Here is a 288,358-nt window from a genome sequence, read left to right as displayed (position 1 = left end):
GAGACCGATGGATTGGTAGAGGCGGACAATTCCATGGCCTCCACGTTCTCGTGACCTCAACCCTCTTGACTTTCATTTATGGGGGCATTTGAAAGCTCTTGTCTATGCGACTCCGGTACCAAATGTAGAGACTCTTCGTGCTCGTATTGTGGATGGCTCTGATACAATACGCCATTCTCCAGGGCTGCATCATCGCATCAGGGATTCCATGCGACGGAGGATGAATGCATGTATCCTCGCTAAAGGAGGACATTTTGAACATTTTCTGTAACAAAATGTCTGAAGTCACGCTGGTACGTTCTGTTGCTGTGCGTTTCCATTCCATTATTAATGTGATTTGAAGAGAAGTAATAAAATGAGCTCTAACATGGAAATTAAGCGTTTCCGGACACATGTCCACATAACACCTTTTCTTTATTTGTGTGAGGAATGTTTCCTGAAAGTTTGGCCATAACTTTTTGTAACACACTGTATAAGAGCCCGCCTCTTCGATGTATTCCTTTATCCCAACCTGGCCGGGACACTAGAGCAGTACTCAAGAATGGGTCGTACAAGCGGTCATCTTTATACAGGTTGTTTTCCAAAGTTTTTACGATTTCAAATTTGAATAACATGCGCTAATAACAAGATAGAGCGACGGTGGCACCGTCTGATGGTAGCGTCAAGCTTCATTCCATCTACAGGTCAGTAATCAGATCGTACTGATCGAAGCGACGTCGTGCGTACGCGGTAGAGTTCTCTTTTCCCTACCATGAATGTATCGTGCTCGTGCAACGTATTCTTTCATAAACATTTCAAGATTCAACCGTGATATCTAATTCCTATTCGTGGACCAATATTGAATTGGCTTAGCGTTTGGTAACAGCACAATTTTCAAAAGTCCTTGTGTGGAATAGCAGCCCCGCTCGCCTGATTTAAGTGTGCCAGACCATTACCTATTGGTTTGTTTGAAGGCGAAATCGCCGGCTGAAGTGGCCGTGCCGTTCTAGGCGCTGCAGTCTGGAACCGCGAGACCGCTACGGTCGCAGATTCGAATCCTGCCTCGGGCATGGATGTGTGTGGTGTCCTTAGGTTAGTTAGGTTTAACTAGTTCTAAGTTCTAGGGGACTAATGACATCATAAGTTGACTCCCATAGTGCTCAGAGCCATTTGAACCATTTGAAGGCGAGATTGCACTCCTACCAGCAGAGAAACTTGGGACTTATAAATTAGAATTCACGATAAAATTTTCAGTATTCCTCCTGCGGCTGCGAAAGATTCTGTTTCATATCACTCTGCAACAATTGGCTTAGATATTTAATCGACGTGACGGTCTCATGCAGTACACACTGAAACTGTATTCGAGCGTTACGTGATTGTTTTCCTATTCATCTTCATTAACTTACATTTTTCTACATTTAGTGGAAACTGCCATTCATAACATCAAACAGACATCCAATCAAACTAATCACGTGTCCTCCCTACAGTTACTCAAAAAAGACACTTTCGTGTACACTACAGTGTCATCAACAAAGAGTCACCTAATGCTGCCCACCACTTCCTTCACATCATTTATTTATACGGCGTAATTCAACTACCACTACCCATGGGTTTTATGCAACCCACGTCATGAGCGAAAGCAAATGACAATCTCACATCTGGTTTTGAAGGCATTGTGGGTTGGATAAAACCATTAGGTAGGGGCAGCTGAGTCACCATAACAGATAACACACTTGTATGGCTACGAAGTCTTTCGCGACGTATTTCTCGAATAAAAATCTCTCGCTGTACGTGCCGCGTCAATTCAGGATAAAACTCCAAGCTTTCGAACAATACCTCCATGGTCGTCGTCAGGGCTAAAACTGACTGTCGTAAACTAGCGAGGGTCCCACTTTTATATGCAAAGGACTGTTTCTGATTGGCTGGAATACGTCATAGCAACAGCGATACGGCGCGTTGTGAAGTGGTGCCCTCCTTTCTTCATGGAGGATTTTGAAGAACGAGCGTTGAGCAGTGCTCACCTCCGCCCATCATGCTTCTACAGACACGTCGTCGACACTTTTTAATCTAGTCGCATGGCAGTGATACGCTGCAGCAGTTCGTCGAACAATTGAATGGTGAACATGCAAACATAAAATTTACAATGGATGTAGAGAAGGAATGGATGTTACCTTTTTTAGATGTGTTGGTGGAGCGAAAACCGGATGGACGACTGGGCCATTCTGTGTACAGGAAGCCAACGCATACAGACATATCTGCACAGCAACAGCTTCCATTATGTCTCAGAAGAGAGCTATGCTGAATACTTTAGTACGAAAAGCCGGGACTGTTTCCGACAAGGACCACCTCGGTCCCGAGATTAACCATTTGACGACTGCTTTCAAGAGGAATGGTTATTCTGCCGGTGAAATTAATCAGTATTGTCCAAGAAAGTAAGACACGATGCCGTCTATAAACAAGAAGAGGACCAACACATAGCGCAGCTTCCATTTTTCGGTGCTACAACAAGCAAGATAGGCAGAGTCCTAAAGAGGTAAGGAATAAAACCAGTTTTCCGACCACCTAAGATAATTAAGGAAATGTTGAGACCAGTCAAAGATAGTCTCGGCTTCAGGGTGCCGGGAATTCATAGTATTCCTTGAGGAATGTGGCAAGAATTGCGTGGGCCAGTCTGTAAGAACCGCTGGCGACCGATGCATCGAGCACCAGCACCACCTGAAATAAAGGTATTTGGAAAAATCAGCGGTGGCTGAGCATAGCCTGCTTAATAAGCATAAGATTTTATTTGAAGAAACAAGAGTAATAGCCCACACATCGAGTTACTCGAACTGTGTGATCCAAGAAGCTGTCGAAATTAGACTTAGCGATAATAACTTTTAGAGACACAACGGCTATGCACATAGCAATACCTGGAAGAGTGCATTGGATAGAGAAAAATCGCAGAGGAAAACTTCCTGCACTTTACCTCCTGATTCAAGGGATGGCGCTGCAAGCAATGTGGGATAGAAACTACATCTATACAGGACACCACTTCACTACGCATCAAATCGCTGTTGCTATGACGTATTCCAGCCAATCAGAAGCTGTTCTTTGCATATAAAAGTGGCAGCCTCGCTAGTTTACGATCCCCCTCACCTCCTGGTTGCTCCTCTCTTCTCCCATCCCTTCCCCCTGCCACGTCTTCACTGTTGTGTTACCCCTACCCTCCATCTATACACCCTTCATCTCCTTTCCCAAGGTGGCTTCCATCAACTCCCCCTCCCAGATGATGCCCTCTCTCCCTCCATTTATCCCTCCTGCCAACTCTGATCCTCACTCCCCCTCCTTTCCTCTGTACTTTTCCTGGGCTCCCTCTCACCCCTTCCATCCTCTTTTTTCCCCACCTACCCTCTCTCTGCCCCCCTCCTCTGCCCCGAGTCCTTTTGCATTTCCCTCCTATGCCTTTTCCCATTCCCTCTCGCATCTGACCTGCCCCTCTCCCCCGTTATGAGTCCTCTCCCTCCTTTGGTTCACTCCCCTTTAGTTTTTTCCTCTCCTCCCTCCTCGTTTTCCCCCACATCTGTCCAACTCGCCCCCCCCCCCCCCCCACCATCTGCCCTTGGCTAGGGAGTGTCGTCTTTGTGCCGACATTTTCGTGCAGTGTTGTACAGTGAGTGTTCAGTGTTGTGTGTGTTTTGGGAATTGTTGCGAACGGACATCACACTGTCGCTGAGTGTGATTTTTTATCTCTTGCGAACAGAAACAAGACTGTCGCCATGTTTTTTAATTGTGTGTCTACTACATTACTTCTCTGATTCCTGTGTATTTTATTAGCAATGGCAACCCCTTTGTTTTATGTTTTAACTTTCCACACTTCTACGCCATTTTAGAATTTAAGTCACTGTTTTATCGCCTGCTTTTATTATTTCTTTTCTTCTTATGTTTTAAAAAGTCTGTAGGCTGTACAGGAGCATACTAAGCTGCTGCCAGCCCGCCCCCCCCCCCCTTTGGGGGGAATCGAAATTCAATAAAAGAAAAAAAAATAGTTTACGAGCCCAAAGCACCCTCCAGACCCACCTTAACCAGTTCACCACTTAGTATAACCAGTGGTTCCTCCGTCTCAACCCCTCCAAAACCTAGGCAATCATCATAGATCACACCACCCGCTGCTTTTGTCTCCATGATTTCTAAATCACCCTTTATGGTCATCCCATCCAGCTCACCCCCACCCTGAGATACCTTGGCCTCACCCTCACCTGGACCCCTCACCTCCAGACTATCCAGTAGAAAGCCCATTCCCCCCTCCACCTCCTGAAACTCCTGTCTGGCCGGACATGGGGATTGCATCCTTCACCAGCCTCCTCACCTACAAATCCCTCATCCATCATATCCTCTGTTATGCCAGCGTTGCCTGGATCTTCACACCCACCCGCTTTGACAAGGCCCTCCAAATCCTCTAACACCATGCACTCGACCTTGCCTTCTGCATCTACCTTTCTTCCCCCACACAGCTCCTGAATGAACTCATCCCCTTCCCCCACCTCCCCCTGTTCCTCCAACATCTCCACATCCCTTACATTGTCTGCAGGCTAGACCCCCACCCTGATTTCTTCCCTCCTCTCCATCCCCACCCATTGCCGTGCCTCTATCGCTGTATCCCACCCTCTCTCCACCTCCACACCCTCCATCTCCTTCATCGGGGTACTTACCAGCGCCTCTTCCTCCCGGATGATGAACTTTGCCGTGATATATACCCTTCCTTCCATCTAAACCTGGCCTTTTTCCCCTCCCTCCCCAGGGCCCCCTTTTTCCTCTCCACTCCTTGTCCCAGAGCGGATTTTACCTCCTTCCCCCCCACCCGCCCCTGAGACCGTGCACCCCATCCTTGCCTCTTTCCTTCCCACATCCCTCCCTACCCGGCCCTCTTCGGAGCGCCCCCTGCCCATTTCCTGCCTCTCTTCCCCTACTTCCCTTCTTCCAGTCTCCCTCATCTCCTTGCACCTGGCAGATCCTCCATTTTGATCATCGTCAGTGTGCCACGTCAGTGTTGTGTTTAGTGCTGTTTCTCCTGTGTGTCGAAAGGTGTGATTTTAATTGTGTGCTAGCCTTTTACTTAGTGTTACCGTCAGTGTTTGTTATGTGCTACGCCATCCATCAATACTTTCATGCTCCGGTCATACTGTACCTTGTGTTCTTTTAATTGTCCCAGTGTGTGTTATCTATTGTCTTCCATGATTTTCCCCCTTTTTTATATCTATGTTCACCATGCTTTCTCCTTTGTATATTTTTAAATGACTTCCATTGTTTGTTCTATGTCTTTTGGCTGAAGAGCAGCGCATATGCTGCTGCCAGCCTTTGCCTGATGGGGAACTGGAATACAATAAAGAAAAAAAATAGTTTACGACAGTCAGTTTTAGCCCTGACTATGACCATGGAGGTAGTGATCGAAAGCTTGGAGTTTTATTCTGAATTGACGCGGCATGTACACCGAGAGATTTTTATTCCAGAGAACGCACTTAACTGTGACGCTACTGTCGATAACCTTGCCTCTCATGAACACTTGGCAGTTCATTGTCATGGGTTCTATTACTTGATAAGTCATTGAGCATCTCACATGTCAGAAAATCGATTACGTTAACGGTCTGTAATGAGATAATGTGTCGAACCCTTTCCGAAAATGTAGGAATTCCTGCTGCCCTTCGTCTGTGGTTCGCATGACATCTTGCGAGAAATGGGCAAGCTGAGTTTCACACTACTAATGTTTTTGAAATCCGTGCCGATTAACGGAAAGAACTTTTTTGTCTCGGAGAAACGTATTATAAATCATATTTAACACATTCTCCATAATTATGACCATGTCTAACATTTCTCTCCATCACAAAATCCCTGCACTGTTCTCTAGCCTTCTTCCTTCTCTACTCTTGCCCAGCTGGTGTTCCGCTTCTCCCCATCGTGGAAGTTGTTATCAGTGATCTGTACTTTGGTCAGTTGGAGATGTCTTTCTGATTAAGACCATTGCTCTTACCTTCCTGTACCATTTATCGGAGACGATAGGTCTGTCTGTTCGTTTCCTTATTGGCTCCATTAGCTATTAGTCGTCCGTGTCACCCTCCTCTTCCTCGCAGTCTATACTGTCCGTCTGTTATCTTAGCACGAAAATCTTTTGAAATGGTTTTACGCTAATACTGCGCGCATTCTGTAAATCAAGCTTTCCTGTCAGTCTGAGGCAGCCACTTGCGCGTGCACATTCGATTTTCTTCACTGTGTCGTAGTGTCCTTGTTTAGCTGTCTTGTATAGACCATGCGTCCTGCCAAAAGCAGCGACCAACTTCTGTTTGCTGCTGTCATCGGCTTCTTTTCAGCTGGCTGTCATTTTTCACTGTTTTTAGGTTATGTGGCACTGTTCGCATGTTGTTTACATTCTTTTCTCACAAGGAATTTGGAGGCTAGCATTTTCTGCTCGTTCCTTCAACGTGTTTATTTGGTGCACAACTGCCTCTGTGGTACTTGACAGGACCGTCACGTCATCGTCGAATGGACCATAGATGGCACCGGTCTTTGAACTTCCAATGTGAACTTTTTTCAGTAATTCTTTCCTGGCTGATTCTTTTTCCTAATGTCCAACACTCAGTTGAAGGAAACTGGTGACAGTCTACCACCTTTCCAGACCCCAGTTTGACGTAAAAACTCTTTCTAGAGGTCTCTCACGAATCTTACTTACCTTAAGTTTCTTATAAGTCTCAAAGAACATGACAGATGACATAGATATATCAGCGCAACAAAGACGGTAAATAACTGGCATATCATGCAGTACAACATAATGTCTATGAATATTTTTACTTAGGCTGCTATAGAGAAATACTACTAATATCTATATACGTAACTCGACGTGGCGGCCAGTGGCATTGTTGGCCGGGAGGCCCCATTCTGTGGAGTTCGTCCACCGTATTGCAAGTCCTTTTTAGGTGACGCCACATCGGCGACTTGCGAGTCAGAACATGACAGGTGACATAGATATACCAGCGCAACAAAGACGGTAAATAACTGGCATATCATGCAGTACAACGTAATGTCTATGAATATTTTTACTTAGGCTGCTATAGAGAAATACTACTAATATCTATATACGTAACTCGACGTGGCGGCCAGTGGCATTGTTGGCCGGGAGGCCCCATTCTGTGGAGTTCGTCCACCGTATTGCAAGTCCTTTTTAGGTGACGCCACATCGGCGACCTGCGAGTCAGTGATGATGGACACACAACACTGAGTCCCCTGCCGGGAATCGAACTCGAGCCCCTGCGTGGTAGGTCGTAACGCTACCGCTACGCTACGGAGGCGGACGCAGATGCAGAAGCAAGCCCGAATTCCTGCGGGAACCAGCAAGTGCTGCGAGTAGTGGAAGTAGTGTGTCGATATCCTGGAAACTTGAGTCGGTCAGAGACAGTGTCCAGAAAGCGGAGGCTGTCCAAGCTACAGTTCGCGAGAAACGGAAAAGTCCGGGTTTGAGTCCCGCTCTGGCATAAATTCTCGACTTTCCCGATTGACTTAATTCAAAGCTCACTAAGGGTAAATGCCATTATTCTTTCGACTGAGTAAACACATCATTCTTTCTTGCCAGTGGTTACAATTAAACATGTTACAAATCATAAATGAATTAAAGAAAAGAGGCAGACATACATTGAAGACATTCCTCGTTATGGTCTCGCAGTCAACAAATTCAAAAGGTGATCGCTACCTGCAAATCAAGATTCATAGGTACCAAGAGGAGACTGCAACAAAGCTGGCAGTTTTGAGAACTGTATCCTCCCAGACACTACTCACCAGCCTCCACATTTTGGCCTCTATACAAAATTTCTCAGCATCATAGATACACGAAGGAGAAGAGTGAGACGCGGAAGGCGGGGGAGGGGTGGAAGGGGCCCGACATGGAGCCCCAGCATAATTCTCATTTGTGAGTTAAATGAGTTGGTTTCAAGACGGTCAGGGTACAAGAACTAACTTTTGTAGGTGCTGAAAAATTTTTTTATATTCTAGAGAATTACGGTAAACCAGGCAATATATCAATCGGCACTCCACATACGAGGTGACCCAAGTTCGCCTCCACAGCCACTCCCCCTGAGAACACGCATGATTATCGAGCTCTACTCACTGATGAGTGCAGTACTTGTCTCAGGTGGAATAACCGTAGTAGAAGACTGTGGGGGCGTCATGAATTCCTACGAGTTCAAGAGGAAGGTGTCGAAGTCATATACGGATATAGTTCCAGTCTTTCATAGGGTAATCTAAATGCTGTACAAAAGCAGTGCAATATCCTACGACCTAATTCCCAGTCCTACGGTCAATATTTAGGCTACGGCTTCGAACTGCAACAGTGTGGGCCGGCCGGAGTGGCCGAGCGGTTAAAGACGCTACAGTCTGGAACCGCACGACCGCTACAGTCGCAGGTTCGAATCCTGCCTCGGGCATGGATGTGTGTGATGTCCTTAGGTTAGTTAGGTTTAAGTAGTTCTAAATTCTAGGGGACTTTTGACCTAAGATGTTGAGTCCCATAGTGCTCAGAGCCATTTGAACCATTTGCAACAGTGTGGCAGCATTCCACAGCTACCTCTTGGAGGTAGGAATTAACCGAATGGAATGGTCTGCAGTATCTGACGTCATGTACCGCACTCAGCATGCCTGGGACCAACTGAAACTTGCAGTGGAACACTGGACGGCCGATAGATACTGATATGTAAAGAAGCAGATTTTCAAAATTGCTGTCTTCAGTTTGGTAATTATTTTGTTATTATTAGATAGCGATTTATTCCTCAGTTTCGTAAAGCTTACTCTTTCAATTCCTTCTATTCTTGAATCTAAGACCATAAATGTCCGAAGCTATCTGTTATAAACGACTTTCTTGTTGTGTATCAGTACGGGATTTGCAATGAATCTGTTTGACCGAGAGATTCTGTAGTCCGTTTTCGTCTCCTAAAGTATCACTGAAAAACATTTCTTGAAGCAGTAGTTTGAGTGTAGCAGGCCAGCAGTAACATTGCTCGATGATTTTCCTAAATCACTTCAGGCAAATGCTGGAACGGTTCCTTTGAAAAAGCAGGCAAATTTCCTTCTCCATTCTTCCCTAATCCGATGGGACCGATGACCTTCCTGTTTGATCTCTTCCCCCCCCCCCCTCCCGACCAAATCAACCAATCAACCAACCACCTTGCTCTGCGCTGAGTTCCAGTTCAGTGTTTGGTTGCGCGGTGTGGCCAGCCATACATTCAGTCTCCAATCTGCTCCTCATGTCTGCCTGACGCTGTGAACATCGTTCTACTTGCTGACGACTTGGAAAGTTCAGACATTTGCATTGTGTATTACTGAGAATTCGAAGCTGCTTCGTCCAGAGCTATGAGTGAGATCGTTGCTTGTTCACCTTACATTGGCGTCATTCTGTCTTATATGATATTTCCGGTTCATTTAGGAACGTGCTTTGCAATCCGAGAAACGTAAGGCCTTCATTCGGAACGTGTCTTTGTTTTAATGTGCGAGCATCAATATCTATTTACATACGGGCATAGCGGTCGTATTTCACATTAATTCCCCATTCTCTGAGTATTAGACTATTTTTCTGCCTTTATACATGTGTAGTACTTCACAACCACGAGGTCCGTTAAAGGACACTTGTATGCATTATTCACGAGATTTTGTATGCATTTTCTTAATAATAAGGGAACATAAAACCAAATCTCATGAACTATTTTCTGCACTCTGTACTACGAGCCTTAACCTTCATATGCACACACATTCATTTAGCCTTTATTCATGCACTCTCCATGAGCGACTGCAGCCTGCTTAACGTGAGTTGCCTTTCTAGGACTAATATACCTTAAACTTCCTTCAGCCGTTACTTTGTTTTCGTTTTCATGTACAGTTTTCGGCTAAACGGGGTGAATGCAAGTCAGAGTGAACCTGAAGACACGTACTGCAGCTGTGAGTACTCGAACGAATCATTTTTCTAACGATAGTTTCTATGTGCAGCCAATAGTCTCGCTGCAATGGTAACACCAGTTCCTGTTATATCATAGAAGTTAAGCATTGTCGGATTTGGCTAGCACTTTAATGGGTGACCGTCAGATGCGGCGAGCACTGTTGTCGAGCGGGGTGCGCTCAGCCCTTGTGAGGCAAAAGTAGCGGCTCTGGTCTCGAAAACTGGCAACGGCACAGCGGTGTGCTGACCACATGGCCCTCCACATTCGCGTACAGTGACGCCAGCGGTAGGGGATGGCACGGCGGTCGGGCAGTACCGTTGGGCCTTCCGAGGCCTGTTCGTTCTGAGTTATTATGATCAATTACAACTGCACGGCAAACGTTTCTCTTACAAGGTGGAAAGCATTTACACCATAAGGGCTGCATTAGAATAGATGATTGTCTTGGTTACAATTTATCTTCACTTTCTTTGTGTTAAAGGCAGTTTTATTGTTGTGTTTTACCCTCAGACTTCAAGAAGAATATAATAATTCCAATCCCAAAAAAAGCTGGTATTGACAGATGTGATAATTACCGAACTATCACTTTAATAAGTCACAGCTGCAAAATAATAACACGAATTCTTTACAGACGAATGGAAAAACTGGTAGAAGCCGACCTCTGGGAAAATCAGTTTGGATTCCGTAGAAATGTTGGAACACGTGAGGCAATACTGACCCTATGACTTATCTTAGAAAATAGCTTAAGGAAAGGTAAAACTATGTTTCTAGTATTTGTAGACATAGAGAAAGCTTTTGACGATTTGACTGGAATACTCTCTTTCAAAAATCTGAAGGTGTCAGGGGTAAAATACAGGGAGCGAAAGGCTATTTACAATTTGTACAGAAAGCAGATGGCAGTTACAAAAGTCGAGGGGCATGAAAGGAAAGCAGTGGTTGGGAAGGTAGTGAGACAGGGTTGTAGCCATCCCCGATGTTATTCAATCTGTGTATTGAGCAAGCAGTAAAGGAAACAAAAGAAAAATTCGGAGTATGTATTAAAATCCATGGAGCAGAAATAAAAACTTTGAGGTTCGCCGATGACATTGTAATTCTGTCAGAGACAGCAAAGGACTTGGAAGAGCAGTTGAACGGAATGGACAGTGTCTTGAAAGGAGAATATAAGATGAACATCAACAAAAGCAAAACGAAGATAATGGAATGTAGTTGAATTAAATCGGGTGATGCTGCAGGAATTAGATTAGTAAATGGGACGCTTAAAGAAGAAAATGAATTTTGCTACTTGGGGAGCAAAATAACCGATGATGGTCGAAGTAGAGAGGATATAATGTAGACTCTCAATGGCAAGGAAAGTGTTTCTGAAGAAGAGAAATTTGTTAATATCGAGTATACATTTAAGTGTCAGGGAGTCGTTTCTGAAAGTATTTATTTGGAGTGTAGTCATGTATGGAAGTGAAACGTGGACGATTAATAGTTTAGACAAGAAGAGAATAGAAGCTTTCGAAATGTGGTGCTACAGAAGAATGCTGAAGATTAGATGGATAATCACATTACCAATGAGGAGGTATTGAATAGAATTGGGGAGAAGAGAAATTTGTGGCACAACTTGACCAGAAGAAGGGATCGGTTGCTAGGACATACTCTGAGGGATCGAGGGATCACCAATTTAGTATTGGAGGGCAGCGTGGAAGGTAAAAATCGTAGAGGGAGACCAGAGATGAATAAACTAAACAGATGGAGAAGGATGTAGGCTGCAGCACGTACTGGGAGATGAAGCAGCTTGCACAGGATAGAGTAGCATGGAGAGCTGCAGTGTCTAGAGTGAAGACCACAACAATAACAAACCCTAAAAGATTGCTCACTACCTCACACTTCATTAAAAATTAATTGCATGCATGGGTAACATGTTATACAAAGATTGATATTTTCAGGGTATTCATACCGGAATCATAAGCTGCCATGTCTTAACATGGCGAGAGGTAGGAACACGTAATGCCCCTAGGAACATAGTCGAACATGATTCTTTGGTGGCCCAAGGTGGCATAATGTACGGGTGCACTGACCTCCAAGGTTTTGAACTAGGTAGACTCACCGGTCAACGCCGTTGTTACACTGTACTCCTTCCTCATTTGCGTCTTTTCTGTTCTGCATCCGGCCCTAACTTAATTTTTTATAGATGACAATCGAATACGGCACGTGGAGGAGCTCTTGGAACGAGAGTACACTGGGCGAATGGACTGGCTTGTCTTTACATTGACATAAATCCCACCGAGTAAGTGTGGGATGCGTTGCGAAGATGTGTTGCAACACGTCCACTCGCACCAACGACTATCCAGCAGGTGTCAGCCAGGCCGGTGGAGTAATGTAACACACTGACGTAAGAACTCACCATAATACTGCCAGCACGACACACGACAGCACGTTGCAGAGCTTGCATTACCGTCCGCAGTGATCACACAGTTCAAATGTGTGTGAAATCTTATGGGACTTAACTGTGAAGGTAATCAGACCCTAAGCTTACACACTAATTAACCTATATTATCCTAAGGACAAACACGCAAACCCATGCCCGAGGGAGGACTCGAACCTCCGCCGGGACCAGCCACACAGTCCATGACTGCAGCGCCTAGACAGCTCGGCTAATCCCGCGCGGCATCACACAGTTACGCAGCCCCTTAAGCACCATGCCCTGCCTTTTGTAATTTCGTGGAGACTATCATCATTCACGGCGACTTCAGCGTAATTATTATCCCTGAATGAAAGTGGTATTTATGTTCGTCTCTTTGTTGTAGCGCAACTTTACGCTAGCACAGGAAAAGTTCAGTTAATGAAAGGATTAGGTCACAATTCTCAAACATAACTGACTTTATTACAATATAACTCAGCAAGTTTCATTCCTTGGTACTTATTAAAAAAAAAATCTTCATACAGAATAAAAGACTAAAATATGTTTTACCACGCAGTAATATTTAGACACCCACTACCAAAGTAATCAGAATCCAATAAACCTGGTACTTCAACAACAAAAATAACTACGCAAGAGCATAAAATTTTAAGACAAAGTTTCTCATAAAAACGTTACTCTAATTAAATATAGAAATCTCTAAAACAAATTGAAGCTCACAAGTAAATAACTTTAAAGTTAACTTCTGCAATAGTTCAACACAGAATCATTAAACAACAATAAACAAACTCGTCGTTTTAAAATGAAGCCACCACTCACGCAACTACAAGAGCATCAAGAGATAATGGTTATAATTGGAGGCGTATACTAAAAGCAGGATTACACAGCTTTCCTTTCATTACACATGAACTGCAGCTCTTGGAACGAGCCCTTTTACTCTCCAATAATCAATAGGCCCAGTTCGCCTGTCTCCTCAGGCAGCTTGTTGTACACAAGGGAGAGAACACAAAGTAACTAGACATTAGTATAAGCTGGCAACGCATAGAACCGACAGTAAGACTGTTGGTACTGACCTTGGTGTTTCTGACGTTCATTGATTGGCGGAACTCTGAGCGGACAGCCTTGTTTCTGCTCACGGCGGCATTGGAATGAGGGTTGTTTTTTTTTTTTTTGGGGGGGGGGGGGGGGGGGGAGCAAAATTTCAGCCCATGAACTGTGGTAACAACGTGATTTACTGTATTGCTGCCTCTTGTTGCCTCATTCGAAATTCTCATCAACTGCTTCAATCTGTGCTATGGGTATTGCCAACTGCCAGTCCTGAATGATTGCCTTAGTAGCGAAATGCCCCTGTTTTGATGGTTTATCATGTGTAGTTAATTTTTTTTAAATTTTATTCAATGGACAAATTGGTTGCTTGAAGTTTTCCAGGCCATAGTTTAAATTGTCATTATTATTTGCACTGTATTCCCTGAAGCTTCTAAACACACAAACAGATGGTGTTAATTCAACAAGCCTAAAAAACATGTCCATACGTGCTTCAGGGAATACAGTGCAAACAACAATGACAATTTAAACTATGACCTGGAAAACTTCAAGCAACCAATTTGTCCATTAAATAAAATTTAAAAAAATTAACTACACATGATAAACCATCAAAACACGGGCATTTCACTACTGAAGCAATCATTCAGGACTGGCAGTTGGCAATACCCATAGCACAGATTGACGAGAATTTCGAATGAGGCAACAAGAGGCAGCAATACATTAAATCACGTTGTTACCACAGTTCATGGGCTGAAATTTTGATCCTCCCCCCCCCCCCCCCCCCGCAAAAAAAAGAACCAACCATGGTTCCAATGCCGCCGTGAGTAGAAACAAGGCAGACCACTCAGAGTTCAGCCAACCAATAGACGTCAGAATCACCGACGTCAGTACCAACAGTCTCACTGTGAGTTCTACGCGTTGCCAGCTTATACTGCCGCCCAGCGTGCCTCCAAACACTGTGCATGCGACTCACGCCTCCTAGCGGCTCCATGTTCACTTTGTCTTTCGTGTCTCGCCACAGGCGCACGATATATGAGCAAACTTTTACGCCAGATGGAATCGTTAACATATAGGTCGATGTGCACACATCAATTGTGCCTTTCTTGCAGTTACTTTCAGTACTATGATGTCCAGTTCTTTCTATGTATGGCTCAAGTTTAATCAGTCTGCGTTACTTTGCAGTGACATATGATGTCAAAGTTACTTTCGTTCTTAAGTTTTGCACGCCAGTGCAGATTAAACTACGTGGAAAAAATTGTGTACTATTTTTCGTACTGTTATAAGAAAATATTATTTTATTAAAATTATTTTCTGTATCGAGAATGACGTCCATGTTTGGACAGTATTCGTTAGTATAGTATATTCCCGTTATGACAGTCTGATCCGATGTCAAGCAGGTAACTAATTTATTGTAACGCCGTACCAGTATATTCAGGAAAATGACTAAATTTCATTTCATGTTGTATGGAACATTGGCTTGAAATAGATTCCAGGAGATAATGGGAAATATTCAGGCCGCAACGCAGAATAGGCTTAGTGATGGCTCATCAATCATACAAGATTGCGTCCTGAATTATGGCGTGCTTTGATGGGTCACGTCATTGTACTCTGACTGCTAAGTTATGATATCGGAGCTGAGGGATCACGTATCCGTCGATGAATGGTATTCTAATTGTGGTACCATATACCTTGCGTGATGCAAGGTTGGTGGGGATATTAATCCCCGTACCTGAAGAAATAATTTATGCAGAATAGTTGCACGGATGATTGTCGGGTAGTTGTTGTTTGCTTTATTCGTTGTTATCGAGATATTTACTGTCAGTTGTCTGCACATACACCAATACTGATTTTTTCTTCCTGTCAAAGCCTTCTAAAGGCACCGACCCAGACAAATATTTCAATGGATGCGGTACCTTCCAGTACGCTTGTTTGATGTATGAACGTTAAATAAATTATATTGTTGTATGTTTTATATTTAGTAGTTCTTACTCAAGTTTGCACCATTTGCTGACGTCACAAAACAACATTCTTTCCTTTAACCTTTTTGCACTGAGTATTCATTTCGAGCTCATCTTCACATATGTATCCGTTTGACCTAGTAATCATCTTACAGTAACCTTTGAGATTAATCCATGTATGCGTTCGTGATCAATATGGGAACGGGTACAACAACTGAGGGTGAGCGTCGCTAAAGTGTTTTAAGTATCTTCGCGTAGTGAGTCTACCAAAGGATGCACTGCTACCGTACTGACTCTGTAAACTAGAGTAAGACTTTAAGGTATGAGAGACCTCTGCCAAATTACAAATCTAGCGAAAATTAGCTCATATTTTGTAGCCATATTTATTCTGCAGTGAGAAAGATGCACATATTTCAGTTTTTAAAATTCTTATTCGTATCCGAACCGACGGCGAAAATTTTAACGATGATGTATAGCACGTGTGCGGCAGTTGTGAAGATTGTGTGCCCACTGTTAAGGGAACGATTTAAAAGTAGCAATGGTCGCATTCCGCTTTCACTTTTCTAATGTGTAAAAGGGTCATAGTCTTGTCATAGAGTTATTTAATTTTCCAGTTATTAACGCTTGGAATATCAGTTACATATTACTTCTCGAACATTTCTGGAAATAACGTTGTGGCTTTATAGTTTTAAGCAGCGGTGAAAATTTGAATCACGCTGAACATTTAAAGCTTCTGCACTGCGTTTTAAACCAGCCTTTTTCCACAACCTTTGTAATAAACAAACTGTGATAGATTTTACTTAGTAGCATCGCCCTCTGCAACAGAACGACGACGTTTGAACCTGTGTAGTCTGCGGGAAAATTCATTACAAAAGAAATATGAAATGCAGATCGGGAAACACACGTTAACTCGATATTAAAATTTTTACCAATCATCATGAACTCAAGACAGATGTTGGCTGATATCTGATAACGAATGTTGTGATAGTCACGAGAAATACTGCGCCGCAATTTCATATTTTTTAAAATATTTCTAAAGTTGATATTCAAAAGAGGACTCATCATTAATTCCACAAAACAGATGATACGTGATCAGATCTTCGGCTGTCTATACAACTGCAGGATTTTCATGGTTTCTCTGAATCACCACACAACTACTAGCGTCTTTCGTTGAAAGATACATCGACTACATCCTCCGTCATATCTGTGATACGTCAAACACAAGCGTGTTAGCATCATAATTTTAATACATGAACATCGAATATTAAAGCACTGATTTTAATATTAATTATACAAGGACGCCAATAAAACTTAATTCGAAAGGTACATTGCCACTTTGTACTCCACGTATTGGTCAGGTATTATGGTAGAAATTACACGTAGAAGTGAGTGTTTGATGAAATCACGTTCTAGGTTATGTTCCTGTTTAAGTGTTGCGCATGGTTAACTTGTAGCAATAAACGCTTATAAGGCAGCTACGATGCCACAACTGCTAGGTCGCTTATGTTGTCAACAGAGGAAAATCAACATCGTAATAACGAAGCCTTCAGGGACGTCACACATCGTACCTTGATTTTTTTATTGGTGTCGTTCTTTCGCTTACTTCTGCCTCTGAGTAAACGGAATTAACATTGTGTTAATGTGGTGCTGTTAGCACAAAATTTGAAGAAAATTTGTAATTCTCAGTCTATTGAGTCTGAAGAGCTAGGACTTTCCTTATTATACAGAAATTACATTTATTTTGGGCTATTCTTCGAAGCAGAACATTAACGGGTAGGACTGAAAGACAAAGAGCGAAAGAGAGACAAATTCTGCGTTGACAAAGTAATAGGAATAATGGGGAAATTGATAATTATGTTATTGTTACGAAATATACATTAAACTGTGCATTTCACGTAATTCTAAATAATTTTGAGCGTTATATTTGTGCACTGATGAATTTACAGTGAAGATTTCGTAACGCAACATATTTTACGTCTTCGTTTACTTTGCGTTATACAACGGCTCTCACATTGTGTTATCATAAGGCAGGCGTTAATTTGCCGCCGTAAATACAAAATTGATTTCTCAACAAACTGTATCAAGAACTCACTTCAAATGATGGAGCAATTAAAGAGAAATCACAAAATTATTTAAATAGTATTCGTAGCTACATTGCTGCATTTGTTATTGTGAGTTCTCAGACAATTAAGACACAATTTTACGTGGGCTGTATCACTACAAGAGTAGATCCAATGACTTCTACGTGTAGTCGTTCACCACGTTATGCGCAGTTACATTTTTATAAGAGCGACACAGCTGGTCGAATTTAGATCACAGACGATACTAGTCAGAATAAACTGATGAAGTGGTCGGTAATTCCAATCTCTATAAGTCAACATAGCTGAGGATAAAATTTGCATAATGTGACAGCTCAATGACTGGTTAGGAAATCTTAATTACCTTCTGCTAATACAATGCGTGGCTGTAGTGAACGAACAAGACTGCTTAGCCTGTGTGTTGAACGAAATAAAAAAAAATTATTGATGTTTTCCTAAGAGAAATTTTGCTACTTCTAGTGAAGAGTCTTGAATTAATTGTGGGACTTGCCCTGCCGCAGCTCTGATACGTCTCCCATGTGTTAACACAGACATGCGAAGTAGAATTATAATTGAGGGAACTCACACGCCACTGCAATTGTGCTATAGCGTCAACTTGAAGCAGACCGTCTCTAAGTCCCACGAATGGCAGAGTTGTCTATATTTCCATTATGTTGATTCCTGAATCTCTGCCAGGACATTATTGGGATAATTTGTAGACAAATGTGGTTTTCCTGAATGCATCTCTAAATACAGAGAAAAGAGGGACACGACTCCATTGCGTGCGTCTTCTATGCTCGATGATCTTGTTGTCCGTTACCCTGGGACATTATTACGCTGTCCTGTTTGCAGTAGACATGTAGTGGGCTTACGTGCCTTAGGGCTGTAGTATTGGGGAAGATTGTGAGGAGTTTAGGTTGGGATCCTTTATCCTGCATCTCGTTGGGATTGAAAAGACAAGGCTTGCTGCAGTTGAGCCGCTAATTTGCGAACTGCGATGACCTCGGGTAACGATCATTTCAAACTGTTGTTAAAGGAAGAGCTTTCCCTCGATAGATTCATCATCCCTTAACTCAAAATGAGTTCCTACTAATAAAATTATACACTAAAAAACACTGGACTCCCCAACTTCTAATATACCGACACAACAAGTTCAAGTTGGTAGGTTTTACATTGCAATCGCTCTTTCCGAATTTAGCGCCAGCACTAGAAACTGAAGACTCATGAATCTGCAAGACACCAGTCTGTTCTGTCCCGTTTTAGGTGAAAAGAGCGGTCTTCCTTCATTTTCCATTGTGATAGTGAGTCACTGTTACTCAAGCTATGCTATATGGAGTAATCCTTTGAATGCTTCAAGATATTCCTCACGATTTAGAAGTTACTTCAATCAATCAGTACAGTAAGTCGCAGAAGTCTTTGACTTAGCATGTTGTGACAAGTAACATTTTTGGCATTTGCTTGAATTTCTATATTCATTCGAATACGCCCTTTCATTTGACCGCTAGTTTGCTTGTAGCGTTCATGTGAGCATACGGCTGTGTGAAGCTGCCACATCTGACAGCCTTATCTGACTGCAGCAGCAGCGGTAGTCGGCTTCTTCGTTATGTAATCTACTCTTACTCTCTGCAGAGACACGTACATTTCTGATATTTCCTACAGACTGCACACGTCGCGTAGCACGGAGGAGTACACTGCTGTCCATTAAAATTGCTACACCAAGAAGAAATGCAGATGATAAACGGGTATTCATTGGACAAATATATTATACTAGAACTGACATGTGATTACATATTTTCATGCAATTTGGGTGCATAGATCCTGAGAAATCAGTACCCAGAACAACCACCTCTGATCGTAATAACGGCCTTGATAATCCTGGGCATTCGGTCAAACAGAGCTTGGATGGCGTGTACAGGTAGAGCTGCCCATGCAACTTCAACACGATACCACAGTTCATCAAGAGAAGTGACTGGCGTATTGCGACGAGCCATTTGCTCGGCCACCACTGACAAGACGTTTTCAATTGGTGAGAGATCTGGTGAATGTGCTAAATAATTTTTTTATCAACCAGCGAAACAGCTGTGCGTTTCCGCTAGGTTCGCAGCTTATAACTTACATCTGAAGCACCCATAGCTATACGCCAGCAGTAGCCCGGCAAAAATAGCAGGGGACCAATTCCCTGAATACATTTACATCTATATGGATACTCTGCAAATCACATTTATGTGCCTGGCAGAGGGTTCATCGAACCACCGTCACAGTAATTCTCCATTATTCCAATCTCGTGCGGCGTGCGCTTAAAATGAACACCTGTATCTTTCCGTGCGACCTCTGATTTTCTTTATTTTATTATGATGATGATTTCTCCCTACGTAGGTCGGCATCAACAAAATATTTTCGCATTTCGTGAGAAGATTTCGCTGCGAGGAAAAACGCCTTCGTTTTAACGATGTCCACCCCAAATCCTGTACCACTTCAGCGACACTCTCCTCCCTACTTCGTGGTAATACAAAACGTGCTGTCCTTTGAACTTTCTCGATGTACTTTTATGAGAACGCAATATCTTGATCAATCGGTCGCTATGTTCATCGGAAACTGCCCCGCAATTTTGAAGGAAGGTGTCAGAGCACGTTTGAAAGAATTGTGCTTCAGGCGAATGTCACAGCCAACTTTTCCATGGTACCAGTCCACCAACAGGTCTTCCTCTTCCATAAGAAATTGAGATATCCATTCTTAAAGCTTTCCCAGGTTGTATTCTCTTTGCTGTTCAACAAACTGATTGTTTCTGCAAAGCCTTCAAATCTAAGGACCAAACGAATACTTTTAAGATTGTCTTCACCTGGAGAACCATAATCCTATAGCTGTCACGACATTTTATAGGTTTACACCTCGGCTGTTATTGTCAAGTATTCCCTATATTGCATCTTCCACAAGTGGCCAGTTTCGCTTTTACTGGCCAGTTTGAAGTGCAGTAAGTGTCAATATATTGTAAGATTATCCGATTATAAAACGACGGATATAGGCGACCCGCCTGTATGTTATGTGCTGTCTCGTGGAGCGATATTCATTGTGTGTTATTCATTATGATGGAACTGATAAGAATTAGCAAGTTCATGCAACTTACATTTTCACAGTTGAACAATGTAATTCAAACAAAGGAGACAAACGCTTTCCTCATTCGCCACTGTCCAACCCAAGTTTGCGTTTTGTCACTGATAACTGTCATCGAATCAAAAGTTTCTGCTTCGTTTTAAATCTTTAGTCATACTGACTCATGGTGACACCTCAGTATGATTAATCCTTATTAAGAAAGGAAGGACGGACAAATAAGTCGTTGATGGCTGTTTAAACCTATGTCCATGAACGGAATCCAAACCTGTATCCCTTTCATCTCCCGTAACATTTGTGATGATAACAGGGTTTGGAATAGTCCATATCATGTATTTCAGCGGTACCTACTCCTATTTTACCCATTATCAACTAATGGATTGTCTGTGTGTGTTTGATAATGTCTATAAGAAAGTGTAAAAAATGCGGAAAATTTTTCAGTTTCTCTTGGTTTAATTTATTGATTTAATGAGTAGATGTTCGTTGAATTTAATTATTTGACGAATTCTTCACCTCATGAATGCGCAATTATTAACAATTTTCCATATACCAAACATTTCTAGCGTACCTTACTATTTCTATAAATACACATATTGATGGTATAAAACAGTGGAGCTACTTCTCAATGGCTATTTTTGATCAAACTGTGTAAACATATTTTACGATTTTTCAATGAAAATTTGTTAAACAGGGTTATCATCCCCGGAATTCACTTCACGTGATTAAATTAAACCATTGGGGCTACATCGACATTTGAGCGCTACCGCTCTACAATACGACGCAAGGGTCTTCACCGTCGTGGCACTTGGTTGGCTCCCTGATGATGCTGTCACAGGGTATCACCTTCCGGCAGTATTTTCATCATTTGCAGCACATTTGTGCTCACAGAGAACCTGTAAATATAAATGTTCCTACATACCTCAGATGCACCGCCAGTTGTCTGCTACTTCGTGAGTATGCTGAAACCTGGTGCACGAAACCAGCCAGCTGCCCTCACGTATTGTGGAAAGAGGTGTTTAAGCGGTGGCATCCGTCGCCTGACTCCTCGCTCGCTTCCCTGTTCTGCCGGTACGCACGCATCTCAAGCTGCGCGTAGGCTGCGCAGTATTGTTCTGGCAGCTGCAGCTGTTTCCTGTATACAGCCCAAGCCTAACAATAGCAGCACCACGACACGCACCGGCGCTGGATGCGTCTGCATGCGCCGTGTTTATTCTCATCTCCTCTTCCTGAAGTGCAGAACGGTTCATTAGCGCTCTCCTATTGGGGTATGTGAAGTAATGGTAATCTGATCACACCTGTGCTTCAGTGTCGTATATACAGAATGAGACGTGCAAGTAGGCCCTTTATCGCGACAGCGTAGAGCTAGGTAACTCTCGGCTCACAATAAGATTAGATATCAGAACGGCATGCTGCGGCGCCTATGTAGTACGAAGAGATACAGCATACTAATGTTGCCGTACGAAGAATTTAATGCTTTTACTGTGCTACGTAAACTATCACGGGTAAGAACATCCGCATACTGTTTACCCAATGCCGTTGTTACGATCGTTATCACCAAGTACTATCGATGTCACCAGATTCGAGGGCCATACACTGAGCTGGTGTCGGCCTCTAGAAGTATGGTGTTTACCACCTCTGTTGGCTACCTATCCGTGGGCTGAGTGAAGCTCTCCGGCTCGCTATGTTATATTTGTGAGCAGAACTGCATTTCACTCCCTCCTTTCTTTCAGTTCAAACATGACTTAAGCGTAAACGCAATATTACATTGAGCATGCACTCATCATAACAAAAATGAGATCCGAACTTCACAATCCATGTGGTACACTCTTTTAATGTTTCGGTAAGTCATAAAAACAGACATGATTTATGACGTTTGTTTTCAGGTGCGTTGTTAGTAATATACTGTACAAAATAATTTGTAAAATTATTTGTCAAAGTTCGTTCTATGTATCAGACAACGGTGAAACAGTGTATAATTACGGATTTACATCAACCGAAGAGTTGTCATTGCAGTCTAGATCATCAGAACCAGGAGAACCTTAGGTAAGAAAATAGCCGATGCGTATTAAGGAAACGATCTAGCAGTCACCTTAAGTCTTGTAGAGAAAACACAGCAAAGCCAAATCAGTACATTTAAATTTCAATACTGCTGGATGCTAGTCCCACCTCTCACAACTACGTCTTCTTCTCAATTAATTCGGACATTGTACTGGCTCCTATAAGGGTTTTTAAAAATTCAAATGCACCAGTTGAAAGTGTTTTGTAGTTGTTTATTCTGTTCATACTAAGGTTTTATGGAGGCAAAATGTGGGGCATTATCCGAACAACTTTTGCCCTCCCCCCTCCTTCCTTTTTACATACTTGGTCATCCATAAAACACAGCACTGTATACTTCAACAGCTCTTTTATACTGATATACTACGATTGGTCTATTGCTCATGCACACCAGCACTTGCAGTAGGTAGACTCTCCTTTGTCTGACCTGATAGCCAATGTGGAAATACGGAAGAAGCACCAACTTTCATTATATTCGGAACAGTTGTGCGCAGCGACTGTATATTATTATATGGAGGGATGGGAATAAAGAGATCAGTCACATTCCCACTGGTTTTTATTATTCTTACATATCCAGATTTCAGCTATCAACAGCCATCTTCAGTGCATTTGAGTGAGTTATATTCCAACAAACTCCGAGAAGTACATGTCACCATCCGACTTTACTGGTATACACCACCAGTAATACATGTACATGTCACCATATGAATTTACTGGTGTACACCAACAGCAGTATATGTACATGTCATTCATTGTATGGCTTTACTGGTGTACATTAACAGTAAAGTCATGTGGTGACACTTACTGCTGGGAGTTTGTTTGAATTCAACTCATTCAAATGATTTGAAGATGGCTGTTTATAGCTTAAATCTGAGCATGTGTATTGGGATTGTGACTGATTGCTGTATTCCTATTCCTCCTTGTAATAAGGAAGAAATGCATCTGCCAACAGCATCGATGATATCAAAGGGTGGCGTAGGGAAATTATCCCCATAATAACATTCGGATAGAGTGGCCCAGTGCCCTAAGGGTGTGTGATTGTGAGTAAAGCATGGGACGGCATACCTAAACTAGCTACTTACATATAATAGCATTGACAGCAATTAGTACAATCAGTGTCAGCGACCAACACAACCAACGCACTAGTGGAAGAAACACTGGGAATGTCTCTGTTTCCATTCTAGTAAACATATCGAGCAGCATTACGAAACTATTAAATACATTTAAATACATAACTCTCTGAAAAGAAACACAGAAAAACACTTGAATAATGATCTCAAAAATTTCAAAAAATAATGGTCTTAAATATGTTAACTTGACAATAAGGCAAGCTTACCACGCGATTGGGACGCACTACCTTTATGCTGTATCGTTTTCACTGGAACCGTGCTGATAATCCTGGAGGAGCAGCAGATATTACACAAAATAAACCAACGGCCTCTTCATGTATTTGTTCAAGAGCATATGTATTTATAACACAAGTCGTGTGCTGTTTTCATCCAGCATACTAAGAATCAATGAACCTATTACTGAAGTAATGAGTTGCTAGTTTTATATGAATTTGTCGTAAATATAAATTTACCGACAAAATGACCCCTACTGCTAAATGTGACGGTCAGCATTTGAAAAATATCCTAGGATCTCGTCTGCTTGAAACTTAGTAAACATTAAGTCTCCATGAAGTCTATAGTGCCAGTTGCATGGCAATTTGTTCAGCAAATGGACATGCTGTAGGTGTACGGAGAGTGGCATATGGGGCAAGTCTGTAGTACAGAGTCAGGTCTCTTATTGCTGTGTGACGCGTTTCTCCTACAGACTAACGTGCGCGATTGCTGACGTAAGTTTGTCACACACGCTACACGCGAAGCTTGTGTGCAATCCTGTTGTCACATAAAGTGACTGATATGTTCCTACACGTATTACATTTCGGGACCAACGAATTGGGCTTGGTAGTGTACTGTTCCGCTTCCACAATACTAAATGTCTTAATCCTTTCAATACCACCAATATCAATGGAGCGGAGGAGGAAGGGAAATTCGTGCCCACCTATTCAAAAATTGTAACCTAGTCTGTAATTTTATCTTTTAACATTTGGAAAAAGAAATTATTGTTCTTGTATCAGATTCGGTAACTTTTAAATTTTTCAGTAAAACTGAAACCCAAAAATTTGTCTTAATAGTGATGTGACTTTTTGCAGCAAACTTCATATTCATATTTTCCGGTTTGGGGTCCGTCCTTAACTATGTACTTAAGTTTAAAAGGTGGGTTGAGATTGAAATCAACGAAATGAACCAACTTTATACTTTTTAAATCCTTTTGTTGGTCATAAAGTACCCCTATATACGGTGCTGCTCAGGTTGCGCTTAAAGATATTCTCAGGCTCTATACCCTATTTATGCATCAGCAGGTACTTAAAATATACTAAAAGTATATACTAAATATAATAAAAAATGTCGTTAAATGTGTTTAACTTTTAACTTTTACAGTTAAACACGTTTAACGAAATTTTTTTAAGTTCTTTTGGTGTTGGACACAAAGTACCCCCACCCACCCCCTTGATATTTTGCGATATAGAAAATGTATTGTTATTGCTAGGGTTAAGTACCGATGAAGGGACAATTAAGGCAAGAAACTCCTGTAAGACTTATTTACAAATTAGTTTTATTTAATTGCTTGGAACGAATAGCACAACGGAACATAAATGTTGTCTTAAATGTAACTACGATTTTCTAAAAATTTGATTTTATTGATCGTAATGTAAAAGAGAGATTACATAACTAGTTTCACTTGTTGAAAAACCACCTTCAGATCTATGAAAAGATCCTATTAGTGAAACTTCAGCAAAAAACAAATATATTTATTAATCATTTAAAAATGGCTACAGAGTGACATACCATAGCTCCTAAAGTAACTGATATCATAAAGCACATTGTGAGATGTAACAAATAAGCATCTACACCAAACACGGAAGTATCAAAGCACTCCAAATGTGCCCAATCACTAACAGCTTGATAGAGAGCCGCCTCAAATATTGGTCACGTCACGCAACGTGTATAATGATATCAGTTTCATTAGAGCCGCAGTATAAAAGGGTGCAGAACAAACACAGGACGAAGGTCGACCTAGCTACAATTGGTATTGTAGTTGTAAACTGTCGTAGCTGTGCTGGGGAAAAACCAGAGCTCTAAGCGCTAATAGAAACCAATGAAGCTCAAATAGTTTTGTGCGAGGAAAAATGGTTGAAGCTGGAAATAAGTTCAAAAAAATGGTTCAAACGGCTTTGAGCACTATGGGACTTAATATCTGAGGTCAACAGGCCCCTAGAACTTAGAACTACTTGAACCTAACTAACCTAAGGACATCACACAAATCCATGCCCGAGGCAGGATTAGAACCTGCGACCGTAGCGGTGGCGCCGTTTCGCAGTGAAGCGCCTAGAACCGCTCGGCCACAACGGCCGGCGAAATAAGTTGAGCTAAAATGTTTGGAAAGGTCTTAACCATGTTTCCCCGACTCATAAGATACCGTTGCTGAACAGTTCAAAGAAAATTTGAGTTCAGTTTCAGGTAAGTATTCGTGGTCTTGAGGCGATAGCACTATCTCAACATGTTCAGTCATAGTGCTCCCTGCCTTTGGTAATAAACTAACTAAGGTATTCATCGATTAACTTAAAGCGGTGTCAGTGACGTCCGCCCGACAATATGATGAGGACAATGAGGAACACAATGAAGAAGAAAAAGAAGTAACGTGTTTGATTAGTAACCAAAACTTCCTCAGTCCCGGATTCGAGACGCGCCACCGCTTACATTTTGAATAAAAAGCATTAGTAATGGCAGCCGAAGGTTCTGGTATAATTAGTCACTCTCACTTCAGTCAATGTCCTTGTGAAGGAGGGCGGACAACCTGATACATGTTCGAAGCACTCTCTTGCCCACTCTTGGGGTGGGAAACTGCCCCTAAGGGTTGAAGAATCAGGAGTGATCAGCTGCATGAGGATGCTAGAGTCACTTAAACCCACTGCAGTAAACACACAATGTCTGTCCACAGGACAGGTGGCCTGTAATTGAAAATATGTCATAATGATCTCTCCATTGGCAAAAGATTCCGGAATAGCCTCCCATTCGGATCTCCGAGAGGGTACTGCCAAGGGGGAGGAGACCATGAGAAAAAGACTGAAACGGAAGGATAGCGTTCTACGAGTTTGGGCATGGAATGTTTGAAGTTTGAACGTGGTAGGGATGACAGAAATTCTGAAAAGGGAATTACTGAGGTTCGGTCTAGATATAGTGGGGTCAGTGCAATGAAATGAAATGGAGACAAGGATTTCTGGTCAGACAAGTGCAGGGTAATACCAACGGCAGCAAAAAATGGTACAACGGGAGTAAGATTCGTTACGACTAGGAAGGTAGTGCTGAGACTGAGTATCTGTGGACAGTTTAGTGATGAGGTTGTTCTCATCAGAATCGAGAGCAAACCAACACGGACAACAATAGTTCAGGTACACATGTCGCAGGCAGATTATGAAGAGATAGAGAAAGCATATGAGTATACTGAACGGGTAATTCAGTACATGAATGGAGACGAAAATCTAATAGTCATGGGTGATTGGAATGCGGTTGCAGACGAAGGACAAGAAGAAATGGTTACCGGAGAATATGAGCTTCGTTGTAGGAATGAGAGAGGAGGATGACTGAGTTCTGAAGTAGACTGCAGTTAGTAATAGAAGATACTCTGTTCAAGAATCACAAAAGGAGGAAGTGCACTCGGAAAAGGCAGGGAGATAAGAGGATTCCAATTAGTTTACATCGTGATGTGGCATAGATTCCGACATCCGGAGTAGGACTGTAAGGTATACAAATGAGCAGATACAGACTCAGATCAGAGTTTAGTAATGATGATGAATAGGCTGATGTTTAAAGGCACTAGTCAGGAAGAATCAATGCACAAAAAAAAAATGGGATACGAAAGTACTAGGGTATGAAGAGATATACCTTAAATTCTCTGAGGTTATACATACTGCGATAACGAAAAGCTCAGTAGGCAGTTCAGTTGAAGAGGAATGGACGTCTCTAAAAAGAGCAGGCACAGTAGTTGGAAACAAAACGAAAGGTACGAGTAACGTAACTGCGAAGAAACCATGGGTAACAGAAGAAATACTTCAGTTGATGGACGAAGGAAGAAGTAATTAAATGCTCAGGGAAATTCAGGAATACAGAAATACATCTCACTTCGGATGAAATAAACAGGAAGTTCAGGGAAGCTAATTCGAAATGGCTGCATGACAAATGCGAAGAAGTCGAAAAAGAGATGACTGACGGAAAAACTGACTCAGCATACACAGCACTCAAACCAACCTTCGATGAAATTAAAAGCAAGGGCGATAACATTAAGAGTGCAACGGGAACGCAACTATTGAATACAGATGAAAGAGAGATTACGTGGAAAGAGTACATTTAATACCTCTATGAGAGGGAGGACTTTTCTGAGCACATTATAGAAGAAGAAACAGCCGTCTACAGCAAACAAATAGGTCATCCAATACTAGAATCAGGAATTTAAAACAGTTTTGGCGACTTAAAATCAAATAAGGCTGAGGGGATAGATAACATTCCATTAGGATTTCTTACATTATTGTGGGGGGAGGGGGGGAGGTGGAATGGCAACAAAACGACTTTTCACGATGGCGTTTAGAATCCATGAGAGTGGCAGTATAGCATCAGACATCCACAAAATTTCGAAGAAAGCAAGAGCCGACAAGTGCGAGAATTATCACATGATGAGCTTACTGTACAGAAAAATTGCAAGAAAATTTACAATTTGTTAGATGACTATCAATTTGGCTCTAGGGAAGGTAAAAGCACCAGAGAGGTAGTTCTGACGCAGCGGTAGATAATGGCAGCAAGACTGAAGTTATATCAAGCCACATTCAGGGTCTTATCGATTTAGAAAAAGCGTTTGACAATGGAAAATGATGGAAGATATTCGACATTCAGAGGAAACTAGGTGTAAGCTACAGGGGAAGACAGGTAACATACAATATGTACAAGAAATAAGAGAGAACAATATGACTGGAAGACCAAGAACAAAGTGCTCGGAGTAGGGAAGGGTGTGAACAGGGATGTAATTTCCCGAACCCTACTATTCAGTCTACACAGCGAAGAAAAAAAGAAATAAATAAAAGATAGTTTAAAGAGTGGGATTAAAATTCACGGCTCAAGGATATGAGTGACAAGATTTGCTGAAGACTATGCCATCCTCAGTGAAACTGAAGAAGCATTACACGATCTGTTGAACGGAACAAACTGTCTAATGAATACAGAATATGTGTTGAGTGTAATCGGAGAAAGGTGAAAGCGATGAGAAGTTGAAGAAATTAGAACAGCGAGGAACTTAACATAATATCAGAATTCGAGATCACTATGTTGACCATGTTAAGGGGCACTGTTTCCTAGGAAGCAAAATGACCCATAATGGACGGAGCATGGAGGACATAAGAAGCAGAGTAGCACTGAGAAGTAAGTTCCTTGATTTGAGAAAGAAATTTCTTATAGCGTGCATTTGGAGTACAGTGTTGTGTGGTAATAAAACATGGACTGCGGGAAAACCGTCGGTCGCGGTGGCCAAGCGGTTCTAGGCGATCCGGTCCGGAACCGCCCGACTGCTACGGTCGCAGGTTCGAATCGTGTCTCGGGCATGGATGTGTGTGATGTACTTAGATTAGTTGTGTTTAAGTAGTTCTAAGTTCTAGGGGACTGATGACTTAAGATGTTAAGTCCCATAGAGCTCAGAGGTATTTGAACCATTTTGCGGGAAAACCAGAACAGAATAGATTCGAAGCATTTGAGCTACGGTTCTACATAAGAATGTTGAAAATTAGGTGGACTGATAAGATAAGGAATGAAGAATTTCTCCTCAGAATCCGCGACGAAAGAAATGTATGGAATATAGTGTCAAAAACAGGTGACAGGATAAGAAATCTGATAAGAAAGCAAGTAATATCCTCTGTGGTAGGAGCTGGAGTTGTAGAGGGAACACCTGTTAAGGAAGCCACAGACTGGAATATATACAGGAAATAATTGAGGGCATAGGTGGCATTTGTTACTCTAAGATGAAAAAGATTGCATAGGAGAAATATTCATGGCGGGCTGCATCAAACCAGTAAGGAGACCGATCGAAAAAAAGCAGGACAGAAAGGAAGAAAACGATGCTCACTGTCTTGTTGAGCACTGAGGTGGTTTCCCTTTGAAATAGGATATGATTAGTGTCATATCTGACACCGCTGCAAAGTACATTTCTTTTTCCAAGTAAATCACGCCAAAAACAACGCTCCACTTTCTGGATCCACTAAAATTCATGCAAGCATCTCTTCAGAAACTTGCCGAGACAATACCTTGGGAGATCAAACTTCCTGGCAGATTAAAACTGTGTGCCGGACCGAGACTCGAACTCGGGACCTTTGCCTTTCACGGACAAGTGCTCTACCAACTGAGCTACCCAAGCACGACTCACGCCCCTCCTCACAACTTTATTTCTGCCAGTACCTCGTCTCCTACCTTCCAAACTTTACAGAAGCTCTCTTGCGAACCTTGCAGAACTAGCACTCCTGAAAGAAAGGACATTGAGGATACATGGCTTAGCCACAGCCTGGGGGATTTTTCCAGAATGCGATCGATCAACATAGGCAGAGAAAATGACACAGAAAATCTGTATCGATTCGGCTGTATGATTCACAGCTTTCCCTTGTAGGAAGAAAAGGGAGGACACTATCAGTGGGCCGGTCTTGTGTATATACTGTAAATAAACTACAACTACAGAAAGAAAATGTGGAGTAACTTTTGTACATTGGTTTATTATTATCCTAAAAGCATCAAAAAGTTTCCTGGCGCCGTTTTATGTCCAGAAAGCCGTGTTAATGAACAGCAACACGATACCGTTCAAGTAAACGAGCATTTGATTGTAAGTCTATAGATTATCAGTTACCTAAAGAACTGAGACTATAAGATTTGTTATTAGCTTATGTTTAACATAGAAGTGACATAGCTAAGAAGTTATGCCGTGAGTAGCGAAACAGAGATATGTCGATCAGGTAGCGACACCGTGGGCACATCTTGACAGAATTAAATAAGCAGACCAACAGCTCTGATACCCATATGATAAAATATATTTTGAGTTTTCACAACGAAATTTTACTGGGTAGCCTAGGAATAACTTACAGCCTGCTATGTACCTCTCTAGATAAGTACTGATTGACATGTACTCGTCCGTAACTTAGAGACTATACACACAAACATAAAACATCAAAATTAAAATCACGTAACTCTTTCGAACGGTAGAAATCAATAAATCAAATTTCGTACGATATTTATCAGATGTGTGAAGAGTGAAGAAAGTTTGACATTTACCATCTCGTATTTAGATCACAATGCCAGACAGAACAAGAATAGGGCGACATAACAGACCTAACATGTCTTTATAGCAGACATTGTGGTGCTGGCTTAACAGATTTGGAAAACCAAGACAGATCTCGGCCACATGCCTTGTGAATGTGAGTCCACCATCGTATTAGCTAGTCACCTTGCTTGATTCGGGCACAGCAGATACTACGAAAAGTGAGTGGTCACAGTTTTCCATTCATCTAAGATCCGACCAATATGAACACGAGCCCAGAAGAGGCCCTGAAGGCTATGTCACGCTGTCAGCGAAGGCACTCGCGTCGGTCGTCTGCTGACAAAGCCCTTTAACGCTAAATCCGCCACACTATCCTAACGGATATGGTCGTCGTACGTCCCTCATTGATTTCTGCGGTTATTTCACGCAGTATTTCTTTTCTGTTAGCATTGACAACTGTATGCAAATGTAGCTGCTCTCGGTCGTTAAATGAAGGCCATTAGCCACTGCGTAGTCCGTGTCGAGAGGTAATGCCTCAAATTTGGTTTTTTGAAACACTCTTGACGCTGTAGACTCAGAATATTGAATTCCCAAACGATTTCCGCAATAGAATGTCCCACGCGCTTACCTCCAACTATCATTCCACGTTCAACGTCTGGTCATTCTCGTCTTGCGCGCATAACCACATCGGACATACTCTCACATGAATCGCCTGAGTGCAAATGAGAGCTCCGCCAGTGCACTGCCCTTTTATACCTTTTGTACGCGATACTACCGCCACCTGTGCGTGTTTATATCGCTATCCTATGACTTTTGTCACGTCTGTGTAAGTGGATAGAGCATGTGACCAAGTTTTTAATTGATATTACTCACGCTCAATATAGCGGCCGCTTATGATACGAAAAACGCCAATACGTGCGAGCAGTTACATAGAGTCACTGACACAAATTGCCCAGCAAGGCGCGCCAGCAGTCCGCTTCGGAAAGCTGTTCGTTCGGTTTCCCGTCTGCAGTGCGAAGGAATTTGAGAAACAATATGGAGGAGACGATTTGTTTACATGTTCTGACATGACTGCCGCCTAGCGCAGCTATGCCCCTGCACGTATTACGAACGGAAACTTGGAGAGGATTTTTGTACGTCTAATCTTGGAGAGGATTCCTGTACGTCTCGCAGTTTTCACGCAGTGATCTTTCGAAACATCAGAGGTATTTATAAATAACCCTGTATAAAAGGATAAAGGTATGAGCACGGTGATCAGACTAACATCACAAGGTGCATCCAGATATAAACTGTCACAGACATTTGCCTAAACCCATATAGGAAATACAATAACACAGTGCCTGTATTTGACAGTGTAAAGTTCAAAGACACTGCTGACTATTTATAACTGTATTAAACCATTAAACACATGCGCAAATTACGAATAAGGTACCATCACAGCTATACAATTTGGTCGAAACAATGAAAATTTATGCTGAACTGGGATTATAAGCCGTATTTCCCGCTTTAGTGAGGAGTGGGGCCTGCTTCCCGAGAGGGGGAGGGGGGGAGGGCTGTTTCCCATGCATGAGTGCACGAAAGAACATTACATATAACTTTTCACTGTCAAACACAGACACTGCACTAACGTATTCCATGTCAAAGCCAAGACAACCTGGCTAGAAAACTAAGTAAGTCTCACCCTGCGCGGGAATCATTTGAGTGTGTGAGCACTTTTGCAAGTTTGGGTCTGTCCGTGAAATGTGCTAGGATAGAGATAAGTGATTAAGGCAAATGTTGAAGTAAAAAGGAAAATCCGTTTTCGACTCCTGGTCCAACTGTGATGGTACCGCATGCATAGTTTATGAATACATTTCATGAGCGTATAATAAAGGCTTTCCAATAGGGAAACGGGAAAACGAAAAGAGGAAGTTCGAAGTAACATGACTAAACATTAGGTCTCACGAATATATTTTTATAAGGTAGAAATGTTAAAAATTGCTATATTAGTCGTATACAATAATATAGCAGAAAACGTATTCAGAATCATCCGTACTAAGCCATAAAAAAATATATTAAAATTATTTGTTTTGTTCTGCTATCTGTCTTATTACGTACCGTGTTTATATTTTAATTTAATACATTGCTAGGAATGTTGAACATAGCTTTGTCATCCTCAAGCGTTTTTTTACTGTATGTACTTGAAAATGAAACATACTGAGTCCAAATATTTATTCTTGACGTCTACATAATTATTTCTCAACATAGTCACTCAGGTGACGAAGACACTTCTGCCAGCAGCGGCCCAGTTTGTTGATACCGACACTGTGGAAGGTCTGCCTTTGTTGCCGGAGGCACAATTGACGGACGCACCACCTCATTTCCGCTTGCACCGCTGCATCACTATCAAAGTGAAGCCCATGAATGTGTTCCTTAAGATTGTTTGACAGATGAAGATCGGATGGGGCCAAATCTGGCCTGTATGGAGTACAATCGATGACAGTGAACCCCAGGTTTTGGATTGTTGCACATGTCTCAGCGATCGTGTGTAATCCGGCACCGTCATGCTGCAGAAGAGGGTGCTCGAATGTGTGGATGAACTCTTCGAATTCGGGCTTACACTGTTCTGAGGGTCTCACAATACCTAATAGAGATTGTGTTAGTGCCTTTAGACTTGAATTCCAAATGCACCACACCTCGAACATCCCAGAACATTAGGAGCATGACTTTGTCTCCCTACGGCAGGGACCTGAAGTTTTTTGGTATCCTTGATCCTTTGTGGTAGAGCTCCAGAAGTGCTCTCTTCTTTTTCAGCTGAAAATGGTAAACCCAGCTTTCATCACATGTCACAGTTTTGTTAAACATACCATCAGCCTCATGTTAAAACCGTTGAAGAAAAGGTTATAAATGTTCAGTCTCCGATGTTTAATGTCAGGAAACTGGAAATTTGTGGTAAGTTCCTATGGGACCAAATTACTGAGGTCATCTGGCCCTAGGCTTGCATACTACTCAATCTAATTTAAACTAACTTTCGCTAAGGACAACACACACTTTCTTGCCCGAGGGAGGACTCGAACCTCCGATAGGGGGACCACGCGAACCGTGGCACGGCACCCCAGACCTCGCGTCTACCCCGCGCGGCTTCATGTCAGGAGTTCGCGGTCGGGGCACTCACCGTGCACACCGTTTCCTGTATCGTAACTCTGTAATGGTGGCCTGTACATGCTCTCGTGATGTGCCACACTTATCTGAGAGCTGAGTCTGTGTTATCCTACGAATTTCTCTGAGGAGTTCATCAACCCTATTCCGATGAGTCTTGTCGGTTGCCGTACGCGGTCACCAACTCCGAGCTATGTCATAAACGTTGACGTTAGAACCAACATTTCATCCATTACAAGCACGAACGACGCAACGTCGCCCGTAACTCATGTCGACACAATCGTTACCGTATACAGCCTCCATTCTTCTATGGCTTTCGATTGGAGGCACTTTTTTTACGGTTAGAAACTCTGTTACACCACGCTGTTTCTCACTAACCGACGTACTTATGCTCAGGGAGCTTAGAATAAAGGGAGATAGCGTTACTTATATTCAGAACAGGCACCGGCTGAAGCCAGACGGCGTGGCAGTCCGCCATTTTGCGGATATCAAAACATCGGTTCCTCCATTAGCCCCGTGTCAAATTTGCCATCCCTACTTAAAGTCACGTACTGACAGTTACGTCTGCATATGTACTTAGATACATCATACGTTCGTGGAGGAATACACATATTCAAACAGATGAGAACTTAATCTGTTGATGCGGAATTTCATTCATAGAGTGTGGGATACATGGCAGCCAAACAGCTGATCCTTTTAATTGTAGATTATCTATTAGTTGTATTCGCTCACAGTACGAGATTCTCCTAATATTTTCATTACGAACGTGAGCTATTTTCATAACAACAGCACAAAAATTGCGTTTATTCATCAGAATACGACTACATCGCATGAAAACTATTGTTTCAGCTTAGGTGCGTTTAAGCATTTCCACTCAAATGGAATACCTTTCTTAATATCAGGTAGAGTGTGTCTCTCTCACACATAGCCCCCTACCCCTTCTAAAAACGTTTCAGTCGTTCTGCACACTACAACTTTGCACTGTCAAGAATATACATTTCACTTATGATTTTCAACTTACCGTTATGATCACTAATGCGTATACATTCAGTTATGATGTCCACGAAAGGTAATTTCAACAATAAACAAGTTATAAACTTATATAATAATTTCATTTAAAAGAAAATAGTACTGCAGCGCATTGTGTGTTTATTTCACTTCCTCAAACAGAAACAAAATTGAAATTAGCTAGCCAGTGTACTTTATTGCAAACCTAGTTCACCAACTTAGATTAATACATGCATCTAGCTTTAATCCTCAGGGCAAAAATTTTCAGTATCCTCACTACGTGATCCCAAAAGACAGTAATGGCGTTCTTCAATAATACCAAGGGATTGTCAAGTGACAACTGATGCCTCATGTGGCGACTCAAATAGAGAAAGAAATAAAGTCTTGTTTACACAAGCAGCTTCGCAAAGTTCAAACGTGTGTGAAATCTTATGGGACTTAACTGCTACAATCATCAGTCCCTAAGCTTACACACTACCTAACCTAAATTATCCTAAGGACAAACACACACACCCATGCCCGAGGGAGGATTCGAACCTCCGCCGGGACCAGCCGCACAGTCCATGACTGCAGCGCCTGAGACCGCTCGGCTAATACAGCGCGGCAGCTTCGCTAAGAATTAAATCAATGGAATTAAGTGGATATACGTATTGCATCACTTGTGAAGCTAGGCGCTTCATCCTCACTTTGATGCCACTTCCTCAGAGCCATGACAGTCATATGCTATTGTAAAATAAAAATCAAGTGGTAGTGCAAAAGACCACTAGGCTGAGGCATATTTCATAAGAAATACATAACATGTTGTCTTGGCAAACAGAAATGACAACTGCTCATTTACCGCTAACACACTATTAAGCACTGAAACATATTCTCCAGTTACGTAATTCTTCTTGTGAAAGGCTTTTATCATATCGTTCAAATTACTCTTCCGCTGTTTTAGACCACAGATTCTCTGCTGAAGAAGCGTGATTTTCTTTCTGTACTGCATGTTTACTTCACACACAGTGTTCCACTTTCCATTATGTGGACAGCAGTATCATGAGATCGTGTGACTGGATTGAGAGGAAAGTGTTTTGGCAACACTATAAAACAAACATATCCATAAATTATTTGCATTACTTATCACGTTTTTGTTGCATAGAAATTATTACTACTTTCTGAAACAGGGTGAAAAAAAATTCCAGCATAACAAAAGCAAAGAGCAAAATGTATGCATAAAATGGAATTCACATGAAAGAATTAATGAAATAGAATTCCAACATAACAATTAGCAGAAAGAACAATGTATACATAAAAAAAGAATCAATGTGACAAATATTTTAAGTGAATGCTTTGTTGACAAATCACAACATCCGTTCACTGAATTATCTCAAAAAATGGTTCAAATGGCTCTCAATACTATGGGACTTAACTACTAAGGTCATCAGTCCCCTAGAACTTAGAAGTACTTAAACTTAACTAACCTAAAGACACCACACACATCCATGCCCGAGGCAGGATTCGAACCTGCGTCCGCAGCGGTCGCGCGGCTCCAGACTGTAGCGCCTAGAACCGCTCGGCCACTCCAGCCGGCGAATTACCTCAAACGTAAATCCTGATGTAAAATGTAGAAGGAATGGACAGCTGCTCTAGCATTAACAGCTACCAGTAAAAGAAAACAAGTCGAACATGAGATTATGTTGAATAAAATGACAATAAATTGACAAACATTAGCGGAACTTACAGCCTGTAAGTACAGAAAAAAGCTAGACACGGCACCGAGTGGTGCCAACGCAATTTTCAAATGGTGCTGGCTTCACAGTGTGCATCACGCACATCCATGCCCGAAGCAGGATTAGAACCGGCGACCGTAGCAGCCGCGTGGTACCGAACTGAAGTGCATAGAACCGCTCGACCACAGCGGCCGGCGAACGCAATCTGATCAGTGTTAACTTTGCATAAATGCTCAGAACATACTGTGCCATATATTGTTCGTTACCCATCTTTTCGATACAATTCGCTGATGCAGAGTCTTTTCCTTGCGTTGGTCTCGAGAACATACAAATTATAAACATAAAAATTTTAAGCCAGTGAATTTAAACAACGAAACGAATTGGCCACATTTACATTTAAAGTAAAAGTATAAGTTAACTTAAGTATTTACCTTCAAAAAGTAACAGCTAACTATCCGTTTCTGTTTGTGGATCCATAGGCCACACAAATAAACAACTTTTCACAAATTTCAACGAATGACGTAGCAATACACTTACGCTACTAAAGTTTTTTCATATCCGCAACATGGCCGACTACGTAAGTCGCTGGCTTCACAGTTATGGCATTAGGGCATCTCTCCATATTCCCACCTCCACGCTGCACGTTAGAGTTCGGAGCTCTCTAGCGGCAGAAAGCTGCAGCAGCGAAGCGGAAGAGTCGACTGACTAATATGAGTGACATTTACTACCTCGAAAGATATTTAGAAAAGCGTACAAAATTTGAAACCTTTGCTTTTCACAACGCCCTCGAATCATTTTGCATCACAATATTATTTTTCATATGCGTGTAGTAAAAAAGAAAAGAGAAGTCTGAGAATGAGCTGGACATTATCGGAACATGTACTAAGGTATCAAATTTTTTTAAAAAAACGGCAAAGTAATGTGATTGTTAGGAGAGCAAAACATATAATTTATTCATTGCAGTCGCGGTAGCAGTTCTCAACCACGACGGCAAGAGTCAAGAAAGGATATTTGATAAAGAGTGCCGTAGTTGCGGGGAAAGAGAAATGGGAATATGAATAGCAAGTGCAGAGAGAAACAAGACCTGAGACTGGAATCCGCACGGTCGCCAGCTGGTGCAGGAGGCCAGGTAGACCTGTCCGCTGCTGCTCGGAGTGGCTCTCCTGGCCCAGGGCGCGGCTAATGGCCGAATGTTTAATGGCGCCTCGCGCCAGGGGACAGAGCCGAGACACCAGGAGGCAACAGGCAGCAGGTGGAAGCTACCCTCGACAGCGCGGGGCACGATACTTCAGACGCATAATCCTCTCACATATCTCCCGGGCACAGCCGCTCTCAACGTTCTCTAGCAAGGCAGCAAAAGAAAAACTCCAAGTGCACTGTGATGCTCGTTCTCTCGTTGTAGCAAGGTAGAAATACGCACGGGAAGCGCTTTGTTCCGAAGTGTAAGCTATGGGTAATGTAATACATACATAAAAATGAATGTTTGTTTCTCCGTCAGCTGTGCGTTCTTATGTCATTCATCTGATTATAATGAAACCTTGGTGATTTGAAATATGACTCGTTATTTGTATAAAATATTTTGGGGTAATACATCCCAACCATCCATACTGGCAGTACGGGTTTGAGAGCACTGACGTGCAAAATTATTCGCTAACACTCGATGTTACTATTATTAAATCGAAAGCTTTTCGCGGTCGCTAGACTTCTTGGTGACAGTTCAAAATGGTTCAAATGGCTCTGAGCTCTATGGGACTCAACTGCTGAGATCGTAAGTCCCCTAGAACTTAGAACTACTTAAACCTAACTAACCTAAGGACATCACACACATCCATGCCCGAAGCAGGATTCGAACCTGCGACCGTAGCGGTCACTTGGTGACAGTCACGATGAGGTTCCACGCTAGGCGAGGGGGAGCGCGGCGTAAAGAGACTGTGCTCAGATAGCAGATAGATATATCTCTGTAACGCCAGAGGGAATTTCTAGCAAAATCGGCACATATATCACCTGCAATATGGAAAAATTTACTGGCAGCAAGACATCCTTAGTATTCCTATGAATGAGGGTTGCCGGCCGCGGTGGCCGAGCGGTTCTAGGCGCTTCAGTCCGGAACCGTGCGACCGCTACGGTCGCACGCTCGAATTCTGCCTTGGGCATGGATGTGTGTGATGTCCTTAGGTTAGTTAGGTTTAAGTAGTTCTAAGATCTAGCGGACTGATGACCTCAGATGTTAGGTCCCATAGTGCTCAGAGCCATTTGAACCATTTTGAATGAGGGTTGAGACGGAAATTGATAACACAAAAGCGTAAATCAGGAGAGCCTGGAGCAATTTCATCCAAATCTATACTGATCTATTTTACACTAATGTAATTTGGGGAAGCGTTGTTTGATGTTTCCTAAAATCTCGAAAAATTCTTGAGAGATTTGATCCAAATTTGTGCACGATATTCTGGTAAGCAACCAGACACAGGGTATATGTTACGAACGTAAACAATACATAAAAATGTATATTATGTATGAAGGAGGATGTATGATAAGCTGCCCTTGACGTTGTCTTTTATGGAACCCACAGTGTTATACCTGGCCTTCAAAAAAGCACCGGCGAGATTTCCATATTCTCTCGCTCGATAAGCACAAACTATTAACCTTACAGAAAGAAACGAACAAGATATTTTTGTAGGAAGCGTAGTTAAATTTTTTACTGGAATAATTTTTCGCTAGAGGCGGTTCCAAGAAAAACGTCCAAAAGTGACTTTCAGTCGTACCCCCATTTCCACACTCAGCCTCCACTGGTCTGGGTATCCAGTATGTTGTTCATGGCATTCCCGTCTTTCGGTCTTCGTTGACTGGGCTTATTACTCCATCGGCTTAGTAGACCACTGACATATTGTAAAAACTGGCATTTGCATAAATTTTAACAGCGTGAGATGGATATTGTAGTATTCGCTAGGCCTTCTGATAACGAAACTACTGCACTTTTCAGGATTGATTTTGGATCGAATTGTCGACATAATTAGTTTTAGCGAAACGTTTATTAAAGTCGTTTCTCTTTCATTATCCGCACGCGAACGTTTATATTAATAATGTTAACGAAATAGCCGACTATGCTGGTGGCGTAATAACCCAATCAACGGAGACCAAAAAAGGTCGAATATCGGGTATAATCCGTTTTGTCGGAAATTTTTGTACAGTGGTAGGAGGGAGTACCGCGAACAACGTGCTAGTAATCCTGACAGGTGAGGAATCAATGTGGGGCTGGAAGAGAGTTTGAAGGGAAGTTCCTACGTTTTCTTGAATAACACGGAAGTCGTGCCCTTGTCCCTATACAAAATTTAACTAAACTACATTTCCTACAAAAACATGCTGTTCGTTCTCTCTGTAGACAGACAGCTTGCATTTATGTGACATCGTTAGGTGCAGCTGAATCGCCCCCGCCCCCGCCCCCGCCCACGCACACACACACACACACACACACACACACATATATATATATATATATATATATATATATATATATATATATATATATAGGGTGTCCCAGCTATCTTGTCCACCCAAAATATCTCTGGAACAATAACAGCTATTGGAAAACGACTTTCACCGGTATCAATGTAGGGCTGGGGCCCATGAATGTACATGTTTGAAAACATTCTAAAACGAAAGCATATGTGTTTTTTAACACAAACTTATGTTTTTTTTAAATAGACCTCCTATATTTTTTCTGCAGCAATCCATAGCGTGACAAAGCACATACACAATGGCGTTGATTGCATCGCAACATCCCCATTACATCCCGAGATATTAAGACGCAAAGTTGACGCTTGAAACACCCGACATGCGCTGCTAGCGCACGTCCTGAGGCTCAGGCGTGAACCCCATGCTGCCCGTAATAGCGATGTGACTGACATGCGTAATCACACTTCCATACTTAACAAGAGGTCCGAAACGAATAATACGGTCTGTTGCCATCCTGCATTAACGTCGTACATTCCAGCAGGTATTTATCCCATAGGCTAGGGGTGATGCGTCTCTGTAACATATCTGTGTACCGCAACGTTAGTCACAAAGTAACGGATTAACGATAAGCGAAGTTAACTTTGTGACTTTCTTGGGATTAGTTTTATATCCCTGCAGATATTCTATACATTGCTCAGTCCGCATAATCCTAGATATTTCATGGAAGTTACAGCTTGTCGTGTGTTACGAAGTGAGGTAATCTTGCAATAATGGGTCTTTCTGCCTATTTATGTGCAGTATGTTATGTTTATGGCGAGGGTCAACCGCCAAACCTTGCACCATACGTGGATGCACTGGTTTTTTTTTTTTTTTTTTTTTTTTCGCTACAATTTTAGCGTTGCGACCTCTCGTATGCCATCGGCGAAAAGCCTCAGTGAATCTTCAGGCCATTTAGATACACAGGTTGTTTGAAAATGAATATACGGAATTTAAAACTTTGTAACATTGTTTACATGCTACTTACAATTATAAATAATACTTTAAGTAAAAGAGTAACTCAAAGAGTTTTTTTTTTTTTTTTTTTTGTATGTCTCTGGGCACAGATAGTAGTACGGAACGACCAAGAGTGACGAAGGTATGTGATGGGTGGGTGAGAGTTTTTCACGCGCATCCCAAAAAAATCAGTTCGGAAGACTTCTTATGTATTGGCAACTCCAGTGACATCTGAGTGGACACTTTGAAGCGGACGCTTACAACTACATTCTTATCGTCTGCATATGTTAAATGCTCTAAAACCTACAGACAACAGTGTACGTGCCAACTGTGCAAACGAAATGTGGAAGCATGACGGCAAAGATTTTCTGAATCGTGAGGTCTTTTGTGGTGAATCATTTCACCTAAGTGGAAATATGGGCACAAATTATATGCGCATGTGGTGGTCAGCAAATCCCACGAGATGATAGAGTTGCAGTGAGACTCCACTAAATTGAATGTTCTTTGTGCCATATATCAGCGTAAAGTCTATGGGCCTCCTTTTTCGGTGAAGTAACAATAACATGTTTCTTATCTTGATGCGTTAGGCCTGTGGCTCTTCCCCCCAGCTGGAAGAAACTGAACCACAAAACTGTATATGGTAGGAAGCTGGTGCGCCGCCTTACTGGCATAGCCCAAGGACTTAGCAGAAGGGCAAGGGAGGGGGTCATGTGGTCTGGACGCCCTCTATCGCCTATATGAACTCACACGACTTAGTTGCCACGTGGTGTAATTAAATGATATTTTAATTTTCACTCATGTGACGAAAAAGAGATACGCACTAAAGGCTGAAACTATCTATAGGCTATCGCCCATTCCTCAATTAGCCAACACCACCTACTGAACGTCGTTGACCTTACTTCGGCACAGGTGTTGTTTCGTTAATCATTTCATTTCTTACTTGCAGTTGAATTTAATGTAAGTGCTGCCATCTATTGTTTCGTGCTGAGTGCTGCTTGATAGATTCTAGTTATTGATATGTTTGTAACCAGAAAGAAGAGAAAAAACAATTTCTATTAATCCACTTGCATTGCAATAAATTAAAAATATGTGCACACTACTATAATAGCCTAGTTACATTTCTACTGCTACTTGATGTTAGCACTGGAGTCGTTATTTGGAGATTGATAGAGCCTTAAGGTTGCAATAATTCAGTATTTCACAAGATAACGGAGCGATACATACCATACATCTACATCTACATGGATGTTCTGCAAATCACATTTAAGTGCCTGGCATAGGGTTCATCGAACCACCTTCGCAATTCTCTATTATTCGAATCTCGTATAGCGCGCGGAAAGAATGAACATCTATATTTTTCCGTATCTATCGTGTTGATAGTTCTTCACTATATGGATCGGTGTCAACAAAATATTTTCACATTCGGAGGAGAAAGTTAATGATTGGAATTTCGTGAGACGATTCCGTGGCAACGAAAAACGCCTTTCTTTTAGCGATGTCCAGCCCAAATCCTATATCATTTCTGTGACACTCTCTCCCATATTTCGCTCTAATACAAAACGTGCTGCCTATCTTTGAACTTTTTCGATGTAATCCGTCAGTCCTCTCAGCTAACGATCCCACACTGCGCAGCAGTATTCTGAAAGAATAACATCAAATTAAAGAGTATACCTGTATTTGCCTGTGTCACGCAAATATTGCGTTGATCAAGAAAAATAATATCTTGCACAAAAAATTAAAAAAAATTAATAAATGCGTTTTGAGAATAAATGAAAAACATGAGCCCTTTAAAGGCCCCCTTCAACGAATCAGGCCCCCCTCCCCCCAATTTCGACAAAATCCAGCCTAAGTCCTAGCACAACTCAGTACGCGGAGGATTAAACGATGTAACCGACCGCGGGATAGACCGCAAGGAATAGGGCTGCAGAGATTCTTTTGCATGACCTCCACGTCCACACACGATACGATGACCCACGATTTTAAAGTTTGGGGGCTCATAAAGAATCGTGTGTACGTGCCTCTGCTACCAGCTGTTCTACCCGACTTTACAAACAGCATTGTTGCAACAATTACACCTGATGCACTGATCAAATTTTGGGGAGAACTCCCCTACCGACTCGATAGTGATCACGTTAAGAAGTTGTAAGGAAAAACTGTCTGAGTTGCTCTTTCATTTGATGTATTGTTTGTAATTGTAAGTTAAAATAGTAAATGCTTCAAAGCCTTAAAACCCGTATATTCACTTTGAAACACCCAGTTCATATTGTCAAAAGTGATGGACCAATAACACTCCACTGGCTTGCGCCTGAAGCTACTTTTAGGGCTGAAGATTACTCACCGTTAAAAATGGCATGCTGTGTTCTGTCAATAAAATTTTTCCGGGTTGTTGACCGCATCGCCAATATGTAAAATTGTCGATGTTTAGGCCACTAATGTAAATGGGCTTCCTAAGGGCTTTGTGCTGAGCTGACCCATATTGACAACGCGGTCAACAGCCCAGGAGAATTTTATTGACAGTGCAAGGGCCGCGGAAGCCTAAGCTCACATGCTGTGTTCCGTTTATTATACAGCTAAGATGATATTCCATGTGCTCTTATCTTGTTCATTACGTGGAAGAACGCAAGTGTATCCAACACCTTCTGGAAGTTAAGGAAGTCGGTATCAACCCGAGCGCAAGTATGTACTGCTTTCTGGATCTCGTCGACTAACGGAGCGAGCTGAGTTTCACGTGAGCATTGCTTTCGGAAAGTATGTTGATTCCTAGAGAGAAGATTTTCGGTCTCCAGAAGTGTCATAATATGCGAGCATGAAACAATTTACAAGGTTCTGCAACGAGATATAGGGCTATAAGTCTGTGAGTCTGCTCGATGACTCTTCTTGAAAACGATAATGGCCTATGCTTTTTCCCAATCATTAAGAACGCTTTGCACCTACACCTACCTTCCTCCACGTCTCGGACGTGACCCTCTCACCTTTCCCTAAGGGGATCCATCATCCGGAAAGCATTGGAGCTCCCAAAGACAAGCAGTCCCACCTCTGCACTTGTTCTGAACTCTCAGGAAGATCGGCCACCAGTCCCCTCAAATGAGGGGTCCCGTTTTGGCTGAAATGTAGTTTCAGGAATCGGCAATACCTCAGACATTTTCTACAATGTAGAGAGATCGCGTTGCGGCCAGTGTCCACATTCGCATTCTGACCAGAAATTTGCGACCCCGCCATTGTTTTATATTCTGTGTCAGCTAAGTGTTATCCGGGCGTGCGAACTGAAAGGTGCTGCGATTTCAGGGATCCCAGATGGCAGCAGAGATGTCAAAGCATTCGTCTCAGGTGTCCCAACGTCACCTCCGCCTAGGTAGGAGCTTCTCGCCTGTTGACTACGACCAACAGAGCTTTCAGTCTTTTGCGGAAAGTGGTCAACTGTTCCTGCGTCCGTACACTACAGGCATAGCGCATATCCATCTTTAATCAATTTTCGTCTATTCTACAAGTACACGGTGCAGCCTCATTAATGTGAATGCTGCCTATGTTCGACATCAACGTGCAATAACCACTCGCAGATGGTAGGTAGTAACACAAGCAGTGGAAAGTACTGAAAGTGTGTCCAGGCGACGCTAGCAACAGAGAGTATGTGAAGCATGTCCGTGAAACGCAAAAAGCAATGCAATCGTTGTAATGTGAAAATGCAGCGATTCTTTCGATATCCAAAAGGGCTCGGTCATTAGCTTTCGTGCCAAGGGTGGAAGCAATTCCGGAAAGCTGATTTCGTAAGCTTTTCGTGTGCCGCCGTGGTTAAAGTCTACAGTGTATGGCAAAATGGATTTTCCGAAAATCGGCGCCGAGGCAACTACTGTGCATCGAGAGCCACGGACGACACTGGTGAACGACCCCTACGGAGATGTTACGGACAAGTAGACGTGGAACTGTTGAGTAGCTGATCGCCCTCAACGATTGTTCAGCGAACGTTGCTGCGTTTGGGCCTCCACAGCTGGCGGCTGATTCATGCACCCATGCTGACTGCTGTTAATCGGCGACGAAGGCTGGAATTTGCGCGCCAGTATCACAACTAGATGTCCATCGAGTGGCGTTGGGTGGCCTCTTCAGATGTAGCACATTTTATGCCCCTCAGACAAGTGGCTCTTGTTATGTACGGCGTGAAACATCTAAAAGCAAATGCAACGATCGTCGAATGGATCCAGCCATAGGATGGAGCGTTATGGTTCTAGCAGACACAATGAACCAACCGTGTCCATCCGCTACATGAAGTCTGTTTTCCCCTTCACTATGGCATCTGTGTGTTGGACAGTGCAATCTGTCACACAACTCCCAGTATACATGCGTGGTTTGAAGACCGCCACTATGCGTTTACCGTACTCCTCTGGCCACCAGACTCACGGTACTTAGACCCATTTAAACCGAGAAACATAGCAGCTGGCCTCGGCTTTGGAATCGACATGGCCACACATCCCTGTCCGTACCTTCCAGAACCTCACTGACTCTCTTCCTGAACTTCTCGCACCTGTCCGCACTGCAAAGGTGGTCTCATTTTTTACTACACTCCACAGACAACTCACACATTAGAAATCCTCTAAAATTTATGTAAGATCATCATCATCATCATTTAAGACTGGTTATGCCTTTCAGTGTTCAGTCTGGAGCATAGTCTTCCTTATAAAATTCCTCCATGATCCCCTATTCAATGTCTCGGCGCTCAGTCCGGAACCGCGCGACTGCTACGGTCGCAGGTTCGAATCCTCCCTCGGGCATGGATGTGTGTGATGTCCTTAGGTTAGTTAGGTTTAAGTAGTTCTAAGTTCTAGGGGACTGATGACCACAGATGTTAAGTCCCACAGTGCTCAGAGCCATTTGAACCATTTTGAACCCTATTCAATGCAAACATTGGTGTCTCTTCTGAAGTTAAGCCTATTACTTCAAAATCCAGGTACATTCTCCTTCGTCTGCCCCGACTCCTCATACCCTCTACTGCTGAACCCATGAGTCTCTTGGGTAACTTTGCTTCTGCCATGCGTGTAACATGACCCCACCATCTAAGCCTGTTCGCCCTCGATGCTACATCTATAGAGTTCATTCCCAGTTTTTCCTTGATTTCATCATTGTGGACACTCTCCTGCCATTATTCCCATCTACTAGTACCTGCAATCATCCTAGTTACTTTCATATCCATAACCTCAACCTTATTGATAAGGTAACCTGAACCCACTCATCTTTACCTCCCGTACAACAAAGTTGGTCGAAAGATTGAACGGTGCACAGATAATTTAGTCTTGGTACTGACGTCCTTCTTTCAGTAGAGAGTGGATCGTAGCTGAGAGCTCACTGCATTGGCTTTGCGACACCTCGCTTCCAGTTCTTTCACTATGTTGTCATCCTGTGAGAATATGCATCCTAGGTACCTGAAACCGTCCACCTGTTCTAACTTTGTTCCTCCTATTTGGCACACAATCCGTTTATATCTCTTTCCCACTGACATTACTTTCCTTTTGGAGATGCTAATATTCATACCATAGTCCTTACATTTCTGATCTAGCTCTGAAATATTACTTTGCAAACTTTCAATCGAATCTGCCATCGCAACTAACTCATCTGCATATGCGAAACTGCTTATTTTGTGTTCGCATATCTTAATCTCACCCAACCACTCTATTGTTTTCAACATCTGATCCATAAATAATATGAATAACAGTGGAGACAGGATGCAGCCTTGTCTTACCCCTGAAAGTACTCTGAGCCATGAACTCAATTTACCGTCAACTCTAACTGCTGCCTGTCTATCTATGTAAAGACCTTTAATTGCTTACAAAAGTTTGCCTCCTATTCCATAATCTCGTAGAAGAGACAATAACTTCCTCCTAGGAACCCGGTCATATGCCTTTCCTAGATCTATAAAGCATAGATACTATTCCCTGTTCCACTCATAACCCTTATCCATTATTTGCCGTAAGCTAAAGATCTATGCAAGAACTTGGAATAAATTAGTATACACTACTCAAGACATAAAACGCACGTAAATAGAAACTGCTGCTGCTGGCGATACGCTCGTCCATGGCTGCGGTCACAATAGGTTTCCTCTGTTCGGGTACACGACATTGGTATCATCGATAAACGTCAGCATCTGCGTACATAAACTGGTATACCGGAGCCAAGGTAGCCCCTGAGGGCCGGAAACCCATATAACACTACAGAGGATGATGTTGTCTATGCACAAAGACGTACCCAAAAGCACCGTGGTAAACACCATCCATTTACACACAAGATAATGGAAACAGACATACCGGGCACTACTTCCTACAGGGGGAGTTCGAGCCAATGCTTGCAGGAAATATCAGTACGCCGAAATCTGATTGGCTGGAGACAGATATTTAGGGACTAGAACCAGGCCCGAAGTTCAGTTCACGCCGGATGCCGACCTCGTGTACTGCAATCGTCGAATATTACGTCTTCGTCTCGGAATTGGACTGTTACTAGTGCGTGAGTGTGTTACCACGAACCTTTGTTGAAAATAAGAAATGAACTTTTGTTTGCCTCAATTAGGAGACTTTTTGGTTCAAAATGGTTCAAATGGCTCTGAGCACTATGGGACTTCACATCTGTGGTCATCAGTCCCCTAGAACTTAGAAGTACTTAAACCTAACTAACCTAAGGACATCACACACATCCATGCCCGATGCAGGATTCGAACGTGCGACCGTAGCAGTCGCGCGGTTCCGGACTGAGCGCCTAGAACCACTAGACCACCGCGGCCGGCAGGAGACTTTTATCGTTATTGTTACCTTTCATTTGTATGTTCAGTCATCAACCTTGTGAACTTACATCAATAAAAGTTGTGTTTTGAAAAATTGCGAATACTCAGTCGCAAAATAAACCTTTGGCAACACGGTACCTATTTAGAATCTCGTATTTCATGATCACCCTGAATATTTCATTGAAATATTGTTTATTGTATTTTCGAGACACCATCTTACGAGTATGTACAAAATGTGTACGTCGTCCATTTAATAAGATACCTAATAAAACGTGGGTTAAGATGTCCTGTGACACACGATTGGAATATACGTTTTCGTGTGTCAAAGTTGGAATATAAATAGTGGCAACTATTTCTTCACAACCGATACAAAAGAGTTATATGTTTGCACATGTTACTGTCATTCAAAGTAGTCAACAGCGTTGTGCAGAACTGGTTGCCAGCGACGTGGAACGCGTAGTATACCGTTAGCAGAGCCCGTTCTGTTGATGGTGATAATGAAGCGGTCTGCAGCCTGTCGAATCTCTGGAACAGTTCTGAAGCGCACGGCCCGAAGTGGTTCCTTCATCTTCGGAATTAAATCAAAGTCACAAGGAGCTAAATCCGGGGACTATGGTGGATGGAATAGCACTTCCCAGTCCCATCGACCGAACAGAGCAGCCACAGCTTGCGCTGTATGCACCCCCACATTGTTGTGCAAAATGATGGATGGATTGCGCAGAAAGTGTGGCCGCTTCCTTCGCAAAGCTGGTGGCAGGTGATGCTCCAAAAACGAACAGTAATACGAACATTGACCGTCTGCCGTGGAGGAACGTGATACGTTAGAATGACACCATCACAGTCGTTCACCAGAATTACCATAAGTTTTACCATATTGGGACTCTGACGCACTTTCGGCTTTCGCTGCGACCCATAATGACGCCATTCGTATGACGCCATTCATTGGATTGACGTTTCAGTTTTGGCTCGTACGACGGGGCCCATGTCTCATCCACTGTTACGATACGGCGTAAGAAAGCCTCTCCTTCGCGCTCATAGCGTTCCAAGAGCGTCTTAGCAGCGTCGTAAAGCACCCATTTCTGCATTTCCGTCAAATCATGCGGAACCCATCGTCATGCAATTTTTTCGCACGCCCAGGGGTTCCTTCAGGATGCGAAGCACAGTCGTATGCGCTAATCCGGTTTCGTGCGCGAGCTCACGAATCGTATGGCGTCGATCAATGTCCACTAAAGCGGCAACAGCATGCACGTCTTCTTCACTCTAGGACGACCTGATCGATGCATGTCTGCCACAGTTTGCCGACCTTCGTCGAAGGCTTTTACCCAACATGCCACTGTTCTGTAGGGCAATGCCGATTGGCCTTACGCCTCTTCAAGACCATGATGACACTGCCGTGCTGTACGACCTCTGGCACATTCAATCTTGATCCAACTCCGTTGTTCCAGTTTCGAAAACATAGTGAAACCGATACGTTAGACCGCTCGCTCACAAGTGAATGTGTTTCCGTCGCTTGTGCGCACGCCGCTGACGTGGGACGGGCGGATCCATTTGTTCGGAGGTATGTCAACAACGTGTGCTAACAGCGACAATAGTAGAGTCCATTGCATAGCGTCTCCACAGCAGTGTTGCCACCATTTAAGTTCCAACCTACATACAAGCGTTAAATCCAATTTCACTAATGGGCAGTCACTAGCAATGAGCTTCAAGAGCGACTGCATGGTTTGGCACTTGTTTACAAAGTTTTTCCGACATGTTCCCACCTACTTAGGTAGCGGTGCTAACTTATTTTCTCTGCTGTATATCGTTCATGGTTGATAGATCGGTGCGTTGAGGGGCTGCAAAAGCGTTGAGAACGCTTCAGTTCGTACGGATACGCCCCAGAAGCACAGATGAATGTATATCTTTTTGTCACTGTTAGCTACAGAATTCTGGAACAGTTTATGTGCTTTAGAATAAAAATTATGCTGGGAGATAACACGTCCGTCGATTATTATGATGGAGTTTAAAGATGACAAGGGCATGAAACGCTGAGCGCCTTCATTATTCAACGGAGAGACAAGGAATTCGTAATAGTGGATACAGTGTTTCCTGACTTAGATGGAAGTTTTTCTATAACTTTTTTTGTTTCACTACGAAATTAATATACATGTTAACAATGTATGCATCTGCATTGAACATTTTACGTCCAGAAGAGACCAGTACGAGGCTAAGCGAAGGAATCAAGAGTAATTAGAGACGCGAGTCAGGGAAATGTGATAAGACCGTCACCGCTTATAAAACGCAAAGGGAAGTTGATGCTGGCGTTGATGTCAGTAAGATTTTATTGTGTTGTATTGGTACGTATGGTCAAATACCAGGATCGTAGTGTCAACTATAACTATGTAAATAATATGTTGTATATTTTTCGACGTGGTAGTGTTTTGTGTTTAGTAGACAAGCTCGAAAAGCGGGCAGTACCGAAATTCATTGTCTAGGCGTGTTTATCGCTACCTGAAGTTTATCAAATGTTAGTGGAGAGTAATAATGCATTTGGACTTTCATTTACTATAGTTAAGAGGTGGGTAACTCGTTAAAAACGGTGCTGTTCTACTACTAAGAGCGAAGCAAGTGAAGAACGTCGCAATGGTTATGACGAACGTATATTACTGACATCACAACATTACTCTTTTGCTTAACATCCTAACAGCAAAACTAAAACGAGCGAATACTATGAAGTCTACTTCGAAAGCTGGATAAAGCAATATGCGCCAAAAAGTCTATCTTACACAGTAAGCTGCAAACATCCGTTGTCAGATTAAGACACACGCCAGCTTACTCCCTCTGACGTTAGGAAAGTTTATGGGTTTGATGAACGAGTTGTTATTCAAAGAGTTGTTACTCAAAGTATTTTGGTTGTTTCTGTTTATCCCGACATCTAAAGAAATTGTTGAATAATTTGAAACCAAACGATTGAAAATATGCGAAGAGGTACTGACGGTCGTAAATGGTTATTATACAGGGCTTCCAAAATTATAATCTGCTCTCGTTTACGAAAATAAGGTAATGTGTAAAAAACTAAAAACATTTCGTACACAAAGCACAGTTTTCCCTGCTCGCCATTTCATGGAAACAACACTGTCGATTCGTCTCAGGTTCTGAACCTATACCACCTTTAGGAGTAAATATAAGTGAAGCATCCCTGTGCAAACAGACTTTGTAAGCTTCAGCAAATTCCCCTCCTCTACTCACGAACGGTTTCTTCGTGAACCACAGAGGAATCTATGACGCTGCAAAATGGTTCAAATGGCTCTGAGCACTATGGGACTCAACTGCTGCGGTCATTAGTCCCCTAGAACTTAGAACTAGTTAAACCTAACTAACCTAAGGACATCACAAACATCCATGCCCGAGGCAGGATTCGAACCTGCGACCGTAGCGGTCTTGCGGTTCCAGACTGCAGCGCCTTTAACCGCACGGCCACTTCGGCCGGCTATGACGCTGCAATTCTCTTTCCAAGAATGTATTTAAAAACGTAAAGAGTGCAATTATAAAGTTCCTTTGATGTAGACGATGTGTTAAACTATGGGTCATTAAAACTACACAAGGACGAATGTCGAATGACAGTATAACAGAAAGAAACCTTGATTAAATTTGTAGGTGACCTCAGCCGGATGCAGTGGCGAACTGAGCTTGGATGACAAATAATGGAGTGTCAGTCCTTGATGCTTCAGTGCTATGCCAGAGCCCATCAGTCGTAGTTGACAGTCGATTAACCATGGCTGAATGTTGCCAATGAGTCAGACGGCTGCAGAACGCTCCAGCTGGTCCAGACAACAACCTGTTTCGAAGTAAGTCTGGACAGCACATGCGACGTACGGTATAGGACTATTTTGTTGAAAGATAATGTCACGCAGTCTTCGAAGAGGCGATCCGGCTTTCGGTTTTAACACGTTAGGTATCTGACAACTGCTGCTCAAATTCAGGCTTTGCGAACCAGACATGATCGTATTGTGAACCCATACCATCACGTCAGTTGTTGGAGCCTTATCACGGTGATGAATCAAAGTATTCACTTCCGTTTTTCTCGGAACATTCACATGTGGACATGTCTTTCGTGATGCTTACGCAGAACCGAACCTCGTTTTAAAAGAACACACGGTGCCACAAATCTAGCCAGTGTTCTCTCTGGACACACTACCCCCTATGATACCGTTTCAAGGAAAGCCGCAACTATGGAAGCCATGCTCATAGTCCGCGGTGATCACCAAGTCACTACATCTTCAGTGTGGGTACGTGTGTTTATGCAAAGAAGACAAATTCCTGACTCGAGATATGTGACATGGTTGATCAACCCTGAAAGGCTGAGTGAAAAAATATGTTTGTCCTCTCTGGAGCTAGTCGAGCAGCGACAGTGAGATAATGCGTGGCTACTAGTACGGCGCTTCTAAGCCAATCGATTCCATATTCGTATGACAGCCATGGGATTCCGATCAACGCGAGCAGCAGTCACACCGAACGAGAAACCATAGTCTCGACAGACTACGATCTTGCCACAGCTGCATTCCAATACTTGTTGGCACATGTTTCTACTTTTTACACGAGGCATAAAGCGATTTTCGTACAAGCAATTTGCAATAAAGTAACCGGCCGAAGTGGCCTTGCGGTTCTTGGCGCTGCAGTCTGGAACCGCCAGACCGCTACGGTCGCAGGTTCGAATCCTGCCTCGGGAATGGATGTGTGTGATGTCCTTAGGTTAGTTAGGTTTAACTAGTTCTAAGTTCTAGGGGACTAATGACCTCAGAAGCTGAGTCCCATAGTGCTCAGAGCCATTTGAACCATTTTGCAATCAAATGTGATCTCTCTCAGAACGAGTAAACTCTGCGTAATTTATTCTGATACACTGAACATAGATGTTATTATTACTCGTACCACTTACGATGTGAGACCGCGCTTAATTTGCTTCCAGCCGCGCATGGCATGTCGTTTGTGCTATAATATTCCTAGAAAAGCATAGAGTCTTGTGGAAGACTTGCTGAGCGCAGATAATATTACTCGCTGCTAAGTAAGTAATAGGTAACGCACGTAAAGAGCTGAATATGCCGCGAGTCCTCGAATCTTTGAATTACAAAACCGCGATCAGTCACTTACGTTAACATATACATCCTGCCGAGCGAGCCTGATTCGATCAATACATTACTGAATTCTGCTCTCCTTTTGGGAATAGCAGAGTAACAGGAATGGCAGGAGGAGTTTAGACATATGCTAAATCTGGTTTAATTTCAGACTTGATCACCAAATCAGCTTTAAGGGGGAGAACAACAAATCCCAGTATTAGATTCTATAGTACGAATCATTATCCATCACGAATTGGTACCAAGCATTAATTGTGTAGGTAAAAGGTAAATACAGTTGTTGGAGAAGGTCGCCCTACAATGCAGCAGAGTTCAAAAGTAATGGACTTTGACGGCGGGTGTAATAAATCAGCATTGCAGTTTATCATTTTACGAAAAATTCTGGTAGTAACAACATTTTTAGGGATTTGAATTTTTTCTTTCGTATAATGCAAATGGCAAGCTATTTTTTAAGGACTCCAGAACCTGCAGCTGATCTTATGAAGTCGTCGAACAGACAGTACGCCTTAACTGTTCGCGCTGGCATTCAGGCTACATTAACTGAATATGACTTGTAGAAAGAACTGCAACGTACAAACTGAAATGTACCTTGATCTCGGTAAAGTGTCACAGAATTTTAAATAATTGTGTAATGCTGAGATAATTGAGACAAGTGGCATTAACATATTTGACAACCGATAGGGGCCATATTTTGTAATGAATCCAGAACTAGAGGAACCTATAAATATATATTAACATCAACAAATTTTTCAATGGCATGAAAATGAAAGTGGCATGAAAGTGGCATGAAAATGACCATTTTTACCAAACTACGGTGAACGTGGGAATGTATTTAGGAACAACCGTGTGAAATCCTGATAAGCCGGCACCTCTGTGACTGACCGAGTGCGTAAATGCAGAAAATAAATTTGCCTTGGTCTGCCACGTAAGCACGGGGATAGCGCTAAATTGTGCTATGTATGTTTGGCACAGTAATATTAATTTTTTCTTCAGTATTTTAGTACATTTGTCTATAGTTTACAAGTATTATTGCATGCTGTATATTGCGTTGAAGCAGTGTATGAGGATGATGTTCAACACCTAGTCGTGATCAAATGGTTCAAATGGCTCTGAGCACTATGGGACTTAACATCTGTGGTCATAAGTCCCCTAGAACTTAGAACTACCTAAACCTAACTAACCTAAGGACACCACACACATCCATGCCCGAGGCAGGATTCGAACCTGCGACCGTTACAGTCATGTAATGGGGTAAATAGTTACTAAAAGTTCGCTAAACACTGAACAAATTTTCTATTACCAAGATCGCTAAATACCCATGGAGTACCTGTTTCGGCAGTTTTCTGCTGCCATCTTCTGATTTTCAAAATGATGGGATCGAAATTGCTAGGGCGCAGTAACTAACGTAACAGCATACGAAATTTGAAATACATGGATTAACAACGTACCTATGTCCATATTATTACACGATCTTCTCCTTTACTACAGTGAATGGTGCTATACATGCTTTAATCTAATATAGTGATAATCGATTCGTAGTATCTCTGCGCCATCAGATGTATCACTAAAATTGTTTACACTGGGATCTGTCTATTGTAAAGTGAGGATGAATATGAGCACTTGTTATGGGCGAAATAACGTGTTTATTTAGCTGTTACTTTAAACTGACACACCGAATTCTAGTATAGCTCGCGATACAAACGTGGACATACATTGTATTGCACCACTTACTGTGCTGAAAGAGAAGATTCCATAGTGATGTAAACATAGGTACGTGGTATGTCAGTGTAATTCAAATCTTGTATATAATTATGTGTGCTGCTATGTTAGCAGTTGTGTCGTAGCCAGCGGCAGCTGCTGTGTAAGAGAACATGAGCATGTTAACACCCAAACTTTTGACACATTACGGATATATTGGCTATTTTTCTTTAAATGCTGTTAAACGTAATATTGATGCAATAATCAGAAATATTCGGCAATTAAATCCACCGCGCTATGCTACATTGCTACCGCTCTAGACTCCCTGAAACTTGGCAACAGGGGTGCGAACACACCGTAAGTTCTACACGTTTTCAGGAGCTTCTGCGCATGCGCGACTAGCGTGACGTAATTGCCTTTGGGCCAAATACATGCGGATCAGGTAATCAATGTGCATGGGTTGTGGCATGCACATCTAGGTCTTACCACTCAACTATAAGTCTACGTCAATGCCACTAGATGGTAGCACACTCCATTCGCGTGGCAATTGGCGTAAATCCCGTTACATGGTAGCGCACTCGTCAGATATAGCAGTTCACTAGATTAAATTGGACGTCAGTATATGTTATAGTTATACTAGCAGTAAAATCTATTTTGTGGGCTTCTGAATGAGTTATAGTGAATTAAGTTTTGTATTTTCTCATACAGTAATCCTTTTGTATTCCTTACAGGATATTGCACCAGTTTAATTGGTTTCATTTACCTGTAGTCATGTGAATATTTTTGTAGACATTAAGGCGTTACCAATTGAACTGAATGATTTCCACAAACGGCATTTTGTGTTGTAGTTGGCTGGGTACTGTGTGGATGACTGTATGGCCAGGAAGCAGTGAATCGGCTTTCGTATGCAGTGTCAGGATGAACTGTGTTGAATCGATTTTAAGTCCTAACGGAAAACTAAATTACCAGGAAAAATTAGCCGCAAAGGATCTAGTCCCCCCCCCCCCCCGACCATATTCGTGGACTGAAGGTGTTACAAAATCATATAAGCGTGACTACAAGCGAACATTTAACAAAGAAGTGTGAAGTAATAGTAAGTGGTCGTGTGGGTACAACGTAAGGCAAGCACTGGTTTGTTTCCCATGTCTGATTTTCAGCCCAGAAATTAATTCGTGGACTAATACAGGTGCTAGAGATCTTTTGCATTTGTCTGAAAAACTAAAAACAGCACGTAAACTCCCACTTACAGAACAATTCGAACATTGAAGTCTCATTGCTTGATAACGTGAACATCAGCACTCAACTTGACGGCGTACTCAGAGAGACTGTCAGCAAACAAAGAGCAAGCGCACAGCAATAGGCATATCCTCTCCAGGTTAATACTCCGCATAAAATTTTTCGGGGCGTTTGAGTTAGCTTTACGTGGTCACGATGAAAGGGAAGATTCAGAAAACCCAGGAGCGTTTCGTGGGCTTGTAAATTTAGTAGTTGCTATTGACGGTTCAATGCGAGAACACTTAGGAACTGCAACTGTGTTTAAAGGTACACCCAAAACGGTTCAAAATGAACTTCTGGGTTCTGTAAGCAGAGAAATAAGAGCGCAAGAAATTTAAAGTGTGCATTATTTGGCCATAATGGCGGACGAAACAACTGATGTGTCTACCATGCAACAATTGGTGACTGTGCGTAGATAAAAACTTCATGGCTCTGTTGTGGAGAGATTTTGGGGCTTCATTAACCCTGTCGCACAGGATGTTGAGACGTTATTTAAGACGATGAATTCTGAATTGCAAAAGCATGCAGATGTAAGGAAGGAAAAAGTGATCGCACAATGCTCTGATGGTGCTGCCGTTATGATCGGAGACATTGACGGTGTTCATGCAAGGATGAAGTAGGTATATCCTGTGGCTCATTATGTTCACTGCTATGCTCATCAATTTAATCTGGTCCTGCAAAAAGCTGTATCTATAAACAAATCTGGTAGAGTATTTTTTCTAGGCTCTCCGGCTTTCCAGCTTTTTTTCCCAGTCGTCACAAGCGTGGACAAAGTTGTGTAGACTAGACTACCAAGGATAGCAGTAACAAAGTGGGTGTTTAACATTCGGACATTCAACAAAGCTAAAGAGAACAAGGAAAGTTTTATCGAGTATTTAGAAGAAATTACCCTCTCTGGTCGTAGAGATGACAAAACCAGACGAGAATGTTACGACCACCTCTCCAATTTGAAAGCCCCTGAGTTCTTATCTTGGCTGGATTTTTTTCATAGGATCATGCTACATTCAGACATACCATTCAGGAAACTACAACATCGGAATCTTGAAGCAATAACCTCTCGACAACATTTATTGGAGTTGGAAGATGTAATTACAGGAATAAGAAATATTGCAAACGAAGAAATTTCTTCATCTTGTGAAGAACAAATTCAGAAGAAAAGGAAATCAGAAAATAAAAAGTAGCAGATGCGAAGGAAGTTTGTGATGCCATAATAAGTCATAATAAATCACCTTGTGGCACCAGAATTGTTAGATGTGAGCTCACTTTCTCTATTTTCGACAAATTTTTCTGAAAGGGACCTTGATATTACCGTTGAAAGGTATCCATGATTATCGAAGGCGCAACTGAGAACAGAGCGAGATGTACTCTACAGCAGAAAAGACACTCAATGCGCAGGCGGTGCTGTTGCAATACTGCAGCTTTTACTAGACAACGACTTGGATCTAGACACATTTCCTCTGTTACGTGAACTAATGAGGATAATTATAACAACTCCTCCTACAGCAGTTTGACCTGAACGTTGTTTCTCAACAATGAAAAGGATGAAAACCTTTCACCAAGAACAATGACAGAGGACAGGTTTTCGGCATTTGCAATGTTTGCAATTGAGAACAAGTTTGCGAATCATACTAAACACTTCAGTCATGGAGTAATCGAGACATTTGTGCGATTGAAAAACAGACGCATAGATTTTCATTATAAATAGGCAATGTTACTCATGTTACTGCATAACATTCTCTATTTAATGAGTACCTATAGTGCAGCTTAATGTGTATTAACAATAACTTTTGTGTGGACTTTACGGAAGGATAGGACATATCACAAGAACAGATTATACCCTTTCCATAATTCAGAAACTGAGACTTGATGAGTGATAAAACTTATATTTAGATATTATATTTATATACGAGACAGAGAGTGATGAAAGCTTATATATTATTTCGTTCTTGTCCTAAACTGTACTTAATTACGTACGAAACAACAAAATTTCACAAAATCGAGTCTTTCTTTCGTCAGACAAGTTATGCTTATTATTATTATTATTATTATTATTGACAGTGGCTGTAGTTGCATAAGTTTATTCATAATCACTACTGTTATACAGCAGATGCTATTTCACACATCCAGTTTGATCTGAGTCTAAAAATTTTGTATACTCACGAGCCCTCACTAATCCTAGCACATTCCCATTCTTTTGCAGAGCCGAAGAGGGGAACCGTGAAACCAGTAATCTATCTGAATAAATTATTATATCGATCTTGGCAGTTGAAATTTATTCAGTGTTCCTTGTAGATTCACTAAAACCATTGCGTTACCTTATTGCACTTGGAAAAACTGAAATACAAAAGCCTTGAGCTATTCATCACTTCATAATTTCTGTATCAACTAGATATGGTTCACACTCAAAATCTGCTGTTCGAGCTACTGGTGCGCGTTCAGAAACAATGAAACATGTCGTAAGTACCTGCTTAGCCGTCTGCAATAGGGCACTTCTAGATTCCGCTGGATCTCTCATTTTGCCAAGTGCAGCACAATATAATACAAAAACGTGTTCTTTGAATATGGTCATGCTTACCTTCTAAGTAGGTCTATCAAAGTAACTACCTATAACAAATACTGAGTAACGAAACTTCAGTTCTTTGGAGAATAATAGGATTTTTTTGCGTCAACCGTACTACTTACTCCTAGTGGCAGGACTTATCTCTAAACTAACGTCCTGCTCCCGCCTCCCTCCCCCCCCCCCAAATGGATAAATTTATGTGGTCACACATGTCTGCTTGAAAAGGACAGAAAACCGGTGTTCATAAGTGTAAGCCAAAGTGAATGCTTCCCTCATGCACACGTGCGCACGCACGCACGCACACACACGCATACACACACACACACACACACACACACACACACACACACACACACACACCTGTTAACTCTAAAGCGCGCGTGCGCAGATAAAGATAAGAGTAGATCGAAATAACGCAGACAAAATGTCATGTAGATGATTAGCGCCTGGAGGGCGGCAGCCCAACGTGACGCGCTGCTTTGCGGTTTGCTTACAGTGCAGGCGCGGCGCGGCGGTGGGCGTCGCAGGCAGGCGGCGTCGCGGCGGCGACTGGCGGTGGAGGCGGCCGGCTTCCGTCGGGAGGCGCGCACGCGCCACGCCGCACCGAGCTACGCCGCCCTCGCCTACGGTCGTGCGTCCCGCGCTACACGGGTGGCAAGCGAAGGCTCCCAAGCGACGGCAGGAATGAGGTCACCGCAGCAGTGTAAACACTACATGCCGCGCGTCTCGGCGGTGGCTGCTGGACGTTTTAGAACCTGTCATAAATTTTACGTTGCGCACGTCTCTCAAATACACAAAGGTAGGTGAGTTATAAATTTTACGCCGCCGTTCATATGAGAGTTCTCGATTAGCACATGGTCGTTAACTATCTTCTAAGAAACAGAAAAATAAATACGAAGCTAATGTTACAGCAAGTACAGGGTGATTAAAAAAGAATACCACAACTTTAGGAATTTAAAACTCTGCAACGACAAAAGGCAGAGCTAAGCACTATCTGTCGGCGAATTAAGGGAGCTATAAAGTTTCATTTAGTTGTACATTTGTTCGCTTGAGGCGCTGTTGACTAGGCGTCAGCGTCAGTTGATGCTAAGATGACGACCACTCAACAGAAAGCTTTTTGTGTTATTGAGTACGGCAGAAGTGAATCGACGACAGTTGTTCAGCGTCCATTTCGAACGAAGTATGGTGTTAAACCTCCTGATAGGTGGTGTATTAAACGTTGGTATAAACAGTTTACAGAGAATGGGTGTTTGTGCAAAGGGAAAAGTTCTGGACGGCCGAGAACGAGTGATGAAAATGTAGCACACATCCGGCAAGCATTTGTTCGCAGCCCAGGAAAATCGACTCGCAGAGCTAGCAGAGAGCTGCAAATTCCACAATCAACTGTATGGAGAGTCCTACGAAAAAGGTTAGTTATGAAACCTTATCGTCTGAAATTGGTTCAAGCACTGTCTGCAGCTGATAAGATTAAAAGAATCGATTTCTGTGATTTTATCCTTGCTCAAATGGAAGCAGATGAATCTTTCGTTTCAAAGATTGTGTTTAGTGATGAAGCAACTTTCCACACTAACGGGAAACAACTCAGTATGAACGTGACTCGCCTAAGGTGAACGTTTTCTGTGCCATTTCAGCCAATAAAGTTTTTGGTCCCTTTTTCTTCGAAGGTGCTACTGTAACTGGACTACAGTATCTGGAGATGTTAGAGAATTGGCTGTTCCCTCAGCTCGAACAAGAAGCACAACAATTCATATTTCAGCAGGATGGAGCGCCACCACATTGGCACTTAGCTGTCCGTAACTACCTGAACGTCAACTACCCGAGGCGATGGATCGGCCGCCAGGCAGCCCGTGACAGAGCACTTCATCACTGGCCTCCAAGAAGCCCTGATCTTACCCCCTGCGATTTTTTCTTATGGGGGTATGTTAAGGATATGGTGTTTCGGCCACCTCTCCCAGTCACCATTGATGATTTGAAACGAGAAATAACAGCAGCTATCCAAACTGTTACGCCTGATATGCTACAGAGAGTGTGGAACGAGTTGGAGTATCGGGTTGATATTGCTCGAGTGTCTGGAGGGGCCATATTGAACATCTCTGAACTTGTTTGTGAGTGAAAAAAAACCTTTTTAAAAACTCTTTGTAATGATGTATAACAGAAGGTTATATTATGTTTCTTTCATTAAATACACATTTTTAAAGTTGTGGTATTCTTTTTGGATCACCCTGTATTATGAAGGGCGAAATTAGCTTCCGTCATACAGTGAGGTTACAAGTCATGGGACAACGAATATACACTACTGGGCGTTAAATTTGCTACACCAAGAAGAAATGCAGATGATAAACGGGTATTCATTGGAAAAATATATTATACTAGAACTGACATGTGACTACATTTTCACGCAATTTGGGTGCATAGATCCTGAGAAATCAGTACCAGAACAACCACCTCTGGCAGCAATAACGGCCTTGACACACCTGGCCGTTGTGTCAAACAGAGCTTGGATGGCGTGTACAGGTACAGCTGCCCATGCAGCTTCAACACGATACCACAGTTCATCAAGAGGAGAATGGCGTATAGTGAAGAGCCAGTTGCTCGGCCACCATTGACCAGACGTTTTCAGTTAGTGAGGCATCTGGAGAATGTGCTGGCCAGGGCACCTGTCGAACATTTTCTGTATCCAGAAAGGCCCGTACAGGACCTGCAACATACGGTCGTGCATTAATATGCTGAAATGTAGGGCTTCGCAGGGATCGAATGAAGGGTAGAGCCACGGATCATAGCACATCTGAAATGTAACGTCCACTGTTCAAAGTGCCGTCAATGCGAACAAGAGGTGACCGAGACGTGTAACCAGTGGCACCCGATACCATCACGCTGGGTGATACGCCAGTATGGCGATGACGAAAACACGCTTCCAATGTGCGTTCACCGCGATGTCGCCAAACACGGATGCGACCACCATGATGCTGTAAACAGAACCTGGATTCATCCGCAAAAAATGACATTTTCCCATTCGTCGACCCACGTTCGTCGGTGAGTATAACATTTCCAGCACTCCTGTCTGTGAAGGAGCGTCAAGCGTAACCGCAGCCATAGTCTGCGAGATGATACTCCATGCTGCTGCAAATGTCGTCGAACTGTTCGTGCAGATGATTGTTGTCTTGCAAACGTCCCCATCTATTGACTCAGGGATCGAGACGTGGCTGCACGATCGGTTACAGCCATGCGGATATGATGCCTGTGATCTCGACTGCTAGTGATACGAAGCCGTTGGGATCCAGCACGGCGTTCCGTATTACCCTCCTGAACCCACCGATTCCATATTCTACTAACAGTCATTGGATCTCGACCAACTCGAGCAGCAATGTCGCGATACAATAAACCGCAATCGCGATAGGCTACAATCAGACCTTTATCAAAGTCGGAAACGTGATGGTGCGCATTTCTCCTCCTTACACGAGGCATCACAACAACGTTTCACCAGGCAACGCCGATCAACTGCAGTTTTTGTGTGAGAAATCGGTTGGAAACTTTCCTCATGTCAGTACGTTGTAGGTGTCGCCACCGGCGCCAACCTTTTGTGAATGCTCTGAGAAGCTAATCATTTGCACATCACAGCATCTTCTTCCCGTCGGTTAAATTTCGCGTCTGTAGCACGTCATCTCCGTGCTGTAGCGATTTTAATGGCCAGTAGTGTATATCGCACACAAGTTATAAAAGACCAGTGCATCGGCGGAACCTTCATCTGTACTCATCTGATTCAAGTGAAAAGGTATCCGAGTTGATTGCAATCGCACGACAGGAATTAACGGACTATGAACGCGGAACGATAACTGCAGCAACATGCATAGGACAGTCCATTTCTGAAATCGTTATAGAATTTGATATTTCGAGATGCACAGTGCCAAAAGTGTCCCGACCGTCGACGGCGCTCACTTAACGACCGAGAGCAGCGGTGTTTGCATAGTGTTGTCAGTGCTAACAGACTGGGAGAACCACAAGGGGAAAAAAAACGCACAAATCAATGTCGGATGTACGACTAACGTATCCATTAGGACAGTGTAGCGAAATTTTCCGTTAGTGGACAACGGTAGCAGAGAGTCGACGCGAGTTCCTTTGCTAACAACATGACAACGCCTGCAGCGTCTCTTCTGGCCTCGTAATCGTGTCCTTTTGGCCCTAGACGACTTGAGAACCGTGGCCTTCTCAGACTGTAGGCGATAAGAGATCATGATAGGGTTCGAGTGTGGTGCAGACCCCACGCAACCTTGGACCCAAGTTGTCAACAGGGCACTGTGCAAGCTGCTGGTACCTGCATACTGGTGTGCACGGTCTTCAAATGGAACTAACAGCTCTCTGGTCCAACTGCTGCTATCATTGATCGGAAATGTTTATGTGCGGATACATGGCGGCCATCTGCAGCATTCATGCATTTCATGTTCCCAAACAACGATGGCATTTTCAAGGGTGACAATGTGTCATGTTAGCGGGCCGCAATTGTTCGCCTTTGGTTTGAAAAAACATTCTTGACAATTCGAGCGAATGTTTTTGCCACCCAGATGACCTGACGTAATCCTATCGAATACTTATGGGACGTAATCAAGTGGCCAGTGCGTGCACAATATACTGCAGCGGCAACACTTTCGCAAGTATGGACAGTTATGAAGGTGGCATGGCTTATTATTTATGCAGGGTACTTGCAACGACTTGTTGAGTCTTGCCTCAATGTAAAACCTTTGGTGGGTGTCTCTCTGAAATACCTAGAACAGGATGCTCTTATAAATCAACGCGCCGAGGTTGGCGCAACCGGCTGATAAACAAGCAGCCACTCGCAAACCTTGAGAGGGTGCTTCATACTGTCCAGCTTCCAGGCTCAACGACAGCTCATTGCAACTGATTACGTCACACTCCTAGCACCCATGCTATAAAGAGTGGCTATAACAGAAAAAAGAAATCGCATCTCATCTTTTGGCAAGATCAACTTGTAGTTGTATCTATTAAATTACACAAATACAATACTTCAATCAAACGCTGTTGTCAATAATTATATCTCCAACGAGTTCAAACCATATAGAGATACTGCGACCTCCTTCAAAAACAGATACAGTGTAGTCCTTTGACAATTTGCACATACGACGTGCCTTGAGACACATAGGTTTCTCAACATGTTGCTAATTCAGATTGCGTTACCATAAATGATCTACACTCCAATAGATCTCGAGATGGAAATGATTCTAAACTCGCAGATAGTGATCGTAGAGCAGAATCAACTCTAACAATAGCAACCGTTATCCGGGATTGTTCAGGAGCAACCTGAACATCAGGTGCCTTGCGGATTTTACTCCGCGGTTAGTACGATGGTAATTATAATAGGAAAGTTCCTGTAGACGTTTCTCGTTCAAGACAGTAGAAGAATAATTTTACAACATATTTTAAAATCCTAAGTATTTTCCTACGTAGTCGCATTTCAGACATGTATCATTGCAATCCATAAGGTTTAAAATGACATCAGTTGCCACCAATTCGCCCTCTTTCAGTTATTTGTCATTTCCACAGTTCCTTCCTTTCAAAAAGCCCTTTAATTTGAGAAAAATTTAGTAATCACTTCGGGCCAAGTCCATGGGATGAGGCAGATGTTCCAAAACTCCTCACTTAAACCCCCGAAGCAAATCATTTGCCATCACAGCAGAATACTGGCTAATGTTATGAAGAGGAACAATGACGTTGGGAAACAATTCGTGCCGATTGTTTTCGATGGCTCGTCGTAGTCAGAGAATGCCCTGACAATGGGCTTCCGGATGTATGATCCGTCCTCTAGGCGTAAAGTCGAGGAGTAGGACGCACATTCATCTCCATAACACTGTTGACAAATTCTGATTCGCTTTCTTTTTTTTTTTTTTTTTTTTTTTTTTTTTTTTTTTTTTTTTTTTTTTTGTTGAAGATCATGAGTGTTGCCATTCCCTTCACTGGCACTTTGTTTCTAGACTTCAGTGTGACACCCAGCTCTCGTCACCAGCGACAACGCGTTTCAAAAACTGCTTACCTTTCTAGTCGCATCTACTGAGAAAAATCAGTGCAACTACTATTCATTCCTTTTTGTGTTTATCTGTCAAAACTTGTTGTTTGTTTAGGGAGCAGCACATCGCGGTTATCAGTCTCATTACAGTTACTGCATTGGATGTACAGCGTTAATGAAAGTGAAAATCGATACAAAAAAGTCAATGAAAATATAGTTACCAGACCAGGAAAGCCATGGAGGAGCAAATCAAGAAAATATCACTAATATAATAACTGGAGGGGCGAACCATTTCTACACATCTTAAAACAGCTTACGCAGAAGGGCAGACAAACAAATTCGTAGAACATGTGCCACATTAATCGCATCATCACTTAAAATTGAGGGCAGATCTACAAAGAAACGAGTTTTATCCTCTTTTCATTCTATAAACAACACACAACTAAACTGCGGTGAATTGTGCTCAGCATGCAACATGCATCTGAGTAATATAGCCATGTACGTTCCAGAGCACTATGAAAGACCTTAAACACTGATAACATCACAAGCTGTCACTGACCTTTATTTTATTTGGTTCTAGATACACGTGTACGTAAGTATACAAGTTGTCGTCAATGAACTAGAATATGTAATATATCAAGTTGTTGGAAAGTGCGAAATTTAAAAATACAACATGGGACTGATGGGAAATTTTTAAATGAAATAGCCAGTTACTGAACGTCAGAGAGGGCGATGGAGAGAAATTTTCATTAATTGTTTGTAAATGGCCGGAGATTGAATCTTGTTTAATCACAAGGAAACTTCACCAAGCAGCAAATGGCGGCTCACTCGCCGCTGCACATGAAGTCGGTACAGATCTTTTGCTGTAGGCTTCTGAGGCCAATGTGATGCCCTCTTGGTGTTTTGTGACATTATAGAGTCCTGTATCTTGAAGTATGTTGTACGCGCTGAACCGTAGAACTTAGAATCGTTATCTAGAAGAGAGTGTGCGGAACATTTAGACACTATCAGCACGCCAGTTTTTTCCTTTGAAACATTTCGTAATTTTCAGTGCTTTAAAGGCTCTTACTTTTAGTTCCTTTAGATTCAATGGCCAAGTAAGTCTTCTTTGAAATAAGAAATACAGGAACCACACCGTGACCTTTGGATGTAAAATAGTACCCAACAGTCAGCAGATGATGTACAATAACTACGATTACTATTAAAATCAATGCACATAGTTTTTTCAGGTGAGAAATTATAACCCGTCCTTGCAAACTGCTCTTTCAGTCTCTCAAGAGTGAATTGAAATTGTAAGAGAAAGGCGCTGGCCTTGGAATGGAGCACAAAATGGGGAATTCATCTACTAACAATGAGCAGTTCACAAGACTCCTCACTGCTGGCGACATGCTATCGATAGCAATGGCGAACAACGTTATGGTTGGAACACTTCTCGGAGGGATACCGCAACCGTGGCGGAACCTATCGGGAAGAGTAATCCAAACTCTTCACGTAGAGCAAGACGGCCACGAAATTCCCTTTCGTGTAGCTGACACGTGCTGTCTTATGCCTTTTCAATGCCGACAAACATTGATTGGTAGGTGCCCCCAGTAGGGGTAGGTTATCAAGAGTGTAACGGTATCATCTGAGTCCACACATAAGTAACTTATAGGGTCCCTAGATTCCTGAGCTGAAACAAGGCTCTAATATCTTCACACCCAGCTGGTAAAGAGCGACGCTTTGATAGCTGACTGCATGTGGTCCTTTCATGACTAAGAATGGTAATTATTATTGATTCGCACCAAGGATCGAAATACAAAAAGACAAGTGCAATGTCTTTAGATTCTAGGTTAAGGGAAGGTTTACTACACTACTGGCCATTAAAATTGCTACACCAAGAAGAAATGCAGATGATGAACGGGTATTCATTGGACACATATATTATACTAGAACTGACATGTGATTACCTTTTTAAGCAATTTGGGTGCATACATCCTGAGAAATCAGTACCCAGAACAACCACCTCTGTCTGAAATAACGATCTTGATACGCCTGGGCATTGTGTCAAACAGAGCTTGGATGGCATGTACAGGTACAGCTGCCCATGCATCTTCAACACGGTACCACAGTTCATCAAGAGTAGTGAATGCCGTATTGTGACAAGCCAGTTTCTCGGCCACCATTGACCAGACGTTTTCAATTGGTGAGAGATCTGGAGAATGTGCTGGCCAGGGCAGCAGTCGATTATTTTCTGTATCCAGAAAGGCCCGTACAGGACCTGCAACATGCGGTCGTGCATTATCCTGCTGATATGTAAGGTTTCGCAAGGATCGAATGAAGGGTAGAGCCACGGGTCATAACACATCTGAAATGTATCGTCCACTGCGAACAAGAGGTGACCGAGACGTGTTACCATTGGCACCCCACACCATCACGCCGAGCGATTCGCCAGTATGGCGATGACGGATACACGCTTTCAATGTGCGTTCACCGCGATGTCGCCAAACACAGATGCGACCATCATGATGCTGTAAACAGAACCTGGATTCATCCGAAGAAATGACGTTTTCCCATTCGTGCACCCAGGTTCGTCGCTGAGTACACCATCGCAGGCGCTCCTGTCTGTGATGCAGCCTTAAGGGTAAGCGCAGCCATGGTCTCCGAGCTGATAGTCCACGCTACTGCAAACGTCGTCCAACTGTTCGTGCAGATCGTTGTTGTCTTGCAAACGTCCCCATCTGTTGACTCAGGGATCGAGACGTCGCTGCACGATTTGTTACAGCCATGCGGATAAGATGCCTTTCATCTCGACTGTTAATGATACGAGGCCGCTGGGATCCAGAACTGCGTTCAGTATTACTGTTGTGTCTAGACAAGACAGCCTAGACACAATGAGAGAAAGCCGAAAGGCACGCGCTTAAACTCACGCAGGCTGGCGTGAGGTCTGAAACAGGATACGTAATGAATGCTATAAATAAAAGTACGTAGCTTCTAGAATACTTAACTTTAATCTACAATTGGTGAACATTGGTCTTGTTGATACAGTATTATCATCTCAATATAACTTGGTGATGGCGCCTTGCTAGGTCATAGCAATTGACTTAGCTGAAGGCTATGCTAACTATCTTCTCGGCAAATGAGAGCGTATTTGTCAGTGAACCATTGCTATGAACGTCGGCTATACAACTGGGGCGAGTGCTAGTAAGTCTCTCTAGACCTGCCGTATGGTGGCGCTCGGTCTGCTATCACTGACAGTGGCGACACCCGGGTCCGGCGTATACTAATGGACCGCGGCCGATTTAAAGGCTGCCACCTAGCAAGTGTGGTGTCTGGAGGTGACACCACAATTACCCTCCTGAACCCATCGATTCCATATTCTGCCAACAGTTTTTGGATCTTAACCAACGCGAGCAGCAATGTCATGTTATGATAAACCGCAATCGCGATAGGCTCAATCCGACCTTTATCAAAGTCGGATTGGATTGGATTGGATTGTTTGGTGGAAGAGACCAAACAGCGAGGTCATCGGTCTCATCGTATTAGGGAAGGACAGGGAAAGAAGTCTGCCGTGCCCTTTCAAAGGAAGCATCCCGGCATTTGCCTGGGGCGATTTAGGGAAATCACGGAAAACCTAAATCAGGATGGCCGGAATCGGGATTCAACCGTCGTCCTCCCGAATGCATCAGAGTCGGAAACGTGATGGTATGCATTTCTCCTCCTTACACGAGGCATCACAACAACGTTTACCAGGCAACGCCGGTCAACTGCTGTTTGTGTACGAGAAATCGGTTGGAAACTTTCCTCATGTCAGCACGTTGTAGTTGTCGCCACCGGCGGCAACCTTGTGTGAATGCTCTGAAAAGCTAATCATTTGCATATCACACCATCTTCTTCCTGTCGGTTAAATTTCGCGTCTGTATCACGTCATCTTCGTTGTGTAGCAATTGTAATGGCCGGTAGTGTATCTTTGGCCCGAAAAAGCATGTTTTCGAGAATTTTTTTCTCGGGATGCGTTATACATATCAATGTCAAATTTGGTCATAATGTTTATTGATTTTCTTTCAACAAACGGGAATTTTTTCGACCGGAAGTGTCGAAGGGAAAAGGCGGAAGTGCCGTCGTAACGAAACAAAATTTCGATTTAGACCTCCAAGCGCGGTATGTCACAAATCAGCAGGCTTGTTTGTAATCAAAATTGAGCTGACGTTAGCGAAGAATATAAGATTCCGTAGGAGTTGTACCTCGCTTAAGTTATTTGAACCATAGGAAATAAAATGGCGCCCATTTGAAAAAAAATTTGGGTTTCTTTCATCGATTTTTCGACTTCGTCGGCCAAGTAAAAATATTTATTGTTGATGGATCTGAATAAAAGTGGTGCAACTCCTAGACAATTATCTTCGTCGGAAACGAAGAACTACACCAATCGGTGCAGTAGATTTGAAGCTACCATACCGTGCGATAAAAAAAAGTCATTTCGAGAATAACGCGATTTGACTACATATAAATGCAATATTATGTAACTTACCTTGAATCTGCTATTCAGGGTCCATAAACTAGTCCTCCCTCTTCCTCATACAGGGTGTTCTGCTCGATCTGCGCTGCTCCAGAGCCGCTCGTACGACCGTTGACAAGAGGTTTTCGGCCGCTTGAATCCGGTGGTCGTCCGAATGCTTGGCGAACTGCGTCGAATAGAGTCCCAGGGTGACGTCCATCGTTGTCATGGTCTTCAGAATTGCTGAATACCCTTCGCTGAAGCCGCTCACTGCCAGAAAAGACGCAATCTCCACAGTCTTCACACCACAATGCAAATGCTTGAGGGCTAACTTCCAAACATACGCGTTCAAACTTTCATTTGAATTTTGTGTGTTTCCTCCTAAGCACCGGTACAATAACTCGTCCTCCGAAAGAAAAACACTGGTGCGTGGAAAAGGGCGATTTCAGGTAGGTGAATTTTTTTGTTCAACCGCGAATAACAAACATTTCCGTTCCGTATTCGGAAAAACCGTTTTAGGGGTGGGTTCTAAACACTTTTATGGATCCAAAACTGCAATTTAAAAAAACTGAGGTTTTGAACCAGAAGACAGTAAACCTCCCCTTAACGTGCCGCAGCATGAAACTCTGTGTAGTTGGCCTGGAGACGGTAGCGCGAACTGCAGATAGCCTTGGGTCCAATTTCCACCTGAAGAAGGGGAGGTTACAGGCCGTTTCATTGTTGGGGCTGAAATGAATGTGCTCCTTCTCCCTAACATCGCAGTACGTATGGGAAACCAAAACGGGACTCACGGACGATGTTAAGTCGTATAGGTACAGGGCTATCTCCACGAGTGCGACACTCAGGCCTCCATTGTCTGGACGGCAGGTAATGGACATTACTACGTTTTCTCAGGAATCTTCCTTACTGATTTCCAAACTACAGTGGTGGAAGTTCAGAGGTTGATGCGCTTCAGAAACATGTGCCATAGTTGTTACTTCCTCTCCTTCACTGTCTGTCATGCTTTGGCTCTCGCTAGGAGGAGGGCTGAAAGGTTCTCTGCTGATGGACTGCACTTGAATTTTCATAGCGCTATCCGCCTGTCTCTCGCTGCACAACGATTTTTGGTGTACATCACATTGGTAGATCACAATCTAGGACGCTAAAGCCAAATGGCTATTCACCCTCAAGTTTACCACTTGTGTACTTTTCTCTCAGGTGGACTGAAACAAGGAAATGCTCTCTGGAGCGGAGGTCGACTACCACTTCCCACTGGACAGAATCTGCTAGAGCAGGAGAGCAAAATATCAGATCCATGGCAGAGTATGAAGCTGATGCTGTGAAAAAATGCGCCAAAGTCCCTGTATTCAGGAGGCCTATGATTTCGAGTGACATTACCCTGCGATCGGAATTTCTAGTTTCATGCAATTTAAGTACAATGGAGTAGTCACCCAGTGCGTTTGATATAACAAGTTTTTCTGCTCGCCCCAAAGCGGTTATTTCCCTCAACAATGTACTATTTCCTATTCTCTTTATAGTCTTGTAATACTGTCTAAACCTTTCGTAAGTAGAATGAGGACACGTTAGCAAAAGTCCCCTCTTCCCTTTTAAAAATCACGAAAACTGTTCGACGTCTCCATGCGCTGATACCACACCTGTTCCGAATTTATTTAAGAGCGTGCTTAGGAGAGCTAGCCTCACGAGTTCTCTTGTCGTGTTGGAAAAGAGTCCTCATCAACGGCCCACCTGATCCACTGTGAGTGGTTTTGAAGATTTAATGGGCTCCATAGGCGTTGCACGATCGGCCGAGGTACCAGATGTCCACCCAGACAGAGCCTCACTTAGATGGGAACGCCCTGTACAGCTGAGGTTCCCCAGAAGTTACCTGTTAACGACTGTTCGCCTCAACAGCCATGCGTCTTATGTCACTGAGTATAATTTTAGACTAAGTGACTTTTTTATTTTATTTTAAGTAGAGGTTTTGACCATCCTCAAGATCCGGACTGTAAAACTGAGACCCTTATTTTTGTGATACACAACGTTCTCACTGTGGTCACTGATGCATGTCCACAGCTTACAGTTACAGAGGACTGGAGCCGTTCATCACTCGCTATTTCGGGAAACGTGGTGTCGCCAGGACCGAAACCAGTGAATAACGACTCAGCTCACTAAGGTACTCGCTATTAGAAGATACACTGTGCAGTTATACTGAAGATATGCACATATGAATTTTCTAATATGAAAGTAACATTGGTCCATCCAATATGGACAGTTTTCCAGAAACGACAGAACTTTCTTTTTCAAAGTGTTGTTAAATATGTCGCCAGAATTGATCATGCTGAATCCGCGATATTGTACGACGAGCCTTTCGCAATTAAAGGGTATTGATTATTTTTCTTGTAAATTAATATATAGTGAGAATTTGATAGGTTCAAACGGGTCGTTTAATATTACGAAGGCTGTATGCTGTAGTACAACACAGACCCTTCAGAGTAAGCACAAGACTATCAGGTATATGCGATAAATTTATCATACCACACTCCACTAACGGTCTTGCCACAGTGGTAACACCGGTTCCCATCAGATCGCCGAATTTAAGTTGTTTCGGGCTTGGCTAGCACTTGAATGGGTTGTCATCCGGGTCCACGAAGCGCTGCAGGTAACTAGGGTGTATTCAGCCCTTGTGAGGTCAATTGGGGAGCTACTTGATCGAGAAGTACCTTCGATCACGAAAACTGACAACGGCGGGGAAAGCGGTGTGCTGACCACATGCCCCTCCAGTGATGCTTATCCGCTGAGGATGACACGGCGTTGGGTCGGTAGCGTTGGGCCTTCCAAGACCTGTTGGGACGGAGAGAGAAAACAGAGAGAATTTCACACAGTACGTGTCATGTTAAGTAGTAGGGTAGAAGGCACATCACAAAGCTGTGTTCTCACAGACTTGGGAATGCTCTACACTGTTGGAAATTTGTATGTACGAGGGTAGTTCAATAAGTAATGCAACACATTTTTTTTCTCGGCCAATTTTGGTTGAAAACACCGGAAATTTCTTGTGGAATATTTTCAAACATTCCCGCTTCGTCTCGTATAGTTTCATTGACTTCCGACAGGTGGCAGCGCAGTACGGAGCTGTTAAAATGGCGTCTGTAACGGATGTGCGTTGCAAACAACGGGCAGTGATCGAGTTTCTTTTGGCGGAAAACCAGGGCATCTCAGATATCCATAGGCGCTTGCAGAATGTCTACGGTGATCTGGCAGTCGACAAAAGCACGGTGAGTCGTTGGGCAAAGCGTGTGTCATCATCGCCGCTAGGTCAAGCAAGACTGTCTGATCTCCCGCGTGCGGGCCGGCCGTGCACAGCTGTGACTCCTGCAATGGCGGAGCGTGCGAACACACTCGTTCGAGATGATCGATGGATCACCATCAAACAACTCAGTGCTCAACTTGACATCTCTGTTGGTAGTGCTGTCACAATTGTTCACCAGTTGGGATATTCAAAGGTTTGTTCCCACTGGGTCCCTCGTTGTCTAACCGAACACCATAAAGAGCAAAGGAGAACCATCTGTGCGGAATTGCTTGCTCGTCATGTGGCTGAGGGTGACAATTTCTTGTCAAAGATTGTTACAGGCGATGAAACATGGGTTCATCACTTCGAACCTGAAACAAAACGGCAATCAATGGAGTGGCGCCACACCCACTCCCCTACCAAGAAAAAGTTTAAAGCTATACCCTCAGCCTGTAAAGTCATGGTTACAGTCTTCTGGGACGCTGAAGGGGTTATTCTGTTCGATGTCCTTCCCCATGGTCAAACGATCAACTCTGAAGTGTATTGTGCTACTCTTCAGAAATTGAAGAAACGACTTCAGCGTGTTCGTAGGCACAAAAATCAGAACGAACTTCTCCTTATTCATGACAACGCAAGACCTCACACAAGTCTTCGCACCCGAGAGGAGCTCACAAAACTTCAGTGGACTGTTCTTCCTCATGCACCCTACAGCCCCGATCTCGCACCGTCGGATTTCCGTATGTTTGGCCCAATGAAGGACGCAATCCGTGGGACGCACTACGCGGATGATGAAGAAGTTATTGATGCAGTACGACGTTGGCTCCGACATCGACCAGTGGAATGGTACCGTGCAGGCATACAGGCCCTCATTTCAAGGTGGCGTAAGGCCGTAGCATTGAATGGAGATTACGTTGAAAAATAGTGTTGTGTAGCTAAAAGATTGGGGAATAACCTGGTGTATTTCAATGCTGAATAAAACAACCCCTGTTTCAGAAAAAAAATGTGTTGCATTACTTATTGAAGTGCCCTCGTATGCATGGACAGTCTGGAAATAACCATTGACGACTTCTTGTGTGTTATGGGACGTATAATTGACAATCATTTAAATTTTAGGTAAAATTCTGGACACATTTCTAGCTTATTAAATAACGCGTGCAGCGAGCACTTCCTCCCAATCTGTAAACGGTCGAAGAAACCCTCCTGGCAAACAGTTTTCGGTAGCCCAAACGCTACCAACAATTTAATCATGAATTTACAGTGAAATTTTAAGAAAGCACATTTTCAGTCCATCTTGCTGATTTTTTTCTCAGTTGCTAATTTTGTAAGTAGGCTGTTTAGGTTTTTTTATTGTTAACGCCACCTCTGTATAAAAATCACTGGCTGTGCTGTGTGCAGTCTGTGTCTAGTTTGCATTGTTGTCTGCCATTGTAGTGTTGGGCAGTGGCAGCTGGATGTGAACAGCGCGTAGCGTTGCGCGGTTGGAGGTGAGCCGCCAGCAGTGGTGGATGTGGGGAGAGAGATGGCGGAGTTTTGAAATTTGTCATGAACTGATATATATATTATGACTATTAAGGTAAATACATTGTTTGTTCTCTATTAAAATCTTTCATTTGCTAACTATGCCTATCAGTAGTTAGTGCCTTCAGTAGTTTGAATCTTTTATTTAGCTGGCAGTAGTGGCGCCGCTGTATTGCAGTAGTTCGAGTAACCAAGATTTTTGTGAGGTAAGCGATTTGTGAAATGCATGTTAGTCAGGGCCATTCTTTTGTAGGGATTTCTGAAAGTCAGATTGCGTTGCGCTAAAAATATTGTGTGTCAGGTTAAACACAGTCATGTATAATTTTTAAAAAGGGGACGTTTCATATGTCGACCCTTAGCCTAGGATACCTCACTGGAATTTTCTGATTTTTTTCTTGTAGTTTGTGTAATTAATGTAGCTTTTGTTTATTGCTAGCGCGTAATTATAGGGAGAATTTCCTTTGTAGTTGTAGTTTTTCATTGTTGTACACAGTTGTGGCATGCATGTAGATTTGCAGCTAGTATTTCGCAGCTGCAATTAACTAGAAATTATTTTCAGTGCTATGTTAATGTGTTCTCTTATTTTTGCTCTTCAAATTGTGTTTTTCTGTGTTGTCGTGTGAAATATTGTGACAATAATGGCATGTAAAAGCGTAATACTAGGCTCCAAAGTAAACTGAGAAATAACAGTGAAGACGAAAGCAGTGTGTTAACGCCACCATGTAATGAATTAACAAATATTCAAAGTAGTAATTTGGTAACTGTGCTTAGGGAAATGGAGCGGGCGTCAAATAATGGTGTAGGCAGTGAAACAATTAGTGAACAGGGAAGCATTATCGATCGATCGGTCGGCAACAGCTCGCCTCAGGATTCCGAAATGACAGGACACAATCTTGCAAATACTGTAGATTCAGGTTTTGCGTCCTCACCGTTTTCTCAAATAAATCAAGACACATTTTCTGCTTCTCAGAATGCGAATAGTGGCGGTTCAAATGCACTGCCGAATAGCACTGAGGAACATGTTTCAAACACCAGTGCACTGTTATTACAGTTAGTGCAACAAATGGGACAAAGGCTACAAAAGTTAGACACAACGCTTGAACAAAATCAGAAACAAATGGGACAAAATCTTCAAAAGTTAGACACAATGGAACAAAATCTTCAAAAGTTAGACACAATGGAACAACACCAGTGACAAACACAGCAACAGTTAGATACAGTGGAACAAAATCTTAAAAAGTTAGACACAATGGAACAAAATCTTCAAAAGTTAGACACCACGCTTGAACAAACACGTGAAGATTTAACTACTGAGTTACATAACATTGAATAGAAATGTCAAAAAGTCTGTAATGACGTAAAAACACAAATTTGTGAGCATTTTCAACCTATTTTTTCGCGGCATGAAAATGCATTACAGAATCACGAAGCAGCCATAAAAGAACTGCAAACTATTGTTCATCAAAATCATGAGACCCTGCAAGCTAAAATTGACTCAGTTGCATCTACCGATTCGGTTATACAACTTGCAAAAACTCAAGAAAACTTAAAGGACACAGTAATTACTCTGAAAATTGGTTCAGAAAGACACATGGAGGAAATTAGTTCATTATCAGAGAAAGTAGTTGAACTTTCGGATCAGCTAAATAATTTATCTACGAAGGTAGATCATAATCTGAATGACACAAAACCGGTAGTCTTTAATGACACAGAAGAGAGTGAACAAATTAGGAAACTGAAACAAAATCTGAATCAAATTAATACGCAACACCAAAGAGAAATCCGGGAAGTACAAGATCAACTGACACAGGTAATACAAGAATTACGTATTTCAGAGGACACTCGCGCTCCAACACGGGAAGAGGGACTTAGAAATACGGAAAAGCCGCAAAATAATAACACAGGGCATTTCGGAAGTTATGAAAGAAATTGGCAATGTGCACCGAATTTTGAGATGGAACGGCCGACACGACCTAACAATGACCGATATGCGACTCGCCGACATGATGATTTTGACTATAAGCTGTTCATTACTACACGTAAATTCAAAACATTTATAAATTCTGGCAACGACATTCATCCACAAGCATGGCTCCATCAATTCTCTCATTGTTTTCCTCCCAACTGGTCGTTAGAACACAGATTAGAATTTATGTGTGGCTACTTAGAGAATGAACCAGCTGTGAGAATGCGATTGGTCATTCACGATTGCCACAGTGAAGGAGAATTTTACCATGCCTTCCTCTCAGCATATTGGTCTCAAGCCACACAAGACCGAGTAAAACATGGCATCATAATGATGAAACATTTCGAACAATCTGAATTCTCCAGTCTTGTGAAATATTTTGAAGACATGTTGCACAAGAATCAGTAACTGTCAAACCCATACAGCCCCTCAGAACTCATCCGCATTTGCTTAATCAAATTACCTGAACATTTACGACATATTATTTTAGCAGGACATTGCAAAGAAGACATTGAGGCTTTTCAGGGACTGTTACAAGAACTGGAAATTGACACTGACAATCGGGGAACGCGGAAACAGGAGCACAACAATTACAGGTCACATCTGTCACAATTCCGCGATGAAAGAAATAATAACTGGACACGACAAGGCTATTCTCACAACACATATCGTGACCAAAACAGACACCACCCGTATGACAACCGTTGGCAGAGTAGTAATAATTACAGGGAAAGATCACCTCTCCGCGGTAGTGACTATCACAAAGACAATCAGAGAAACAGACAATTTGGGAACCAAAATAATTGTTATCAAGGGAGACAGAATAACTTTAGATGCAACGGTACAGCGCGCAGTTACGATTCAGGGAGAAATTCTCCACCACGTGACTGACAAGAAAGAAACTATGGCATCTACCGACATGACGACAGACGATATGATCATAACGACAGACCTGAATTGCATCAGAACTGGCGGGATTCAAACAGAGCAGGGCCCTCTCGAGGAGGTGAATTTGTAGAAGTTAGGTCTCCAAATCCCAATAACGACGCTCGCCAACCAAGAGACAATAGGCAAAGACTCACACCGCTGGCAGCCACAAAACGTACTTATGAAACTGACGACGCAGTTGCCATAGCTAGTAATTACGTAAAAATGGAAGACATTAGGGACATCTTACTCCAGAAACACGACGTAAAACATAACAACATTGCATATCCTGTGATTCACATTACTGTAAATGACGTAAAATTTACGGCAGTACTTGACTCTGGCAGCCCCATTTCAGTAATTAGTGAAACAGCTTTTAGCAAATGCAACAAATCGAACGATTGCCCCATACTTCCGTTACGTAAGATTAAATTACAAGGTGCAATCTTTGGAAAAAGTGTAGATGTACGCTAACAAACCAATTTAGAATTCTTTTGCCAAAGCCACAGCTTCTCTATGAACTTTCTTATTGTTCCATTATTTTCGACGGAAATTATATTGGGAGTAGACTTTTTGAATGAATACAAAGCAATCTTAAACTTTCACGATGCTGAAATAAGTTTAGAGAAGGAAGGTAAGTCAATAGCTTTGAAATTTGAAGATTGGCTCTCAAACCATGACGAAGAAATTAATCGGCTTTACCTTCTGTTGGACAACAGTTCGGAATTTTCTACGGAACTAGACACTAACAATCACTCTGCAAGTACTGACAGGGATGATATCGACGGCATATTTGAAACTAATGAGTTAATTCAGATTAAAATTCAAACAATTGAGAATTGTAATGACACTGATAGGCAGGACCTCTTTGAGATTTTACAAGCACATCCCGAGTTCGAGTCTCGGTCGGGCACACAGTTTTAATCTGCCAGGAAGTTTCACATTCCACAGTTTTTACTCACAAAACAGGAACAATCAAGGGATTTCCATACCAATTTCGTGTTCGTGAGCATACTAAATTTTGTGTTAGACCATACGTAATTCCAGCACATTATAGGGACCGTGTTAGAACAGAAATACAATCTATGCTTGATGAGGGCATTATTGAGCCTGCAGTAAGCTCATACAACAATCCGTTACATGTTGTTGAGAAGAAAAATGGATCGATCAGGCTTGTCTTAGATTCGAGACAAATCAATACTATCATTATTCCTGAAACAGACAGGCCGCAAACGTTAGAAGAATTTCTTCAAAATTTTAATGGTGTAAAAGTGTTGTCTTCCATTGATCTCAGATCCAGCTTTTATCAGATCGAACTTCATCCAGAATGTAGAAAATACACAGCTTTCCTTTGTTTCGGCGTTTGTTATCAGTTTCGGAAACTTCCTTTTGGTTTGAATATTTCTTCGGCAGCATTCATTCGCGGGCTACATTCCATATTACCTGAGTTCTTAAAACGTCACATCACCTTATATGTAGACGATATTCTGATAGCAGAAGCCTCATGGGAACAACACAATCGCATCCTCAACAGCGTGTTACATATTTTTGCAGAATCTGGAATTACAGTTAACTTGGAAAAGTCTGAATTCGGTAGGACAAAGGTGAAGTTTTTGGGACATATTATTTCTTCTGAAGGCATTCAGCCGGATCCTGAAAAGTTAGAAGCAATCAGAGCCATTCCAGTTCCATCCACAAAAAGACAAGTCCGCAGTTTTCTAGGTCTCGTAAATTTTTACCGTCGTTTTCTGAATATGCAAATTCTTGTTACACCAAAACTTTGTTCTCTCACTGGAAAAAATACTATTTGGAACTGGGACGAACAAGCACAGTTGGAATTCAATTCTTTGAAAGAAGCGTTACTTCACGCGCCAATATTAGCTCATCCAGATCTGTCACAAGATTTCTGCCTTAGCACGGATTCTTCTAAAGTCGGTCTTGGTGCCCATTTATTTCAAGAAGCCATAGAAAATGACATTACTGTTCAGAAAACCATTGCTTTTGCTAGCCGAGTGCTAACAAAATCTGAAAAAAATTATTCCGTTACTGAATTAGAAGCTTTAGCTATCGTTTGGGCATTTAACAAATTCCGTTTCTTTCTTTCTGGTAAGCACGTAAAAGGATACAGTGATCATCGTGCATTACAATTTCTTATGTCTCATGACAGGTTAAAACGTTGGGCATTGTTTCTGCAAGAATTCCGCTTGACAATAGTCTACATTCCCGGCAAGGAGAACATTGTTGCGGACGCGCTGTCACGCGCACCGGCTGGGCTTGAGAAAAGTAACACAGAAAGCAACATTGAGAAAATTTTCAGTATTCTTTACATTCAGAAAGTCGCCTTTGAAAACTTCATCACCACATCTCTAAAGGACATTGCTCATGAACAAGATAAAGATCCGATTTGGAAAGACATCAAAAGTAAATGGCATGAAAAGACACACACTCAGATTCGGCATTATTATCTGGTTAGAAACAACATACTCTTCAAACGCTGCACTGTTGATGACAAGCTATGGGTACTTTGCATTCCAGACGATTTTGTTAATGAGCTCATTTGGTACATTCATTTCAGCTACGCACATTTTGGCCCACGAAAATGTTATCATATTCTTCGAACGACTTGTTATTTTAACAATATGGAAAAGCGAATTTGAAGAGTCTTGTCTATTTGCAAACTTTGTCAAAAGGCGAAACCATCTACTATCTCACATCGTGCTCCGCTGTTTCCTATCATTCCTTCTAAATTAAAAGAATTTGCTGCTGTTGATCTCTTGGGACCGCTTGTCAGAACATCTAATGGATTTTCGTACGTTCTAGTCGCTGTTGAACTTACTTCAAAATTTGTTTCTTTCACACCGTTACGTAAAGCCACTGGACGGTCTGTATCCAACGCCTTTGTTAAAAATTTCTTACGTGAAGTTGGACACGTTAGTAAAGTCATTTCAGATAATGGACCGCAATTCAGATCTGCTGTTTGGTCACGCATGCTTCGCTACCATAAAATCAAACCTGTTTTTATTTCATTGTACTCACCACATTGTAACCCCTCCGAACGGATTATGAAAGAAATCAATAAGCTTTGCAGACTTTATCGTCACAGAAAGCATCAGCATTGGGACAGATGTTTACACTTATTTCAAAACGTGCTGAATGAAATGCCTCATGATTCCACTGCTTTACCACCTACTCTTGTACTGAAGAATGAAGAACCACCGAACAGAATCAGAGAGCTTGTACCTTTCCCGAATACACGTAAACTTCGACACAAAGACATAATTGATTTGGCTCTTAAAAATATAAAATCTGTAGCAGACAAAAGGAGAAAACTACACGGTAAAGCAAATGCAAAGAAATTATATATTGGTCAGAAAGTTCTCATTAAAGCTCATTCATTGTCACATAAGAAGAAACACTTAAGTCACAAATTCTTTCTAGTTTACAATGGACCATACAGAATCCGACGTATACCACATGACAATTGCGTTGAAGTTGAAACTCTGCGTACTAGGAAGAGTAGAGGTTTACACCACATTTCACATGTACAGGGTGTTTCAAAAATGACCGGTATATTTGAAACGGCAATAAAAACTAAACGAGCAGCGATAGAAATACACCGTTTGTTGCAATATGCTTGGGACAACAGTACATTTTCAGGCAGACAAACTTTCGAAATTACAGTAGTTACAATTTTCAACTACATATGGCGCTGCAGTCTGGGAAACTCTATAGTACGATATTTTCCACATATCCACCATGCGTAGCAATAATATGGCGTAGTCTCTGAATGAAATTACCCGAAACCTTTGACAACGTATCTGGCGGAATGGCTTCACATGCAGATGAGATGTACTGCTTCAGCTGTTCAATTGTTTCTGGATTCTGGCGGTACACCTGGTCATTCAAGTGTCCCCACAGAAAGAAGTCACAGGGGTTCATGTCTGGCGAATAGGGAGGCCAATCCACGCCGCCTCCTGTATGTTTCGGATAGCCCAAAGCAATCACACGATCATCGAAATATTCATTCAGGAAATTAAAGACGTCGGCCGTGCGATGTGGCCGGGCACCATCTTGCATAAACCACGAGGTGTTCGCAGTGTCGTCTAAGGCAGTTTGTACCGCCACAAATTCACAAAGAATGTCCAGATAGCGTGATGCAGTAATCGTTTCGGATCTGAAAAATGGGCCAATGATTCCTTTGGAAGAAATGGCGGCCCAGACCAGTACTTTTTGAGGATGCAGGGACGATGGGACTGCAACATGGGGCTTTTCGGTTCCCCATATGCGCCAGTTCTGTTTATTGACGAAGCCGTCCAGGTAAAAATAGGCTTCGTCAGTAAACCAAATGCTGCCCACATGCATATCGCCGTCATCAATCCTGTGCACTATATCGTTAGCGAATGTCTCTCGTGCAGCAATGGTAGCGGCGCTGAGGGGTTGCCGCATTTGAATTTTGTGTGGATAGAGGTGTAAACTCTGGCGCATGAGACGATACGTGGACGTTGGCGTCAAATGGATCGCAGCTGCAACACGGCGAACGGAAACCCGAGGCCGCTGTTGGATCACCTGCTGCACTAGCTGCGCGTTGCCCTCTGTGGTTGCCGTACGCGATCGCCCTACCTTTCCAGCACGTTCATCCGTCACGTTCCCAGTCCGTTGAAATTTTTCAAACAGATCCTTTATTGTATCGCTTTTCGGTCCTTTGGTTACATTAAACCTCTGTTGAAAACTTCGTCTTGTTGCAACAACACTGTGTTCTAGGCGGTGGAATTCCAACACCAGAAAAATCCTCTGTTCTATGGAATAAACCATGTTGTCTACAGCACACTTGCACGTTGTGAACAGCACACGCTTACAGCAGAAAGACGACGTACAGAATGGCGCACCCACAGACTGCGTTGTCTTCTATATCTTTCACATCACTTGCAGCGCCATCTGTTGTTGAAAATTATAACTACTGTAATTTCGAAAGTTTGTCTGCCTGAAAATGTACTGTTGTCCCAAGCATATTGCAACAAACGGTGTATTTCTATCGCTGCTCGTTTAGTTTTTATTGCCGTTTCAAATATACCGGTCATTTTTGAAACACCCTGTAAAACCATTTATTGAGAGATAATCTGCTTTTTGACTTAGTCTTTGGCATAAAACTTTTCACTTCACATTTCTAGTATGCTTTGTCAGACTTAAGAAACTGTTAACATGCAACAATGTTTGAAGTTAAATATCCAGTCTAGAACCTAGGGAACATTTTTAAGCAGAAATTACGAATGCATTGTTATAGTGAACAGACGTCACAGTGTTATTGTGTGTGTACATTCTTGCTTGTTAGTTGCACGATTACGTAATGAGTATAAGGCTCACATACTTAGAACATTTACCAGTACTGCTAATGAGATTTTAATGCAACATTTTGGTTTACTTGAAAATACATTCTGGATTTAAAGTACTTTCAGTGAGATACCAGATGACACAGTGGTTAGTTTATTTGACAGCTACACAACTATATCACGACGCTACTAATGTGTGACACAATTTACCTTGTTGCTTTTGCGGTGTATCTGTTTTATATCTGCACAGTTTTTCTGTATTATTCTGGAAAGTAAAACATGTTTTAGTAGTAACTTTTGTGGTATAGCTACAATGAGACTGCCTTTTCCGTAGCACAACAATATGTCACAGCACAGTACTTTCCTCATCACGGCAATAAGCGTAATAACTAAGATATCTATACGCAAAGCATTTCACTTTTGTTTATCATGAGGTAAGTACATTGACTTCAGCAGAACTTTGCTTACAGAGGACGATAACTACGACATTTCCACAGAATTATCTTACAGCAAGACGAACATTTAGCGCTACAGGACACGCATTTGAGTGATTAATTTTGTACTTAAAACACTTATTTTTTAAAGATATTTGAAGTACAATGATACAAAGGTTTTCCGTGATACATTTCATTCCGTTGCTGTAATCTGTAACACCTGAGGGTATAATTACATTAATCCTCAGGGGGGTACACGCCTACTTTGTGTACCATGTGTATGGCAAGCACAAGGAGCCCTAGCTAATATGGTATTTGCTTACACAATTTTACACATCGGTACCATATTTCTCTAACACATAAATTACACAGCTATCTGATCGTTTAACAGAGAAAGAAACTTTTTTACTGCATCAGTGACAGATGTTTACGTAATTACACAGTTGGATAACTTCACACTTATGAAATTGTATTTTGTCTGTACTTTGTGAACTGTTCACATTTTTTCCGAACCATTGTGATACTATGAGAGCTTTGAATGATGTATTTGGTAAGGGATCATGATTTTTAAAGTACATTTGAGGCAGATGACACCTTTGACATGAGCAGAGATTTTTTTTAGGTTTTGACATTATTGCAGAAAGCTACGACGTTATTGAGATTTGACTGAGGTGTTATGATGTTATTTTTACGACGACTATGTGTATTATGCTGCTGAGGTATGTTTATGATAAATAAGCTGATGCTATATGAGGAATTTGATTATGCTACGTATTTCTTAAGATGAAATATTGAAGAAGTGTCGACGAATATGTATATGTATATTGAGGTAAGGAATACTGAGTAGTGGTTAGGGACTCTGGTTTGTGAAAAAGGATGTTGGAAACCAAGAATCGTACTTTAAGAATTATGAAATGTGTGTACATGCGTGAATGTATTACAATGCCATTGAAAATTTTTTGGACTCTGTTATATTTACAGGATTTTGTTTCTACACATTTGTAACGCAATTTCTTGACCTGTGAAATATTTTTATGAGACTGTCACTGTAGCGGAAACTGGTGTCGCAAATATTTCGGTAAGAAAATTAAGTGACCACCTGCACGTAATGCGTCGTGGGCACCCAGCTGGGCGACAGTCGCCTGAAAAAAAAAAAAAAAGCCATTAGCGTGTGCCTTTCAGAGGTACAGGTGGAGAAAAAAAAAGGGAGGCGATTATCCTCACTATTGACATTCCTTTGTAGAAAGCATCGCAAATACGACACGCTCATTACTTGGAAAGATACTTACATCTGCACAAATGATTATGACAAGCGTCTTTCTACGAGAGTTGAGAGAATTTCTACTAACTTATGAAATGTCACATGACTATTGAATGATATTTTTATGCTTTGGTTTGCGTAATTGCTTATTTCATTTGATATCTGGTTTCCAGCTGCGTTGCAGCATTGGTTTTATAAAATAAAATTAAATGCATTTGCTAATGTGATCACTTTTGTCAACAGATCTATTAAATAATTATTTTATGATCCACATTCTTCGAAAAAGGAGCTCTTGGAATGGAAAGAACAATAAGAACGGACTAATAACAGTAACTGCATATATAATTTTCTTTTCAAGTACTTGGTAATTTCTTTTGTAGAAATAGTTGTGGTGCACCACTTTAATTACATAGATATTAAGATGTGAATAGACATTTCCCTTATCTGCATTGTTGCCTTTACTGTAATATTTTTCTGCTTGAGCTTTGTCATGCTTAGGTATACATTATAGCATTTACTGCTGCTGTTTGCCAGGCATAATGTTACTGAATTTGACTTTGTATTACGCTGTTAAGCCAGTTTTACTACGCATTTCTTTTTCTTGTTTGCTGCACAGTGCCTTATATTAGTTGTAATATTGCAATTGCTTTGCCTATTTAAATTTTTTGTCATTGATGTTTGTGTTAATTGTTTTGTGCTGCTGCATTGCCTCGTCCCTTAGTTTAGCATCTGAGCTCAGTAGATTTAAGTTAGCTGAAGAGGAGGTAGACTATATAAGAAACTAACTATGGTGAATTGGAAGAAATGCATTGAGAAGATATAAGAAAATGGTTTGGCCAAAAAAAGTTGTGTACAGTGGAGTAAAACTATTTTGAAAGAGGATGTGAACAGAATACAGAAAGCAGGCTTAGATAGTACTTTTGGGAATAATGATGAAGGGAGATCTCCAAGAAGTAAAGAAAGTTTTGTTTGCAAAATACTGCAGTAAAACAAACCCTGTCCTTTCCTTTTGTATTATTATGCTATGTGTTTGTGTACCCTTGTGTATTTGTTTACTTCCTGTCTTTATATGTTTACCTCATAAGACTTATGTTGTAGAATTTTTCTCATACTCAGCTACATGAACTATGATGAGGAATACTGTTATCCTCAAATATAATTGGCATTAATAATATGTTATTTACTTTGTAAAGATGTTGAGACATTATTTATTCTGTTTTGTTGCTCATATGTGAAGGTGATGTTTCAAAAGTTATTCTGACCTTTATGTATGTACTTATGTCATTATTTTTGTAACACTGATGTATATGTTTATTTCTATTCTTTTGTAAAGCCTGTATTACTACAAATGTTATCTGTATTGTTATGTTTTTAATGATGTATTTTGTACCTTTGTTATTGTATTCTTATGTTATAAAATTGTAATTGACACCAGTTCATCAAATTAAGTAACTTGTAAGTTACATTTCACTGCACACGTTTCTGTTGGTCATAGTATATGGACAATATGTGAGAAGTAGGGACTGTTAGTGTTTGCACATGTGTTGATAATTCAGCAAGGGACTGGATAACAGCATTGCTGGTTCTAAGGACATTCCAAAAAGTTTTGTGAGGACCAATACCTGTCTGCATGTCAAGAGTCAGCACTGTCTTTCCATTGGAAGGACAACACTACTTCTTGAAGATTGCATGGAAATCCACTAATTCCGTGTGCATTTTTTTTTACTGCTCAGACATTGAGAAAAACACTGCAACGTTACTGTGATGAATGATCAGGACTGTCTTTATGGACTGTGAGAAAGTTTAGCTTTTGACCAACATTGTATCAATAAGTGTGTGCATTTGATATCTTTGTTATTGTAATTATGAAAAATTTTATCAAATCATTATTGGCCACTGCCCAAAACAATTTGTAAAATTTTTTGTGGGGAGCATGGGGGCTATGTAAGTAGTCTGTTTAGGTTTTTTTATTGGTAACGCCACCTCTGTATAAAAATCACTGGCTGTGCTGTGTGCAGTCTGTGTCTAGTTTGCATTGTTGTCTGCCATTGTAGTGTTGGGCAGCGGCAGCTGGATGTGAACAGCGCGTAGCGTTGCACAGTTGGAGGTGAGCCGCCAGCAGTGGTGGATGTGGGGAGAGAGATGGCGGAGTTTTGAAATTTGTCATGAACTGATATATATATATTATGACTATTAAGGTAAATACATTGTTTGTTCTCTATTAAAATCTTTCATTTGCTAACTATGCCTATCAGTAGTTAGTGCCTTCAGTAGTTTGAATCTTTTATTTAGCTGGCAGTAGTGGCGCCGTGCTGTATTGCAGTAGTTCGAGTAACCAAGATTTTTGTGAGGTAAGCGATTTGTGAAATGCATGTTAGTCAGGGCCATTCTTTTGTAGGGATTTCTGAAAGTCAGATTGCGTTGCGCTAAAAATATTGTGTGTCAGGTTAAGCACAGTCCTGTATAATTTTTAAAAAGGGGACGTTTCAATTTTGATTCATCTGTCACAACAGAAAGTCAGCCTGATAGTTTTTCCTCGTGAACATTCGTTCCTCCACCATTAAACGTGATTCATTATTTTCGAACTGAAATTCCGTACAAGAAATTTCAATAATTAGTCAGTAAATTTCGATAGGGTGGACTTTTTTTTTTTGGATAGTGGATCACACTACGGCCCTCACACTTCGTGGTATCATTAATTTTGACACGCATTTTAAAATTACACAAATAAGCAGCCAAAGTCCATTCCTACTCGTCGTTGGCGCCGTACTGTCACCAACGATTAGCAAGGTCTGTGACACGTCGGTGGACATGGTGAGAGAAATCGCGATTCGTCAGCTCAAGAAACGTTCTTTAATTTTAGAACGACCATCGTTGTTCAAGTTGAGACCTGGTGGTAGTCAAGGGAAGGCAGGATTCGGTTACGACGGAAGGGGCGTAATCAATTACTATTGGTTGCCTTTCACAATTACACACAATGTATTTTAAACCAGTAATTCCAGACTCAACAATAAATAAAAATACCACACATTATTAATGAAGGAACAAACAACAGTGTAAATAATAGTGTTTTCAATGAGTTACAATATAGAAAATCGCCATTAAATACAGATACAACAGATAATGTTTTAAAAGCAAGCCACTCTGATCTGGGCAGAAGGCCATACACGCCAGGAATGGCAATAAATTAGGAATTGTTTAAAACTCGCTGCAACTTACAAATTACAGTTATTCAAATATTAAAGGTAAGTCGCCACAAACACAGCAGAAGGCGTGGACAGAAGGAGCATTACACGGAACTACTGTCTATAAGACCTCCTTTTAGAACACACATGTCTTACAAGAACCAAGGGGCCACAGACAGTGCTCCAGGATTCGATCTCTGAGAAGGTTCGCCAACGAACACTTTCGCGAGCGATGAGATAGGCAGCTAAAAGTTGCATTCACTTCACAAGATGGTAACTCAGACTAGTGGCAGTCTAACGAATAACTTATGATGATCTTGTTGAAGCTACCTGACGTCCGATAAACGAAATGCAACGATGGAACAATACGCCAAAGCCGGAACCGGCGGTCTGCACTACGTCCCCAAAATACTATGTTTAGAGCGCTCAGAACGAGAAAGGAATCACTACCACAAGATTAGAAGAATCACAAGCACTCCAATGGCTGCTGTTCGCCTCGTCTATACTATGAGCAGCAACAAGAACCCAAGTCACTGGAGAATCGCGAGATATCACAATGGTGGAGGTTTCTCTACTTGGATTGAAGTGCACTCATCTTAAAGCTTGCTGGATCCGGCTTACGACGAGTTCGTACACACTCGTGACCACAGCCCTTCCATACGGCAGTCCATGCGTGCCACCAGTGGACCCGGCGTGTTATCGCCCTGCGCGGACCTGACTCCTCCTGAGTCCCCAACCGAACTGGTTCACTCCCACGACCTGGAAAAACAACGACGTCGCCCCAGACATAGGGCAACAGTTACTACATACCGATAACCGCCGCTGCTGCCACTAGCGGACAGGGAACGTTTGCAAAACCGAATGGCGCCAGTCAACACGAGAAGAAGACAAACAACCACAACCACGCCAACTAAACGATACGGCCTGGCCTCCAACAGAGGGACGAAACCTACAAACAGCACCAACGCGAGCCGCAGCACGGCTCAGAAGTGTCATGTCGTTTTAATTTTTAGGTAAAGAACACTTCCGTCTTCGTGCAACATATTCAACTCTGGGAAAGACCCACCATGATTTAATGGCCATATAAGAAATTTGCTAAACAAACAAAGAGAACTTCAACACAGATTCGAAAGAAGATACGACTTGGCTGACAAAGAAGGAAGAGCTGAACGAAACAAAAATAAGTGTAAGGAGAACAATGAGAGAAACGTTCAGTGGCTTTGAAAGTAAAATTTTGTCAACCGATTTTAGTGAAAACCCTAAAAGGTTTTGATCTTATGCAAGCTCAATAAGCTGCTCAAAATTCTCTGTTCATTCACCCAGCGACCATAGTGGCACCGAAACGGAAGACAACAGAGAGTAGGCCGAATTTGTGAATACAGTTTTCCGAAATTTTCTCACCCTAGTAGATCATATCATGGTCTCTTCTTTCAGTAACTGAACCAATGTTGATCAGGGATGACATAATGACATACCTATAACAAAGATTAGGCGAAAGATCTTGTACCCCATTCACCAGTAGGTCATCGTAGACTGCCGGATCAACAAATGGTACATAGCTACTGGGCGCAGGTCATTCCCGTTTCCAAAAATGGTCGTAGAACAGATGCACATTATAGCCTGTAGTGAACTCGAGAAAATATTTAGTGACATCAGATACCTGTTGCCCCATGTTTGGCGCCAAAACTGTAGTGAAATCAATTACAAAGGGTACAAAATTGAGGGATTCCTGTATGAATATAAAAGATTGCTGATATGTTGAAAACATGAAAGAAATGCATTTATTTTCGTGCTGTTTGCACAAAACGAAACAAAATTATAAATCTTATGGCCGATTTGACTTTGTATGGACACGACTCAGTTATTAAGGGGAAGAACGAGGGAACGAATCTTCTCAGCATTCTTGTTATCATTTGTCATACGCTGCTGTCAGCGGCAGGCGCCGCGTCGGAGCGGCGCATCGCGTCGGAGCTGTGCTGCAGGGGTTGGCTGCCCTCATTAGCAATCGCGGCTTTGCGGCGGGGCCCAGGTACGACCTCCGCATTGTCTGCCCGTCGTCGGTTGCGTGGCCGAAGCTGTGCTATCACTGCATCGGAAGGCGGATGTTGGCAATGAGTGGGAGAGCGCCCATGTCCTCTCGCTTCCGCGGTGTCTCCACGACTCCCCTTTCTCTTCTCATCCATCTCCCAGCTCAGATCCTCGTCGAAATATTTTTTCTTTCGGCATTGTCATTGGCGGAAGAAATTTTCAATGTAGCCCAATGACAGATAGCTGTGTTATCGCCACGCCTCTCAGTGCGGGGTGGAAATTTTCTACCTGGCGTGTGGCACGTGAATCGGTGTCTTTCTCAAGATTTCACATTCTTAAGAAGTTTTCCTGCATACCGAGGCTGTTGGGAGAGCAGCTACACAACACTTCTTTATAACTGCTCTCTCTGCGTGAGTCCTGGACAGATTCATGTTTGGGATCCGTCTCAAAATCTGCCGGCGTCCGTCATTTACAAGGAATATCCTAACTGTAGAGAAAAACATCTTAAGAGTGTTGGTTTCTTTCACACGCCTCCCTGCACCGATTCTTCGCGCTTTTTTCTCACTCTCCTCCCTGTGCCCGTTGGGTGCTGAATTTGTCGGCACGTCCGTTTTTCCTAGGGCAGGTAAAAATGACTGCTGCAAGGCCAGAAGAACTCAGATGCTTGCACACGTACATTCTTGGCGCTCCATCCTAATGGCTGCAGATGTTCATCAGTTCTCGGCAAGCTTCTTGTTGTCAGGCAGGCCCTTCACACCGAGTCCCTCTTTGAGCGAGGCGAGGACATTGGCCCAGGTTTCCACTGTGTGTTTGCAGAATGATGGCAGTGCCCTCTTCTTGGGGGCTCGCCCCAGGGTGTCCGGCCCATACCACCTCCATGGCTTGGTGAAAGTGGCTGCGGTATTACACAGCTCCTTGTCATGATTATTAAGCTTCTTACACAGAAGGTTGAAAGTCATGGCAAAGTGACCCATCTATGTTCACTTGGCCCGTCGTACACACACTTCAAAACAAAACAAGAATCTTCAGTCTCTACAGTTACACTAACACTTCATTCACTGATGTGGGATACTGTGGGGATATTACGTATTCAGTCGTGCCCTAGTATGTGAAACCCAGTCGACGATTTACATATATGATTGCCCTTAGTTAAGAGGTACAAGACATGTACAGACAAATAAATTCTTACAAATAACCTGTTCATGAAGAACACCGTTACATTGAACTTGTCGATAATGTAGCATATGTACACTAGACAAGACTGGCACAAAAAAATGAAGAACAACAAGGTAACAGTACATGAGGAACACAAGTAACATTGAACCCAATGAACATGATGATAACATCACAGACGTATTCAGGATGTTTGCAAAATGAACATGTATTCAAGAAGAGTATAAATCAAAAATAAACCACTCACAATAACGCTGTTTGTTACATCGCAGATGAGAATACTATACATCTATACGATACATAGAGTTAAGACGTGTGAAACAAAAGTATACTTTACACAGCAATAATGTTTATAACCGACTTATTTGTCAGTAATGCCAACATGGAAATTACTCAAGACAGAATTAAGGCAAGTGACATAAGAGTTGACCTTAAGTGGCATTGTTCATCGAAGAGCTCTATAACATACAGTATAGATGTCAGTTCAAATATCTGGTGACACAAAACAATAAATTTTCTGATGAAACACTTTGTGGGACTGATAAGTATGTGATAGATAGGACGGACGGGTCGCATTTTCACGTTTTCGTCAACCATGCACATGTTCTGTTACCTTATAAGATGTACAAAAATAAGATTTGTACCTTTTCGTCTTCCATAGAACCCACAGTCAATATGTATAAAGTACTCATCACTGGTCTTTGGGACGCCTCCTTCTCATTAACTATGTTGCATAGCGTCAGCTATGCGAGCCGCGTGGACGGACTCGAATGTCAAGAAAAAAAATTGTTTGCCTTAACTTTAGCACACAATTTTTTTAAGTAGATTAAATAGTGTCAGCTGTCAGAACCGTGAAAACGATCTCGAATGTCAATAATCTAAAAACAAATCTTAAGTGCGTTACTTTGTACACTCGCGATATTTTACCCAAACCTTAAATTCTAACATGCAAAATTATTCTAACATGCCTCAATGAACGTTTCATGAACTAATTAACAAAGGTAAAATATCTACTTCGCCAACTGCAAGGTACTTATTGGATGCCTCTGTATGCTGCAACAGAAATCTCATCAAATCTTAGCGCGTGTCTGCTTTTCACCTTTCACGCTGGAGTCATTACACTGAACACCGCGCATACTAATAAAATAGAGCATGGATCCATCGCACTGCATTACAATGAAATACATGCAACAAAAAACAAACAAACATTGAATGATATGGAAATGGCAATGCGTTTACGTGAGCTGCATGATACTCCCGTGCTATGGGAAGTATCATTGTATCGAATGCGAGGACTGCTCTCCGCCTTGCGCTGCGCTTCACAAACCCAGGTGCGCACACACATGCAACCGTCATACCATGCGTGCACATTCACACCAAGTGGCTCACAGTCCAGACACACTGTCTACGCACAGAAACTACGTATTAATTATTACAACAGAAAGTCTGTTCACAAGATACAGAGTACTGTGAATAGACATCTACAATATTTTCTACACCACTACTGCCATACAATACTCTTTATTGAGTCATGCACGCTCTCAGGCTGCGGGCGTTAAAAATTCCAACCTGTCTCTCGAACATCACAAATAGCATAAGAAATCGTTGTTGTCTGCAGTCTCCCCTGCTTCCGAGCGAGACGTCAGCTTTTCTCGCCACTTGGAAGCATGGAAACACCTGCGATCCTCAGAAAAACGACTGACTTTTGCACATATTGTGACCGTTGAGGGAACAACACTTTCTTCTAGTACTGGCGAGTGGGCGTTATTACTTCTGTGGCGTACTTCACAGTGCTTCTCTGCAATCACTTTCGCATTTTACACTTCACATTCGCTTCTCTGTTGCTTTGGGGGCTTCACCTGCAACCTTTTCCATTGTCTCGGCTCTCTTGTCACGGAATTTTACTGTGGTCTCTCTCTGTTTATCGTTATGTTCCGTTGTGAACGCGTCATCTATATTCGTGCGGGTGGCATGGGGTGTCACGGATGCATACTCATTTATGGCCTCTGGCCCTCTAAATCGTAATAGCACGTGTGCGAGGGTTTTTAGCCCATGATCAGTCGCATCATGTCTGTCAGATTCTCTTTCGTTGGCTGTGTTCGTGGGATTCTCATCACGAGTTGCGGATGGCAAACTGACTTCATCTGGAACACCTGTTCCCTCTAACAAATAACCTTTTAGCTCATGTGGCTCATTTATTAAAATTTCCTCCTTCCCCCTACATTTTACTAAATTAACTGTGCCCTTCGCGCCCTCTGTACCCTATGCTTTCGGATCTTCAAACAAACTGACTACAGATTTGGTGGTCCAATCCATGACCACGTCTCTAATCTAGTGACTACTCACCAATGACAACTGCTTCAGCTGGAAGCTACTTCTTCCGTCGCTTAACGACGTCAAGGCCTGTTTCTCTACCTTCATGGTTTTCGCCCCAAAAGCGGAAATTAGAGAAATTCCTTTCACGGGTATCTCAGCTAATTTACTACCACTTTCTACCAGCTTTGAGTAAAAAGAGATTGAAAGTGCTGTCACTTTCGACCCAGAATCGCGACATGCTCTCGTCTTAATTCCTTTTACATTTATTTCAATGAGGAGACACCGATTGTCCGTAGAACTGATAGAAGAGACAGAGTAGATCCAATTAAGAGGAGCACGTTTCGCCACAGGATCGTACACAGATGTAATGGTCCCGATTCTTCAGAGAAAGTGCAATTCGGAGGCTTATATCCTCTGAGGAATAGGATAGATGGTGATCTATGGCATCTCTGCCGAAAGAGCACAATGCTGGTACCCGCAGAAGGCTTTCGGAGCACATCGCTCATCGTACATTGTTGAACATGGAACTCCGCAAATTACGATTGCAGTGGACATGGAACCATCGGGATTCAGCCGTCGAAAAGTGGAAACATGTCGTATGTTCGTATGAATCACATTTTCGTTACATTAGGTCGATGGTTGTCTCCACAAACGCCATCATCGAGGTGGATGGCGCCTCGAAGCGTATAGTGCGCCATGGATGCAGGCTGGTGGGAGCAGCTTATTCTGTGGGAGACATTTTCCTGAGCTTGCGTTGGACCTGTGGCAGTAATCGAAGGGAAGCCGACAGCTGAGAACCACCTGCATACCGTCATGTTTAATGTCTCCCTCGACGGCGATGTCATGCTTCAGCAGTATAATCTTTCGTGTCACGGAGCGCACGACTGCTACGGTCGCAGGTTCGAATCCTGCCTCGGGCAGGGATGTGTGTGATGTCCTTAGGTTAGTTAGGTTTAAGTAGTTCTAAGTTCTAAGAGACTGATGACCACAGATGTTAAGTCCCATAGTGCTCAGAGACATTTTTTTTGTCACGGAGCCAGAATCGTGTTACAGTGGTTGACGAACTTTATAATGAACTTTCGTTGATGACTCGACGACCAATTCGTCAACTGTAAATTCTGCGGAACCCATCTGGGTCGCTATTGGGTGCCATCAACCGCGTACGCAGCTCAGGGGCTCGTTATTTATGCGAATTGCGTGATCTCTGCGTAGACATCTAGTGCCAGTTACCTCCAAAAACCTACCAATAAGCTGTCGGATCCCTGAAACGCTGAATCGGCACCGTATTTCTTTCGAAAAACGGACAGACAGGCTATTAAACAGGTGGTCATAATGTTTTGACCCATCAGTGTATAAGTACCACTCCAGTATTTATGATTTTTGGAAAAAAATGGTTCAAATGGCTCTGAGCACTATGGGACTCAACATCTTAGGTCATAAGTCCCCTAGAACTTAGAACTACTTAAACCTAACTAACCTAAGGACATCACACACACCCATGCTCGAGGCAGGATTCGAACCTGCGACCGTAGCAGTCCCGCAGTTCCGGACTGCAGCGCCAGAACCACTAGACCACCGCGGCCGGCTGACTTTTGGAGATGTTCATTGAGTAATCGAAGTTAAACAATGAAACTGTCGTATTTACATGAAACAGGTACATCTCGCGCACACTATAATTCACTGTTACAGGTTTCGATTGTCAGACGCGAACACCATCAGATAATCGTTGTCCTGGTGGCAGCACGTAAGGAGGTTGAAAACACCGCTCTGTTCCGCGCTCAAATACGAAGAGTTACTAGCGAATATATTAAAATACTAAAGTAGGTACGAGCGGGTGGGTGCTATTTAATTTAGAAAAAAGTAAAATCTCTAATCGGAGAGACTTACTTAGAGCAATTTTTGTAAATGTGTCGTAAGCTACTACGGAAAGAAGGTCGCAACGTACACCTGAAGCTCTTCTCTTTGATAGGCTGTAAAATAAAATTCATGAAGATGTGACACGAGTGACAAAAGTAGAAAAACTAAATTACTAAGTCGTATACATCGCCGGCCGCTGTGGCCTAACGGTTCTAGGCGCTTCATTCCGGAATCGCGCTGCTGCTACGGTCGCAGGTTCGAATCCTGCCTCGGGCATGGATGTTGTGATGTCCTTAGGTTAGTTAGGTTTAAGTAGTTCTAAGTCTAGGGGACTGACGACCTCAGATGTCAAGTCCCATAGTGATTAGAGCCATTTGAACCATTTTTCGTTTACATGGTTGTCTCTGCTTCGTAAATCTTTATAATGGCTTGCAGGCACTATGAAAAGCGTCAGATTATTTTTCTTTTAACCACATCTCACCAACTTTAAGGCATTTAGAGTGCGGTTTTAAGATGCAGGACTAATCTGCTGATGCAGGGCTTGCTGCCGCATGGGCAGCATGTGTTGTTCCATGCTCTACTGCATTGGTTCTCAAAGTGGGCACTGTCGAGGGTGGAGGGGAGGGACTGTGGCAGGCGTTCTCTATTTTCTTCGATGACTGCTCTCTTAGCTACTATCAAGAAATGATACTTCAATTAACAATAAGCTTAAAACTGAAACAAAGACAACGGAAAAAGAGATAGATATACGAATTTGAATATAGTTATGCAAGAATTAATAGTTTAACTTCCACAAGCCACTACAATGAGCAGCAGAATTTATGTCTTGGAGTCAACGGAGATTACCGGATCGATTCGGCATGAATCACTTATTTTGTAACATTTCGTTTCCATCGTTACTGCATTCGTTGTTAACTCGTGAGTCTTGCTATACACAATGATAGAAAAAAATCCACCAACGCCAAGAAGAAGTTGTGTAACGTAAACGAAAGTCCACAGATGTATTTCTACACCTGGAAGATGATGTCTATTCAGATTTCGCAACAGTCGCGACAGTGGCGCTAGAAGCATCACTATGACGATGCAAATGTGATTTGTTTTAAATGCACGCTATAACGTTCGCGAGCGTTAGTTATCTTTGAGATTGGGGGTGGTGAGTTGATGTTAGACGAGAATGCTTTTAAGGCGACAAAGACGTCACTATCAACACCTCACTGACTATGGACGAGATTGTGTACTGAGGGTACGAGAATCTGGAGGTTGCTTCCACGTTAGTGCAGGAAGACCTAGCAGGAATACAGCCGCTGTACATGACTGCTGGCAGCATTGGTCACGAAAATGTATAATCGTAAGAAGACCGGGCTGCTTATGGCAGTGTGGCACTACCGAGAGGGAAGACCATCGTGCTCGTTGTATGGGTCTTGTGCATCGTACTGCACCTGTAGCAACAACCTCCGCATCAGTTGCCACCAGCCACAATAGTGATACAACTGTTACAAATCGGCTACTTCAAGGACATCTCCGAGCCACGAGCCCTGTCGCGTGCATTCCGCTGATCCCAAACCACCGCGATCTGCATCTTCGATGGTGTTAAGCGAGAGCGCATTGTAGGGCAGGGTGGAGGCTTGTTGTGAGTTCTGATGAAAGCTGGTTCTGCCTTGGTGCAAGTGATGGCTGTGTGTTGCTAGGAGGAGGCCATCTGAGGGCCTGCAACCAGCCTGTCTGCTACTAGACACGCTGGACAAACACCTGGAGTTATGGTCTGGGGTGCGTTTTCGTGTTACATCGGGAGCAGTCTCACGGTTATTGCACCACCCTGACTGCAAAATTGTACGTCAGTCTGGTGATTCGACATGTTGTGCTGCTATTCATGAACACTATTCCGGGGAGTGTTTTCCAGCAGGATAACGCTCGCCCACATACCGCTGTTGTAAAACAACGTACTCTACAGAGTGTGGAAATGAAACCTTCGCCTGCTCGATCGCCGGTCCTCACTCGAGTTGAGCACATATGGGACATCAGTGTCACCCACAAACCGCATTAACCATGCCTGTATTGACCGCCCAGGTACAAGAGGCATGGAACTTCCACCCGGCACCTGTTCGCCACAATGCAAGTACGTCTGCATACGTGCATTCAACATTCTGTTGGCCGGCCGGAGTGGCCGAGCGGTCAACAGTCTGCCTTCGGCGGTGCTACGGCACGGACGTCTGTTTACGTCCCTGCCGGAGAAGTTCGCACTCGCGCAGTTGTTTACCTCTTCGGCGTACTCCTGCGTTTAGACGACTCGATATAGAATGGCACATGCATACCGAAAGTCGACTCTCAAGATTAGTTTTTCGAATGAATATACGAGACCGAAAGACTACGAAATAGAAAGGTTCCTGCGAGACGAAGTTAAACTTGACTACAACTTATCAGAATCCACCTCTCCATAGTGAGCAGTGTTGTTTACGTCAAGCTGATTAACGATGCAGTATGTGACAGAATCATCCGAGATACTAAACATGGACTCAAATTTCGTCACTCTGATGGACATGTTGGAGAAGTAACTAATGATCATGCGGGACTGGGCTTACGAAACATACGTATTTTCGAACTTCCCTTCGAGGTTCCGTCTGACTTGGTTGACGCCTTACGACCGTATGGAAGAGTGCTTAGCCACGTTGAGGAAAAATGGTCCAACTTCACGACTTACCCCATTCTCAATGGGGTGCGTCAAATCAGAATAGAACTGACACAACATGTACCCTCATACTTGTTCATCGGCGGATGCAGAGCTATAGTCATATACGATGGACAGCCCAAAACATGCTCAGGCTGCGGGAAAGAGGGCCACGTCCGTTCCGAATGTATGCAGCGGAGGATAGTGCAAGTTCCAAACGGCGAACCCGTACCTCCGTCCACGTTAACGCCGCTGCCACTAACGTATGCGGACGCATTTCGAACGGATCCCATCCCGAAAAATGACCAGCTACAGAATCCTGACAGTTTACGGCAACCGACTGCGGCGGACACCGCCTCCAGTGACGAAACGACGCACACCTCTGCCGCTCCGGCACCGACGACGCACTTAACCGAGCGGACAGGATCGGTAGGAGAAATGGAAATTGATCCTGCTGTTGGCCGACAGCTGCTTTCGTCCCTGAGCACCGGGAGTCACTTCCGCACTCGGATACGGAGGCGCACACGCGCAAACAACGATCGCCGAAGCGCCACAAGAAACGACGGCTAGCGCCGTCGGATACCTGCTTACTACGGTCCACGTCAGACGGACTTGGGTGTGACGCCGATACAGTGCATCCGGCTGCGCAACGGGAGGTGATACCTCCCACACAGCAGTACGACACGAATCATGCTACACAGGGGTTGAATACAGACACACCGGACGGAAAGCCGACGGAAGGAGTCCCTCCACCCACCGCAGCAACGCCACCGCCTTCGGTCAGCCCGGCAGGAGAGACACGACGGGAACTGGACCTCCAGCACAGGAACTGGGCCGACGAATCCGATACTGACCCCCACACCGACGACGCACCCGCCATGGCGAGTGCTGTATCCACCGGATGTTAACCGCGCAGAAGATGCAGACTGACGCACAGACAGCATGTCACCGGGCAGAAGCACAAAAATTAACATAAGCGTTCATGTGCGCTTTACGCACTGAGGAACAGCGGCAGGCATATCGAACGCCTGCCAAATTGCAATTATTACGAGACATGTTGCATGCGTCAGACGTCGACATCGTTCTGCTGCAGGAAGTATGTGTTGAGAGCTTCCCCGACCTCTGTGAGTACGATACGTACATTACACCTATTACCGACGGCGGCAGCGGAACAGCGATACTTCTACGTAGCGATATAGTAGCCGAGGACGTGGTGTACCTGCCGTCAGCGCGAGGACTGGCGCTCACAGTGCTGGGAGTACGGGTCGTTAACATTTACGCACCGTCGGGGTCAGACAGACGGCGCGACCGATCCCGATTCTACGCAGAGGAGATTGCAACACTATTCTTAGGTCGGTATGAACATGTCTTATTTGGAGGCGACTTCAACTGCGTGCTCTCACCAAAAGATCAACACCCACGTTATACTTCGTGTCCGGAGCTGCGGCAACTCATACAGGACATGAATCTCATTGATACATGGGAGAAGATACATGGCGACAGACGTGGATACACCTACGTCACGAGTCACTCTGCAAGTCGTCTTGATCGCATTTACGTAACGCGTCGTCTCGAACCTGCGTTGCTCGATGCGGAATTATGGCCTGTCGCCTTTTCAGATCACATAGCATATATATGCACGGTCTCCTTGAGTCGTCAACAAGTGTGGAGGAGTCGCAGTGTTTGGAAACTGAATACAGCACACCTTAGGGAACCTGAGTGCAAACGCTTAGTCGAAGACACTTGTCATGTGTGTGAACGACGTCTCCCGACATATCCGACGACGTTGCAGTGGTGGCTGGAATGCGTTAAGCCTGCATTGCGCCGAGCGTTAATTGCATACGGAAGGGAGCAGATGATGTGGAGGCGATACACGACGGAATTTTATTTCACGATGCTCCGCGAACTTTCTGTACAACCACCTTCACAGGAGCGTCGTGCCGGTATAAAACGAGCACAGGCCCAAATAATTTCCATAACGCGCCGCCGACTGGAGGGTGTCGCAATCCGTGCAAGGGCCTTTGAACGAGTCCGTGGAGAATCCCCGTCGATGTATCACGTTATCAGAGAAAAACAACGTAGTCGCAGAACCTTAATACAGACGGTCGTACTGCCAGATGGTCGCCGCATGACAACGCAAAAAGACATTGCCAGCGCTTTCGTGGAACACTACGGTCATCTCTATGCAGAAGCGGAACACGATCAGGCCGCCTTTCATGAGGTCCGACGAACGCTCTCCGTGTGTCTCGACGAGTCGGCCAACCTGGAGTTAACAGGTGAAATCACAGTTGACGACGTAATGGAAGCGATTGATAAGGGAGCGTCGCACAAATCGCCGGGGCCCGACGGGTTTCCGTTAGAGTTCTATCATACATTTAAAGATCTCATGATTCCACGATGGACTGCCATGTACTGTGAATTGATGTCTCCCAACGTACCTCTTCCACCCACCTTCGTGGAAGGAATGATCATCCCCATCCACAAACCATCTGGCGGCACAGGGATACAGGCCTACCGGCCACTGACCCTTCTTAATTGCGACTACAAGATCTACGCCAGGATACTTGCAGCACGCTTTAAACGCGTGATACGCCAAGTGATTTCACTCGACCAAGCCCAGCTAGGAGGAGCTAGCAATATACAAACGGCACTCAGCGACTACCGCGATGTTATCGCACTGGCTTCAACATGTCGTCTCCGGGGTGTATTGGTATCGATAGACTTCGATCGCGCATTTGACAGGCTGAGTCATGCTTATCTCACGGACGTGATGACGAAAATGAAGTTTCCGGAAAGTTTTGTCACCGTTGTCATGAGACTACTCCACGGAGCCGCATCCAAAGTGCTCATCAATGGACGCTTGGTGGGGCCCATCAACATCTCACGATCGGTCAGACAAGGGTGCCCGCTGTCAACGATATTGTATGCCATCGCTGTCGAGACTCTGCTTTGCGGGCTCCGGAATCGACTCCAAGGAATTACGATAAGGCACAACAAGTTTATATGCCGAACATACGCAGATGACCTAGTGTTTTTTGCCGACGAGGCAAGAGCGGCCCTGCATTGGATTAATTTGTATTGTACGGCTACGGGAAGTCGCCTGAACATGGCAAAGTCGGGAGCGATGAACATCGGGAGAGGACTCCCGACAGGAAGTGTAGCACCATTACAGTCGATCACCAAGATGAAATGCCTAGGAATTATCTTCACTACAGACGTTCGAGGCACGGTGGCACTGAGTTACAGACATCTTCTGCAAACAATTCGTGCGAGTGTCCGAAGTCACAGGTTAAGGGCACTGGATATGATACAACGGGTCACCTTTGCCAACACTTACCTAGCCTCTCGCATCCCCCACCTGGCACGAGTTCTTCCTATGCCGGTGGTGTTGGCCCGCCGAATCCTGGCGGCACTAGGATATTTTGTGAGCACAGGTCTGCTTTTTAAGGTAGGATACGAAACCCTCACCCTTCTTCGTAGTCGTGGAGGTCTTGGACTAGTCCACGTACGCGACCGAGCAGTGGCTATTTATGTAACCACGATAATAAAGATGTGAACACGACACCAGACAATACGACGGGCAGCTTGATAGACGAACTCGCTCCACCTTCTCGTTCGGCTCCGGTAGCGGTGGCTCACATTTCACCATCGCTTGCCCATATGCGAACCTTCTTTGTGGAACACAGTTATGTCCATATGGAACTACCGACTACCAGGACGGCAACGGCACGTGATATATATCACATCTTGACTCGACGACGGCCGAATAATGCCGTAGAGCGCCGCCAACCAACGGTTACGTGGTCAGTGGTATGGCGTACAGTGCACCACCCACACCTTGATACGGGAACGCGCGCACTGTGGTATCAGGTGGTAAATGGGAAATACGTGACTCGTTCCAGGTTGCATACAATTCATATGGCGGACGAGCCACTGTGTCCGCAGTGCAATGTTATAGACACTGAGGAGCATCGCCTGATATGCGGTCCTTCGGCGGACGTATGGTGTTTGGTCAAAAAAATGATCGCCTTCCTCCTTCGGGTGGGGCCGCAAACAATAGAACCCCGCACACTACTTCTCCCAGATAGGACATACTATCCCCGAACAAAGACAAACGCAGTGACTTGGATTCGAGGTTTGACTGTGCGTTATCTTTTCCGAGACGGCAGTAAGAATGTGCTTGACTTTTGGGCCTTACTACAGGAACATCACTCACAGCTTATCAGACATCCGAGATATCGAACATATTACGCAAATTTTTTAGGGAGTGCCTTTCTTAATCCCCCACCCAGTTGGGGTGTCCCGGGTAGGAGAATGTAATTATTGTCTATAAGTATCAGAACAAGAAAGGACCAGGACAGTGGAGAGGATCCACAAACACACGTGAAGACGTACCCGACACCAACGCGAGGTATGACGGGATTAGCGAGGTACGCGCCTAAAAGAGGAACGTAGAACGTTATTTTGTACTGACAGAAGCAGGATATTTTATTTTATTTTTTTCACTAACATGTAAAAAAAAAATGCTGTTAAAGGCGCTGCAGTCTGGAACCGCACGACCGCTACGGTCGCAGGTTCGAATCCTGCCTCGGGCATGGATGTGTGTGATGTCCTTAGGTTAGTTAGGTTTAAGTAGTTCTAAGTTCTAGGGGACTTATGACCACAGCAGTTGAGCCCCATAGTGCTCAGAGCCATTTTTTTTTTAACATTCTGTTGGTTACATCGGTTATTGATGTACCAGCATTTCACATTTGCAACGGATTATCTCTCGCTTAAATTACCCTGAGATCATGCAATGTTAATCACTTAAATATGTTATCTAGACAAATGTGTTTCCGAAATTCCATTGCTTAAACTAGCTTAGCGCCCGCTGCTTCTCTCGCGTTGGCTGCAGAGATGGTTTTTTTCTGTTTTTGTTTAATCGAATTTTTATTACACTACTGGTCATTAAAATTGCTACACCAAGAAGAAATGCAGATGATAAACGGGTATTTATTGGACAATTATATTATACTAGAACTGACATGTGATTACATTTTCACGCAATTTGGGTGCATAGAGCCTAAGAAATCAGTACCCAGAACAACCATCTCTGGCCGTAATAACGGCTTTGATAAGCCTTGGCAGTGAGTAGGACAGAGCTTGGATGGCATGTACAGACACAGCTCCCCATGCAGCTCCAACACAATACCACATTTCATAAAGAGTAGTGACTGGCGTGTTGTGTCGAGCCAGTTGCTCGGCCACCATTGACCAGACGTTTTCAATTGGTTAGAGATCTGGAGAATGTGCTGGCCAGGGCAGCAGTCAAACATTTTCTCTATACAGAAAGGCCCCTACAGGACCTGCAACATGCGGTCGTGCATTATCCTGCTGAAATGTAGGGTTTCGCAGGGACCGAATGAAGGGTAGAGCCGCGGGTCGTAACACATCTGAAATGTAACGTCCACAGTGCAAAATTGCTGTCAATGTGAACAAGACGTGTAACCAATGGCACCCCATACCATCACGCTGCGTGATACACCAATATGGCGATGACGAATACACGCTTCCAATGTGCGTTCACCGCGATGTCGCCAAACACGGATGCGACCATCATGATGCTGTAAACAGAACCTGGATTCAAACGAAAAAATGGCGTTTTGCCATTCGTGCACCCAGGTTCGTGTTTGAGTACACCATCAAATGGTTCAAATGGCTCTGAGCCCTATGGGACTTAACATCTTAGGTCATGAGTCCCCTAGAACTTAGAACTACTTAAACCTAACTAACCTAAAGACATCACACGCGTCCATGCCCGAGGCAGGATTCGAACCTGCGACCGTAGCAGTCCCGCGGTTCGTACTGGAGCGCCTAGAACCGCACGGCCACCGCGGCCGGCGAGTGCACTATCGCAGGCGCTCCTGTCTGTGATGCAGCGTCCAGAGCAACCGCAGCCCTGGTCTCCTAGCTGATAGTCCATGCTGCTGCAAACGTCGTCGAACTGTTCGTGCAGATCGTTGTTGTCTTGCAAACGTCCCCATCTGTTGACTCAGGGATCGAGACGTGGCTGCACGATCCGTTACAGCCACGCGGATAAGATGCCTGTCATCTCGACTGCCAGTGATACGAGGCCGTTGGGATCCAGCACGGCGTTCCTTATTACCCTTCTGAACCCACCGATTCCATATTCTACTAACAGTCATTGGATCTCGACCAACGTGAGAGGCAATGTCGCGTTACGATAAACCGCAATCGCCATAGGCTACAAAACGACCTTTATCAAAGTCGGAAACGTGATGGTACAAATTTCTCCTCCTTACACGAGGCATCACAACAACGTTTCATCAGGCAACGCCGGTCAACTGCTGTTTGTGTATGAGAAATCGGTTGGAAACTTTCCTCATGTCAGCACGTTGTAGGTGTCGCCACCGGCGCCAACCTTGTGTGAATGCTCTGAAAAGCTGATCAGTTGCATGTCACAGCATCTTCTTCCTGTCGGTTAAATTTCGCGTCTGCAGCACATCTCCATGGTGTAGCAATTTTAATCTCCAGTAGTGTATGTTCACAATTTGCAAACTCTTCCAGATTTTCATGCTAAGTAAGGCCATATAAGCACGATCATTTCCGAATGTACTTCTGACCTAAAAGCGATTCTAGTAGCTGGAATGCAAAGCTTCTGTTAATCATACCTTTGGCGTTCTTGTGGAGATATTTCCATTGCAACTTTTATCCCCTATTAAATATTTTTTTTATATCCAACCGAGAAGTGAAATGCCTATTTTCATAAATGCAGCTTTAATTTTTTTTTAATTTAACGAACTATTTTCTTAAAAATTTTCATCCTCTATTGCACTTCCTGAGGGGTTGATTTTCTAGAAACAATGAAACACGTGTTTTTTAATTTCTAACCAAGATGTCAAATACCAGTTGTCATAAATCTAGCCTTAAAAATCCTTTAGTAGTTCTTTAATAAAAAAAATTTAAAAAAAGCTTTCACCAACCATTTCACCCACATTGGATTAAATTTCCAAAAATGCTGAAACACGTATTTTTTTATTTCTGACCGAGAATCTGAATACCAAGTTCTGTAGGTCTTGCTTCAAAGTTGCTTTCATAGCAACATTTTCAAGACAACACTTCATCACTTATTTCACCCGCTTAGGGTTGGAATTGTGAGAAATCCCTTCTTAAAAGACGCCTACAGTATAAGATCCACACCTTCTCCAAATTTCAATTTTTGTTCTTAGCGGTTTTGGCTGGGCGATGATGAGTCAGCCAGTCTGTATATGTATGTATGTATATATCATTATATGTAGAGATTAATTATTATTTAGTGTTGTGATTTTCTTCCGCCAGTCTATTTGCATTCTTCGTTTTTTCGTTTTGTTAGAAACTCAATGCACTGCTTTATTATTACCGCAATGTATACCAATTAATTCTGTTATCTATGCGTTTATTGCATGTTATGATGCGTTTGTGTACCGTCCCTATTTCTTATTCGAGTGAATGTATCTGTGGATTTTCATTTTTATTCTGATGTTGACATTTTTAATGGTTGTCTGTTCAGAAAATCCTCACAGATGCGACTTTTCGGTTACGTTAAATTCTTGTACTTAATTCCGAACTTTCAGAGATGTTTCATTTTATCCTGTGAAGCGCGATTGTGTTTCTGGGTGATTATAGTTGTCGTGATCACTGCACTGATTATAGGTTTTCTGTATGTGGTGGATCGTTTCAGTCATCCATCGTCCGATGTGAATAAACGCAGAAAGAAGATTCATGACATTACTCGACATAAATCTGTTGTATATAATTGATTTCAACTCGGGTGCATGATTGAATTTTATTATTTCACTGTGAGCGACATATCTCGGCATCAGGCTCAGTGCCACACATATTGCCAGAACGGTAACATATACACAAAGCAACGGTCGGTTGCATTCTCGAAATGTAAATGGATTTTGCAAATGTTACATATAGATTCATAAGCCGTTCAACAACACTGTTTTATAAATGACTGTATAATAAATTGTGTCAATTGAATGTTTACTTTTTTTCAATAATCACTTCACATCCGAAAGATTGCCTCTGAATACGTGTATACTAATAACGTCCATTTAAGTGAGCCTGACATAGAATTAAAATATCTAGTCACGTCACGATTATAGCAAGTGAAATGGAGAGTGGATATAACGTTGCACAAGCCATTCAAAAAGAAACTGAAATAATTTAAATGGTAACATTTTCTATAATGTCCGGGGCGGGCACGACACTGAGGTGACGAAAGTCATGGAATCGTGTTAAACATCCTTTTGGCCGGCGTAGACAACAACTGGACAGGGCATGGACTCAGAAAATCGTCTGAAATCCCATGCAAAAATATTGAGCCATGCTGCCTCTATAGCCGTCCGTAATTGCGGAAGTGTTACCTAAAAATGGTTCAAATGGCTCTGAGCACTATGGGACTCAACTTCTGAGGTCATCAGTCCCCTAGAACTTAGAACTACTTAAACCTAACTAACCTAAGGACATCACACACATCCATGCCCGAGGCAGGATTCGAACCTGCGACCTTAGCGGTCCCGCGGTTCCAGACTGTAGCGCCTATAACCGTACGGCCACTCCGGCCGGCCGGAAGTGTTGCATGTGGAGGATTTTGTGCACTTATTGATTCCTGATTACTTCCCACGAATGTAAGATGCGATTAGTGTTGGGTCATCTGAGTCGCCAAACCATTCATTCGAACTGTCCAGAATGTTCTTCAAATCACTAGCTGGTCGAGTGACATGGCTCATTGTCATCTGTGGATGGCTGCAAATGGTTTACACTTAACCGTATATAACCATTTACAGTCAGTGATTGGTTCAGTTGAACCAGAGGATCCAGTCCTTTCCATGTAAACACAGTCTACACATTATGTAGCCACCACCAGCTGCAAAGTGTCTTGTTGACAACTTGGATCCGTGATCGTGGAGTCTGCGCCACACTCGAACCGTCCCATCAGCTCTTATTAAGTGGAATCGGTACTCATCTGACCAGATCAGGCTTTCCATTCGGCTAGGGCCCAACCGATACGATCACGAGTCGACGAGAGTCGCCGCACGCGGTTGTTGGTAAAGGCACTCGCATTGGTCGTCTGCTGCCATAGCCCATTAACGCCAATTTTCGCCACACTATCCTAACGGATACGTACGTCCGACGTTCTTTTCTGCGGTTATTTCAAGAAATGTTGCTTGCATATTAGCACTGACAATTCTACGCAAACGCCGCTTGTCTCGTTCGTTAAGTGAAGGCCGTCGGCCACTGCGTTGTCCGTGGTGAGAGCTAATGCCAACTACCATTCCTCATTCAAAGTCTATTAATTCCCGTCGCGCGACCACAATCACGTTGGAAACCTTTCCACATGTTTCGCGTGAGTACAAATGACAATTTCGCCAATGAACTGTCTTTTCTACCATAATAGCGCCATCTGTATGTGTGCGTATCGCTATCCCATGACTTTTGTCACTTTTATGTATATCGTCAGCTTCACTCGGACGCTGTGTATGCATAGTGGACGAGTATAGATACTGCTGACGTCTTCACTACGTATAGTAGGGTACAGTTAAACCATAGCTGCACAGGATTCGAAGTGAGCGCTGTATGAAAGCGATTGTGGATAGAATGGCTAAATATATTGTCGCACTACGAGGAGTAAAATTTGAAAATTACACTTATTCACTCCCACCTGGCTCGCGTGGACACACAAATTTCATCTCACACGCCGTAAGAAACCGGAGAAAGGGCGAAAGGTGCTAATCTTGGGGTTAAAACCTAAAGGAAACGACAGAGGAGCTAAAATAGCAGCACAGGGAAATGGGACTAGCTGACCACTTACGAAAATCATGGGTGAGCCAGCCACCATGTTTATATATTTAAAAAAATCTCCCTAATCGCTTAGGAAACAAGTTGGGTTCAAATGGTTCAAATGGCTCTGACCACTATGGGTCTTAACATCTGTGGTCATCAGTCCCCTAGAACTTAGAACTACTTAAACCTAACTAACCTAAGGACATCACACACATCCATGCCCGAGGCAGGATTCGAAACTGCGACCGCAGCGGTCGCGCGGTTCCAGACTGTAGCGCCTAGAACCGCTCGGCCACCACGGCCGGCTAAACAAGTTGGGCATACCACAAAAGCTTGATGCTCTAGCCACATTCGTTTGAATGTGACTTCATTTAAAGGATAGATCTATCGACAAATCCGCAGCTGAGGCGGAAGAAGCAAGTAGTAGTCAAGTGACTTCTCGCTTTGCAGTGTCTAACGCGCTGCTCGCTAAGCGTATATGCTTTCTGGGACGAAATAAGGAAACATCAGTAAAGCTAAAATACTTCAATATCCTACGTTTACAACAAATAATTATGTGGTAACTGCCATTTTTTAGGAACAATGAAGATTTACCTCTAAAAGAGATCATTTTCCACAGGCTCAGCTGTAGATTGAGATCCACAACAGAAAAGGTACGGGGCGTCATAGAAATGGTGCGACAATCTTTGAAGGTTTTAGGGGATGTCTTCAATAACAAAACTAGGATACGAACCCGGTCCAGAAACGTCGCCCAACGACGCCACTGAGCGCCGAAGTTAGAGGTGCCCTGCCTTTAGACCACCCTATTGGCAGCACACATGATTCTGTAGGAAAACGCACCGTAGGCCGAAACATCTCGTAATGCTCTTCGTCAGTCAGTTGTCACGACTGATTACATGATCAGAGTGGAGAAGATAGTTCTAGCTGCTGCATTGACAGGTACTGTTTACTATGAGTCTAATGCTCTTTTGCCCTCTGGGTGACGCCTTCGGACACAGATTTCCTTTTGCAGTTTCTTTATCTTCTGCATATCGAAAAGCGTCTGTGACTTTAGAGGCTTCAATGAGAAAAACTAACTGCAGATGGAAACCCATGTCCAAAACTATCATCCACCGAGGAAACTCAGCATCGCATTCATAGATTGTCTCCCATGAATGCGATGCTGAGTTTCCTCGGTGGATGATAGTTTTGGACATGGGCTTCCATCTGTAGTCCGTTTTTCTCTTTGAAGCCTCTAAAGTCACAGACGCTTTTCGGTATACAGAAGATAAAGAAACTGCAAAAGGGCCTCTCTACACAGCAACTAAAACGATCTTCTCCACTAACTTTCGTGGAAACCGTTTGGATGACTGACCAGCAAACCACATAGTGACATTTCGCCAACGGTCCGTCAGCATCCATGGTCACGTTTGCCGAAGTGGTGGGCTAGTGGCAGGCATCGGCGACTGTAACTTCGGTTCCTCAAGACACCCTCTAAAACCCCTCGAAATTTATAGCAGCATCTATGCGACACCACGTACTAATCAAAAGAACAAAATAATCCAGCAGGAATAATCATTTTTATGATGACCAAGTAAAATCTATGTGACATACATGTAATGAATAGAATGTTTCGTTATATTCAGTCTGATTACTTAATAAATAAATATTTATTCTCAAAATAAATAAGTAAAATCATAAAACGCTTTTACGGAGCATAATTTATTTGACGCTCTTATATGTAGTGTATGCAACGAACATTCAAATGCCGCCATAGATAGATCCGTATGTCCTATGGCTAACAGAGAGCTGTCCAGGCTCTAGAAACAAGAGTTACTTAGCTACTTAGTTAGCGGGAAACGTGGGTTACATTGAGCCACCGACGTACACTGACGAGCTGTAAGACTACTGCCCACCACAGCAAAGAGTGACGCCTGAGGCAGGTGGCGTGCTAAGGAAAGCATAGACGAGTCACTACAGCGAGGATGCGGTCAGCAATTGGAGGAATATACTGACACAAGCGACTTCGTTTGAAGGCAAATTTTAGGGTCTGGCACGTGGGAAGGGACAACTCGTAAACGGCGGAGATGATGGACTGTCAAACTGCTACAATCGTGAGAATCTATGGAAGGTGATTGCTAAATGGTGAAATCAAGAGTACGTGACTGGTCGTTGAATGTCTCCACCTCATTACAGAACACGGAGGTTGACGACTTGCCCGTCCTTTATAGCCAGATAGGCCGCGATCTTTGGCAGATCTGGCACTGGAGCACATAGTACAGATTACAGAGTGTTCCTGCGGGCACAAGTGTTTTGGAACAGTTTATCTCCACACGGTCTTCTCATTTCGACCAAAAGACATAATCAATTACGTTTTCAGTTGGAATAAGATCATAGAGATTGGGTAGTGGATAAAAGAAAATATGTCGATAGCTGGTTACACCAGGCTGATGGTGTTGCCCAGATACACCACCATCCAGGCGAATGGCCGCTCCAAACATGCACCATGCCTATGGGTCACAGCCGGTGGGGCAGTATTACGTTATGGGAGACATTTTCCTACAAATTCGCATGATAGTAATCGAAGACACTGTGATACTGCTATCGTCTGACTGAAGTTTATTGGGGCAATCTGTTTTTGGTCTCCCCTGGCAGCAATACTATCTTCTAGCTGTCACAAGGCCTGAATCGTACTACAGTTGTTCGAGATGCATGATAGTGAACTCACGATGATATCGTGGCCACCGTTTTCCTTGAGTTTCCATTAGATTACTGTCAGCTGTAATGAGTGGACGAGCTATCTTACCTGGGGTACCTATAGTGTAACCTAGCACGAGAGAGTCAATCAGTTTTGTGTTACGTTTTGAATAACTCTTGAATGATGCAAAGTAATAAGTCTTTAGAAGAGAAAGTGGATTACCAAATAAAAACGTAGAGTGGTATTTAAAAAAGGACTTGCTGTTCTTCATATCTACGTGACCAGACAAAACTACTGTGGGTTCCTTCAGGGCTCTAAGGGATGGTTTAATTTTAACCACAACAAATGAAATATTAGGTCACTGTATACAATAATGAACAAAGATATTTAATTAACTTGAGAAAGTTCTTTGCGACAGGAGAACGTAGAATATCTACAACTGTCACTAACTATGAAAGCATCACTTGATGCGTACAATGACAACCTGCTCTCTTCAGCTACAACGTTCAACATTAATACAGCTACATGTTCCACTGAAACTACGACTAACACTGTCCTTCTAGGTGATAATGACTGCTGGAGCTGAGATCACAACATGGAATGAGCTCTTGCATGCTCAGTGCTATACTGTCCTCAGTGTGAGGGCACTGCTATTTCTGAGAGGGAGGCGTGGTCTTCTTGAGCGCCTTCTAAATACCACTGCGGATTATAGTGAGCCCTCACTAATGTCTGCGCTAGCGATTCGCGTTGCTGACTTCGGTGTGGCACGGGAAACTGTGGATGATACCACATGAACAAAGTTACAACAGTGACAATCATGGTGTGTTGTATACTACTAGTGGTTAAACGATATTTGCCTGATTTTTTTTTTGTTTTTGCATATTAGCAAATGTTATTTGGTATGGTCAAGGCAAATGCGACATCCTGCTTGCAGATATTGACAATATTTTATACTCAAGTCAGTGACTGCTTGTAAACAAAGAGAAACGATTATCTCTCATTCGGCACATTTGCAGACCTATGTGTTCTGACAACTTTCTGCTGTGTTATCCTATGTACACAGGGCCAGCCGAGATGTTTGCTTTTTTACATTTTTCATGAATAACTCGAAAACCAAATCTTCCAGCGAAAATGTATCGCAATATAAAATTAAATTACATGTATTTCCTATAGAAAAAGTCGTATTCATTTCTTCTGCAGGACTACTAGTTTGTGAGAAGAAAGCACGAGAATATTGAAAATCTCGCTCTGTAGCTTCACTAGTTACAATAGACCAGACTGAGCTGTTTTCCCGACTTGATATACCACATGTGTTCCACGTCAAATTGTTCGTCTCAAGTTCCTCTATACTACCGTGCTAGGTTGCAAACAATGATATTGTTTGAATAATAGAGAAAGTAAATAACAATGTACTTAAACACTAGGACTCCCAGCTGCTCCCTCCTCTCTCTAGCGCTGAGACGGACCATTTCGACACTTGCCTCATAGCAAAAATGTTCTGAACGATCATTTCAAAATTGTTGTAAGTATTATATTCTGGACTGATGGTCACGAAGTAGATGCAGTTAAGGAATTCTGCTACCTAGGCAGCAAAATAAACCATGACGGATGACATCAAAAGCAGATTAGCACAGCAAAAAAGGGCATTCCTGGTCAGGAGAAGTCTACAAGTATCCAACATAGACCTTAATTTCAGGAAGTAGTTTCTGAAAATTGACGTTTGGATCACAGCGTTATATGACAGTGAAACATGGGCTGTGGGAAAATCGGAACAGAAGAGAACTGAAGCATTTGAGATATCGTGCTACAAATGAATGTTGAAAATTATGTGCATTGATGAGGAAGGAATGAGGAGGTTGTCCGCAGAATCGACGGGGAACGGAATATACCTGACTTCCATTGTAGTGGCCTGAGCTGTAGAGGGCAAAAAATTGTAGTGGAACGTAGAGAATGGAATACATCCACGTAATAATTGAGGTTGTAGGTTGCAAGTGCTACTGCGAGATGAAGAGATTGGCACAGGAGAGGAATTCGTGGCGGACGGCATCGAACCAGTCAGAATATTTATGACTTAAAAAAATTACATATTTTATGTGATTTATTTGCCATTTAAGATACAGAAATAAACAAAGTTCACCGAAACCCGTAAAACCCATGAAAGAGTAAGCTAACAAGGGTGTTTGCTTGGTTTTAAATATATAGAAAAACTGTCTTAATCATGTTTACATAAATTTTAGATACTTCATACTTCTACACAACTGACATAATTGTAATCGTTTTGCTTTGCACATTTACCACAAACCACCTACTTACATATATTACATTCGCATAATTTAAGAACTTGATATTTTCTACGTTTTCGTGCTGTTTCCTCTTCATTTTCATTTTCACATCTACATCTTCATCGTCATGGGCACTACGCAGATCACTCTGAAGTAGGTGGTGGAGGGTTCAGCGAACCACCTTCACACTCTCTAGCATTCGATCTCTAACAACGCGAAGTAAAGGAAAACACCTATATATTTCCGCGGAAGCTCTGGTCTCCCTTATTTTATTGTAATTATCTTTTCTTCATATGTAGGTCTGCGCCAACAAAATATTTTCGTATTTGAAGGAAAAGGGCCGCGCGGGATAAGCCGAGCGGTCAGGGGCGCTGCAGTCATGGACTGTGAGGCTGGTCCAGGCGGAGGTTCGAGTCCTCCTTCGGGCATGGGTGTGTGTGTTTGTCCTTAGGATAATTTAGGTTAATTAGTGTGTACGCTTAGGAACTGATGACCTTAGCAGTTAAGCCCCATAAGATTTCACACACATTTGAACATTTTGAAGGAGAAAGCTGGTTATTGAAATTTTTTGATATCCCGCAGCAACCCCACAACATTTTCTAAGTGTTCTTTCCACTTTGAGTTGTTCGAAATTGTAATTCCTAGGTATTTAATTGAATTTATGGTCTTAAGATTTGATTGATTTATTTTGTAACCGAAGTTTAAATGATTACTTTTAGCACTCGTGTGGACGACACCACACTTTTTGTTATTTAAGGCCAATTATCACGTAGATATCTAAATCGTTTTGCAATTGATTTTGATCTTCTGACGTCTTTTCTAGACGATAGACGACAGCGAGATCTGCAAAGAACCTACGACGGCTGCTCAGATTTTCTCCTAAATCTTTTATAAAGGTAAGGAACAGTAGACGGCCTATAACACTATCTTGGCTGCAAATCACTTGTGTTTTATTTGATGACTTTCCGTCAGTTACAAACTGTTACATCTCTAACAGGAAATATAACGAATTTAGTCGCATAACTGAGACAATATTCCATAAACATGAAATTTGATGACAAGCTGCTTGTGAGGTACGGTGTCAAATGCCTTCTGGAAATCTAGAAATACGGATTCCATTTGAAACTCTTAGTCGATAGCACTCAACACTTCGTGTGAGTAAAGAACTAGTTGTGTTTCAAAAAAACGATGTTTTCTAAATCCGTTTTGATTACTGTTAATATACCGTTCTCTTCGAGCTAAGTCATAAGTTTTGAACACAGTATATGTTAAAAAATCCTGTTGCATGTCTCTGTTAATGATATTGGTCTGTAATTTAGTAAATTACTCCTGTTCCCTTTTTTTATTATTTTGACCTGTGCAACTTACCGGTGTTTGGGTACGAAACTTCTGTTCAGCAAATGGTTGTATATGCTCGTCAAGTGTGGAGGGAACCTAATTAGTTGCTTCGCTACTCCGAGGATATCTATTTCTGCGTTTCTCGTGTTGGCAGCTGTTCTTGGTTCGAATTCAGGGATATGTACTCCGTGTTCTGTGGTGATGACCTTTCGGAGGGCTGTGTTTAGTAACTTTGCATTAGCGGCATTGTCATTAATAGTATTTCCATTGCTATCGCGCAGGTAAGGCATTGATTATGTCTTGCCGCTAGCATATTTTATGTACTACCAGAATTTCTTTGGATTTTGCGCCAGGTTTCGGGACAAAGTATTGTTGTAGAAACAATTATAAGCTTATCGCATTGAAGTCCACGCTAAATTTCGAACTTCTGCAAGAGATCGCCAATCCTGGGGATTTTGCGTTCATTTAAATTTTCATTCTTTTCATAATCATCTGTGGTCCTAAGAACTGAGCGACTTTGGACATACTGAAGGCGTAATTCCTCTCCAAGATGTTGAATAACATATCGTCTTTTGATCTTCTTCCCAGTAACTGCGGTAAATATTGCACAATAATTTATTTATACTAGATCAAAGATATTTTAGGAGTGTTCTGGCCATCTTCTTGAGGAGGCCTTGTCTGGATACTGCCAAGACGTTTTGTCTACTATGTCAATCTCAAATTTTGCCTTGTTTTAACAACTTACAACTTCTGGAGTTATTGCTCTTTTATTTTTATAGTACGAATAGGATGGCGGGAACTCATCACCAGCACATTCTATTTTTTACTTTCTGTACTTAACATATCAAGGATACATTATGTTTTAAAATTTCTTACGAACACAGACGGGCCTTCAGGGCATGTGGTATTTCTCTTCTTGCACTGTTTACTGTTAATACTGTGGATATTGACCTTTCTTTCAATTTCTTGGCAGGTTTGATAGAGGCGGAGTTATTAACTGTAATGATGTTTCTGCCTTCGGGTAGAAATGGTTCCAGCCCGGCATAATCCGAAACCGTTTCGTGTTGTGATTGTGCAGTATCCTTACTAGGGCAAGGGAAACCATTGATAATATGCTTGTGTAGCTAACCACTACGGTTAGCCATATTTGCCATACTTCAGAGTCATGAGTTGTGTGGACAGGGATCTAGACTTTCTAGGAAAGAGCTGCTTGTCTATCGTTACGTCATATCCTGGGTTTGTAACACATGGTGCAGTTTTCTACGAATTTGTTCTAAACATCAGAAACAAATGCAAATTTATCAATGAGTAAACGTAGAGAGCGTGTTGTCTTCTCATCGAACCAGGAATTTTCTTCCCTAGTCATTGAGTAAAACAGAAGTAACATGTGGCGTTCACCAAGTCTGATAGGCCCCCTGTTGTTCCTGGTGTACATAAACGGTTTAGGAAACAATCTGAACAGTCCTCTTGAATTTTGTCAGATAATGCTGTTATTTACCGACATGTAATGTCATCAGATGACGAAAACGAATTGTAAAATGGTTTAGACAAGGTATCTCTATGGAGCAAAATGTGGCAATTGACTCGAGATCATGAATAGTTTGAAGTCATCCGCATGATCACTAAAAGGAACCCTTTAAATTTCTTTTAAACGATAAATCACAAGAGTCGAAAGGCTGTAAACTAAACTATGTTCTTAGGTATTACAGGTACCAGTAACTTAAATTGGAACGATTTACATACATAATGTTGCTGGGAGAGGAATCGAAGACTACGATTTATTGGCAAAATACTTAGAAATGCAACAGGTTTACTAAAGAGACAGCTTGCACTGCGATTTTCGCCCCTCTTCTGAAGTATTTCCGTGCGTCGTGGGTTCCGCACGAGATAAGATTAACGGAGGACATGGAAAAACTTCAAAGGAGGGCAGCTTGGTTTGTATCATGGCGAAATAGGGGAGAGAGTGTCACGGATATGATACACTAACAGGAGTGGCAGTCATGAAAAAAACACGCGTTTTTGGCTGCTGCAGGACCTTCTCATGAAATTTCCGTCACCAGCTTTCCCCTCAGTGTGTGAAAATATTTTGTTGTCGCCCAGTTGCATACGGAGAAACGATCGCGTGGGAAATGCAACAGGTTTATTAAAGAGACAGCTTGCACTGCGATTTTCGCCCCTCTTCTGAAGTATTTCCGTGCGTCGTGGGTTCCGCACGAGATAAGATTAACGGAGGACATGGAAAAACTTCAAAGGAGGGCAGCTTGGTTTGTATCATGGCGAAATAGGGGAGAGAGTGTCACGGATATGATACACTAACAGGAGTGGCAGTCATGAAAAAACACGCGTTTTTGGCTGCTGCAGGACCTTCTCATGAAATTTCCGTCACCAGCTTTCCCCTCAGTGTGTGAAAATATTTTGTTGTCGCCCAGTTGCATACGGAGAAACGATCGCGTGGCAACGGTACGGAAGTAACTTAAAGGTGGATCGATGAACACACTCCCAGGCACTTAATTGTGAATTGCAGAGTATCATGTAGATGTAGATGTAGACGATCTGTCATTTCCTAGTACTCTGTTGACCTCCATTATAGCACATTTCAAATAATGTTGGCTAATATAATTGTCTATGAATTAGTACCAACCCTTGATACTCCACTGGTGACCATTGATACCACAATGTTACGAATAAAAATTAATTACTGCATCAAAAAGTATAATATCTGAAGTTTGGGTTGCATGAAGTACACGTCAGGCCAGCAATAAACAAAATTACAACATCATCTTAAACGGATCAGCACTAAGCTCCTGGCGTTAAAGGTGAAATCATAGTCAACTATGCGCATATACACTCTTCTTTCAATATACCGAAAGTACATACCAAATGAATATAACCCAAATCAAGAAAAGTTGCTCTAATCTTTTTGTGAAACAAAGCTGTCAGTTAAAAACAAAAAAGGGTCATTTTGACCCCTGCAAACATTCTAATGTTAAATGCCTTCTATCTCGGAAAACATTCGGATAGGGCATATGTCTATATGCACCTTTTTTTTCAGAATCACTAGTAGTATCACTCCTCAAAACATGAACCTTTCCTTCCGACTCACCTTGTTTAGAAAACCCTGCTCGTTCAACGAATTTAACGGGATTCGCGTCTCTGGATACAGTCGCAGTGTACCAACAGCTTGGAACCAAGATCTCGTTAGAGGTGCTTTATCTCATTCGTTTAAGAAATTCTATTACTTTCTTATTGGAACTGCAATCATCCCGTTAAGCAGTTGCTTATATTATAGGATAAATTCTTTCCACATGGACTGAGGACCGCGTAGTTTGATCGCTTTACTCCTCAAACCAACCAACCAATATTAGCACATGCACCATCTTCTATTGGAACAGTAACTGGAAAAATGGAAACGGCATTATCTGATATCGCCAAAGATAGCGTTATGAGTTGTGGATATTCGGAAGTTCCACAGGGAGGACAGTTACTATTTCTGCTAATAACTGGTGTGCCTCAGATCCACAGTATCAGCAAGGACATTTCTACAGAATCTAGAGTCTGATGCTTCCATTTATTTATTCATTTTTTGAGTAATAAATCATCTGTACGGTTTAGTGCGGCACTTCACGAATTCCTGTCTTGTGCGAACGTATTCATCTCAGTGTAGCATTTGCAATCTACGTCGCTGGCCGATGTGGCCGAGCGGTTCTAGGCGCTTCAGTCTGGAACCGCGCGACCGCTACGGTCGCAGGTTCGAATCCTGCCTCGGGCATGGATGTGTGTGATGTCCTTAGGTTAGTTAGGTTTAAGTAGTTCTAAGTTCTAGGGGACTGATGACCTCAGATGTTAAGTCCCATAGTGCTCAGAGCCATTTGAACCATTTTTTTGCAATCTACGTCCTTAGTTATTTTCTGGATGGATTCCAATCATTGTCTTCCTCTACAGCTCCCTTTAGAACCATGGAAGTTAATCCCTGATGTCTTGACAGATGTCCTAGTATCCTGTCCCTTCTTCTTGTCAGTGTTCTCCATATATTCCTTTCCTCTCCGATTCTGCGCAGAACCTCCACATCCCTTATCATTCCACCTAATTTTTAACATACGTCTGTGGAACTACATCTCAAACACTTCGATTCTCTTCTGTTCAGATTTTCCCACAGTCCGTGTTGAAATGATAATAATTACGGCCTCTTAATTCAGCGCCGGCCAAAGTGGCCGTGCGGTTAAAGGCGCTGCAGTCTGGAACCGCAAGACCGCTACGGTCGCAGGTTCGAATCCTGCCTCGGGCATGGATGTTTGTGATGTCCTTAGGTTAGTTAGGTTTAACTAGTTCTAAGTTCTAGGGGACTAATGACCTCAGCAGTTGAGTCCCATAGTGCTCAGAGCCATTTGAACCATTTAATTCAGCCTGGAATGAAAAGCGGAATGGGCTGGACCAGTGGGGACTTAACAAACTTCATTCACTGGCAGAATACCAATTTATTTTACACAGTTTCAATCGCACAGCATCCAATTAAGCTTTCGTATTTATCGTAAATTAATTGAAAGACAGAATAGTGAGGAACTCAATTAAAGATCGATGCCAGTTTAAATAATTTACAGAAAATTTAATGACTTAATATTCTTCAAGTCAAACCTCGCACTGAATGTAATGAGGCTAAAGCCGTAATAAAGGCAAACGTAAATCTATATCACAATACCGGAACAGATAAGAGCGGCATTCATTACCAAAGTGTTGAGAATAAAACATGATTTAAACTTGACTGATTGAAAAAGAAAACCTGAAACCATACTTAAAACAATGAACATGAGTTTAGAAAATATCTTTCCTGTGAAACACAACTAGCCCTTTATTTCATGAAATGTTGAGTGCTATTGACAAGCGATTTCAGATCTATTCTGTATTCTTGGACTTCAAGAAGGCTTTTGACACAGTACTATACAAGCGGTTCGTAGTGAAATTGCGTGCTTATGGAATATCGTCTCAGTCATGTGAGTGGATTTGTGATTTCCTGTCAGAGAGGTCACAGTTAGTAGTAATTGACGGAAAGTTATCGAGTAAGAAGTGATTTCTGGCCTTCCCCAAGGTAGTGTTATAGGCCCTTTGCCGTTCCTTACTTCTAAAAACGATTTGGGAGACAATCTGAGCAGCTGTCTTAGCATGTTTGCAGATGACGCTGTCGTTTATCGACTAATAAAGTCATCAGAAGATCAAAGCAATTTGCAATTATGTGAAAATTGGCATTTGACCCTAAATAACGAAAAGTGTCGGGTCATCTACATGAGTGCTAAAATGATTTCGTAAAACTTCGGTTACATGATAAATCAGTCTAATCTAAAAGCCGTAAATTCAACTAAATATCTAGGTATTACGATTACGAACAACTTAAATTGGAAGTAACACAGAGAAAATGTTGTGGGGAAATCTAACCAAATACTGCATTTTATTGGCAGGACACTTAGAAAATGTAACATACCTACTAAGGAAACTGTCTACACTACACTTATCCGTCCTCAGTATTCTAAAATACTGCTACGCGGTGTGGGATCCTTACCAGATAGGCAGCACGTTTTGTATGATCACAGAAATGATACAGGATTTGGGCTGGACATTATTAAAAGAAAGGCGTTTTTTGTTGCGACGGAATCCACTCACGAAATTCCAATCACCAACTTTCTCCTCAGAATACGAAAATATTTTGTTGAGACCGACCTACATAGGGAGGAATGATCACCACGATAACATAATGGAAACCAGAGCTCGTACGGAAAGATATAGGTGTTCATTCTTTCCTCACGCTATATGAGATTGGAAAAACAGAGTATTGTGTTGGTGGTTCGATGAACCCTCTGCCAGGCACTTAAATGTGATTTGCAGAGTATCCATGTAGATACTGATGTAGATGTAGAAAAATAATTCAACACCAATATCAGGGCAAGATAATTTTAAACCTAAGAAGCACATCAACTGAAGATTTAACACATTTTCCAGTAAATTCCAGTTACAAGAGATTAACGTGTATGTTGGCATTCCAACGCACATCAAAATTTGCTTAAGGTGAAGGCCACAAGCTACCGGATACAAAATCAGAATTATTGCAAGTATAAACTTGAAGAAGAACATTAAATAGTGCGTCTGCGGTTGGAAGAAACAGCGCGAAAGACAGACAGTGGCGAGAGCTGCGAAGTGTATGCACCCCTAGTGACATGAACTGCAAGCTAAGCAAGCCGACAGGGCGTGAGTAAGTGGGAGCCGACACTGGGTAACACGTACCAGCAATGGAGTACAAAAGGTTGTTAATGACAGTTTTCTGCTGCAAATAATTTTAACTAGACATAATTTCAACTCGCAGCCATGCATCGAATAAATAACTCTTACCATAGAATTAATTAATCTCATCTCTTACAAGAAAACTATGACAACTTAACGGCCTTTTTAATAAGTTTATCAAAAGATTTAAAAACAAGCTACAAATATTTTCAAAAAAATTCGGCAATAAAATAGTAACAACAGAAAATGTTTCCTTTTCAGCAAACCATTAAAGCAGCCAGGACACTCGCTTGACATTTAAATCTTATCCGTACGCTTCGGAGCTAACAAATGCGTCCTGGAGCAGTGGCACTGTATAATTTCTTAGACAGCATAGGCCTTTAGCATTAGCTTCTAGGAAACCAGATCAGAAGCATATTATAAATAGGCCAATAAAACATCAAAACTGACACACATGCTGACATGAACAATTAAACATACGTGATAACTGGTAACACTACATATTTCATTGCATCTGCAATTGAAAAATACGTGACCAATAGCCTACTTAAAAAAACAGAAGAATTAATGGGAGGCGCACAAAACAGGTGACAGATACACTCACGCCCACTGTCAACCTTCAAAACAAGCTTTCTTCTGGAACTCAGCGCTTTACACTGGATAAAGGTTCACAAGCACCACGGATGCATAACATTAACAAATGGCTCTCAGCACTATGGGACTTAACATCTGAGGTCATCAGTCCCCTACAACTTAGAACTACTTAAACCTAACTAACTACATCCATGCCCGAGGCAGGAGTCAAACCTGCGACCGTAGCGGTCGCGCGGTTCCAGACTGAAGCGCCTAGAACCGCTCGGCCACCAACGACCGGCTAAGATTAACACATAAAACAAATTACAATAAGGTATCAGCCAATGCATGTCTAAAATGTCTAACAGAACTTGCAATCACATTGCTCTTCGAACACCATGGAGACACGAGCGTCCGTATCCAACAAACAGAAGGAAGACGGACCAAAATGACAGTGAACTCTGCCCTGACAGCTCGGCGCCCTTCAGATAAATCACAGTACAAGCCATATCGGTACTCAATAACTTATATGAGGTAACGTGACGCCAATAATGGTCGCCCGCTAACAGCTATCACCACTGCGAAGAGGCCCTTACAGCTTCGTTCCTCAGCTCACATTGCCCATCAAACCGGTCACCAAGCACGGAGCCGCCACACCAGAGGGCGCAGCGCTCCAACGACAACATGTTAGTCAAAGATGATATAGAACACTGATACCGATACATTGCAGGAAAGCCGCCACGGCTCACACGTTTCACTACCATGCAGTGCTGTGCCCCAAACGTACGTTGTCAGAAATTTCTTCCTCAGATTAAGAACCTTGCTTGAAACTAACAGTTTCTCTTGGCCAGGAATGCCCTTTTGCCGCTGCTAGTGTGCTTTTTATGTCCTTCTTCCTCCGTTCGTCGTGGGTAATTTTGCTGCCTAGGTAGCAGAATTCGTTAACATCAATTACTTGATCGCCACGCGGAGTGGTCGCGTGGTTAGAGGCGCCACTGATGAGCGGCCCCTCCCGCTGGTGGTTCGAAACCTCCCTCCTCCGTCGGGCATCGGTGTGTGTGTTGTTGTTAATATAAGTTAGTTTAAGTAGTGTGTAATACTAGGGATCGATGACCTCAGCAGTTTGGTCCCTTAGAAATTCACACACACAGTTGAGAGAACATCAAGCGTATCTCTTCCTGACTAGCTTCTTCAGCTTCAGCCCACTGTTCATCACTTCAGAATTGTTAGCTGAGCCTTTATCTCCCTCTGAGTACGTCTTGAAATCCTGTATCTGATTTTGAAATCTCTGCCTGAAGATGATGTATTCTCACTGCAAAATTCCCATATCTCTCGGACTTTTCCAAGTGTACATTCTCTTATAGAGTTTACTGAAGAGAGTATTCGCTGTTACTAGCTGAAATCTATTGCAGTACTCAGTTAGTCTTTCTTCTCTCTCAATTCGTAGTACTAAGCACGTATTGTCCCGGAAGACTTTCTTCTACTCCCTCCCTACAACCGTATTGACGCCCCCCTAGGCTATTAGATCTTCATCATCTCCCTTTACATACTGAGCTACCGTTCAATATCTTCAAAATCTAATCTATTTCTTCATGTTCAGCCTGCAACGTCGGCGCTACGTCGGTGCTGATTTGCTGATGAGAACAGCCTCCCTGTTCCACCTCCCCGTCCATAACGAATCCTGTTCCTGTTATACCATATGCTGCTGTTGATACTACCCTATACTCATCTGACCAGATAACACAGTGTTTTTTTTAATTTACATTAATTGGCCCCCACAATACCTAGATTGAACCTTGACATTTCACTCTTCAGACTTTCAAGCTTCGCTATCACGTTCAAACTTCTGACATTCAACGGCCAAACTTATAGAACGTTATCCTTCCGTTGGCTATTCAGTATTTTTCTGATGGTTTCCCTCCCCCTAGACAGTCCCCTCCCGGCGATCTGAATGGTGTACTATCGTTTGTCAATGGAAAGATGTGTTTACATATTATGCCCTCATTCTCTTCCCGCTCCTCCGCCGTCCTTGACAACACCATTGTCAGAACGAGGCGACTCTTAAGCCGAAAGTCTTGGCAGCCAATGACGATAATTTTTATCTAAAATTTAAACGGTGGTGAAGTTTGAACCCACGACCGAAGATATATTGGTTCCCAGTCAAAGACGATACCCACAGACTACGAGTTCCTTTAATGGTGAGCAACCTTCATAGCTAACATGTGCCACAACATAATTTTTACCCCAAAACGAAGTTGTATTTGTGCCGGAATATATGTAGCAATTCTCTTAACGAGAAAAAATGAAATATGACCGGTAAATTACGTGACGTCCTTTATTGTGAGGATGGAGAGTACGCAATAACAAGAAACAAAACCACTTGGACATCCTACACCTGAAGTACTTCGAAAAACAATGCTTTTTTTCCAGTATACAAGCACGAGTCCTGTTCGGTGTAAAACTCCGCCATTGGATTAAGTGAACAATGCGAGTGATACGCACTAGCAGTCACGCGTGCTGCCCTCACATTGGCGGCACAAACACGTTTGGGGTTCAGCAAACACACTGATAAACACAGCTACTAATGTGAACGGTTGCACCCCGAAAAACACGGACGCGGTCCCACTGGCGCTCGTACTGCGAGAGCTGCAGCGCTGCACTTCAAAGGGAACTTCGGAATTAGCAGCCCTCTCGCTGTGTACGTTTGTGGCTACGCGGACACACAAAGGCTATGACGGCTGCTCCACAAGTGTGTGCGTGTAGATAGTTCTGCTCGTGGCGAGTTCACGTGTGCATGTTTGCAAGTGAGACAATATAAAAAAATTGCAGCAGCGTTTCCTGAAAGGGTCACTGTTTAACAATATGGCAGACATAAAAGAGTACAAAAAAACCTCACGGCTCACTATTGTGGGTCCTATCTTCACGTACTGATACCCAATGGTGGGAGCAGTAGCGTAGCACTTGTTGTTTCAAGAGAAATGATAAATATTTCGAGTGAGATTCTATTGATAATTGGTGATAAAAATGTACACATTCGCGTCCAGTTTTCCGTCGACACTGGTTACAACTATTTGACTGTCATTCATTAAATAAATCTCGCAAAATAACAAAGGGCATACAAATCAATTACTTCTCCAATATATTCAGAGAACTGTATACGAATAATTTGAATGTGAACACGAATGTGAGTTGAAATTAATAGTGTGTTTGCCGTAATATTGCGTTATACCATGTGAATATTGGCTTCTACTCCATCCACTTTTTTTTTTTTAAGTTTCATGTCCGGAGTAAATTTTTCTGCTGGGCTGTACCAGTTTCGTAATGTTTGTAGATAACGGTAGTAAACGAACCTTACCCCTTTACTTAAACATCTTCTGATGCTCTACATCATTCTTAACAAGGAATAATTGCAGGTCAGTTCACAAAACCTGAAAACAAATAACAAAGATGCGCATCCAACAGGCGTGAAGGCGTATGGCGTAGGTTACTATAGTCATAGAATAATATATCAATAGCTGAGATTGCTGTCCCCTTTCATTCTCATAACAGTGGATAGTTTTCGTCATCCGTTTCAGAGATTTAATTTCTAAGTTAAACTGGGTTTTTCCCCGGCAATAAAATCGTTCACAGAACTTTCTGGAATGAACCATATCATTTTCAAGACAAAAAGCCAAACTTGTGCCTTGAAGCTGGCGGGGTGTGCACCTCTCAAAATTTCGGTGGTTGTCAAAGACATCACCCGGTTTCATTCCTCTAAGTTTTGTGAAGATTTAATTACTGTTTTATTGGCTTTGAGCCTTGTATGATGTGTTATTAACAAATGGAGAATAGAAGTAGCAAAAGGGGTTGTTGCAGCTGTAAAGGAATTTCGCTAGTGAAATGCCGTACAAAGTCGTTTGGATGAACCGATCAGATAAACTGAACAGGTAGTCGAAAATTATCAAGCCGGATTTCATACGGGATGATCAACAACAAAGAAAGCGATATTAGGTTTTACCATAACATGGACGATGACGTCATTCTGAATGGAGCTCGGAATGTGAAAGAATGCGTAAGGAAATATGCCGTAACCTTTCAAAGGAATCAACCCTGCTCACACCTTAAGTGATTAAAAGGCATCGCACAAAACTTAAATCTAAGTGCACTGAGGTGACAAAAGTGTCGGACTTCTTTTTGCCCAACGTAGTGCAGCACCTCTAAAAGTAGTTGCAAGTCTCCTGCAGAAATACTGAACCATGATGCCCCTAAACCCGTCCATAATTGCGAAAGTATTACCTGTTCAGGATTCTCTGCACGAAATGACCTCTCGATTATGTCCCATAAATGTTCGATAGATATACATATCCGGCGATCTGGGTGGCCAGTTCTTCAAACCAATAGCGAACAGTTGTGCGCAGTAACATGGCGCGCTGTCACCCACAAAAATTTCATCGTGGTTTGGGAACATGAAGTCCATGAATGGCTGCAGATGACTTAGTATTAGTTCCGTTGGACCAGAGGACCCAGTCCATTCCACTTTAAGAGGCCAGTTCTTCTAACCAGTAGCGAACTGTTGTGCCCGGAAACATGGCGCACTGTCATCCACAAAAATCTCATAGTGGTTTGGGAACATGAAGTCCATGAAAGGCTCCAGATGACTTTGTATTAGTTCCGTTGGACCAGAGGACCCAGTCCATTCCACCTAAAAAGGCCAGTTCTTCAAACCAGTAGCGAACAGTTGTGCCCGGTATCATGGTGCGCTGTCATCCATAAAAATCTCATAGTGGTTTGGGAAGATGAAGTCCATGAATGGCTGCAGATGACTTAGTATTAGTTCCGTTGGACCAAAGGACCCAGTCCATTCCACTTAAAGACAGCCCTCACCATTATGAAGCCACCGCCAGCTTGCACAGTGACTTGTTGACAACTTCGGTCCACGGCTTCGTGGGGTTTGCGCCACACTCGAACTCCACCATCAGCTCTTACCAACTGAAACTAGACTTATTTGACCAAGGTTTTCCAGCCATCTAGGGTCCCGCCGATATGGTCAGGAGCTCTGGGAAGGCACTGAGGGCCACCCGCGTCAGTCGTCTGCTGCCATAACCCATTAATGCTATGTTCAAATGCGTGTGAAATCTTATGGGACTTAACTGCTAAGGTCATCAGTCCCTAAGCTTACACACTACTTAACCTAAATTATCCTAAGGACAAACACACACACCCATGCCCGAGGGAGGACTCAAACCTCCGCCGCGACCAGCCGATTAATGCAATGCTCTAATGAATACGTTGGTTGTACATCCCACATTGATTTGTGCGGTTATTCGACGCAGTGTTGCTGGGCTATTAGCACTGACAACACAAACGCCGCTGCTCTCGATCGTTAAATGATGGCCGTCGCTACTGTGTTGTTTGTGGTGAGAGTTAATAACCGAAATTTGGTATTATTGGCAATCTCTTGTCACTGTGGATCTCGGAATATTTTATTCCCTAACGATTTCCAAAATGGAATGTTCCATGCGTATAGCTTCAATTACCAAAACAAATGGCTCTGAGCACTATGGGACTAGACTTCTGAGGTCATCAGTCCCCTAGAACTTAGAACTACTTAAACCTAACTAACCTAAGGACATCACACACATCCATTCCCGAGGCAGAATTCGAACCTACGAACGTAGCGGTCGCGCGGTTCCAGACTGTAGCGCATAGAACAGCTCGGCCGTTCCGACCGACCTCTCCAATTACCATTTCACGTTCAAAGTCTGTTAATTCCCGTCGTGCAGCCATAATCACACCTTTCCACACGAATCACCTGAGTACAAATAACAATTTCATCAATGTGCTGTTCTTCTATATCTTTTGTATGTGATAGTACCGCCATCTGTATATGTACGTATCGCTGTTCCAAGACTTTTGTCACCTCATTGTTGGTACTTCCGTAGGATGCTGCAATACGATGACCAGATGGATATTGGGAGGACAGAAAGTTTCCTTTCGAAGGCCCTAGAGTTCAGAATCGATATACCAGCCAGGCAGAATTGTCGTGCATTGAGGCAATCACCCAACCAACGCTCGAGGCTGAAGATACCCGTTTGGTAAAACAACGTGTCCCGTTACGTGAAGAAGTCCGTAACTGCCTGCTGCATAATTTCGTCCGACAGAATTCGTCGATCACTCACGACGTATTTAAGTGACCGAAGGCGTGATAATCGCGTGGGGGGAGTTCAGGATTATAGGGCGAGTGCTCGAGAGTTTCCCACTTGCGTTTGAAGTAACTTCTGCGTTATGACATTTGCGACAGGAGAACGTGCGTTTTCATGAAGCAGCAGCATCCTTTGTCGCAGTTTCCCGAACATTTCAGTCTAACTGCATACCGTAATTTCTCCAGCATTGCGCAGAACAGTTCCCCACTGATGGATGATGATGTTGATGATGTCTGGTTTGTGGGGCGCTCAACTGCGCCGTTATCAGCACCCGTAGAAATTCCCAACGTTTGCTCAGTCCAATCTCGGCACTTTCATGAACGATGATGAAACGATGAGAACAGCACAAACACCCAGTCATCTTGAGGCAGGTGATAATCCCTGATCCTGCCGGGAATCGCATCCGGGAACCCGTGCTCCGGAAGCGAGAGCGCGACTGCGAAACCACGAGCTCCGGACCCCATTGACTGAGACACCAGGCTACTTGAGGCTGGTCTTTCGGATCAACCGGCGTCTTGCGTCGATTAGCGACCAGCACGGGACTTGGTGCATTTATCCACAACGATAGTTTTCGACAGACAAGCTGCCTCATACACATTCTTCACTCTCCGATGGACGTCTATTGGTGTTTGTCCTTCGACAGCCAAGAAAAGAATAATAGCACGTTGGTCCTGTTTGGACACAATTGCTAATTAATTTGTCAAAATTCAAGTGTTAGCATTTAGCGTAATCGGAAAGAAACGAATGCCACGTTTATCGCATGCTCACATGTCGGTGCTTATATACCCGCATCTAAATCGCACTACGTTGTATATACAGTGCAGCAAAGCTCTGAAACGGAAACTTTTTGATCGCCCCTTTTATTTGTTGGGGTATATTGCGTAGTCTGAAGACAAAACCTTAAAACTTAAAAATTTACCGCAAATAGACAAAAGAAGCTGATTGCAAACAAAATTATAAGGCATAAGTACTTTCTGTTTTCCATAATAAAATGAAGCCAGATGACTGGACTGGTAGCTCCCATCACCTTGTGCACGTATTTTTCGGTGTCTTCTCCCTGAATTATTTCAAATAACGCGTAGGGCCCTACGAGCACGCTGAAATGACGCAACACGACGTGGCATGGACTCGACTAATGTCTAAAGTAGTGCTGGAGGGAACTGACACCACGAATCCTGCAGGGCTTTCCATAAATCCGTAAGAGTACGAGGGAGTGGAGTTCTGAACAGCACCTTGCAAGACATCCCAGATATTCTCAATAATGTCCATGTCGGGGGATTTCGGTGGCCAACGGAAGTGTTTAAGCTCAGAAGAGTGTTCCTGGAGCCATTCTGTAGCAGTTCTGGGCGTGTGGGCTGTCTCATTGTCCTGGCGGAGTCTCCCAAGTCCGTCGGAATGCACAATGGACATGAATGGATGCAAGTGATACAGGATACTTACGTACATGTCATCTGTCCGAGTCGTATCTAGATGTATCAGGCGCCCCATATCACTCCAACTGCTCGCACCCCACACCATTACAGAGCCTCCACCAGCTTGAGCAGTTCCCTGCCGACATGCAGGTTCCGTGTATTCATGATTTTGTCTCCATACCCGTATACATCCATCCGCTCGATACAATTTGAAACGAGACTCGTCCGACCAGGAAACATGTTTCCTGTCATCAGCAGTCCAATGTCTGTGTCGACGGGTCCAGGCGAGGCGTAAAGCACTATGTCATGCAGTCATCAAGGGTACACAAGTGGGCCTTCGGCTCCGAAAGCCCGTATCAATGATGTTTCGTTGAATGGTTCGCACGCTTACACTTAGTGACGGCCCAGCATTGAAATCTGCAGCAATTTGCGGAGGGTTGTACTTCTATCACGTTGAACGATTATCTTCAGTCGGCGTTGGTCCCGTTCTTGCAGGATCTGTAGTAGATCGAAACCAGTCATCGACAAGTAAAATGTAACAACTTACACGCGACCACGTCTGTGGCTGATAATTAAATTACAAATTTAGATCGCTGTTTTCTGGAACAGTGCTCCAAAAAATTGTAACTGACGAAGACGGGGCTCCCTGGGAACACGTAGGGGACGTCGGCAGCGGAGCGCGTTGTTGAACAATGTGTGCCCTACGGCGTGCTGAAACGAATATGTGGCTGTACCAGCATTGTGCTTTGTAGTCATCTCTGCCACATATCAATGGCTATCCAGATTTACACAGCGGGTAAGCCTCCGATTACTGCCTTCTATGATTTCCAACACCTTAACGCCTATTCGTGGCTTCAGCGTCCTTCAATCACTTTCAATAGATAGTCACGAGAGGAGCACACTCCGAGCCAACCAGCGTCCGAGCCTGGCTGTAACGATATGCCATATGTCAAAGTAGTTTCTGTTATCGGATTCCCAATTTGGACAGTACTGTCTCTGGAATGAATGCCCATTCATCTCTACCAGGCAGCTTTCAAGTACGCATCAGACAGTGGTTAAAATGTATTGGCTCATCAGCGTATAGAGACGAGAGCATGATGTTCACACAGATCGCATATGTAAAACATGCTGAGACAATATCGCGTTCCAAGGGAGTTATTGAACATATTGCGAGTGCGTACAGGACACACAAGAACAAAGGCGAAATTCCTGGAACAGATGTCGAGGTAGTTTATTATAAGCACAGGTTTTCTGCAAAGTGTTGCTCGAGAAAGTTTTCCAATAATTAGACAACAGCGCCAAAGGTGCGGGTGTTGCAAAGCATCTCCACATGCTAAATCACAACCCAACCCCTGCAATATTGCGAGGCGAGCTCTAGAGACTGAGATAATCCAATGTGCAACGGAAGCTGGCCTTAAAAATCAACTGTGTGAAGAAGGAATCGATGATCCTATGTCGAGGGGCCATTCAGACAACCTCACTTCCAGCTGCAAATATGAATATTGGTATGGTAGAAAAGCTTAAGCAAGTTGGAACCCGGATATACGCCACATATCGCTGAAAATGGGATATATGGTGAAATCTCTAACGGTCGGGTTCCGCTTCCCGAAGCTTCCGAACATTTACGCAGTAATATTTATGCGGAATCTCTAGGCTAGGACACAGTTTCCTTGCTCGGACACACGTTCCCTAGGAGAATGGGATTATCGTTTTACCCGAGAAGGGATAGGACGAAAAATAGTGGGTAGCTTTATTATGTCTCACAGGCGGTCGTCTGACCGCTGGAGAAAAGGAGGCATGGTAGTGCGCATTAATTAGCTTTGTTAAGGTCCATTCGTAGCTACATTTTCGGTTGGTGCGTAAGTTCTATCGTTTTTCCATAAGTTTAATAAACAGAATAGAGACTGTAGTCATTAGTAATATATTCTCCTTCATTATTTACAACAGACTGCTGATGGTGTGGTAACTTTTCGATTCCACGACAGTAAAAATTACGTGGTTTTCAGGCGAAGAACCCGTCCAGCCATGTTCGGAGCACATTTTAGTCCAGAAAGGAAGTTCCTTGAACGTTGCTCGATAGAGAGAGGTAATAGTGAAACAGTGAGGGTGTGAGATCAGGATAGGTTGGTGCGGAATAACTTCCCAACTCCTATACAGTGTTTTTTGTCAGTCTAGTAGAAAGCTGGTGTGCGTTTTTGTGGAGTAGCATCACTTCGAGCAGTCTTCCAGTGGTTGTTCTTGGATTCCGGCTTCAATACGTCCCAAATGTTGGCCACAATAGTCATCAGTGATGGTTACACCTCGGGGAAGTAATTCATAGTACAGCACACTGTCGCTGTTTCACCAGATGCATAACATTCTCTTTTCCGGATGCGCACAGGTTTTTGTACAGGGAGTTGCTCCTTTGTCTGCGCTCAATCATTCCTTTCTTTCCCTTACGTTAGCATAAAGAGATCATTTAACGTTACCAGTAACGATACAGGTTAGGAGTGGTCGCTGTTATTCACGAACCAATTAATGACGAGGAAGCAGAATTTCAAATATACCAGCCCAATGATTTTGTGGTGTAGGCTCAGATCGTGTGGTATCCACACGACCGGTTTTTTAACCTTACACATTGTGTGCAACTGTCACACTATGATGGAATGATCACTGTTCATTACATATGAAAGTTCTCGAACATACCGACGGCGATCATTATGAATTAATGTATTTAAACGATTTTCATGACACCCCGAAGCACTAACTGAACGTGGCGAGTTTCTAATGTCAAAGCGATACTCCTAAAACGAAAAAAACCGTTTCCTTGCTGCTGTCACCCCGCACTTCATACATCGTAGTGCCTAGTGCATCGGCACCCCTCTTGACGTCCAAACAACATGGGATGTCTGCATCACAGGGCGTATAATCACCAGGAAAACCTACATCGTCTGTGTTGTCAAAACAAATACGACCACAACACAACACAACGTTAGGTCTCCGCCAAAGGCCACCAGGGACCTCTGCCCGTTCGTGGAGTCTACAGAACATCTTCAGCAGAGACCACAGATAGCCCAGGAACCACTCTGATACGTCAGACACGTGATCGCAAATAGTTCCGGCAGATACCTCTGCCAACGGGCTTTATAAGGCGGCGCAGCGAAGGATAGAGCGGCGCCTATGCTGCTGCTAGCCCACCCCATATGGGACACTGAAATAGAATAAAGAAAAATAATTGGAAGGATACAGAGCTGCCATCCTGGCAGCCATGGCCAGACACCTCTTCTAGCTGGCCGATCTCTTGTAGCTGGAGTCAGTATAGTCAACGAACCTCTTGACATTGTAGAATTGGTTATTGTATTCGCTCCCCGTGAAGAGTCGGGTCTTTCCTATTGTTATTACTCGGTATTTTATATTTGTGTCGATCCGCAGTTCGCATCGAGTGTGTTGTTCTTTTGGAGATTGTATTATTGTTTCCAATAAATTGTTTTCGGACTTGTATTTTCCACATTTCTATTCTGCTGGTGCAGGTACTTCAATGACTACGAGTTGGTTTACGAGTTTCTCTCGTTTTCTCAGTTGTTGTCCGCTATGGCAGACTGTATTCTAGGTATTGATGAACCTTCAGCGCAAGTCATAGCAATGTTGAAAGGTATGCAACCAACGAATGAACTTATTATTCAGCGTTTACAGGCGATGTCTCCCTTCCCCCTCATTGAGGTGCCTATTCAGGGGTCCCACCCAGGTGCCCCGCTTCTGATGCTCCATGGCACGCCCCCTGCGTTTCTCGAGTTCGACAAATCTGTTGAGCCTTGGGTAACTACGTGGCTCCTCAGGAGCAACACTTTATTGCTCAAAACATCATTGGTGACGTTCAGGGTCGCGCATATTTTCTCGACTGTGTAGGCCCGGAAGTTAATCACCATCTGCAACAGTTGCATCCCGATGAAGAACCTCATGCTCTCTTCTATGAGGCGTTGACTTCTTGCCTATTGGATTATTTTGACTCTCAGGTCCACGTTGCGGTGGCACGTCACAAGTTCTTCTGTTGCCGGAAGCATCCCATGCTGTCATGCAGTGAATGGATTGCTACGCTTCACGGTCTCTCCTTTGACTGTCGTTTTTTCTGTGGCAAACAGTCTTATGGTTCGGCACTCATTCGTGATACGATTCTTGTCCATGCACTGCATACCTTACAGGCAGATCTTCTGAAGTTGAAAGATCCCTCTCTAGTCGCCTATTTACCCATTAACCACGCTCATCAGCAGTTTCGCTCTGCTTCCACGCTGCAATCTCTGGCGCAGGTCTTCGCCATCTGTCCCCACGACGCTGGTTCCCATCACCTCACCTCCCACAGCGGCGCCGGGAACCCCCTCCTGAGGCCACATCGGCCCTCCAGGACCAGAGCGCCAGTCCCCACCTGTGCCAACGGCGGCCGCAGTGGCTGCAGCATCAGTGACAACGGTTGCCCTCCTGTATTCAATGCTTTGCCACTCACCAGAGGCCAGATTGCCGCTTCCGGCGGGTGACCCGTTCGCCCTGCGAGAAGCAGGGTCACAAAGCCGAGGTCTGACAATCGTCGTCGTTGATGACCGTGGACCACAGTGCTGTGGACGCCTTCGAATCCGTGGTGGATGAGACGGACCTACGGCAGCCAGTTCCCTACGTGCAGTCGGTTTTTCCACACGTGATGGCAGCAATCACTCTGACTGTGCGGCTGAATGGCACTCCTCTCTCCCTTTTCAAGTGGATGCGGAGTCCTCCACCACCATCATCGATGGGGATTCCCACCGTCAGTTAGGTTCACCGCCGCTTTTTCGGTTCCATACTACCGTGGAGAGCAATTACGTCATTTGGCTACAGGTCTGGGTCTTGGTTCCGGTCCAGTACCTCACTCACGACGTCACAGCCTGGATTTTGGTCCTCGCCGTCCCCAAGGCCACCAACTTATTGGGAATGTAACTTTTTCCCTTACTGGGCCTCGAAATACATGATTGAGGCCTGGATAACTAGTCGTTATCGGTAGACACTTGCAGCAGCTTCTGGATGACTTCTCCAACTTGTTCTCAGCCACTTCTCTGTGGGCCCGTATCCAACTCATCCCCACGGCAGTCCCGAATTTCCACAAGGGTCGCGCGGTACTGTTCGCCCTCCGTGACAAACTACAGCAGGAGCTTCGTCTCCTGGAGGCTGAGGACATCCTGACCCCGGTCTACCATAGTCGCAGTTAGCCCGGCTGGCTCTGAGCACTATGGGACTTAACAACTGTGGTCAGCAGTACCCTAGAACTTAGAACTACCTAAACCTAACTAACCGAAAGACATCACATACATCTATGCCCGAGGCAGGAGTCGAACCTGCGACCGTAGCGGTCACGCGGTTCCAGACTGAAGCGCAGCTAGCCCGGGAACTACTTTGATACATCAGGCACGCGACCGCTAATAGTTCTGGCAAATACCTTCGGCAACGGGCTTTGTAAGGTGGCGCAGTGCCGGAAAAAGGCAGTTCGATGCATCGCTTGTAAGGATACAGAATTGCCGCCCCGGCAGCCACGGTCAGACACCTTTTCTAGCTGGCCGATCTCTTGTAGATGGACTTGGTACAGTCGACGAACCTCGTGACATTGTACAGTTGTTTATTGCGTTCGCGCCCCGTGAAGCGTTGGGTCTTTCCTGTTATTATTATTCGGTATTTTATATTTGTGTCGATCCACAGTTGGGATCGAGTTTGTTGTTCTTTTGGAGATTGTATTAATGTTTCGTTTCGGTGATTCCAATAAATTGTTTTCGGACCTGTGTTTTCCGTATTCTATTCTGCTAGCGCTGACACTTCATTTGCAATGCTCTCTCCAATGGCATTATCATCAGACACAGTACAAATGTTTTCTGGTGCCTGCGCTGTTGTGTCTCGAATAGAATATGTCGGGAATGTTCCGATTTCTCCATTTAGCACACCACTTTCTAGCGTTCACAGCTCCACTCACTATCTCCAAATGACAAAATGACAGTACGTTAACTCAAGTAGAAACAGCAAACTACAAATAAAAATGTCTATCGATAAATAAACCCATAGAAATTATAAAATTTCAGAAATCATTCTATCAATGGAGCGTAAACAGCGATCGGTATAAAATGTTAAAATTCAGAGAAACACTCTCGAACACATCAGAAGTTAATTTAGGTTACCAAAAAGTTACGGTCTACAATTTATACCATCTTTAGTTCGTAAGAACATGATAGCGGTTGGTGGCGGTGATCGCACCAATACCCAAAGAGCACGGACGTCAGCTGCCTACCCAACTTCTGTCGCAATAGAGACTGTTTCACTGAATAATAAAACCCCTTAAGAGCCGTAATACCAACATATAAAACAAAAACGCTTCGAACTTGTCAACAATCCTAATAAAAATATCTAGTGTAAGTAGTATCTTCTCGTCACTGAACGTAATTAAGAGCGCAATCGAGCTTACGGCGAGAGGGAGTTGCGAAAGTGCACACGACAGAAGCGTTTGTGATATTGCTTGATAACAGAAACGTGACTGAGATAGATATTTTGGGGCCAATCGTTACAAGAAGTCCACGGAAGGTACCATACTCCTCCTTATTCTGTTATGTAGCATTACGCTGAGGATAGCTTCGACGTCAGAGAAAAATTGCAGCCTGTGATTCAACGCCATCCCTTGCTGTTGGAGACAGCTAAGCGACTTTGCAGCTTGCCTCACCTCATAAATAAATTATTGACTCTTTAGCGCCTTGTACTTGCGTCTTTCTGACCGTAGTAATAAAATCACTATTGGAAGCAATAAATAACGCTCGAAACTGCCGTACTAAATCGGGCTGCCTCACAGGACGAAGCACGCTATGGTGGAACATATAACTGTCGTGTCTCAACGACAGCTACAATGGTAGCTCATAAATTGACCAATAGAGTTTTAACAGTCTGCTTTGAAAGAAATAATCTGGTGAAAACCAAAGTGCACGTGAAGTTTTTAATTTTCTGACACTTTATGATTTTAGTAAAAACGTAACTCAGCAACAATGCCTCAAATTGCTTTTTGTTATCAATAACATTCAGAGAAGATAATTTCACACTGGTTGTCGGTTTCGTCACGATTGCTCCTCCGTCAAACATGAATTTCGTGAATGTCGATCAGAATATACTTGCTGAAGCAAAATAACATCGATACTGGGAGCGACGTTGCCGAAGAGGAACGGCATGTCACTTACCTTGTGATAAAGGAACTCTTAAGATTATTGCAGAGTGCAGTGCATTCGCTTATGCACGAACAGTTAAATGTGTAAAGATCTATGCCAAATGGATTTCACGCAATATGACACAATCTCACATTCCATATTCAGCTTTCCGGAATGCATTTGACTCGTAGCCTCTGGTTCGAGCATACGGATTAGGTTCTCAGGTACCTGAACGGCTTGAAGACTTCTTGAGCTATACAACCCATTGCTCTGACTCTGATCTCGACTGCGAGTGTTATCAGAGACAAGGGTAACGTAAGTGCCCCCAGACAGCTATTATTCCCTATGTTCATAAGTGGTCTGACAAACAGTGCGAGGAGCGATCTGCAGCTGTTTTCTGATAGTGCTGTAATGTATGGGAACGTGTCGCCGTTCAGTGCCTGTGATGTCTAACACAAAATTTCTGCTTGATGTGATGAATTGCAGCTTGCTGTATATGTAGAAAAATATGGGTTAATGCAGACGAGTAGGAACAACAGTGTTCCAATAGAAGTGTGCTGCTTGACAAAGTCAACTCGATTAAATATCTAGGCATAACGTTGAAAGCGATAGGAAAGGTAATAAACACATACAGTAAGGACTGTAGTAGAGAAGGCGAATGATCCACTTCGGCTTCTTGGGAGAGTTCTAGAAAAGAATGAGACTGTGGTGTCACCGCCAGACACCACACTTGCTAGGTGGTAGCTTTAAATCGGCCGCGGTCCATTAGTACATGTCGGACCCGCGTGTCGCCACTGTCAGGGATCGCAGACCGAGCGCCACCACAAGGCAGGTCTCGAGATACGAACTAGCACTCGCCCCAGTTGTACGGGCGACGTAGCTAGCGATGCACACTGACAAAGCCTCGCTCATTTGCAGAGCAGATAGTTAGAATAGCCTTCAGCTAAGTCCATGGCTACGACCTAGCAAGGCGCCATTAGCCTTACATAGCTTGTATCTAAAGAGTCTCACTTGTATCGTCAAGAGCGATGTATACAACAAGGATGGATTAAACTTAAGTATTCCAGAAGCTACGTACTTTTCTTTATAGCATTCATTACGTATCCTGTTACAGACCTATCTCTTGCCTGCATGAACTAAACGCGTGCCTTTCGGCTACTTCCGTGGCGTGGCTGTCTTGTCTACGCCACAACAGAGACCACGCGTAGAATACCTCTACTACCCATTCTTGCTACCCATTCTTGAGTACTGCTCGAGTGTTTGGAACCCCCTCCTCCCCCCCGCCCCACCCACCAGGTCATATTAAAAAAAGGACATCGAGGCAGTTCAGAGGCATGCAGGTCGTTGGCACAAGGATGTGGAATACAAAATTTCATTCATCTACTATTTTCCAGTAATCTATAAATTCTTCAAAATAATGACGATTTTTGTGAGAAGGTGAAACTAGTGCATATTCCACACTTCTTTTATAAATACCGGTCTCTATCAAAGCTTCAAAACATGTCTAATTCTAACAACATGTTTTATGCCCTCCCACGGAACAGTGGGTAAAATTTACATCATGGGCTAACAATGATACATAATTTGGGACAAACTACCGGAAAAATGGTACTGCGGATAAAAACTTTGACTTACTACGCCTCATTGTTAAAGGCATGATGAACATGAAACTTTGGACAGAACTTAGTAGCAAAAGGTTTCCCAGTGTAAAAAATCATTTCCACAAAATCAGTTCAATCTTGATTTTTGTAAAAATTACACATCAAGTAGATCACTTTGATTTTAGAAAATCTGTATTGCGTTATACTAAAGTGCCTGTTTTCAGGCATTAGGAAAGCCACGGTCGATTTTCCTATGTGCACTAACAATACCTGAAAATGACTGATAACTTTGGTCCGTGTTTTATTTCATGTTGTTTGTATTTTTAAACTGACAAGTAATGTATCATTATACTGCGTTATTCCATGGTGACACTGTCACTACCAGTTGAAGAATACGAACCAGCAAGCACAACACCATGGGCGTCACGTCCAATAGCTGTGAAATATCAGCCACAGTTGTATTTCTTCATTCAGGTCTCCAAGCCTGATTGTTACTTAAGTTCTAATGGCTTCGGTCGCAGCTGTCTGCTTACAAAGTCATTTGCTAAGTATCTTACCGATGATTCTCAAACCTGTAGGAATACCTCACATATGTGGCAAGCAAAAACTTCTCGACATTGCTACTTATATTTTTCGAAATTTTTGAGCCACTTTCTGCTGTTTTCTTTTTGTAAACTGATATCGTCAGCCAGATGATGATATTGAGTGAACATTGGGCGTAGAACTGCGGTGTTGTTTTGGTACCCAACAAGCAGTCCGCCTGCTTAGCTGGATGGTACCGAGCTTGCCTCCAATGCATTGGGCCCATGTTCGATTTCCGACCGGGTTGGAGATTTTCACCGCTCGGAGACTGGGTGTTGCGTTGTCCTCATCATCGGCCGCAAGTCGCCCAATGTAGCGCCACATGAAATAAGACTTGCACCTGGCGGCCGAGCCCGAATGTGATCCCCCGGGCAACAATGTCATACGATCAATTCATTTTCATCCCACAGGCATCTTGTCTTTCGAGCCAATAAAATGAATGAGCCGGACATCGAGAATGCATAAATTTTATCAGTGCAACATTTTGTTTCGTTGACAATTGAATAACGTTGCAATGTTAAGGAGTTCAAAATCAAAACAGATATAACTTTTTGCTTGCTGCCTTTGTGAAATACTACCATAGATTTGAGAACTGGAGATACGGTATTTAGCAAATGGCGTTTTTACAAAGCAGGGCAGGTTTTAGAACATAAATTAAGAAACCAGATTAGAGGCTTGGGAACCTGGATGAATAAACCAACTCGTGGCTGGTATTGCATGGCTGTTGGGCTTCACATGAATGGCGATAGGATTGCTGGTTCCTGTTATTAAAGTGGTAACGATAATGTCGCCATGGATCAACGTAATATAATGAGATATTAGTTGTCAATTTCAAAATAAAAACCATATGAAACGAAACACGGAGAATAGGTTACCTCAATGTTGCCTCTTGCCGTGGTCCATCCCCACGTAGTTGTCCGTCATTTTCAATAACTGTTAGTACGGATTGGAAAATTGAAGATGATTTTCTGAATGCTTTAAAACAAACTCTTTCTAATCGTGATTAATTTAAAATTAATAATGGAAAATAGGTTATCTTAAAGCAAATTGAAGTGATTTATTTTTGTAATTTTTACAAAATCAAGTTCGAGCTCATTTTGTAGAAATTTACAAAGACATGACAATGACAACAGTATTTTATATTGGAAACCCTTGTGTTACAGAGTTGTTGGATCCAAAGTTTTATATTTGTCATGCTTTTAATCAACGAGATATAAGAAGCATAAGTTAAAACTTTATCGCAGCGCCATTTTTGCTGCTAGTTTGTCTCAAATTATGTAGAATTGCTAGCACATGTTAGAAATTTCACGCACTGTCCTGAGGGGAGGTTAAAACACCTCGTTCTAGTGAGACTAATTTTGAAGCTCTAAAAGGAAACGCTATTTGTAAAGGAAATGTGGAATATAAACTATTTTCAACTTCTTACAAATTTCGTCGAGGTTTCAACGAATTTGTAGAACATTGGATAATAGCAGATGAATGCAATTTAGTATTCCACATCCTTGCACTACCGACCTATTGCGTATTACGTTTGATGCTCAGCATGCATTTAGTCTACGAGACTTTTTGTTGTTGTTGTGGTCTTCAGTCCTGAGATGGTTTGATGCAGCTCTCCACGCTACTCTATCCTGTGCAAGCTTCTTCATCTCCCAATACTTACTGCAGGCTACATCCTTCTGAATCTGCTTAGTGTATTCATCTCTTGGTCTCCCTCTACGACTTTTACCCTCCACACTGCCCTCCAGTACTAAATTGGTGATCCCTTAATGCCTCAGAACATGTCCTGCCAATCGATCCCTTCTTCTGGTCAAGTAGTGCCACAAACTCCTCTTCTCCAGAATTCTATTCAATACCTCCTCAATCGTAATGTGATCTACCCACCTAATCTTCTTCTGTAGCACCACATTTCGAAAGCTTCTATTCTCTTCTTGTCCAAACTATTTATCGTCCATGTTTCACTTCCACACATGGCTACACTCCATACAAATACTTTCAGAAACGACTTCCTGACACCTAATCTATACTCGATGTTAACAAATTTATCTTCTTCAGAAACGCTTTCCTTGCCATTGCCAGCTTGCATTTTATATCCTCTCTACTTCGACCACCATCAGTTATTTTGCTCCCCAAATAGCAAAACTCCTTTACTACTTTAAGCGCCTCATTTCAAATCTAATTTCCTCAGCATCACCCGACTTAATTCGACTACATTCCATTATCCTCGTTTTGCTTTTGTTGATGTTCATCTCATACCCTCCTTTCAAGACACTGTCCATTCCGTTCAACTGCTCTTCCAAGTCCTTTGCTGTCTCCGACAGAATTAAAATGTCATCGGTGAACCTCAAAGTTTTTGTTTCCTTTCCATGGATTTTAATACCTAGTCCGAACTTTTCTTTTGTTTCCTTTACTGCTTGCTCAATATACAGATTGAATAGCATCGGGGAGAGGCTACAACCCTGTCTCACTCCCTTCCCAACGACTGCTTCCCTTTCATGTCCCTCGACTCGTATAACTGCCATCTGGTTTCTGTACAAAGTGTAAATAGACTTTCACTTCCTGTATTTTACCCCTGATACATTCAGAATTTGAAAGAGAGTATTCAACAGTGGCAAAAGCTTTCTCTAAGTCTACAAATGCTAGAAACGTAGGTTTGCCTTTTCTTAATCTTTCTTCTAAGATAAGTCGTAAGGTTAGTATTGCCTCACGTGTTCCAACATTTCTACGGAATCCAAACTGATCTTCCCCGAGGTCCGCTTCTACCAGTTTTTCCATTCGACTGTAAAGAATTCGCGTTAGTACTTTGCAGCTGTGACTTATTAAACTGATAGTTCGGTAATTTTCACATCTGTCAACACCCGCTTTCTTTGGGATTGGAATTATTATATTCTTCTTGAAGTCTGCGGGTATTTCGCCTGTCTCATAGATCTTGCTCACCAGATGGTAGAGTTTTGTCATGACTGGCTCTCCCAAGGCCATCAGTAGTTCTAATGGAATGTTGTCTACTCCCGGGGCCTTGTTTCGACTCAGGTCTTTCAGTGCTCTGTAAAACGTTTTATGCAGTATCATATCATCCATTTCTTCTTCATCTACATCCTATTCCATTTCCGTAATATTGTCCTCAAGAACATCGCCCCTGTATAGACCCTCTATATACTCCTTCCACCTTTCTGCTTTCCCTTCTTTGCTTAGAACTGGGTTTCCATCTGAGCTCTCGATATTCATGCAAGTGGTTCTCTTTCCTCCAAAGGTCTCTTTAATTTTCCTGTAGGCAGTATCCATCTTACCCCTCGTGAGATAAGCCTCTACATCCTTACATTTGTCCTCTAGCCATCCCTGCTTAGCCATTTTGCACTTCCTGTCGATCTCATTTTTGATACGTTTGTATTCCTTTTTGCCTGCTTCACTTACTGCATTTTTGTATTTTCTCCTTTCATCAATTAAATTCAGTACCTCTTCTGTTCGCCAAGGATTTCTACAAGCCCTCGTCTTTTTACCTACTTGATCCTCTGCTGCCTTCACTATTTCATTCCTGAAAGCTACCCATTCTTCTTCTACTGTATTTCTTTCCCCTATTCCTGTCAATTGTTCCCTTATGCTCTCCTTGAACCTCTGTACAACCTCTGGTTTTTTCGGTTTATCCAGGTCCCATGTCCTTAAATTCCCAGCTTTTTGCAGTTTCTTCAGTTTTAATCTATAGTTCATAACCAATAGATTGTGGTCAGAGTCCACATCTGCCCCTCGAAATGTCTTGCAATTTAAAATCTGGTTCCTAAATCTCTGTCTTTCCATTACATAATCTATCTGATACCTTCTAGTATCTCCAGGCTTCTTCCATGTACACAGCCTTCTTTCATGATTCTGAACCAAGTGTTAGCTATGATTGAGTTGTGCTCTGTGCAAAATTCTACCAGGCGTCTTCCTCTTGCATTCCTTAGCCGCAATCCATATTCACCTACTACGCTTCCTTCTCTTCCTTTTCCTACTCTCGAATTCCAGTCACCCATGACTATTAAATTTTCGTCTTCCTTCACTACCTGAAGAATTTATTTTATCTCATCATACATTTCATCAATTTCTTAATCATCTGCAGATCTAGTTGGCATATAAACTTGTACTACTGTGGTAGGCGTGGGCTTCGTGTCTATCTTAGCCACAATAATGCGTTCACTATGCTGTTTGTAGTAGCTTACCCGCACACCTATTTTTTTAAGCATTACTAAACCTTCTCCTGCGTTACCCCTATTCGATTTTGTATTTATAGCCCTGTATTCACCTGACCAAAAGTCTTGTTCCTCCTGCCACCGAACTTCAGTAATTCCCACTATATCTAACTTTAACCTATCCATTTCCCTTTTTAAATTTTCTAACCTACCTGCTCGATTAAGGGATCTGACATTCCACGCTCCGGTCCGTGAAATGCCAGTTTTCTTTCGCCTGATAACGACGTCCTCTTGAGTAGTCCCCGCCCGGAGATCCGAATGTGGGACTATTTTACCTCCGGAATATTTTACCCAAGAGGACGCCATCATCATTTAATCATACAGTAAAGCTGCATGCCCTCGGCTGTAGTTTCCCCTTGCTTTCAGCCGTTCGCAGTACCAGCACAGCAAGGCCGTTTAGGTTAGTGTTACAAGGCGAGATCAGTCCATCATCCAGGCTGTTGCCCCTGCAGCTACTGAAAAGGCTGCTACCCCTCTTCAGGAACCACACGTTTGTCTGGCCTCTCAACAGATACCCCTCCGTTGTGGTTGCACCTACGGTACGGCTATCTGCATCGTTGAGGCACGCAAGCCTCCCCACCAACGGCAAGGTCAATGGTTCATGGGGGGGCTACGAGACTTGAGAATCCAAAATTTAAATTTTTTTCATGCTGCGATTTTCGCACCCAAATTTGATTCAGATTTTATAACATTGTTAGTCTACGTTGGATAATAAAATATGCTTTTTCTGACGGTTAAAATGATGGTCTTTCTAATGAGTATAGTTTGGGGAGTTTTGTAGAGATAGTTACAAAAAACTAGCGAAAATCCCATATTTTTTTACGTTTTTACAAAAGCTTCACCTTTACAGATAATTTATTCAGTATTGGGAACTGATACGCAAATGAAACCTTACAGTTCATAACGTTGTGTTGTGAAGTTACTCCACACCATGTTTCATGCCCGTTGTCCCTTTAGTCCTTGATATGTAAGAAGCCAAACCTTGCAATTTCTTTGGCGCCGATTTTATCGGGAGATTCTGTCTAAAATTTTCTGGCTGAATACGGCTCATAAATTTTTTTTTCATTGTTATTCTTAAGAGAACCCACACTCTTTTACAAAGATGGTCAAATTAATTTCTTTCAACAAAATATTTTTCGACATATAACAGCTCAAATTTCCCAGAAATTTACGCTTGACCTGCACTGTGTCACGCACGTAGTCAAACAAGTGACTATCTAGTGCAATATTACTTCATTGAGCGTCAAATTTAACCAATCTTGATGGTGACATGCGGTAATATCCATCTAAAATTTCGTCAAAATCCGTGATGTTAGAACACGAAAATGTTCCCAAGTTAGACGATTTGACATGGAATGACCCGTGTACACACAAATTGTATACTTTATAACCCCTCCTCTATCAAGCGAAGAAATAAAAATCCAAGATCAAGGGAATATACCCCTTGTGTGGTTTATGCTCCTTCCGTCTACCGTTTTTTCAACTAATCACAGCTTCGTGTTAGGAAAAGTGCATCATTTACGAATAAAAATTACGTAAACTCACTATTAAAGTCTCTGTATGTCCTAGATAAAAAAAGATATTAATTATATCCTACGCAAGAAATTGCGTCAAGTAACATTATTGACGTACAGACCAGTTGTGTTCTGTATACTTAACCGTTCCTCCTCCTCTCATTAAGGATTCAGATATCTCAATTACAAACTTGCTTTGTAAGTTACTATAGGAAAAGATTGTGTATACTAAGAGATTTTGCATAACTTGAATACCGCGTCGAGAAAGAGAAAATTCCGATGACAATTGATTTATCTTAGTCTACTTTTAGATAATACGCGGTAAAATCATGAATGATTACAAGTCAGTATTCATTTATGATGTGATTCATCGTCAATAGTAAATTGTGGGGGTGTGACATGAGTTCATTGATTTGATTCACTACACAATTGTTCTATGACAGGTGACCGGTCAATTTGACAAAATTCGTACGTAAAAATGTACGCGATAATGAGAATACGATCGGCCAATATATCTTATGGTGCTTCTGCTTTATAATAAGGAATAAATAACGAAAGAACTACTTAAACCTAACTAACCTAGAGACATCACACTCATCCATGCCCGAGGCGGGATTCGAATCTGCAACCGTAGCGGTCGCGCGGTTCCAGACTGTAGCGCGTAGAACCGTGAGGAAGGTGATATGTTTTGAAATAAATACAATATACATTAAGACTAAAATGTATAAAATACACTAGCTGATCAAAAGTATCCGGACACCCGGCTGAAAATGACTTACAAGTTCGTGGTGCCCTCCATCAGTAATGCTAGAATTCAACACGGTTGTGGCCCACCCTTAGCCTTCATGACAGCTTCCACTCTCGCAGGCATACGTTCAGTAACGTGCTGGAATGGTTTTTTGGGGAGTGGCAGCCCATTCTTTACGGAGTGCTGCACTGAAGAACAGGAGGATGTCACTCATGTGTGTACACCTCGAGATCAGACAAGAAAAAAAGGAGCAAATGATCGGAAAGAAAAAATGAATATAGCTAGTTTAATTGTGAATTTAAAAAATATAATACTTCTAGAAGTGTGAATCGTTAATTACAGCCTCTGACCATGATACAAAAAAATTATTACTCTGATATGACAGTTCATATTATTTAACGAGAGAGAAAATATAAAATAAAATTTATTGAAACACACATTTGTTTTACATATTCGAGTGCTGTACGCGTACATTTCGTTTACACGAACATGAAATGCTTTATCGCTTACTTGAATTCTTGAAGTTATGGTATAAAAAAGCCATAACTGAAGCATTCAGTCACGCAATAATTCGTATTGAGATTTACCATAATCATTTTGGTAAATATTTTTTTGTGCAATGGATTAATCTATATGTTAAGGATGAATGCTTTTAGCTTTAAATGGCTCTTGTGAATAGCACCATTTACAGATCATTCCCTCCCAATTCAGATGAATCTGACAAGAGAACATTCAACAAAAAGAGAGAGAGAGAGAGAAACGCTGCGAGGGACAAAATCCACATCTTTTCTTCTTTTCATTTGTGAGTTACGGATCACTTTAGAAACAGTGAAAAATTATATAATTAACTTTTGTAACGAATTTCATAACTCATCGATTTTGTTTTTAAAAATGTTTCAAATGGCTGTGAGCTCTATGGGACTTAACACCTGAGGTCATCAGTCCCTTGGACTTAGAACTACTTAAACCTAACTAACCTAGAGACTTCACACGCATCCATGCCCGAGGCAGGATTCGAACCTGCGACCGTAGCAGCAGCGCGGTTCCGGAATGGAGCACCTAGAACCTCTCGGCGACAATGGCCGGCGATTTTGTTTGCAACTTCTTAGCAAATGTGTAAACTGTATTACAGATTTTAAGTACCCTCAATTTGTGTTTCACAAACTATAACAGAGGTTGTCTCACGTGACACACGGGGTTCACTTCAGCAGGCGTTAAGCTTTTTGATGGAATTGACGTCTCCTATTGGTGATGAGAGTGTTTTTCATCCTAAGTTTTCTACTCGTCCGTCAGTATATATGTAAGAAAAAACAGACTCGAAGTCCTCTGGATGATGGCGGCAAACAGTTGACATGTCATTGCAGCGGCGTAAGCTCGTCATCGATGGCCAGTGTCACACAGTCGACGACGGTTGTCCTTATAGAGACCGTCACCCACACCGGCGCTGTGTTCCGCAGGAACATCCGACAGTCGCACGCATGAGGATTGGCATGGCGGCCCCCGGTTGTATGTATCATACAGCTCCTCATTGGGTATGATGAAACAGTTTTAAGGGCAGTATCAGTGATACAATAATAATAATAATAAATGCTCTTCCACCCTGGAAGGATTCCTGATTAATAAATGTAATTCATCAGAAGTTTTAGTCATTTTTTTGTCTATTAGCTTGATTAACTCATACCGTAGTCTGTGGGAACTTATATTTTCCACTGACTTTAGTTGGCATTCCTGTCACTGGCGCTAACTTGTTACACTGCTTCCGATAGAGAATTTCTGTATGTTCGTAGCACAGAATTTAACTCTCGGTTGCTAGTATTTGCAGAAGTGTCCACCAGAAGCAATGAGTGAGCGTCTTTGTAGGGCACTGATCTCTTAAACATTTTAGAAGTATTAGACATTACATATGTAGTGCAACGTGAGACAACTATAGTGACTGCAGCAAAGACAATTGCGGCTACCACTATGGCAGCAGTTAGTTTCTTGCAACAGCAGCACAAAAAAATACGGTTCAAATGGCTCTGAGCACTATGGGACTTAACGTATGAGGTCATCACTCCCCTAGACTTAGAACTGCTTAAACCTAACTAACGTAAGGACATCACACACATCCATGCCCAAGGCAGGATTTGAACCTGTGACCGCAGCAGCAACGCGGTTCCGGATTGAAGCACCTAGAACCGCTCGTCCACAACGGCCGGCAACAGTAGAACATTTTCCGGTTGTGTTTACAAGTGCTTGTGTGTAACGTCACCAGCTGGATTCACTCAGTATCGTAGGCGTTCGTGGGTACATTACATGATTACATACTATATCCAATTGTGGCCGAGGTGAGTACCTACTCATTGCCAAATGTGTGTCCTCAAATGTTCTCACATCTTTTGCTTCACAGGTTTTGCTCACGATACCGCTTACAGTGCCACCCATGACTGTGTCCTAAGTTTCTCATTTTAATAAACCTGTGCTTTACACTGAAGCACTCATCTTACTTCTCCATTTGTTCCATATATATTTTTACATATGAAAGTATGCATCCGCGCCGATCATGAAATTTTTCTAATAATAAAGAAAAATTAACCAGATACACTATCTGATCAAAAATATGCGGACACCTGGCCGAAAATGACTTACAAGTTTGTGGCGCCCTCCATCAGTAATGCTGGAATTCAACATGATGGTGGCCCACCCCTAGCCTTCATGACAGTTTCCATTCTCGCAGGCATACGTTCAGTCGCGTGCTGAAATGGTTTCTTGGGGAATGCCAGCCCATTCTTCACGGATGCTGCACTGAAGAAAGGTATCGATGTCGGTCGGTGAGGCTTGGGACGAAGTTGGCGTTCCAAAACATCCCAAAGGTGTTCTGTAGGATTCAGGTCAAGACTCTGTCGAGGCCAGTCCATTACAGGGAGGGTGTTGTCGTGTAACCAGTCCGCCACAGGCCGTGCATTATGAACAGGTGCTTGCTCGATCGTGTTGAAAGATGCGATCGCCATCCCCAAATTGCGGTTCAACAGTGGGAAGCAAGGAGCTTAAAAGATCAATGTACGCCTGTGCTCTGATAGTGCCAGAGAAAACAACAAGGGGTCAAGGCCCCTCTATATGCTATTCGCAATATACGTAAATGACCTGGTGGATGACATCGGAAGTTCACTGAGGCTTTTTGCAGATGATGCTGTGATGTATCGAGAGGTTGTAACAACGGAAAATTGTACTGAAATGCAGGAGGATCTGCAGCGAATTGACGCATTGTGCAGGGAATTGCAATTGAATCTCAATGTAGACAAGTGTAATGTGCTGTGAATACATAGAAAGATAGATCCCTTATCATTTAGCCACAAAATAGCAGGTCAGCAACTGGAAGCAGTTAATTCCATAAATTATCTGGCAGTACGCATTAGGAGTGATTTATAATGGAATGATCACATAAAGTTGATCGTTGGTAAAGCAGATGCCAGACTGAGATTCATTGGAAGAATCCTAAGGAAATGCAATCCGAAAACAAAGGAAGTAGGTTACAGTACGCTTGTTCGCCCACTGCTTGAATACTGCTCAGCAGTGTGGGATGCGTACCAGATAGGGTTGATAGAAGAGGTAGAGAAGATCCAACGGAGAGCAGCGCGCTTCGTTACAGGATCATTTAGTAATCGCGAAAGCGTTACGGAGATGACAGATAAACTCCAGTGGAAGACTCTGCAGGAGAGACGCTCAGTAGCTCGGTACGGGCTTTTGTTAAAGTTTCAAGAACATACCTTCAACGAAGAGTCAAGCAGTATATGACTCCCTCCAACGTATATCTCGCGAAGAGACCATGAGGATAAAATCAGAGAGATTAGAGCTCACACAGAAGCATACTGACAATCCTTCTTTCCACGAACAATACGAGACTGGAATAGAAGGGAGAACCGATAGAGGTACTCAAGGTACCCTCCGCCATACACCGTCAGGTTGTTTGCTTAGTATGGATGTAGATGTAGATGAAAAACACGACCACTCCATAACACTACCGCCTCCGGATTTTACTGTTGGTACTACACATGCTGGCAGGTGACGTTCACCGGGCATTCGCCATACCCACACCCTGCCATCCGATCACGACATTGTGTACCGAGATTCGTCACTCCACACAACGTTTTTTCACTGTTCAATCATCCGATGTTTACGCTTCTTAAACCAAGCGACGGTTTGGCATTAACCGGCGTGATGAGTGGCTTATGAGCAGCCACTCGAACATTAAATCCAAGTTTTCTCACCTCCCGCCTAACTATCATAGTACTTGCAGTGGGTCTTGATGGAGTTTGGAATTTCTGTGTGTTAGTCTGGATATATGTCTGCCTATTACACATTACGACCCTCTTCAACTGTCGGCGGTCTCTGTCAGTCAACAGACGAGGTCGGCCTGTACGCTTTTGTGCTGTACGTGTCCTTTCACGTTTCCACGTCACTATCACATCGAAAAAAGTGGACCTAGGGATGTTTAGGAGTTTGGAAATCTCGCGTATAGACGTGTGACACAAGTGACACCCAATCAGCTGACCACGTTCGAAGTTCATGAGTTCTGCGGAGCGCCCCATTCTGCTCTCTCACGATGTCTAATGACTACTGAAGTTGCTGATATGGAGTACCTGGCAGCAGGCAGCAGCACAATGCATCTAATATGCAAAACGTATGTTTTCGGGGTGTTCAAATGGTTCAGACTGTAGCACCTAGAACCGCTCGGCCACACCGGCCGGCCTTTTCTGGGTGTCCGGATACTTTTGATCACATAGTGTATGTAACACTTTTAAAGTCGAAAATCTATGTAAGCCTTCATTTATGAATTATTTCTCTGTGTTTCCGATTATTCAGCTCAATGGTCTGATGATTATTTACAAATTATTTTATCAAATCATAAGATTATTTGTTTTATTGTAGAGGAGACCATTGTTTTACACTCACATGCGATGGAGTCTCGGCAGCCTCAGGATGAATATGAAAGCGTGCCTGAAAAAAAGGCCCTCATCCTCTGTGAATGCGAACGAGAATGTGTATCAAAGTACGCACAAAAATTTGCCTGACCTGTAAACCAATCAAGCATTGCAGTAAACGATTGACAGACCACCTTAGAGCAAGTATCAGGATTTTTACTATCTGCATGTGAAGAAATAATAGACTTTCTTAATTACTAGGATAATATTGATTACTCCTGTTGAGATGATAAAGCAAACAACGTTTTCGTTAAACACCGAATTTGTTATTTTCAATATGTACATATATACGCACACACACACACACACACACACACACACACACACACACACACACACACACAAACTCACAAACTTTATTACCCGAAGATATGTTTTGTCCATTTGCATTACGAACTTTTGGATTACTACATCATAAGTGAAGTACTTTACATGAACCTTATTCTAAAACAGCGTCCATTTTCACTGGCTATGTACAAGAGTATTTATAAACATCTATTTAATCGAAGCAGTCTGTGTGCCTCTTGCTTAGTCTCACGCAGAATATACATAGCTTCCACACAAATACTTCAAACATGAAATTTCAGTACTTATTCGTTTTTGCTTATATACAACAATCCTTAACTTAGTAAACTAGAGTATGCACGGTGAACATTAACAAAACCGACAAAACTGCAGGACGGATTGTTGACTGGAAATGTTTCCACGGTAGATGGCACTGACGAATCACAGCTCTTCTGACTACGTGGCGTGTACTCATTGTGTGTTGCAGGCTGTGTGATTGACGCAGTATACTGTAAGCAGCAGAATGGTCCGGTATTCTCGTAGGGAACAAGCCGAGATGGTGCTTCTGCACATCCAAGTAGATGGAAACAGTCGAGAGGCAGTACAGCTATACCGAAACAAATAACCTCACAGGCACCAACCACATCACACAACATTTCAAGTCCTGTTTGGGCGTTTGTGTGATCATGGGTCCTTTCAGAGAGACGGGTGTGCAGGATGGTGACTGACTGCACGTGCACCAGATCTGTAGGACCAGGTTCTACGGATATTCAGACGAATCCCAAGACAAGCTGAAGGCAAGTGGCCTGACAACACGGTGTGAGCCAAAGTACGATTATGTGTATCCTGCATCACAACCCTACTATCCCTATCACATACAACACACATGGAACGAACAGCACGTGATCAGAGGAACTGTCATTCGTCACTGCCTTCTACAGTGCCAATGATGAATTTCTGAACACATGTTCATGGGACCTTTTATCCTCCATATCCTGTCAGGAATCCATCCATGCAGTTTGTCGGGCCCGCTTCTCGTGGTCGTGCGGTAGCGTTCTCTCTTCCCACGCCCGGGTTCCCGGGTTCGATTCCCGGCGGGGTCAGGGATTTTCTCTGCCTCGTGATGGCTGGGTGTTGTGTGCTGTCCTTAGGTTAGTTAGGTTTAAGTAGTTCTAAGTTCTAGGGGATTGATGACCATAGATGTTAAGTCCCATAGTGCTCAGAGCCATTTGAACCATTTTGAACCAGTTTGTCGGTTTTGTTACTGTTCACTCCGTATGTGTGACACAAAAAGATGTGTGTGAAATCCTATGGGACTCAACTGCTAAGGTCATCAATCCCTAAGCTTACACACTACTGAGTCTAAATTATCCTAAGGACAAACACACACACCCATGCCCGAGGGAGGACTCGAACCTACGTCGGGACCAGCCGCACAGTCCATGTCTTGACTGTGACACAAAATGTTGCAATAAACATATGATCTTTGTACTTTATTTACTGGCATACAAAAGTTCAGATGTTATGCAGTGTTTATACTTTGCACCACAAAGGACAAAATGATCATTTCATACACATACACAGAATGAAATATACAAAACATCTTATGAAATGGCATATGTAAATATATTCACAAATAATTTCCACTGAGTTACTTCTTCATATTCTTCGATGATACAGACCTTTTATTCCATTTGAGTCTGATTAAGCAATGAGATGTATGTGATTCTGACAATTGTGTGGTGTTATATTTTATGATTATCTACATAATTGTGTTGGGGCTAGTAAATAGTAACTGCCACTTTTTGTTTTCCCATTGTGAAAGTGAAGGTTTAGGATGGATTCTCAAGATTACCTTCCTACCAACCTTCAAGCTTTGCATGTGGCTCAATATTTTATAACAGGCTAACTTTCGTAAGTTGCCTGTGGCTGTAGTGTCTGTTGAATCTTTTCTCCCCGTGTCACATCACTGCCAGCCATATGGGGAAGAACGTCCATCCACTCCTTCCTCTGACAGGTACTTATCATAATATCAGCTGGGGCATATTCGGCGGAAGCATGGGGCGAGTTATTAACAATTTATTCAAATGAAGTAACGCATTCAGCCTACTTTCTTTGTTTATGTGGCACGTATTTTCTGATGAAACGCTTAAATTCTACGAATACCTACTGTTGAACTCATTTCAGGATGAAATTTTGAAATTACAATTTATTTGACTTTTTCATCAAGCAAAAATGGCTTCAGAGCTCTAAATATAGACTTGGATGCATTATTAGCAGGTATTGTCTTAGATGTGACCTATCTTGGAATATAATCATCTTCTACTCTTTTGATTATAGCACCTACTTTTTTGGACTTGGTAGCGTATAGTTTGACATACTTCGTGAACAAGTCACGAAGAGCAACCAGGTACCTAACCCCTCCTCTTACTTGAGGTAAGGATCCAGCCACAACAATGGACAAAATTTTTACTGGTTTAGGTGCTAGAATTGCTTGTAACTGTATTTTGCTAGAAATATTTAACTGTTTAACCCTCTGGCAAATAGTACAAGAATGTAATATTTTGTGTTTTCGTCGATGTAAGTTCGGAAAGTAGCATTGTAAGCCAATCTTTCGTTTACACTTTTACGCACCAAATTGCTCCCATGCTAAATGCTTGTACCGAGTGAGACGAAGTTGGTAAATGGATAGAAAGCATGCACACTATTAGTCTGCAGGTTTTAATGAAATAATACATTACTGTGAATTTTGTGATTCGGCTGTTGTAACAAGGGGTGTCTGACCTTTCTGCATCTTCGGTCCACGTCTTGTAATCATCCCATATCCCAACATATTCCCATGTAATGACGCCGATATGTCGGATCTTCCATCAATAATACATTATAATCCCATATTGGCTCAACTAACTGTGGAAGTTCTAGAACATCTGGTAGGAACATTGGAAATACATTTGTGATTACAATATCTTTGCGTTTGGCTTGTAAAATTTAAAAATCGTAGTCTTGCAGAAAAAGAGGTCATTTATCTAATCTTGAGTGCAGTAGTTTACAGTCTGACATGAAGCTAAATGCATGATGATCATAAAAGACTTTTAAGTTTTTGCCATAGATATAGAAGTGGAACTTTTTAATGGGTCACATAGTCGCTAGTGCGTCTAATGTTGTTATCGACTAAGATCTTTCACACTCTGGTAAAATGCTATTAGTAAAGATGATAATATTCACTTCAGTTTCTCAATCATTCCCTGTAATACTGAATAACCTAGCACCTAAATCATAGCATGATCCACCTGAGGCAATGCAAAAATCTTTTTCCATATTCGGATGACGGAAAAGAAACTAAGGTATCGTTTATTTTGTCAAAATTCTCCTGATACTGAGTTGACTAAAATGAGCTCACTTTCTTTCATAACAGGCTCAGCAACACATTGCTGTTCAATAATTGGTGGGGACGAACCTTTCGAATGAAAATACGTACAATCCAAGACTGTTTGAAGTTTTTTTTTCACTGGCAGGTGGAAAATTTTCATTGGATTTTATTTTCCTGCGTCTATATTGATTCCATAATCTGAAATAATGTGCCTAAGAAAATTAATTTTATATTAACCAAACTTTGTCTAGATTGGCTATTACCTCACTATTTGAGATCGTCTGTAGTACTTTTCTAGCAAATGAATATATTCTTTCCACATTTAAGTGGCTATTAACAAGCCATCTTCGTAGAGCATGACCTGGCTAACAGCTCTGGTCTAAGTATTGAATCTAGAGCTGTTACACATACTTTTGAGCTCACATTCAGAAACGGTAATACTCTGAACTGGTATGATCAGCCTGCAAAAATAATCATCGTATACTTCCGTGATTGCTCAGTCCGTCAGTCAGCTGGTCAGTGATGGTTAGATATCGTATCCCACGGCATTTTTGTAACTATTCTTCCAATGCTTCAGGTCTGCTTCTTACAAATCTTACTTAGCTGGAAGCAGATTATTGTACTCTGGACATCCTCTGAATTCTGCAATACTGGTGCATCATGTAAGTGGACCTGGTCGCTCTGAATACACAGCACTTTAAATTTTAACATATTTACTTTTACTTTTCTTCAGTATCTGCCATGTCGTGACCTAGTTCATATCAAATTCTAAACTATACTCCTACTACCTTCTACCAAATAGCATTAGCCATTAGGAATGTCGATTCTAACTTTCCCTTCTCACAGGAAATTCATCCTGATCAAACAGTCCACTGACAGGCATTTCACTATAAGGAACGTCCATCTGGTTGTTCCACCCACAAACTCAAATTTTATCTGTGCCTGCGTCTTCATTCGTTATCCTTTAGCACCAATTGCACCAAACAATATATAAGTTTCAATTGGCAATGTTGGAAAATGTATCGTGTCGCCTATTCTCTAGAAAAAATTACTCACCTTCACGTTTATATTCCCACCTACGTCGATCACTGCTGTTGTAGGTACTCTACTCACTACAGCTTTCACTGCTGCATACACTGGATCTTCATTTGGTTCTTTGCATGATTCGTGGTCATTTCAAAGTTCTTCCCTAATGTCATCGTTCTCACTGCACGTCATCAGGCGAAGCTATTCATGTGAATAAGTTCTCCCATTCCACCCTCGTCACCTCAACTACATGTACTGCATGACTTTACGGGGATTCCCAATTAGGAGAAAGCCCTGACGCCAGTAGGGGCCTAACAGTATTGTTATTGTGTTGATTCGGTGGTGGTTTCCCAAAATTGGGTTGCCATAGTGAGGCCAGTTACTGGTGTTCAGCTGATTCTGTTTGGTGATATACCCCAGATCAGAATGGTTATTGCTGTTTTTCAGTTAAAATATACACTAGATTAAAATGATAATTTCTATTTCTCTCGCACTGTTTGAAATGTGACGATCATGTATTTGTATGTCTTTTACGGTTTTCAGCTCCAGAATATGGTGCACTACACCATTACCACATGGCTCAGTGCGGCTAATATGATGGTAGTTGCAGCCGTTGGAATATGGAGACTGAGCTCCATTGCTGCCACCGTTATTCGTGCAGTATTCCAGACTGACAGGATGTTTTCCGGGTTGTTGTCTAGATCGTTAATTAGCATTTCACGGATATTGATAGGTAACTCGGACTTCAATATTCGCAGCAAATTCTTGTTTGCCGTGGGCTCATCACAGTAGCGTGTTTTCCCAGTTTACCTCTCGAAATACTATTGGACACTACCTTGCTTCAAGTAATAGATCACAGACCTAAAAACTTTCTTTACGAGTGCCTCCTGCACGCATCCCAACCAATTTGGCAAGGAATGCTTTCTTAAACTCATTGTGTCTCTCTATTTCCGGCTGCTCCGATCGCTCCTGTGGTGCACCAAATATTTTGCTTTTCGTTTTATTATTTCAGCGTAACTTCCCTAAAAACCTTAATGAAAACAATAACGGGGGGGGGGGGAGAGAGACACATTTTATTTCCAGAGTCAGAAGATGGAACTGTGTAGTCCCAGCCAGGTTGCAGCGATTATTCGCGATAATGAGACTTACGAATAGCGAACATTTGCAAAAAAAAAAAAAAAAAAAAAAAAAAGGGTATGTATATAAGTGAGTCATGAACTGCTTCAAGCACTGTCCGAAAAGTCTTAACAACGGGAAATACAAGCATGTAACGATGGTGTACTTAACTTATTACGGCTTGTTGCAGCTTCCTCTGACAGTAAATGTGTGCTAAATAAAATCCGTTTCTTTTTCTATTATGACTCCTCTCACAGTATGTCTTCAGATTATTAATTCTTGCTCCTCTCCTCCGGCAACAGTCAGTCATGCAACAGAAAGAAAAGTTTGCAGCCACGCACATACTATAGTCTTTTCCATTTTGGAGGCAGACTAAGGCAAATGCGATCAGTGATCAGCGTCTAGCCATTATCACTGGATTTGTACGTTCTTAGACAATGCTTTATCTATTTCAGTGTCATTTTTGCTCATTTTTATACGTGTCTATCTTTCAATATTCAGCTTTTGTGTGTTTATTAGATGTAATATTGTTCATATGAGTGTGTTTTCGTTGTTTTATTTACACATAGCACAACTTTCAATGTGCCTGAACAACATTTCAATACTGGACACAGTCCTACACTTTATGATGTTGTACGTCAATATTCTATCTCCTTTAACTCAAGTATTTTCGTGCAAAATTCTTTCTTTTTATTTCCCATGTTTACTATGTCTGTGACTAGACATTAGCACTATATTTGTTGCGAAACATGCAGTCTTTTGAATTCGTGATTATCGAGAGACTCATATGCACTACAAATAAAAAAGAGCCAACTTTTATTTCGCCAGCTGAGTTTAGTATACGCTAAGTGATACCATTTGTTGAACTGGACGACTTGTAGTCAATACCGCGTCCATTGCCTCGGTTTAGGCAATTTTTTGATGCCTTTTTGGACCCAAATTTCTTTGTTCCTCATCATTTTATGCAAGTGATGAGTCCCTGCAGAAACCTCTTAGGAGAATCAGTTCGATGATTTACTTGAGTACATCTTTCAGTAAAGTTTATTCTATCAACTAGGTACAGCTTTGTTATGCTTATATGCCATCTTCATCATATTCGACTCGGAGCATTGTGTATAGGAAGTGGTCAAATATATTTTTGTTAGTTTGGCAGTGGGCAAAGATACTTTTCTGCTCTCTCCGATCTTAGAAAAGGAGGGCTCAACCGTTTGAATGCACAGGATAATATCATTGGGAACCGAATAACAAGGAGAGAAATGGTGGCAGAGGACCGTAGCCCTCTCTGTCTTGGTGTTCGTGACTTGGAGCTCGTTCGTGAGCGATATTTCCCACCGAATTCGCGAGCGAGTGTTTTCATTTGGTTGCTCGACATTCACAGTAGAAGCTGCGAGTTCTTCCTTGGTAATCTGTCAGTTAAACCGGACGAAGAAGGGATCCGTAGGGCACGGTTTTTGACACGAGTCCATTGTGCCGCTGTGTTACCCCCGAAAGCTAGGCCCGAACGGTGGGCAGTTGTAGACAGAGCGAGGTGCAGTCCGGATGTCCTGGAGGTGCCCTGGGCATTTGGAGACACGCCGTGCAGCTGCACGGTGAGACAGTGACGGTGAAACGCTACTTCCTAACGGCGTACCCCTGGTTCGGTCACCATCAGAGCTTGTTTGTACCCACAATTCTATGTACCAAAATCTTTCCGAGTTGCTAAAATATTTGCCACGTGCATCGTAGGTTAAATTGTTTCCGCTGCACTGTTATAGGTAGACCAGTACGTACGTTCTCTTGCTTCAATAACTGTAACTCATACCCATTTTTCTGTCGCTCTGCTCTTTTTGGTTAACGAAACTGTAAATTTATCAGCACTGCGAATCTCTGTGAATGATTAATAGCAACTTTCTCTTCTGTTCTCTGCCCTCAGTAAAGCTTATCTCTGTTGCAACATGTTGGATCACCCACACGCTTAAAAAGGTCCTTTGCCTTGTTCACACAGAGGCATCCCCCATGCTGCTCATTTTGTCTGCTAAGGTATTGTCAGGTCTTCATTTCGTAAGGACTAATAGAATTTAAGGATATTGCTTGTTTCGCAATTCAGATATCCTTCCTGTAAAAGTAGCTATCAATAAATCCAAAGCATTTCATTTAATTTTTTAATTCGAGCTCCGCCAGGTCATTTCCAGATGCATCAGGCAACAGATTTCGAAGCATAAGAGGTATGGCTCAACATTTCGTTTGTCTCTTTGCGGCCATAGTGTGCTGCTTGTTTCTGAGCTGCTTGTTTCCTTTGCATTAGGTTAAGAAAATTGTTTTACATGTTTTCGGGAAAGAAATTCCTCACCCTTAAATTAACCACAGTGTGGCCATTGTACCTACTGGGTGTGACACCAACATCAGTTTTTAATGGTAAAAAAACAATAAGAGTCAATGATTAAAGGGTGACTGAGGGCAGAGAACATTTTTGCCTACTTTTATCGAGACATACAGTTTAGGATCACTAGTGTACAATCAGATCATTCCACGCTACGAAATATTAAAATCACAGCTGACACCTTATGAACTTCCTTGTTTGGCCACCATCTTATTGATGGTTTTGAAAAGTCGATTCCACTCCTGCCCCTTGTGAATTACCGCACGTTTTTCCTCCAGCAAATGATTGCTGACGAAAGCGTTTGCCACTAGGAGAAAATCGGTATTCATGATTTACAAATCAGCCTGCTACGACGTATTATGAGGTTGCCACTAATTAATTTCGTTTTGTTAGTTTAGAAAATATTTCAGCACTTATGTTTTTGTTTCGTCAAAAAAGATAAAGTGTGATTCTTCTCAAATAAAAAGACCTCATGGTCCATTTCTGAGTGATAGACCGACATTCTGGTTTTAGGGTCATATATGAGAAGTGAAGTTCTAACGAAACCCTTGACACTGTCAGCGTGCAAACAAACGCTGATCGTCACTTTCATCCGACGATACTCCTCACACACACTGTCAATCAGGCAACATTTATTAACGGTGTAATGTTTGTGAACCCATATTTCATCTAAGTAAACCACTGGCCTCTTTGATTCTGATGCTTCGTTCTTCCGTAAAAACCCAGTACTCTATCACTGTTTTGCAACAATGTCGTTTCGTTTGCATAGAATAACACGTTTATTTTGGCGCCTTTTAAAACTTAATCCCATAGACAGAACAGTTCGTCCAAGAGTTTTCATGCTAGCCTTGAAGTTCAGTTCTGTGCAACAGAAACTGTGTGGTTTCCGTAAAGTTCGTATTTGCTTATATTGTTTCTAATAGCATAGAAATTACTCCCTGATAATACATTTATCCATATCGTCAGTGGAATACTTACTGTGAGCAACTTGCTTCTCTTTCTTTGGTGTACAGGCTTCAGTTCAGTCTACTCGGGGTCCCGGCGGAGGTTCGAGTCCTCCCTCGGGCATGGGTGTGTGTGTTTGTCCTTAGGATAATTTAGGTTAAGTAGTGTGTAAGCTTAGGGACTGATGACCTTAGCAGTCCCATAAGATTTCACACACATTTGAACATTTTTGAACTCTACTCGGTTACGTGTACCTCCTCCTGTAACTTGCAAATCATCCTGTTGCCCAACTTTAACGTTTGGCTGCACGTTCTGTTGCCTTCTTCAACGGCTTAATAAATCCCTTCTCTTTCTCTTCATCAAGTTTAATCACAATAGCTGGAAGCCGTAACGAAGACGGTTTCTGCGCTCATTTTCAGTGCTTGCACTCCGGCGTAACATCGCGCATTATTTTAGTATGAGTGTAATTATAATGTCACGTTACAAAATTAGTTCCACTTCGCTTTGTAGGGTAAAACTAACGTGTACTTCACACTAGAGTTCACCGCTGTACGAACAGATTAAGAGTTTACGTACAATAGCGCTACCAGTAAAATAAAACAGTGGAGGGTAGTAAAACAGTGGAGGATAGTAAAACAAAACGTAATGCGATACCTGCTTCGTTGTTGAGCTACTATAGTTATCTTGCGTAAAATTTTTACAAGGCACAACACGAAGGTGAAATGTCACTCAGCAGTAAAAACATGGACAAAATAAAAAATTGTTGCGCACGCTTCTTAAGTTACGTGTATAGGGCTCTGTACGGCTAATTATAACATGGTGCAACTAAGATGTACATATTAAAAATTTATTGCATAATATTGTAATGGTTTTAGTTTCTGGTAATCAGCTGACCGTTAAGGACTAACACTCTATGTGTGAGCGAATGTTTTACTGTCTCATTTTCCCTAAAGAGCTTTAGCTATTGCCTTTTTAGAGTTTGGTGCAATATTTCAGACATTCTACGGTCGGCGGTTGGTGTTCACTTTCTAGTAAATGTCCTGCGAACGCAGACGTCTTTTAGTGAGTCAGTCTCTAAAAACGGCGTTTATCGAATTATGAGTCACGTCTGTCACAACACAAGATTTTTCGTATGTGGCTGATCGCATTTTTCGTTTGATGGTATCAGAGTAGGGATGCGAAGCTGTCGAGATTGCGGATTGAGTCGCAGTGACGCACGCCCGTTTCAGAATCGCTTTTCCCGTTCCAGCATTCGCGGACGTGACGTGCCAAGTCCCCTTCTATACAACAGACATGTGACGATAAATCTGTCATCCTCTGGCACGCTACGCCGCTTTAGAAGCTAGCCACACCTCTCCGCTCTCTGTTATCGTTTCAGCTGCAGGAAGAATACAGCCTCGCGTCTGACGCAATAAACACGCATGGTTTTCCACGGGAAAATTGTGGCTGTGATTTCCACACATGTGTGCATCAGTGCCACACTTCAGACTAACATTCCAGACGCTTCATCTCTGTGCGACGTAATCAGATTTTACGTGCGTGGCATTTAATAGCGCGATGCTTAGGGAATTAGGTTAAAATGATAGACTAAAAGTAGCAGTCGAGTTTTGTTATTTGACCAGCGAAGTAACTGGCATTGGCCGAAGGATATAAAATGTCGACTAGCAAATGCAGTAAAAGCGTAACGGAAAGAAAGAAGTATATTAAAATAAAATATAAATTTAAGTGTTAAAAAGTTTGTCTGAAGGTATTTATCAGGAGTGTAGCCTTGTACTACAGTGAAACTGCAGCTGCGCTATTTTACTACTGGTCCTACACAAATGTGCTCTCACCTTGCATGATTTCGTCTTTTGCAGCTCGAAAAGACGCCTTCTCTGTAAGGAAAGAATCAATGTTGTTCTATTTGACAATATGTAATAGAACAGCAGCACTAATAGTATAAACGGGTGGCATCAAATATTTCCTACTTCAGGTTAACTGAGCTTTTAAATGATAGTTTATGAGTGCAGACATCAATGTATTCTTACTTATTTCATACAAAACCATCGACAAACCCGTGCTAATTTCAAGGTACAGTTTCGACGCACACACACAAATGCACACACACACACACACACACACACACACACACACACATAAGCGCAATCACAGTCATTCGTAATAGCCAGCCTCTAGTATTTGGTATTTGATCGACCCTGTTACCAGAGAGGTTACAAAACAGATTGTGACAGAACGCTTGTTCTAATGTTATCGAAATCGATCTCCGTGAAAGTTCAGTTCTCGGTTCCGAATTGCGCAATATGCCCCGCGGATGTCAGTCAATTTACACATAAAAATCGGAATTCGGCGTGCTCGTCATCCTCACTCGTTCGTGTTCACTTTGGGGCACTTAACGGTCACGTTTAATTCATTATTTCGCAAAATTAATCACGTTTAATGAGAGCCCCTAAAACACGAGTCTAAACATGATAAAGGCTCAGCTCCATACTTCCTATAGACTTCACAAACCAATTCTTTAGCTCGCAAAATACATGCGAACATACTGTCCTCTGGCTGACATACATCATAGCCAATACGATTTCATTATTAAACAGTGGAATCTCACGTCTTTTACATCTGAGAAATCACGACATTGGGCTAACAGCCTTTAACCCACAAATATCAAAAAAACTTCCTCTTTAAATAACTGAATTATCGTAAATTGCTTCTTGACTTCCCAGTACCATAAACTGTTTGGTTGCACTTTACAAATTTCTCCTGTTATGATCACTTTCTCTGTACAGCCACATTTGTCATGCTTATGTGCACTCAGCTAATAAACATAATAATATTCATTTATTATATCACCCCATTCACACCTTCATTCGCCCTACTAACTAAACATATTAAACCAACAGCAAGTAATAGAAGACGTGAAATATTGTCTTGACTGAATTTTGTAGTCCATAAGATGCTGATACCTTTCGACCATATCCGTAACTACTGGAAACAGCTGCTGGATCTGAGTGCACATCTGTCATGTTAGATCCATAACCAATTGTCCTTATCTGTCTCCTCGCTAACGTCCAATGCACATAGGCGCGATAGAAGACGCTACGCCTCAAAACATGGACGACGATCAGTTCAGACATGAAGAGAATAAGGAGCTTTTCATATGTTGTGCTACAGAGTAAGGTTGAAGCTTTAATGGGTTATTTAGGTAAAAAATGAAGAGATAAATGTGACTAAAGGGAGATATCAGCTGATAGGATGCGTCAATCCATCGTCAATTTGATGTTAGAGAGAAGTTTTTGAATAGAGGTGGGGAGGAGGTAAGGAAGTTAAAAATTGGGGACAAAGGCTTGAATATAATAAGCAGATCAAGTGAATGTAGATTTCAGTAGGTCTCAGAGATGACGAGGCTTTCATAGGACCGACTAACGTCAATAGCAATGTTACACCAGACAACAGATCGAAGACGACATAATCACAAAGTGAATAATGTCTGAAATCGATGAGTGTTAGTCCTGATCACCAGAAAAGTGTTAGGGTTGGGTTGGGTTGTTTGGGGGAAGGAACCAAACAGCGAGGTCATCGGTCTCATCGGATTAGGAAGGAAGTCGGCCGTGCCCTTTGAAAGGAACCATCCCGGCATTTCCCTGGAGCGATTTAGGGAAATCACGGAAAACCTAAATCAGGATGACCGGACGAGGGATTGAATCGTCGCCCTCCCGAATGCGAGTCTAGTGTGCAGAAAAGTGTTAGCCTAAGGAAAGTACGCAACTATATTTTCCGTCCCTTGGAAACGTGAAGCAATCGAACTAGATATCTCCACTATGTATTTTAAGAGATTATGCTTTCAGCAGCTTGTAGATTTATTTGAAATTACAGAAACATAAATGTTGTCTACTCTGTCGCGCTTTCTCAGTGGTCGCCGCCTGCGTTTTCAGATTGCGTTGCCGTTAAATGCTTTACTTTTCATGCATTGAAATAAACACATACACGGAATATACATCGTCTTTCTAGTTCAAAGAACAGATGATGTAGTGCAAATCTGTATGCTGGATTAATATGAGAGCAATTCAGAGTAATACTATGAACATACACTGTTAAAGGAAACCTTTTACCAATTATGTGTACCTTTCTTCAGCAACCACAATTTCTTAGCCTTTACCAAGGACAATTTATGATAGATTCTTAACGTGCTACGGCCATCCATAACACGTGAGTTAATCATAGGGCCAGAAATTAGTTACAATTTTTGAAATTTATTCCTCGTCTTTTCATTGTTTCTGCTGCACTGTAACAGGAGTAGGATTCGTTATGAATAGGAAGGTAGGGCAGGGAATGTGTTTCTGTGAACAGTTCAGTGACAGGATCGTTCTTATCAGAATCTACAGCAAACCAACACCGACAACAATAGTTCAGGTATACATGCCGACGTCGCAAGCTGAAGATGAAGAGATAGAGAAAGGATACGAGGGTATTGAAAGGGTAATACTGTATGTAATGGGGTATGAAAATCCAATAGTCATGGCGGACTGGAATGCAGTTGTAGGGGTATCAGTAGAAGAAAAGGTTACAGGAGAATATAGGCTTGGGACAAGGAATGAGAGAAGAGAAAGACTAATTGAGTTCTGTAACAAGTTTCAGCTAGTAATAGTGAATACTCCGTTCAAGAATCACAAGAGGAGAAGGTATACTTGGGAAAGGCCGGGTGATACGGGAAGATTTCAGTTAGATTACATTATGGTCAGACAGAATTCCGAAATCAGATACTGGATCGTAAGGCGTACCCAGGAACAGATACAGACTCAGATCACAATATAGTAGTGATGAAAAGTAGGCTGAAGTTTAAGACATTAGTCAGGAAGAATCAATACTCATAGAAGTGGGACACGGAAGTACTAAGGCATGGCGAGATACGGTTGAAGTTCTCTAACGGTATAGATACAGCAATAAGGAATAGCTCAGTAGGCAGTACAGTTGAAGAGGAATGGACATCTCTAAAAAGGGCCATCACAAAAGTTGGGAAAGAAAACATAGGTAGAAAGAGGGTAACAGAAGAAATATTTCAGTTGATCGATGAAAGGAGGAAGTACAAAAATGTTCCTGGAAACTCAGGTATACAAAAATACAAGTCTCTGAGGAATTAAATAAATAGGAAGTACAGGGAAGCTAAGACGAAATGGCTGCAGGAAATACGTGAAGCATCGAAAAGGAAATGATTGTCGGAAGGACTGACGCATCATACAGGAAAGTCTAAACAGCCTTCGGTGACATTAAAAGCAAGGGTGGTAACATTAAGAGTGCAACGGCAATTCCACTGTCAAATGTAGAGGAGAGAGCAGATAGGTGGATAGAATACAGTGAAAGCCTCTATGAGGGGGAAGATCTGTCTGATATGATAGGAGTCGATTTAGAAGAGATAGGGGTTCTAGTATTAGAATCATAATTCAAAAGAGTTTGGGTGGACTTAAGATCAAATAAGACGGAAGCAATAGAAAACATTCCATCATAATTTCTAAAATCATTGGGGGAAGTGGCAACAACACGACTATTCACGTTCGTGTGGACTAGTCTGGTGACATACACCTGACTTTCAGTAAAGCATCATCCACACAATTTCGAAGACTGCAAGAGCTGACAACTGCGGCAATTATGGCACAATCAGCTTAACACCTTATGCATACATGTTTCTTACAAAAATAATATACAGAAGAATGAAAAAGAAAATTGAGGATGCGACAGATGACGATCAGTTTGGCTTTAGAAAAGTAAAGGAACGAGAGAGGCAATTGTGACGCTGCGGTTAATTATGGAAGGAAGACTAAAATCAAGACAAGTTCATGGGATTTGTCGATCTGGAAAAAGTATTCGACAATGTAAAATGGTGCAAGATGTTCAAAATTCTGAAAAGTGTAGGGACAAGCTATAGGGAAAGACGGGTCATACATAATATTTACAACAGCCACGAGGGAATAATAGGAGTGGACGACCACGAACGAAGTGCTCGTATTAAAAAGGGTGTAAGACAAGGATGTAGCCTTTCGCCTCTACTGTTCAATCTATACATCGAGGAAGCAATGATGGAAATAAAAGAAAGGTTGAGGAGTGAAATTAAGATTCAAGGTGAAATGATATCAATGATACGATTCGCTGATGACATTGCTATCCTGAGCGAAAGTAACGAAGACTTACACGATCTGCTGAACGGAATGAACAGCCTAATGAGTACACAGTATGGACTGAGAGTGAATCGAAGAAAGACGAAGGTAATGAGAAGTAGTAGAAATGAGAACAGCGAGAAACTTAGCAACAGGATTGATGGTCATGAAGTAGATGAAGTTAAGGAATTCTGCTAACTAGGCAGTAAAATAACCAATGAGGACATCAAAAGCATGCTAGCTATAGCAAAAAAGGCGTACCTGGCCAAGAGACGTCTACTAATATCAAATATCGTCCTTAATTTGAGGAAGAAATTTCTGAGAATGTACATCTGGGGTACAGCATTGTTGATGTTGTTGTGGTCTTCAGTCCTCAGACTGGTTTGATGCAGATCTCCATGCTACTGTATCCTGTGCAAGGTTCTTCATCTCCCAGTACCTACTGCAACCTACATCCTACTGAATCTGCTTAGTGTATTCATCTCTTTGCCTCCCTCTACGATTTTTACCCTCCACGCTGCCCTCCAATACTAAATTGGTGATCCCTTGATGCCTCAGAACATGTCCTACAAACCGATCCCTTCTTCTGGTCAAGTTGTGCCACAAACTTCTCTTCTCCCCAATCCTATTCAATACTTCCTCATTAGTTATGTGATCTACCCATCTAATATCCAGCATTCTTCTGTAGCAAAACATTTCGAAAGCTTCTATTCTTTTCTTGTCCAAACTATTTATCCTCCATGTTTCACTTCCATACATGGCTACACTCCATACTAATACTTTCAGAAAAGACTTTCAGACACTTAAATCTATACTCGATGTTAACCAATTTATCTTCTTCAGAAACGCTTTCCTTGCCATTGCCAGTCTACATTTTATATCCTCTCTACTTCGACCATCATCAGTTATTTTGCTCCCCAAATAGCAAAACTCCATTACTACTTTAAGTGTCTCATTTCCTAATCTAATTCCCTCAGCATCACTCGACTTAATTCTACTACATTCCATTATCCTCGTTTTCCTTTTGTTGATGTTCATCTTATATACTCCTCTCAAGACACTGTCCATTCCATTCAACTACTCTTCCAAGTCCTTTGCTGTCTCTGACAGAATTACAATGTCATCGGCGAACCTCAAAGTTTTTATTTCTTCTCTATGGATTTTAATAGCTACTCCGAATTTTTCTTTTGTTTCCTTTACTGCTTGCTCAATATACAGATTGAATATCACCGGGGAGAGGCTACAACCCTGCCTTACTCCCTTCCCAACCACTGCTTCCCTTTCATGTCCCTCGACTCTTATAACTGCCATCTGGTTTCTGTACAAATTGTAAATAGCCTTTCGCTCCCTGTATTTTACCCCTGCCACCTTTAGAATTTGAAAGAGAGTATTCCAGTCAACATTGTCAAAAGCTTTCTCTAAGTCTACAAATGCTAGAAACGTAGGTTTGCCTTTCCTTAATCTTTCTTCTAAGATAAGTCTTAAGGTCAGTATTGCCTCACGTGTTCCAGTATTTCTACGAAATCCAAACTGATCTTCCCCGAGGTCGGCTTCCACTAGTTTTTCCATTCGTCTGTAAGGAATTCGTGTTAGCATTGCAGCTGTGGCTTCTTAAACTGATTGTTAGGTAATTTTCACATCTGTCAGCACCTGCTTTCTTTGGGATTGGAATTATTATATTTATCTTGAAGTCTGCGGGTATTTCGCCTGTCTCATACATCTTGCTCACCAGATGGTAGAGTTTTGTCATGACTGGCTCTCCCAAGGCCATCAGTAGTTCTAATGGAATGTTGTCTACTCCCGGGGCCTTGTTTCGACTCAGGTCTTTCAGTGCTCTGTCAAACTCTTCACGCAGTATCGTATCTCCCATTTCATCTTCATCTACATCCTGTTCCATTTCCATAATATTGTCCTCAAGTACATCGCCCTTGTATAGATCCTCTATATACTCCTTCCACCTTTCTCCTTTCCCTTCTTTGTTTAGAACTGGGTTTCCATCTGAGCTCTTGATGTTCATACAAGTGGTTCTCTTGTCTCCAAAGGTCTCTTCAATGTTCCTATTGGCAGTATCTATCTTACCCCTAGTGAGATAAGCCTCTACATCCTTACATTTGTCCTCTAGCTATCCCTGCTTAGGCATTTTGCACTTTCTGTCGATCTCATTTTTGAGACGTTTGTATTCCTTTTTGCCTGCTTCATTTATTGCATTTTTATATTTTCTCCTTTCATCAATTAAATTCAATATTTCTTGTGTTAACCAAGGATTTCTACTAGCCCTCGTGTTTTTACCTACTTTATCCTCTGCTGCCTTCACTACTTCATCCCTCAAAGCTGCCCATTCTTCTTCTACTGTATTTCTTTCCCCCATTCCTGTCAATTGTTCCCTTATGCATTGTATGGTAGTCAAACACGGACTATGGGAAAACCGGAACAGAAGAGAATCGAAGCATTTGAGATGTGGTGATATAGACGAATGTTGAAAATTAAGTGCTCAGGTAAGGTAAGGAATGAGGAGGTTCAACGCAGAATCGGAGAGGAAAGGAATATGTGGAAAACACTGATAAGGAGAAGAGACAGGATGATAGGACATCTGTTAAGACAAGAGAGAATGGCTTCCATGGTACCATAGGGAGCTGTAGAGGGCAAAAACTGTAGAGGAAGGCAGAAATTGGAATACATCCAGCAAGTAATTGAGGACGTAGTTTGCCAGTGCTGCTCTGAGATGAAGAGGTTAGCACGTCAACATATTTATGTGTTTCACATTGTAAGATAAGAGGTTAATTTAATCGAGAGATAAGCCATTTCAATTGTGAAATGCTGGTACGTTACTAACGTGTGTAACTGCCAGAATATTGAATGCCAGTACTGTCATTGTGTTCTACAGGTGACGGAAGTGAGTTTCTTGAACAGAGTTCCATGCCTGCTGCACTTGGTCGGTCATTACATGGACGGTTAATGATGTTTGTGGATGACACTGAAGTTGTCGTCCTATGATGTCCCATATGAGCTCGATTGATCTGGTGATTAGGCAGGCCAAGACAACATGTCGACAATCTGTAGAGTATGCTGGGTTACAATAGCGGTATGTGGACGAGTGTTATTATGTTGGAAAACACCCCATGGAATGGCAGTGCAACAGGTCGAGTCTCCAGACTGACGTACAATTTTGCAGTCAGCATGCATGCGAGAATCATGACAGTGCTCATACGAATCGTACTATGGACCATAACTACAGCGGCAAGTTGTTAGCTGCAGGCTCTTAAACGGCCTCCTAACTAACATATGGCCATCACTGGCTCCGAGGCAGAACCCACTTTCATCAGAAAACACAACAGACCTCCATCCTACCCTCCTATGAATTCTTGCTTGAAACTACTGAAGTCTAAAATGGCGGTGGTTCAGGGTCGATGGAATGCATGCTACAGTTCGTCTGGTTTGGAGCTGTCCTTGAAGTAACGGATTTGTAGCAGTTCGTTGTGTTAGTGAAATTGCTGCTGCAGATGTAGAAACACGTCTACCAACTTTCGCTTATGTCGGACAACTCCTTCTTGGCGTTATGACTGAAGACGATTATAGTCGAGTAAATGATCTTCCAGGACGAAGAGGTATCTGGAGACGCCCAGACAGCGGTGGGACATCAACTTAAATGTCGCCTGGCCTTCAGCCCTATAACCAGGAGCGATGGTCTGGCGTGCTATTTCTTTTCATAGCAGGACCCCTTCAGTTGTCACCCTTACCGGACATCAGTAAGTCGCCGATATTCTGTCCCCTGTTTTTTTGCCCATCGTGACAAAACAGCCTGAGCTGAAATTTGAGCAAGATGATGGCTGCCCGCACAAAGCATCACTTTCTACTGCTTTTCTTCGTGCTTGAGAAAACTTGACCTTGCCAGTAAGCTCACCACTTCTCTCCCCAACTGAAAACATTTTGAGCATTATGGGCAAGGCCCCCCAACCAGCTGACGATGTTGACGAACTGACGTGCCTATAGGAGAGGAACCAGCACAACATCCCTCAGGACATCCAGCACCCACATCTATCAGTACAAAGCAGATTAACTGCTTGTATAAGGGCCAGAGGTGGACGAGCGCTTCCTTCCCTTGCTCCATTTGTGAATCTCGCTCTATTGAATAAATCATCCAGTTTTTATGAAATTTTAATCATTTGTTTGCTTGTACACGTATATCATATCTGCCGATATCTGTTCCATTTGGATAATTCCTTGTGATGCGTCTCTTTTTTTAACTCTTAAAGGGTATGTCCCAACTATGGACATGCAGAAAGGCTACTGCCAAATCGAGGCGGATCAGAGTGAGTGGGAAATGACTACATTCATAATTCCTGAAGGCCTCTGTTGAGTTAAAAGTTATTACGTTACTATTATTTAACGCTGCAACCACATTTCAACAGAGATGGACAATTTGCTTCGGTACGTCAGATGGACAAAGTGCCTTTGTTCTCTCAGTGACTTTGCTCTTTCTTAAAACATTTTAAGAGCATTGAAGTTGCCTCAGCAACTATGTTTATGTGTGTTCAGGCTGCAGGTCTCCACTTGAATCCAAAAATGTGCCTCTTCATCATCCAAGAAAGAAAAATCTTTATAAACCCAGTGAACTGCAATGCGATCCATTTTTATCCAAAGAAAATACGGGCAATCACAGATTTTCCGACTCCTCAGAACATCTGTGTTGTGAGTTCTCGCGGAATGTGGTTGTACTATCAGCTACACATAAAAGATCTCCGTACCAAGGCGCTCCCTTGCAGGATCTAATACATGGAGATATCAAATTCTCCTGGAAAGGGGAAGAAGGATGATGTTACCTTGTACTGAAGGAGGTGTCAACACCTTTTCCAGCTCTATCGTTGTGTGGCAGGACATATCAAGAAGGTTCTGAAAAGGTGATAGCTAAGCTTCCAGGGTGTCCTTAAAGTCTGAGAAGAACTACCCGATAGAGAAAGTGTGCTTCGCGTATGTTTGGGCCAGCAACAAGTTCTGGCCGTTTTTATTTGGCAAACCTTTCCCATTGTGATGGACTACCACTCTCTATGCTGCCTGCCTAACCTGAGGGCTCCATTGGGTCGACCTGTGAGATAGACACTGCAGCTTCGGAATACGACGTCACAGTGGCACAGAAAAACGGACGGAAACGTAAGGGCACTGACTGTCTTTGAAGACATACTTTGGCATCAACAAAAGTGTGAATGAAATCTCAGTCATCGCTGTATTAAGTGACATTGCTACTGAACAGATAGAAGGTCCCAGCACTGCTGAAAACCATATAAGCCTTGAAGAATGAGTAACCACCTAAAGGACTGCAATTAATTAACATATCTATGTGTAAAAGGAACGAGGATCCAATGGGGGCAGAAAAGGTTGCTTGTCGCCCCAAATCATCTATGGCCAGCATTCGTAAGATATATCCACAGCGCTCCTACCTCTGATCCCCCGGAACATTCCTTGAAGACTCTAGACACAAGTCATAGGTATCATTGACTAGGTCTCTACCGATCCATTAAACGCTATGTGAGCCACTGAAAGGAATTCCAACGAGTCAAATTGTCGCGTCCCAAGCGTGGGTATTGCGAGGGATTGAGCGACACGGTTCGTGGATGGGATTTAGCCGGTTGACCTTAGTGAGAGGGAGACTTTTTGATCCGGCTAAGATGTAGAAGGTACTAGGCTAGGAAGCGGGTAGAATTAAAGTCTTGATAACTTTAACAAATTGCAGTTTATTCTAAATGAATACAGCTCACCCTAACTGCGCGGTGATTGCATTCACAGGAAGGCCAAGTCTAATACAGAGACTGTGACTGACTCCACCGTTCCGACTGCCTACTAGAAGCTCTGCAATATTTCTAACACCCTACGTTAGAGTCCCCCGGCTACGCCATGACGGGCTCCAGCGACTATCTCCGGCTGCCTGCCTACAGCCCGTCCCTCAGCCCATGTCGGCTGCTGCTATCACGCTCTAACTACTCGACCCGACCAGACAAGACCCGACAAGACCCTCAGAGCGGCGTGCTCTCGGGTTTTGTTAGCGTTTCCCCTTCGACCCCGCCAGCGCTTGGCATGACGTAGCGTCGAAGGCAACTTGTCCTTATTTGGTATTGTTAAAGCATTGTTGTTGCTATTGTTCTTCAGAGGCTGAGTGGAGGGATAGAGGCTCCTCTCCCTATATGGTCACGCACTGCGTCCTGAGCCCTTCATTGGCTCCTCATGACGTAGCGCTGTCCCCACCAAGGGCCCTCTTTCTTTCTCTCTCCACTCCCAGACCTCTCTCTCTAGCCAGGAATGCATCTATTTATACTCGTTACTTGATTGCTTATCATGAGTCCCTGCACAGACCATCGTTTGTATCTGCTGGCTGTTTACTTTCTTATCAAGCACCCAGCTGCCCAACAGTTTGAGTGCCGCCTCGGCTGACCCTTCGGCCACGCCTGGCGTCCAGCGCTACAACTTTAACTTCTTCCTACGTACTATTCTCAAAGTACTGCAATTAGACTTGGCTTGTTCCTGCGGTTACAACACCTCCCCCGCCAGGGAAATTGGCGTTACTCCTCAGAGTAGCGTCAATTGTGATTCTCTCATTTTATTTGCTTATATTTTCTTTTGTTACATCAACACTTCATATGTTTTCTTTTTCTTTCATATACACTTAATTCCATTAAGTTCTTTGTGAGATACAATCATTTTATACATACATTTATCAAGATACACTTTTTTCTCAAATCATTGATTCAATTACAATCAAGGTACATTTTTAAAACATTGATACAAAATACCATTTTCATTCAACATTGGTAATTACAAGTACGTACAGTTTCATAAAACATGGACAAAACACTAAAATTGATTACACCTTTTCAGAAGACGCTTCTAATATATTTTAACTTTTGAGCATTTACAATGGCATTTATCATTTCTCGTACTCTTCTTCGATTTGGCCAAACACTGCCGCTAATTGTAATACTTGTTCCGTTACAGTGGCGAAAGTTGCTACTCGTTTGAAACCCATATCTGTTTCCTTCACGTATTCTTTCATGAACCTTTCTAGTCTCTGCATGCCTGTCCTTAGAATTTGTTCATTTGATTCTAGTGTACAGTATTCCTTTGGGTTCTGTTTCAGATCATACTGTCCTTTACTGATTACCTTACTTCTTATAATAAAATCCCTAGCCACTCTATGGGCTTCCTGCATTCTTGCTCTTAGCTTATTGACATACGAATCATAATCGTAACTTACCTGCGATGTTTCTTGCTGCAGTACTCCTGGTATGTAAACCTTCCTTCCGTACATTAACTCGAATGGTGTATAACCTGTGCTGCTGTGTGGTGTAGTGTTGAACACAAAAATTGCATACGGCACCCATTTGTCCCACGAACTTTGATCTCCTGTTACAAAGTGTCTGAGATATTCTACAATTGTTCTATGACTCCTTTCTAAGCACCATTTGACTCAGGGTGGTACGCTGTAGTGTTTATACGTTTTACCTTCAACACTTTACATACCCTTTTGAATACGTCACTCAGAAAATTCGATCCTTAGTCTGTTAACAAAACTGATGGAATCCCATATCTTAGTGCTATATTTTCTACAAATGCTTCTGCTACAGTTTCAGCGTCTTGCTTGTCAATCGGGACTGCTACGGTGAATTTGCTCAGATCGTCTTGGAATGTTAGCACGTACTTTTTCCCTGTACTAGATACATCTAGTGGACCCACTATATCCATTGCACATTTTGCAAATACTGTTTCAGCTGAGTCTGTAATTTCTAAGGGCATCCTTGTTTTCATTTTGTGTGTTTTTGTTCTTTTGACATGATGGACACTTCCTAATATAATTTTCAATGTCCCGCTTCATTCCGCGCCACTGCTTGTACGCTTTTATCCTCTCGAATGTCCTATGCATTCCCTGGTGCCCTCCCAAGGGATTATCGTGCATCTCCTTCAATATACTTTCCTTTTCTTCGGGGCTAATTTCATTACTATTTGTTTCCTGGTCTATCTCACCTGACACTTGAGCTTGCCGCACGTTTACGGAACTCTGTTCCGGCTTTGCTTGTGCTACTGAGGTTCTTTCTGCCTCCACATTTCGCTTTGAACTTATCTCTTCCTTTCCTTCCTGCCTTATCCGGCTTAACGCGTCCGCATTACTGTTTAGCCTTCCTGGCTTATATACTACCTCGTAGTCGTACTCTTCGAGCTTCAGTCTCCACTTTAGGAGCCTTGAACTCGGATCCTTCACACTAAATATCCATGTTAGTGGCTTATGGTCTGTCACCACTGTGAATTTTCGCCCATACACGTATGGTCTAAACTGCTTTACCGCGTACACTATTGCCAACAACTCCTTTTCCGTTGTACTATAGTTCAGTTCTGCTTTGTTCAGTGCCCTGGATGCATATGCAAACGGCAAGTCTTCGCCAATCTTTTTCCCTTGCGATAACACGGCGCCCAACGCTGCGTTACTCGCATCCGTTGTGATTATAAATGGTTTCGTAAAGTCAGGATACTGAAGTAACGGCGGATTCACTAATTTCTCTTTCAGTTCCTCGAACGCATTCTTTTGTCGTTCTCCCCATTGGTACTCTACTCCTTTCTTTAAGAGCTCATGGAGAGGTTTCGCAATTTTGCTGAAGTTTGCAATGAAACGTCGATAGTACCCTATCAATCCTAGAAACCCTTTTAGTTCTTTTGTTGTTCTCGGCTGTGGGAAGAACTTCACCTTCTCCACCTTTGCCATATCCGGTGATATTCCCTTGTCCGTGATACAATGACCTAGGAAGATTACCTCCTTCCTCAGAAATTCACACTTGTCTGGTTGCAACTTCAAAATGTGCTCTCGCAATCTGTCAAATATTTCCCGTAGTTTTTCGTTATGCTCCTGCAGGTTTTTCCCATAACATACTATGTCGTCCAAATAGACAAAACATTTCACACCTTGCAAACCTGCCAATACTGTGTTCATCAGTCTCTGGAAAAATCCTGGGGCTCCCTTCAGTCCCATCGGCATTCTTTTGTATTCGTAATGTTGATAGTTTGAGCTGAATGCCGTTTTCTCTCTGTCTTTCTCGTCCGTCAATATTTGATGGTACCCGCTTGCGAGGTCAAGCGTCGAGAAGTACTTGGCTTGCCCTAATTGATCCAGGATATCGGAGATATTCGGTAGTGGAAATGCATCGCCTATCGTGATGTCATTTAATTGCCGGTAGTCCACTACGATTCTTCATTTCTGCTTGCTACTGGCATCTAACTTCTTTGGAACTAACAGTAACGGTGCGTTCCATGCGCTCTTGCTTTCGACAATTATGTCATCCTTCAGCATCTGTTCTATTTGCTCTTTTAGCACTTCCTTTTGCGCTCCAGGGATCCTGTACGGTCTAGCGTTCACTACCTTCCCCGCGTGTTCCGGCGCAATCGGTATTCTATGTTTCACTGCAGAAGTATAGGACAGTTTGTCCCCTGGTAGATGAAATACATCTCCGTACTCCGTGCAGACCTCTGCTAGAGCGCTCTTTTCTTCGACGTTCAAATGATCCATTCTGAGTTGCCTTCGCAACACACTAGCACGACTTTCCGTCTTACCTACTGCATCAGTGCTACATTTTACTTTCGCTATTCTTTCTAGTTCTTCCGTTATTAATCTGACACATCCTAGTCGAACTCTGTCCTCTGACACGTTCAATGCACTTACTATGTATCTCCCATTTCGCACTTTTACTAAGGACTCAGGTACATGCACCCCTTGTGCAATCTCCTGCCTCGGTATGACCATTTCTCTTTCGATTCCCCGTGGTACCTTTCCGTCCACTTTCAACAACATTATTCTTTCTTCCCGGGGCCCTATCTCCCCGCCTATTTCTGAATCTGCTTCTATCTCTTGTACCTTTGGTTCTTCCTCTACTACTAAGGGTATATCTCGCCCTTTTAGCCGTATTACTTTACCCACATAGTCCAGCTTGACTCTATGCTCTGTTAAGAAATTTCTCCCTATCAGTCCGTCGTACGGAATGTCTAGACCTCTACCGTACACGTGAAATTTCTGTCTCACCTTTTCAGATCCGTCTATACTTAAGTTTATTTGTACCGTGCCTATTGTGCTAACGGCTTCACTCGTTACACCCTTTAACCGAAGCTTTTCTGTTTCATTGATTCCAAGCATACTCTTTACCGGAATACTTGTCCTCTTTAGCAAGCACAATTGTGCTCCTGTGTCTATTAGTAGTTTCAATTGCTTCTTTAGTTCTACGCAGTACAATATGACCACGTCGTTTTCTGTTGCACAGTCGATTACCTTCACTGTGGGTTCACCTATCGCAACAAGGCCCGACTGCTCGGCCTTGCCGCCTCTTAGTTTCCCTGTACCACCTTGCCTGTTTTGCTCGATACTGGCACCCTGCCTTTTCTCCAGGCGTGCCAGGGCCCTTCGTGGCAATCTTTCGCGTAGTGGCCCTGCCGCTTACACTTAAAACACGCAACATCTTTTACTCTTGTGCACGGAACTCCGCAGTTCCCTGGTAAATTACACTGTGGACATCTCCACTCTCGTAACCCTCCATCGGTTTCTCTGTGATTTCCTCTGAATTCCCTTACATCTATCGGGTGAACTTTTCTTAACCGCACCCGGTATTCCATGTCTGTGTGTCCCGGCTTGTCACAGCCATAGCAAAAGTTTGTAAACGCTCTACCCGTCATGGCTCGTACTCTATGCTCTGGCCTGCTTTTCCTACACTTGCTGGCTATGTGACCTCTCAGCCCACAATTGAAACATTTCAACTCTTTACTTTTTCTCGCGTTTTTACAGCTTCTTTATTTCGAGTGTACGTTACCCTCGGGGCTAGTCCCCGCTCTTTCATGGACAATATCGCACTCTCCTCCTGCAGTGCCAACTCCACTGCTGCTGCCAACGTAATTTCATCGCCTCTGCTTGCTTCTCACTATTGTTTGTATTCTGTCATTACTTAAACCCTGTATAAAGCACGCTCTTCCTAAGGAATCAACTAGTTCTATCGCACCTTTCAAGTTTTCTCTGGCCGTAACTCCGTTTACTGCTTCTCGAAAATCTCTCTGCATTTCATCTATTCTGCTTGCCCACATTGCTACTGGTTCCCCTTGTCCCTGTCTGGCTTGGAAAATTTTACATGCGTAGTAGTCTATAGTACGCTTGCTGGCATAGTTTTCTTCTAACACGCGTTTCACCTCTTGCCACGTACCTGTGTGTTCACGCACCTGCAATCTCGACCTGGCCTCACCGATTATCTTCGCTTTAACGAACTTCAATAACGTTTAGTGTTCCTCTGGCTTTACTAATTCAAAATCTGGATCTACATTTTCGATAAATTCCCTTAAATCCTTCTTGTTCCCTTCGAACACTTTCGACACAACACATACGGCCTCCTTCACTGACATCTTACCATTAGTGGAGGATGACGCAACTTCATTAGTTAGGGGCATCTTAACTAAGTTAATACTTTACACAACAAAATACAATACAGTTTTACAAGTACCGCTTCTCTTGTGGTGCGCCGTCTGCTCTGTTGATCCGCGTCGTCCCGCGCTGCTCCGCGCTCTCTTTGTGCCCGCGTTGTCCCGCGCTGCTCCGCGCTGTCTCTGCGCCCGCGCTGTTCCGCGCTGCTGCGATGCGCCGGCCGCCGCTCTGCTGGGCTGTGCCGACCCCGTCGCTCTCCTCGGCTGCCGCTGCTACGGCTGCTGCCGCTTCTGCTGCTGCTCGGCCCGGACCCTCGGACTCGAACGCTGGCTGCTCAGGTACCTCCGTGCCTCGTCGCTCCTCGTCGCGCTGCCGCTGTCCTGCGTTGCCCTGCACCCGCGAGGACTACCTTTCTGGACTCTGACGTACTGGTGCTACAAATGCTGAAAGTTGCGAGTCGCCACAACTTCCTGCCAACTGCCACAGTCGCTGTAGCAAAATCTAATGGCTCCTACCTCCTATTTGCCTATGCGCCTTTGTGATAACCCCACACCTGGCACCAAAAAGTTTTTATTTATGTCGCGTCCCAAGCGTGGGTATTGCGAGGGATTGAGCGACACGGTTCGTGGATGGGATTTAGCCGGTTGACCTTAGTGAGAGGGAGACTTTTTGATCTGGTTAAGATGTAGAAATCCCTGGTGTGAAGGTACTAGGCTAGGAAGCGGGTAAAATTAAAGTCTTGATAACTTTAACAAATTGCAGTTTATTCTAAATGAATACAGCTCACCCTAACTGCGCGGTGATTGCATTCACAGGAAGGCCAAGTCTAATACAGAGACGGTGACTGACTCCACCGTTCCGACTGCCTACTAGAAGCTCTGCAATATTTCTAACACCCTACGTTAGAGTCCCCCGGCTACCCCCTGACGCGCTCCAGCGCCTATCTCCGGCTGCCGGCCTACAGCCCGTCCCTCAGCCCATGTCGGCTGCTGCTATCACGCTCTAACTACTCGACCCGACCAGACAAGACCCGACAAGACCCTCAGAGCGGCGTGCTCTCGGGTTTTGTTAGCGTTTCCCCTTCGACCCCGCCAGCGTTTGGCATGACGTAGCGTCGAAGGCAACTTGTCCTTATTTGGTATCGTTAAAGCATTGTTGTTGCTACTGTTCTTCAGAGGCTGAGTGGAGGGATAGAGGCGCCTCTCCCTATATGGTCACGCACTGCGTCCTGAGCCCTTCATTGGCTCCTCATGACGTAGCGCTGTCCCCACCAAGGGCCCTCTTTCTTTCCCTCTCCACTCCCAGACCTCTCTTTCTAGCCAGGAATGCATCTATTTATACTCCTTACTTGATTGCTTATCATGAGTCCCTGCACAGACCTTCGTTTGTATCTGCTGGCTGTTTACTTTCTTATCAAGCACCCAGCTGCCCAGCAGTTTGAGTGCCGCCTCGGCTGACCCTTCGGCCACGCCTGGCGTCCAGCGCTACAACTTTAACTTCTTCCTACGTGCTATTCTCAAGGTACTGCAATTAGACTTGGCTTGTTGCTGCGGTTACAACAAAATGCTTGACACAATTACCTGCGGAGCGTCTCGTGTCGACTCTGCCTGTAGCATTAGCATTCCATCATTTGGGAAGGCTCAGAGTCAACAAATGGGAATCTATGGATAATAGTATGCACAGACTACTTCACCAATTATGCTGTTCGCAAAGCTGTACCCAATACCGAAACCCTGGAAACTGCCAAGTTCATTGCAGAAGTTATCATTTTGAAACAAAAGTACTTCATGTATTGATCCCTAATCGTGTGAAAATTTCCCAGTCGAGACAAGTCTGATAGGTAATTTCTCATTGTGACATCACCCCCAGGATGACAACTGCCTACCATCCCCAAAAGAATGGCCTCACAGAACGCTTTAACCAGACTTTGGCAGATATGCTCTCAGTGCATTTTGGTGTCAGAGAGATTGGAATACTAAACTGCTGATGATGACATCCCCCTACGCCGGCCGGTGTGGACAAGCGGTTCTAGGCGCTTCAGTCTAGAACCGCACGACCGCTACGTTCGCAGGTTCGAATCCTGCCTCGGGCATGGATGTGTGTGATGTCCTCAGGTTAGTTAGGTTCAAGTAGTTCTCAGTTCTGGGGGACTGATGACCACCGATGTTAAGTCCCATAGTGCTCAGAGCCATTTGAACCATTTGAACTTTCCCCTACAGCACAGCGGCGCAAGACATTATGAGCTCCATTATTTTCTTTCTGCTCCAGTGACCAAGCCAAAACAGAATTGGGTGTAATGCTTCCATTTAATCAGATGATACTCAAGATGACTACATGAGATACCTCATCACTAGGACCGAAGTAGCAAGGCAGTTGGAAACATATGGACGAGGACGCTCTAGAGAAAGACCAAAAGGCAACCAAGGAGACGGATCTTTAGGTCTGTGCAGAGAATGAGATCATCGCAAAAGTTAGTAAAGCACTATTACTTGCTGTACCGTGTCCTTCGTCGCTTGTCGGACGTCACATACGACGGATTTTCATCTTTCATCAAGAAATCAGAAGCACAGAGATGTTGTCCACATCCTCCATATCAGTTCCTAGTATAGTGCAAAGGCGCAAATCGACGGTTGGAGATTCAAGGATACTGAAGACCAACCCGACGAACGAAAGGCTTCGACAGGAGAGGCTGCCATCGAATCTGATAGCGGATATAACAACGTGACCCGAACGCGTGGATCCACCAGTGCCGCCACACGAAGTACTACTGACGAGTTCCATATCCATGGTGCTGCAGTCGGCTCCACCGAGGGCTTCTGAAACAGCGGGTCTCAGTTTTCTCAGTTTCGTTAGGACAGGAAGCAATGGCGCCAGCTACGGTGCATGCGGTGTGGTGTAGTGGTTAACGTCGTTGACTGGCTTATTGTGGGAAGCTGCCTCACATTTGACCATCAGAAATTACTTGTTATTTCGGATTTATCATTTCTGGAAAGTTCTTGAAACATTTTGTGTTTGTAGCTTTTGTAAATCTGGAATATTCGATGGTTCTACAAATACAAGCATTCTGGAACAGTCGACGTTTGTATAAATAACTGTTCTCCATTCAGGAAATTAGTTCCCTTTTGGCTGTACGTTGGTGGCTGCAACAAATGTGCTTCCAGTTCTATGTGTTGTGCTTGATTCGAGACCCTGCCTTCGTATTTGGACCTGTCATTTCAACGTGTCAGTATTATACGTAGTAAAACATCTTAAATATGTATTTTTTAAATTGCAGAGTCATTTTTCTGGTGCTTCGTTATTGAATGTAATATGGCTCACTAACGCTAGTTATTAGTACTCTCTAGCATTCATTGTAGTGCTGGTTTTGGGCGTCCATGTAATTGTACATTTGAAAATGGTGCCTGACAGCAAGGTTTTTTGTGAAAATGGTGAGTTAGGAAGAGACTTACTCTTCTTGGAATTCTAAGCAGGCTGTGACTTATGATCCCGTATAGAAGGCACATAGGTGATTGTGGCATTTAGTGGCTGAAAACTCCTGTGATTAACCTGAATCAAACAATTGTACTGCAGCTTATCATTGTCACCCATACCCTCTTTTTAGCGTGTTGTAGATGTCTTACCGACAGCACAAGAGTGAGAAAAACAACAAGTGAAAGACGACACCGCGATGATTTTCAGCTGTGAAAGGAATTTTTTTATTTTACTGTTATCATTATTTATCGGTTTTCTAACGGGTTTGATGCGGCCCGCCACGAACCCCTCAGCTGTCAGCGTTCCCACCTCTTCATCTCGGAGTACCACTTGCAACCTACTAGTTCAATTATTTGCGGGATATACCTAAATCTCTGTCTACCTCTACAGCTTTTACCGTCTACAGCCCCCTCTAGTACTATGAATGCGATTCTCCGATGTCATGACAGATGTTCTGTCATACTTTCCCTTCCTATTGTCACTGTTTTCCATATATTTCTTACCTCGCCGATTCTGCTGAGAATTTCTCCATTCCTTACCTTATGAGTGCAGCTAACTTTCAACAATCTTCTGTAGCTCTTTATCTCTAATCCTGCTATTTTGTTCTGATCCGATTTTCCCACAGTACATGACTCACTACCATACAGTGTTGTGCTCCAAAAGTACTTTCTCCGAAATATCTGGCTCACATTACATCAATGTTTGATACTAGTAGATTTCTCGTAGCCAGAATGTCCTTTCCGACCGTGCTAGTCTGCTTTTTAAGTCCTTCTTGCTCCGTCCGTCAAGAGTTGTTTTGCTGCATAGGTAGCAGAATTTCTTAACTTCTTCTAGTTCGTAAGTTTCTCACTGTCTTCATTTCTGCAATTCTCATTACTTCCTGCTTTCTTTGATATACTCTCAGTCCATATTCTGTACTCATTATACTGTTCATTACAGTCAGTACCTCATGTAATTCTTCACTTTCACTGAGGATAGCAATGTCATCGGGGAATTTTATCATCGGTATCCCTTCGCTTTAAATTTTAGTCCGCTTTTGAACATCTCTTATATTTCTCTCATTGCTTCTTCCAGGTGTAGACTGAACGGTAGAGGTGAAGCACTACATCTCTGTCTTTCACCCTTTTTAATTCGAGCACTTCGTTCCTGGTCTTCCAGTGTTAATGTTCCCTCTTGCCGCTTCTGTGTATTGTGTATTACCGGTCTTTCTTCGATTTACTCTCAATCCATGTTCTGCCCTGATTAGACTGCCCATTCCATTCAGCGAATCATGTAATTCTTCTTCACTTTCACTCAGGATAGTAATGTCATTAGCGAATCATATCATTGATATCCTTTCACCTTGAATTTTAATTCCACTCCTGAACCTTTCATTTATTTCCGTCATTGCTTCTTCGGTGTACAGATCGAGCAGCAGTGGCGAAAGTCTACATCGCTTTGTAATTCGTGCACTTTGTTCTTTGTCTTCCAGTCTTATTGTTCCCTCTTGGATCTTGTGTATATTGTAGAGTATCAGTCTTTCGCTTTAGCTTACCTCAGGATTTTGAATATCTTGCACCATTTTAAATCAACGAACGCTTCTTCCAGGCCGATGAAACGTATGAACGTGTCTTGATTTCTCTTCAAGCTTCCTTTCATTGCCAACCGCAATGTTAGAACTGTCTCTGTGATGCCGTCACCTCTGATGAAGCCAAAGAGATCATGTAACAGATCCTCAGTTTTCTTTTCTATTCGCCCGTGCATTATTTTGTCAGTAACGTGCATCCAATGGGCTGTTAATCTGATTGTGTGATAATTCTCGGACTTGTCGGCTCTTGCAAGCTTGCGAATTGTATGGATGATTTTCCTCCAAAAGTGTGATGGCATATCATTAGCTCCATACATTCTACACCCTAAAGTGAGTAATCGTTTTGTTGCCTCTTCCCCCAATGACTTCAGAAATTCCGATGGAATATCTTCAAAACCTGTTCTGAATTTTGATTGTAATACTGGACCCTCTATGTCTTCCCTACCGACTCCTGTTTCCTCTTCTATCACTTCATCACTCATAGAAGTCCGCAATGCACTCTTTCCGCCTATCTCTCATCTGTATTTAACAGTGTAATTCCCACTGTTTTCAGTTTCACCAAAGGTTGTTTTCATTTTTCTACAAGCTGAGTCCGTCCTTCCAATAGTCATATTTTTTCGAGTTATTCACATTTTTCATGTAGTTGTTCCGTCTTAGCTTCCCTGCACTTTCTGTGTATATCATTCCTAAGTGACTTGTATTTCTGTAACCCTGAACTTCCCTGAACATTTTTGTACTTCCTTCTTCCATCGATCAACTCAGGTATTCCATCCGTTACTCATGGTTTCTTTGCAGTTTTATTTTTGGCACCTATGTTTATCTTTCCAACTTCTGTGACTACCCTTTCTAGAGATTTCCTTTCTTCTTCAACTGAACTGCCTACTGAGCTATTCATTATCGCCTCAGAGAACTTCAGGCGTATTTCTTCATTCCTTAGTATGTCCGCATCCCACTTCTTTGCACACTAATTCTTCCTGACAAGTCTCTTTTAAGATTTAGCCTACTTTCCAAGGTCACCAAATTGTGATCTGAGTCTATATCTATCTCTGGTTACGCCTTACAATCCAGTATCCGATTTCGGGATTTCTGGCTGACCATGATGTGTTCTAACTGAAATCTTGCCGTATCTCGTGGTCTTTTCCAAGTATATCTCCTCCTCTTGTGGCTCTTGAAGAGAGTATTTGCTGTTACTAGTTTCAATGTATTGCAGAACTCAAATAGTCTTTATCCTCTCTTATTCCTACTACCAAGTCCATGTTCTCCCGTAACTCATTCTTCTATACCTTTCCCTATAGCCGCATTCCAATCCTCCACGACACTAGATTTTCATCTCCCATTACATACTGAATTGCCCGTTGAGTATCCTCGTATACTATCTCTATCTCTTCATCTTCTGTTAGCGACTTCGGCACGTATAACCGAACTATTGTTGTCAGTGTTGGTTTACTGTCGTTTCTAATGAGAATACCTATCACTGAAGTGGCCACAGTAACATGCCCTCTGCCCTACCTTCCCATTCATAACGAATCCTAATCCACTTATACCATTTTCTGCTGGTCTTCATATTATCCTGCACTCGTCTGACCAGAAATCCTTGTCTTCATGACATTTTACTTAGCACTACTAAGTCTAGATTGAGCCTTATCAGTTCCATTTTCAGATTTTCTAGCTTTCTTACCACATTCAAACTTCTGTCAGTCCTTTCTGCGACTCATGGAATGTTCGTTGGTTATTGAGTCTTTCTCTCATAGTTGTCTCCGCTGTGGCAGTCCTCTCCCGGAGATGCGAATGGGGGACTAGTCGGAAATCTTTTGCCGATGCAGAGATCATCATCTCAATTTTTCAATAACAGGCCACATGTCCTGTGGATACATGTTATGTGTCTTTAATGCGGTAGTTTCCAATGCGTTCTGCATCCTCATGCCGCTGATCATTGGTGATTCTTCCCCATTTTAGGGGCAGTTTCCCACCTCAAGGGCAATAAAATGCCCTCAACCTCTCTTGGCTCTTTGAGAGGGCCGTTGGCATAATGAGGGTGACATGTTGTGCCGGAAGTCTTCAGCCAACACTGCTGGTGATTTTTTTTATTAGAAATATAAAAAGGGCTTGAACATGCCGAAAGCTTTATCTCTATAGTCAATGCCTGGCAGCAATTTTTCATTAGCTTCGTCTGTGTTGTAAGCCTGAATGCGAACAGGGTCCGGTATTAGGAAGTCCCTTCATTAGTTCTACTTGTGTCAGCAATAATTCAAGCAATTGACAACACAAATTAATTTTAACGTTAATTGCGCCAGTGCCAGTAAATCTGTTAATTGTAACGAACGCAGCGCCGCCTGAGTGATGGCCATTTAAAATGTCCTTTGGTGAAACCTGCTGCTCCAACCCATTCCGTTTCTGGCTGTAACTGAGTTTCGTAATACGTAAATCAAAGGTTCTTATTTATTCTTATTCGTCAACGATGTTTTTACCGACAGAGAGACAATGGAACGATATTCTTTTATCGAAAGAATGGTTGTAAGCTCATAGTACGTTGCTGGCAGAAGTGAGGAGTAATTCGTATGAACAGTTTGCTGAGATGCGAATTGAGAAAATAATGGGTACAGCTGACATAACGAAAAATTTTAAGTGGCAGTTGACTAGGTATTTCATGACATAGGGAAGTATCATTCATTAAAAAGTTTTCTACTGAATCCACTAATCCTCATACTATCAAGAGATATCTTTCTTTTCCAGGAAGGCATACATAACTTCTTTAGATTTTGTTTCTGTAGTTTACAGACTAAGATGCACTGAGGAGGCAGTGTATGGAGGCAATCAACACTACACTTTAGATATTACAGGGTGTTCAAAAGTTTCTCCGCAGTGCCGTATGACTGTTAGCCGCGCGTGCCGTATGCCGCAGTGAATATACCAAAATGAAACTCAGTGAAATACAAGTTATTAATTTATGGAATATTCATTTTTAATTACAAACTTTCACATCAAATGTTGAAAGTGTTCCCTCTGTTGTTGAATACAATACAATACAATTCGTCTAATCATGTTGCCATGTACAAACTGTAACATTTCTTCTTTAACAGAAGCAGTGAAAGTGGATATTGCTGTTTTCAATTCATCGATAGATTTTGGACGGCTTTTATAGACAGTTGCTTTCGCTGCACCCCAGAAGAAAAAGTCAGTTGGTGTTAGGTCAAGCGGTCATGGAGACCAAAGTCCCTGTGAAACTTTGCGATCACCGAAAACATCAGCAAGCAGTGGCATTGAAACGCGACATGTATGCGCAGTTGCACCATGTTGTTGAAAACAACCGTTCAGTATTTCACTTAACACATGTTCTCTTATGAATAGGTACAGAATATCACTGCAGTATCGTTGTGCGTTTATTGTTTCGTTGAAAAATACGGGACCACAATCCGACGTCTAGAAATTGCAATCCAAACTCTTATTTTCATAGAATGAAGTGGTTCCTCATGAATACACAATGGATTTGCAGTACTCCACATATGAGAATTTTGCGAGTTCATGTACTCGGATACATGAAACCAAGCCTCATCAGTGAAAAACGTTTCATTAAGAATATCCCTTCCATTTTGTTAAACGAAATTTTTGAACCATTGACAGTAATGCAGTCTCTTTCCATGATCAGTATTTTTCAGTTCTTGTACGACTGTCACTTTGTATGCGAAAAGTTCTAATTTTTTCCTTAGAGCTGTGTGGGCCGTTCCGACAGTAACATCGATTTCTTGGGCAAGTTTCCTTACTGACTTGTTCGCACTCATGGACATTTTAATCGAAATATCGAGCAGTTTATCCTCAGACAAAACGCTAGGACGACCACTTTTCGGTGCATCTGTCACTGAACCCGTACTTCGAAATTTGTTAATCAAATCTCGCACAGTATCGCGATGTGGGAGTGTTGTCTCCGGGATAACTGAATTAGATGTTTGACGAACTGAAACTATGTATTTACCGCCAGCTTTGAACAATTTTGCGACTAAAAACACACGTTCTTCAATGGTTAGCATTTTAACAGTGACAAAAATGAAACGAACGAACAAAGAAACTAAGCTTAAACATTCACGTCAACATGTAACGTCACACACCAACAATACTACTGACCCTGGCTGAGGCAAACGAAACAGTGGAGTATTGGAACAGACCACTTGAAGGCAGGTAACCAAGGTAGGCGGACAATCATGCGGCACGCGCGGCTAACGATCATACGGCACTGCAGAGAGACTTTTTCAACACCCCGTATATCTTCTTTCACTAACATAAAATGGTTGTACATTCATTGCTTTCTTCTTGAAGGGTAATTTCGAGCTCTGTATTGGATATTTAGTTCCAAAATAATATCAGAGAGAAAATAGAGCGTATAAACTGATAAAATGTGATATTTGTCAAGTAAATTCGACATCATCTTACATGATTTGACATCTTATTTATGATGATGATTATTATAATATTTTCCATTAAATGTAGTATATTGGGACTTAAATTTTACTGGATTACAAATTTAGCTCTATAGAAACAAGTAATTGTTCGGGTGATTTCAATTAATATTTACTTACCCCAATTTCGTAATTACTGATTTGGGTTTTAACACTTCCCGTCATTCTTCTACAACTGTCCTATTGTCACATGAATCACAGTAACTGATAGATTTATAGCCAAGCAAAATTACTTATCAAAGTAAGCTGCCACCCTTATGTACAGAATCAGCGAATGATAAGTCAGTATAAAAAGAAATTTTTTAGGCAAAACCAGATGGTATTTGCGGGTCAACGATCGACAGTTTCATTTGCACTAACGGTACAATAATCTGTAAAACCTACATGGAACATATGCACATCTTAAGTCAGACAGAACAGTTATAGTGGTGGGGGATAGTTTCTTAGCTGATTTCCTTCATATTATTGAAGTTAAATAGCACTTAACATATTATATAAGGAGTGTGAGTTCACTGGAACTGTCAAATGCCTCTTAGATACTGTTTCAGGGTGTATTTTGTAGGGTAAGGTAATTGCAGCACTGTCTCACGACCGGTCTCATCACAAACCATACAAAAAATGATTCAAATGGTTCTGAGCGCTATGGGACTTAACACCTGAGGTCATCAGTCCCCTAAAACGTAGAACTACATAAACCTAACTAACCTAAGGACATCACACACATACACGTCCGAGGCAGGATTCGAACCTGTGACCGTAGCAGCAGTGCGGTTCCGGACTGAAGTGCCTAGAACCGCTCGGTCACCGCGGCTGGCCAAACAATACATTTTTGATCGACATCAATTTGGATTTCCTGCGATGAAATATGTGTCTCAGAAGAGTCTGTTCCTGCAGACTTGTTGAATTTATCGCTGTAGATACTAACTAGTTTACAATTAGCATGTACGGCTGATATCAGGTAATAACAAACACACTGAAAAATTAAAACACATTCATCAGTTGTCTTAAGTCAGTCTCACTGTGCCATCTATCGATGCAGGTGCGAGTGCACTCTGTGGCACAGTGAAACTACCCACTTTGAATATGGAGTAGTGACGAAATAAGTACCGAGCTACATCTGCCATGCTAAGTCTGCAGGTAGACGCCCTCGCTTATGGAAGGAGGACGAGATCAAGTTCAAACTTAGATGTTAGTTTAACACACATATCAGGTCGTAACCACATTCATTACGCTCATAACATAGATGTGCACGTCAAAAAATTCCAACATCAATCACAATAATAAAGAGCTTCTAATTCAGGATATTCTCTTAGTTTCACCCTTTTCTTCAGTTTTGAAAGACAAACTGGTAATTTCGTGCACTCTGTGAGATAATACTGTAAAACCTTTCGATCTAACGAAACCACACAAACTGTATCAGGGAAACGGTTGTCACTGATGAAAAATATGCAAGACGAGAGAATAGAGGTATGGAAACCCTAGAGCTCTAAAAATATGTAGATCAGACATGAAGTTGGGGAGGGGAGACTAATATGTGGCAGAAACCTTACCTAAACACAATTTAAAGTGAAGTAATAAAGTCTGTCTGGATAAAACTTGTATGCAAAAACATCTAGTATGTCATATTTGTTGTGCGCCGTGCTAAAGGATTAAAAGAGAAATGTGTTTTCCCAGGCTTTTTTCCACACTACAGGGGAGGTAACACGATGGCAAGGAACTGGAAAGTAAGGTTAAAGTTATATTCCCAAGTGACACTGAAAATAAGAACATCAAGTGTCGTTGATACGACACTGTAACTCCAAGAAGCTGAGATCAATGCTGAAGATGCTGCTAATTCTACGAGAGAAACAGAGCTCCAGATCCACACAATACAAAAGATTCTCTTCTTATGTCTTGTGTCTTGAGCGACTAAACAGACCAACGGAATTGAGGCGCAGGTATTTCTCCAAAAGTGTTGAATACGATGCTTACTACCGCAGTTCGAAAGGCACAAATGAATAAGATATATTTTCTCAATTAATACCTTCCTCATCTTCAAACTTATTGTGTGTGAAGCTAAATCTATAGTACGATATAGATTTTTCTCCTTTTAATGTGCTTCTTTTTCTGTGTTTTATTTTCCTGACACGTTGAAAGAGATGTTTCAGGATGAGTGTTGTAAATTTATTTCTTTGTACAAATATATTTCCGTTTACGACATGAGGTGGTCAGGAATATAACTGCCATTTTCATTAACACGTATAAATTCATTTTCCATGAACAGAGTATTGAGGTGTTGTAATTTTATATAACTCTACATCGATGTAGTCGAAACCTTTTTAATGTGTAATGTGAAGCGAGATGCGTTGAGCGGCGTAGAAACATCGATAATAGGTTGGCAGAAACAGGTACCAACGAAGAGTCGGGAACGAGAACAAGAAGGAGATTGTCGTGCCGCAAGAGTGTATTGCGTCCGTGGCCGATGGAAAATAAATGTTCTGACAGTGATAAGTTTTGTAATGTCGGTGTGTACCGACAAGGAATTAACAACCATATGTGCCGCGTTGCTTATTAGTCGGAGCTCCTGCCCGGCACATTAATCTTAAAATCTACGAAATACAGACCGCTAAGCTGCGTCAACACTGTAAGCAGTGACGCATCCAGGAAAACCTCAAGGAGGGAGCGCCTTGTGCTACCTTAACTTTTACCATAATAAAAAGTAATCAAGTCACATGCAAAGTTCAATGAAGTTTTATTTAAACTGATTATACACATATACAAGATGATGCCATCTTATGGTATAAAAAGTTACAGTTGTGATTCTTTTCCTTAAATGATGAATTCTATGCGCCTATTCTTCCTCGCAAATTGGTTAATTACATCACCAATAGGACAATCAATGTCAGGATGAGTGTTCAACAGGGCTAAGCCATTAAACCGATCCTCCACCATTGTAGATCTCAGCCATGTCTTTGTACGCCGCAATGTTGAAAAACTTCTTTCAGCTGTAGCAAGTGATGCAGGTAGACAAGCAAATGTTTTGTACAGCGTATGCAAAGTAGGCTAATCAGATCTAAGACAAACTGACAACGCTTGCATAAGAGACTCATGATCTTTAAGAGCGTTTATGCACTTTTATACACGAAAAGTGATTCTCCTTCACGTGCCAGATAATTACCGTCATGTTTCAGCGGTTGTGAGGGCAAAAGTATGTTGAATTTTAAATGATAAATATTTTCTTCAGCAAAATGTTCTCTCATGTCAGTCGTAACATGGTCCAGTGCTGGAATAAAAACAACTCTTTTCCAATATGTCATAGTATCATCATTATGATCGCAGTTTTCCCTGTGTCTTTGCCTGTAAGATGAGGAACACTCATCTCCACGTCTAATTCTTCCGTAACTGCCTTCGCCTCTTCAACAAAACGAGCAAAGTGGCTATCAGCATAAGCTCTTTTGCCGTCGTACACCTTGAGCATTGAATCTAATTTTGCTTTTGCCATCGTGACGTCCAAGCTAGGGTCTTGTAGGATTTTTGCTGACTGGATATGTTATGCTCATAATGTCACTCAGTGTAAATAGAGTGATGATAAACTAGCAATAAGAGAGAGCTCTAGGAGAATATTATCTTTGGCAGCCGTTGTTCTATCCCTTCAACACTGTATTTTTTTAACAACTTTGCATGGCCGCCACTTTTCTCGTAGGTATGTGTTAGCTATCTATGTGCCAGACACAAAAGTATAACATACGATTACGCGGGCGCGTGCTACATAGGAAAGTACAAGTACTCGATAACTCGATATGATAACGCTTTCCTGTGTCGTGATCTGATATTGAGAACTATATTCAAGTGACAAAAATAGTTGGATACCTCCTAATATCTTTCGGACCTCCTTTTGCCCGGCGTGATGAGGCAACTCGACGTGGCATGGAATCCACAGGACGTTTCAAGTTCCCTGCGGAAATACTGAGCAGTGCTGACTCTGTAGCCGTCCATAATTGCGAAAGCGTTGCCGGTGCAAGATTTTGTGCACGAACTGACCTCAAGATTCTGTCCCATGTCGGGTTATTTGGGTGGTCAGAGCATTTGCTCGAACTGTCCAGAGTGTTCTTCAATCCAATGGCGAACAATTGTGGTCCGGTGACATGGCACATTGTCACCCAGTCCATCGTTGTTTGGGAACACGAAATCCATGAAAGGCTGCAAATAGCCTCCACGTAGTCGCACATAACAGTTTCCAATGATTGGTACAGTTGGACCAGAGGATCCACTCCATTTCATGTAAACACAGCTCATAGCATTATGAAACCATCACCAGCTTGCACAGTGCCTTGTTGACAACTTGGATCCACGACTTCGTTGGGTCTGCACCACACTCGAACCAGAACATCAGCTCTTCCCAAGTGAAATGGGGACTCATCTGACAAGGTCAGGTTTTTCCAGTCGTCTAGGGTCCAACCGATACTGCCACGATCCCAGGAGAGGCGCTGAAGGTGACGACCTGCTGTTAGCAAAGGCACTCGCGTCGGTCGTCAGCTTCTTTATTCCATTGGCGCTAAATTTCGCCGGACGCTCCTAAGGGATAGTCCGTCATACGTCCCATGTTGAATTCTGCGGTTCTTTTCCCGCAGTGTTGCTCGTCTGTCAGCACTGGCAAATCTACGGAAACGCCGCTGGTCTCGGTCGTTAAGAAAAGGGTGTCGGTCACTACGCTGTCCGTTGTGTGAGATTAAGTCTAAAAGTTGGTATTCTCGGCACACTCTTGACACCGCGGAACTCGAAATATTGAATTTTCGAAATGCAACGCCTATATAGCTAGCTGCAACTACTGTTTCGCGTTCAAAGTCTTTAATTTCCGTTGTGCGGCCACAACAATGTCGGACATCGCTCCACAAAATTTCAGGCGAACTGCCGGATGTTTGCAAGTTCCTGCCACAATATTTCGGCGCAGAGTCTTCTGGCCATCTTCAGGTGATACTCAGATGGCCAAAAGACTCTGCTCCGAAATATTGTGGCAGGAAGTTGCAAACATCTGGCAGTTCTCCCGAAATTTTGTGGAACAATATGTATGCCGGGAAAGTTTTAAATCTCACATGTCGGACATCTTTTACATGAGTCACATGAGTACAAATGACCATTCCGCCAATGCACTACTCTTCTATATCTTGTGTACGCGACACTACCGCCATCTGTATTAGTACATATCGCTATTCCATAACTTTTGTCACCTCATTCCGCAATTGACAATGGATTTACCGATAGCAGCGAGGATGCTGTGTTTACGGTGACTGTTGTTTTAAATGCGAACTTTTTTTAGGTTAGGCTTTACCAAAAATGTTCAAATGTGTGTGAAATCCTATGGGACTTAACTGCTAAGGTCATCAGTCCCTAAGCTTACACACTACTTAACCTAAATTATCCTAAGGACAAACACACACACCCATGCCCGAGGGAGGACTCGAACCTCCGCCGGGATGAGCCGTACCGTCCATGACTGCAGCGCCCTAGACCGTAGGCTTTTATGTGACTGTTATTGACATTAAATGAAACAACAAGTTTACTGTTACCAGTCACCGTTTCATTTATTTCCACGACGCGTTTCAAAGGTTTAAACCTCCATCATCAGGTGGATTTACATGAGTTAGTATATAAATGTGATGTGTTACAACAGCGAAAGGAACCTGTGACCACTGGAGGCAGTGCCACAAGTCCCTCCAAAAAATTGTAACACAACACACACACAAATTTCATATTAACTAATGTAAATCCACCCGATGATGGAGGTTTAAACCTTTGAAACGCGGCATGGAAATAAATGAAACGGTGACTGGTAACAGTAAACTAGTTGTTTCCTTTAGTGACTATTGTTGACAGTAGGATTTTTTGATGCGTACCGCGACTGTTAAATCAAGATACAAGGATATTAATATTTTCTTTTTATTATTGCGGGTGGTTGTACAATGAAATGTACCAAGCCGCAACCGAACGGAAACCCATTCATTTGAAACAGTGTGGAGTAACGACTATAAAAATTATGTGTTTGGCATACATAATGTGTTAACGACGCGTCTCTTATGTTCGTTGCTGAGTGTGGATTCGCTAAAAGAGAGAATTCTACCAACACTGCGCGTTCCTGCTGCATATACATCGGGCTACTGCGATCAAGAGCAAAAGCAAAGTTTGGACAGCCGTTGAACTGCACGCTCGGTGATTGTGGACTGACAGCTCGGACGTCGACGACTCGCTAACAGCACTAACTGCTTCGGAATTGACTTGGAAAAACAATGATAAAAAGCTCAAGTCTTATGAACTATATCCCTAAATAATGCTGTAAGAGATTTTTTGCATGTTTTTGCAAAATCGATGGTACATTTTATTGTCACTTGTTTCACGCAATTGCAAATTATCACAATGAACTGCATTTGTTTTTTCTTTCCAGTAACATTGAGAACTATAGTTAAAAGTTGTTTCGTTCACTGAACCTTTCTTCACTATAGACGATATAGTTCGGCAAACCCGCTAAGTTCCGAGACTGTGCTATTTATTGCAAATAACTGCTAATATTACAAATGAGACCAATGTTAGGCTTTACTTTTTATTGTCTTTTTAATCTCTTACGCATATTTTTTGGGCTATTCATGGATGTTGATGTGCATTTGCATTCACTCGTTTTTGTGCTGATTTTCGTGTGGATTGTTGTCTTGTTTCAATCAAATACGCGCATTGTGCAGTGTCCCAGATTCGTTAGCAAACTGCAGCCCGCCACGATTTGTCCACCGGGTTTGGTAAATTTGTTTGTTAGGGGGAAACTTTTTCATTTTGAGAGAAGTGTCAATACCCATCACGTTATAGTTATACGAGCCTTACTTGCGTCTGTGATTGTAATATTCAGTTCATTCTGGGAAAAATTGCATGTTCATTGTTTCAGTTACCTCAGAACTTGGGTACCTGAGACATCAGGGATATGTATCGGTGTTTCCTCCACTTTTATTAGGTGAACGGGTCATGCCTAGTTAGCTTAATATTCCAAGGTGTCCTGTTTCGTTGCATGTGTAAAATGAAGAAAGTGTCATCATTGATCTAAAATGTTAACAGAATTAAACGGTGTCTAGTCGGGGACCGGGAAAGAAAATCATATGGAAAGCACCACCAATTAGACGTAAGGATTATCGTCGTCTCTTGTTTTCAAACATATGGAAGATATAGCAAATAAGCATTTTTCAACCTGTCAGAAAGTCATGAAATATTAAATTCTTGGAGAAACGAACTGCCATGATATTGCAATACTCTCATTTGGATTATTGTACTGAATGATACATAACAGCTGTGTGAATTAATACAGCCGCTTTCAGTAGAGCTTTTAATGTATGATAACTGCTGGGTTATATCTGTAGACTTGAAGTTTAGAACGCCAAACTACAATCGCTTTCGAAACAACCGGCGAAAAGACGAATCTTTAGAAATTTTAGTTATTACGTCTGCATGTCGACCGACAGCATTGTGGGAAAGAACCGTGTTGAACTGTTGTGTCAGCGTTGTACACAGGTGGAGTAAATTTCAGAGAGATCCAACAAATAAAATAATTCTGGTGATAACTCTGAGGTATATCGGTGTGTATGTAGTCCAACATCAGACTTGTATGCCTAGATGAAAGACGTAACAATAAGGATGTTGAATTCTGAACTTTTTTTGGGTCAAAGGAAATATTTGAATTTCTTGAAAGGCTGCAACTTAGTTCCGGACTGGGAACTAAAAATAGTACACACTCCGTTTCAGAGTGGAACGTTCACTAACGAAATAGAAGTCAGTTTATCTAAAAATACAATTGTAATAGGCCATGACCCAACATCAGCATAACATAAAGCAACAAAACTAATCCAGTAGTAGTGGGAGTACTGTAGGGCATATTGTAATATCTTTATGGAGCTCTTGACAGTATAGCTTCAGTCATCTTGGCTATCTCGATGGACCGGATTTACAAATGATAGTAAATTTTGCCACCTGTCCCTTGTGTAAAGAAAGCACACGTGTCTACTCAAGGCAGATTACCAGTTACCACTTATTAGTACATCGGTGCAACATTAACAAACATACATGCATGTCTGAAAGTACAGACACTGTTGGCGTCCCACGGCTACTCTAAATAATTTCGAAATTTATTCGCCGATTGCGAATTCCTTGGCATCAGCTGTATTACGTATAGATTTACTCCCTGGAAGTGAAATATGACAGTTTGTGCAAGACGTGTACTCGAAGGCGGATTTACTATTTATAGCTGGCGGTCACCATAACCACTTTGGCTATCCGTGCACGCTCCCCAGACTAACCCAAGCATCCATACATCACACTGTCTACTTGCTTATATCGTAGTCCACTAAATTCATCACAGAATATTCGCAACATAACTCAGATTCGCACAAGAGGGAGAATGAGACGACAAGGAATCGAGACCAGTGCTGCCATATTCGAGTGCCTGCCTAGGCTTGTGATACTCACACGTTATGTCTGGAAGAATGTCAACAGTGTCTGTTCTTTTAGACACGAAGATCACAGAACTGGTCTCGATTCCTTGTTGTCTTAGTTGCATTGTTGCGGCAATCCAAGTAAAGTTGCGATCATTAGCTGAAGAATTTAGTGGACTACGATAAAAGGCTGCACACAACGTGACATGTGGAGTAGTCCAGGGAGCCTGTACGGAGAGCCGAAGTGGCCGGCCGGGGTGTCCGAGCGGTTCTAGGCGCTACAGTCTGGAACCACGCGACAGCTACGGTCAAATGTTCGAATCCTGCCTGGGGCATGGAACTGTGTGGTGTCAAAAATAGCTCTGAGCACTATGGGACTTAACATCTGTGGTCATCAGTCCCCTAGAACTTAGAACTACTTATACCTAACTAACCTAAGGACATCACACACATCCATGCCCGAGGCAGGATTCGAACCTGCGACCGTAGCAGTCGCGCGGTTCCGGACTGAGCGCCTGAACCGCTAGACCACCGCGGCCGGCGTGTGTGGTGTCCTTAGGTTAGTTAGGTTTAAGTAGTTCTAAGTTCTAGGGGACTGATGACCTCAGAAGTCAAGTCCCATAGGCTCAGAGCCATTTAAACCATTTGATAGCCTAGGTGATCAAGACACTGCTCCCGATAATCGACAAATCCGGGTTCGGATCCCGGTCCGGCACAGATTTTCATATGCCATTATTGGCTATTAGGTTTATACTTCATACAGCTGACGTAAAGAAATTTGTAGTCAGTGAATTAATTTCGAAAAACTATCAAACACATTTGGAGGTACTCTGTCATTGTGACACAAGGAATTTAATTCGTTAAACACAATTACATATCAGATTTCAGTATCTAGTAAGAATACTGATGGCTGTAAAGAGCCTGCTGAGTTTAGCGTTGGTTTGTAGGTCACGATGTCAACGACCATAATGGAAGAGAAAGTACGCGAAGAAAGCTTTCATCGTGGAACTTGCATTAAAATTATAAATTTTTTGTCAGTATTGTGAACGAAAAGAATGAACAACTGATAACTTGAACATGTTGAAAATAGTCAAAAATTACATTCCAGGTTATCTTACCTGAGTACAGAGCATAGTGGTCCATCCAGACTTAGGTTTCTCATGATTTCCCTAAATCGATCCTTTCAAAGGAACCGTGCTCGCATTTTTTTCTTGAAACGGTACGGCCGATTTCCTTCGCTATCTTTGGCACAATCCGAGCTTGTTCTCCGTCTCTGATAACCTCGATGTCAACCGGACATTAATCCCAATCTGCGTTCCTTTCTTCAGCATAGTGTTGGTTCCGTTGAAACTGTCATACCACATTTCGATCTTTGGTAGAATCCGTGGTCACTCCAGTAGAAATACAGTTTAGACTCCACTATACTGACCTTAGCTATAAAGATTCGCAATTATCCGGATTGTCAACCGCGAGCTAATATCTTTGCAGTATAGTTCGTGTGTGCACGGACATACGGTGACACTATGCGCCAGCGTCCAGAGGGATTTCTGCTTATCGCGTTTCATTACCGTTTGTGTTGAACAGCTCGCGTTTCGTTGTTGTTTGCCTTAAGACTGTTACCAATCGCCACGCCACTGCGCCGCTTCGCATCTGTGTTTAAATATGTCAAAGCGCAAGATAGTGGTGTTATCGCACAAACATAAAATAAACGTTATTGATTCGTTACAAAAAGGAGAAACAGGCCCCAAGTTAGTCGTTAAATACGGCGTAAATACTTCTGCGATAAGCGGTGTTAAGAATGATACTGATTCAATTTTTTTAAGTACATCTGCAAACTTGATAGCGAAGACTGGAGTTAACATCGAAAAGTGATGAAACAGAAAAACGAAGTTTTAGAAGAAGCTTTCTATTGTTAGTGTTTACATAAACGACCAACTGGGCAATCGATATCTGGTCCTTTGCTGTGTGAAAGAGCTTTACAGTGAAATAAAAACATAAGCGATGACTCCTTTGTAGCAATCAACGAATGTTTGAATAGACTTAAATCTCGTCATGGAATTCGCGAATTGGAAATACAATTTCAATCGCTGGAGATATAGCAAATTCTTTTAAAGACGCTTTTAAAAATATAATTTGACGAAAATGAGTGTTACTTAGACTTTGTTCACATGGTGATGAAAATGGATTAAACTGGAAATCGTTACCGTCAAATTCTTTAGCTTCTCGGGGACTTAAAACCAATATAGAGGCATTAATAATATTAATCTATGAAAACTTTACCGGGACTCATAAAATTCCTTTGCTCCTCATCGAAAAACCCAAAAAAGGCAAATGGTTAAAAATGTCAGAGTTTCAATAATTTATAAAAACCGAAAACTCGCGTGGATGAACACCGAAATGTTCTTTGACTCGTATGACAACACTTTAAACCTTGACATAAAGAAAATTCAAAATAAAATTCTAAAAAAAAAGTCTTTTACTGGATAATGCGTCAACCATCCTTCGGCTGAACGGTTAGAGTGACGAAATTTAATGTTTATAGTAAAATTTTTGGCTCCAAATGTTATGTCCTTGCTCGAACCAATGGATCAAAGCGTTACTGAAACATTAAAACGAATTTATAGAAAATGATAATTTCGTAAATTGTTGTCTATTGATGAAGTAAACATAGAGATTTTACTGTCGTTTTTCAAGAAAATTAATTTAGAGGAGTGTTGTTACGTTATTCTAGATGCGTGGGATGTGATTGAAAGGAAGACTCTGAACAAGTCTTTGAACAGAATACTACAAGAGGAGCGTGATGTAGCCGATGCGGGTGATTGTGGTTTGGAGGATATACATGAGCTAACGACATACAAATATCAGGAATATGAAGTAGATAATATGGAAAAGTGGCTCATTTGTGACAATAATGATGAAGGTTTTCAGATGATATCGGAAGACGTAATTGTTGAAAACATAATGCAGGCAAATGAACAGCAGGAAATATTAGAAGATGGAAGAGGAAAAAAGTAGACGCAGAAAATTATGCAGGACCATCTAATGCGGAAGGCGTGGAAACGGCTCTCACATGGTTCGAAAACCAGAGTGTTGTGCTGTGAGTTCAGCTATAATTAAAATGAATTAAAGATGTAGCAGCAGTGAAGAGAAAATTTTCTATGTGAAATGACAACTACCACATATTTTAAACAAAATTATAGTGATGGTCTGATGTGACTTATTAGATACTTCATGATTAACGTTGCAGTATTTCAGTACTTTTAAGAAAAAAATGTACTTCCGTACGAAAACATACCTTTTATCTCTCAATAAAGACATATTTTTCTTGATTTTAATAAGTGTAACTTATTTTGAATAAACTCGTAACATTTTTCATAACTGTAGAAAGAGGACCACATAATAACGTACCTAAGAAGATAATCATATGCGAGAGCCGTAGGCTAACTTTGTAGAGTTAGTAATGAAAAATCACTTTTATTCGTATGTTCAACTACATAGTTTTCAGATTAACCGCAAGACTTACGCCAATAATTAGTCCGGTTAATCGAGTGTCCACTGTAATAATTATTACGGTCTATGGAAAAGTTTTAATTATGTAGGTTATTTATTTATTTATTTTTTGACACATTGGCACTAGAGAAGAACTGCATTTCAGGAGATGATAATGGTCTCACGCATACTGATTTACGGTTCCCTGATCGGTTTGGTAAACACCAGACTTTACTATTCTCTTCAATGGTTTCCCGAAAATCTGGGGATCAGAATGTAATTCAGCCATTCAAATCATTACTGCTACTCTCCTTAAACATTTCTCTAAAAACAGATTTTTATAGAGATGTGGTACGAATTTCTGATCATCATTAAGTTTTTACATAGGGTGCTGAGGATTACCACCTCTACCCTGGGCGCCACAGGTAGCTGAAAGACCCCGTCCCAGGAGATTTTGGGCCATGTGGACCGTCTAAGTTCGAGAACGCCGGCTTGAAAGCGTATTCGGTGTTTAGTATACTACTCGCTATGCAAACCAACAGACATCAATGTAAGGTGGAAGCATGACGAACCCCAAGTAGACTTCCTGTGTGTGCAGTCCGCTTTTACAGAGTCGTTCGTTTACTGCCCCGGGCATCACAATAAGCATTTTGCATTTGCTCCCCCATGCAACGAACTTACACTAATGGCTAATGTGTCAGAAATAGTTTGGACGACAAAAACAACTGCCGCAAGTATGATGTCGTAGAAGTTCCAAACAGTGCATTATGATCAGTGGTCCCCTGTCGAAACAAGAATGCTGTGTCCTCCTGAGGGCCGGTCACGGCGGAGGTTCGAGTCCTCCCTCGGGCATGAGTGTGTGTGTTTGTCCTTAGGATAATTTAGGTTAAGTAGTGTGTAAAGGTAGAGACTGATGACCTTAACAGTTAAATCCCATACGCCGGCCAGTGTGGCCGTGCGGTTCTAGGCGCTTCAGTCTTGAACAGCTTGACCGCTGCGGTCGCAGGTTCGAATACTGCCTCGGTCATGGATGTGTGTGATGTCATTAGGTTAGTTAGTTTTAAGTAGTTCTACGATCTAGGGGACTGATGACCACAGATATTAAGTCCCATAGTGCTCAGGGCCATTTGAACCATTTTTTGAAAGTTAAGTCCCATAAGATTTCGCACACATTTGAACTTTTTTTTTTGTCCTCCTGAGCAGTCCCACTAACCGTTGTTGGCTCTTACCTATGCATCCATACCTACCATAAAAATGGATGTATGTTACGCATTTCCTCGTAAACCAGCAGACCTATTTCAATCAAACTTCGTACCCACATAATTTACTAGATGGGAAACGTCGCTGTGGGGCAACAACCACCTACTGATGAAAGGGTGGGAGTGAAAAAGTAGTGCAGACTACGATGCGCGAATACCTGATCCCGTGTTCAAATAACTTACGGGTTTGCTGCCGGGTGACGTCGTCGGACACCGCCGATATTTCGACAGGAGCACACCCTGCCATTCTCAAGGCACCAATGCAAGGAAGGAAAAATGTGCAAGCAAATTTAATACCTAGGTTCATAGAGGAGAAACAAGGAAGATACCACACACAGAACAAGTGTCAACACAACCAAAGATAACCAACATCAGAAATATCGATGGTTACTATTAATCAGCAGGTGAGGTAGCACTAATTTTGTCCCTCTGTTTTTTGAGGAGAGACAGAGCCAGATTCCAAGCAGTATTTAAACAAAATCCACCATCTCTGTTAATAAGGTTGCTTGATAGTCTGATTTCAACAGCTTCCTTAATAACACTATCCCAATAGTTTGACGTGCAAGCCAGAGTCTCCGTGTTGTTGTATTCCATAGGATGACCGGTGTCAAGGCAATGTTCTGCAATAGCGGATTTGCTCGGCTGTTGTAAGCGTGTGTGACGCTTATGTTCAATACACCGGTCTTCCACAGTCCTGATTGTCTGACCAATATATGACATGCCACAAATGAAACGAATACGATAGACCCCAGCCTTACGCAAACCAAGATCATCTTTTACGGACGCCAACAGGGCCTTAATCTTGGAAGGTGGTCGAAAAATACATTTCACATCATATTTCCGTAAAATGCGGCCAATCCTGTTGGAAATGCTTCCTGCGTAAGGCAAAAAGGCCGTAGACTTAGGTGCCACTTCGTTGCTATCGTCACTCACCCGTTGCACAGAAGGCTGATGGCGCAACGCACGTTTGATCTGCCTCTCACTATAACCATTCTGACGAAAGGTGGCTTCGAGATGTGCTAGCTCAGCTGCCAAACTTTCAGGGTCTGAGATAACGTGGGCCCTGTGAACCAAGGTGCGAAGTACTCCTTCACGCTGAGCTGGATGGTGACAACTATCAGCTCGCAGATACAAGTCAGTGTGGGTGGGCTTCCTATAAACAGAATGTCCCAACGTACCATCAGTCTTCCTTTTGACCAAACATCAGGGAAGGGAAGGCATCCATTCTTTTCCGCCTCCATAGTGAACTGAATATTCGGGTGGAATGAATTCAGATGTTCCAAAAACCGGTTTAAATTCTCACTACCATGAGGTCACACAACAAAGTATCGTCTACATATCTGAAAAAACACGCAGGTTTCAAGGTCGCTGACTCCAATGAACGTTCCTGAAAGTCCTCCATAAACAAATTGGCCACAATAGGTGACAACGGGCTTCCTATTGCAACTCCATCAGTCTGTTCGTAGTACTGACTATTGAATAAAAAGTAAGTGGAAGTCAGCACATGTCGAAACAAATTTGTTAATTCGACACCAAACTTAACCTCAATTAGCTGCAACGAATCAGAGAGAGGAACGCGAGTGAAAAGAGAAACCACATCAAAACTGACTAAAATATCAGAGTCATTCAGACGCAATCCCTGCAATCGACGTAAGAAATCTGCAGAGTTCTTAATGTGGTGTCCACACCTACCTACTAGTGGGCTCAACAAACTAGCAAGATGTTTAGCTACACGATATGTCGGAGCACCAATATTACAAACAATAGGCCTCAACGGGACAGCCTCTTTATGGACCTTAGGGAGGCCATATAATCTAGGTGGTACAGCACAGTAAGAATTAAGATTCTTGATAGTATCCTGTGACAAAGAACTTTTCTTCAGGAGGCTATTTGTCTTTCTCTCAACACTCTTAGTAGGGTCAGCACCGATTCTGCGATACGCCGAATCATAAAGTAGACACTGCATCTTTTGAATGTAATCGTGCTTGTTCAACAAAACGGTGGCGTTACCCTTGTCCGCAGAGATGGTGGATTTTGTTTAAATGCTGCTTGGAATCCGGCTCTGTCTCTTCTCAAAAAACAGAGGGACAAAATTGGTGCTACCTCACCTGTTGATTAATAGTAACCATCGATATTTCTGATGTTGGTTATCTTTGGTTGTGTTGACACTTGTTCTGTGTGTGGTATCTTCCTTGTTTCTCCTCTATGAACCGAGGTATTAAATTTGCTTGCACATTTTTTCTTCCTTGCATTTGTGCCTTGAGAATGGCAGGGTGAGCTCCTGTCGAAATATCGGCCGTGTCCGACGACGTCACCCGGCAGCAAACCCGTAAGTTATTTGAACATTCGATTCGCCGGGAAAAGTTAAGGTCTCACCTTATAAGCAGGCTGTTTAGGTTCTTATATTGGCAACGCCACCGCCATGTAGCGCTCTTAATGAAAATCACTGGCTGTGCTGCGTGCAGTCTGTGGCTGGTTTGTATTGTTGTTGGCCATTGTCGCGTTGGGCAGTTGGCTGTTAACAGCGCGTAGCGTTGCGCAGTTGGAGGTGAGCCGCCAGCAGTAGTGGATGTGGGGAAGTAAGATGGCGGATTTTTGAGAGCGGATGATCTGGACGTGTGTCCATCAGAAACAGTACATTTGTAAGAATGGATGTCATGAACTGCTGTATATATTATGACTTTTGAACACTATTAAGGTAAATACATTGTTTGTTCTCTATCAAAATCTTTCATTTGCTAACTATGCCTATCAGTAGTTAGTGCCTTCAGTAGTTTGAATCTTTTATTTAGCTGGCAGTAGTGGCACTCGCTGTATTGCAGTAGTTCGAGTAACGAAGATTTTTGTGAGGTAAGTGATTTGTGAAACGTATAGGTTAATGGTAGTCAGAGCTATTCTTTTGTAAGGATTATTGAAAGTCAGATTGCGTTGCGCCAAAAATATTGTGTGGCAGTTTAAGCACAGTCTTGTATAATTTTTCTAAGGGGACGTTTCAACCTGATCCAGTATTTGAGAACGAAAGCACTTAGTGCCTTATAATAAGCTTTACACATAATTTCAAACCTTCACAAAACTTTTTCTCCCTGACGCCCCCTACAATGTGATGAAAGGGTAAAATATTATCGCCTACAATATTTTCGCTGTTCATGAAGAATGGCTTTTCAATTTATTATTTTTTACTACTAGCTCTAGTCACATTTCCCAGACAGTAGCCACATATACCACTCGATTTACCTGCAAAATTATGTTCTTTTAGACCACATAGTTCAGGAGATACGACATTGTAAACACTGAACTGTTTGGAAATGAAACTGAAAAATGAAGTTCAACTGATACACGGGTGAAATATGTGTACAAACACACGAGGAATGTGTTAAATATGCGTGAAAAATATTAGATATGTTTCTACATGTAGAAAGCTACGGGTAAACAGCTCGTCGCAAACCTCTGGAACGATTTCAACCAAATTTAGTACGCATCTTAGTTACAATTTGGAAAGGAATATCGTGAGGGGAGAACCAACAGCCTACTACTGGCGTGAGCGTGTTAACGGGCAGAAGGGGGGAGGAGAAAATGGACAGACCGTGGAGGAAGGAAGTTCAAAAATGGCTCTAAGCACTATGGGACTTAACTTCTAAGGTCATTAGTCCCCTAGAACTTAGAACTACTTAAACCTAACTAACCTAAGGACATCACACACATCCATGCCCGAGGCAGGATTCGAACCTGCGACCGTAGCGGTAGCGCGGTTCCAGACTGTAGCGCCTAGAACCGCTCGGCTACACCGGCTAGCGGGGAAGGAGGAAATGGGCACAAACAGGGGGAAGAGATGGACAGGGAAAGAGGAACGGGGAAATGGTTAGAGAAAAGAAAGCGGAGAAAGTGATATGGACAGAGGGAAGAGAAGGATGATATGGATGGCGAGAGAGGAGGAGATAGACAAAGAGAAGAGGAGCAGATGGAATTAGAATGGGCAGGATGAGATGGGTAGGGAGGGTAAGAGCAGATTGAGAGAAAGACTGTGAGGAAATAGACAGGTTGAGCAGGAGGAGGTCCAGAGTGGGGTGTAGGAGATTGACAGGGTGGGGGGGGGGGGGGGGTGAAGGAGTACATGGACAGAAAGTGAGTGAAAGAGGAGATGGACAGAGGAGGGAGGAGGAAATGAATAAAGACTGGAATAAAAATGTGCTAAGTTTGTTCTGTATATAATTAGGTCCTGAAGATTTTGTGTTGCATTGGGCACCTGATGAAGTCCTACGTAAAATTATGTATCCAAAAGTCTAACCGGAGAATGATGAAAATGCGAAGAGATAACGCGAAAAAGTACTGTAAAATACGGAAAAAATATCAATGGAAAGATTAAAAGCGAATAATCGCCACAAATGGTACACACGATTTCCCTGAAAATGCTTTTACTTGTATAGGAATGAAATACTCCATGCTCCGCAAATATCCACGACCTATAGCTAAACGGAAGCTGTATGTTACAGTGTTAACGTTTAAATGGTGTTCATACTTCAGCTAGACCAGAATGTAGATTCTCACTTATGTTTACATTCCAATTCCACAAACAGACTTAAGCCTGTGGCAGAAAACGTATTCACCCACTGACGACTTCTTCAGGAAGTTCCTCCTCCTATCAGATGCATCTTCTACATTCGCTGGCAGCCACAGTACATTAACAGTACTGTGAAAAGCCGTCAGTAACCTTGATGAGGGCAGAGGTCACCCTACTGAAGTACTTCGTTTAAAGCAATCACACAAAATTAAAGATGTGTCTTGTGCGGTCTTTCTAGCTCGAACAGGTAGTTTAATTATGCAATTCATCTGAAAGTCCTAAAGACAGTCGGATTCTTTTTAATGAGTTCATTTAATATGTATCTCCCAAGAGAGGCTTGAACAGCTGCTGCTCAGTGAATACAGCAACATCAAAAAATCAAGAACCAAGGACAATCTTTATCAGTATATATTATAAGAAAACGAGAAGCCAAACTCGGTAAATATTTGGTTTAAGAATTATGTTACATTCTTTCCATAAGTATACAAGATACGACTGGAACTGACACTCACGTGAGACACAGAGGACAGTGTTTTTCTGCACTTTTCTTCAAGTTTACAGCTAGCTGCTGTGACTTTTGGAAGATTCGGAACGCAACCTGCATGATAGAATGCAGAGCTGCCTGGTATTCAGATGCAAGTGAAGTAAGGCTGGTTTCCAACAGAAACTGCACAAGGTAAGGAAAATTTTATTTATCTGCCATATATCACGCAAATAGCTCCTAACTCGATATCCGAAAGCGGATATAAGAGGGCATATGCTTCCACTCAAGTCAGTATCAACGGTATCAGAGACATAATCAACAGTAGCTATCAACAGTGCCGCAAGACAGAATCCCGGATGGTGGCAGTAAGCGCCGCCAAAAGGAACCAAACAACCAAGCGTTTGACTAGTGTTCGTATAAAGGGCAGTCTAATAAAAACGGGACTGACGAGAAAATAAGTAAGTAAATTGTTCATTGTTTCAAAAGTAATTGTTATAGCTATAAATACATTCATCCGACTGTGAGACAAGCCGGTCCAAAGCCTACATGGAAAAAAGTTCTTGGTTGCCTACGAAACTACGATTATAACCAGGTGTGCACTTCTTTGTCCAAAGCAAATCGACAGCCACGAATGTCTTGGGGCCCGCCCATGTTGCCAAATTTCACTAGGAAGTTCTTAAAATCGTCCATACAACTTTCCCCATGCAGTTTCCATAGTTTTGTAGGCCTCAACAAAGGCTACGTGGCCGTCTATTAGCTTCGGAGGAACAGGTGTGCTCCTGCGTACAATCATGATGCCATTGACAGCCGCAAACTTTTTGCTCGGAGACAACTGTCTCGATTTCATTTGACTGCCCCTTATCGATAAAAGTCTAGGCCGGAGCTAAATTTAGATCAGCGCATGTGCACTTTAAACTATTGTGACGCACTACAGTTAAGTATGTTACAGTTCATTTCAACGAATTATTGGAAATTGTTGCTAATCTATATTGCTAAAAGTTGCAATACGAAGTGCCTAGGCAACCTTATTTGGTCCTGTGACAAGGCATTATAGTTCCTGCATGCAATCACCTCACTTCGGAATAGAAACTACTCTCGGTGGATATAGGGTTCTCTACCTGCTCCATAATTACATTTGACACCAACAGCATTTCGTGAAAAGATCATTTAAGTTATAAGGAAACTACAAACAAAATTCAATAAATATTTGATCAGAAAATTATTGCACAGTCTTCATACAAGATTTGGTGTATGTATGGAGAAGAAACAATTCATATAAAACACTGAGGACCGTTATTTGCGCTTTCCAACCAGTTTACGGGTGAAAGTAATTCCTTAAGATATAATTGAAATCCACACTCTTAATCTCGGAGAAACTGATAGTTAAAGGCACAAGATTACCTCAGACACAGCAATAAATAGACATTGGCTGTAGTCGGACATTATTTCTCTGCATCACTACCAACCAGTTTTGGCAACAACGTTGAGCTCACATCCCATAACATACTCCAGCGATGTACACAAATAAGACTCCCAGACTAGCTTCAGATCTACAACATACTTCATTTTCGAATACACATTCTTTTGTAATGATGTGGCACTGGCAACGCCGTGTAATCAAGTACAGTTCACAATTTGCTCGTATTTCTTACACCTCATGCATTGAATAGCAACTAGACAAAGTAAATACGTTCGTGTTCTCCGACCAAGGCTTACATTTCTTAGGTAGTACGAACTTACATTTTCGATTAGTCCCCTTTTCACTTTCACACAATCATGTCTCACTAGCTTGGATTTTCGGCATCTTTTTCTGCCTTTAGTGGCCACTGTTTGAAAACATTTGCTTTTTTCCTTCCTTTTCTGGTAAAAAAAATATTTAATTTTTAGTTTGTACTTTAACACGCCCTTCTCTTCATTTGTTATACTACTTTATTTTAAGGTAGAAACTGTGATACATAATGTGTTCATTTGATGTAAGAGTTATTCTGTTCGTTCATCTTGAGTTCCCTATGATCAACCAGCCTACAACGCTAACAAGAAGTTATAATTGTTTATGTGCAGCAAGACTGAACTCTGAGTTCTCATGAAAAATATTTCGACGACAGACGTGATAGTCTTCAAATGGTTCAAATGACTCTGAGCACTATGGGGCTTAACATCTGAGGTTATCAGTCCCCTGTATCTTAGAACTACTTAAACCTAACTAACCTTAGGACATCACACATATCCATCCCCGAGGCAGGATTCGAACCTACGTCCGTAGCAGTCGCGCGGTTCCGGACTGAAGCGCCTAGAACCACTCGACCAAAGCGGCCGGCTGATAGTCTCCGTCATATGGTGCAGAAGCTACTGTCCTAATCGATCGCTTCAATGAGAATATATCGCAGCAATTGATAAAGAAGACTAGGTTAGTATTCGAAACACTCTACAGAAATTCTTAACGGACAATCTGGTACTCGGCGAATTTATACAATATATCTTGTCTTCATATTTTTTGTTTTAGTTTACGTGGTAGCTTCTATCCAGTGATCAAATAAAAAATATATGTTGCAAGCTTTCTTTATTTTTCTTTATCCTCATTTCATTTCGATCGATGCGAGTCTAATGAAAAAAGTCTGCCTTTAAAATGAAGAAGATGATGGATCTTTATACCATCAAATGTAGTTTTTTATCAACTCTGACGAATCATATGTACAGAATTTGAGCGGAGATTCTTTGAATAACATTTTCTGCGTGAACAACAGCCATGTCAGACTGCATTTTTGTCACAGTATTGTGTAATCGAATTTTGTACATTCTGTGGATTCGAAGTTCGTAAATGGATGTCCGTGTCACACACAATATTTGTCAATATTAACGAGTCATAATGCCGCTCTGCCTGCCAGAATAGCAATTTCCCGCCTCCTTTCCTGCGTTTTGAAATTCTGCCAGCAGTTGTCATTTGTTATCTGCAAAACAGTCGTGACGGCTCATTAACAAGCATATTCTCTGCAGAAAACAAAACAGGGCGCCAATGCCTGATTGTGCCGTGTTGTTAAACTAGTAGGGCAAGGAATGTAGCATTGCTCATTGGTGTAAAACATGAAAAAAAAGATGAGATAAATGACATCTGTGTTTCAAAAGAGTTTATCACATGTTTCTCTACTGTTTCAGTGTAAACGAACTGCTCGTCCCGTCTAACCAGCATTTCTAATTTAAAAGTGCGACTGAGGACCGTTTTTTGCGCTTTCCAGCCAGTTTACGGTTAAAAGTAATTCCTTAAGATATAATTGAAATCCACACTCTGAATCTCGGAGAAACTGATAGCTAAAGGCACAAGATTACCTCAGACACAGCAATAAATAGACATTGGCTGTAGTCGGACATTATTTCTCTGCATCACTACCAACCAGTTTTGGCAACAACGTTGAGCTCACATCCCATAACATACTCCAGCTGCTTGTACGTCAGTTTGTTGCACTTAGTGCATGTTAAATTGTGTTACGAGATTCTACAGTTCCAATATGTTGTATCAAATAGAAGCAGTAAAGGATTAGGTCTAATAATGAACAAGGGAATATACAGATAAGCTATCACAAACAGAATAACGAATGCTTTAGCGCAGCCAAGAGAGACACGAAACCATGATCTTCCAAAATAGTACAAGTATATATGACTACCAGCTCCGCAGCTGATGGAGAGGCCGAAACAATGTATGATGAAGTTAAGGAAAGGAAGCAGCTACTCAGGTGGTAGAGTACTCGTGGAGCACACATCAGGTTTTTTTAGGCTATTTGGTAGTTTGAGGTAGTCTGATGAACACTCACCAGTCGATAAGCAGCAAGGGAAGTCAGACCGAGTTCAGAGTAAAGCACTTCGACTGTCAAATTGACGAAGTATTCTTAAAAAAGTTCCCATGCTCAAATTATTCCTTGGATCGAGAGCAGGTTGAGACCCGAAGTGGAAACTCTTGAGATATTTAGCGAATCTTGGAATGTATATCGGTAGACACATTAGAGGCCACAGGAGGGAGAGTGTTCATTGCACTAGACAAAAATATTGTCTCTGTCGAAGCCGAAACTGAGTGTGACGGTGAAGTTATCTGGTCTCGTATAATAGGTGTAGGTAAAACCAAGTTAATTCGTGGATGTTTTTACCGGCAACTCGATTCCGCTGCGGCAGTTCTAGACTCATTCAAGGAAAGTCTACCAACAGTAGGACATAGATACCCAGATCATCCAATACTAATTGGAGGCGACTTTAACATACCGAGTGTAAACTGGGATGTACTGTATTTGGATTCATTGCGGGGAGGGGGTACAGACAGACCGTCTTGCAAAGTAGTACTTCTGAACATGTTTTCTGCGAACTATCTTGAGCAGCTAGTTCGGCAGCTCACACGCAGTGTAAATAACATAGACCTTGCAGCTACAAAAAGGCAGGACCTTATCGACAACGTTAGTATAGAAACAGGGATTAGCGCTCATGATGTCATTATAGTAACTATGGCTACGAAAGTTAATCAATCGGTCAAGAAGGCTACGAGAGTGTTTCTAGTAGAAAGAGCAGATAAGCATTTGTTAATATCACACTTTGACACTGAACTGACCTCACTTATGTCCAGTAAGATGGACGTAGAGGAATTATGGGCAAAGTTTAAGTAGACTTTAATTCGAGGTCTGTAGAGGTATGTAGCTAGTAACTTGGATTAACGATGGCAAAGACCCACCTGGTTTAATAACGAAATTCGGAAAATACTGAGATAGCAGTGTGTGTGTGTGTGTGTGTGTGTGTGTGTGTGTGTGTGTGTTGAAATTAGGATGAAGTACAGGACGTAGATATTCTTCTGGCGTTGGGACTTTGTATCAGTGTTTAAAGGTAAAAATAGCAACCCACACCTGGTAAGGTAAGCAACAGGGTATACATACATTTGCAATTTTACTTATACAGCCTCTATCATGGGAAGCACAGAAAAGGTGGAAAAAATGGGGAGAAAACGGCAACAAATGTCAAAACGTATGGTAAAATCCGAATACAACATGGTCGTGCATGATATCTATATTTATACATAGGAAGAGGACTAAATTTTTTTGTGACATAAGACTAGATCGGATACATACGGGTTATTTCCTAGGAAGCAACACGTTTGTGTCAAGGAAGAAAAGTATTAGAATCACAAGGCCATCAGCTCCCAAAATGACTGAGGAGTCTACGTTAAGAGTTGATATAGCTTACAGATTCCTTAGCAAAATTCTATGGATCATTTTACAGATGTAGTATCGGTACAGAGTGGCTGTAATGACTAGATATAAGAGAAGGAGTCTACATTTGCATCTACATTTATACTCAGCAAGCCACCCAACGGTGTGTGGCGGAGGGCACTTTACGTGCCACTGTCCATTAACTCCCTTTCCTGTTCTAGTTGCGTATGCTTCGCGGGAAGAAAGACTGCCGGAAAGCCTCCGTGCGCGCTCGAATCTCTCTAAATTTACATTCGTGATCTCCTCGGGAGGTATAACTAGGGGGAAGCAATATATTCGATACCTCATCCAGAAACGCACCCTCTCGAAACCTGGACAGCAAGATACACCGCAATGCAGAGCGCCTCTTTTACAGAGTCTGCCACTTGAGTTTGCTAAAAATCTCCGTAACGCTATAGCGCTTACCAAATAATCCTGTGACGATGTAAGAGGTATGCGCTATATGCGCTGCCTGCAATAGGCAAGGCATGGGAGAGTCTCTGACCAGAGAGCAGCATGTTGTTAGTTGTCGCTTGTCGCTTGTGTGCGCTGGTCGGCAGTAGTCTGTAGTAGTCTGCGTGAGTCGGCAGTGGTCGGCAGGAGTCTACGCGTATCTGCGCTTGTGTGCAGTCTGCTCTGGTCGGGACTCTGGAGGATGAGTATTATTGTGTAAGGTAAAGAAGCAGCCTTGCGCATATCTAGTAATGTATGTTAACTGTCATCCAAAAGTAAAGGCCAGCATTGCACGGAGCTGTGCCAAAAAAATTATTTTTTAGGTAAGAGTAGATATATTCGCGGTTTTTATTGAGGTAAGAATTTTTGCTTTTTTATTCAGAATACAGGGCCGTGGCGCAGCGCTGCTGTCGTCGTAAAATTTACCAGGTTACTGAAAATTTTTATTTCGGGGTTTAGGAGTTTTTCTGTTTCAAACTTAACATTAAATGAGAAAAGAATTTTGTGAGTACATTGAATGTGAATGCATTTCTGCACAGAGATCATAAATGGGAACCAATTTTGTTCAGAGGTTACGATATTTAAAATTCATTTAATTATTATTTCCATGGTGAGGTTACACTTGGTTCATTCATTTTAATATTTTTGTGTGGAGGTTACACTTGGCGACATCCGGCCAGGATCGTATTTCTTTGTGAATCTTCTGATAAGTAGTCATATATCTGCTCTTATGCATTCAAATGTAGTTTGCATCTTGCGCAACGCATTTACTAATTTGTCACTCTTGCTTTCACAGATCATCGGAAATTTATTGCTCTTTGTTGTAATTGTTTGTTCTATTTTGCATTGTCCTTGTTTCATTGGTGCTTAATCTTGATTTGTGGAAAATGCCGCGAAAAACTGTTAACAGTACATCGCGATGTCCAATGAATGAAATAGCAGATTCGAATATTTTGACTGATAATATTAGCGACAGTCAGTGTCTTAATGATAATCCTCCATTTACTGACAATCCGTGCCTACCGACCACTAGTAATGATTTTGATCCTAATGATGAACAAATAAATTCAATTCTGTCGACTGCCAATTTAACGACAATTGATGACGCGGCACGTTCTGTTACAATGAAAGCTGCACAGTTTAACACACCCGATTTGCAAAATTTGAATTGTGAAGAGATAAATTTTTCTAACGAAAATGAACAGTGTACTCAAAGTACGACAGATTTATTTGATTCCGAGGTAGTGACTAACAGTGCACATCCGTTTGGCAAACCCTTTCAAGAATTACAGAAGAACCAAATGGTTTCAGAAAACGTGACAAATGCACATACACCATCACACAGCACAGAGAATACAGTAGCTAATTTTGGCATGGATCGAGTCATAGCATTAATGATACAACTTAACGAGAATCTCAAACAACAATTTGGTGCAAATGTTAAACAACTACTTAATGAAAATTCCAAACAACAGAATGAAAGACAAGACAACAATCGCAAACAACTTAGTGAAAATTTCAAACAACTTAATGAAAAACAAGACAACATTAGTGAAAATTTCAAACAACTTAATGAAAAACAAGACAACCTTAATGAAAATTTCAAGCAACTTAATGAAAAACATGACAACCTTAATGAAAAAATAGACAACAATTCCTGACAGCTTAGTGAACAGATTACAGCCGTTGCCGCGCAATGTCATGATACTAAAGAACAATTACGTGAGGAAATTAAGGCTTGTGCTAGGAAAAGTAGTGAAGATATTAGATCTGTTGCTCAAGAATTAAGGAATACGCAAACAGCTACAACAGAATCACTTAGAGACGAAATTAGTGCAGTAGCTAAACAATGCTCTGAAAACGCAACACAGTTACGCGACGAGTTTAAATTAATGTCAGCAGAACTTTCGCGTACACTGGATGCAAAGGTAGACGCGAAATTTGAACAACAGAACAGCCAAATTGACCAACGTTTTAATCACTACCTACAAAACAGTGAAGCGCGTTACCGTAAATTTATACAGGAACAGAATAAAGTAAAGCGACAAGTCATGGAAACAATTACCGCACAGAGACAGTAAGATAAACGTAAATTGTTTACGAAAGCAAAAACATACGTAGACAACAATATTGCTACAGTATCAGACGAAATTAATACTATCAAACAGTTGAACACCGAATTGCGTGATGAAATTTCCGATCTTAAATCAAAAACAGATACACACACAGTAGACTTTCAGGCAGTGACCGACAGACTTGAACAATTAGAACTAATACAGGATCCCGATGCCATCAAAGCAGACGTTAAAAAATTGAACGAAACTACACGTAAAATACAAAAACAAATTAATGCTTGTGACACTAAAAACGATGATCAGGTAAAAATACTGACTGAAAAATATGATTGATTGGCCAGTCCTATTGATGTTATTGAAAGTAATAATGACAGCAAATCAGACGATACTTCACCGATTTCATTTAATCAAACACCCGAATTCCAATCAGTGAGATAGGTTCGTCCAATAATACATTACGTAGAAAATTGTCAACTTTACAGCAAGCGGTAACTGAGATGAAAAATGTTTCAGTCAATAACACGTCACAGCATACGGCACATTCCGAACATTTGTCACACTCACACAGCCAGTATAATTTAGGTAATTTACAGAGAGTACGTGACTTAGATTCCGAACAATCACAGACAAATAGATTCTCATACAACCCTGAACCTATTCATACATACAGAGACGATAATTTTTATTACAAACACCTTCTATCCGTGAGAAAATTTAAGGTATTTAAAAATGACAGAGCACAGGTACATGCTTTGGACTAGATACAGCTACTTGCTTTTGAATTTTCACCGCCATTTCCTGTAATGCAGAAACTAAAATTTATTTGCAGCGTGTAATACACCTCAGGGGATTCATTACGCTTCAATGAATATGTGCCGTAGCGTGCACAGGGCCCCGAGCCGTAGTAGTGCTGTTTCATCTTTAGTTTTCTGCACTGCTGCCTTCTACTATCCTTTATATCTATCAAAACAGCTCTTCAACTATCGTTCTATCTAGGGTTATGAATGAGTAAAGAAATCGGATATGACGAGTTTTACCGAAAGTGTCAGTTTTCTTTAGACTCTCCCGAAGTGACAACTACCGCCGTAATTTTAATAACAGATAAAATTGTAATCATCAGTATGTACAAAATTTTCAGCAGACGCAAACACATTTTGGTAGCAATACAGGTTTTTCTCCGCAACAGCATCAAAGGCAGCTGGTTAGCATACCTAACCAACAATGCAGTCGGCAAGGTCAACCAAGCTCTAATGTTTCGCCGCCTACTCGTATAGCGTCAGTTCCAACAAATAGTAACGCACAGCGACAAGGGAATCAGTACGTACAGAAAACACATCATTTCAATTCCTATCGCAATGCACCATATAGAAATGACTATCATGACAGATGTAAATGTAATGAGCACAATTTTCAGCGTATGTTTAATAACAGTCGGTCTTACCAACAGCAAAATCATCCACAACAACATATTATCATGAATGAACCAGACTGTAGATATCATCGCGAACGTGATACGTCAGGAAGGAATATCAGAACAGTTCAAATAGTGGAAATGCCACAGCATCCTCCCGAAAATTATAGCACATCAGATACAATTTGACTAGATACAGTACAGGTTGCATCTTACAGTAACGCAAGCAATACGTTTGACACAGAGAATTTTGTTCACGAAAATGTTATTACTTTTGACGACATCTGAGACATACTTAACATGAAAAACTAATAGTCTGAATTAGTCAATCTAAAACAAGCTTTGTTGAATGCACCACTTTTATCACATCCAGATCTTACTAGAAATTTTTCCATTGCCACCGACAGTTCTAACACCGCTTTAGGCGTACACATTTTTCAGGAAATTGAAGAAGATGGCACTACAGTAATTAAAAACATCGCCTTTGCAAGTCGCATTCTGTAACCTGCTGAACGCAATTATTCTGTTACAGAACTTGAAACATTATGTGTTGTATGGGCATTTACGAGATTTCGGCATTTTCTTTATGGAAGACACACTACCGTTTACACAGATCATAGAGCGATACAGTTTTTACTTTCCGCTAAATTTACATACGACAGATTAAGTAGATGGAAACTTTACTTGCAGGAATTTAATTTTACAATTGTTCACATTCCCGGTACACAAAATATTGTAGCAGACGCACTATCGCGTTCTCTCAGCAACAATCAGCAAGACATCGTAACCAACTTCTGCAAAGCAAATTTCTGCGTCACGTACATTCAACAAGTTGCATTTGAAAATTTCATTTCGTCGTAATTACAAGACATAGCACAAGAGCAGAGTAAAGACAACGTATGGAAAGAAATTAAACACTGCATGGGGGGCTTAATTATATAAATATGAAATGCAAATACTTTTAAATTTCAGTTTAGTAGCTGTCTGTCCGATTACGAAGTGTCGTAAACGGTTGGCCCTGACTAGTTTTAGTACACAATCTGACTGCACAGAATAACAACAAAGAATGAAAGAAAATTTCCGTTAACACAATTAATTAATTAAGTTCCCAGCAACTATAAAACCAACGAAACAACAAAGCACAAGTGTAGCTGTTCTGTGTGTGGAAGTGTGATTCAACGTACACATCTGGCACTGTACTTCTTCAATAAGACAAGGAATTTTAAATGTCATTTATACTGAAGTAATTAAAAAAAAATAGAAATACTATAATTGCACAAGAAAACCAGAATTACACTCTAATACAAGAACGCAAGCCAGATGCTTTGTTGACTGAACCTGTAATGACGCATTATTTAAGACATTAAAATAATAAAAAGAAAAAGGAATTTTTTTACCTTCATGTATATTGACTAAAAGCACTCTCATCATTACAATATCTCCATTCGAACAACATCTGCTGTCTAGCCCATCAAACAACTGCATAAAACATGGAACAAGCACTCCCTACTACAACATCTCAACACCGACTCACTACTACCACATCTCAACAAGCACCGACTACTGCCACATCTCGACAAGCACTCTCCACCACGACTTCTCGAAAAGAACTGCCAGTGGAGGCGGCGGAATAAAACTCTTTGGCGTAATCTCTGGCGCTGTGGCTCAGTGTAGCCACCTTTCATATGCCATTCCTCCACGGGCCAGAATTTGATGGTATTTTTGCCAGCATTGGTGGTGAAAATACCACCAAATTCGTCCACAAAAATACAGACAAAAATAAAAGATAATATTAATACGTAAATATCACATAATTAGATAAAATTTTGGCTCTGCACTGACCCTTCAATAACCTAATATATAAAATACAGTAAGCAATACAAATTCTTTCATACATGTGACTTTACATAATAGTTTACACAATACACAAAAAATCAGTTTATACAAATGTTCACATAAAATGCTTTCAATGATTCAAAAAAAACAAGTAGTCGATAGTTCCAGCAGTAGCACCCAGCAATGGTCAACAGGTGCAAATACCAACAAGTGACATCATTTTAGTAGAAGCAGTTTCATCAGTGGCACCCAGCAATGTTGAACAGGTGCAGACACCAACAAGTGACATTATGTCAGTAGAAGCAGTTCCATTAGTGGCACCCAGCAATGTTGAACATGTGCAGACACCAACAAGTGACATCATTCAGCAGAAGCAGTTCCATTAGTAGCACCCAGCAATGTTGAACAGGTGCAGACACCAACAAGTGACATCATTCAGCAGAAGCAGTTCCATTAGTGACACCCAGCAATGTTGAACAAGTGCAGACACCAACAAGTGACATTATTTCAGTAGAAGTAGTCCATTAGTGACACCCAGCAATGTTGAACAGGTGCAGACAGCAACAAGTGACAACATTTCAGTAGAAGCAGTTCCATCTGTGGCACCCAGCAATGTTGAACAGGTGCAGACACCAACAAGTGACATCTTTTCAGTAGAAGCAGTTCCATTAGTGGCACCCAGCAATGTTGAACAGGTGCAGACACCAACAAGTGACATCATATCAGTAGAAGCAGTTCCATTAGTGGCACCCAACAATGTTGAGCAGGTGCAGACAGCAACAAGTGACAGTATGTCAGTAGAAACAGTTCCATTAGTGGCACCCAGCAATGTTGAGCAGGTGCAGACAGCAGTCCATAATATTCACTATCACTAATCACACTGTTCATCAGAGTTTATCAGCAGAAATTAAACATGTCCTAGTGGCACCAATCATGTAGAAAAAATGCAAGTAACAGTCCATAATATTCACTATCACTAATCACACAGTTCATCAGAGTTTATCAGCAGAAATTAAACATGTCCTAGTGGCACCAATCATGTAGAAAAGGTGCAAGTAACAGTCCATAATATTCACTATCCTTAACCACACAGTTCATCAGCAGAAATTAAACATTTCTAAGTGTCACACATCAATGTTGAACAGGTGCAGGTGTGAACAACAGTTTGAATGCACACACAATTGCTTTTACAAAATTATTATCAATGCTCTTACACTAAACATACAAATTATAATAAACACACAAATGTTATCAGATAATTGTCATATTAACTATTACAAAAACACAAATATCAGTAAACCTATAATATTTATGGGTGTCAGTGCAAGCAACAACAAACAAGTAAAATAATATTTAGGAGATAGGTCGGTACCAATTATCTGGGATTAGGAAGGGAAAACATACAAAACACACTCACTCATCTTTCATCCACATTAGTGCTACTGTGTAATTGAATAGTTTTAACTGTGTGAATGCAATTCTGTCAAAATTTGATGTTCATCATGTGTATCAAGTAGTAGTGGCACAGTGTATAACAGTCAATAATAGTTAGTCAATGTCATAGTCATCATGTCAAGACCAATGTTTGCCAAGCCAAATCAAATGTACAGTTGCTGAACAACTGTCAGTGTGCCAAGATATGCAATTACTTCCTCTCTCCAAAAAAAAGTATGTACTGCTTATTGGTTTAACAAGGTGTGTGTAGACAATCTTCCATCCACTTAAGTGTCCTAGTCTGCCATCTTCATCCTCCTTGTTCCATATAAACCAACAAAAAAAAAATGCTCCTCACTTACTTTGCCTCTTATCCACCAAAACTCCAATAATCATCAGCATCACATAATCTTAATACTTCAATAATACCTCTTACGTCGATACATATAAACCTTATCACCAATATCATTTACCTTACCTCTTGTCCACCAAAACTCCAACAATCATCAACTTCACACAATCTCAATACCTCAATAATACCTCATCAATATGTCGATACTTATAAACCTTATTACCAATACCATTTCACTTCCATAACAACTCTTTCCTCTAGTCAGTCTCCTCGAACAAGTACAGATAAAATCCTAGTGCAAACTTCAATTCACCATCCCATACAATCCGAAGACATAATGTCCACACACAACCTCTGTGTAATCCATCTGATCCAAATCTTCATTATGAATTATGAAATACAATTTGGTTACCTTGTCCATCATTAAATAAGAGAAATGCATACATGACTTCTAACAGCCTTTTGTTCGAATAACTCTCAGTAAGTAAGTACGAGTACGTAGTGTGAAAGATCACATAAGACTTTGAGTGAATAAATCGTAATATTTCACAGTGTGTCACCACTTCAAGAATCATGGCAAATCAGAAACATACATGTGGAGTATTTCTTGTGTCAAGTGTCACTTCCTATTTCAATTGCTCACGAAGAATCCAGTGTAATAACTGTCAATGGTCTAACCCTAATGTTGGTATGTCATGTCGTTAGCTTCCTTCCTATTAGCGTAAATTTATACAGTTTCCATAAAATCTCCGGCTTGTGTGAATTATAGCAGTTCATTTTCTTATCTTAAAAATATAAGGCACTGAGCGTAAGCAAAACATGCAATAGCGAGTAAATATACCAGTAGAGAACATAATGTCAACAAGTGGATGCAGCACAATTCCGACCACGAGGCTCTGCCAAGCGAACAATCTATAATTAATACCATAGTGTGACCTAAACTCTGTGTTTGTACACAGTATATCAGCATTTCTATATACCCAATTAAAGAGTAGTTATGACAACAAACAAAAATGTATAAATATGCAATCCATACGCAAAGCAGCAAATATGTATCTTACATAATAAACAGGTCATTAGCATCACATCAACATAAGCAAATAAATGTTCATACGTAATCTGAATAAGTAAATATGAAGGCGCAAGCAGATAAATCACAAAGTATAACTTACATACATAACTATATCAGCACAATTAATCATGTGACAATTATAATTTAAATAAATAATCACAGCAGGCGCATAATAAAAAAAATATGACGTCAGTGAAAAAGCAGTGCAGCCAAGCGATGCATAAGATACACAAGTAAAAACCCTGTTCATTAATCAATCATTGTCAAAATCAGTTAACGTACGCAAGCACGTCGCTTCACAAGTAAATTCATAGAACATGAAATTAGCACAAAGTATGAATCACGTAATCGCGAGCAGCAAATTACGTCTAAAGTACGTACTTAAGTGGAAATATGTTACCTGAAAAATAAACTCAATTAATAGTTGCCTTTTTAGTTTATTAGTTTCTTCTTCGAAATTACATTCTTCCTGAAATTTTCTCGATAGCAAGTCCTCTTAACGTCGGACAGACACAGAATTTACCTGAAGTTCTTAAATATTTTATACAACCGTATCCTGAAAAATACTGAACGTTAATAACATAATTCATCAAGTCACTATAGCTTTATACTGAATTTAATAGGAGAAATTAGACTGTGTATTTGTTTACGGCTGTCAGTGCATTCGCACTGAGCGCTCGATCAGCTGTAGGCGCGTGACGTGGGAAGTGATTGTTTGCGGTCAACGACTGCCTTGTGCGGCGCGCAGACTTGACTGTTGCTTTGAGTATGTGCCGCCGCCGGAACACGGCGCGGTATCCTTATATTCTCTGCATGTTTACATGTAACTGTTAATCTCTCAAAAGTATGTCATTCCACAAAAATTTTGACGTTCGATATTTGATATATTCCCTTAGAGCGCCGAGATTTAATAGTTTCTACTTCGACAGTGTTATCATGAATAATTTTGCGAATTCTATATGGACCGTTAAAAAGCAGAAAAAATTTGCGACACAAGCCTTTTCCTTTGTGAGACAAACGATGAGACTTAATTAACACCTTTTGACCAACTGACAAGGTTTTTAAACGACCAGGATGTTTAGCTGATTTCTCTCTTCTAGCAGCCGCAGATGCAATATTTCGCAGAGCCAAGTTCACAACTTCAGAATGCCGCAGTTTCCGTGTATGGCGAAAAAGGAACGATTTCATAAATGCGATTTGTCGGTGCTTTATTTTTTAATATTAATAGAGGCGGTAAAGAAGTTGAATCATTAGAGAGTTCATTCAGAATGTTTTGAAAAATGTGAAGATACTGATCCCACGTTCTGTGATTCTGATGACAATAAAGTCGACACAATTTATTGATTTCCTTCATCCATCTCTCTGAAGCGTTAGATTGAGGGTGAAAAAGTGAAATGAAGATTGGTTTAATCTTACAAAACCTTAGTGTACGAAGCCAAATTTTAGAACGAAACTGTGTTCCAGTATCTGATATAACTTTATCAACATGACCCACTTCTTTAAGAAAATGTTTGATGAAAGCATTAGATACTGAACAAGCAATTGCTTTGCGTAAAGGTATAAAACACACATATTTTGATGTCAATTCCACTGCTACGAAAATGTACGCAAAACCATTAGTTGAACGAACCACTGGACCGAACAAATCGACTGCAGCCATCTCCTTTAATTTCGCTGGAATGATAGGAAACAACGGTGCTCTGTGAGAAATAGTTGGCGGCTTAGCCTTTTGATATAATTTGAATTTGGCAAGAACAGATCGGCAATAGTTGTCTGCACTACAACGCCTTTATCTTCTATCTCTTGTAATAAGTGTGCACCTAGGTCTTTGTATGATGAGTCCGTCGCCAAACAAAGATCTTTGGATAAATCCGGATGTGAAAGAAGTGGAGCAGTAACTAAAGCATCACGAAGTTGTTCAAATTCTGACTGAGCTTCCTCATCCCAACACCAATTAGAATTCTTTCCAGATAGTTCACATAAACGAGGTGTGGTCAAATCGTCCAATTTAACAAAGCGTCTAAGAAATTACAGACACCAAGGAAACTACGAACATCACGTTTTGTGGTAGGAACAGCGTAATTACGAATAGCGTCTAGTTTCTCTGGATCAGGGAGAATAGCTTCTGTAGAAATAATATGACCGAGGAATTTCACCTGCGAACGACCAAATTCAGATTTTTCTAAGTTCACTGTAATGCCAACTCTTGCAAAAATACGTAATAATGAATCCAAAATTTTGTTATGCTCACTCCAAGAACGTTTAGCAATAAGAATATCGTCAACATATGAAGTAATATTGTCACGAAGATAAACAGGTAAAATTTCATTTAAACTACGAATGAATGCTGCAGAAGATACAGTAAGTCCAAACGGTAATTTCCGAAATCATTTTTGGGTAAAATAGTCATCTCCGGTTCTTCTTTAACGACTCTCTAGATTGATTGATAGTTGAAGAGTTATTTTGATAGATACAAAGAATAGTAAAAGAGTAGCCAGCAGTGCAGAAAACTAAAGGGGAAATAGCACTACTACAGCTCGGGGCCCTGTGCACGCTACGGCACATATTCACTTAGCGTAGTGAATACCCTGAGGACTTTAATAGCCGCACATAAATTCCAGTTTGTGACTTAGTGGCCAATTTGGTGGAAGTGCGTACATAAATGGATCTAGCCATGAACTTGGATGTATGTCATTCTTAGAATTGCGAAAGATCTTAAATTTCCGAACAGTCAAAAAGTGTTTATAGTCAAAGTTTTCGCCTCGTGGCGACAAAGACCTACCGCGACTGTTCCAGTTCGTGTGTCGATTATTGTCAAGTTCACGCGCCTGGCGCTCTCTTGTTGCATCCCATAAATGAAGCAAATTATTTTCTCCAAAGCCCTCTGCTATCTGTGATTCTAAATTTCTTCTGCTGTCTTTTCCTACGATTTCGCCTTCAATTTGTTTGACTTGCTTTCGTAATGCCTCAAATTTCCTTTTGACGCGTTCATTAAATTTTCCCTGGTTTTCAACATGCTTATTTATGTTCTGGTACTCTTCGGTTTCTGAAGACGGCAATGGTGCTGTATCATCTGAATCTCTGTCCCCATTTAAACTAAGACTTGCAATTTATCTGAAATCTCCTCAACTCTTTCCGATAGATCACCTATTTGTTCTTTCTGTTTATTTACGTCTTCCGTAAGTGTTGTGACTCGGGTTTCAGTATTAACACATTTGGTAGTTAACTGTTCATATTGTTGCGTTAGGTTATTTATTCTGTCATTTGGTACAGATTCCTGGATTCTCTCAAATATTTCTTCCTTATCATGTGCACGTTGTAAATTTAACTCTGAAAATTTCTGTACTATCACGCGATCTCTTTCCTCCTGTTCTCTATCCTGTGCCTTTTGTCTGATTTCTATTGAAATTACTCTATTATTGTGAGCATTCAAAATCGGTTGTACTTCTTCTCTAATTTCTTTCTTTAATTCATCTTTCATGTTTTTGAAACATGTCCCTATTCGTGAGTCTAACCGTGTTTCCATTGTTTCCATCTCTGTTTTAATTGTTCCTATTTGTGATCCCAGTGAGTCTACCCGTGTTTCCATTGTTCCCATATCAGTTTTAATTTCAGATCCCAAAGTTCCCATCTCTGTTTTAATTGTTCCTATTTGTGAGTCTAACCGTGTTTCCATTGTTCCCATATCAGTTTTTAACCGTGTTGCCAAAGTTCCCATCTCTGTTTCAAATTTAGATCCCAACTGTGATCCCAGATTTAATATTGCACCCATCAACTGCTCCATATTAACTGGTTCGAAATTCTTTTCGTTCCTAACATTTCCCGCTAAACCAGCTTCGTTCATCATAGCTGTAAAGCTATATGTGTTCGATACTATTCTAGAATCGTCTGTCGTTAATCTCGTATTCTGAAAATTTTTTAATTGTGAAAAGTTTTGAAATGGTTCCGGACTATTTTCCCGACTTATTAAATTGTTTTCAACTTCATTATTCATCATACTATTCTCATGTGTTGGCGAGTTCGCCATGTTAACAATTTCGTTATTGTCACTATCCATCATTTTTGCCTTTTTCATCGATCGCGTAATCATTTACGAAACATACAAAACTCGTCACTGTACGAAAATTAAACACAATATGACACTTTATCACCAACAATACCATTCACACGAAATGCTTCCCTCAAACACGATTAACGAACAATTGAAATCTTCATAATTGCACAAAATTGTCAAACCCGTATACAAAACAACAAAAATTAAATTCTGCAGAAAAAAATACCTTTAGAAGAATAACAATAACCAAATCTACACATGCAATATAGACTACAATTACTAAACTACAAATTACTACAACAATACTACTGTCTGCTATTTTTACAATCAGAATAATTCCAAGGGACGATCCGAAGCAGCGGTCGCCACGTGCATGGGGGCTTAATTATATAAATATGAAATGCAAATACTTTTAAATTTTAGTTTAGTAGCTGTCTGTCCGATTACGAAGTGTCGTAAACGGTTGGCCCTGACTAGTTTTAGTACGCAATCTGACTGCATAGAATAGCAACAAAGAATGAAAGAAAATTTCCGTTAACACAATTAATTAATTAAGTCCCCAGCAACTATAAAACCAACGAAACAACAAAGCACAAGTGTAGCTGTTCTGTGTGTGGAAGTGTGATTCAACGTACACATCTGGCACGGTACTTCTTCAATAAGACAAGAAATTTTAAATATCATTTATACTGAAGTAATTAAAAAAAATAGAAATACTATAATTGCGCAAGAAAACCAGAATTACACTCTAATACAAGAACACAAGCCAGATGCTTTGTTGACTGAATCTGTAATGACGCATTATTTAAGACATTAAAATAATAAAAAGAAAAGGGAATTTTTTTACCTTCACATATATTGACGAAAAGCACTCTGATCATTACAATATCTCCATTCGAACAACATCTGCTGTCTAGCCCATCAAACAACTGCATAAAACATGGAACAAGCACTCCCTACTACAACATCTCAACACCGACTCACTACTACCACATCTCAACAAGCACCGACTACTGCCATATCTCGACAAGCACTCTCCACCACGACTTCTCGACAAGAATTGCCAGTGGAGGCGGCGGAATAAAACTCTTTGGCGCAATCTCTGGCGCTGTGGCTCAGTGTAGCCACCTTTCAACACCTTTGGCAAGATAGGAATAATGTTACCATTAGAAACCATTACACTGTACACAATAACATTCTGTTTCGCCACTCTCACCCTGACAGCAATAATTGGTTATTATGAATTCCTGACGAACTTGTTAACAAATTAATTTGGTATACTCATTTAAGTTACGCCCATTACGGAACCAGAAAATGTTTTCTTATACTGAGACAGAACTGTTATTTTACCAACGTGGAGAAACGTATTCGACGAGTTTTAGCGTCATGTAGAATCTGCCAGAAAAGTAAGTCAGATACGACTTCACATATTCCTCCGTTACATCCCATTATACCTGTTAAATTGAGACACATGGCCGCTGTAGACATTTTTGGTCCGATTCCCAGAACCAATAGAGGTTTTTGCTACATCTTTGTCGCTGTTGAACTCACTTCGAAATTTGTTACCTTCACTCCATTACGCAAAGCTACTGCTAAAACTGTTTCTAAAGCATTTGTAAAACATTTTCTATTTCATGTAGGGCATGTATTGAAAGTAATTTCCGACAATGGACCACAGTTTCGATATGCTATATGGATACGTATGTTACGAGCTAGAAACATTTCTCCGATCTATATATCCAGGTACCATGCTTCTTCGAACCCTTGTGAACGATTAATGAAAGAAATTAGTTAACTGTGTAGAATATACTGCCATAAAAAACGTATTGATTGGGACACACACATACTCTCATTCCAGGATGTAATTAATTCCATACCAAATGAATCTACTATGCTATCTCCGTCTGTTATACTGAAAAATGTTCAACCACCAAACAAAGTTAAAGAATTAGTAACCTTTCCTACATCTCGTCGACTACGACACCATGAAATAATTGACATTACGCTGAACAACATCAAACGTGCCGCAGAGCGCCGGAGATGACAGCAAAAAAAGGTTTGTACACGCCATGACATTCACATAGGACAGAAGATATTAGTATGCACACATTATTTATCTAATAGAGGAAAAAGTAGATGTAGTAAATTTGAGCTTTTATAAGCAGGTCCATATCGAATGCGCAGCATTCCTCACCCCAATGTAGTACACGCCGAAACTCTGAGAACCAGAAAAACCAAAGGCAATCACCATATCTCCAACATCAAACCCTTTATTGAATGAACATAGTTTATGATTTATCCCACTGTAATGCCATTTCCTGATTTTTTTTATATATAACCACTTATGCAATTGTATTTACATGAACACTTACTTTTGATTATCGTATTTTTTCTTGGCAAGTACCCGGCAAGTTAAGGTTAGCAGGTCGCTTTTCTTGTCGTTACAAATCAGACTGTGCACATTTTCCATTCTTCATGTATGTATGATTGTTTTCCTGTTTTGTTTGTATGCACTATGAAATATTTAAGATATAACAAACATCAGTTGACTTTGACATTTTGCCTTATGATATCTCAACATCGCTACTATTTTAGATTTTTTTGCTGCTACATTGCGACATTCTGTGTACATTTTTGCATCTGAACACTGTCTATGTTTTTGACATATTACGTTTTCTCTCATGCTATGCTCTATGCTCAATTATATCACTAAACCAGCTTTTATTTAATGGGTATATGATTTAAATGCAAGACATTAATCATTGTTTATCATTTTCAGAAAGAAATAATGTGTAAAAGAAATAAAAATGTGAATTTCACCTTCAGAATGAGCAAAAGAAGATGCAATACCTCGTCACGAAGAGTAAATGGATCAGAATTAACAAGCATTAACAAGAATATACTATACACATCGTATGATAGCGGTCTTAACTAATTTTTATCTTTCAGAATACGAGGCGACTGATGCAGGCTGTCAGACAGAACTACACATCTTAGTTTTAGTGATGAAATATGCTAGAAATAAGGAACTCTATACTATGAACAGTTGTATAATGAATAATGAAGTGACTTTTTTGCAGATGATAATGAATGGTGATGAATAATGATGAAGAATATAGTGATATGGATAATGAAATTTTTCTTTACAGGTGATGATAATAACGGAGTTATGATGATATGAATAATGAAGTTTTTCTTTGCAGGTGATGATAGTAATGATAATGAAGTTTTTCTTTGCTGATGAGGATAATGTTGAAGTTTATGTATTTATGCTATGTAGTTATTTAAGTATTTGTTGCAGTTCGTTTTGACAGTATGTCTTATGCCGCATGGTATGATGACTGAAGGTTTTGGAAAGGACAGCTAGAGAATATACATATTTAATACGCATTTCATTACCTGTTAATTCGAAGTTCACTACTTTTCAGCATAATATGCGTTTCTTCTTTCAGCTTAATAATCCATTTTGTATTTTTGCTGGAGAAATTATTCATGAAATTAATGTGCTATAAGCAGTTGGTCATTAAACCTGTGTCATTCATGAATGTGATCACATATACTCTATTTGTTTCATAACCTTGCTACAGCTGACTCATGACGAATGACGTTACCTATTCTCATTAGCAGCAATAAGTCAAAAGCAAATATTTTTATGCCCAGCAGTTAATTATCGATCCCGGCGCAATGCATTGCTAGCACAAAAAAAAGTATTACCAGTCCCAAATATTGCTACTAGTTTAAGAGAGTTATGAGCAATAATAAATGATGTTCTCCAACCACAGACTTTGAGTAACAGTTACAGAGTGTTACGTTTTTAAATATGTTATGTGTCACTTGAATGATGAGTTTGGAGTAATAGTGAATGATATTTTGTAATAATGCATGCATGCTCCACACTCATTAGCTCCTGTTTTGACTGATTACTTCTGATGATTTGTATCTGGCCAATGAGTGCCAATAATTATTTTTAAATATGTCATATGTCACTTGAATGATGAAAAATGTTTTGCAATATTCAATACTTGCTGACCAATGAATGCCACTGTTTCTTATATTTTAAATTTGTATTATGTCACTTTCATGCTATATATATGAATACCAGTAGCTTGATGCTACACTCACTAGCTCCTGTTTTGACTGATGACTATTGATGATTTGTAACTGGCCAATGAGTGCCAATAATTATTTTTAAATATGTCATATGCCACTTGAATGATGAAAAATGTTTTGTAATGTTCAATACTTGCTGGCTAATGAATGCCACTGTTTCTTATATTTTAAATTTATATTATGTCACTTACATGCTATATATATGAATACCAGTAGCTTGATGCTACACTCATTAGCTCTTGTTTTGAATGATGACTTCTGATGGTTTGTCACTGGTCAATGTGTGCCAATGTTCTCTGTAAACAGTTGACTTATGAACATTATTCTGTAATACTTCATACATGGTACAGAAATGTTCAATAACTGGGCGATGAGTGCCACCAATTACTTAAATCAGTTGATAGACTAGTGTAATTATCAATTATGACTGGCGTAAGACTTAATGTCCTTCACCTTCTGACCTTATTACCAGAAATTACTGCAATATCCATTTGTACTGTCTACCCTCATGATCATGGAGCACTATATTTAGTTTTTGCACTAATTCTGCGTTGGTGTACCTTACAAAAACGTGGTGTTGACACGACATGCTGTCCACCACCTTGAGCGATGGAGATGTTATTATAGTCCCACTGTTTGGTGTACATAATGTACTACCAAAATGATGAGATGGATTATTAATACGACATTTCAGTGTCTTGGCTACACTGATTAATACTTCAGGGAAAAGAACTTCTGATTGTCTCACTTGGTGTTGTGCTTCTGTAGAAAGATATGGACCTTCAGTGCAGCTGCGTGCAACCTAATGTGCTACAACCATGATGCAATCCTTCCCTTTCCTATCCTAGTTCTTGTAAAATGCTAAAAAAAATACTACAGTGCGTGTGCACTTTTGTCATTTGTTAATATGATTTGTACTCATTGTGTATACATTTTGTGATTTCCTGATATGTTCTGTACTACAGTGCATGTGCGCTTTATGCCATTTGTTAATATGATTTGTACTCATTGCGTATACATTTTGTCATTGCTTGATATGTTCTGTACTCAGTGCATGTACACTATATTTTATTTCATGTTCTGCACTTATATATATGTATATATTTTGTGATTGTAAACTTAGTTAATTAGGAAAAATTTGTTGCTCATGGCAAGTCCAATTGATTCACCATTGCTGCCAAATTTTTGCCCCCCCCCCCCCCCCCCCCCCCCCCCAGTGGAGGGTTATGTAAGAGGGATGCGCTATATGCGCTGCCTGCAATAGGCAAGGCATAGGAGAGTCTCTGACCAGAGAGCAGTATGTTGTTAGTTGTCGCTTGTCGCTTGTGTGCGCTGGTCGGAAGTAGTCTTGAGTAGTCTGCGTGAGTCGGCAGTGGTCGGCAGGAGTCTACGCGTATCTGCGCTTGTGTGCAGTCTGCTCTGGTCGGGACTCTGGAGGATGAGTATTATTGTGTAAGGTAAAGAAGCAGCCTTGCACATATCTAGTAATGTATGTTAACTGTCACCCAATTTCATTTAAAAAATTCCCCAATAATAATTTTTGTAATATAAAGTAATTTAAAAAAAAAACATTCATTTCAATTTAAAGAATTTATCCAATACATGATCATTCCTTTCACGAATCACAAAAGTAAAGGCCACCATTGCACGGAGCTGTGCCAAAAAAACTATTTTTTAGGTGAGAGCAGATACATTCGCGGTTTTTATTGAGGTAAGAATTTTTGCTTTTTTATTCAGAATACAGGGCCGTGGAGCAGCACTGCTGTCGTCGTAAAATTTACCAGGTTACTGAATATTTTTTATTTCGGGGTTTAGGAGTTTTTCTGTTTCAAACTTAACATTAAATGAGAAAAGAATTTTGTGAGTACATTAAATGTGAATGCATTTCTGCACAGAGGTCATAAATGGGAACCAATTTTGTTCAGAGGTTACAATATTTAAAATTCATTTAATTATTATTTCCGTGGTGAGGTTACACTTGGTTCATTCATTTTAATATTTTTGTGGGGAGGTTACAACGAAACGCGCCGCTTTTCTTTGGATCTTCTCTATCTCCTCTGTCAACCCGACCTGTTACGGATCACACACTGATGAGCAGTACTCAAGTATAGGTCGAACGAGTGTTTTGTAAGCCACCTCCTTTGTTGAGGGACTACATTTTCTAAGGACTCTCCCAATGAAACTCAACCTGGCACCCGCATTACCAACAATTAATTTTATATGATCGTTCCATTTCAAATCGTTCCGTACGCATGCTCCCAGATATTTTACGGAAGTAACCGCTACCAGTGTTTGTTCTGCTACCATAGAATCATACAATAAAGGATCCTTCTTTCTATGTATTCGCAATACATTACATTTGTCTATGTTAAGGGTCAGTTACCATTCCATGCACCAAGTGCCTATCCGCTGCAGATCTTCCTGCATTTCGCTGCAATTTTCTAATGCTGCAACTTCTCTGTGCACTACACATCATCCGAAAATCCGCATGGAACTTCCGACCCTATCTACTAGGTCATTTATATATATATATATATATATATTGTGAAAATCAATGGTCCCATAACTCTCCCCCGTGTCACGCCGGAGGTTACTTTAACGTCTGTGGACGTCTCTCCATTGAGAACAACATGCTGTGTTCTGTTTGCTAAAAACTCTTCAATCCAGCCACACTGCTGGTCTGATGTTCCGTAGACTCTTACTTTGTTTATAAGGCGAAAGTGTGGAACTGTATCGATCACCTTCCGGAAGTCAAGGAAAATGGCATCTACCTGGGAGCCTGTATCTGCTATTTTCTGGGTCTCGTGAACAAATGAAGCAAGTTGGGTCTCACACGATCGCTGTTTCCGGAATCCATGTTGATTCCTACAGAGTAGATTCTGGGTTTCTTTAAATGACATGATACGCAAGCAAACAGCATGTTCTAAAATTGTACAACAGATCGATGTCAGAGATATAGGCCTATAGTTTTGCGCATCTGCTAGACGACCTTTCTTGAAAACTAGAACTACCTGTGCTCTTTTCCAATCATTTGGAACCTTCCGTTCCTCTAGAGACTTGCAGTACCCGGCTGTTAGAAAGGGGGGTGGGGGCAAGTTCTTTCGCGTACTCTGTGTAGAATCGAATTGGTATCCCGTCAGGTCCAGTCAACTTTCCTCTGTTGAGTGATTTCAGTTGCTTTTTTATTCCTTTGACACTTATTTCGATGTCAGCCATTTTTTCCTTCGTGCGAAGATTTAGAGGAGGAACTGCAGTGCAGCCTTCCTCTGTGAAACAGCTTTGGAAGAAGGTGTTTAGTATTTCAGCGTTACGCGTGTCAACCTCTGTTTCAATGCCATTATCATCGTAGAGTGTCTGGATATCCTGTTTCGATCCAAAATGACGCCAAACACGCTTTAAAAGTGGAAAGATATTGCATTATAGAGAGACTTGCTGGCAAGTCGAAATTGTAACATTGGCACTAGTCCTGTGAACGTGAGCAAATGGAAATGTCTTTTTATTCAAAATGTTGTGATGTTCTTTAGCAATACATGAGAGTTGCAGGACATGAGTGTTTGGAATCATAAAACATTTGGATTCAATGTGAAGTGTTATAATTCCAGTGCTGAAAAGCGTTACACGTGGATCACTTGTTGACCTTATTATTGATGAAATCATTAGAAATATACTGACAGAGGTTAAAAGGACATCTTGCAGAACGTGGATAGCATACATTTTATCTGTATGAATTAGATTAGCACTTGATACTATTGCTCAGCGTTGTCTATTCCTTAAAACCAATTATCTTAGATTTAACAACGTTTTAGACAGTTCTCTATGGCGATAACAGTTTCAGCAATATACCTGTTTCGACACATATACAACTGAGAGTTTGGCAGGAGGATGAATGCTTGTTGGATGGTTCAAATGGCTCTGAGCACTACGGGACTTAACATCTGAGGTCATCAGGCCCTTAGAACTTACAACTACTTAAACCTAACTAAGCTAAGGACATCACACACACCCATGCCCAAGGCAGGATTCGAACCTACGACCGTAGCGCTCGCGCGGTCCCAGACTGTAGCGCCTAGAACCGCTCGGCGACCCCGGCCGGCAATGCATGTTGGAGAGAGACGGTCAAAGATGGATGCAGTCAATGCAGATACTGCTCATATCTCATCGTCACTTTGAGGCAGGTTACACCCAGCACTGCTGATTCATCAGGCTCGTTTTGCAGCTTCTTTGCCAGCATGCAAGCACCCTTCGCCATCCAATGTTTTTAACGTTTAAAATTTTATTGTCATCTATTATTATTATGTAAGTAGGAAATTCGACCCTTGACATAGACTGGACCTTGGTAGTGAATTCCCTTCATTAGTATGGATCCTGAGTATCACTGTGCATACATAAATAATTCACCCAACACCTAGCACTCAGTAAACACAAACACAATATAATGTGTAACTACATCCACACTTAGAGGGTATGTCTGGAAGTAGTGCCATCTTGTCTTTTCCCGGTGTGTCTTACAAATAATCAACTAAATTGTGTTTGACATGTGGCGCTAACCACAAAACATTTTCCCTGTCAATAAGCTTAATACACTCTTGTAAATTTGGGATGTTCATACAAAGTATGCATTCTGCGACATTTACTACTACTACAGAGGGTGCGTGAGCACCACGATGCGGATCTAAGCATAGACTGTGAGTATTATTTTATCACCTTATGCACACATTATGATGGCCCTCCATACTTTGTTAGTACTATTACATTCACCCATACAGTTGGGCTTGGGAGTGGCATCTAGCATTTCGATGGGCATCAGAGCTGATAATTTAATAAATATACTCCACAAAGTGTTCCATTTGCAGACTAGCGCGATGCATACAGACGAAACACAGATATGTTGCTTGTCGTTGTGGGACTCACAACCCACTCTGTGGCTCTGATGCATCCAAATCACAGCTCACACAAGCTCTCTCTCTCTCTCTCTCTCTCTCTCTCTCTCTCTCTCTCTCTCTCTCTCCCTCTCCCTCTCCCTCTCTCTCTCTCTCAAACACACACACACACACACACACACACACACACACACACACACACACACACACACACACACGTGTTACTGGATGAGTTGTCATGATGACCTCTACCTGAAGGGTTTCATTTGTAGAATGCACAGTTATCATCATTAACAAGCATTCAAGTGATTATCCTACACATTTACGAACACTAACAAGGGAATAGTCCCATATGACATGTCAAAACATGCCTGAACATGTTTATGTGGGAAGAATGCACCCAAAGCAAGACAGCGCCTAAATTTTAGCTGTTAAGAAACACAGCAAGTATTTTTTTTAAATGTTGAAAACTGCCAAATTCGGAGCTCTCCAGGGTGCTGGATGAATGTATACCGCTGCATGACTCGGTATGAGCTCTACTGTAGACTGTATCTTGGTGGTATTCTAGGTTGTAATTTGGGTTATTGTCTATTCGTCATAAGCAAATAGTATTTCGAAATAAGTATGGGAAACAATCGCTACTGTTAAGAACTAGGAAAATTCTAGTGATAGTAAATCAAAGAATGCAGAGAACAGCTGAACATCTCCAGAGGCCTGACTGTCTTGCTGGCGAAGATATGGATCAAATTGTACGTTCCTGTTACATAATGGAGATGCTCCATTGAGCAGACTTAGACCATTATCTATTAAAAGTTTTGCATGTATTTAATCCTAATGTCGTGCTGCAATTTGTCCGCTGGGAAGTAATACGAGTTTATATGTTGTTGATCATATGATCGTGACATCTTTTCTGATTATGACTCATAAAGTTATATTTTAGTTGAATGTGTACTTGCTGTGGATGTCTATAGTTATAATGCAATATTTAGTAATGGCAGGATGTAGTAACGTGCCTCGTTATTCTACTTAAAAAAAGTAATGTGTTATTGAGTAAAAAAAATATGCAGTGTATGATTATTGTTTCAATTATTTAATGTGTAAATGGATTAAACACACACGAATACTAACAGTCATATTATGCACTATTTCTTGGTGGAATACTATATTATTCTGCTGGATGACTGTCTGTACATCTTAACAATTCAGTATTCTATGCATATACATTACAACATTGCTGTTTTAACGAAGTATTTGCTAATGGCAGAAAGGCGTGACTGTGTATTCATCTAATCGTTTCGTCGGCCAGCTATATAAAATGGGTGCACGCTATAGGATCAAGGCTGGGAAACCTCTTTGTTATTTGCAGTTACTGTGCCTGTCAGTCGTAAAACTTTTCCCGGATATGGTTTCATAATGTTAAGAACATGGAAAAATCTGGTGACAGGAATTCTGAAAAGGCGGAGGAGGAGCCTGATAGTCTTGCTGGCAAAGACAGAGATCAGATTAAGCCTTTCTGATATGTAAAGGAGGCAATGTATCGAGCTGACTTGCGCAGGTATATATTAAAATTTTCATATATATGGTCCTAACGTCGTCTTCAATTTCGTCTACTGGGATGCAGTACCACATTGTATATTGAGCTCGTGATCATGACTTCTTTGCCTTTTACGACTCCTAAAATTAGAATGTGTAAGTGACATATATTTTAGCTAGATGTATACATGTTGTAGAAGGCTGTAGTCTTAATGGAATATTCGGTAATGGCAGGATGCAATAACGTACGTCATTACTCTACTTCTAGAAAAAAATCACGATCTATAATAGCTTCTAAAACTAGACAGCATATGCCTGTAGTTTTCATTATTTTAACTTGGAAATTTGTTACACAAACAATGACACAGCCAGTTATTTAACAGACAATGTAATGAGGGAATTCATTGTTGCTCTGCCAAATGACTGAACTCAGTTCATCAGCCTGATGCTGACATCGGATACTTCCTACAGACTGAAAAACACGTTTGTTACGCACTCGCCTCTATGGCTGGGAGAAACATAGCCTTCACAGGTGTGTTACGATCCCATTGCATAGTGCTAATGTCAGTACCGTGTCGCAAATAAATACGTACGATTATCCATCGAATTTACAATTTTTCAATACATGCATACCCTGTTTAGGATTTTAGTGGTGTATTTTGAAAACGTACAGGATGTGCTCCTCGGTCTGAGAGATTTATCAGGTTGAATTAATAGACGTGGGCTATAACTGCTGATATAATTATATTGTCACTGTAGCACGGCTCTCACTGTGGCTGGTTGGGCAGTGGACTTCCTTGGCATATGATCGATACTACATATGAATCTAAAGAAATGATACTGAGTTTTATTCTATCATTTCCATACGTCACATACGGGCTTGTACTGATATTACCACAGTTAAAATCACCATTCATTATCTTCAGTATTTTCTGAAATTTTAACATAAACCTATAATAACTTTCTTGGAACAAAGAAACACAGCTAGGATTTGTAATGTATTCATTTATAATCACATCTGAAACCATAACTAAAAATATTCAGTACATAAAAATTGTTTCTCTAAGTTTTCTTGAGTTTCACCACAACACCTTGATGACATAGAAGTAATCGTTACAAAATTTTTATTTAATTATGTATTTTTATGTTAGTGATGTGGAGAGTAAGAGAGAATTTATGGAGGGATGTTTTATTTTTATTAAAAAGTGTGTGAACGTATGAGTGGTAAAGCTCTTCTTCAGTCATGAGTCATATGACGCATCCACTGTGTGCATGCTTTTGAATAAAAGCAACCAGCAGAAAAGGTGGGGCTTAATCAATTAATATTTATTTCCTAGGAAAAATTATAATTATTTTATTTTATTTAAATCTCCTTTCGTAAATTCACAAGATTTTCATGATTTGCTTTTTGTAATCCTATTGGGTGAATTAATGTGTACCGCGAGTATTTGAGGATATGAAGTTTTCCGATTGGCTGTCCAAATCGTCAACCAATAGGAATTAATCAGTTCCCGTACTCAGTGGAAAGCTGGGTATTTGCTAGCGATTTAGTCAACGTTTATTTAACGTTGCTTTTCAGCAGCTGAACCAAAATCTATCAACACAGAGTGAGCGGAATGTATTTCAACAAGTCTGCAATGCAGGTGAACTACAATTTCTTTACAGAAACCCGACACACGAACTTTTAGGTTGAACTGTCAGAACTGTCATTTTAATTACGTTCATAAGGTAATAGAGGTCAGAACCTGCGCAGCCTCTTATGCTGCATTGGCCAGGAAAAGAGGAGCTGTGTCAAGATACAGCTGGCTGAGGGATCAGCGAACTATGACAATAGCAGTGTGCAATGGTTAGGCGTAGCGAATTGGGAGGCAGGTGCAATTGGCGGCTGTGAACAATGCAAGAACCCTTACTGTATACCAGCGCTGGCAGACGGACATGCACACGACAAAAAGGAAAAGCTAAGAACTGTTCTACTTCCTTTGGTGTGTGAATGTGTAAATAAACTTGGTAAATATGGAGAAAAACAACATTTATGTAATCATTGAAGAGAATGTGCCAGGTAAATTGAAAGAGTAATGATGAATATCAGTTTGACATATCAGGATTAAATAATAGTGGCTGTCCAAGTTCAATAGCATTTAATAATGAATCGAAAATGGGGAAGACATGATGGATGCTTATGTGAAATGTAAACCATCTCTTGTTCGAGAAATAAAAGGTAGGCAGAATCTGAAACTGATGTTACTTGATTTTTTTTTTAGAGACGTTAAAACGGAACAAGAATGTAATGTTGATTTTAATTTTACACCAACTCCTGTTCGAAAAGTAGAAAGAGGGCTCGCATTTGAGACTGATTTTAAGATTACACTATTTGCTGTGAAAGAAATGAAAAGAGAGCCACCAGCAGAGGTCTATGAGCAGAAGGATAGTTTTGCAGCGATTTGCGGATAGTAACTTAAGTAGTACGAGTGGGATGAAGTCTGAAATGAGTAGGTAGAGTTCTGATATTTACAATAAAATAAATGCACTGGGTTCTGGAAAGAATAATAAAATAAACGGATTGTGTCGTGAAATGAATGGCAAAATGAATGTGTGGGTTTCTGAAATTCACCACATGTTTATTAGCCAATCACCAGAATTTCATGCTAACATAGAAGAGTTTTAAAGGTGGGAAACTAAAATTTCAGACTTCAGAGATTCTATGAAAAATGATATGTCACATCTTAATGATAGGTTGAAAGGACAAATTTTTCAAGTAAGAACTGAATGTATTAGATACTATTTTAACAGTGAATAGTGATGTATCAAACCACATAAAGCAAGTTGTTGAAGAGGGTATAACACTGCAATTGCATTTACGTAGCTTATATAATCAATGCCACGTATAACACTTCCGTCTGCTACTGTTATACCATAACCTTAAAGTTGGAGGCAGATCGTGCAATAAAACTAGTTTGTTAAGGCAATTATGTTATAAAGCAACAGAGCAGTGTTACCCTCTGAGAAGAATTTTGTTATGTTGACTGTGTTGTACCTAACGGAAGTGGCTTATCGGAAGTGAAAGTCAGTAATTACGTAAATATTTGAACAGTAACAAACAATATTTTTGCCTAGCTATACTGTTTAAATAATAAGGGAAACGGTCGCCAGCCTAATTAGGCAAGAGAAAGATTAATGTTCTCGTTGAAGAAAGTAGGTATCAGTAACTTTAATGGACAAACACAACCTAGACTTGGTCACACGCGAGTACAATGAACTCTGACACATACATATGTTTACGGTAAGATCGAAACTAACAGCTAGAGCAGCACAAACTATTTGCAAAAATATGACAGATACCAAACACACTATTACTTTCAGGGCTTGTTCAAACTGAGTGGTCTTTATAATATTACTAGTAACATTCACTGCAGGACCATCAATTGGATATAGGTTAAGTCTCTCTCAGTTAAATACTTTGCTATTTAAAATGAAAGTTAGTTGAAATTCACTGACAGGTTACTTCTCACTGTCTTTCGAATAAATAAATTACGGTTTTCATAAATAGTGATCTTTCTGTTACTTGTTGCCTAGCATTAGCACAATAGACAGACTGTGTATCCTGTTATGCTATTAATATGCACTTCCAATACACAAGAGAGACAAACACTTAGCAATCATGAACATATAATTTTCTACTATTGGAGTTTTCCACTTTTACTACAGTGAAACACAATGTTGACAAAATTGCAAGTAACTGACTTACCTTTTAAAATTTACTACAGGTAGCACTATGATAGTTAACTAAGCAAAACTTTATAAGCCTCAATTTTAAGAACTTTAATTTATAAAAGGAACAGCAAATTTTAGTTTCAAGTAAATGATTTAATAGGTAACTTTGAAACTTCACCAAACTACATTTACTGCCTCCCACAATTTCACTAAATCGACGGTAAATCTGAATATGCCCTTCTCATCAAAGATCAAATAATATTATGTAATTAACTGTCTAACTTCGAGGCTTTCATTTTTTCCACAAAATAGGACAACTGGTAATCATAGTTCAGATGGAAAGGAACCTGAGAGGTGTTGTGATAGGAAAAAAAACAAGGTAGGTACATAAATTCAGTTATAAGTTACCTTATATTTGTGCACACTGAATCGCCCAACAAGCTGATTCTTCACTGTATATTATTATAGTACTCCTTTACAGTGATTGCGCAATGTGGTGGCAACTTCATGTTGGTAGGCGGATTTGCAGACAGGATTGCTGGACTCTGGCCCTTCTTGGTGGCGATGATGAATACCAATTCCGGAATCGTTCCAGCTATTTATCCATCCATCCGAGGCATTGGGAAGAAGCAGAAAAAGCATCTCTCGGAACCAGCACAATATGCAACATTTACATGGCAGTGCACAGTTTGGTAGCTCGTCTCCGACTGACTCTTGTTTTACCTTTTCTACCTAGACCAACCACAATTTGCGCGCGCTACAGAGTTCCGTTCCCGAGGGGAACCACTACACCTTTTATATACTAAAGAACTAAGAATCCTAAGTGAGGATCAGCAGTTTACATAACAGCTACCAAATACATTATATAACACAGAACATTTGCACATATTGACATTTCTACAAAAAATTATTCACACAGATATTACAATTATATACAGTAAGTTTTGTTCCCTCCAAACGGGGCAAAGAATTTAAATGACAGATACACTACTTTGCATAGAACCAAACCATGACATCAAAGTTTGTACAAAGAAAGGATTATACAATTTTGTGTCATCTATTCAATCAAACACATTTACAGAAGCTTAACGATGTAATATTAAATGAAACAAAAGCAAAATAAATCAGTGGAGCACTAGATTTATGGTGTTTCAAGGGCAAACAATAAAGTACACATACACGTAAATAATGTTGAAAAATACTGTGATAATAGACACTGGAAAATAAAATTAAGGTAGAAAAAGATGAGAACTGAGGAAGTTATAAGTGTAGTCCACAAGGGGATTACGCTGTTATGTACGGTCCAAGTTTTCATGTACTTAGGATGGTGTCGATTAAATATTTTTCACGTTATCGCAAATAATTATTTTACCCGAATAAACCAAGTTTACATGAAACCCATCTGCGAGTACAACTACGACAGAAATATTTACCGTTAATGAATATAGCGACATCAAAAGAGTCCTTAAACAAATATTTGTGAAATGAGCTATCATATGAATTCTTTCATGCAACGTTTTTTGGCACCCACGCAGCTCCGATTCCTATTAAATTTGCAGTATTTGATTTGTGACTGCGAACATACACATGATTTGAGAGATGTGAATGGCAAGGTGATTCTCTATAATTCATAAATCGATGTAGTCAGGCAACAGTAACGACATTAATTTTGATATTTTCTCGTTCATATGGTAATCACGATGTAGCTAACAACATTTTACAATGATATGCAGACGTTTCTAACGACGTGCACTTTGTTTTGATAATCATTCCATTAGTCGTCAGTGGGCCATCACGTGAACGAATCTCTCCATATCTGACAACCGTCTCGTAAAAAGGAAGGGACATACAGTACATCTGTACACAGTGTCGGCAGTGAATAAACAATGATTCTCAGTTATTCCGACATCCAGAGTCGTGAAGGAGAAAGTATGATTAAAATGATTGCATGTTCTCTTCACAACAAATCTCTTGGAGATGTACACTGTGTAATAAATTCATTTACAATTGTCTGGGTATGGATTCTTTACGTTAAACAAAATCCAGATAAATATAGCACAGAAAAATGTTCATTTCTGAGATTCAACAGGCATTCAAAGCTTTGCATACAATGACAAGACTCATTTTCATGACTGAGTTGCAGCTTCTCCGATGTGGAAGACTACTTTCGCTGAATGTTTTCTAATCCAACGACTGAAGCCAATAACCAATAAAGGGCAGTGGTTCAAGGCCCCGTAATGTCATCCTGATTTAGGTCACCTGAATTCCACTGTATCCACGGCCTATTTCGTTCGATGATTATGTTTTGCAATGGAGACACATTTATGTTGACAGTTGTATAAATTTGAGATGAGTGTCCATGTAGGGTCATATCAGTAGTAACCAGAGGGACGGTACACAACTTTATCAAAAAGCGTTTCCTGGCTGAAGACAGCCGAGTCATCCAACATTCATTGCGGTTTATAACCGTGACTACTACAAAGAACATACAGTATAGCACCAATAAACGGTGAACTGAGTATTTATGCCCAGGAAGAAGGCATTTTTCAGGTTGTGGGAGATTGGAAGTGATACGTATCATAGTATCGGAAGGATGGTACTTCAAGGGCAGTTCGTATGTCTTTATCATCATCAATGCATGCTAGATCGATGACCACGAGGAATACATTTCGGTGGTTTGTTGCAGGAACTGGCAATCCGTTCAGCTATGTTTGTAGATGACAGTTTGTTTGGATCAGCTAAGCTTCACAACCAACATGGGGTTATTCCTGAGCATCTACGGGCTTTCAGAAGACAACTGCGTGGAAACAAGACGTACAGAAAACAGAAACACGTAAGTATACGGAGCATTTCTCAAATTTTATTACAGGTCTGCAGTATCGGCAGCGTTTGCGAAGTGGGAAAGGTCAATTCGGTACGAAGAGCGCATGTGTTCATTTAATGTTCCGCCGGGGGGCGGGGGGGGGGGGGGGGGGGGGGGGGGAGGCGTAACGACAGCATCCAACTTTGTAAATCTTTCAAGTGGGTTGTCTACATGCAGGAGGCATTCGATGAAGCAATACGGAGCCGATAATTCTACTGTTGCTGTTCCTTCTCCTGATTATAGGTTTAAGGAGGCTAAACATCTGAGGACGTCAATCTCTGATTCGCCCTACCCCAGCTATCTGGATTTAGAGTAAATTTTGTGTGAAAATGTGACAAAGTTCTCTAAGACTTCGCGCAGCTTTCCTCTGAGGAGGGAACGTGGGTAGCAGCCAGGTATTCACATAAAGGGATGTGGGAAACCGCCTAAAACAAGCATCCCGGCTGACCGGCATACCGGCCCTCCTCATTAACCCTCCGGACGGATTCGAAGCGGGGAGGGCGCTTTAACACATATGAGTATACGGACGGGTGTTTATCGGTTCCGAAGACCTGTTTAAAAATGACTATACTCCCCTTCGGCTGACACTATTGTGGTGGTACGAGTCTGGTAAGCAGAAGCACATTATGGCTTGTAAAGACACAAGTTGAACATTATATATACTACTGGCCATTAAAATTGCTACACCAAGAATAAATGCAGATGATAAACGAATATTAATTGGAAAAATATATTATACTAGAACTGACATGTGATTACATTTTCACAAAATTTGGTTGCATAGATCCAGAGAAATCAGTGCCCAGAACAACCACTTCTGGCCGTAATAACGGCCTTGATACGCCTAGGCATTGAGTCAAACAGAGCTTGGATGGCGTGTGCAGGTACAGCTGCCCATGCAGCATCAACACGATACCATAGTTCACCAAGAGTAGTGACTGGCGTATTGTGACGAGCCAGTTGCTCGGCCACCATTGACCAGACGTTTTCAATTGGTGAGCGATCTGGAGAATGTGCTGGCCAGGGCAGCAGTCGAACATTTTCTGTATCCAGAAAGGCCTTTACAGGACCTGCATCATGCGGTCGTGCATTGTCGTGCTGAAATGTAGAGTTTAACAGGGATCGAATGAAGGGTAGAGCCACGGAACGTAACACTTCTGAAATGTAACGTCCACTGTTCAAAGTGCCGTCAATGCGAACAAGAGGTGACGGAGATGCGTAACCAATGGCACCCAATACCATCACGCCGGGTGATACGCCGGTATGGCGATGACGAATACACGCTTCCAATGTGCGTTCACCTCGATGTCGCCAAACACGGATACGACCATCATGATGCTGTGAACAGAACCTGGATTCATCCGAAAAAATGACGTTTTGTCATTCGTGCAGCCAGGTTCGTCGTTGAGTACACCATCGCAGGCGCTCCTGTCTGTGATGCAGCGTCAAGTGTAACAGCAGCCATGGTCTCCGAGCTGATAGTCCATGCTGATGGAAACGTCGTCGAACTGTTCGTGCAGATGGTTGTTGTCTTGCAAACGTCCCCATATGTTGACTCAGGGATCGAAACCTGGCTGCACGATCCGTTAAAGCCATGCGGATAAGATGCCTGCCATCTCCACTGCTAGTGATACGAGGCCGTTGGGATCCAGCACGGCGTTCCGTATTACCCTCGTGAACCCACCGATTCCATATTGTGCTAACAGTCAACGTTTCACCAGGCAACGCCGGTCAACTGCTGTTTGTGTATGAGAAATCGTTTGGAAACTTCCCTCATGTCAGCACGTTGTAGGTGTCGCCACCGGCGCCAACCTTGAGTGAATGCTCTGCAAAGCACCTTCTTCCTGTCGGTTAAATTTCACGTCTGTAGCACGTCATTTTCGTGTTGTAGCTATTTTAATGGTCAGTGTTGTATTTATCTTGGTGTTTCTTAGTCGTAATTGTATTGTCCACACGTTCCAGCTCACGTGTAGAGATGTGGTGAACATTTGTGCTGCGGTTAACTGCACGATTAGGTTCGTGAAAGGAAACAATTTTATGTTTCATATGTACGTCGATATTTTTAGATCTACATCTGCATGTACATACGTACTCCAGAAGCCACAATATGATGCGTCGCGGAGAGCACACTGTACCACTATTAGTCATTTTCTTTTCTGTTCCGCTCGCAAATGGAGCAAAGAATAGCCGACTGTCTTCACGCCTCCATTCGAGCTCAAAGTTCTCTAACATTCATAGTCCTTAAGCGTAATACGTGTTGGCGGCAGTAGAATGGTTCCGCAGTCAGCCTCAAAAGCCGGTTCTCTACGCTTTCTCAGTATTGCTCCTCAAAAAGAACGTCGCCTTCCTTCCAATGATTCCCATTTGAGTTACCAAAGAATCTGTATAGTATTTGCTACATAATTTTGCTCGAAGCCATCAGCAATCTAGCAGCCCGCTTATGAACGGCTTCGATGCTTTTCTCTGATCCAGTCTGATGAGGATCCCAAACATTCTAACGTTACCTAACAAAGGATATCACTTGTGTCCTATATGGGTCTCATTTACAGATGAAACACAGTTTCCTAAAATTCTCCCATTAAACCGAATTCGAGCATTCGCTTTCTGTGTTAGTGTACTTGCCCGCTAAATTTGTCTACAACGCTATGTTCATATAATCAATGTGCATTTATTAGCAGCTTTTCTGTTTCAAAACCACAGCTTTTAAAAAAGCTTTTAACATATTTTAAGCTATTTTAACTTTAGTTATGCATCCATTGTGGACTCACATTTTAATGCAAGTATAGTGGGTCTTATCTAAGAATTTCTGTTGTTTTTGTTTAGCTTTGATTATCTTACACATGTGTATAGGTATTATTATTCATTTAAAATTTTGCGGATGCACTTTGAAGTGGGACAAATGTCCTGAAACTGGTGAGTGCTTTTCTTTTTACAAATAAATAAATTTTACAACTGTAACGGATTTTATCATTGACATTTTAGAAAAATGGTTACAGGATGTCAGAAGTCAAATTTCCGAGCAACAAAAAGCCCGTTTCTAGGTTCGGAACATTTCGAGGGAAGTCGTTACTTTATGAAATATATAAATTGCAGAATGCTGAAGGATAGTACTTCTACTTCTGTCTTACGTTTAGAGAACTATGTTTAACAAGAGGTGAATTATTTTCGTAAATCACAGGACATGTCATATTTTATTGTAACTACACAAGTTTTGAGACACTGAGATGCAAGCAACAGGAGATTTCACACGAAAGTTTATCATCACAATGGCCACTACTCAATTTGTCCGCTGTTCACCGGCCACTCCGTTTACGGGACTGCGGGGCCTTGATCAGTTCTAACTAGACTGCTCGCGAGAAGTACGTACTGCAAGTACGGCGATTAACCAATTACGAATACAAACCTGGACAGATGTTTTACACACTGTTATGTCATTTTTCTGTATAGGTTGTGGTCTGCACGCAGTCATCTTCCGGAACCCTTACGAATAACCCTGTACTTGTGGTCAAGTGAAAATCCACAGTTCAGGCTAAACACCAGCAACAGTTTGAGACACGGTTGGGCTGCAAACGGCAGTGACTGTGTAATACAGTGCTGAAGTTACTTATTGCGTCACCTTCTATAAATCAACATTTTCGTTGTAATCGTTGAATATCTCAGATATATTGCCTTGATTCTATAGGAAGAAAATATACACTGTAAGATGTATCGGTTTTATTGTATTCTCTTGATTTATTTGTACAAAATGGGTTGTTAATTATATTTTAACATTTTGTTACGTCTTGATTTATTTGTATAAAATGAGTTGTTAGTTGTATTTTAAATTTTGTTAAGGAACTGGGTAGAAATTCATATGTCATATGGTCTGTTTTTTCTTCCCAACTATGAGTGTAAATGAAAACTAATTTACGACAGAACTCCGAAAATTTTTAGTACATACAAAATTATTTCATCTGAATCCGCTGTTGCCATTTAGTCTAATGGAAGTTTTTACCTTAAATGCAGATAAGAGTAACAATTGAGTTGGAACAACATCTGTTTCATGCTTTATACAAACACTGATCACAAGTCTTACCTTCAAAGCTCCGTGGCTAAGAGCAGAAGGATCCTGGAAACTGCAGCTGGAAACATCTCCAAACTGGTCTCTTATTGTGGTCATAAGCTTCGTTTCACTGACAGTACGATTTACGAAGTTCAGACGACCTACTCCTTGGGTAGAAATGCAATCCCAGACCCATACCCTGCTGGATGTTTGACTTTTCGTGTTGTACACGATGGCAACAATTCGTCACCTACTCTGCGACACACGAACACTTTGCCATCGGAGTCATGCAGATTAAATTTAGGCTCAAATGAGCAGATTAGAGTGTTCCACTTCTCCGGCGTTCATGTGACTGCTGTTGCATTGCTTTTATCAATAAAGGCTTCTTTATAGGTCGACAGCAGTGAGTCATGCTGCCAGCGTCTGTTTCTAACAGTTCTACCGCTTACTGAGAGGTCGCAAGTTTCTTCCCCTTCTCGCTTTAGTTGAGTTGAAGGTAGGTGACGATTCATAAGCGAAAGTCTTTTCAGTATCCTATCTAGTTTGACAGTAGACTCCCTCTGCTTACCTCGTCCATTGTCTCCATTAACATTCCGTTTCTCCTTGTATCTTTTCAGCAACCTCTAAATTTCAGGCTGGTTAAAATTATGATATCGCTCTGGTGCTGAGAAAAGCTGATGCATAAGCAAGTATAGCAGCTTCCTTCTTAGCTGTCAATTTCAACGAGCTGTGCATCTTTCCACTTCAATCTGTGCAAACTGATTCACTGTAGATGACAACAATGGCAAGAATCTGTCGGATCTTTAACAATGAAATTCGCCAAACACCCGTGCAATTGAGATGTTTTATTTTATTTTCGCTACCAGTTTCGCCGATTCACTATGCCATCTGCAAGCCCCATATGCACCTCTCAAATATAATAGATATTGGCATATTAAAGGTGGCGGGGGTAAAATACATGGAGCGAAAGGCTATTTACAATTTGTACAGAAACCAGATGGCAATTATAAGAGTCGAGGGACATGAAAGAGAAGCAGTTGTTGGGAAGGGAGTGCGACAGGGTTGTAGCCTCTCTCCGATGCTATTCAATCTGAATATTGAGCAAGCAGTAAAGGAAACAAAAGAAAAATTCGGAGTAGGTATTAAAATCCATGGGGAATAACTAAAAACTTTAAGGTTCGCCGATAACATTGTAACTCTGTCACGTACAGCAAAGGACTTGGAAGAGCAGTTGAACGGAATGGACAGTGTCTTGAAAGGAGGATATAAGAAGAACATCAACAAATGGATAACGAGGGTAATGGAATGTAGTCGAGTTAACTCGGGCGATGCTGAGAGAATTAGATTAGGAAATGAGACACTTAAAGTAGTAAATGAATTTTGCTATTTGGGGAGCAAAACAACTAACGATGGTCGAAGTAGAGAGAATATAAAATGTAGACTGGCCATGGCAAGGAAAGCGCTTCTCAAGAAGAGAAATTTGTTAACATCGAGTATAGATTTAAGTGTCAGGAAGTCGTTTCTGAAAGTATTTGTATGGAGTGTAGCCATCTATGGAAGTGAAACATGGACGATAAATAGTTTGGACAAGAAGAGAATAGAAGCTTTCGAAATGTGGTGCTACTGAAGAATGCTGAAGATTAGATGGGTAGATCACACAACTAATGAGGAGGTATTGAATAGAATTGGGGAGAAGAGGAGTTTGTGGCACAACTTGACGGATCGGTTGGTAGGACATGTTCTGAGGCATCAAGAGATCACAAATTTAGCATTAGAGGGCAGCGTGGAGGGTAAAAATCTTAAAGGGAGACTAAGAGATGAATACACCAAGCAGATTCAGAAGGATGTAGGCTGCAGTAGGTACTGGGAGATGAAGGAGCTTGCACGGGATAGAGTAGCATGGAGAGCTGCATCAAACCAGTCTCAGGACTGAAGACCACAACAACAACAACAACAACATTGGCATATTGGGCCATATGTTTCTGGATGTCGTGAATTCGTAGCTCAAGTGCTTCCTTCGAAGACTTGAGCTACAAATTCACGATGACGGTGCGGCGAGATTTGCTGCAGCTCGTGAACATCAGATTTTAACTTGCTCTTTAGAAACTCCTTGCGAAAGCGTGGCTCAACGTAACTCTAATTAAGTACGTTGTGCATTATATCACTCCTGAGAACCCTTCACCCACAGAGGCTCAAAGTTACTTCTCCCCAACGTAACATGACAGAGGAAATTTTTGAAGTTAAATGGCGCGGACGAGCGAGTTTTATTCCCCGAATCCCGCTTATTCGTAACAGTTTACCAGCTAACTTTAAACGTGTACAATTCCCGGTGAGCTTATGCTTTGTCATGACCAGAAACAGAGCACAAGGTCAGACGCTGTGTGCTGCGCTCATGGACCTTACTGTCAGTTGTTTTTCACACTGTGAGCGATAAGTGGTTTCTCCCGTGTTAATGAAGCAATGAAACTACTTCAAACCTTGTATACAAAGAAGCTTTATAAGTCAAAAATAACTGCCGTATGTACGAAGTTTCAGGCAGAGCTACAAACAAATACCCAGGCAACGCTTGCTGTCTCAACTAGGCCTAATTGTATATGAATAGGAAGGGGGTTCAACATTTTTTTCTGAAAGCAAGTTGGTTTTATACAGGATTCCAATACACCATATTATTCCCCACTCTTTCGGCTATAAAACGATATTTTTGAACACAATCTCCGTTGAATGCGAGGGCCTTTCGCCGTTTTACTGGGAGGGCCAGTATGTGCGAATGGTACCACTCTACTGGTCGATTTCAGAGTCAACGTGTAAGAGGTCCATGACTAAGGAAATTGTTGCTAGCGCACTCGAGCAGATGTAATTTCGATGGATTGCTCACGCACTGCCTGCGATATGTACGCTATAAGAGAATCTCAGACCAGAGAGTAGTGTTGGCTGCAGTAAGAGCAGTGGCAGTAGTAGTAAGTAGTGGCTAGCAGTCGTGTCTATGGAGTTGGCTGGGCCAGTGGGGAGCGATGGCGGTGCCTGAGCGATGTAATATAAGGTAAAAGCAGCCGCGCGCATATGTAGTTAGTTAAAACAAAATTTGTATTATTGTTATATCAAGTCCAATGTAAATGTTTCAAAGAATCTTTTAATAATAATCCTTTTTATAAAATTAACGTTTTGACAATCATTCATCTGAATTTAAAGAATTTACTAATTTTGCAGTCCATGGTCATCTCTATAAGGTAAGGAAAAGTTAGTTGTTTCTTTTTATACATGACAAATCTAGCGGCCAGCATTGCACTGGGCTGCGCCACAAAAATTTCTTGTAGGAGCAGATATATACGCGTTATCATTGAGATAAGAATTTTCAATTTATTCAGAATGATCTTTCAATGCCATGACGCAGCACTGCTGACGTCCAAATTTACCAGTTTAGATTCACAGCCAGTTAATTATAGAAAGGTTATATATATATGAGTCACATTTTTTATTGGGAGGTTAGTCACGTTATTATTGCGAGGTTACGGAATAATAAACTATTCCGAGGTTACGGATTTAATAAAACTATTGGGAGGTTACACTGAATATGAATGCTATAATGATTTATACTGTTGGGAGGTTACAAACGTCTTGCTGAATCGCAGTCTCCCCATCATCCAAGTACTGCTTCCCAAGGAGGGCACCGTTCTATGGGACAATTAGATGGATGTTAGAAAATGCCCAGATCTCTGCGGTACGATGGATGAGGAAGAACAGTCCAGCGAAGTTTTGTGAGCTAATCTCGGGTGCGCAGACTTGTGTGACACTTTGCGTTGTCACGGAGAAGGAGAAGTTAGTTTGCATTTTTTTAGTGACGAACACGCTGGAGTCGTTTCCTCAATTGCCTGAGGATAGGACAATACCCTTCATACTTGGTCGTTGCTCCGTGAGGGACGACATCGTAATAACCAAGGTCCCGGAAGACAGTCGCTACAACTTTGTCGGCTGACGGTGCGGCTTTCAATTTTTCCTTCGAAGGAGGGGTGATATGGTGCCGGTCGAAAAAAATTTTCAAATGTGTGTGAAATCTTACGGGACTTAACTGCTAAGATCATCAGTCCCTAAACTTACACACTACTTAACCTAAATTATCCTAAGGACAAAGACACACACCCATGCCCGAGGGCGGACTCGAACCTCCGCCGGGAGCAGCCGCACATTCCATGACTGCAGTGCCCTACACCGTTTGGCTAATCCCGAGCCGCAGCCAGTCCACTGCTAGACGTTTTGTTTCCAGTTCGAAGTGATGAAGCCGTGTTTGATCGACTGTGACGATGTTCAGCAAAAATTTGTCACGATCGGCATCGTAACGCGCAAATAAGTTCCGCACAGACGCTTCTCCGTTCCTGGCACTTAAGGCCTGACCAGACAAAACGTGGTCTACCCGCACGGTCTGTGACCTCGAGCCGCGGCTGGCAGCCCGCGTCGTTGAAATGCGTATTGTTGAATCGTGTCAGTCACACAGTGGCCCCTCTGCCGCCGCAGCAAGCCGCCATCAGCCGTAGCGAGCGCCAGTGCGTCTCAAAAGACGGATACGCCGCCGCGGTCGCCGGCAGTGAACTCCTGCAGCGGCATTTTTTACCGCGTTCTGACGTCGACTGCTGAGCCAGTAGCGACGGAAAGCAGATCTGTCGTATCGGTGAGTGTGGAGTGCACTTAGTGGAAGTCGTGTTGTTGTTGTGGTCTTCAGTCCAGAGACTGGTTTTTATGCAGCTCTCCATGCTACTCTATCTTGTGCAAGCTTCTTCATCTCCCAACTTACTGCAACCAACATCCTTCTGAATCTGCTTAGTGTATTCATCTCTTGGTCTCCCTCTACGACTTTTACCCTTCACACTGCCCTCCAATGCTAAATTTGTGATCCCCTCATGCCTCACAACATGTCCTACCAACCGGTCCCTTCTTCTTGTCATGTTGTGCCACAATGTCCTTTTCTCCTCAGTTGTATTCAGTACCTCCTCATTAGTTATGTGATCTACCCACCTAATCTTCAGCATTCTTCTGTAGCACCACATTTCGAAAGCTTCTATTCTCTTCCTGTTCAAACTATTTATCGTCCATGTTTCACTTCCATACATTGCTACACTCCATACAAATACTTTCAGAAACGACTTCCTGATACTTAAATGTATACACGATGTTAACAAATTTATCTTCTTCAGAAACGCTTTCCTTGCCATTGCCAGTCTACATTTTATATCCTCTCTACTTCGACCATCATCAGTTATTTTGCTCCCCAAGTAGCAAAACTCCTTTACTACTTTAAGTGTCTCATTTCCTAATCTAATTTCCTCTGCATCACCCGACCTAATTCGACTACATTCCATTATCCTCGTATTGCTGGAAGTCATCCACACAGAAAAACTTGTTGAACAGATAAGTAAGTTACAAATTATAGATTGCAGCAATCAGTTGTCCTCTTTTAGATTTTATTACGCAAATATAGATTTCGGCTAGTAGCTAGCCATTCTCAATGCACTATTTTCTATTGTCAATGCATGTAAGTCCCTTTTGTGCGGGCGTAGTCACAGTTCTTTGAATACTATTGTATGATACAATAGTATTCAAAGAACTGTGTCTGACGGCCAAACCACAGTGACTTACATGCACTGACAATAGAAAATAGGGCATTGAGAATGGCTAGCTACTAGCCGAAATCTGGATTTGCGTAATAAAATCTAAAAGAGGACGACTGATTGCTGCACTCTATAAGTCAAATAACAGTCGCTGAATGCACTCACTTTGCGAATGGAAGGTAATCTGATGAAGATGAGGAAGTGCAACACCTCGTACGATACAGGCGATGCAGAGTATAAGAACATTTTGAAGACGGCCGAAGCATGGAGGGATATAGCAGATATACTGATTCAAAATGGTAAATATTTTTGCAGAAATTTTAATTTTTACACATGCAGTAAGTAATATAAAATGAAGTACAGTACAGCGATAGGTACTGAAAATCAGTTAGTGTATATTACATCTTAAAGCATCTAAAAGGTAGCACAGCAAGTATGTAAGGAACCTTGTGTTCAAAACGGGAAACAACAGGTAGAAAATCGAACTTCATATAAGACATTTACGTGTATCATTCAAACTAAAATTAATTTTCTAGCCTCACATGGTATTTCTGATGTCAAAACGAATTACTTTCACGCTTATTTTCAAAACTAACAACTGAAGATGTTTTTCCATAAACTTTTTCAAATGGTTCAAATGGCTCTGAGCACTATAGGACTTAACATCTGAGGTCATCAGTCCCCTAGAACTTAGAACTACTTACCCCTAACTAACCTAAGGACATCACACACATCCATGCCCGAGGCAGGATTCGAACCTGCGACCGTAGCGGTCATGCGGTTCCAGACTGAAGCGCCTACAACCGCTCGGAAACTTGCTTTGTGAAAAAAATTTAAAAGAATACCTCCTATCTTATGAGAAATTTTATGTTTAATATTTCCAGTCAGTAGCGAGTTTACCCACTCGTTACAACTGATTAAAGCTCCAGGGCCCAAGGGAATCTGTATCAAATTTTATATTGCGACTGAATTACGCCCCCTGTTACGTGTAATCTGTCGTTGATCGCTCTAACAAGAAATCGTGTCCAGTAATTGGGAGGAAGCACAGGTGAAATTCATCTACACGAAGGGTAGCAGAAGTAATCCACAAAACTACTGTCCAATACCCTTCACGTAAATTTTTTTGTAACACATTTTTGGAACACATTCTGAGCTCAAACATAAAGAGGTGTCTCGAAGAGAATGACCTCCTCCACGCCAACCAGAACAGATTTCGAAAATATTGCTCATGTGAAACCTAACTCGCACTTTTCTCAGATGACATACTGAAAGTCGTAAATAAAGAAAGCCACGTAGATGTATTATCTCTCGATTTCCGATGAGCATTTACCACACCTGTGCCCATTATCAAAATTATATCGTATGGAGTATCAAGTGAAATTTGTGACTGGAATGAGTCTTTGTTAGCGAAGATGCAGCAAGCTGTATTAGATTGAGATTTATCGAGAGATGTTGACGTTAATTAGTGTGTACGCGAGGACCCTTGGTGTTCCCGTTATGTATTTGTGACCTTACGAAAAATATTTATAATAACCTCAGGTTTTTGGAGGTCATGTAATTATCTGTTGTGAAGTGCTGTCTGGAAGAAGCTACGTATATTTTCGTTGAGATATTGGTAAATTTCAGTGTGGGTGTGGTCTTCACAAAACGAAAAGCGAAGTATCCTATGTCTGCAGTATCAACGAGTCACAGCTGGAATCGGCGAAGTCGTACAAATACTTCGTTGTACTACTTTGTAGGGATATGAAATGGAACGATAGCATAGGCCCAGTCAAGGGTAGCCAGGGCAGGGCAGGGCAGGTATCAGATTTCGATTTATTGGTGGATTACTGGGGAAATACATCAGTCTACAAGGTGACTGCAGTTCTGAAAGTATTTTGACTGTTTTCGCTTTAGTGTTACGGTTAAATTGGCGCCAGGTGTTATTGTATAAAAATGTCTTTTTCATGATTTCTTGCCTTATGCGGCTGATCTGCTTTTGTTCGTATTTGCCAGCTGCATGGAGAAACACCATTTACACATGTCGGAGCTTGATTAAACTGTATGTGTTGAAGCGGAAATATTTCACGGTGTCCCACAACACATTCCGCTCTTTTTCAACCGAACCTGGCAGAGAAAAAAATGACTTGCATTACTTACTGAACGCCCCCTCGCAGTTACATTGTACCGCCGGCGCGCCAGATAGTGGAACCAGCGGCTGGGGCTGCAGGGTGCGCCTGCAGCAGGAGGACGGCGCGGTGGCCCCAGCTGCAGCTGACGGCCCCATTCAGAAGCGGCAGGTAGTGTGCCAGGCAAATGCATGCCGCTCTTAGCCGGCTGTGGGCGCCCCGGCGGACCACAGGGGTCGGCAGCTGCATCTGCACTGCTTTGCATCCCGTGGGCCACCTGTCTCACAGCATACGTTTTTGCTCTTCCCTTGCCTCATACGAAGGTGACAACCGACAGACGTATAATCTAATCTTCAGATATCACACAGGAATCAATACACTGACGGAAGCACCAAGAAAAAAAATGGAGCAATGAAATTTCAGGAATACGTTCGTCTAGGTAACATATTTAAGTGATTACCGTTTCAAGATCACAGGTTAATGTGAGAGAAGCAAATGCAAATGTGAAATGCTGGTACATCAGTAACCTTGTGCAACCGCCACAATTTTGAGGTGCCAGACTTCCATGCACTTCCGGTAGATTCTGGGATGGTTAGTACTGTTTGTGGATGACGCTAAAGTTGTCGTCCGATGATATCCCATATGTGCTCGATTGGAGACAGATCTGTTGATGGAGAAGGCCAAGGCAACAGGCGACATTCCGTAAAGAGTGATGGATTACAACAGCGGTTATGTGGGCGAGCGTATCCTGTTGGAAAATACCCCCTGGAATTCTGTTCATGAATGGCAGCACTACAGGTCGAATGACCTTATTAACGGACAAATTTGCAGTCAGGGTGCATGGGGTAACCACGAGAGAGCTCCTGCTGTCATATGAAATCGCTCCCAGACCATAATTCCAGGTGTAGGTCCAGTGTACCTAGCATACTGACAGGATGGTTATAGGCCCTCAATTGACATCCTTCTAACCAACACAACGCCATCATTGGTACCGAGGCAAACCCAGCTTCCATCAGAAAACACAACACACCTCCATCCTGCCCTTCAATAAACTCTAGCGTGACACCACTGAAGTCGCAAATGGTGTTGGTTTGGGGCCAGTGGAATGCACGCTGCAGGCCGTCTGGCTCGGAGCTATCCTTGGAGTCCCTGTGGTGCCCACTGCTGTTCATATTACTGCTGCAGATGCAGAACAAAGAGCCACCGCCATACGCCGAAAACGATGGTCTTCCCTCTTGGGAGTGCCACATGCCCGTCGAGAGCCCGGTGTTTTTGCGACCACGTATTTCTGTAGTACCGCAAATGGTACATGCAGCTTCTCGTAACCATACAACTCGACGTTTTCCAAATTCAGAGAGGTGATGATAATATGTCTAATATGTTGTGTGCTCCGTAACTTAGTCTTGAGAAACGTCTCCTTCAAGGATATACACTTCTTCAGATTTATCTCGTATTATTTGTGTGTCGGTCTCCAGCGGTTTTGAATAGTAGGTACTGAACCAAAACGTTTACATGTTAGACAGTGGATCAGTATTTCAGTGATTCTCCGGTTATCTTATAGTTGAGCTAAAGTGTATCAATTTAGTAGCGGACTTCGTGATCCTATCCACAACAGTGCACTTTATGTGACGGTAGAAATTTTACAATGTTAACAAAGTATCATGCCAGCTGTGCAAAGTTATTAACTGTGAGAGATTTTTTTCTTTCTCAGTCTCTCTCTCTTTTTTTTTTTTTTTTTTTTTTTTTTACTGGAAACTCAAAGTGACAAAGGATGGTCATAGTTAATTAGGAGACGGCAGCCATTTTCTTCCTACAACTATCACGTGTTCCTCGTTCGCTCACGATCCCAATGATTTACGATGGTTAGTCAAAGGATAGTAGTATGACAGAGTACATGAGTAAATTGCACTGTGATTTGGACAGAGCAGATTCGGTGCAGCGGTAATGTTAATTAACTGCGTAATATTGATAGTTTCTCAAATAGAAAATTCATCTGGTCAAATTTAAAACAATGTTAAAATTACGTTGGGCGTTACTATCGGTGTGATTGGTCGTCAATGACGTTATGATTAAAAGAACACGGTACGATACTTGGTCCACATGTACCATTAAGAATACGAAGTTAACTTGCGCGCTATATCATTTAATGCAGACTAAAGCGCTGCCAACATACAAACACATAAACAGGCTACTTACACATTTATCTGGTTGGTATGCCTGTTAGATGATACGCAGGGAGAGCAGTACCCTCTCTGTGCATATCTGGGTAAACAATCACAACTGCAAACAAATCTTCTGACGGAAAACTGTAATTACTGAATCTTGGTAACATTGGCTGTACTTTCCCTGCAGTTAGTCTTGCTGTTCGGCTTGGTCTCACCATACTAATGTGCAGGTGGCGGATGAAGCGGCTGCAGAATCTGTCATTGGCTCTGTACCAACAAATTGCCTCTGCGTCCAAGTCAGACGGAAAAGTGCCTAAGTGACATCTGGCAGTGAAGGTGCTCGTTCATCAAGACGCTGAATTCAGAAGAGTCTCTTCTGCATCAGTTACGGCATCGGCAAAATTGGTCGCGTAATAATATACTCAGTGGAGTCTCTCTTGTAAGTCACTGATTTGCAAACAACACCCACACAATCACATACCGTACGGTAATTACATCTAGTAAAGAAATTTGTAAAAATTTTATCTGCTATGAAGCTTTACAACTGTTGCTAAGTAACGCCGCGGAATTTTGTAAGTTCAGTGAACTAATAAAGAAGTTAACGAAACTTCAGTCAAAAAATACTAAACCAAATCCCAAAGCTAAGTAATCTTTTGTATTTTACACTATAGCGAACGCCTTTTGAGCCATAACTTACAAGAAAGAGATCCCTCCCGACATTTTACTATCGGCACTATAGCTTACGCACCTCCAACAATGAAGACTCAGGTTTATTCCCGCCCTGGATCCTGGATGTAGGCAGCCCGGTAATGCACAGTCCCGCATTGCCTTGAGATGACATTTCTGCAGACGATCTGCCTGTTATTTGAAAAAGAATTTGAGAAAGATCCAAAGGTGCCACAGAGGCGGAAAAAGAATCCGACGACCTGGAAAATAGGATTTGCAAGCTTCAAAGGGACGGATCCCCAGCCTCTAGTAAATAACGACTACGAAGACCCGATCACCGGCCTTCGCTTGGCAGAAGCAACAGCTTGGCTGAAAGACCGGCTGACAAATGATGGTCTCGGAGACGCCGCCGTAAACACCCATAGAAAGCGAAACGATTTAAGAATATTTGGGAAATCTCCAACATGTTTTAGTGTGAGAAGAAAAGCGGTGTGTGAAAGAGGAATGGACAAGAGGATTTATATATATATATATATATATATATGTATATATATATATATATATATATTGGCCACGACATCTTGGTAGATGATTGTTGCAGTGTCTGTGTGTTTCTGGGTTGCACTTTTTCATATGACTTGTCAAGCCAATGGCAGCACGGCATCTCTTGCCGCAATTGTCACAAGTGTATCTGGCTGCTGAGGCAGGAGTTGTGGTAGCATTGCGAAGCTTTTTCTGCCTTAATCTGTCTAATAAGCCTTCATTATGCTTCAACATTCCAGACGATATATCATCACGCCACTCTGGTCTCATGCTAGCCCGTACCTCCCATCTGTTTGTGTCGATTCCAAAGCTCTCCATATCTCGTTTACAGGAGTCCTTGAACCTCAATACAGTACGTCCTACAGGTCTTTTGGCTATAGAGATCTCTCCAAGCATCACCTCACGCGGTAATCTGTCAGGATCCATACAGTGGACATGTCCCAGCCAGCGGAGTAGTCTCTGCCTCAAGATAGCTGAAACACTGTTGCAGTTAGTTTTGGATAGCACTGTTTCGTTGGTCACTCGGTCCTTCCACGTTATTCCGAGGCTGGATCTCAGGCACCGCATGTGGAAAGCATTAAGGCGACGTTCTTGTTTGGCATAGGTAGTCCATGTTTCCGATGCATACAAAAGGATGCTGAGAACGCAAGTTTGATATACAAGAATTTTGGTGGTCAAAGAGAGTTTGTTGTTTTTCCAAAGACGTGTAGAGAGATGCGATCATCAATTTCCTTGTCAACAGACATGTTTGATTCTATAGTTGATCCAAGATAGCAGAAGTTATTTACGACTTGCAGAGTAGTGCCATCTTGTGTGATATTCGGCTTTGTGTTAGTACCCTGAACCAGAACAGCAATAATTTTAGTACGACATTCTGTTGCAGCTAAGCTTCGTCACCAACAAATGGCTGTTCCGCTGATGTCAGTACAAACAGGGGCGCCAATCCAGCCAAACATCAGACACGAATACCTATACGCACAAACACTGAAATGACTGCAATTCTGTTTCCAAAACGCACATTTATTCAATGACTTACAAATACTCAACTCTAAGAGATCGTTGTACAATATTCATAGCCTGCGACACTCCGGTTCTGAGAGGTACAGTGTAGTCCTCTATTCGACGTAGAAACTGTCCAAGTCCGGTGGATTCTTTCCGGTCAGTAAACCAACCTTAACTGGAGCTGTAGTGGTAACTGTGACTGGAACTAAAACTGGAACCTGGCTGCAACTCTGGAGCACACTCTCCGCAGGAGCTGTCCGATTAAGCCGACGAGCGCGACTTACGCAGGATGTCTCTCCTGTGAGTCATCAGACACATTTTATTTGGGGTTTCGGCACATATTTTCAATTTGGTTTTAGCAGTGTGCAGCTCGAGTCAGCCCAGAAAAACACTGCTCATGTTTCATGCGACGCCCGGCGACGAGGTAAAGCCGCATTGTTCTTATTTTTTTCATTACAAACAAAATGATTTCTTAAAGTCAAACATTATATGTCTCTTCCATTGAGCGTTCCCAAATTAGTCTAATGCGATATTCGTGTTATCGATCTGTATCTTAACAGGCGCTATAAAATACGAAACATAACGACTACTGCAGCAGCGGACAGCACCGCCATAGCCCGCGCTTACTACTGCCGTAGTAGAGCAGTGCTTCTCAGTCGCTGCTAGACTATTTTTTATTTTTAGTGTTTTATTGTCCCTCTTAAAATGCAGACTTATAAAAACACCAGACTAGATTAATGTGGGCTCGCTCAGTCGAATGGGCAAGTAAAACTTTAAGAAAAACATCGTTGGTAATGGGAAACAAACCGACGTTTTCCTGTCGAATGACTGACTTGATGGTAAATATTTCTTTGTGCTAGCCCCAGCTACACGTTGCAAATACCTGCCGAAACACCCAAGATGCGCTATTCGTGACCCTTGGCGTAGCAGTTCAATTTACCTTTGCGCTAAAACCCCCTTTGCCCCACATATCGATAGTGGTCAACTCCTCGGTTGCGGCCAGCAGGTGTGATGAAGGGGAGCGGATCCTCAGTAGTGCTCTATTGGTGAGCCAAAGCCAAAGAAAAAAATGTTAGGTTGTATTCGTTGAGACGGCGTCATGTCTGGTGCGCTCCTTGTGGTAGTTTTTCACTTGCTACAGACTTCAATGGCAAATGGATGGACCACGCCTGTATCGCCGTGGTCTTTTGAAGCTCGTCGTAGCGAGATGGTCCACTGGCCTGAGGCATAGCAGACGGAAACTACTCCTGCACGTCTTAGGAGCCATGGCTGTTGTAATATGGCAGTGCGATGGTAACTTCTCACCCGTATCGTGAATATATTGTGGATCGGACTTGATTTGTCTTCTTGTTGCGGAGAATTCCTTTGTTTAATTTTGTTTAATGGTGAACTCTGATAAAATTCTTTGGGAAATTGTCATTCCTATGGAGAAACCTGCGCTATCACCGACGTCCTTTTTTTTTAAACAAAATCAGGAAAAGAATTCGAGGAACGAGTTGAGTCCAGTTATCTATGCTGTGATAAAATTTGTCCTGATACTTGTGAAGTAATTAAAGTGAATTGAACGGGGCCAAGTTTAGTGACAGACTGTCGCAGTGGTTAAATAATTGCCTAATTTTGTGATGCACTGGTCGGGGCCGTCTATATCTTTTAATTGTTATTCTGAGTCGCTCCCTTCATTAGCACGATAGCTGCTAAAGTCAGTTACATTTTGCTCGTTTTTGGGACTGTGCGGGTTCATTTAGAACTGTGTGTGTTCATTTATTCTGTACTTATATTCCTTTCATGAGGTCCAGGTAGCTTAGTAACTGTACTTGTAAATCATAGAGCTTGTACAGATGGCTGACGAGCGTTATGCATGTCATGTCTTAGTGGTCCCTTGTTACAGCTAAATGTAATAATCATCTGGTGCCTGTAGCTACGCCCACTGGTCCGAGCGTGATGCCTGAGTCAGCTACAACTAATTCTTCAATAGCGTTACTTATGTGTGAAATTTAATTCTTTAAGTGAATGCTGTAAAAATTTTTAAGTGGTTTATCTTTGTTAGTGTCTTGCAATTTTGGTTTGTTGACAAGTAAATTTTGTCATTGTAAGAACTCTTTGGCTTGTAGCCACAGTAATTATCTGTAGTTAAAGTCAGTTGCGCGTTTCAAGATTTAAATGAGAAGCTACGATTGAGTTTACTTCTGTAATGCTTGTTTGCTTAAGTCCAATGTGGACGTGATCGGTTAAAGCTCTAATTAAGATACTGTTTATCCTCTGGGAAATATTAGTTGTAATAAATATGTTTTAAAGTATTGTGTTTACAAGCTGTTCCAGCCCTTCAGCACTCCATCACCTAGCTCCTGGCTACCGCGACATCGGAACACAGATCCGTCTTGCTAACGACCTCTGTAGCCAGCCGCTGGAATTTTCTGGCGGACTTGCTGCTTTTCCTGGGCGTCTCAGCTATACCTTTTACCCTCCTTAGCTGAAGGGAAGTCTACCTTGTTGGGGTTGCGACCCGCGGTCACAACAAACGCAAGACTGGGAAAGAAACGAAACACTCCGGTGTAATTACAAGAATAACGCAGATTCGACGTTCAGGAATATGAGAGAGTGAAAGGCAGAGAACTGTTATAAGCCCATGCATAGACAGCAGAAAGGTATTCTAATAATTCTGGGACTATATTGTGTTACCAGAAAAAAATTTCACTCTACAGAAGAATCTGCTTTGCTTTGAGAATTCCTGGCACATTAAAACTGTGTGCCAAACAGTGACCCGAAATTGAAGCCTCTGCTTTTCGCACCCTATTGCCTTACCATGTGCGATTCATCATCCATCGCCCACACAGCTCAGTCGGTAAGACATCTGCCTGCGAATGGCAGACGTTTCGAGTTTAGAACCCTGTCCGGCAGACATTCACTCGTTATAGGCAGGCGAAATAAACGAAGTGGTTCCTTGGAGTCTGTGATGAAGCCAAATCTCCGCTGCAGCGTCTCTCACATAGAGACTATCACGTCTAGGGAAATATGAAGACACGTGATACACTAAAAAAGAAACGAAATGAACAGAACACAAATAGAAAAAAAGAAAAGTTTATAACACTACCCGCCCTTACGTAATTGGCAATCGTCGATAATTTTAACCTTCTGCGAAGGGTTTTACCTGACCACGAATGTACCTAATCACAAGGAATCTGACTATAATTTCGTAACGACGAAGTTAGTAGCACAATAAGAAAAGCAAAGTATGGGGTTTTAGAATTGAAGTTCTACTAATACGAAAGTAAACTGTAATTATATATATTTGCTGTCACCTGGCTAATTGGGCAATGTGATATCTATTTTTACGGCAAAGCGGAAATAAACTTTAAATAAGAAAACAAACCTCACTTGATACCCTAAATAACCTCTTCTAACACAGTTACTCTTAATATTATACAATAACTTCCCCTCGCAAACAGTACAACAGCTAACCATTATACAGAACATAGAACAGCGAATAAATGCAGCAATACACACTGTGTCACAATAACACTTGCTATTGGCAAAACCTACAATGGAGTATAATGAACAAATGTAGGACATATGAACCTACATACAAAGTCTGACTGGCATGGGCACTAACTGCTATTATTTTAATCAACTGTCGCGATAAAACGTCATGGTTTTGAAACAGTACTGATTATTACGGACTTCAGAAATTTGCACATGAAGTTACTTATACAAACGGGCAGTACAGCTATTATTTATAATACAAGTTTTGGTGCAGAATAAATAATTGTACTGATTGCTAGACTCGCTCAGAAAGAGCCTTTTCGCGCGTGGTAGCCCCGCGTTCTGAGGCGTCTTGTCACGGTCCTCGCGGCTCCCCCCGTCGGAGGTTCGAGTCCTTCCCCGGTCATGGGTTTGTGTCTTGTCCTTAGCGTAAGTTACTTTAAGTTAGATTAAGCAGTGCGTAAACTTAGGGACGATGACCTCAGCAGTTTGGCCCCGTAAGACTTTACCACAAATTTCCCAAATTTCCAAAGGGTCCTATAAACCGGCATGGTTTGAAGAACCATCTTCAATTATAAATGTTAACACACAAAATTAAGAAAATGGTAAATACTTTTAGTTAATTAAGTATAATGAATAATCCAAAATTAGTTCAATAGTTAACAATGGGACCTGGCAACTAGCCTTTAATTGGACTCAGTCAAACTTGCTTTGTAAAAGATTGCACAACTTGGAAAAAAATCACTTTAAAAGAACGTATAAAAACTAACAAACAATTACTAGTTTACAAACCTGTTCAAATTGAAATAATACTGCTGTCGTTTTACAACTCTTACTTACAAATAGCTATAAGTACTTCATTTTTGTCATTGATTCTTTTAAAAGCAGTCCATGAAAATCCTTGTGACCACACTTTAGAAAACTAAGACTGAGATTTATGTGGACTAAATAATTTTCTACCGTACAGAAAACTAACCACACTTCACACTCCACAAAGTTGGTAAAACTACAAAATGTTTTACTGCCAAAATAATCAGTTTAGTAAAAAACATCATATTGAGAATTAATTCACTCAGAAGGGACCCTATCTATGAATGTGGCTGGGATAATCACGAGCATACTCACGCAATTTGGAGGTTCCACAAAAAGTTACTATTCAGTACATGGCCCTTTGTATGTACATATTTAGATAAAAATTCTGATGAAGGTGGTAGCGCTTGTGGAAAATTACAGTGGCTATAAAATTGCCTCTAAAGCAATCATGGTTCTTGATATTAGCCACACCCTGATATAGTTCTTCCTGTCGTCACACATTTAATCAAACCGCGCCAGTAATGATGTCATGTTCGACATTCCACTTTACGTTCCATCCCAGGCTAATTTACATACTCGCAAGCTCTTCTTGCCTCAATTTATACCACAATAGCTGAACAAGCCTGCCGATGACCACTCAGTAACACAGAACTCTACTATATCACTAGCCATAAAGGACTCAAGCGCCTTGCGCACAAAATCTTTTCCAGTCTCGCCAAACTACTCCGTAGCGGCGGGGCTTTACTAAAGGTTTTACATTTAGCTTCTCTTGTTATGGACCAGTAAGTTTACAAAATTCTTACAAATTATTATATTCACAGAGTATTACACATAAAACCGGAGGTACAGTTATAACATTACTTCTTAAAACGCCAAAATAATTAATACAACCAAATATCTTGACTAAACAGATACACTAGTGTACAATGTCAGTAGAGAACTTACACGAACTATGCATTAACCTCTCTATTACTGCTGTTACAAGTTGAGAACCTTAAAGGTAAGAAATGAGATGAAACGAAAAGAAACAGAATAGATAGAAAGAAAAGAAGTAGAGCCTGTCCAAAGTGAAATCACATCTGGCATCAATACCTGCGTACTGTAAAGCTGCATGAGGTAATTCATGAGAAATGGTCTAGCTTCTTTTTCAACTTACAGTGGGTTTGACTATATTTTCGGGACTCGGGGTCGTTTGCTTAGTAATAAATGTAACATTCAACGTAAAGCAGTAAAGACAACTGAGAAGGACTGAAAGCACGGTGTGAACGAAATACGATGTCGGAAAGAAATCGCACATAACAAGTTGGTGTTTACGTACGTAACGCACATTCCTCGTAAATCTGGAGTCAGGTTGTACGGTTGTCAATTTGATTAGTTGTTCTCTATTCTTCCTTTCAATTTTCAAACAGTTTGTGTAAAGCTTTCCTTCTGATCTATCGGTAATATTAAACTCCTTAAATTTTAGCGATGATTCTGCAAAATTTTAAGCTTTCCGACGATAGTTTTTCAAGTGTTTTAGACTTTCATTTTGACCCTATATGATACGTTTCATCTACAACCAGAATTTACTCTTTGTTTTATTCCCTTTTTGGCAAGTTTTCATCTTCATTAAATCATATCCGTATTTCCTTTTTGTCTGTTTCGTTTCTTCAGATTTCTTCTGCATCGAGATTTTGATGAAGTTTTCTATCATTCTAAGAATTATAAGTTATGTTTTCCTTATCTCTCTTGATTTATGTGATCAATGTCAATGTTATTTTCTTATTTGACAGACATACTACTTTGTCTCTTCTGTTTAACTACTCACACTTATGACGTATTTTTTTATCCAGGTCATCACAAAAAGATAAAACTTTATTTTGAAATTTTTATCGACAGCTGTGTTGTACCATGTGTGGTATTAGCGGTTGGTTGGCAGTATCAAACCTGGGTCAGAGGCTGACCATACTGCCTGGTGCCTTGTGGTCTGCTCTCTCTGGTTGCAGAAGAGTTTATCTATCCACAGTGGGAACACGGAAGAGGTCAGAGCACGGAGCAACGAGGAACGGGGGTTACTCACCCTCTCTGGAGGAGTCTTGCCGCAAGTTGTGAATGCTGTTTATGGGGCCAGCGGGGCACACATTGAGCGATCTTAAGCGTCCTGTGTTGTGGATTCTGGAGCTGGTGCACAGTGATAATAGTATGTCTAACCAAGTGGAACGAATGGAGTGAATTTTTACTGTGATGCATGTATGCTTCAGATAAGAACAGATACTGTGATTGGCTGTGGCTATACCATTATTTTCTAATTACCATTTACACACTGTGCGCTGATATAGTATATTTAAACTGTGTTCATGAATTTTGTTACATGTTATGTTAGCGTGATGCCATTTAGGGTTTGACTTTGTATCAGTACTTTGCTAATAGGCAGTTGTCTGATTACCAGATTCTGTTCCTATGGCTGTGACTGATCACTGCATCTTAATATTGTTCTATAGCGACAGGCTTTTTATGAATGCACGTTGCTGACGCAGAGACGGCTTTGTTAGACTTGCAGATAGTACTCTTGTACTGTCTGGCTGCGCTAAGAAGCCATGGTTTCCTGTTTCTAATGCTACGTTGTGTCTGTGACGTTTCATATTCGTATGAGCTGAAGGCGACTGACGTTCATATACCGTAGTACATGTTATGACAGAATTAGCGCTTGGGATCCAGTGCGCTATGCCACGGTAGTTACCGTTGTCTTCATGGTTCTATGTAAATTCAATTCTGTTAGTAAATTGTTAAACCCCCTGCCAGGCACTTACATGTGCTTTGCAGAGCATCCAAGTAGATGTAGATGTAAAATACAGTCAAATTCAAATTTTATTTGGTTATTATTATAAGGCGTCTGACTAGTCTTAAGTATTTCATTCCAAACTGATTAAAAATTGGAAGTACTTGTTCCACTAATGGTTATGCTTACGCTTAATGTCTTGTGGTATTACATGGTGTACAATTTTCTTGAGTCAGAGTGTTTAAAACAGTTTCCTGTCCCCAATTAGATATTATGTTTAAACAGATTTATTGTTCCAGTAAAACTGCGCCTTTGTGTCGATCTTGACTCAGCCGATTAGTAAATGAATAAGGGTTAAAATGTTAACCTGAACTCAGTAAATCTTTTCCACCCTTTTATCCTGTTCACTGCAGCCAGCAGACCAAAGGATATTACTTATTTTCCTACTTCATTTTGAACTCCCATTACTCTATTTTTGTGTTTTATCATACTGATTAGTATATTCTGTTTATAGTTCAATTAAGAATTCTTGCATAAATTTGATTTCATATACGAATACTGGCTCATAAAGCTGAAAACATAACGAAGCTACATTTCTCACCATACTAAGCCCGCGTATCGCCACTCCACCTTTTCCTCTAAAAGAAAATGACAGCATCCTTGATCGGACCTACTTTCAGTTACAGTTCATGAAAATATATCGTCCAAATCAACAGTTAAATTGTCTTGCTACAATATCTACTGAAAATAGCTCCGACAAGTCATCACTGAATAGTACCAACTGCTATAAGTCTTTATTCCATACGTAGTACAATTGGATAAACAATTTATGAATGATTTTTGTTGATGTTTATCATAGACTATTCAAGACTTTCTTCGAACCGTGGTAATAGAAAACTATTTCCACAGTTGCTAGGTATGATTTCACGTATTTCAGTTTCATCTTTTTAACATTGTTTCACATTTTCATACTGGACAACCATGGAAAATTCCGCAGTAATACCCGGTTAAACGTCAACAAAATATTAGTCTGCTGCTGACACAGCTAATTTGCTCACAATATAGAGTAACGAAAAACTGTAAGCTTTACGAAATGTATAAGACCTGCAGACTAAAGAGCCACAGCAAGAGTCACTCAGGTCATCAAAAAATTTGGGTGACAACGTGTACAGATATGATGTTGGTTAGTCACATATATTCAATAGTATGTGCAGCATTCCGCAGGCTACTGTTCATTATGAGATGGCGAGGTTGGCATAGGAGAGGCGGTAGTAAGAAGCTGTTTCATAACATTCGAAAGACTTTACAGGCACGTGGAGGATTTCTTTGTTTCAATGATCTGCAATAATCTGCTGATGAAAGTAAAAAAAGAGCTTTTTCATTACCTATACACATTCATACAGGTACCCCATCATACCTGTTGACAGATGCTAATTGGTTTTTATTCTATGCTGCTAGCCTCATAAAATATGAAAAAGGAAAGAAGACTCAATCCAGCAAATGAACAGAAAAGCATTATTATTAAAATCAGAACCATAATAATGAAAGAATTAGAATGCTAAGTGTTAGTACCAACCATGTTATTCTGGCGTTCGTGTGATGAATGAGAAGGGAAATTGTTTCGATGTTACGCTGTTAAGTAATTTTAGAATATAGGTCTCAGTATTTTGACCTTATCGCTGTCGTCTTATGTCTTACTGCCAATATGATCAGTGACCAGGTGATTAGGTGCCTCTGATCAACAGAGGGGCTGCGTGAATAAATGTTTGGGTAGCGTGTAACTGAGGTTGGATGTGGGCATCAGTGCGAAGGGTGTGGAAGACTTCCTGAAAACCACAACTAACTCACCATGCCCAGTAGTAAATCCGTGAGGCGGCTTCGATCCGAGCAGGCATGTCTCCCCGTAGCCTGGAGCGGCGTGTTAACGAGTTGGCTAACCGGATGGGTTTTCTTGTCGCATTTGCTATACACAAATGCTTTTGTACTTTTCTTACAATTCATTTACCACATGTAACCATCGCTCTACAACAGCTTTGTGGCCACTGATTCCCTTCATTAACTGGTTCAGTTGGAATCTGTTTGTCACTTCGGGTCTAAGATGTTATGTGCACGATATGATTACGCAACTAACTGCTCCAATAATCTTCAAGCAAGACATTTAGTTTAATATGACATAAATCCGTGTACTATTTTCCTGTTTGAACAATATGACTTTCCCAGATTATAACTGGTTGGTTCGAACACAGCATAGCAGGTCATCCAAATTTTCACTGAAACGTTTTTCCGATATATCTCCTGCAAAAGCTTGTCTACAAAAGCATACGATTGTCGAGTAAACACAATGCACTGCCTATCGTCTCCCAACAGAGCAATTTGTGTGAAATGAGAGATAGCTTACAATAATTTCATACCAAATATACCAAAGAATTTAATCTGTGACTTCATTCATTTCATCCGGCAGCGTACCCAGACATACGTTTTAAAATATTCTTGTGCTCTTTAATGCAATGTACACATGTCTTAAAACCAATTGGAATCCCATCTTCTATGAAAACCATTAACGAGTATTTGTATCAATGCAGCGCCCAGTGATAAGAACCTCTGTGAGACAAAGATGTTATTTCTATTGCAAAATATTTGTATTAGTCCTTTATTCTGGACAGTAGAGTACACTCCTAAAATATTGTATTCAACCTCTAGCAGTAGGAGGAAAATTTCCTTTTAGCTTCCGTTCTCTTCGCTGACCATTACCCGTCGGCCTGATTTCGAATTGGGACGGTCATTTATCACTGTCAGATATAAATTCTGAAGTGACGCATTGAATTTAGCAGAGTTCTCATTGAAGACGTTGTGGTGTGGATGTTGTAGGCGATAGCTTTCATTTTAATCAAACCTTTAAAAAGTCGGCCCAGACACAAATTCCGCCTACCCTCCTCGCACCCTCCCTCCCTCTCTCTATCTGTCTCTCTCTCTCTCTCTCTCTCTCTCTCTCTCTCAAACGCAGATTTGTTTTTTTATTCGTTACGACGCCTACACCTACTACTGGATGTAAATAATTGCTCGTCATACATTTCCATCCTTAAGTTTACTCAGTGTGACAATTTTCCCTCAGCATCTGTCTGCCATACACGCTACAGTGTGCCGTGTTAAATGTTTCAGTGCGAGGAACGTCGCTCGGTTAAGTGGGAGCGTCGGAATCTCAATTTACTCCGACTTGCGGTAAAGCACGGGTTGTCAGCCGTTTGCGTGGCGCGCCATGTGAAGCTCTGCTGCCATTCAACGTCCTCGGATGCCACTGCTGGGGCATACCTCTCTGTCAACTAGTTTCACATTCTTACCACTGGCAGTATCAGATAATGTTTCTAGGGGTTTATTTAGCGACTTTTTACTGATTTAATTTTTTTTTCGTATACGAAATTGTAAGAACGGGCTCCACGTGTAACTTAATGACCCTCTGTTTGTTGTTTTGAACCTAAATAGTATAGGTAGATTAAGAATATAATCCATACCTTGCTCGTATTAATTTTTGTACTGCCACAAGGTGAGGTCTATGTTCAAAGATAGTAACTAATCTCGAACGAGACAGTGTTCTACCTAATAATATTGATGTGTTAAAAAACCAATTCGCACCTTTCATTTAAAACCCATCAACCTAGGAAACCGTGTGCGGTTCATGTTCCTCCCTTATTAAAATTGCGACGTACTTCTGGTGAAACAGGTTGCCAGAAAACGTTATCGCTGGAATGTATGTCAGAAACAGTGAATTGGTTGAAGCTTTAGTGACAGAAAGAACGCATCACTATATACTGGATGGACAATCACTGACAGACATCTACATCTGCAGCTACACTCTGCGAATCAATATTCAGTGCGATAATTCTTATTGGAAGATATAATAAGGTTTCTGTATTTTCCGTTCAAAGACAGAATGTGGGAAATATGTCTGCTTGTACGTCTGTTCCCACTGCTATTTACTGAATTTTAGCTGAATAGTCTGCGCGATAGGTAGGTAAGGTGCTGCGAAACATTCGTAGTTTTTGCTCTGAGAGATGGTTCTTGAAATTCCCAGGATACCCTCGCGTGATGTATAGATTCCTTCTTCGAGTGTCTACCACTTAAGATTTACCAGCTCTTCTTTTCCACACTGTCTTCTCTGTCAAACAGACATGTGGCTACTGTCACTTGTTAGCCCAGCATGATACGAATACCATACACCTGAGTAATCAAGAATGGGCCGTGCTTGTGTATTGCATGCAATCTCTTTTGTAGATGACGTTCAGTTTCTCAGCGCTTACACTCGATTACGTGTTGAAAGTATCTCAGTACTTTTCTGCACCTGCAGTTTTTTACTAATACCGCTTCCTATAATATCAGGGAAGTTATTCCATGGTGCCTTATCAAATCTCCTTTCACCCAGCCTCTTCTTTTATGCATTGTTTTCCACGTATTTCTTTCCTAACCGATTCAGGGCCTTCTTTCTCAAATCAATGTCTATGTTTGATAGTTAATAGACATCCTCTATGTTCGTGCTTCTCTGCTTCTTACATCCTTCTTGCTTCATCTGTTATGAGCTATTTGCATCCAAGGAAGCCGAATTCCTTCGCTTCGTCGGCTACGTGGCTTGCAACTTAGGTATGTTTCTCACTGGTCTCATCTCTGTAATTCCTCATTATTTTCGTTTTCCTTTCGTACATGTGATGGGGTCATTACACTGTTCATTCCGTTCAACAGGATCATTAATACTTTATTACATCAGTGAATCCTTTAATTCTTTAATTCTCCCTGATTTACACAATGCCTGTTTATGTATAGTCGTGTCCTGTTGCGAGGGCCTACCGTCGGGTACACCGGTCGCCGCGTGCCAGTTTTTTTAGTGGACGTGACTTCGGCAACTTGTCTGTCGATGAGGATTCCCAGCCGGGAATCGAATCCGGGACCCACGCATGGCATTCTGCCGCGCTGAACATTCAGCTAGGCAGGAGGGCTTTTTATATGGTGCCTGTACATTGCTTTACCATATCCTAGAAACATGTATGCATGCATGCATATTACGAGACCGATTCGCAAATTGTGAATAAGTATTGACATCAGCTGCACATTTTATTAATGACAAGTGAAAATTTGTGCTGGACTGGGACTCTAACTCATATGTCATGTACAGCTGATGTCAATACGCACTCGCAATTTGAAACTCCATTTCATAATCTTGTAACTGATATCCTACATACATACGTAACCTAAAGGCTAATGCCTAGCCGACACAACCACTCTCCTCTGACATTAGCTGTTCGTCTTAGCTACATGTAACTGTAACATCCTATCGTCTTCTCGATGCCTTCCAAACATTTAAAAAAAAAAAAAGATTCAAATGGCTCTGAGCACTATGGGACTTAACTTCTGAGGTCATCAGTCCCCTAGAACGTAGAACTACTGAAACCTAACTAACCTAAGGACATCGCACACATCCATGCCCGAGGCAGGATTCGACCTTGCGACCGTAGCGGTCGCGCGCCAAATATTTCATCGTAGGCCACAGTCTTTCTGTCTTTCCCAGCACTTTCCCTTCAAAAATATTACTTATGAAGGTGTTTTTGATGACGTGTTCAATACATTTTATTTCTCTCTTTTCCATTTCCTTTAGTAATTTTCTGTCTTCGTTGACTTCCCTGAACCCTTCCAGGTTGGCGTTTCTTTCCGTCCAGCTTGTGATAGTCATTTTCCGCCATATCTGATATACCCAGAGCCCAGTTTTCACTTCCATAGAGCAGTATACTCAATACAAATGATCTGGCAAAGGATTTTTTGACGTCTATATTCATATGTTTGCAGGTTAAAATGTTTTTCTTAGTCATAAATGCCTGCTCTCCAAATGCTATTCCTCTCTTCACTTCCATGAAGCGCCGGCCGGAGTGACCGAGCGGTTCTAGGCTCTACAGTCCGGAGCCGCGCGAGCGCTACGGTCGCAGGTTCGAATACTTCCTCGGCATGTATGTGTGTGATGTCCTTAGTTTAGTTAAGTTTATGTAGTTCTAAGTTCTAGGGGACTGATGACCACAGATGTTAAGTCCCATAGTGCTCAGAGGCATTTGAACATTTTTTTTTTGAACTTCCATGAAGCATTTATTGTTCTCTGTAATTATAGTACTGCTCACTGCTGACGTCATCAATTTTTGTATTGATATTAATGTCTCCGATACTTCCCTTCCGCCCTAAATTTCTATACCTTTCCCCAACTTTCATTTCCGCCATTGATTCCTCGATGTATAAGTGTTTAAATAGATTATTTCTCCCTTTCTATATTCTAAATTAGCCATCTTTCGCTACAGCTTATTACCTATTTTTTAAGAATTTTGAAAATATTACCAGAAACGGTTCTGTGTAATATCACAGAGGACATATCCGTGCGTCGAGGATCCGAGGAAAACGAAAATCGCAGATTGCACCCATGATCATACTGCGGCATTAGGTAAACATCACGAGCAACGTGATCCAACGGAGAGCAGCACGCTTCGTTACAGGATCATTTAGTAATCGCGAAAGCGTTACGGAGATGATAGATAAACTCCAGTGGAAGACTCTGCAGGAGAGACACTCAGTAGCTCGGTACGGGCTTTTGTTAAAGTTTCGAGAACATACCTTCACCGAAGAGTCAAGCAGTATATTGCTCCCTCCTACGTATATCTCGCGAAGAGACCATGAGGATAAAATCAGAGAGATTAGAGCCCACACAGAAGCATACCTACAATCCTTCTTTCCACGAACAGTACGAGACTGGAATAGAAGGGAGAACCGATAGAGGTACTCAGGGTGCCTTCCGACACACACCGTCAGGTGGCTTGCGGAGTATGGATGTAGATGTAGATTCGTACAGGTATTACTTTGGACCATAACCGTTGCATTTCTGATGTGTCAAAGCCGGTGCACGTGCTCAATCTTCGAGGTCTCCGGGACGTTATCTTTCAACAAGATAAAGCCACAGCTTACTCGTGCTATACTGACCTACCTCGACACAGAGTGTATTCCGACTACTGCCCTAGCCAGGAAGTTCTCCAGGTCTCTCATTCATTGGAAACATCCGGTCATGGTTGTCGAGCGACCGTCAGTTGTTAGGATCTACGACTGATGAACTCCGCTTGAAACAGCATGGAATGACGTACACGTATCTGTCATCGAAACTACTGTAAGCTCGACTCGATATCCAGCCGGCTTAAAGCCCCTGTTGTCCCTAGGGGTGGCATCACCCTACATAACATCAAATCACCGACAAATTTCATCGTCAGTTCTGTAGGTACAATGAGTAAAATTTCCTTATTTGCTATCCTCTCTGCATTTGCAATTTTAACGGCCAGCTGTGCGCAAAGTCGGATGAGGAATAACGAAATGTTGACGTTTCTAAGAACGTATCTGTCGTAACTTGTAAGGGGGCCTCTGTTATTCGAGGTTGAAATGTGTTCCAACGTTGCGACAATGTGAATTAAAACTTGTAGGCTTAGTGACAGTAGGCAGGCACTAATTCGAGAAACGTGACTGATGCTGCAAATTCATGTACCTATCAAATATTTTCAATGCCAAATACTCGCGCTTAAATAAATATCGACTTGAGTCCACATTCGCCCGCACGTTTTCCTGCCGCCGCTCAAAACATTTCAGAACGTTGTTTTCGTGAGACCTATAATAATGCACTGTAACACGAATTTTGTTCGCATTAACTTTTACGAGCACCTGTTGGAAAATTGTGCGCCGTGAAGTATGCGTCCTTCTTACTACCATTAACACGCTAACAATGGAGATGATGATCAAAACGAAGAATCAAATGGGCAAATAACATAGGAATCGCTTTGAAACGGGAAAGTAAAAGGCGCTATGCATCATAGAAGTAGTTAATTATGTATGCCATTGAATACATGTGTTCCATTGAATACATATTCGATAAACGTTACAATGTGGAACATATCAACTAATGAAAGGTGATGGCTGCCGCCTCAATAATAATTAACCATGGTATGGCCATAAATAAGGTCTCAGTGTAACTATACCGTCTTCTGGAGTCGAAATTATTCTTCTGAATGCAGTTTGCTATAAAACAGTCCATTGTTGGTGTCCATCATTAATTTTTCCAGTTCCTGTTCCCGATTACTGCTACTAGTAATTTATCAATTAATTGGTTAGCATTATAAAGCTATATTGCTTCACAGATATTCACAAGTAGTTCAGATTCGTTTCTTGAACAATCCTTGGTGGTTTCTCAATGATCAAATTTTTGGATGTTTCTGTGACACTGCAAGACATGATGCAACAACGTGGCATTAACATAGAAATTTAATGATTATCTATATATAAAATACTCTTTATGAAACGAACTTGTAGTGCATGAGTAAAGTAACCAATCCTGGTCTTTTCCATTCGAATATTTCCAACTGAAAATTGAGATACATGGCATTCGAAAATCATAATAAAATGTAATTTTCAGTTGAAACGGGGTAGGTAATCAATCCACGTTTCACATAACTTTGTAGTTCTACAATTCTGTGGATTTATGAAGTTCTGCGGAATGTGTTCTCTCTAGCTGTGCTTCTTCAATTTTCTCCACGGCAGGGATAAACATCAGGCTAGGATCTGAAATTTGATTTGTTTTATTTTCATTTCGTTACATTTGTCACTCAGTGCAACATGTACTTGTAAACACCTTTCCTAAACATAGCTGATCGCTGGATTTAATGAATGAGCGTACAATTTCAAAAGCACGTAACAAAATAAATTCTAGTGGACTTTGTTTGTTTATCTTTGTGGCAGAGCCCTGGAAACAGAAGTTGAAATTTCAAAGCTGGTTTGAGGTGCCACCCAGACGGGCCGTAGAAGCGTTATCTGCGAGGGGTTGGGAATGGTTCTCTTTCGATTAGCTCTTTGAGATCCACAATGCTGGGGACGCATTCATTCAAATTTTAGACGTTGATCCCACGGAAATTTTTGGAACGCAGAAACAGGCGTCGTCTGTCCTGTCCTCTGATTAGAAGAGATGCCCGCTAAGGATTTTGTGTAGTTGACTGGTCGTTTTGTGCCCTCCGGGCTTTTCGGTCCACGAGGCAGATTGGTTATAGAGGTTAACGAGCCACTGAGAGTAGTTGTGCTGTCGGAGAGTATGTTGTGCTGATTTTGAGCCCACTTAGATGGCGTTTTGGTCGGAGCTCGCTCAGGCTTTTAGAGTTAGGAACTCTCTGTATCTTTAAAGTCATTCGGTTTCGCGCGAGCGTTAATTTTCCTATCATTTCACAAAATTCATGTGAGGTGCAACTTGTTCTATACCCGGGAAGTAATCATTGCATGCCTCTTGATCATGAGTATGTTCGTGTTTCCCATCCGCTGAGAGGCACAATTCGGTTTTAACGACAGCTTTGGCTACAAATTGGTGACTACCGTGTTTGGTAAGTCTGTGAGTATCTGAGACTTCGTGTTTGAGCGTATGTGCCTCCATGTTGCGCTCCTGATCCAGCCTAATCTCTCCTGAATAATTATAAATAGTACGGTTTGTCCTTACAGAAACATATTATTAGAATTTTTATGAGTACTCCATGTTTAAGTTCAGGAGAATGCTCCATTCCGTAAATGAAAGTGTTCCATTAATCAGTTCATGTCATTAAACTTTACCATATGGAAGGCCCTCTCGCTGTGCTAAACCGACATAAAAGTTTCTCAGTTTACACGCGATTCCATTGTAAGTGGTAGAAACTACGGCTAAATTCATTTAACATTCTTGAGACCTCAGACGACTTGGCACTCGGAGGGAGGCAGAAAGTGTTAGAAGCTGTATTCGTTCTATAGGAAACTTGTGATAAATTTCATAGCCTTTTCCGGCGATGCCTGGATGGTGTCTGGTGTGCATTATGCCGTACACGCCCATAGTGACCGTTTCTAGATGTAGTATCCGTCTCCAGGCGTTAAGTCGTGGGGGTGGGAGGGGGGGGGGGGCGTTGCGGCTGTTTCCCCGGTGGCGGTCATCCCGTGGCTTTCCGTAATAGGTGTGCGCCCGCCAGGTGCGCTCCTAGCACAACCGTAACGCTGTTGACATTTCCTAAGCTGTTCGCGACCTCTGCGACTTTGTGCCGTGAGCGCCTGCGAGGTGCGCTTCCAGTGGTATCGGGCTGCTGTAGGAGTTGCATATTATGTCCGCGCGTGCTGCAGCAATCCTCCTTGGCGGTGAGCGCCGCCTGGAGTTCTGTCCTATATCGGCTCTAAGGTTGTATGACGCCTTAGGTTTCAGTTGGTTGGTGTTGTTCCTGTCTGTGACCGCTATGGCTGTCTCCCGAGGAGCTAGATGCCGCCTGGTATTCCATAAGACGTTTCACCCCCTTAAGCTTGTGGCTACAAAAAGTCCCTGTTACAGGGCGAATTACCGCTCCATCAAATAATCATATACTAATATTTAAATGTTTTGTAAAGTCTATAAAGAGCGGCCGTGATTCATAATGTACAATTACTTACTTTTATTTATTTTTGAGAGCTGTCTTGAAATCACATGGTGGCGTGCGACTCCTGTATGTAACGAAGTCCGATTGCCAAACTTTCATTGCACGTTTCCCAAATACACGTGGCTGTGAATATTTTTTTCTGACTAATTTGTCATAATGTTAAACGTAGTGGTACGAAGCAGGCCATCTATATAAATACGCACGTTTCTTCAATAGATGTGCGGAAAAGTTCATATGATCAAAATCTATGTTACCGTACACAGTTGTAGGCCTCACGAAAACATCATTGAGAAGTGCTTTTGCAGCGGTAGGAAATGATATAGACGACCGTGGGCTCAAATTGGTGCTAATTTGAGTGCGAACGTCTCTCACTGAACATATTTCATAACTACATGAATATTCAGTATCAATTTCTCGATTGATTGGTTTTGATTTACATTGTTGCGTCGTGTAGCACAATTCAATGACCATAAAAGCAATTGATAAATAATTGTATCCAATTGCAGGTAACCTTCAATTAGTTAAGAATTTAAATTCGTAGATAACGAATTTTAGGAAGGCATTGACTTACGAGAGTAATGTCTCGCGAAAATGTCCTCTTTCTTAACAACGAAAGTACAGCGTATCAAATGAACGAGCGTCCATTCTCCGAAGGTTACGATTATCATTTGGCTCTCTTATTCCCAATTAATTTCGTAAATTTTCACGTGCATATCTTCATATTGTGCCACTCTTCTTCTTGTATCACTCCTTCATGCTTTTAAGTGTAATGTGCTGCGGGTACATAGAAAGAAAGATCTACAATATAGCAGGTCAGCAACTGGAAGCAGTTAATTCCATAAATTATCTGGGAGTAGGCGTTAGGAGTGATTTAAAATTGAATGATCATTAAAGTTGATCGTCGGTAAAGCAGATGCCAGACTGAGATTCATTGGAAGAATCCTAAGGAAATGTAATCCGGAAACAAAGGAAGTGGGTTACAGTACACTCGTTCGTCCACATTGCTCACCAGTATGGGGTCCGTTCCAAATAGGGTTGATGAAGAGATAGAGAAGATCCAACAGAGAGCAGCTCGCTTCGTTACAGGATCATTTAGTAATCGCAAAAGCGTTACGGATATGATAGGTAAACCTCAGTGGAAGACTCAGTAGGAGAGACGCTCAGTAGCTCGGCAAGGGCTTTTGTTGAAGTTTCGAGAGCATACCTTCACCGAGGATTCAAGCAGTATATTGCTCCCTCCTACGTATATCTCTCGAAGAGACCATGAGGATAAAACCAGATTAGAGCCCACACAGAGGCATACTGACAATCTTTCTTTCCACGAACAATACGAGATTAGAATAGAAGGGAGAACCGATAGAGGTACTCAAAGTACCCTCCGCCAAATACGCTCTGGTGGCTTGTGGAGTATGGATGTAGATGTAGATGCCGATCTTTTCTCTCCGCTATAGAAAATCCAACACAAGGGCCACATAATAGCTGGCATCCATATCTGCGATGTTCGCACCTCCGATATTTGACACGAAATTTGCGCAATATCACTTCACTGTCTGGAGGCAACGTTAAATGTACTGTACAACTTTACTGTCCAGTGTTACTGATCGTTCAGTGTCCGGACTTTGCTGTATAGGTAGTGATGACGATGTTTGGTTCGTGGGGCGCTCAACTGCGCGGTTATCAGCGCCCACACAAATTCTCAACAGTTGCTCAGCCCAATCTCACCACATTCATGAATGATGATGAAATGATGACAACACAAACACCCAGTCATCTCGGCTGTATAGGTAGTAGCACCTATTGAACAGTATATTTAGCACTATAAAACGGCAACAGACAGAATCAACAACCCTAGCAACAGAATTATGTACACGTAGAAGCAACGAATAAAAGAACCAAAAGAAAAAAAGGCCTCCAGAATTAGAAATGTACAGAAATCAGAGCAGAACAGTTGCAGGTTAATTAACGGTGCGCCTCCGATTAACCACACGGAAGCACAACATCAACCAATCATTTCAGGAAAACCTAAGAGATTACATAGTTACAGGCTGTTAAGGAGCTCTGCTATTTTCCTTACATCGATACTTTAGAACTCGAACGTAGTAAACTACTGGTCACATGCAACTGAGTTGAATGACTATTGACACGACTGAAGCTTGTAAGTCATTTGTGAATTAATGCACCACTTCCATTAGCTACTTACAAACCGTGCAGTGTCATTTCACTTTCGTCGAACGTCGTATTATTTAGACAATGTACACAAATATTTCGCAGTTGTTTCGTTTTCACCGTAAGTGAAGTATAGTCGCCTACACATAACACAATTTGCACTACCGTTCTTATTAGATGCAAGAGTTGTTCCACTATTATTTACATAAATCAGTCTTTATCCTTAGTTGAGCAATCCAAGTTACTCAGGTTACAGAAACAGTGCTTGCATTACGTCGTTCGTAATGTTGAATTCAAATCTCTGTTAGTGGTGTTGCACAGTTCTTAACATGCTGCAATCACGCTACTATACACCAACAAGAATATTTAGGAGCTAGACATTTAACTACATCTCATCTAGGAGCAGGTCACGTTCACAGTCTGTAAACGCTAACAGGGCCCAATAACTGCAAAGTGCGAACTAGCAATAACGCGTTGCAGAATATGCCTATTGTTACATACAACTCAACTGTGTAATAATTTTGCTGATGCGCTCAGACGACGCGAAGAGACTACCAATAGCAGACAAGACATGGTGTGAACAGGCTATAGATTCTTGCGACATAAGGCAAGAAATACTTAAAGTTCTTATCGTTCCATGAACGAATTGACAATAACAGTATAGAGTGAAAACTGTAAGTGTGTTGTGCCATCACAAAACTCTGGGGCGAACAAAATTATTTCCTGATAGATTTCCGATAGCTTAAAAACGAAAGCTACACTTACTTTGCCAGACATTATTAAAGCAGGCTTTCTCATCTTAAAATAAAGTCCTAATAGTCATTGCAAAGGTACACGCAGTTTATATAAAATATTCGAAGGGCCATTTACTTGTGGGAAATGTGTTAAGATGAATCTTTGTATTCGCCATGGTCAGTGCTCCTCAATTCCTCCAGCATTTGTCTTGTTTAGAACAATGATATTCAGTCTTTCTATAAAAAAAATGAAAATCCAAGAATTACCAAATCGAATTTTCTGTTCATAAAAAGTCACTTAAATCCCTGCCTCATTGTTTTAAACTTTCGTTTCTGTCATTGTTCTACAGGCACGTGTCAGTATACTTGAAGAATTGTTCTAAGATAACGTCCATTATTAGACTGAAAGTGATACTCGGTAGTAAGATTGGTTTTATAAAGTTACGTGGCAAACTGGGAAACGATGTTGTTACACAAATGACAACCCGAAACTGAATGCCACAACGAGACTTAAACCTCGATCCCCGACAGTCGTGAGAATTGTATTGCCACTTTCGCAGTTCGAGCCATACTGAACATACTAAGTAAAGCCGTTGAAAGGTCTCGGTTGGATTCGTTTCATGTTAATTTCTTAAATCTGTTGTCATTTACAGCATAAATTTCTCTTCTAAATTTACTGTGGTGTTTCTGACTATCTGGGAGGAGACTGAGAAGTGAAACGCGTTACTTTTACGCATAAACAAGAGCGATCTGTCACACTACTACACTTTAAAACACAGTTTATATGTAATTCATGTCACACAGTCTCATACGGAACCTACATCCGCTTTCTTTTATATACTGTATATGATAAGATACTGTCATCCCCCTTCCCTTCTGTGTGAGAGGATGAATGAGCAAATGTATTTCTAGTTGCATGCTTGATGGTAGCAGACAAGCCTGTCTGCCAGAGAACAGTAGGACCAACGTCGGAACAGGTAGCTACGCTTTCTAAAAGCAGAGAAGTTTCTATTATTAGTATGGTCCTGTTCGTCCCTTGTCATGTTGGTATTGGAAGCTGCCTCTCTGGTCACTTCCGTTTGTATCTGTTAAGCACGCTCTGGTCACTTCCGTTTGTATCTGTTAAGCACGCTCGGTAGGGGCCCAGATCAGTCTGTCCGCGGCGAGCGTCTGAAGTGGTTAAGATCTCTGGCTAAGCGCGTGTCTGCTAAGTCCATAGGACAATGGATTTCTTAAGTTCAGCCTAACTGAAAATTTAATCACCTTTATTTCATGTTTATCTCTAAAATATCTAATGTTATCTTAAATTGCAACGCAGTGTAATTCGAGTGTGAAGTTCAGAATATCTTCCGGTAGTTGCTTTGTCACTACTTTGTGAGTAAAGTGGAACCACGTGTTGATCAGTAACTCTAACTAAGATCATCAATCTGCTATGTTTACATGAGCCTGCTTGACTTAAATGACACATTCTTTATCCCCTCTCCTCTTTCTTCTCTGCTGTTTGGTTAATATGTGAATTCTGTTAATAATATGTACTGGTGAAATCACACACACTGCTCACATCAGATACGCGCATACAGGACGCACGGGAGCGCCACCTACCCGAGGTAACTTGAGACTAGTGCCTCCACTGTTAGGCCAATCGGCACATGTTACCAGCTCTGAACGTGGCATGTTGACTCGCTGTGTGATCTGATGCCATGTTTTATATTTAAATGTCAGTTTTATACTAGTCCAAGTGGCTTAGTACATATATTGTTGTATTTTGCGTCCAGTATATTTTTTTTTTTTTTTTAAATAATGATGTTTGAAGAAGAAGTCCTACAGTAGACGGACTACTTTCATATAATGTATTTACATAATGATTAAGTGGATGATATGTACTAGAGAGAGACGACGTTTCCCACTTTGGTAATAGATAATGTGATTTTAAGTGATTATGCTTCTTTAAAAAAATTTGTGGCATTTCTTGTAATTTTGCTTTTATAAAGTTACTATATTGTTCCATACATAATTTCGTAATCTTGTTAATATCTTCTACATCTTCTGAAGAAGACGGTTTTAAAACTGTTGAAACTATGGTCAACTTTTTATAAATATCTATTTTGTAAATGGTTGGCTGTTATTACTAATGCATTGAAGTTTTTGCATGCACAGTTGCTGTAGCGCAGTCATATTCAAAATCTTGCGATATTGTTAGAAACGTGCAAAGGTTGTGTACCAAACTGATAGCATACTTGTCGCAATACGTGAAGAGGTTGTGCAGGATACATCAGATTTAAATGACACATGTGAGCAAATGGTTTGTCTTTTAGTCATATGTAGAGGTAATGTCTTGTGGCAGATGAATAAGAGTCAGAGAAACAGTATATATTCGTGTCTATGTCGATTCAAGGTACTACTGATGACGTGTTCGGAAGGAACAAGAGCATAAACAATTTCTGGTTGTATAAATTAAAACGCGTTTTCCTTTCTGCAATAGAACTTCTTAATTTCTAGACGCGATTCGCCATTTGTATTAAAGGCATCTACCGTGGAATTTTCGCGTTTCCATTAGCACAGTTTATAATTATTTATTTGCCAAATTCGGTTTCTTTACATAATATGCTTTAGAATGTTTACAATAGCGACAGGCATTTCACAACAGACTTAGAAATTGTGCTTCCGGGAATGCAAGAAATCCACCGACGATTTCCACCGAACATGCCTTTAATATAAGAGAAGAAATACGTTTGGAAATTAAGTATTACAGTTGGAACAATAAACAGAAATATTTATATTCTCAACGTGGAAAATGGGTAGGAGCAAATTTATTTGCAGCAACAGGGTATTGTTGCTTCTCACGTTTGAGACGCAGTCCACAAAAATAGGGGGAATTTACTGATACGTCACAGATGGTGGAGTGCGATCTGGAGCACCGTTCACTTGTTTGCATTTCCCATAAGGACCAGAATTTATGTAGCTGTGTGGAACGACCTCGATCGTCATATTAACCTAGTGAAATCCAACATGGCGGCAGGACTAGCGTTAGCCGCTGACGGCGGAACGAGCTGGCCACATAGCTTTCGCTGAAGGAAGCGGTAGGGACAGCCAACGCCAATCCAGCCAGGAAACGTAGGCAGCTTTACAGCACATACCAGACGTCAGCGACGAGATGGACGGACTCAAATTAATCATATGAAACAAGAGGTTGGATGCTTCTCGGAACTGCTGGGCAAGAACAATAAACGCTGGACATTAAGCACCAACTTGGGGACCGGCGGCTACAGCAGCACAGAGGAGGGGACAGCTGCGGGCACCTACATCAGACGGCTGCAATTCCCCAGGGCGGACTGACGTTTGAGGTACTACGGCGCACGCGCCAGATGAGAAATGTTAACAGTGAGTGACGTTTTGCATGATCTCAGGAGTGATACATGTGCGGATATATCCGCAGCTGCGATACACACAAAAAGTACCACAAGAAAGGCATACATGGTGTTTAAAATGCCCCATATTTTCACAGGAGATAATTAAAATTATAAACATGGGTCCTATGAACATATGTCCAGGAACAATGACGATCCACTTTTCAAAATGCTTGCTGTGCACTAGTGGACAAAACTGAGTTAGATATGAATTCATGTATTTTCTGATTCGCTCTACAGACTCCTACAATGTGATGCCATCAAAACGCATTTTAAATCCTTCAAAAAGAGCGTGTAAAGTATCAGATGCTGCAGACAGCATTTTGTGCTCTAAAATGAATGAATTCAACCGCATAAAGTCCAACTATTTGTTTCATCTTGTTGTGCTACGCAGTGATGGATACAATGAAAGACGATGGGAGACAATGATTGTTGGCGTCTGTAACATACCGTAAGTCACACGTGTACACGTGTCCCCTGGGTGGTGCTAAAGAACAGTCACTTAAACGTAAATATCTAAAGCTAAGAAGCAGACGCAGTCACATAATCCTATCCTATCTCCTGGCTAAAATTAATTTGTCACAAGACATGGACTCACACGGTTCTTCTCAGGGCTCTCCAGCTATAAACTTTGGACTGGTCATCAAGATATGTCAAATCAACATTGATGTAACTCATACTGAAAATGAAGAGCAAATAAATCAGAGAGGAAAAATTCGTGGCTCTGAATTATTAGGAGCAACGTACCAACGTGCTTACGGAGTGGCAACATACGTACGATCTTCAGTCAAGAATGCACGTCTATGTTGTGTGTCTGATCTCAATAACATACACGAAGCTACAATAAAATTAGGACAAGTAACAGTAACTAATGCATACAAACCCTCAGCCGTCTCTTGGCCTCCTCAGGCCATCCCGGCATCACAACACCCCGCCATATACCTCACAGATTTTAACAGCCATCATACTCAATGGAAGTATGAAGAAAGTGATGGAATTGTTGAAGCCATTGTAAATTGGTGTTTGATACAAACAATAAAGGAATGTTCGTATCAGCAGGTCCGCAGCTCGTGGTCGTGCGGCAGCGGTCTCGCTTCCCGCGCCCGGGTTCCCGGCTTCGATTCCCGGCGGGGTCAGGGATTTTCTCTGCCTCGTGATGACTGGGTGTTGTGTGCTGTCCTTAGGTTAGTTAGGTTTAAGTAGTTCTAAGTTCTAGGGGACTGATGACCATAGATGTTAAGTCCCATAGTGCTCAGAGCCATTTGAACCATTTCGTATCAGCAGCTTGGAGACAGAAGTATAACCCCGAACTATGCTCCATAACAACTAATGAAAATAAATTACCTCTCCAAAGTTCGCGGTTGGTATTATAAGACTTCCCATACAACCAACACCGTCCAATCTCAATTTAAATGGGAAAAAATATACCACTCGTTTTATCCTTTCCATGACCTAGATGGAACTTCAGGTAAGTAATGTGTGATGTATTTGCTTGACATCTGGACAAATATCTTTGTTTGATTCCCCAACAGCAAAAAGCTATGAGGGCTTGTTGGAGCTGTGATAAGCGCAGCAAAGAGCATCTCGAGAGGCTAGTGGAAGCAATATGTACCAGGTTGGAATGAAACTACTGAAAAACAGTATGATGACTTCCTAAAAAGCGCCGACCCGGAAACAGCGGATAACCTACTTCATAACCTCAACACAGCCAGAAGAATTAGGTGGACAGAGGCTATTGAGTCACTCAATTTTCAAACATAAAGTAAAAAGCATAATCATTACTAAGAAAGTTGGATGGAAACAAAGTTAAAGTAAGGAATAACACACGTATATCAGCTAATAAGACTGCATCACATCTACTGTCCACATCAAGAGCACCAAGGCATAAAACTCGTGCAAGATACATCAGATGCAAACTTGCATTGCTCAAAAAGAACACGAACGAACAATCTGACTTCCCAAGAACTTCCTCTGTACCTGAATTTCTGCTGCTCTTACAACTGTAAAACCCGGGAAGGCACCGGGAAGTGATGGAATCTACTCAGAACTTCTTCTGGATAGTGGGAACTACGCAAAAAGATGACTGGCGGATTTCTTCTCTGACATTATGATTCAGTTCCACAAAAGATGAAGCAATCAAAAATCATAGCAATACTGAAGCCCAGCAAGGCACCAGAGGAGTCTAAGAAATACCGCCCAGTCGCACTACTGAGGATTATAAGTTATCTCGAAATAATTCTGTACAATCGGATTAGGCCAGTAATATTTCAGAACATACCTCTTGAGCAAACTGGATTCCGTCCAAGACGGAGCTGCGCTGATCAGTTCTTATCTTTAACAACATTTATTGAAGCAGGATACCAAATGACGTAGAAAACATCAGCTGCTTTCGTCGATCTAAATGCAGCGTATGTCAGTTTGGAGACATGGACTCCTTTAAACATTATTGGAACTGGTCCCATGCAAACGCACAACAAAACAATTGATAACATGTTAACTGGAAGGACATTAACTGTGACTACAAAAGAAGACACTAGCTGTGTAAAAGTATTGAATAATTGCTTACCACAGGGATCCGACTTTGCTCCCCTCTTGTTTAATCTATATAGAACTGATATCCCGCAACACAGTCCAGAAAGATTGGTTACGCATATGACTGGGCAATAGCTACCCAACACAAAGCTTTTGAAGGAACTGAAGAAACCCTAACTCCTGCCATTATTTCCGCAAATGGAAGTTACAACCAAACTCAAATAAAACATTTATTTCATGTTTTTATCTGTCCAATAGGACAGATGAAAACATGAAACTTCTGTTTCATGTTTACAGGAAGTTTTTCATCTTCAAAATAGACTTCGAGAGCCCTCGATGTCTATTTTTGAAGGAGAGAAACTTCATCATAATATGCACCGAAAATAACATGGGATCACATTAAACAAGGCAATTTATTGTAAGGAGCACTTTACACGAACATCTACTAAGCTGAAAGTCTGTAACATTCTCCATACACTCTGCGGCTCTCGTTGGGGATCGTGAGCAGCACACTCCGTGCGTCATCACTCGGCTTGGTATGCTGAGCAGCAGAGTACTGTACGCCTATCTGGCTTAATAGTCCACACGTAAAAAAGATAGACGTACAACTTAACGAGGCCATGCGTATTGTTAGTGGGTCAATACGATCTACTCCCATATACTGGCTACATTTCTTGAGCTACATTACACTTCCTGGTATCCAATGGAAGAGCGCGTGAATACCAGAAGATTTCTAATAACACCGACCTTCCAATAATGGGCGACGTATCCCCTGCGAAGCGAAAAAGACTAAGATCAGGACATCCCACTCTCATCACAACCAGAACTCTCATGGAATCTGAATTGAATCCCATCAATGAATGGAACTGCTGCGGGCAACAAAACTGTTCCCCACAATGCCTGAAGCTGCCTTGCATTCAGAAGAAACCCCGTGGATTCGACGAGCGTCGGGCAATTTGGACTACCTTGAACCGCATCCGAATGGGCTATGGATGATGTGCAGACACTCTATACAAGTGGAGCAAGTACTCATCACCATCCTCTGACAGTGGTGCGAAACGACAAACAGTTGTTCATGTCGTATCGAGATGTCCCGCACGTGCCTAAAAAGGTCATTTCGAAGATTTACTCACAGTGACGAGTGATGGCATAAAATACGTAAAAGAAGTTGACATCCATCTATAGCTGTTATTGGCGTTTTTTATGCTGGAGAGCTGTCCTTAAATGTTGACGTGTAATAATTTTGTAACCTTTGTAGATGTATTGCAAAATGATACATAAACAAATATATGTAAGGCTGGTGGACTGAATTGAAACCTTGTAGCTGAGCAACAATTACTGATCGACATTCATTTTCAGTACTACAGCATTGTTGTGTATGATTTTTTTTCACTCTGAATATTAAAAATACATAAGTCAGTGGTATCGACTCCGTTCTGCTAAGATGGAAAGTATAATTATGAATATGTATTTTTCATCGATTTTAGACTAGTTTAGTTAGAAGAGAATCTTCAGCTTGTATGACGTGTACTTCTCCGCTTTCCAGTTCAAGGACACTCCTTTTTACCTGGTGACCGAGTTTTTGGCCAAGTATAAAAAAGACTTAGTAAAATTTCAGAAATACTGAATGCAAACACATACCGGGAACTTATGCAGAAGTGGGTGAAATAGGGGTTTTGGGGGAAAAGTGGGAAATAATTGATTACTATGTAAAAACTGAAGCTTATAAATGGGATCATTGACCCAAAAATAATTCGTTTCAAGAAATACTTGGTAGAATAAAAATTAAATGGTGTGAAAATCAGAACTCACCTGAACTACTTTTCTTGTGATCTTTCAAAGCTGTTTTGTCATTCGGCTAATGTAGATACAGCTTTAGCATAATGGCAGATAGATCAAAGGTGGTATTTTTGAACAGGCTTGAACAAAAAAAGGAAGAGGATGTAGAAAATCCATCAAGCCTCAGATGTGGCAAAAATTGCAGAGAAAATGAAGTGCTCAAGATTTTGGCGAGATTGTAAGCTTTCCATGCAAAGAACTTACTGCGCAAGATACTGTTTGGGTTTGTTTAGAAGTGGAGCGTATTCTTGGGAAAATTGTGTGAACACTTTCATTGGATATTAAGTAAGTTTGTATACATTTTCTCTACGTTTGGTGTTAAAAGTTCCTTCAAAAATTAAAATGTATTTACTAGTCCTTTGTTACTGAAAACTAATAAACATAACGCATAACGCGCAAAATAGCTTACAAAAAGAGGCACATTGTCCGACAGAACACAAACCACATTCAGTCCATCACAAAAGCCTTCATATCTGGAAGGTAAAGCAGATAACTTACGTTGCAGTAAACTCACTTACATCACTATCACTACCTGAATATTTTGGGTATGAATCTAAAAATATAGTGAATTACTTTCAGCGACATTAAGTTTTTCTAATTCCCCGAAAATTTTCTTTCCCTGCTACTATGCGTTTTGAAACGTTACTCCTCAAATAGTTATTGAGAATTGACCATTCTGTCTGCTAATAGCCATCTCTGTTGGAATTGACCATTGTTGACAGCGCTTATTCTTACACATCGCTCAGCCCTCCTGAAATAAAGACGAATTCGTGCGGATACACGTGACTCACTTGGGAATTGGTAGCATTCACAAATGAAATGTGAAAGTGTCGATGGGTGTGGAGCACACAAAAACCAAAGCCAAAAATCTGAAGGATTAAAATTGGATTAAGTGGGAGGCTGTTCATTTGTACATCCTCGACCAATTCAAGGCTGAATAAATTCTTCTGCTAATGACTGTCGCACGAGGGTAGAAAAATGGTTAATGCCACGTCAAGCAGAAGACGTGAAAATTGTTTCTCTGTTCGGGGAAACGTTCTTCAACAGTGCGGGTAATTTGTTGATCAGGATTTGGTAATAAACAACCCTTGTTAGTTTGTCTCCCAAAGTATATCACCTACTGATTCTGCCATCCATCATTTCTGTCAACACATTTGAACCAAAGCGAATCAGATGCCTTGGTTTCATGATCACTCGAAAATTTTCTTATGAACAAGGGAGGTAACCACGGCAATTTTTTTTTAGTTCATCCTGTGTGAATCCCGCCTCATTCGTAGACGGAATTCCATTATGAACTACAGACATTCAGCGCTCTGTTTTAGAATCATTTAAAGGAAAATAACCAGGCTTGGTGACCTTCTAGCCTGAGAGCTTGTAAGTGACGTGGACGAGGTAACTGCTCACCTACAGCAGACCGCGGAAGGGCGCTGCATCTGCCCTCAGCAGCTCCAATTTTCTGCAGAGTTTTTTTTATGATAATCTTCTACCCGTTGGTACACTAACTCCTCCACATTCGCCGGTTGAACTACGCGAATTCTGCAGCAACGCTTCTTCCTTTTTGCGGATGATTACTTATCTGCCAGTTCAGCCACTGGAACAACATGTTCAACATTTTTCCCAGATGGAATCGAACTAATATTGTCCTGACGCTTATGCGTGTTGACTCAACCATGGTAAAGTAACACCCTCCGTTTTACTGTTTACGTCCACCACATTCTATGGAATCGAAAATTTCATTTCATACGAGCACAGATTCAGAACGATACGTACGGGGTGGCTGATGTAGGAGAAACTTAGTGCTATGTCAGACAACAACATTATAGTTAGAGCAATAAGCACAAGAGAAACATTACTAATAAGAAATGAACGATGAGCATCAAAATAAAGACTCAACACAACTCAAATGTCCCACATAAGCAAATCTGAAAAAAAAATTGTCACCCGAGTGCGCACACGCGGCTGAAAAGTTAAGCCTTTATAGATGGCGCAGCGATCGAGTCACATGCTCAACCACGCGCGCCCTGCCTCTGCGTGAACATAAGAAAGTAGCGATCAGGGAGACATTTATGTTTAAAACAGATGTTGTACATAAGCGTGGGCAAATACAAGGACGCGTTTGGTCATGCCGGTCATCATATGGTATTTGAAGTTGCTGTGTTTGTGTTTCGCTATACACTGTTCAACGTGTCTACAAGCGGTAGTGTAAGACACGTGGTTACGAAACACAACGTCAGAATTGAGGTCGGGAAAAAAATAATGACTGGGAGGGTATGGAGATGCACTACTTGTGAATCAAATTTATGTGCTTTCAACATTGCAGCACAGTCGACAATCGTGATAATCTAATATATAACAAACTATCAGCCTCGATTGCGGTAATGAAACGAACCTTTACCTAGGTTTCAGCCCAAATAATTGAGCCTTCTTCAGAAGGTATATGTGGTGTCACCGCCAGACACCACACTTGCTAGGTGGTAGCTTTTAAATCGGCCGCGGTCCGTTAGTATACGTCGGACCCACGTGTCGCCACTATTAGTGATTGCAGACCGAGCGCCGCCACACGGCAGGTCTAGAGAGACTTCCTAGCACTCGCCCCAGTTGTACAACCAACTTTGCTAGGGATGGTTCACTGACAAAATACGGTCTCATTTGCCGAGACGATAGTTAGCATAGCCTTCAGCTACGTCATTTGCTACGACCTAGCAAGGCGCCAGTACCAGTTACTATTGATACTGTAATAATGTACAGTCAAGAGCGACGCTCATCATTAATGGATTAAAGTTAAGTATTCCACCAGCTACGTCCGTTTTTTTCTAAATTCTAATTTCCTTGACCTGTTCCAGACCTCACGCCCGCCTGCGTGAGCTAAAACGCGTGGCTTTCGGCTTCCTCTAGTAAACCGGTGTTGGCTCTCCTGCCAACCCACAACAGTATACCTGAATCTAAACTAAAACAGCCTGAATAGACGTAGTCACATTTTAAAAATGAGGCACATAAGTACTAAGTCAAGTTTTAATTTTATTTCTAGATCATGCCTTCTTAAGCAAATTATAGATTCAGGTATATCTTCTGAAGAAGGCTCAATTATTTGGGCTGAAACCTAGGTAAAGGTTTGTTTCATTACCTCAATTGAGGCTGATAGTTTCTTATATATTTGAATCAAATTCACTTCAAAACCTGCCAGGAACTGCTGCAGGCGGTGAATGAAGGTCGATCTCCACCTGTCAACGAGAGGATTTTGTGACGGGAATTGCATGCGGTGCACATTTGGAGTGGATCACCTCGCGAGAGGCCATTACTCACACAGGCACCTAAGGTTGCGCACCTTTAATAGGCTGGAAATCGCCGAACGTGGACAGTTGGTGAAAAGCAGAGCGTAATGTGATATGATGAACCACGTTTTTACCTGTGTTGAACTGTCGCACGTCGTCCAGTCTACCAAAGGCGGAATGGATTATTTTATCCTGAATGCGTGCATTGTCAGGTTAAGCCGCGTGAGTCTGTGTTGTTTTTGTGGTGTTTTCCTTATCATTAACTGGGTCCGCTCACTAACGTGACCATTAACATGGACCAGCATCTTTATTTAAACATACTGAATGATCAGGTGTTGCCATTTAATCAACATCTGCTTGATGAGTGTGCTACTGACATCCCTATTTTTCATTACGACAGCAGCAGAGTTCACTGGGCTGTAGAAATGTGAAAGGCCTTCTGAACATTTTTCCAACCTTTTACGGCGCGATTGGCCTGCAAAATCATCTGACTTAAACCCCATAAAAAAAACTGTGGGAGATGTTGGCACAGCGAGTAGAACGCCAGCATCAGCATCCCCATTATTTGTTGAAATTGCGTGACCAAATCCTTGGGGAGTGGCTTAAACGTGAGTGCGACGTACCGGCACAACTCTGTGGACTCACGTCCTAGCCGAATCCAGACGGTTATCATGTCCAGGGATGGAATTACTCGGAATTGAATGATACGTGTAATGATTTTTCTAGAAGAGATGAATTTTTTGTCCCTTGAGATTATCAACAAATATTTGTTGCGGGACAAAGACTTCGGGTGTCACACTGCACAGACAGTGGTGCAGCTGAAAATCTTCTATTACTGAACTGTTGTCTCATGGCAGGGAAACAGAAACTGATTTGGAAAATGTGCTGACTACAGTAGGTCGTGCTACATTCTATCTTGTTCCCAATTTCGATGGGAAAGCCGAGACATTTGTACCACTGTAGTGGCGAAACATGAGCAAAATGTCGTCGAACAACCCATAAACTTGTTCGGCAACCGTTGTACCACGACTTTCTCGCCAGGTGTGTACGCGCCTTAAGACAGCCAATAAAATGGCTGGCTCTGAGCAATATGGGACTCAACTGCTGAGGTCATTAGTCCCCTAGAACTTAGAACTAGGTAAACCTAACTAACCTAAGGACATCACAAACATCCATGCCCGAGGCAGGATTCGAACCTGCGACCGTAGCGGTCTTGTGGTTCCAGACTGCAGCGCCTTTAACCGCACGGCCACTTCGGCCGGCCAGCCAATAAAAGTGAAACATTGTGCGACAGACTAACAAAGAAAGACAAAATATCATATGCAAAACTATCAGATAGTAGATTAACTGGACTTTTTGAGTGCCATTATCACTGTGAAACTTGGAAGTATGTTAAGAAGAAACCCCAGTAACACTGTCTCATTCTCTTCACAACTACTGCTTCCTTTCATTTCCGTTGACTCTTACAGCTGCCGTCTGGTTTCTGTACAAGTCGTAAATAACGTTTCGCTTCCTGTATTTTACCTCTGCTACCTCCAAAAATTTAAATATTGTGTTCCAGTCAACATTATCAAAAGTCTTTTCCAAATTTGCAAACACTACAAAGGTATTGCCTTGCGAGTTGCAGCATTTCTGTGGAACGCAAACTGGTCTTCTATGGGGTCAGTTTATAACAGTTTTTCATTCTTCTGCAAATAATTTGTGTCAATATTTTGCAACCATAAATTATTAAACTGATAGTTCTGTAATGTTCGTACCTGTCATCACTCACTTTCTTTGCAATTGGAAGTATTACGCCCTTCTCGAAGTCTGAGGGGTTTCCCCCTGCCACATATATCTTACACACCTGGTGAAATAGATTAATCACGGATGGCTCTCTCAACTGTATCAGCAGTTCTGAGTGGATCCCATCTACTCCAGGGTCACTGCTTCAGATTACGTCTTTCGCTGATTTTTCAATTTTTTTTCTGCAGTACAATATGCCCCATTCCATTTTCATCTACTTCCTCTTCCGGTTGTATAACATTGCCGTCAAGTTCATTTTCCTTGTATAGCCCCTCTGCACAGTACATTCCTTCTACGTTTCATCTTTCCGTTCCTTGCATACTATCGGTTTTCCATCTGAGCTCTTGATATTCATACAGCTGGTTCTCTTTTCTCAAAAGGCCTCTTTAATTTTCCTGTAGGAAGTATCTATGTCTCCCATAGTGAAATATGCATCTAAATCCTTGCACTTGTCCTCTAGCCATTCCTCCTAAGCCATTTACACTTCCTGTCACTCTCATTTTTTAGACGTTCTGATGATGGTCGAAGTAGAGAGGATATGAAATGTAGACCGCCTACGGGGGAAGCGTTTCTGAAGAATAGAAATTTGTAAACATCGAGTATAGGTTTAAGAGTCAGGAAGTCTTTTCTAAAAGTATTTGTATCCATTGTAGCCGAGTATGGAACGAAAACATGGACTATAAATACTTTAGACAAGAAGGGAATATAAGCTTTCGAAATGTGGGTAGATCACTTAACTAATGAGGAGGTACTGACTACAACTGAGGAGAGTAGAAAATTGTGGCACAACCTGACTAAAAGAAGGGACCGGTTGGTAGGACACGTTCTGAGGCATCAAGGGCTCACCAATTTAGTACTGGAGGTAATCGTGGAGGGTAAAAATCGTAGAGGTAGGCCAAAAGATGAATACACTAAGCAGATTCAGAAGGACGTTGGTTGCAGTAGTTACTCGGAGATGAAGAAGCTTGCACAGGGTAGAGTAGCATGGAGAGCTGCATCAAACCATTCTCTGGACTGAAGGCCACAACAACAACATCTGCTATGTTATCCGAGGATTTCTATTAAGCCTCGTCTTTTTACCTCCCTGATCTGTCTTCATTATTCCATCTTTCAAAGCTACCCCCTCGTCTTTTACGGTATTCCTTTG

The sequence above is a fragment of the Schistocerca serialis genome, chromosome 5, assembly GCF_023864345.2.
Source record: "Schistocerca serialis cubense isolate TAMUIC-IGC-003099 chromosome 5, iqSchSeri2.2, whole genome shotgun sequence".
NCBI classification, from domain to species: Eukaryota; Metazoa; Arthropoda; class Insecta; order Orthoptera; family Acrididae; genus Schistocerca; species Schistocerca serialis.
The sequence above is the reverse complement of the archived record's forward strand: the minus strand, read 5'-3'. Positions refer to the sequence as shown.